Source organism: Pristis pectinata, chromosome 7, assembly GCF_009764475.1.
Source record: "Pristis pectinata isolate sPriPec2 chromosome 7, sPriPec2.1.pri, whole genome shotgun sequence".
Classification (NCBI taxonomy): domain Eukaryota; kingdom Metazoa; phylum Chordata; class Chondrichthyes; order Rhinopristiformes; family Pristidae; genus Pristis; species Pristis pectinata.
This window is the reverse complement of record NC_067411.1, coordinates 5,985,962-6,256,137: the sequence shown is the minus strand read 5'-3', so window position 1 is coordinate 6,256,137 and position 270,176 is coordinate 5,985,962. Positions and strand designations below refer to the sequence as shown.

Genomic DNA, 270,176 nt, shown 5'->3' with positions numbered 1-270,176 from the left:
CCAAATTTTTGGGTAGTGATTTGTGAATTCTGTAAGGGTGAATTTCTGTTACCTGAACAGCCATAATGTGGCGTTTGCCTGTACTGAGTATCTTCCCTCTGCACTCTCAGTCCTGATGCAGGGTCTCGACCTGAAACATTGACCATCCCTTCACTTCCACAGATGCTGCCTGACCCGTTCAGCTTCTCCAGCAGTTTATGTTTTGTTCTATACTTACATGACATGGCACAGCCAATCAACTTTAATGCACACACACACACACACACACACACACACACACACACACACACACACACACAGATAGAATGTACACACCGCCATATCGTAAACACAGACACACACTCTTGAACATTTACATGAAAATCAATAAAAAAACACTGCAGATGCTGGAAATCTGAAATAAAACAGAAAATGCAGGAAACACTCAGCAGGTCGGGCAGCATCTGTGGAGGGAGAAACAGAATCTCAGATTAAAGGCCCTTCATACAAAGGGCATGAAGTGTCTTTGGCTTGAAATGTTATTTCTGTTTCTCTCTCTTCACAGATGCTGCCTGACCCGCTGAGTGTTTCCTGCATTTTCTGTTTATTTTACATTAAACGTTTACATTGTTTACATGTACATGGTAACACGACTATTGGCACATGGACACTGAAAGTGAGAATTCAGGGGTAACTGCTCTTGTAATGGTGAAGGGTGAGGACAACAAGTCATCGACAGGAACCCTGTTGTCAAGAGATATGGAGGTTTGGACAAAGAAAAAGAGTAGCTTATGTAAAGTAGAGAGGATTGAAACGATATGAGGTCCCCCCCCCCACAGGAGTATAGAATGTGCAGGAGGGTACTTTAATATGTAATTGAGGGTAAAGTGGGGTCATGAAATAGCATGGGAGCATGGGGAGGTAAGTTAGCAGCACAGGGGCGCAGCTAGTAGAGCTGCTTCCTCACATCACCAGACACCCAAGTCCAACCCTGACGTCGGGTGCTGACTGTGTGGAGTTTGCACGTTCTCCCAGTTTCGGTGAGGGTTTCCCCCGGGTGCTCCGGTTTCCTGCCACGTTCCAAAGCTGTACAGCTTAATAGGTTAATTGGTCTCTGTAAGTCACCCCTGGTGTGTTGGTGAGTGGTAGAATCTGGGGGGAGTTGATGAGAATCTGAGGAAAATTAAAAAATGAGATTAATGTAGGATTAGTATAAATGGGTGCTGAATGGTCGGCATGGACTTGTTGGGCCGAAGGGCCTGTTTCCATGCTCTATGACACTATGTCTAAGATCAAGAATTTTATAAGTGTGCAGTTTTATAACTTGAGTTTCTGGTCAGTAGTGACCCCGGGATATTGATGTTAGGGGACTTGTTGATGGAAATGCCATTGAACATCACGGGTATGTGATTAGACGCTCCCTTATTGGGCAGGGTTATTGAATGTTGTGTAGGTACAACTGCATGCAGGCATTGGTTGCTTGATTTGCTAAGTGGAGACAACTTTGGTGGTATATTTCCAGTGCCTTGGGATGCCGGCTGTAGATAGTCTTGATCTCAGAGAATATTGGAGGGAGGGGACTGCTGCCCAAAGACCATGAGTTTTGTATCAGATCCAAGGTGTTGATCTTCAAATACCCTTTTCCCCCATTGACCAAAGCCTGTGCTGGTGCATTGAAGGCAATGGTGAATTCCATCCTCGATGCCTGCCTTCATCGAAACACGGATCTCAAGATATGGGAGGTGGTCTATGTCTTGCAGGGTCTCCTCCTGAACTTTCACTGTTGGAGGGCAGTGCGGTGCAGGCAGGGTAAGTTGGTAAAAATTGACAAATTGGTGAATTGGTTTATTATTGTAACATGTACCGAGGTACAGTGAAAATCTTGTCTTGCACACCGTTCATACAGATCAATTCATTACACAGTGCATTGAGGTAGTACAGGGTAAAACAATACAGAATGCAGAATAAAGTGTTACAGTTACAGAGAAAGTGCAGTGCAGGCAGACAACAAGTGCAAGGTCATAACGACTGTGAGGTCAAAAGTCCATCTTATCGTACCAGGGAACAGTTCAATAGTCTCATAACAGTGGGATATCCTTGAGCCTGGCAGTACGTGCTTTCAGGCTTTTGTATCTTCTGCCCGATGGGAGAGGACCATTGTTTTGTGGACATTGCCCATCCTCTTGTATGTTTCGGCGAACAATGTCTTGGACCTCAGCCTCCGAGGTGATGGACTAACAAAAGCGTCATCTACATACTGTAGGTCAACCGCTGAGGTTGGAGTGACCTTGCTTCTGGAGTGTACTCTCCTGAGGCTGAGAAGTTTCCCATTAGTTCTGATGATTAGCTTTCACTGAGCTTACCCTGACAGGGGTTGACTACGGGTAGTCAGCTTTGTGTGTGGGAGATATTGTCTTATGAACTTACAAACTCAGTTGAGTTTTTTGATGATGTACCAAGAAAGTTGGTGAGGGCAGGGCAGCAGACGTGGTTCATATGGACTTCAGTAAGACCTTTGCTATGGTCTCACATGGTACGTTGCTCTGGAAGGTTAAATATAATGGAATCCAGGGAGAGCTAGCTCATTGGACACACAATTAGCTTGATGGTAGGGTGTAGAGGGTGATGGTGGAAGGTTGTTTCTCAGACTGGAAGCCCGTGACTAGTGGTGTGCCTCAGGGGTTAGTGCTGGGCCCATTGTTGTTTGTCATCTATATCACTAAAATAGGTGGCATAGTGGACAATGAAGAAGGTTATCAAAAATTACAGGGGGATCTTGATCAGCTGAGTAAGTGGGCCAAAGAATGGCAAATGGAGTTTAATTCGGATAAGTGTTGTACTTTGGAAAGTCAAATCCAGGTAGGACTTTCACAGTGAACGGCAGGGCCCTGGTGAGAGTTGTAGAACAGAGGGACCTTGGAGTACAAGTACGTGGTTCACTGAAAGTGGAGCCACAGGTAAACAAGTTGGTGAAGAAGGCTTTTGACACGCTGGCCTTCATAAGTCAGGGCATTGAGTATAAAAGTTGGGAGGTCATGGTGCTGTTGTACAGGATGCTGGTGAGGCCGCACTTGGAGTATTGTGTTCAGTTCTGGTCACACTGCTGTAGGAAAGGTGTTATTAAACTGGAAAGAGTGCAGAAAAGATTTACAACGATGTTCCCAGGACTTGAAGGACTGAGTTATAGGGAAAAGTTAGACAGGCTAGGATTTTATTCCTTGGAGGACAGGAAACTTAGAGTTGATCTTATAGAGGTATATAAAAACATGAAGAGTACAGCTAAGGTGAATGTACTCTTTTTCCCAGGGTTGGGGAATCAAGAGGGCATAGGTTTAAGGTGAGAGGGGAGAGGGGAGAGATTTAATACAAATTTAATGGGCAAGTTTTTTACATAAATGATGGTATGTATGTGGAATGAGCTGCCAGAGGAAGTGGTTGAGACAGGTACATGGATTGGAAAGGTTTAGAAGGTTATGGGCCAAGCATTGGTGAATAGGACAAGCTTGGATGGGGCATCTTGGTCGGCATGGAGCAGTTGGGCCGGTTTCTGTGCTGTATGACTCTTTGAACCTTTGACTCCCACCTGGCATTAGTATGGACTACCTACAGTAGGCATCTCAAGACATTGGAAAGATGCCACCAACTGTGTCTCTACAAAATTCTCCAAAGTTACTGGAATAATAAATGAAACAGCGTGCTTTCCCAGGCATATTTTCCTTTATTAGTCTGGGCATTGAGTTCAAGTCAGGAAGTTATGTTGCAACTTCATAAAACTCTGGTTAGGCCACATCTGGATATATAGGAAGGATCTGGATCTATTACAGGAAGGATGTGGAGGCTTTGGAGAGGGTACAGAAGAAGTTTACCAAGATGCTGCCTGGATTAGAGGGCATGAGCTATAAGGAAAGGTTGGACAAACTTGGGTTGTCTTCTCTGGAACACCGGAGGCTGAGGGGAGACCTTCTGATGGAAGTTTATAAGATTATGAGAGGCATCGTTCGGGTAGACAGCTGGTATCTTTTTCCCAGGGTCGAAATGTCTAATACTAGAAGGCATGCATTTAAGGTGAGAGGGGTTAAGTTCAAAGGAGGTGTGCGGGGCAAGTTTTTCACACAGAGAGTGGTGGGTGCCTGGAATGTGCTGCCAGGGGTGGTGACTGAGGCAAATACAACAGAGGCATTTAAGAGACTCTTAGATGGGCACACGAATGTGCAGAGAATGGAGGGATATGGACATTGTGTAGGCAGAAGGGATTAGTTTAGTTAGGCATTTAATCACTATTAAATAGTTCGGCACAACATCATGAGCTGAAGGGCCTTTTCCTGTGCTGTACTGTTCTATGTTCTAAAACAGAAAATGCCAGAAACACTCAGCAGGTCAGGCAGCATCTGTTGGAAGAGAAACAGAGTTAATGATTCAGATCAATGACCCTCTGTTCTATTCTGAGGAAAGATCTTCAAACTGAAATGCTCATTGCTTCTTTTCCCACAGATGCTGCCTGACTTGCTGAGGTGTTTGCAACATTTTCACATTTTGAAGAATGCAGTGCAGTTAGTCCCTAGTGCCCTGGCCAATATTTATTTCCCAAATGATATGACCAAACTAAAATTCTCTGATCATTAACACAGCCTGCCCGTGGTATCTTGCTATGCTGACTCATTTCCTGTGTTACAACAGTGACTATACTTCAACAGTATCTTATTTACTTCTGGATCTCCTGTGGTTCTGGAAGAGTTGCAAACGAAAATCAAAAAAGAAAACTGCAGATGACAGAAATATGAAATAAAATCAGGAAGTACTGGAAATATTCAGCAGGTCAGGAAGCATCTGTGCAGAGAGACAACCCCTGTCCACATTCTGCAGCCTGTACTGTGCCACACTTAAGTTCCTTTGTGTTCTCACTCTCTAACTACCACCATTTCAGAGCTTCCATGAAGAAAGGACCGTGTTGTCTCTCCCACCCCCCCTCACCCCCATTAACTCGCCAACCGGATTACCCTTGTTTACATCTTATCCCCAGCGCAACACTGGCATCACCCTCAGAGATATTCTCTTTCTCCAGAGACCCAAGTAGCCTTTCCAGCTGAAACTGTGATTCACTTCCAATCTAGAGTACTGCATTTTGAGTTCACAGTGTGGTCTCCCCTACATTAGAGAAACCAAACACAGATTGGGTGTGGAAGCACCCTGCATTCAGTCTGCAGAAGTGACCCTGAGTTCCCTGTTGTCTGCCACTTTTAATTCCTCCACCCCACTCCCACTCTGTCCTGGTCCAACCATGTAGACACCACGGCCACGAAAGCTCACCAGCACCTCTACTTCCTCAGAAGGCTAAAGAAATTTGGCATGTCCCCTTTGACACTCACCAATTTTTATCGATGCACCATAGAAAGCATCCTGTCTGGATGCATCACAGCTTGGTATGGCAATTGCTCTGCCCAGGATCACAAGAAACTGCAGAGAGCTGTGGACACACCTCAGCACCTCATGGAAACCAGCATCCCCTCCATGGACTCTGCCTATACTTCTCACTGCCTTGGTAAAGCAGCCAGCATAATCAAAGACCCCAGCCACCCGGGTCACTCTCTCTTCTCCCTTCTCCCATCAGGCAGAAGATACAAAAGCCTGAAAGCACGTACCACCAGGCTCAAGGACAGCTTCTATCCCGCTGTTATAAGACTATTGAACAGTTCCCTAGTATGATAAAATGGACTCTTGACCTCACAATCTACCTCGTTATGACCTTGCACCTTATTGTCTGCCTGCACTGCACTTTCTCTATAACTGTAACACTTTATTCTGCATTCTGTTATTCTTTAACTTTGTACTACCTCAATGCACTGTGTAAATAATTGATCTGTATGAACGGTGCAAGACAAATTTTTCACTGTACCTCTGTACAAGCAACAATAATAATAAACCAACCAAACCCGAGTTTGTGACAGTGTAGAATTGGAAATGAAAATCATTGTCCATAGCCTCCTGCAGTGTCACGATGAGGCCCAGTACAAGTCTGAGGAACAACACTTCATCTTCCATCCGGACACACTGCAGCCTGCAGGAATCAATGAAGGTCTCTCCAACTATACATCCTTTCTCTCTGTGTCAGAACTGGCTATTTCTGCTGGTCGTTCATGGTAACATAGCTCAGTTTTCCTCTTTCTATTCATTTAGCCTGGCCTGATAGGCAAGGCCTAACGTCCTGCTATTAGCAACACATAATACAGAAAAAGAAGTGTAGTGGGCTTCTAAGTGCCACATTAACCCATTTGGTCTCTCCCTACCAGAAATATTCCTTTTGTTCTGCCCATCCCTCCTCAATCTCCTCTGCTACCTAAGTTAACTTCTTTCCTCCCTTTCCCAGTTCAGGTCTTTGACCTGGAAACATTAGCTCTGTTTCTCTCTCCACAGATGCTGCCTGACCTGCTGAGTGTTTCCCGCAGAATCTGTTTTTATTGTAGAACTGCAAGTCTTTCACTGAGGTTTCAGATGTCCCCATGGCACTAAATGTAGCATCGTCAGCTCCCAGCTCCAGGAAGAACATTGAACATAGAACAGTACAGCACAGAAACAGGACCTTCAGTGAACAAAATGTCTGCGCCAAACGCAATGCCAAATTAAACGAAATCTCTTCTGCCTGTAAATGATCCATATCCCTATGTTCCCTGCATATTCATGTGTCTGTCTAACAGCTTCTTAAATGCCACTACAATATCTGCTTCCACCCCCACCCCTGGCAGCACATTCCAGGCACCCACCACCTCTGTGTAAAAAACCTGCCCCGGACGTCTCCTTTAAACTTTCCCCCCTCACCTTAAAAGCATGTCCTCTGGTGTTTGACATTTCTACCCCGGGGAAAAGATTCTGACTGTCTACCCTATCTATGCCTCTCATAATTTTATTACAAGGTACAAGGTAAACGATATTCCATCTGAAGTGGGGGGGGGGGGGGGGGGGGGAAGTGTCCCTGTAAAGCCCTCAGCCTTTTATCGATGGTCTGCAGTATGTTGTCACAAGATCACAAGACAAAGGAGCAGAAGTAGGCCATTCGGCCCATCGAGTCTGCTCCATGAGCTAAACTAAACTCTTCCTATCTAGCCCCAATTCCTGGCCTTTTCCCCATATCCCTTGATACCCTGACTAATTAGATACCTATCAATCTCCTCCTTAAACACCCCCAATGATCGGGCCTCCACAGCTGTACGTGGCAAAGAATTCCATAAATTCACTACCCTCTGGCTAAAGAAATTTCTCCTCATTTCTGTTCTAAACAGGTACCCTCTAATTTTAAGACTGTGCCCCCTAGTCCTAGGCTCACCCACCAAGGGAAACAGCTTAACCACACCTACTCTGTCCAGTCCTTTCAACATTAGAAATGTTTCTATGAGGTCCCCTCTCATTCTTCTGTACTCCAGTGAGTACAGTCCAAGAGCCGACAATCGCTCATCGTACGTAAGCCCTTTCATTCCGGGAATCATCCTCGTAAATCTTTTCTGAACCCTCTCCAACATCAGCACATCCTTCCTAAGATGTTGTTACACTGGAGACCCAAGGGACTGCAGATGCTGGAATCTGGAGCAAAATACAAACTGCTGGAGGAGCTCAGCGGGTCAGGGGGCATCTGTGGAGGGAAATGGACAGTCGATGTTGGGTTGAGACGCTTTATCTGGGCTGACAGTGCAGAGGGGAGATAGCCAGCATAACGAGGTTAGGGGGAGGGGTGGAGCAAGAGCTGGCAAGCGATAGGTGGATCCAGGTGAGGAGGGAAAATGGAGAAGGGAAGGGTGGAGGTAGCGACAGAGGCCGGGAGGTGATGGGTGGAGGCAACAAAGGGCCGCAGATGGTGGAGTCTGATAGGAGAGGAAGGTGGGGCGTGGAAACAAGTAAGGGAGGGGGGGGAGGGCAGAGGGGAACGGGACCCAGTGGGAGGGGTGCGTGGGTGATGGGGAGATGGAGCGGGTGGGGAAGGGGGTGGGATGGGAGTTGGAAGAAATAGATAGATCAGGAGGAGAGAGAAGAGGGACAGAGGGGGAGCAGGTGACCTGAAATTGGAGAATTCAATGCTCATGCGGTTGGGTTGTAGACTGCCCAGGGGGAATATGAGGTGCAGTTCCTCCAGTTTGTGTTTGGCCTCACCCTGGCAGTGGAGGAGTCCCAGGGGAGGCAGGTCGGTGTGGGAATGGGGAAGGGATTAAAGTGGCTGGCAACTGGGAGCTCCGAATGTCCATGGCGGACGGAGCGTAGTCACCTTATGTTCTCCCACTGTCCCACCAACTCCCAGAGCTGCCTACACAGGGGGACGTGCTAGGATGGAGTTCAGCACCTACACTTTAAAGAGGTTATAAAATGTGGCCACATCAAGTAATGGGCATCCACAGACACAATCCCAAAATCTCTCTTCAAAGCCATAGTTGGAGTGGAGTATTTACCAACTCCCAGTATAACATGTTGGAAATGGTATTGGTATTGGTATTGGTTTATTATTGTCACTTGTACCGAGGTACAGTGAAAAACTTGTCTTGCATACCGATCGTACAGGTCAATTCATACACAGTGCAGTTACATTGAGTTAGTACAGAGTGCATTGATGTAGTACAGGTAAAAACAATAACAGTACAGAGTAAAGTGTCACAGCTACAGAGAAAGTGCAGTGCAATAAGGTGCAAGGTCACAATAAGGTAGATCATGAGGTCAGAGTCCATTTCATTGTATAAGGGAACCGTTCAATAGTCTTATCACAGTGGGGTAGAAGCCATCCTTAAGTCTGGTGGTACATGCCTTCAGGCACCTGTATCTTCTACCCGATGGAAGAGGCGAGAAGAGAGAATGACCCGGCTGCTAGAAGCTGTAAATGCTGTTCCTTCCATGGAAACCCAAGGGTGTTTCTTATAAAGCTCAGGTCTTCTCCCTTGATTGAACACCTTCTGGGTTCTCTTCAGCAGGTGATGTTTGAGTGGGAGCTCTCAGGGAGAATTACTGAGCTTCAGTAGCAGAAGCAATCTATCCCTCTACCTCCCCCTGCTGGTACAGACCTACAAGCCAGGTTCAATCCCTGGGCAACTCCAATCAAACAATTAAAGGCTTGTAACTCTGTACAACGTTACACAATCTCAGGAGGTCCCGAAGTCATCAAAATACTTTTGAAGGCTAGTCTCTACTGCAATGCAGGAAATGAAGCAGCTTGTTTCTACATAGCAAGATTCCACAAACAGCGATGTTTTAATAACCAGAGAACCTTGTCTACTCACGTTGACTGAGGTAAGTCTCGGCCAGAACACCAGGGGAACTCCACACCTCTTCTTCATGTCTGTGTCACCTTTGGAGAAGGGCTCCAGCTTCGTGCTTACCTGTGCCACACTGGTGATGTTATTAGTAGTCCAAAGGCCAGTGACCAGGGTTCAAATCCCACCATGGGTATATGTGAGACAACTCTGAGATTGAAAGGAAGAATTATCCAAGAGCAAGATATATTTCATTACTTATTGGATCTTTTTGAGTGCCTGCTCAGCTGAAGCTATAAAACTCTGGGAATATTTTTATGAAAACTAGTTAATTTACTTTATCATGCCAATGGAAACACTGATGCACAGAGCTCTCATCTTTGAATGCAATATATCTGATGGCCTGTCCTGGGCCCAGCACATAGATGCAATCACAAGGAAGGTGTGCCAGCATCTTTACTTTCTTGGGAGGTTAAGGAGGTTCGGCTTGTCACTGAACACTCTAACAAACTTCTTCAGATGTACTGTTGAAAGTGTCCTGACTGGTTGCATGGTGGGAATTGAACCTACATTTGGATTACTGGTGTTAACTGTTCACTTGTCTTCTTGCAGGTGAGCTGCTGTGTTTGTGTTAGTATGCCGAATTCAGAGCACTGAACATGATAGTGGCACTATATAAATGCTAACCTTGCAATCAGAAGTCTCCTCAGGTCAGAAGGTAAAACACAACTGGACCATGGCTAATCCAAACCTCCCATCTTCCATCTTCCCATCTTCCATACCTGAGATCACCATTGTCATTCAGCCCAGGTTGGTAACTGTGATTATTTGAACGTTGCTGATGAAGTGGTGATTCTTATTTCCATGTGACATAGGAGGCCATTCAGCCTCTACTATCCCTCAGAGCAATTCCTATTTCCTGTGACCTATTCTCTCACACATGAGCAATAACTATATGAGTTATAGGGAGAGGGTGAACAGGCTAGGACTTTATTCCTTAGCGTGTAGGAGACTGAGAGGTGATCTTATAGAGGTGTATAAAACCATGAGGGGTGTAGACATGGTGAATGCACTCAGTTGTTGGGGAATCAAGAACTAGGGGGCATAGGTTTAAGGTGAGAGGGGAAAGATTTAATAGGATCAAGGGGCAACTTTCTTACACAAAGGGTGCTGTGCATGTGGAACGAGCTGCCAGAGGAAGTGGTTGAGGCAGGTACAATAAGAACTTTTAAAAGACAGTTGGACAGGTACATGGGTAGGAAAGGTTTAGAAGGTTATGGGCCAAATGCCGGCAAGTGGGACTAGCTCAGATGGGAATCTTGGTCAGCATGGACCAGTTGGGCCGAATGGCCTGTTTCTGCGCTGTGTGACTCTCTGACTGTGGTAAAACACTCATTTATGCAATTTCCATATTTTCCTATTTTCACAGAAAGATGCCATTTGAGCCCAGCAGGTCCATGTCGGCACAGAGAATCCCATTCCCTACTAATTTACCCCTTAAACCTATCCTTTCCACATTTCCATCAAATCCTCCCAGAAAGAGGCCCTTCGGCCCACCGTCCGTGCTGATCATCAACCACCCATTTACACCATTCTAATTGTGTAATTATTAAATAAAAATAAACAAATAACTAATTGCATTAACCCCATTTTATTCTCCCCACATCCCCATTAACTCCCCCAGATTCTACCACTCATCTGCACACTAGAGGCAATGTACAGCAGGCAATTGACCCACCGACCCGCACGCCCTTGGGATGTAGGAGGAAACCGGAGCACCTGGGGGAAACCCGCATGGTCACAGGGAGAACGTGCAAACTCCACACAGACAGCGCCGGAGGTCAGGATTGAACTGGGGTCACTGGAGCTGTGAGGCAGTGTCTCTCCCAGTTGCAGTATCATCTTGCCCTCTAGGAGTTGTAAAGCCAATACATATGGCTCACATGAGCGAGGTAAGGTTCAAGTTCGTTCACTGTCATGGGCGTACACACCCAGGGTATAAATGCTGTGAAAATGAGCTTTTTGCAGCAGCAGCACAGAATGTTACAAAACATGATAAGATAAGATAAGATAAGATAAGATAAGATAAGATATCTTTATTAGTCACATGTACATCAAAACACACAGTGAAATGCACCTTTTGCGTAGAGTGTTCTGGGGGCAGCCCGCAAGTGTCGCCACGCTTCCGGCGCCAACATAACATGCCCACAACTTCCTAACCCGTACGTCTTTGGAATGTGGGAGGAAACCGGAGCACCCGGAGGAAACCCACGCAGACACGGGGAGAACTTACACAATAAGATAAATATAACAACACTAGTGAAAGTTGAGAGAGAGAAAAAGAATATAGCTCAAGGTAGTGTTAGAGTTTTTCAGGTGGGTTCAAGAACCTGACGGCAGTGGGGAAGAAGCTGTCAATAGGCACAGTAGTGTAGCGGTTAGTGTAACGCTTTACAGCGCCAATGACGCGGGTTCAATTCCGGTCGCTGCCTGTAAGGAGTTTGTACGTTCTCCCCGTGTCTGCATGGGTTTCCTCCGGGTGCTCCGGTTTCCTCCCAGATTCCAAAGACGTGCAGGCTAGGAAGTTGTGGACATGCTATGTTGGCGCCGGAAGCATGGCGACACTTGCGGGCTGCCCCCAGAACACTCTATGCAAAAGATGCATTTCACTGTGTGTTTCGATGTACGTGACTGATAAAGAGGTCTTATCTTATTGAACCTTGAGGTGTGGGTCTTCAGGCTCCTGTACCTCAATGACATGAATGGAATTTTACAGCAGTCCAGCAGTTTCACCATGAATTACTAGGCCTATAATTTAGCCACTATGCCATAGACCCTTGTAGACTGTGTCTTTAATGTTACAAAACATCCTAAGCTGGATCACAGGACACAACTGCTTTGATATGTGGAGAATATGTGACCCACAGAGGGCGATATTGGTACAGATGGCCTCCAGCTTAGTCAAAGAGGAGTGACTGGAAGGGAGGCAGACAGAGGGCTTAGGGAGGCTGAGATTTAATACACATGGAATTTCACTGAAGTTTACAGCACAGAGACTGAGCCTTCAGTCCACCTCGTCCACACTGGTGTTTATACTCCACAACATTCTCGTCCCATGACACTTCATCTTTCCATCAATGTATCTGTCACCCTCAATCACCCTCATGTTGTTATCTGGCTCCCCTTAAATACAACGTGCTTGTCACCTCGATCTCTCCACGTGGCTCTTCAATCTTGATTCTCAGCAGTCCCTGGATGAGCAGGGTTTTGCCTATCCTCTTATCACAGTCATTCTCCCTTGTCCCCTCCCCTGTCAGACAGAAGATAGAAAGCTTGAGAACACTTGAGTTTGCAGATGACATGAAGGTTGGTGGTGTTGTGGATAGTGTAGAAGGTTGCTGGGGGTTACAACAGGACATTGATAGGATGCAGAGCTGGGCTGAGAAGTGGCAGATGGAGTTCAACCCAGAAAAGTGTGAAGTGATACACTTTGGAAGATCGAATTTGAAGGCAGAATACAAGGTTAATGGCAGGACTCTTAGCAGTGTGGAGGAACGGGGGATCTTGGGGTCCACGTCCATAGATCCCTCAAGGTTGCCGCACAGGTCGATAGGGTTGTTAAGGAGGCGTGTTGTGTGTTGGCCTTCATTAGTCGGGGTACTGAGTTCAAGAGCCGCGAAGTAATGTTGCAGCTCTATTGAACTCTGGTTGGACCACGCTTGGAGTATTGTGTTCAATTCTGGTCACCTCATTATAGAAAGGATGTGGAAGCTTTAGAGAGGGTGCAGAGGAGATTTACCAGGATGCTGCCTGGATTGGAGAGAATGTCTTATGAGGATAGGTTGAGTGAGCTAGAGCTTTTCTCTTTGGAGAGAAGGAGGATGAGAAGTGACTTGATGGTGTACAAGATGATACACCTCTATCAAGTCACCTCTCATGGTAGTGTAGCGGTTAGCATAATGCTTTACAGCGCCAGTGACCCGGGTTCAATTCCAGCCTCTGTCTGTAAGGAGTTTGTACGTTCTCCCTGTGTCTGCGTGGGTTTCCTCCGAGTGCTCCGGTTTCCTCCCATATTCCAAAGACGTACGGGTTAGGAAGTTGTGGGCATGCTAAGTTGGCACCGGAAGCGTGGCAACACTTGCAGGCTGGCCCCAGAACACTCTATGCAAAAGATGCATTTCACTGTATGTTCCGATGTACATGTGACTAATAAAGATATCTTATCTCATCTTATCTCTCTCTTATCTTATAAGAGACATAGATCGAGTGGACTGTCAGAGACTTTTTCCCAGGGCGACAATGACTAACACGAGGGGACATAATTTTAAGGTGATTGGAGGGAGGTATATGGGAGATGTCATGGGTAAGTTTTTTGACACAGAGAGTGGTGGGTGCGTGGAACGCACTGCCGGCAGAGGTTGTGCCGAAAGTGGCTGCACAGGTTGATAGGGCAGTAAAGAAGGTGTGACATGCTTTTCTTTATTAGCTGAGGCACTGAGTTCGAGTCAGGAGGTTATGTTGCATCTTTATAAAACTTTGGTTAGGCCACATCTGGAGTATTGTGTTCAGTTCTGGTCACCCCATTATAGGAAGGATGTGGAGGCTTTGGAGAGGGTGAGGAAGAGGTTTACCAGGATGTTGCCTGGATTGGAGGGTATGTGCTATAGGGAGAGGTTGGGCAAACTTGGGTTGTTTTCTCAGGAGCGGCAGAGGTTGAGGGGAGACCTGATAGAAGTTTATAAAGTTATGAGAGGCAAAGATAGAGCAGACAGCCAGGGTCAAAATACCTAATACTAGAGGGCATACATTTAAGGTGAGAGGGGGTAAGTTCAAAGGAGATGTGTGGGGTATGCTTGAGAGTGGTGGGTGTCTGGAATATGCTGCTGGGGGTGGTGAAGGCAGATTCAACTGAAGTGTTCAAGAGGCTCTTGGATGGGCACATGAACGTGCAGAGAATGGAGGGATGTGGACAGTGTGCAGGCAGAAGGGATTAGTTTAGTTAGGCATTTAATTACTAGTTTAATGAGTACAGCACAACATTGTGGGCCAAAGGGCCTGTTCCTGTGCTGCACTATTCTATGTTCTATGTTCTTTTAACATGCTTGGAGATGCTCTCCTTTAGTCATAAGGTGTAGACTTTCGGTGGTGCAGTTATGCTGGAAATGTCACCAGTTAGATCACAGCTTGAGCGTCGGGTACAGTTCTGGTCACCATGTTACAGGAACGTACTGGAGAGAGTGTAACCATTGAATTCCCCTCGTAAATTCATTGTAAGTATCAGTTTTAGAACATAGAACATTGAACAGTACAGCACAATACAGGCCCTTCGGCCCACGATGTTGTGTCAACCTTTAAACCTCGCCTAAGACTATCTAACCCCTTCCTCCCACATATCCCTCTGTTTCAAATTCCTCCATATGCTTATCTAATAATCTCTTGAATTTGACCAATGTACCTGCCTCCACCACCACCCCAGGCAGCACATTCCATGTCCCAACCACTCTCTGAGTAAAGAAACCTTCCTCTGATATCTCCCTTGAACATCCCACCCATTACTTTAAAGCCATGCCCTCTTGTATTGAGCATTGGTGCCCTGGGAAAGAGGCGAACACTCCCCCAATCATGTTTATTCTATGTCTACACCTGGCCCCTCTACCGAAGGCAACAGTTTCTATTGACTTTATCAACACCCTTCAAGATTTTAAATACAGTGGCAAAAGTAAGAAGGCGAGTGGGTTAACCTGTGGAGAGTGGAGAGAAATGTAGGGAACATCTGTGATGAGGTACAGACCAGAGTTGTCAGGGAAACAATTCACTGGCCATTGGAACAAAATGATACAGACACAAATAGAAATCCAACAAAATGGAATAAAGGATAGCCACATCAATGAAAAAAAGACAAGTTGACCTGAATTTGTTAGTATTAAATCCCAAGGGTTGTAATGTGTCTAATTGGTAGAGGTGGTCTGTTCCTCAGGCTTACACTGGGCCTTGTTGGAACAATGTAGGAGGCAGAAGGCAGACAGATCAAAGTGGGCTGAGGCAGTGTCACTGGAAACTCTGGGTCTCCCTCGTGGGCCATTCTGTAAACCAGTCACCCATCTATGTTTGGTTTCTCTTCAGCAACAGTCCCCCGAGAGTGCTGCCCATCCACTCCCTCTCTAACCTCTCTATCTTCAACATCCTCTGTTGACCCAATGATGCCCAATAAAAACTCACAGAAGAGCACTCCCTCTTCCAATGGGGTATGTGGCAGCCTTGGGACAATATTGAATCAGGTAAGCTCCCTTTTTATTCACAGATATGGGTTTACATTTGCTTCATTTTGCTACGCCTATGTATTAGTTTGTACCAACTCCTGGATTCTAATGTAATTCTTATAGAACATAGAACAGTACAGCACAGGGAAGGGGTCTTCAGCCCACAATGTCTGTGCTGAACACGATGCCAAATTTAATTAAGTTTCTTCTGCCTGCACATGATCCATATCCCTCCATTCCCTGCATATTCATGTGTCTATCTAACAGCCTCTTAAACACCACTATTGTATCTGCTTCCAGCACCACCCCTGGCAGCCTGTTCCGGGCACCCACCACTCTCTGTGTAAAGAATTAGCCCTGCACATCTCCTTTAAACTTTCCCCATCTCACTTTAAATGCACGTCCTCTAGTATCCCTGGGAAAAATACTCTGATTGTCTACCCTATCTACGCCTCTCATAATTTTCTCAACCTCTGTCAGGTCTCCTCTCACCCTCCAACACTCCAGAGAAAACAACCCAAGTTTGTCCAACCTCATCCCCTCTAATCCAGGCAGCATCCTGGTGAACCTCTTCTGCACCCTCTCCAAAGCCTCCACATCCTCCCTGTAATGGGGCAACCAGAACTGCATATATGCTCCAAGTGCGGCCTAACCAAAGTTTTATACAGCTGCTACATGATTTCCTTGATGAATATAGTTATCTTGATGAATGTCGTCTGTGCCTTTGTCACAAGTATTCCCTCTTTTCTCTCCGTCCCCCGCTCTCTTTACAGACTACAGGAAAGGATACAACAAGTAAACAGGAAGTAATGAAACAACACGAATATAAATCAAAAGTTTATATTTATACAGCCCCTCTCACTTAACAACATGTCCCAAAGTCCTTCACAAGGTGATTATCTAGCACAGCTTGGCTTTGAATCACATAAGGAGATATTGGTATTGGCTTATTATTGTCACTTCTACCGAGGTACAGTGAAAAACTTGTCTTGCATACCGATCGTACGGGTCAATTCATTACACAGTGCAGTTACATTGAGTTAGCACAGAGTGCATTGATGTAGTACAGGTAAAAACAATAACAGTACAGAGTAAAGTGTCACAGCTACAGAGAAAGTGCAGTGCAATAAGGTGCAAGGTCACAACAAGGTAGATCGTGAGCTCAGAGTCCAGCTCATCGTATAACGGAACTGTTCAATAGTCTTATCACAGTGGGGTAGAAGCTGTCCAAGTTTGGTGGTACGGGCCCTCAGGCTCCTGTATCTTCTACCTGATGGAAGAGGAGAGAAGAGAGAATGTCCCAGGTGGGTGGGGTCTTTGATTATACTGGCTGCTTCACCAAGGCAGCGAGAGGTAAAGACAGAGTCCAAGGAGGGGAGGCTGGTTTCCGTGACGCGCTGGGCTGTGTCCACAACTCTCTGCAGTTTGGAGATGATGCAAAAAGGTTCTTATAACGACAGAAGTGAGCTAAAGAAATGCTTCAGGAAAGGAACTTGGAGCTGAGGCTTTGTCAGCTGAAGGTGCAGCTGCTGAGGGTGATGCCTTGAAATTCAGGGATATGCCAGAGACGAGAACTGGTGAAGCACAAATTTGTGGAAGTTGATGGAAATGGTGGGGCTGGGAGCGATACCATGGAGGGATCTAAAACGAAGGATTAGGATCTTAAAACCGAAATGTTGCTTTGAACGACTGGTTGGAGCAGGTGTTGATCAGCGAGATGAGGATTATCTGGTTAGAGGGACGGGCTGTGAGATAGGGCATGTGTATTAGAGTTTAGGGAGAAGCATAAGGGGTAAAGAAGGCATGTGGCGTGCTTGCCTTCATCAGTCGGGGCATTGAGTATAAGAGTCAGAAAATCACGTAGCAGCTTTATAAAGCTCTGGTTAGGCCAGATTTGGAGTATTACTTTCAGTTCTGGTCGCCCCATTACAGGAAGGCTTTGGAGAGGGTGCAGAAGTGGTTCACCAGTATGTTGCCTGGATTAGAGAGTATTAGCTATAAGGAGAGGTTGGATAGAGTTGGGTTGTTTTCTCTGGAGTGTCGGAGGCTTGAGGGGAGACCTGATAGAGGTTTATAAAATTATGAGAGGCACAGATAGGGTGGACAGTCAGAATATTTTTCCCAGGGTGGAAATGTCAAATACTAGAGGGCATAGGTTTAAGGTGAGAGGGGGAAGGTTTAAGGGAGATGTCTGGGGCAAGTTTTTTTTTACACAGAGCGTGGTGGATGCCTGGGATGGGCTGCCTGGGGTGAAATCAGACACAACAGTGACGTTTAAGAGGCATTTAGATAGGCAGGTGAACAGGCACGAAGTGGAGGGATATGGACCGTGTGCAGGCAGAAGGGATTGGTTTAATTTGGCATCATGGTTGGCACAGACATTGTGGGCTGAAGAGCCTGTTCCTGTGCTGTACTGTTCTGTGTTAGAAAGTAAAACCTCACAAAGACAGTGTGTGAAGAAATCTTGGCGAACCGTGTGGCTTCTTCTGTCAGTGAGTGGGTGTCATGGTATCAGGAAAATAAATGCAGGCAAAACATGAACTCTGCAATGTCATGAAAAGAATAAACGAATTTGTATTACTAAAACCCCTTTCACAACTTTAAGATGTCCCAAAGCACCTGACAGTCAGTGAAGTTTTGTAGACTGCAGTCACTCTTATAGGAAATATCACATCCAATGTGCACACAGTGAAATCCTGTAAAGATTAACGTGATAAGTGACCAGACGTTCTGTTTGGTAGTGATATTGACCAAGGGATAAATATTGCCTTGGTCACTGAGGATAAACCCCCTGTAAATCTTTGAAATGGCGACATGGCATTTATTTCCTTCTCCTACTCATGATGTGGTAATTGATGGCAGTTTGGAGTCAAAGAATCAGGGAGCAACACACAAAGTACTGGAGGAAATCAGCAGGTCAGGGAGCATCTGTGGAGGGAAACAGACCAGTCTAGGTGAAGGGTCTCGACCCGAAACGTCAACTGTCCACGGATGCTGCCTGACCTGCTGAGTTCCTCCAGCATCTTGTGTGTTGCTCCAGATTAGGGCATCTGCAGTCTCTTGTGTCTCTATAGAATCATGGAGCTGTACAGCTCAGAAACAGGCCCTTCGGCCCTTCATGTCTATGCTGCCCTTTATACCTATCTGCACTAATCCCATTTACCGGCACTTGTTCCGTGCCTTCTATACACTGGAGATTCAAGTGGTCATCTGGAGTCTTCTTAAATGTTGTGAGGTCTCTGCTTCTATCACCCACACAGGGAGTGTGTTCCAGGTTCCATCCACCCTCTGGGTGAAAAAGTTCTTCCTCAGATCCCCTCTAAATCGCTCAACCTATGTTTTCTTGTTTTAAATACCTGTGTGATAGGAGAGGGTTTCCCACTATCTATCCCATCTCTGCCCCTCATAATCTTGTACATTTCTATCAGGTTTCTCCTCAGTCTTCTCCAATTCAAGGAGAACAAACCCTCCAGTCTCTCCTCTTCGCTGAACTGCTCCATCCGAGACAACATCCTGGTGAATCTCCTCTGCACCCTCTCCAGTGCAGTCACATCCTTCCTGTAGTGTGGTGAGCAGAACTGCACACAGTACTCCAGCTGTGACATGACTAATGTTTTATATAGCTGTACCATAACCTCACTGCTCTTATATTCCATGTCCCGCCTAACGAAGGCTTGTATCCCATACGCCTTCTGCATCATCCTATCTGCCTGTTCTGCAACCTTCAGACATCCTTGGACTTGTACACAGAGGTACTTCTGTTCCTTGGCCTCATCTTTCAGTGTGCACATCCTACCCTTTCGGTCCTCCCAAAGTGAATCACCTTGCTGTGATCACATTAATTTCCACCTGTCACTGCTCTGCCAAACCTACCAACCAATCACTAGCATCCTGTTCGTGGCTGTCCTCCTCACGATCAACAACACCACCACTTTTTGCGCCATCTGCAATTTACTAATCCTGCCTCCTACATTCAAATCCAAATTGTTCATGTATTTGACAGCCGTAAGGGGCCCAGCACCAATCCCTGTGGTACACAGGCTTCCAGTCCCCAATATTCTAAATTACATTTGAGAGATGTTGGGAGCTGCTTTCTTGAACCACTGGAGTCGATGTTACTTAGAACATAGAACATAGAACAGTACAGCACAGAACAGGACCTTTGGCCCACAATGTTGTGTCGACATAGCTAATCCCTCCTACCTACAGAATGTCCATATCCCTCCATTTTCCTCTCATTCATGTGCCCATCCAAGCCCCTCTTAAAAGCCCCCAATGAATTTGCCTCCACCGCCCTATCAGGCAACGCATTCCAGGCATCCACCACTCTCTCAGTAAAAAACGTATCACTCACGTCTGTTCTGAACCTACCCCCCTCACCTTAATTGCATGTCCTCTGGTATTGGATCACTCAATAATGGGAAAAAGAATTGCTTGTCCACCCCATCTATGCCCCTCATAATTTTATCCACCTCCAACAGATCACCCCTCAGCCTCCGCCGCTCCAGAGAAAAGAGCCCAAGTTTGTCCAACCTCTCCTGATAGCACATGCCCTCTAATCCAGGCAGCATCCTGGTAAACCTCCTCTGCACCCTCTCTAAAGCCTCAACGTCCTTCCCATAGTGAGGTGACCAGAATTGCACGCAATATTGTGGAGGATGTTCCTGGAATAAAGATGTCAGAGAGCAAGTGGGGACATACAGCATGGAAACAGGCCCTTCGGCCCAACTGCTCCATGCCAACCAAGATCCCCATAGGGCAGCACGGTAGTGTAGCGGTTAGCGTAATGCTATTACAGCACCAGCGACCCAGGTTCAATTCTGGCCGCTGTCTGTAAGGAGTTTATACGTCCTTCCTGTGTCTGCATGGTTTTCCTCCAGGTGCTCCGGTTTCCTCCCACATTCCAAAAGACGTATGGATTAGGAAGTTGTGGGCATGCTATGTTGGCATTGGAAGCGTGGCGACACTTGCGGGCTGCCCCCAGCACATTCTTAGTAGCACAAAGACGCATTTCACTGTGTGCTTCGATGTACATGTGACTAATAAATAAATATCTTATCTAAGCTAGTCCCATTTGCCTGCATTTGGCCCATATCCCTCCAAACCTTTCCTAACAATGTATCTGTCCAAGTATCTTAAATGTTGTTGCCTCAACCACTTCCCCTGGCAGTTCGTTCCATAGATTCACCACCCTCTGCGTGAAGAAGTTGCCCCTCAGTGCCCTTTTTAAACCTTTCCCCTCTCACCTTAAACCTATGTCTCCTAGATTTTGATTCTCTTTCCCTGGGAAAAAGGACTGTGTGCATTCACCCTATCTATGCCCCTCATGATCGTATACACCTCTATAAGGTCACCCCTCAAGTCTCCTATGCTCCGAGGAATGAAGTCCTATCCTGCCCGACCTCTCCCTATAACTCAGGCCCTCGAGTCCTGGCAACATAAAACTCAGGCCCTTGAGTCATAGAGTGAATCAGCATAGAAAGAGGCCCTTTGGCCCAACTCTTCCATGCTGACCATGGGTGCCCACCATGTTAGTCCCATTTGCTGGCGTTTGGCACACATCCCTCTAAACCCCTCCTCCCCACGTGCTTATCCAAATGACTTTTACTGGTAACATTCTCATACATCTTATCCAAAACCAGCACCTCTGACAGCTCAGCACTCCCTCAGTATAGCCTTGATACTGTGCTTGAGCCTCTGAGTGGGACTTGACCTTCTGATTCAGAGGCGAGAGGTCTGCCCACTGAAGAAGAACAAACAAGAATAATTCAGTAATTTATCAGAACTGAAATGAGCAGGACCAAGCTCGTGTGATAATGTCACATCTCATGAAACTGCTGGCTTGGAAACTGTAGCTCATCATTTGTAGTTGTGGGTGACATCACTCACACTGCCTTCAGAGGTCCTCATGCTGGCTCTCTGTGTGAGAAGAGTGGGTTAAACTCTCTTTAATATTCACAACTCAACTAATAGACACCTCTACAGGTCAGTTTCAGATTGAATTGCCGGAGGATAGGATTTCTCATCTATGTCGTTTCTAATCACGTCACTGGGAATAAATCTCAGAGAGAAAATGATGTGTAATATTCCAACTTAATAAACTAACATAGAACAGAGAAAAAGGTAGTTTCCTCAAATTATTTTGCTTGTGCAATGATTTATAATGTTAATTATCTTTGGAACCATCACTAGACTAATTGTACACTGATGACTTGAAGCTGTTTTCAACATTTTTTGAATTTGCTGCTGGGTTAGACTTCACTGGTTGGTGAGCTACAGACTGCACAGCTGGATTTGAACACACAACCTTCTGACTTCAGAGCTCAGGGACGCTGGCTGAGGGCTCCACAGAAAACCTGGACTACTGAAATGAAATCAGGGAGTTTCCACGATGCAGAACAGGTTGGTCAACATATGACGGATAAAAAAATAATTTGACTGTTTTTTTAAAGCTTATTTGCAGCCATCTCTGGCAAAGCCAGTCACTTTAATCCTTGTTGGGTCCCTGAAGAGAAGGGTCTTCCTTACCCCCTTAACCCTCTCCATGACCACCCCTGCCTTTGATCGCTGCCTTCACAAACTGGAAAAACATTTTGAAGTAGAGGTGGGTACAACTACAATGTTTAAAAGTCATTCAGAGAGGTCCATGTTTGGGAAAGGTATAGAGGGATGTGGGCCAAACACAGGCAAATGGGACTCGTTCAGGTTGGCACCTTGGTCAGCATGGGTGAGATGGGTTGAATGTACTTAAAATGAAAAAGAAATTTGACACAGAAAATATAGAGAAATTGATGGGGAATGGAGAACATGGGGCATATCATTTTAAATATGTGAGGTATAGTTGTCCTCCTGCACCGTACTTTTTCTGTAACTGTAACACTTTATTCTGCATTCTGTTCTTTTTGGCATTGGTTTATTATTGTCACTTGTACCGAGGTACAGTGAAAAACTTGTCTTGCATACCGATCGTACAGGTCAATTCATTACACAGTGCATTGAGGTAGTACAGAGTAAAGGAGCGTGGCGACTCGTTGCAAGCTGCTCTCTGCAGATCTACCCATTACTTTTTACTCATTCTGTTCTTCTTTATATCTTTTTACTACCTCAATGTACCTATGTATGGAATGATCTGTCTGGATGGCACACAAACAGAAGCTTTTCGCTGTGTCTCGGTGCATGTGACAATAATAAGCCAATCACCAATGATGTGCAGATCAGATATAATACAGCTGAAAGATGCAACAGCATGGAGAACTGAATGAACTCTTTATTAGACAACTTGATGATAAAAATTTTCCACAGTCTGGGTCCCTTTCGTGAAGGAATGCTGGTTACTTCTGCAGCTTCTGGTATACAAGGCATTCCACAAATTTTCCTTTGATGTGGGAAATTTACAGCAATATGTCTCACCCTTGTGGATTTCAATAGGCAAGTGTACTGGTGATTGTCCACGTCTCTGGGGGGGGGGGGGTGCGGGAAATGACGGGGGTGGGGATGGGGAGGTCTGGGGCAGGGCGTGGGGGGAGGGTTGGAGACAAGAAGTGGGGGGGGGGGAGGGGAGGTACAATCTCAAAACGACACACAGCTTGGTGGAGACGAGCAGAATTTTTTTATACCCAGCGCCCTTTCTCCCAGGGTGGGGGAGTCTAAAACTAGAGGGCATTGGTTTAAGGTGAGAGGGGAAAGATTTAAAGGGGACCTGAGGGGCAAGCTTTTCACACAGAGGGTGGCGGGTAGCTGCCAGAGGAAGTGGTTGAGGTGGATACAATTACAATGTTTGGACATTTGGACAGGTTCATGGGTAGGAAAGGTTCAGAGGGATATGTGGCAAATGCAGGAAGACAGGATTAGCTTAGGTAGACAACTTGGTTGGCATGGATAAGTTGGGCTGCAGGGCCTGTTCCCATGCTGTGTAACTAGAACGAGCTGTTTGAGAGGGTGGTGGACGACAAAAACCTTTGGAAAGGAATTGGAAACTACTTTAAATGGGTAAAAAAAGTACTTGGGGTTCTGAAGGGAGGACCTTGGGAATGGGACAAATTAAACAGCTCCTTCGGAGAGAGATGCAACACCTTCTGTTCTGTATGACCGCACTCTGTGCTATGTGGCTGTTTAGATGCATGTCATGCACTGACCAATGAGTCTTTCTACTTTTCTATCTGTGAGTTTCATGCATATTCCCCTCAACACCCTCAGGGTTTGCTGACGGGTCAGATTCAGCCCAATTGTCCCTGCACCTTTTTAAAAATGAAATGAAATGGAGTTGGGTCTGACTTTTATGGAATGAGGGCAGGAAGAAGGACATTGGTTTGATAAGTCGGTGGGGTTCTCAGACCTGCAATGGTTGAGGGTCTGTTTTCAATAGGAGAGAGGCAGGGAGCAAAGACTCAGGTGGACAGGGCGTTTGAGGAGTGACTGCACCCATTACATCAGGAGGTGCCTTCAGGGGCATGAAACTCCCAGTGCAGGAGTGCACTCACGTCCTCGGTTCAAACCCCGGGGACGTACATGGGGCTGTGTGTGAGTTGGGCTGTGTCTGGTATGTAAAATAAAAAAAACCACAGATGCCGCAAATCTGAAATAAAAACAGCTTGAAACACTCAGCGGGTCAGGCAGCATCTGTGGAGAGAGAACATGGAACATAGAATGGTACAGCACAGGAACAGGCCCTTCGGCCCATCATGTCTCTGCCAATCTAACTAATCCCACCTTCCTGCACATGATCCATATCCCATCCCCTGCCTGTTCATGTCCCTGTCTAAATGTCTTAAACGTTGCTGTTGGATCTGCCTCCACCACCTCCCCTGGCAGCCCGTCCCAGGCACCCACCACTCTCTGTGTAAAAAAAACAAACTTGCCGCACACATCTCCTTTAAACTTTCCCCCTTTCACCTTAAACCTATGCCCTCTTGTATTTGACATTTCTATCCTGGGAAAATATAGCTAGTACTCTCTAATCCAGGCAGCATCCTGGTGAACCTCTTCTGCACCCTCTCCAAAGCCTCCACATCCTTCCTGTAATGGGGTGACCAGAACCACACACAATACTCCAAATGTGGCCTAACCAAAGTTTTATACACCTGCAACATGACTTCCTTTTTATATCATTGCCCTGACTGATGAAGGCAAGCATGCTGTATACCTTCTTTACCACCCTATCCACATGTGTTCCCACTTTCAGAGAGCTATGGTCTTGCACCTTAAGATCAGAGTGAATGTTTCAGTTCACAGAAACTTCATCCTGACAAAGGACCTCAGACCTGAAACATTAACTGTTTCTCCCTCCACAGACGCTGTCTGACCTGCTGAGTGTTTCCAGCATTTTCTGACCCATTCCTGACTGACCAGCGTGGGTGACAGGTGATTTTGTGAAGACATTTTCTCTGAGTGGCGATAAAGAAACCAAAACTCAACCTCACTCAGAACAGACTGTCATTCCTGCCACACTCACCACAACCTCGTGACATCGCAAAGGACTCCACAGCCACTCACGGTGGTACAGAGCCCAACAGCCAGACCATCAGAAACAGGAGTGCAAGTCAGGCTCTGCATCCAATAATGGTTGCTGGGCTTTACTTTGAATGGTCATAGATTCATAGAGTTATACAGCACGGAAACAGGCCATTCGACCCAACATGTCCATGCTGACCAAGTTGTCCACTTGGAAGTGCCAACAGAGGATGTCTAATTCAGGTGGGGAATTAGAAACCAGGGATATTTTCCAATTCAAGTCAAGTCGAGCTTATTGTCATGTGCACAAATACGGCGAGGTGCAGGTACAATGAAAAACTAGCAGCAGCATCACAGGCGCACAGACAACACACAGAATATAAATTATACAAGACAGTGAAGAGAGAGAGAAATACTGTGCAAAAACACGACCTTAGTGCAAAAAAAAATCAAAGAAACAATCAGAGACAAGTCCACGGCAGTGCAAGAGGTGGTGCGTAGTGTTCCGTTGCTGAGGTAGGGTTAGGGTTGTGCAAGTCGGTTCAAGAACCTGACGGTTGTGGGAAAGTAGCTGTTCCTGAACCTGGAGGATCTGATAAAGCCAGCCGGGTAGATTCTGATAATGGTCACTCCTACACTGCAGCCATTTCTCAGCCTCAGAGGCATGGAGTAGGTCTATTTGGCGCAAGGTATTGAAAACTCTGTTGAGGTCCCCACTGAGTTTTCATCTAGATCCCAGCATCTGTTTCCCTGTTACTCCAGTCTGAAAATGCCCAGTTTTCAGAACCGTACCGAGGACACCTGAACCTTACACCAAGGTCGGCCGATACCTACTTCTGAACCATCTACAAAGTACCTCAGGAGAATTAGAGATTTTCCCCAGTGCAAGAGGGAATCCCACACCAAAGATAAATAGAAACGGAGTCACTATTAACTCCCTCTGAGAGAAACGATTAAGAGAGTTCAGTGGGATCGGGGGATCTCATTGAAACCTACCGGATACTGAAAGGGCTGGACAGAGCAGACGCGGAGAGGATGTTTCCATCAGTGGGAGAGTCCAGGATTCGAGGGCACAGCCTCAGAATAAAGGGACGTCCCTTTAGAACTGAGATGAGGAGGAATTTCTTCAGCCAGAGAGTGGTGAATCTGTGGAATTCGTTGCCACAGACGGCTGTGGAGGCCAAGTCATTGGGTGTATTTAAGGCAGAGATTGATAGGTTTGTGATTTGTAAGGGGGTTAAGGGATACCGGGAGAGGGAAAGAGAACAGGGTTAAAAAAATCAGCCATGATTGAATGGCAGAGCAGACTCGATGGGCCAAATGGCCTAATTCTGCTCCTATATCTTATGGTCTAACCTTGATAGTGCAGAGCCAGTTGGACTCAGGACCATAGGAATAATTCAGAAATTATTGACTCTTAGGCATAAGACTCACAGCAGAGTCTACAGCATAGACTCACGGGCTGAATGGCCTCTTTCTGAGCCATAACAACTCCACGATTCTGCGTCTGAGGGGAGGGGAAGTCAGATAAGGAGGAAATGATGCCCGGGTGGGGAATGGAAGAACACATATCAACGCGGACCAGATGGGACGTGCAGTCTTTGATGCGTCGTTCAGTACGAGAAGTAAAACCAGCGCCTTATTAGATCAATGTACTGCATCGAGTATCACTTCCTGGACGGTGAGACGATAAAGTAAAAAGCGCCGGTTAAATCATGGGATCCCAAAAGGGTCTACTTCTGAAAAATTGTCCCAGCCGGCGGGTTTACCCTGCACATAATCCCTGTTAGTTCCACACACAGCCCGTGCACAACCCCAGTCCAACTCCCCCTTCATTTACATGTGGATCTGAACGGACCCTGGACACTTAGCGCCGCACAAGAAATATCTAAGCTTGTAAATTGACATTTATGGCACGGTTGAGGATTGAAAAAAGGCTTTGCTTAATAATATTACACGCGGGGCAGGACAGGAAGAGCCGGAACGTCACACAAAGCGTCCACGACTTCAAGAACTTCCTTCCAGTTCATGGCGTATCAACGCGGAAAGAGCTGGCGCCTTTAATTTCTTATAAAAGAAACATTGTTGGAGATTTTTTGTTCTTGGAAGCGTTAATCAGAGTAAGGCAGACACGTGCGTGTGAGCAGAGCAATGCTTTCTGTGAGCCAGAGAGGGTAAAAAAGTACGCGAAAAATCCGGAGGAGAGGGGAATCCCGGAGAGGAAATTCCCCGGGTTGATAGTGAAATGACACGGAGCCAACGGAATGGAAGACGGTCATTCAGTGTCCGGGGAGAAAGTTTAACCCTTCTTCATAATTACTGCCTGCCTCAAATCTTCAATCAGACTCCCAGAATCAGCATTTAGCCACAAGACTTTATGTATTAGTTTTTAAAAAAAAGTTAGCTACTTTTTAAAGAAATTTGATACTTTGTACAATGTATCAATGTTTAGATACGTTTTGTTTAGTATATTTTACAGACAACATTGTGGTTATTTTGGCAGTTTAGCTATGTCTTAATTGGAAGGATCTATTGCTCAACACCTAACAGACATTTTGTTTCACGGCTGATTTTTTTGTGTGTGTGAGGGAGGGAGGTTGGAGTTTGGTTTTTGGTTTGAGTCGTGTCTGTACAATGTCTGTGGATAATGACGGTGCGGGGAGGCTTTTGGAGAGTTTCACTCAGCTGCAGGAGCTAGTGGATAAGTTGCAGAAGGAGAATTGGTCGCTGAAGGGCAAGTTGAAGAGTTGCTCGACTATTGGTACCTTCTACCACGAAGCCCGGCAGGAGCTGTGCCGCTTGAACGAGCAGGTGACGCTGAAGGATGCCCGCCTGCAGGAGTTACAAAGTAGGCTGACCGCTTACCAGAGCAGCGCCGTGCTCCTGGGCCGGGAGCCGCAGCTGAGCATCGGTCCCTCGGCCTCCCTGCTGGACGGCCTCCTGCAGGAGATCAGCAAGGCCAAGAAGGAGCAGGCGGACTCTGCGAGGGATTGGCAGGACGAGAAGGAGCGGCTGAAGGAGGTGAGTCCCACGGGAGCGGAGCTTGGTGCACTGGTATAGCTGCTGCCTCACAGCCCCAGCGACCCGGGTTCAATCCTGACCCCGGCTTCTGTAAATGGTCCCCGGTGTGGGGCAGCTGACAGACGGGGAATAAAATGGGATTGGTGCAAATGGACCCAAGTCCATGCTGTGACCGGGAAGGAGGTAAACAAGGAAACGTTATTTCCAATCTACTGGTAGAAGGGGAATTTTGAATGTAAATTAGTCCTGGAGTTTTAGAAAACTATCTGCTTCACTAATATCTGCAGGGGAAGGAAGGAGATCTGTTACCCAATTTAACTGCATGGAGGGACAAGAGGCAGTGATGTCGGTACATAGTGAATTAATTTCATAAAAGAGCAAAGGGCACTTGGATGGTGAGGATAGAGACCGTTTAAATGCAGTGAGAGTTTGTAATGAATCTGTCTGTATCAGTTGGTGGGACCCATGGATGGTGACTTGACTGCAGGGGAGAAAATGGGGCTGAATGAATTGCCCTTCAGAGTTGGTGTAGACTCAATGGCCTCCTGTGCATTTTATGAAAAGGACTGATCTTTGCTGCGCTCCAATGCACCACTGATGGGGCGTGACACTGCCACAGATGCCACCAACCAAGGTCCCATCTGGATGTGATGGATCTGGAAGCACAGTTTTACAGGGCAGTGGAGACATCTCCCCAGTGCCCTGGGCAACGTTTGTCCCTCGCTTACTGCTCGCTGTGGAAACAAACTGTCTCCAAACTGACTGCCACACTGAAGAAGGGTCCTGACCAGAAACGTTGACCGCCTGCTTTTCTCCACGGATGCTGCCTGGCCTGCTGAGTTCCTCCAGCATTATTGTGTTTTTCATCTAGATTCCAGCATCTGCAGTCCTTTGTTGCTCTAGTATGACTGCCACACTTGCATTGCATCTTCAGATAAAAACCGATGGCTGTGAAGCCATCTGTGATGCTCTGAGAAGGAAGTCACTGTAGATTTCATTCAGTTAATTCAGGCTGACTGTCAGACAAGAAGATCCAATGGGGAATAATCCCATTCTCAAACCATATTGGGAGTAAGTTCCTATTAAAAGGGAAATGGATTGGTGGGTACTTAACTGGTTGTGGAGAATGTGATTTGGTAGACAGAGCTCACCGCAGATGGGCCAAATGGCCTGTGTCTGTAAAGCAGAGCAAGTAAAAACTACAGAATTTATTTTCTCTAAAAATCTTTTTGTGGAGCCAAGATTGTCTAAATGAGCTGCAGTGTTCAAACTTGTTGCATTTCTTGATGTTGTGCACGGGTTTCAGTGTTGTAATGATGCAGGGTTTCTTTGGGCATTTTGAAGTGGTAATCTTCATTATGCATCTGGATAGGACCCTGCAGTTACAAGGAATCTGGTGTGCAATATAAATTCAAAAATCCCAACGTGCTTACTGGAGATGGAGGTCTGGATACACACAGACGTAATGTTTCGTACACCAACACTCCTGATTCTAGAGTATCACTCATGACCCAATTAGCTGTGCTGTTGCCTTTGAGTCATGTGGTCGTGGGCTGACATCTTGCTCCAGAAACTCAAATGCAGAAGTCTGATCTGACACTACATTGAATGACTGAGGGAATGCTGCACTGATGTGGGCGCTGTCTTTTGGATGAGACTCCGAGCCTTGTTCTCTCTATCAGTGGCTGGGAACAATATTCTGCTAATGTGATGAAGAACCCTGGCCAATATTTGTGTGTGAACCAACATTACAGACACAGAGTGGGGACACAGGAGACGGCAGATACTGGAATCTGGAGCAACACGCAATCTGCTGGAGGAACTCAGCAGGCCAGGCAGCATCTGTGGGGGGAAAGGAACTGTTGCCATCAAATTGATTTTTGGGGTCTCTACCTGACACGTCAACAATTCCTTTGCCCCCCCCCCCCCCCACACACAGATACACAGATGATCCTCGACCCGCTGAGCCCCTCCAGCAGATTGGAGACACAAGACTGCAGCTGCTGGAATCTGGAACAACACACAAAGTGCTGGAAGAGCTCAGCAGATTGGGCAGCATCTGTGGGTCCATCTGTCCGCTGAAGGGTCTCGCCCTGAAATATTGACTGTCCACTTCCCTCAGACATGGCCTGACCTGTTGACTTCCTCCAGTGCTTGGTGTGTTCATCCAGTGGATTGTTTCTCGTTACAAATACAACATATCTGATCGTTATAGATAGACACATGACACATAGAGACACATGAATGATAGAAAAATAGGGGGCTTTGTGGGAGGGAAGGGTTAGATAGATCTTAGAGCAGGATAAAATGTCGGCACAACATTGTGGGCCAAAGGGCCTGTACTGTGCTGTAATGTTCTATGTTATCACTTGCTGTTTGTGGGAGCTTTCTGTGCACAAATTGGCTGCAGAGCCTCTTGTGTTACAGCAGTGACCACATTGTCAGCAAAGTACTCATTGATGGTGAACCACTGCAATGGAAAATCCTGGAAAACCCGACGGAAATTTTTTGTAATAATAAACGGTGAAGTACTTTTGAGGTGTAGACACGACTTTGATGCAGGAAACATCACAGTCACAGCAAGGTGATACAAACAGATGCTCTGCTCTGGTGAGTTACTTATTGGGAGCAGAGTGTAAGGTGTGACAATGGGGTGGGAGGGGGAGCACCTCTGCTACTGTCTGTGGAAAGAGTGCAGTTGGGTCTGTATGGGTAGCACAGGGAGTAGAGCAGCTGCCTCAGACCTCCAGGAACCCAGGTCTGATTCCCTTGCCAATGCTCCGGTTTCCTCCCACAGTTTCGGCACAGCTTTGTGGGCCGAAGGGCCTGAATTGTGCTGTAGTTTTTCTATGTTCTATCCCAAACACGTGCCGGTTGGTTGGTTAATTGGCTGCTGTAAATTGTTCTTGGTGTATAGGTGAGGGGGGGAGGTGATGGGAACGTGGGGAGAATAAAATGGGATTGGTCTGAGTGTTGTTTGGCTGGGCAGTTAGCTGTGTTAGTCTTGTTGCTGTGCACTAGAACTGTGTGCATTCTCAGCCTGGCCACACTTTAACCCCTCAGTTGAAACTCTCCATCTCCCATATCGCGGGCTTCCTGCTGACGGACTTGAACTCAGAGGCCAGAAAGAAGACACTAAGCCATCAGGTGACACAGTGACCAATGGGGCCCCATTACTTGTGATTCTCTTGGGTACAATGGGAGTAATCACGAAGCACATCGACTGCTTGGAACTGACCCACATCCATGTGCTGGATTTCTTCTCTGGAGGCCCTTCTGTTGGGGAATCCAGTCAATTATATTCCCAATAATTAAGCAGCAGAAGGAATCTCTCCATCCTAGAGCCCATGGATAGTTTGTGCCACACGCTAGACTGTGCTTGGAGTACACTTGAGACCTTGGAACCTCTGTGGAAATGCTACTAATGATTTCTGACTTCTATCCCCCATCAAATGGACGAGGTTTGACACACTGCCTCGTGGAGATTCAAACCTTTCCTTTGTACTCCTGACTGGTCAAGTTGTTGCCTTGATTTTGGTCAGGTGTAACTGCACCACCACGTCCGAAAATATAGGGGGGAGATCCCTATAATTTTGTCTCTTCAAACCAACTTGGAAAGAGGTGGATAAATCAGTGGGATACTGGTTTGCTCTTTGTAGTCAGGGAGGCAATTTCTTAAATCAAAGATGCATACAGCAAACCCAGCACTTTGTATTTGTGCTGGTGAGAACCTTAAGGATTTATCACTAGGATTGGTAAAATTTCCAGATCTGTTGGTTTTGTGGATATCAACAACATCTCAGATGTGCCCAGGAACAGCAGATGTTTGATTAGAGCAAGTTCTGTCTGCCTATGTTATCAAAACCCAGTTATCAAAGCAAAAGTTGAGACAAAGCCAGAAAACTAATGGCAGGTTAAATAGAATTTGTATACTGGCAGTCCCTGGGGAAGAAACTGGTTCTGATTTTACAGACGTCCATAAGTCAATTTTATCCATAAGTCGGAAAATACACAAAAATCACTCTGTGGTAACCGTACCTCCACAGTACTGTAATGAATGGCATCAAAACCACAAGTGATAAGAAAGAACAATTACTAAAAGTGGGGGGGGGGGAGAGAGAGAGGAAACGAGTTCTGCTGTTCATAGGAATGAACGCATGTCTGTACATTGGACTCTTGAATTTAATAATATTATGGGAGCTCGTTCCTATGTAGGGGGTGTCTGGGATGGCCTGTAGAAACACAAGCAGACCAGCAACCAGCGTTAAATGCTGTGTCCTTCTCTTTAAGTAGAACATTTCACCCTCTCCTGTTTATTCGCCTTCCCCTGAAAAGCATCTCGGCGATTCCCATCCCACCACTCCCTGCGTCTCCCCCTCAGATTCCCCTTAAATATTTCACCTTTCACCCTAAACCTATGCCCTCTAGTTCTAGTCACCCAACCTGAGGGAACAAAGCCTGCATCCATTCACCCTTTCTATACCCCTCATAATTTTGTATACTTCTGAGTAAAAAGGCGTCTTCTGAGTTCCCCAAGGGATTTTTCAGTGTCGATTCTCTGCTTAGACCTTTAATTGCTCCCCCTCCTCACTTTTTTTTATTCACCTACCCTGTCAAACCTGTGCTTGATTCTAAAGATTTTGGTTTTTGTAGAGAACAGAATCCCAGTCTGTTTGGAAAAAGGGATGACCTTTGGGAAGGTGGGTGAATAAAGACGTGGGGCTGGTCCACTTCCCCCCCACCCCCAGGAGTGGGGTGTCTGCTGTGTCAAAGGTTTGGCATTGGGCAGTGATATTAATAACTTTCAGGCCAGTGGAGCTACTGACTAATATGGTAAGGTGCATGTCTTCTGGTAAACATCCATTCATCATTGCTTGGTTCTCCACAAGATGTGCTAACCACACTGACCATAAAAGCCACAGGACCTCATGACAACGCATTTCCTTCTGTCAGTGCCCCCAGTGCTCTTGGGTTTTCTCACTGAGTTTGCATTCGTACAGTGCCTTCAGAACCTCAGGTATCCTGAAACGCTGTGAGGTTCTTTTGAAGTGTAGTGACTGTGGTAGAGTAGGAAATGCAGCTGTGAGTGAACTCCGCAACACAGCAACGAGCTCGTGGCCAGATGTTCTGTTTTGGTGATCCAGAACTCCTCCTCAACTCGCCCCAAACTACGGAGCAGATGTGAGAGGGGAAAGGTTTAAACGGGATCCGAGGGGCAACTTCTCCACACAGAGGGTGGTGTGTATATGGAATGAGCTGTCAGAGGAATTTGTTGAGGCAGGTACAATTACAACCTCTTAAAAGCCATTTCGATAAGTATATGGGTAGGAGAGGTTTAGAGGGACATGGGCCAAATGCAGGCAAGTGGGACTAGCTTGGTGGACAACATGGTTGGTATGGACTAGTTGGGCCCAAGGGCTGGTTTGGATGCTGTATAACTCTGACTCTAGTAACCCTGAGTTCTTTTAATTCCACCTAATGTGATCTTAGTTTAATGATGTATTGGTTTATTATTGTCATGTGTACTGAGATATGGTGTAAAACTTGCCGTCCAGACATTGGTGGGATGGTAGATAGTGGTTTCTCTTTGGAGTGGTAGTTGGGGAGGCAATTTCTGAAATCAAAGATGCATACAGCACTTTGTATTTATGCTGGTGAGAACCTTAAGGATTTATCAGTAGGATTGGTAAAATTCCCAGATGTTGGTTTTGTGGATATCAACAGTGTCTTAGATGTGCCCAGGATGTGTGCCAACCAGATAGACCATGCTGTACCCAAGTCAGCTCAATGGCTCCCTTGACAGTGCAGCATGCCCTCGGCACTGCAGAGAGTTATCGTTACGGGGTGGGAGGTATCTTCAGGCTGCAACACTGAGCTTTGGACAATGTACAGTCTGTTTCCTTCACTACAATGTGCAGTCAGACTGGCAACCTTCAACTTCATCACACGCACATGTGCCCGTGTTTCTCCATTAGTTCTCAAGGACCTGCGGATAGTCGCACTGATTAACCAACTGATGCACCTGCCCTCTTTGTGTTTGAGTGTTAAATCATCCTACCACCTTTTTACTTCCTGGGTGTCACGAGGATGTTGGTGATTGTCTCATCCACTTCAGAGGGCAGCCCATCTCCCTTCTACTCTCTCAGCCCAAAGGTGGGGTCTCCACCCAAAACGTTCACTGTCCATTTCCCTCCACAGATGCTGTCGAGTTCCTCCTGCAGCTCATTTGTTTTGTTTTTTGCCACAGACGGGGACATTGGGAATGTTTCATATCCGTGGGGAATTCTGGAAGGATTTCCTGGGAGTTCTGGGGATTTGACTGTGATTTCACAATAAAATAACCTGGGTTCTGGGAACTCTGGCCCTTTCTGACTGAAAGGCCGGTTAGATTGTGTGTTCCTACCTTGGGGGCAGGGCGTGCTTGGTCGGAACCTGAGGCCAGAATTCTCTCGGGGCCACCTCACTGGAGAAGTTCCCAAGTATAAATCTCTGGTCTGATGAACCTGTGAACTTCAACTGTGAGAAGAGAAAATACCCGTCATTCTCTCTTCTCTCCTCTTCCATCGGGTAGAAGATACAGGAGCCTGACGGCACGTACCACCAGACTTAAAGACAGCTTCTACCCCACTGTGATAAGACTATTGAACGGTTCCCTTATACGATGAGATAGACTCTGACCTCACGATCTACCTTGTTGTGACCTTGCACCTTATTGCACTGCACTTTCTCTGTAGCTGTGACACTTTACTCTGTACTGTTACTGTTTTTACCTGTACTACATCAATGGACTCTGTACTAACTCAATGTAACTGCACTGTGTAGTGAATTGATCTGTACAAATGGTATGCAAGACAAGTTTTTCATTGTACCTCAGTACAAGTGACAATAATAAACCAATACCAATTCTAATCATACACCCTGTCCAACGCTGGGAATTGGTTTATTATTGTCTGAGATACAGTGAAAAGTTTTTGTTTACGTGCCATCCAGACAGGTCATTCTACACACAAGTACATCAAGGTAGTACAAAAGGAAAAAAAAAATTGGGTGAGTTTATGAGCAGTGTTTTAGGCTTCTGGTTAATCTGATCTGCTCCTTCAAACAGTCAATGCATGGCTGTGGCTTCCCCCTCCCACAGGACTGACATTCCTCACCATGTGAATCAAATACATCTATTAATACCTCCCCAGACCACAGTCTCTGGGGTAAAGCCCTGGTGAGGTTATGGAGCTTTTTGAGGTATTACACAGAAAACACACCTGCACTGACTCTGAAGGCTCTTCGTCTGACCTCTGTCGGCTCATGTAACCTGAGCTTTTTTAAGCTTTGTACTCTGTAGAGCGTCTGAGGCTGAGGGGAGACCCCGATGGAGGTTTTTTAAAATTGAGAGGCATAGATAGGGTAGACATTCAGAATCTTTTCCCCAGAGTAGGAATGTCAAACACCAGAGGACTTGCATTTAAGGGGGGGAAGAGTTTAAAGGTGAGGTTAAAGGGCAAGTGTTTTATGCAGAGAGTGCCTGGAATGGATTACCAGGGGTAGCAGTGGAAGCAGGCAGTTTGGTGGAGTTTAAGAGGCTTTTAGATAGACACATGAATATGGAGGGATGTGGATGATACACGGGGGAGGACATTTAGTATAAATTGGCATCAAGATCGGCACAACATTGTGGGCCGAATGGCCTGTCCAGTGCTGTACTGTTCTGTCAGAGCTGCCTCTTAACCTAGTGTGGTGAGAATGTGGAACCGTGAGGAGTGGTTGAAGAAAATAACCTGAACTTAGTTAAGGCAAATATAGATAAACAGGTGACAGGCAGATGAGTTGTAAACACCTGCAGAGATCCATTGGACTTGGTGGCCCACTCTGGATTTTGGCTGAATTCAAGTTTGGGGGAAACGTGGCCGTGAGTTCTATTGCCCTCGTTCCTGGGGCAGTAAGCTGGGCTTCGAAGCACTTGCAGATGAGCAGGTCCACTGCAGTGCTGTGGGGATGCTACAATGTCTCCGGTGCTGTATCTGAGATCTGATGTTAAGGTGTGACGGAGGCTTTGGGCAGATGCAAAGAATCCCACTGTGCTATTTTGCTCTGGGCAATTTGCTGCATTTTATGGCTACAGAATATGCAACATAGAAGAGTACAGCACAGGAACAGGCCCTTCGGCCCACGATGGTGTGCTGAACTATTTAACCTAATGATGATTAGTTACACTAATCCCTTCTGCCTGAACATGCTCCATACCCCTTTCATTCTCTGCATATTCATGAGCCTCTTAAATGCCTTTATTGTATCTGCCTCCACCACCATCCCTGGCAGCACATTCCAGGCACCTACCACACCTGCCCTGCACACCTCCTTTGAACTTGCCTCACCTTAAGTGCATGCCCTCTAGTACTAGACATTTTGACCCTGGGATAAAGATACTGGCTGCCCACCCTATCTATGTATTTCTATGAACTTCGATCAGGTCTCCCCTCAGCCTCTGCTGCTCCAGAGGAAACAACCCAAGTTTGTCCAACTTCTCCTTGTAGCTTGTGCCCTCTAATCCAGGCAGCATCCTGGTGAACCTCTTCTGCACCCTCTCTGTATCCTCCACATCCTTCCTGTGATGGGGTGACCAGAAGTGAAGGCCATAACCGATAGATTGGTTTGAAGGGTTTGGATCATTCTGAGGATATGAATACAATTGCAGGCCTTTCCTTTATCAACTGGTGCCCAGTGGAAGACCTTGCGATCAGTCAACTCTACCCAGTCGCTCTGCCGACAGGTCCTCTGTAGGATATTGTCTGTAATGAACAGGTGAAATTACAGAATATTGAGGGTGGGCAGGTGGGATATTTCTCTTTCTCCATCTCCCACCCAAGGCCCTAAAGTTACATACACTGCTCCACTACACAGACACACCTCTACCCCTTCTTGGCACGTGAAGCTAGCTCTTCCTCTTCTCTGTGTAATATTGTTCTGGTCCACTAAGTCTACCTCCTGCTCCTTGCTTGAGTTTCCTCCAGTATTGACACCTCTGGCTCCTCCTGGAACAGGTGATGTGCTCAAGTGCACGAGATGACACGGTGGTGCCGCTAGTAGATCTGCTGCCTCGCGGCTCCGTGACCCTGGTTCGATCCCGACATCGGGTATCTGTCTGCGTGGAGTTTGCACGTTCTCCCTGTGACCGCGTGGGTTTCCTCCCACATCCCAAAGACGTGGGTTGGTAGTTTAATTGGCTGCTGTAAATTGCCCCTGGTGTGGTGTGGCGGGGTGGGGGTGTAAATGGGAATGCGAGGAGCATGGGGAAAATAAGGTAGATGCGATATCTTTATTAGTCACACGTATATCAAAACACACAGTGAAATGCATCTTTTGCGTAGAGTGTTCTGGGGGCAGCCCGCAAGTGTCGCCACACTTCTGGTGCCAACATAGCATGCCCACAGCTTCCTAACCCATACGTCTTTGGAATGTGGGAGGAAACCGGAGCACCCGGAGGAAACCCACGCAGACACGGGGAGAACGTACAATCGGCTGTCAGACAGCGACGGGAATTGAACCTGGGTCATTGGCACTGTAATAGCGTTACACTAACCGCTACACTACCGTGCCTGCCCTTTTTTACTGTGGGATTGGTAAATTGGTTTATTGTTGTCACATTTACTGAGGTACAGTGAAAAACTTGTCTTGCATACCGTTCATAACATCAGTGCATTGAGGTAGTACAAGGTAAAACAATAATACAATGCAGAGTAAAGTGTAACAGCTACAGAGAAAGTGCAGTGTAGGTAGACAAGGTGCAAGGTCATAACGAGGTAGATTGTGAGGTCAAGAGTCCATTTTATCGTACTAGGGAACCATTCAATAGTCTTATAACAGCAGGATAGAAGCTGTCCTTGAGCCTGGTGGTATGTGCTTTCAGGCTTTTGTACCTTCTGCCCGATGGGAGGGAGGAGAAGAGAGAATGTCTGGGGCGGGTGGGGTCTTTGATTATGCCGGCTGCTTCACCGAGGCAGTGAGAAGTGTGGACAAAGTCCATGGACTGTTAGCCAGCATGCAAACAATGGGCTGAACAGCCTCAAAAAAAAACAAAATGAAACCACCTGGACTTGGGACTTGGACCCCTGACTTTGACGGTGGGATGGCAGAGAATGATGTGCAATGGTATTAATTGGTTTGTGTTGTCCTGGTTCTGTCCCCCCCCCCCCCCCCCCCCCACGGAAGGAACTGCGGAACGTGCAGCTGCTGCTGAGAGAGAAGGAGCGGCAGGTGGAATTGATGCTGGGCAGCCCACAGTACAAGAAGGACGCGGAGATCGCCCGACTGCGCCAGTCCCTGAGGGAGAAGGACCGACTCCACGTCACCCGAGAGGTCTGGTGTCGCTCGCTGGCCGACGAGACCGAGCAGCTGCAGCTCCGCCTGGCGGGCACTGCCAACATGTGTCAACAGCTGGCACGGCAGCTGGAGGAGCAGAGGAAGAACCAGCACAGGATGGAGAAGGAACCAGGAGCCGTGGAGCAGCTCACTGAGGTAACTGACCCCCATCTTGCACTAGTCTAACTGACTCCCTAGTGGGTTCAGAGGGACAAGTCCCAATTTCCGGGCCATTTGTAAAGCTGATTGGCTAGTGTGGAGGGTACTGCTTCCTAACCATGCCAAGTCCCGAGCCCATCTCATTAACCTACCTTATTTATTGGGCTGGACGTTGTGTTATTTTACAGTTCCCAGTCGGCAATGCAAGGTGTCACGAGAAGGAACACGAAGTGGCTGTAGAAAAGAGAAAGCAAGCTGGTCTGTTGTTGGTTAATAAAAATGTTCAGATGTTTAACCCGCACGAAGTTTGTCTCTTGATGAAGAACAAACGTAACAGATGTCAAAAGTCAAAATGGAGTTCTTGAGGCACCTCCTGTAGATACCACCGATGGTGGAGGGGGATGTGCCCCTGATGTTTGCTTTTAAAGTTATCTTCCTTGTGTCCACATCCCTTCGTGACCTCACCTCCTCCATCCTGTCTTCGTAACCTCCTCCAGCACCTTAACGTTCCAGACCATCTGCGACACTCTGGTCTCTGGTTCATCGCTCCACAATTTGTAGTTGTGCCTTCAGGTATAAAGCCCTCAGGTTCTGAAAATTCCTCCTGAGATCTCTCCCTAGTCAAAGTGTACTCCTTTGATTGTGCTTCTGGTCGTCCTTTGTCAAAGCTCTCCAGCGAAGGGAGTTGAGCTGATTGGGAAGTTCTGCTACGGCTGCACCAGGTGTTGGTGAGGCCACATCTCAAGGGCGAGTTTATTGTCATGTGCACAAGTACATGTGTGCACAGGTGCAATGAAAATCCTGCTTGCAGGAGCATCACAGGCACATGGCATCACTTAAGCAGCATTCACAAGGAAAACATCAATTATACAAAACCTTTAAAAGAAAGAACACAATTAAAACAAAAAAAAAAGTCAATTTTAGTGCAAAGTGGTCATGGTGTTGCTATGCTGAGGTAGTGATTAGGGTTGTGCAGGTTGGTTCAAGAATCAAATGGTTGAAGGGAAGTAGCTGTTCTTGAACCTGGTGGTGTGGGACTTCAGGCTTCTGCACCTCCTGCCCAATGGTAGCTGTGAGAAGATAGCATGGCCCGGATGGTGGGGATCTTTTGATGATGGATGTTGCCTTCTTGAGGCATGGCCCCGATGGTGGGGAGGGATGTGCCCGTGATATATTGGGCTGAGTCCTCGACTCTCTGCAGCTTCTGTACACAGTTTTGGTCTCCTTATTTCAGAAAGAATATACCAGCATTGGAAGCAGTCCAAGAGATTCACCAGACTAGCTCCTGGGGTGAGGAGGTTGTCCTATCAAGAGTGGCTAAAGAAATTGGATTTGTGTTCTTTGGAGTTTAGAAAAATGAGGGGTGATCTTATTGAAATGTACAAGATCCTTGGGGAGTATCAAGGGGTAGATGTTGTGATGTTTCCATTAGAGGGAGAGTCTCAGTTACAAGATAAGGGGGTGGTCATTTAAAACTTGGGTGTGTCATGATTTCTTCTTGGGCTGCGAATCTCTGGAAATCTCAACCCCCGAGGGTTGTGGAGGCTGGATCGTTGGGGGTATCTGAATAAGATGATGACAGTAAAGGGCAGTGGGGAGTTGAGTTGAGGCGAGGCGTGGCGTGGGACCGATCAGCAGTGATCCTATTGAATGGCAGGGCAAATTTGAAGGGCCGTGTGGCCTACTGCTTCACTTGTGGATGTGGGTTGTACTCGGAGATCAACAACTGAGTGATCGTTGGAGGAAGACGTGAGCTGTCCACACTCCAATACTAAGTAAAGTTAATGGACCCCGCATCATGTTGCCCTCCGGGGTCGACTGTCTGACCACACACCTTGCAGTCTCCAGTCAGGGCTTTTCTCTTTGGAGAGGAGGAGGATGAGGGGTGACTTGATAGAGACTTTTTCCCAGGGCAACAATGGCTAACATGAGGGGGCATAATTTTAAGGTGATTAGAGGAAGGTATAAGGGGGATGTCAGGGGTAAGTTTTTTATGCAGAGAGTGGTGGGTGTGTGGAACGCACTCCCAGCAGAGGTTGTGGGGGCAGATACATTAGGGACATTTAAGAGACTCTTAGATAGACACATGAATGATAGAGAAATGGAGGGTTATGTGGGAGGAAAGGGTTCGATTGAACTTATAGCAGGATAAAATGTTGGCACAACATTGTGGGCCGAAGGGCCTGTACTGTGCTGTAGTGTTCTATGTTCATTGAAACACCACAGCCCAGACACAGTCTAGACTGGGTCAATGGTCCAACAGACCACACACCCTCCAGCTCAGAAATTAGTTCTGCAATCCCAAACACGTCTCCCCCCCCCCCCCCCCGGGAGATCCTGAATCCATGGAGTGGTGAAGTACCAGGCAGTCAAGGCTCCTGTTGATGATCTGTTTCCCAAGGGATGACCTTGAAACTTCCCGATGGTGGCTGAGAGAGAGAATGTTTCCAGCCAGCTGCTGTCAGAGACAACCTTGCAATGTTAATGTGGACTTTCCCATCATAACTCTTGATCTGATTTGATTAATGACGGGACTTTCCAGCAACAGGAAGGAACAAGGCTACAGAAAGTGAGTTGTAAATGTAACCGTGGCGCGCACACTAGGTTGTACTACTCTTCCTGGTGAAGTGGTTTTAATCATTTTACTAGATTTTATTTTAAAATATTTTTCTTTATCCAATTTGGTACTTGAATTTACTCTACTCTTAGTTGAGCCTGAAGTGATACAACACAAGGCATATAGGGTGTAAACTGTTCTTGCATCCTTGGGCTCACACCAGTACCTGAACCTCTGGGAATGAATTATCCAGTTGCCTACCCTGTTCTTTCTCCTTCAGTGTTTAAAGAAATATCCCCTAAAGGGTTTCTCCAGTTGTCTTTTTGTTGACTCTGCCCTCGGGCAGTGTTCCAGACATTCTGACAAAGAATCAATCTCCTTGTCTCTGCTCTATATTTTTGCCAGTTATCTTAATCCATCTTCTGCCACAGTTTTGGTCACGCTGCTGTAGAAAAGAGTGCATCAAACTGGAAAGGGTGCAGAGAAGATTTATGAGGATGTTGCCAGGACTCGAGGGACTGGGTTATAGGGAGAGGTTGGGCAGGCTAGGACTTTATTCCTTGGAGTGTAGGAGACTGAGGGGTGATCTTAGAGGTGTATAAATTCATTGTGGGGGGGGGGCATAGATAGGGTGAATGCACACAGTTTTTTTTCAGGGCACGTGAGTCTGAAACTAGAAGGCATAGGTTTAAGGTGAGAGGGGAAAGATTTAATAGGAGACATGAGAGACTGCCGATGCTGGAATCTGGAGCAACACGCAAGATGCTGGAGGAACTCAGCGGGTCAGGCAGCATCTGTGGAGGGAAATGGACAGTCGATGTGTCAGGTCGAGACCCTTCATCTGGACTGAAAGAGGAGGTGGTCGGGATAAAGAGGTGGAGGGAAGGGGTGGGGGCAAGAGCTGGCGGGGGATAGGTGGATCCAGGTGAGGGGGTACATGGGCAGATGGGGGAGCGGAGAGTGGGAGTGGTGCCAGAAGCTGAGAGGTGATAGACTGAAGTGACAAAGGGCTGAACGTGATGGAACTTGCTTATTCTTTGAGTCCCTCTATCTAGTCTACCCTTAGCCTCTGCTCTAAAGAGAACAACCCCAACCTGTCCAGCCTCTCCATAAATCTCAAGTCCATAGCTGGGATCACTCTGGTAAATTTGTGGCTGAAACATGAAATAAATGTTTTCTGGGGAAGTTTGGGTTGATGACACTGCCTGCTAGTTCAGCGAGCTCCAAATCCACGCCTCGGGTGAGTGTATCTGACTGATGTCCCTCTGCTGCTCAATGTATCCGCATAGATTCACCCTCCATCAGACAGCAGTCAGCAAAGAGCTAATGCTCGCTGGTGTTCAGGGAGGTCTGGGTACCCTTGTACAAGGCACAAAGTTGGCATGCTGGCACGTAATCAGGAAGGCTAATGGAGTGTTGGCCTTTATTGTGAGAGGGATGGAGTGTCGAGGTAGAGGAGGGTTTGCACAACTGTGCAGAGTCCTAATGGGACCACAGCAGGAGTACTGCAGACAGTTTTAGGAAGCATATTGATGGATGTCGAGAAGGTTCACAAGATTGATTCCTGGGATGAATCTAATCAGGACAGGTTGGGCCTAGAGTCTAGAAGAATGAGTTGTGATCTTGTTAAAACGTCAGATTCTGAGGAAGTTTCCCTCACGAGGGAATCTGGAGACTGGGGCCAGGGTCTCAGGATAAAGGGAGAGCCACGGAAGGAAATTCTTCTCTGATGTTGTGGATCTTTGGAATCTCTCTATCCTCGAGAGCAGTGGATGTGGGGTTGAGGGAGGATTTTGGACTGTAGGATGGGGGAGTCGTGGTTGGCAGCTGGGAGCTCCAGATGGCCACGGTGGACAGAGCGCAGTTGCCGAGTCTGTGTCTGGTCTCCGATGCAGAGGAGTCACTTCAGGAACACCACCGGATGCAATGAACGGGGTTGGAGGAGGTGCAAGGGAATGTCTGCCTCACCTGGAAGGGCCGTTCAGGTCCTGGGATGGTGGTGAGGGAGGAGGAGGTGTTAGGGACAGGTGTTGCACCTCCTGCAGGCACCTGGGGAGGGGGAGGGATGGGTGGGTGGGGAGTGGGAGGGATGGGTGGGGAGGGTTGAGCAGACCGGGAAGTGGGGCTGACACCAGCGATCGGATCTGTTATGGTCTCACTGAATGGTGCGTCTGGCTGAAAAGGTTGTGTGACCTCTGCTCTTCTAACACTCAGCAGATCAGGCAGCATCTGAGTGGAGAAAGTTAACACTTCGGGTTGGTCAACTGATGTAAAGTTCTGATGAGAACTCTTGACCTGAAATATTAATCCTGTTTCTCTCCCTGATGCTGCCTGACCTGAGTATTTCCTGTTCATAACTTCACAAGGGGTCTCCATAGTAACATCAGAACAGTAGATCAAAATTTAGGACCTAGGTCAAACTTGTGATCAAAGTTCTCTCATTGTCACAATAGCTACAACAAGGAGATTCCCCGGAGGCCATCATATCCAAAATTCAGGAGGAGAACCGTGTTCTCAAACAGAAAGTTATTTATGTAAGTAAGATCGATGTTTTTTTTTCTCAATTCCTTTCAAGTCCCTGTGTAGTATTGCAAACCTCTTCCTGTGGCTTCCTCTGTCTCACAATGCACTGGGCTCTTAATATTTTCACTGGTGGCAGTCCGGAAGAGAGATCCCAGTGATGGAGGCAATCTGGAAAGCGTTCCTGGGATGAGAGGGTTGCCCTCTCATGAGCAGCAAGAGAGACTGTGATCTGCATTCCTTGGAGTTCAGAAGAACGAAGGGGGGATCTTATTGAAACGTGTAAGATCCTTGGTGGGTATAACAGGGGAGATGTCGGGATATCCCACTGATGGGAGAGTCTTGAATAATGGGATGATTACAGGGGTTGGGGGGGAGGGGAAGGAAGGTCATTCAAAACCGAGGTGAGTAGGGACGTCTTCTGGGAGGGGGTGGCGTATCCCTGGAATTCTCTACCCAATAGGGTTGTGGTGGCTAATTCATGGTAGACATTTGTAGAAGGTTCAGGTTATGTGGAACTGGTACAGAAGAGGAGATGAGGCCTGGGATATCAGCCATGATCATACTGAATGGTAGGGTAGGTTTGAGGGGCAGAGGGGCCTACTCCTGTTCCTATTTTCTTGTGTTCTCTTACCCATCTCTTATTTTCTCCACCACTTGCAATTCAGCAATTAACGATAATGAACCAATTTACCGTGGACACCCTGGTGATACTGGTATTGGTTCAATACTGTCACATGTACGTAGAACAGTACAGCACAGAACAGCCCCTTCGGCCCACGATGTTGTGCCGACTTAGCTATTCCCTCCTACCTACAGAATGCCCAAATTCATGTGCCCATCCAAGCCCCTCTTAAAAGCCCCTAATGAATTTGCCTTCACCACCCATCAGGCAACGCACTCCAGGCATCCACCACTCTCTGTAAAAAAAAGAGTACCCCTCACATCTGTTCTGAACCTACCCCCTCTCGCCTTCAATGCATGCCCTCTGGTATTGGATCGCTCAATAATGGCAAAAAGATATTGTTTGGCCACCCTACCTATGTCCCTCATAATTTTATACACTTCCAACAGATCACCCCTCAGCCTCCGCCGCTCCAGAGAAAAGAGCCCAAGTTTGTCCAGCCTCTCCTGATAGCACATGCCCTCTAATCCAGGTAGCATCCTAGTAAACCTCCTCTGCACCCTCTCTAAAGCCTCGACATCCTTCCTATAGTGAGGTGACCAGAACTGCACGCAATATTCTAAATGTGCCCTAACCAGAGTTCTATAGAGATGCATCTTGACTCCTATACTCAATACCTTGATTAATGAATGCAAGCATTCCATAAGCCGCCTTAACCATCCTGTCTACCTGTGTCGCCACTTTCAGTGAGTCGTGGACTTGCACCCCAAGGTCTCTCTGCTTTTCAACACTGTTAAAGGTTTTGCCTTTGAGAGTGTACTGCCTCTTGACGTAAGTCCCACCAAGGTGAAACACCTCACATTTATCCGGGTTAAACTCCATCTGCCATTTTTCTGCCCACATCTGCAATAGATCTATATCACACTGTATCCGTCGCCAGTCTTCTACAGTATTCACAACTCCATCAATCTTGGTATCGTCTGCAGACTTACTAACCCACCCAAGATGTACTGAGATACAGTGAAAAGCTTTTGCATGCCATTCAGACAGATCAGTCCATACATAGTACATTGAGGTAGTACAGAAGGGTAAAAAGATGTGCAGGATGTAGCATTACAATGACAGAGAAAGTGCAGACTAATAAACTGCAAGGGCCATGACAGGGTAGATTGGGAGATCAAGAGTTCACCTTTTAGTGTATGAGAGGTCTGTTCAAGAATCTGATAGCAGGGTAGAAGCCGTCCTTGAGCCCGGTGGTCCGTGCTCTCAAGCTTTTGTATCTTCTGCCCCAATGGAAGGGGGGAAGAACAGAGAACATCCGGGGTGGGAGGGGTCTTTGATTCTATTGGCTGCTTTCCTGTCTCCGCCCACATCCCAAAGATGTGCGGATCAGTAGATTGATTGGCTGCTGTAAAATGCCCCTAATGTGGAGGCAAGTGGTGGTATCTGGGGGGATTGAATGACAGTCTCTGGTACTACAGGGCTGTGCCACTGTACTGCCCATAAGACGGGTATTATTACAAAGTTTAAAAGGCATTTGGACATGTCCGTGAATGGGAAAAGTTTAGAGGGGTATGGGCCAAATGGGACTTGATCAGCATGGATGAGTTGGGCTGAAAGGCCTGTTTCGTGCTGTGTGACTCACCCGTGCCACAGACTGGACATCCCAAGACCCAAGTAGTGTGACCTCTTTGGTTTCTTCTCTCTCCAATCACTTGCAGGTGGAAGATCTCAACACCAAGTGGCAGAAGTATGACATCGGCCGAGAAGACTACGTTAAGAGGCTTCACCTTGAGCTGAAGGACCTGAGGTCCCGGTTGGGGCAGCCGGCCGGATTCAGGAGCCCTCAGGCCAACGCGGACATCCTCCAACAGGAGATTGCCCGGCTGAACCGGTTGCTGGAGGAGAAGATGAAGGAGTGCGAGTGCCTGGCGGGATACAGGGACAGCTTGGAGAAGGAGAGGGCGATCAGCCACCAGCTCCGCGAGCAGCTGAAGGATGTGCAGTCGGCCGGTGGGGCCACCAGGGAGCGGATGCAGATGTTAGAGGAACAGGTAGGGGCAGGGGTGACAGATGGTCACCTTTCACGTCTCGGGGCTCCCTCCAGCACCATGCTGTTCCGTGCCACCAATCTGGTGTAGATGGTTCAAGTTTATCGTCACAGGCACACGTACCCAGGGTATAAACACCAGGTTGCAGCACAGTATGTTACATACGTGTTCACATAAACTTAAATTAACATGAATTATGTACAAATTACACAGCAAAATAAACAAAGACCTGAGGGCAAGTTGAGCGAGAGAAAGGGATAGATATCAGTGCAGAGAAATGCGACGATGATTTGTGCAGGAAAGATGTTTTTTTTTTGCATTCAATTCCAGGAATCTGCTTCTGTTCCCCTTTTAAAACTGTGCACACGTCAACTGTCCTCCTGCTTCCGATTATCAACTTGCTAACCAGATTCCAGCACTGGCAATTTGTGTTCCCGTTCATCACCTTGCAGCAGCTGTCTCCACCTTCGATCTCCCCTCCCTCCCTCCATCGGCATCTTTGTTTTGCCTCCCTCCATCTATCATTCACCTGCCTGTCTCTCACGTTAGGCACTTGCACAGGTACATCGATGGGAAAGGATGTGAGCAAATGGGACTGGCTTAGATGGGCAACTTGGTCGGCATGGACGAGTTGGGCCGAAGGGCCTGTTTCCGTGCTGTATGACAATCTTCCCCTCCCTGGCTTGATCTGCCCGACATCCTTCACCCCTCCTCAGTCCACCAATCACCTCCAGCCCTGTCCCACCACTCCCCCTCTCCTCTTTGTACTGGTCATCAACGGTTCCCTTGTACGATGAGATGGACTCTTGACTTCGCAATCTACCTTGTTTGACCTTGCACCTTATTGTCTACCTGCACTGCACTTCCCTGAAACGGTGACACTTTATTCTGTATTCTGTTATTGTTTTTACCCTGCACTACCTCAATGCACTGTGTAATGAATTGACCTGTATGATCGGTATGCAAGACAAGTTTTTCACTGTACCTTGGTACAGTGACAATAATAAACCAATACTGTATGTATATATACATACAGAAAAAAACTTGGCCTGCACATCTCCCTTAAGCTTTCCCTCTCTCAACTTAAGTGCATATCCTTCTATTTTCTACCTTGGGAAAAAGGTACCAGCTGTCTACTCTATCTATGCCTCTCATAATCTTATAAACCTCTATCAGGTCTCCCTCAGCCTCTGCCGCTCCAGAGAAAACAACCCAAGTTTGTCCAACCTCTCCTTATAGCTCATACCCTCTAATCCAGGCAGCATCCTGGTGAACCTCTCTGAAGCCTCCCCACCCTGCCAGTATACATTGCCCCGCACTTCTCGGATACTTCCGCTCCTGTGTCCCTGCCCACTCCAACTAAATGGTTCTCCAGGTTTACCTCCCACCTCAATGTTTCTCCATCTGTAGGTCCTCATTGTCCCCACTCTCCTCGTGTTCAGAGGGAAGGGGGTGGTGACATGGGGACCTACAGAGCAGGCGGCTGAGGAAGGATTCGGTTGTGCTCCCATCGAGAGTTGAGGCTTCCAGCTCTTCATGTCGCTAGACACAGGGTTGCCTTTGGAAGACAAAAATGAGTTTACAATCAATTGAGGAAAAGCTTGGGAAATTCCTCTTTCGCTCGATAAGGCACCAGGAGCTATGATTCATCCCAGTGACTGAAAATGACCTCTTCTGCTGACGAGTTCCCCATTCTTTTAAGTGAAGGACTGAAGTGAATCACCACACGGTGCCGGCTGCTTTGTTCGAAGAATGAGCCCTGTGACGTGAACCATTTTTTCTTGTTTTGACCTTTTCCCATATCCTCTCCCGAAACATGTTCTCTCCCATTCCCCACCCCCTCCCAATCCAACCTAGTTCCTTCTATTTCTGCCAAATAAAAACAACTTGGACTTATTTAGTAAAGAAGGAACAGGAAGAGATCAGTTAGTCTCTCAAGCCTGTTCCATCATTCATTGAGGTCATGGTTAGTGAGCTAACTGTACAAGCCCTAGAGTCTCACAGAACAGACCATTCGGCCCACCACTTTCATGCTTACCACTAAGTATCTATCTATATTAATGCAATTTACCGGTCTGTAGTCTTCTATTTCTTACCTGATCAGTATTGGTTTATTATTGTCACTTGTACCGAGGTACAGTGGAAAAACTTGTCTTGCAATCCTATCGTACAGGTCAATTCATTACACAGTGCATGGAGGTAGTACAGGGTAAAAACAATAACAGAGTAAAGTGTCACAGCTACAGCTTCAGTAGTCTGAAGCTGAAACTGAAGCTACAGCTTCAATAAGTTGTGGATACAGCCCAGCTTCAATAGTCTTATCACAGTGGGATAGAAACGGTCCTTGAGCCTGGTGATAATGTGCCCTCAGGCTCCTGAATCTTCTGCCTGATGGGAGAGGGGAGAAGAGAGAATGATTTGGGTGGGTGGGGTCTTTGATTGTGCTGGCTGCTTCACCAAGACAGTGAGAGGTATAGACCATTGAGTCCATTGAGGGGAGGCTGGTTTCCATGATGCGCTGGGCTGTGTCCACAACTTTTTGCAGTCCTGGCAGAGCAGTTGCTGTACCAAGCCGTGATGCATCCAGATAGGATGCTTTCTAAGGTGCATTGATAAAAGTTGCTGGGTGTCAAAGGGGACATATTGAATTCCTTTGGACTCCTGAGGAAGTAGAGGTGCTGGTGAGCTTTCTTGGCCATGGCGTTTTACGTGGTTGGACCAGGACAGGCTATTGGTGATGTTCACTGCTAGGAACGTGAAGCTCTCAAGCCTTCTGTAGCTATGCTTGTCTAGGTACTTCAGTGTTGTGACAGTACCAGCCCCATCACCTTGTAGATGGAGCTTTTGTTACACCTGAATCCAGTACGACTCTCTACCCACTGCCCTCAACAGGAAGGATTTGGAGAGGGTGCAGAAGAGGTTTACCAGGATGCTGCCTGGATTAGTGTATGAGCTATAAGGAGAGGTTGGACAAACTAGGGTTGTTTTCTCTGGAGCGTTGGAGGCTGAGTGGAGACCTGATAGACGTTTATAAAATTATGAAAGGCATAGATAGGGTAGGAAGCTGGAGTCTTTTCCCTGGAAATGTCAATCACTAGAGGGTTTAAGGTGAGAGAGGAAAAGTTTAAAGGAGATTTGGGAGGCAAGTTTTTTTTTACACGGTGGGTGCTTGGGATGTGCTGCTGGTGGAGGCACATACGACAGCAACGTTTAAAAGGCATTTAGACAGCTAAGCAAACAAGGAATGGAGGAATACAGACCAAGTGCAGGCTGATGGGGTAGTTTGGATTGGCATCGTGGTCAGCACAGATATGGTGGGCTGAAGGGCCTGTTCCTGTGCTGTACTGTTCTATCTTCAACCTCTGGAGATCAACGTTTTGCCACCAAACTGTCTACCTGTCTCTACCACCACCTCAGGCGGTGCGTTCCAGATCCCAATCGCCCTCTGGGCCAAGAAGTCCTTCCTTGGATCCCATCTAAACCTCTTTTCCCTTGCCCTTAACCTGTGGTCCCTAACTTCATGCAGCTCTGCTGTGGGGGGAAAACTGTCCTGCTCTCTAAGTCCTTCTTAATTTTGTACATATTTGTCATTCCACCTCCGCGCCCCCCCCCCCCCCCCCCCCCACCGCTCCCAAGGAAACGAACCCAGTCTCTCCTCAAAGCTGAAATATTCCTCTGTATTCCTTGGTATGTTTATGGTCATTAAAACTCCATAAATCTCTAGGTTAAAGGTAACAACTGAGTTGTTATCAATTGCTGTTTGTGGAAGAGAATTCTGTGCCTTCCCAGGTGGTCTGTGTGTAGGAGTGTCCATTCTGAAATGCCTGATTGGTGGAAACGTATCACTCAGACCTGAAGCCACCTTCATTCAATCCCAGAGAGAGATACAGCACAGAAACAGGCCATACGGCCCACCGACTCCCTGTTGACAAATAAGCACCCCTTTACATTAATCCTATCATAATCCCATTTTGTTCTCCTTACATTCTCATCAACTCCCCCCAGATTCTACCTCTCACTGAGTGCAGCGTTTACCTACACTCTGGGGACAGTTCACAGGGGCCAATTAACCTACCAAAGAACATGTCATTGGGATGTGGAAGGAAACCAGAGCACCTGGGGGGGGGGGGGGGGTGGCGGGGAGAACCCATTTGCTCATAGGGAGAACATGCAAACTCCACACAGACAGCATTGACGGTCAGGATCGAACCTGTGTCACTGTGCTTCCATGTCAATACCGTATTCCCAATCTCTCTCTTCCACCTGGAAATCTTAAATACAGTCAGGGACAGCCTCAGTAGCCCCTGTGTTAGAGAACGCCACAGGTTCATCCCTGAGCAAAGAAGTTTCTCCACATCTCAGTCCCAAATATCTTGCCCCATAACCTGATACTCTGACCACCCCACCCCCCCAAGCAGGGATGGCATCTGGATAGCCCTTCCAGAAACTTGTACTCAGACTTACAGATTTTCCAGCCAAGGGGAAACAAAATGCAGAAGCAATGATGAAAATCTGAAGTAAAAGAACAAAAAGTGCTGGAAATTCTCTGCAGGTCAGGCAGCATCTGTGGAAAGAGGAACGGAGTTAACGTTGCAAGTCGATGACAGAAGTGGTAATAGTCAGAGAGAAACTGGTTTTAAAATGGGGAGGTGAGAAAAGGGAATGTCCACAACAGGGAAGGAGGCAAAGCAAGTTGAAATGACAATGCAGGGGGATGGAAGAGGTGAAAATTCAGAATAATTATCTGAAATTACCAAATAAAATGTGAAGGGAATACTGGAATCGCTCTTCACTTCAAGTGGTTGAACTCTGTGCATCAGGTGCTTGCTCAGAGGATGAGGGGTTCTGTGGAGGAACAGCACAGGGAGGCTGGTACAATGTACTGGTGACAGCGCAGCTGACACAATGGTACACACAGGTTACATCAGTAATGTCGGCGGTACCACTGTACCTATAAGAAACTTTAAGTTGCCTTCAGCCTTGAGAGCAGGAGACCAAAGATTGACATCTCTCCATCCCATTCCCACTCTGACCTCAAAGTAGGTACAAATTTCTTATTTACTACCCTGTCAGTTCTGTTTAGTGTATTGTAAGTTCCAGGGAATACTGCAGTAGAACAGAACAGTGCAGCACTGGACAGGCCATTCGGCCCACAATGTTTTGCCGACCTTGAGGCCAATTTATACTAAATGTCCTCCTGTGTATCATCCACATCCCTCCACTCCCTTCATATTCATGTGTCTGTCTAAAAGCCTCTTAAACTCCACCAAACCGCCTGCTTCCACTACTACCCCTGGTGACCCATTCCAGGCCCCTACCACTATCTTTCCAAAATAAACAAAAATTTGCCCCTTGCGTCACCTCTAACTTTAAAAGCACGTCCTCTGGTGTTCGACATTTCTACCCTGGGGAAAAGTTTCTGACTGTCTACCCTATCTATGCCTCTCATAATTTTTAAAAAAACTCTTTCCCCCATCCTCCAATGCTCTGGGGAGACTGATCCAAGTTTGTCCAACCTTTCCTTGTAGCTCATACCCTCTAATCCAGGCAGCATCCTGTAATGGGGACAACCAAAACTGCACACAGTAGTTAGTTCAGCAACAAGGAGAAATTTATTAGAATCAAACTACTGTTCTGTAAGAGCTACACTGGACTCCCTCCAATGCAGTGTCCATCACTAGTGTCAGTACTCTGGGCACGATCTAACCAAGTTATTGTCTAACTTCTCCCTGGTACTCTGCTTAATGGAATACTGATCTTCATATCCAATTTTGTTACCGTCTGCAGCTGTCCATAACAATGTAATGATATTCGTGCATGGGCCCCAAGTCTCCAGTGCTTCTGGAGATTGGTACTTGAGGTATACAGTTCCTATCATTTTGTTGTGGGTCCAAAATCTCATACTTTTCCATGTTAGCCAATCTCGTTGTAAAGTTATGGTTTTATCAGAGTTGTCATTGGATACGCAGCCATCTATTCCCACTATCTGGGTCAACGGGTATGTTGCAACCTCAGCACTGAGCCTAGTTGGATCACACCAGTCATATCCCATCACTTGGATCGTGTCTCCCCTGCCGCCCAGTCAGTTTCCTAATCGGGTCAATGGTAGCACATCACAGGCAGTGAATTGTAACGGGAAACGTGGCAAGTAATTCATACACATCAAGATCCCAGAAGCATTAGTCATTGTTTCAGTGATTGAATGAATATTGGTCATTCAGACTACTGGGGTGACTTCTCCTGCTCTTCTAGGATGTGTCATTGGATTTTTTTTTTTACATCTACCTCACAGCTGAGAGGGAGTGCCGTCTCTGTGTCTGGCCCTGTGTCTGCATTCAAGCCCTGGTGAGGTCACTGGATTTGAGCTTGAACTAAATTAACATCCAACTCTTCAAGACCTGCTTCCTCCTCAGAGTCTGGATCTTGCCCTGACCAATCTTCATTCCTCAGTCAATATCACACGGTGGCACAGCTGGTAGAGGTACTGCCTCACAGTGCCAGAGTCCCGGGTTCAATCCTGACCTCGGGTGCTGTCTGTGTGGAGTTTGCACGTTCTCCCTGTGGGTGTAGTTTCCTCCCACATCCCAAAGACGTGCAGATTAATTGTCCCCTAGCGTGTAGGTGAGTGGTAGAACTGGGGGGAGTTGACGGGAATGTGGGGAGAATAAGGTGGGGTTAGTGTAACAGGGTGGGTGATGGCCAAAGGGCCTGTTTCTGTGCTGTATGACTCTCTGACCACTACAATAGGTCAAATGACCTAGTAATTAACACACTGCTGTTGTGAAAGCTTGCCCTGTTGTGTATCACAACTGTGACTGCACTTCAAAGGTACATTAGCCATAAGGTGCTTTGGGGTGTACAGTGGTTGTGAAGTGCACGTCTCTTTTCTCCCCCCCCCCCCACCATGGGGTATAACATTGGACACGATGCTAGAGACAACAGCTATTGACTGAACCTTGTACCAGAGTCACAGAGCATGGAAACAGGCCCTTCAGCCCAACCGGTCCATGCTGACCAAGATTCCCATCTAAGCCAGTCTCATTTGGCCCATATCCCTCTAAACCTTTCCCAGCCATGTACCTGTTCAACTGTCTTTTAAATGTTATTGTACCTGCCTCAACCACTTCCTCTGGCAGCTCATTTCAGGTACGTACCACCCTCCGCATGAAGAAGTTGCCCCTCAGGCTCCTTTTTAAATCTTTCCCCTCTCACCTTAAACCTATGCCCTCTAGTCTTTGACTCCCTTTCCCTGGGAAAGAGACTGAGTGCATTCACCCTATCTATGCCCCTCATGGTTTTACACACCTCTATAAGAACACCCCTCAGTCTCCTACACTTCAAGGAATAAAGCCCTAGCCTGCCCAACCTCTTCCCATAAACTCAGGCCCTCGAGTCCTGGCAGCCTTCTCATGAACCTTCTTTGTACTCTTTCCAGCTTAATGACGTCTTTCCTACAACAGAAGAACCTAAAGTATACAGAATACTTCGGGTGTGACCTCACCAACATCTTGTATAATTGCAACATGACGTCCCAACTCCCAAACTCAGTGCCCTGACTGATAAAGGCCAGCGTGCTAAACGCCACCTCACCACCCTGTCTACCTGTGATGCTACTTTCAGGGAACCATGTACTTGTACTCCTAGGTCCCTCTGTCCTACAACACTCCCCAGGGCCCCACCGTTCACTGTAAAAGTCTGATCCTGGTTTGACTTCCCAAAAAGTAACCCTTCAATGTTCCCGACAGTTTAATCTTGAATTCCGTGTACTTTCCCTGCAGTGGAACTCTGGGCTAAATATTGATTAGGACCTGATAAATTCCCTGCTCTGCTTTGAATTACTGCCATGGGAATCTTTTGCATCTTCCCAAGAGGACAGATAGTGTTGGTTTAACCACCAACAAGGTTGTGCCCTAGGCATGATACCGAAAAGAAATCTGAAGGCAGGAATCTCACCAAGGGATTTGGATATCTTTTTTTAACTTGCAATGGGATTAGAACAAACTCTTTTAGCCTTGCACATTTTATTTGTGGAGATGGACTCATGAGGTCTGATTCCCCTGTGCCCCAGGCTCAGCTCTACTCCGAGTTCAGAGCTTCACTTGAATCTTGGTACTCCCAATGTTCTCCCCTGGTTGGTGGGACGGGGTGAAGGAAGAAAAATGCTCAACCACATTCCCCCTCCTAAATTCCCAGTAATTTTGTAGAATGGTATAAAGCTAGCAAACACACGGACCCACATTAGAGAGGTTCTTTCCCTTGTATTTTAGGAGTCCTTGTGACTTAGGAGGCACAGTGGCACAACGAGTAGACCCACTGCCTCACCGCTTCAGAGACCCGGGTTCAATCCTGACCTCGGGGCGCTGTCTGTGTAGAGTTTGCATGTTCTCCCTGTGACCGCGTGGGTTTCCCTGGATGCTCTGGTTTCCTCCCAAAGAGGTGCGGGTCGGCAGGTTAATTAGCAGCTGTAAATTGCCCCCAGTGTGTGGGTGAGTGGTGGAATCCGGGGGGAGTTCATGGGAACGTGGGGAGATTAAAATGGAATTAGTGTAAGTGGGTGCTTGATGGTCAGCATGGACTCAATGGGCTGAAGGGCCTGTTTCTGTACTGTATCTCTGACTCAGAGACCATTTGGCCCATTGAATCTATGCCAGGCAGAAAGCAATCACAATCTCTCACTAATTTTCCCTGAACCTATTCTCCCCACATTCCCACCAACTCCCCCCAGATTCTACCCCTCGCCCACACACGAGGGGCAATTTACAGCAGCCAATTCGAATGTGCAACCTCCACACGGACAGCAGCGGAGGTCAGGACCAAGCCCGGGTCTCTGACGCTGGGAGGCTGTGGCTCTACATGCTACCCCCACTGGGCTTAGAACGTAAACTAATCCCTTCTGCCTGCAAGTGGTCCATATCCCTCCATTCCCTGTACATCCATGTATAAGATCGCTTTATTAGTCACATGTACATTGAAACACACAGTGAAATGCATCTTTTACATAGTGTTCTGGGGGCAGCCCGCAAGTGTCACCACGCTTCCGGCGCCAACACAGCATGCCCTCAACCTCCTAACCCGTACGTCTTTGGAATGTGGGAGGAAACCGGAGCACCCGGAGGAAACCCACGCAGACACGGAGGAAACCCACGCAGACACGGGAGAGCGTACAAACTCCTTACAGACAGCGGCCGGAATTGAACCCAGATCGCTGGCACTGTGAAGCGTTATGCTAACCGCTACACTACCGTGCCTGCCCCCTGAGAACCTCTTGCACTCCTATGGTATCTGCCTCCACCACCACCCCTGGCAGAGCATTCCAGGCACCCACCACTGTTTTTAAAGAAAAACTTGCCCCACACATCTCATAGAACATAGGACATTACAGCACAGTAATAATGTCGCAGTAATTACAGCTCTTCGGCCCACGATGTTGTGCCAACATTTTATCCTGCTCTATGATCTATCTAACCCTTCCCTCCCACATAGACACATGAATGATAGAGAAATGGAGGGCTATCTAAGAGTTTCTTAAATGTCCCCAATGTATCTCCCTTGAACTTGCCCCCTCTCGCTTGAAATGCATGCCCTCTACTATTAAACATTTTGACCCTAGGGGAACAAGATACTAGTTGTCTATACCTATTCCTCTAACAATTTTATAAATGGGCTGTGATGAGTGAGCCCAGAGATGGTGGACCCTTCACCAAGTGGGCCCACACTGTCCCTGACGCTGAGACCGACCCTGGTCTACGGAGCCTTTCTGTACCAGGTCCAGGTCTTGTTGGCACCCAACCTCTGTAATTAAAGCTGTGTCCCTTGCCTTAGGTCCTGGTCTACAAGGATGACTTCAAGTCGGAACGGAAAGACCGAGAGAGGGCCCAGAGCAGGATTCAGGAGCTGGAGGAAGAATTGGCTCGACTCCGGCTCCAGCTGCCACGGAAACAGGTAACCTGGAAATGGATTGTCTGCAACCGGCAACAATCTGTCCTGTGATTGGGTGTCAGCTCTTGCTTGGTTTAAGATAAGGTATCTTTATTAGTCGCATGTACATCAAAACACACAGTGAAATGCATCTTTTGCGTAGAGTGTTCTGGGGGCAGCCCGCAAGTGTCGCCACGCTTCCGGCGCCAACATAGCATGCCCACAACTTCCTAACCTGTACGTCTTTGGAATGTGGGAGGAAACCGGAGCACCCGGAGGAAACCCACGCAGACACGAGGAGAACGTACAAACTCCTTACAGACAGCGGCAGGAATTGAACCTGGGTCGCTGTCACTGTAATAGTGTTACGCTAACCTTGTGGGTTCAAGCCCGCACCAGGAGGCAGAGCACAAAACTTTGGGCTGACACTCCAGTGGAGTGCTGCACTGTCAGAGGTGCCGCCTTTTGTCAAGCTGAGAACTTCTCGGGTGGACTTGAATGAAGTGGACCAGAGAACGTCGTCCCAGGCACCTGGTCAATATTTATCCCTTGCCAATGTTACCTGGTGGTTATCTATTTCTATTCGTGGGATCTTGCTGTGTGCAAACTTAGCTGCTGCTTCTCGTTGGTGACCTCCATTCAAAAGACCCAAGTTCCAAGGTTCTGAAAGGCCCTTCGATAAAGCAAGTTCTGCGATTTTAAGTGTTGCTGATGTTAACACTTCAACTGTATTAACAACAAATCCTCCTTCAGCCCTGCATTTGGAGTCACAGAGTTGTACAACATGGAAACAGGCCCTTTGGCCCAAACTCATCCAGGCCAACCAAGATGCCCATCTAAGCTGGGCCCAAATCCCTCTAAACCTTTCTTATCTGTGTACCTGTCTAAATGTCTTTTAAATGTTGTTAATGTACCTGCTTCAACCACTTCCTCTGGCAGCTGGTTCCATATACTGACCACTCTGTGGAAAAAGTTGTCCCTCAGGTCCCTATTAAATCTCTCACCTTAAACCTGTGCCCTCCAATCCTTGTCTCCCCAAGCCTGGGAAAAAGACTATGCATTGACCCCATCGATGCCCCTCATGATTTCATACAACCTCTGTAAAGTCACCCCTCAAGTCTCCTACGCTCCAAGGAATAAAGTGCTAGCCTGCCCAACCTCTCCTTACAAGTCTTTTTGAGTCCTGGCAACATCCTCGTAAATCTTTTCTGCGCTCTTTCTAAGCTCAACAGCATCTTTCCGTTAGCAGGGTGATCAAAACTGAACACAATATTCCAAGTACGGCCTCACCAACTTCTTGTACAACTGCAATGTGTAGCGGTTAGCGTAACGCTTTACAGCGCCAGCGACCTGGGTTCAATTCCGGCCGCTGTCTGTAAGGAGTTTGTACGTTCTCCCCGTGTCTGTGTGGGTTTCCTCCAGGTGCTCTGGTTTCTTCCCACATTCCAAAGACATACGGGTTAGGAAGTTGTGGGCATGCTACGTTGGCACTGGAAGCGTGGCGACACTTGTGGGCTGCCCCCAGAACACTCTACGCAAAAGATGCATTTCACTGTGTGTTACGATGTACATGTGACCAATAAAGAAATCTTAAATTTCTATACTCAATGCCCTGACTGCTGAAGGCCAGTGTACTAAACACCTTCCCCACCCTGCCTAGCTACAACGCCACTTTCAGGGAACTATGCACTTGATTTGTTGCTTGCAGCTGTACATCACTATTTTTGAGCATTGTCATTGTTGTGCCACAGATGTGACGGGGATATTGTCTAAGCTTCCATTCATCGGATGGCTCACATTTACTCCTTCATCCTGCAGGAGGTCCATGACTCCAGTGCCCGTCGCCACGGCAACAGCGCCTACCGCCTGGAGTTGGACGTGACGGATCCGGTGTTTGGTAACGGTATGGATCGGCCCCTGCCACACCGTGGGGGTAACACTGCCTCAGCGGAGGTCGCTAGCTCTGAGCTCAGACATCAAGGACTCCTCCAGTGCCCAAAGTGCATGAGGCTGTTTAACGATGAGGTCAGCGATGAGTGCCTCAGGCACATTTCGGAGTGCTGCCAATGACCATGGTTGACCCACCCCACCCTCACCTCTCCCATGAGCCCTGGGGGGGGGGGGGGCAGCATTCCGCAATGGGACTTTTGCACCAGGAGACTCCATTTAAAAGCAAGGCTGTACCCAGGTACCAGAGAGGATGTCCTGTCCAAGGCTCCTACTGATGAGAAGCCTGATGTTGAAACAGTATTAATCCATCAATGAATATCACTAAGGAACATCATTAGGTCAAGGACCAGTTTACTGTCTGTGGGAGCTTGCTGTGCAGGATTGGTCACAGCATCCCCTGCGTTACAGCACTTCTCACAAGTGTTGTGTTGGGTGTCCTGTATTTTTGGAACTGTCTGAGGTGGCAAAAGACATGCCATCCGCATGCAAGAAGTGACTAATAACATTGTCAGACCTTTGTCCAAGCCCGCACTGGTTCAGGCTGTGGTTAGAACAGAGAAGCAAAGGCAAGCTGCAGTACTGGTCTTCCCATTCATGCCTGGGTTATAGGATACCGAACAATACATAGGAACAGCACAAAGTTGTGCTGAACTAGTTAAATTAGTAAATAAATGCCTCATGAATCTAGTCCCTTCTGCCCACACAAGGTCCATAATCCCTCCATTCTCTGCTCATTCATGTGCCCAAGAGCCTCTTAAATGCCTCTACTGTAAAACCACCACCACCCCTGGCAGTGCATTCCAGGCACCCACTGCTCTGTAAAAACAAACTTGCCCCACACATCTCTTTGAACTTGCCCCCCTCACCTTAAATGCATGCCGTCTGGTATTAGACAATTCAACACTGGGTAAAAGAAGCAGGTTACGTACCATATCCACTCCTCTCATGACCTTATAAACTTCGATCAGGTCTCCCCTCAGCCGCTGCCACTCTAGAGACAACAGCTTAAGTTTGTCCAACCTCTCCTCATAGCACGTGCCCTCTAATCTGGGCAGCATCCTGGCAAACCTCTCCTGCACCCTCTCCAAAGCCCCCACATCCTTCCTATAATGGGGTGACCAGAACTGAATGCAATTCTCCAGATGTTGCCTAACCAGAGTTTTATAAAGCTGCAACATAACCTCCTGACTCTTGAACTCAATGCCTCGACTCAAAGGCAAGCATGCCTTGTGCCTTCTTTACTACCCTATCGACCTGTGCAGCCACTTTCAGGGAGCTATGGACTTGGACTGGAAGATCCCTCTGTACGTCAGCATTGTTAAGGGTCCTGCCATTAAACTGTGTGCTGTCTCTTTACATCTGATGATAGCCTCAAGCCCAGAGTTTGGAAACCATAGGTGTTGGGACAGGATTGATACTGGTTTGGGCTAGTTATGGTCCCACAGCCTGTAATTCAATCCCAGGCTAACCCCAGCACTTGAATGGTCCCCCACCCCTCTCCCAGTCATAAATACTTATGGCACAGGAGGCTATTGCGCCCATCTAGTCTGTGCCAGCTCACGGTTGACCAATTCAGTCAATTTTCATTCCCCCTATTCTTATGTGAGCAGTTTTTCTCCCAGATTTCAGAGCCCCAAAGTCATGAAAAAAACATCAGCTGGTACTTAATCTTGAAGATTGCCCATGAAGAATTACATGTGCAAGTCCTACCCAACTGACCACCCCCACCCCCACCCCCACCCCCAGCACCAGTAGGCAAACTTACTATAGGTATCGCCACCACAACTGTCCAAAGTTTTGGAAGGTTCAATAGTAAGTTTGAAAAGAATACCTGAATAAGCATGTGAAAAGGAAATTCATTTATTTGCAGGGGAATATTTTCAGGGGCCGCTTGTTCACACAAAGGGTGGTGCATATTTGGAATGAGCTGCCAGGAATAGTGGTTGAGGTGGGCACATTAGCAATGTTTAAAAGCCATCTAGCTAAGTATATGGATAGGAGCGGTTTAGAGGGCTATGGGCCAAACATGGGTAGATGGGACTAACTCACTAGGCAACACAGTTGGCATGGATGAGTTGGGCTGAGGGGCCTGTTTCCATGCTGTATGACTCTATGGTTATTAGGAGGGAGCTCTTCTAATCTGATATCTGTCTTGGAGCCAGCAAGAAGATGGGGAAAAAAAAAAACAAGATGCTGGAGGAACTCAGCAGGCCAGGCAGCATCTGTGGAGAAGAACAGATGGTCAATGTTTCAGGTCAGAACCCTTCTTCAGGACAATATCAAGTAGATGTTGTGCCCAGTGGACTCCTCCTGTGCTCCACAGTACTTGTGGTATCCACAGAGTAGCAAGGTGTCCCCTCCTGAAGTCCATCCCATCACGCTGGCTTGGCATCGTAAAGACTTCAAGACTTCAGAGCAATGGAGAGGGAAATTCTTAAGAATCTTAGGGATTGCAAACTTGCTTTACCTTCAAAGATTCAGAAGTTTGATGTTCCAGCAGTCTGCACACAAATCAGTTTGTACTGCACATACTGCTCATAGGCATCTGTGTAACCATATTGAAGTTTACTGTCCCCTCCCTTATATATTTCAATGGATCTTTCTTATTGTTACAGTTTTTGCTTTTCTGATGTAGGTTATTTTATTTTAAACTGTTAAATATGAGAGTATACAGAGTAACTTATTTTTATATTAAAATTGTTTCTGACAAGCTGTGTTGTTGAAGTGTTGTAGAATGTACTGTTTCATGCTGTCAATTTACTCTACTGCCTCAGGAGAAAAATACAAATAGAGGAAGAAACCAAACCATCTCCCCTTCCACCATAGTCACAGGAAGCAACAGCTGAGAATACAGAAATATAAACTGGAAATGGTCAGGCAGCAACAGCAGAGGAACAGGGGAATGATGTTTCATCAGAAGGTTTCATCAAATGGTTTTATCTTGATTACAAAGACAAGTTTAAGAACAGAGGAAGGAAGCGGGAGTCATCCAGAAATAATATTTAGACAAAGCCCTGGCATCACACAGAAGGCTAAGGACCAAGTGCTGCTAACTGGGATGAGAATAGATGGGTCAACATGGACCAAGTGGGCAGAAGGGCCTATTTCTGTGCTGTGTAAAACTGAAATGCCAAGAGATGCAGAGGCGAGAGAGTTTAAATGACAAAAAGGACAATGGTACAAGTTCATTCTATTTTTACCTTCAGTCCAATTTCCTCAGTACTGGTTAAATTAACCGAAATATTTTTTTTTATAAATTTGTGCCAAATGTTTGTTGTTCTGACAGCTGGAAACATTCACCATCACATTTTCCAGGGCAGTGGGAGTGCAGCTTGTGCACTCATTTTCCAGCTTAAACAAGTGCTGATGGATAAGTATCAGTGGAGAAAGAAAACCAACATCTCCCCTTCGATCATAGTCACGAGAAGCAACGGCAATGCAAGTCATTGACCAGAGAATATAGTCTCTTGTCAATGAAGACTGAGGCTGCAATACAGGAAGCAAGCAATAGTTAAAACCAACAGCCAGAACAAAGTTCTGCAGTCCTACCACACTTGGTCATCAGTGGTGGAGGACGATTAAACAGGCAATTGGAGGAGGTGGCTCTGTTCCCGTCCTCCACAATAGTGAGTGAATGAGTGATCAAGGAAGGAGCTAAAACATTCACAAACAAGTGCCAAGTAGTTGATTCATCTTGGTTCCCACCATCAGAAACCAGGCTCCGGCCAATTTGAGCCACTTCACCTGATACTCTCCACTTGCCTGAATGCGTGCAGCTTCAACAATACTCAAGGAGCTCGACACCAGATGGGACATAGCAGCCCGCTTGATAGGTGCCCCATCCACAACCATTCACTCACTCCAGAGGTGAAGTGAGAGTAACTGCCCTCGACATCAAGGCAGCATCTGATTGTGTGGCATGAAGGTGCCCTGACTAAACTGGGCACCTTCTGGAAAACCCTCCCCTGGTTGGAATTGTACCCAACACAAAGGAAGATGGGTGTGGTGGCTGGAGGTCAATCATCTCAGCCACAGACAGCTCTACAGGAGTTCCCCAGGGCAGTGTCCTCGGCCCAACCATCTTCAGCTGCTTCATCAATAATCTCCCTTCAATCATAAGTTCAATCTATGTTCTACAAGGTCAGAAGTAGGGATGTTTGCTGCTGATGGCACAATGCTCAGCACCATTCACTGTTCCTCAGACAATGAAACAGTCTACAGCCAAAGGCAGCAAGACCTGGACAATATCCTAGGCTGACAGATGGCAAGTAACATTCACAGCACACAAGAGCCAGGCAATGATGATATTCAGCAAAAGAACATGCAGCTATCACTCCCTGCCATTCAATGGCATCACCATCACTGAATCCTCCACCATCAATATCCTGGGAGTTACCATTGACCAGAACCTGAACGGGAGTAACCACGTACACAGTGTGACTACAAGAGCAGGTCAGAGGCTGGGAATCCTGTGGTGAGTAACTCACCTCCTAACTCCCCAAAGCCTGTCCACCATCTACAAGGCTCAAGCATGAGGGAACACCCTCCACTAGCTCGACACCATACAGGACACAGCAGCTCGCTTGACAGGCACCCCATCCACACGCACTCACTCCACCACCGATGCACAGTAGCAGCAGTTTGTACCATCTACAGGATGCACTGCAGCAACTCACCAACACTCCTCAGACAGCACCTTCCAAATCCACCACCCCTACCCAGCTGGATGGACAAGGGCAGCAAAAACACAGCCTTCACCATCACTGAGTCAAAATCTTGGAACTCCCTCCCTAACAGCATTGTGGGTACACCCACACCTCAGGAACTGCAGCGGTTCAAGAGGGCAGCTCCCCACAACCTTCTCAAGGGCAACTAGAGATGGACAATTAATGCTGGATCAGCCTGCGAAGACCACATCCTGGAATGAATAAAAAATATTGTGAAGGAACAGCTGACAGCAGCAGATACAGCAAAGATCATGGAACCAAATAGCATTCATGCCAAAGATTTGCATTCCAGAACAACCTGTACCTCAAGTTGAGTTGTTCCAATACAGTTACAACACTGGCATCAACCCTGACATTAACCACCATTCCCATCCTGTTCACAAAAAGTAAGATAAATCTAATCCCACTAATATTGCCTAATTATTCTACTCTCAATAACCAAAGTGATGGGAGCTGTCACTGACACATACTGACCAGTGCCCAGTTTGGCTTTTGTTCGGACCACGTGGCTCCAGATTTCATCACTGACTTGATCCAAACGTTTACCAAAGAGCTGAGTCCCCGTGGTGACCTGACAGTGACTGTAGATTCATAGAGTTATGCAGCACAGAAACAGGCCTTTCGGCCCAACGCATCCATGCCAACCTGAGCTAGTCCCATTTGCCTATATTTAGCCCATATCCCTCTAAACCTTTTCGATCCATGTACCTGACCAAATGTCTTTTAAATGCTGTAACTGTACCCACCTCTTCCACTTCGTTCCATACACCCACCACCCTGTGAGAAAAACCTGCCCCTCAGGTCCCTCTTAAATCTTTCCCCTCTCACCTTAAACCTATGCCCTCTAGTTTTAGACTTCCCTACACTGGGGGAAAACAACCTGTGACCATCCACCTGATCTATGCCTCCTTATGATTTTATAAACTTTTATAAACCTTCAGCCTCCTACATGCCGGAGAAAAAAGTCCCAGCCTATCCAGTCTCTCCTTATAACTCAAGCTCTCCGGTCCTGGTAACATCCTCGTGGATCTTCTCTGCAGCTTTTCCAGCTTAATGACATCCTTCCTATAGTGTGATGACCAGAGCTGTACGCAATACTCCAGGTGTGGTCTCACCAACGACTTACACAGTTGTAACATGACAGAATGAAAGAATTTGCAGGCCAATGGGTCGAGGCTGATAGAGTGGGATCGGCTGGATTGGTTTCACAACCATCTATCGTGGACTTGAATAGTCAAAAGGCATCCTTCTGTCTCCGAACTACTTAATGCACAAACATGATGTTGCACAAGTCTACCAATCTTTTACCTGCTTCCAATAAATTCAAAATTATGAAGGCCACAAGGTGGACGGTCACAGTTTTATCCCGGGGTAGGGGAGTCTAAAACTAGAGGGCAGAGGTTTAAGGTGAGAGGGGAAAGATTTAAAAGGGATCTGGTGGGGGGGGGGCAACTTTCTCCCACACAGAAGGTGGGGTATGTGTATGGAACGAGCTGCCAGGGGAAGTGGTAGAAGTGGGTACAATTACATTTAAAAGATATTTGGACAGGTACACGGATAGGAAAGGTTTAGAGGGATATGGACCAGATGCTGGCAAATGGGACATGTTCAGGTAGAAAACTTGGCAATGGACAGTTTGGGCCAAAAGCCTGTTTCTGTGCTGTGTAACTCTATGACTCTATAAATGTATGCTCCACAAATGAACCGCAGTGCTTTAGGCTAGTGCAACACTGCCTGCCTCTGTCACCCTTCACCCTGACACTTGACTTCTGCTCCAAGAACATCTTTATTTTAAGCTGTTCAAACATCAGCTTCCACACTCTTGCCTCCAACCTCAACTGACCTTACAAGACTGCCCTCTTCCCTCATGAGACTCTCATCACTTCACCATTGGCTTTCAGCTGGCAATTCTAAGCTCTGGAAACCCCTTAAAATTCTTGGCCAAAAACTTTGACACAGAGCTACTTTTTAATCATGAAATATCTCAGACATCAATGGCTCGTTTTCGAATTTTGTTAAAATTAGTTAATATTCCTGTGAAACACTTTCAAGCCACTATAAGTTATAGATGCAAGTTGTAGCATAGCCCCAAATGTGTTACTACTTTTGGAGTTGTATAGATTTTGACTCAAGATCACTTTGTCCCAAGCTCTTTCTTCACTAACTTTTCTGGTGCGGGAACTGAGCAAAACTGAATCTGTTGCGATTTGTGCCTGTGCACAGTAAGGACCCAAGTGAGATGAACTTCTGTGTTCCAGTGATAGAGTCACTGCACTGGAGCCAAACGGAACGTGACACTGCAATCTTTCTGAGTGGGATTTGAAACTTTCTCCACTGTTCAACCTGTCTGAAGTTTCCTGACTTTGGTCTTTGATCAACATGAGTCAATCAAGTAGCACTGAGCACAGCAGGAAGGCATTGAGAAAGTGAAGTAATCAGGGATAAAAGTCCTGGAAAAGTTCCTTCCGCCTCACCCAGTAGATCATTGAATGAATGACAAAAAAATGAGGCCAGAAAAAAAGTTTGAAATTGTGAAATCCATTCCACAGTAGAACAACAAGGGAACCTTGTGCAACAACAAGAGCTGGGACATCCAGTTTTGTAACACACTGCCTTTGTATGGTAACACATGTGGATAAGTGTAGTATTTGTCCCCTTGAGTCAGGAGGTGGTGGAGTTGAGCCCCAATCCAGATGAACGTGTACCTAGGCTGACCTGACAAAGCCTGGGGGCAACATTGGATAGGCAGACGTACCGTCTTCCCAGTAAAGACATTCAACTGAAGCTTGGTCTGCACTTTCAAGTTTACATCAGGGATTACACAGGCCAAATCCCGGCCAATACTTATGACCTCTGTCATTAGTTCGGTCCTATTGCAGGTTCATGACACATCGACACTGGCTGGGAATCCTTTCAGGGCATTCTACAATTGTGAAAGTCATTACAGAAGTAGAATCTTATTTTACAAAGTCTCTTAGAGATTTTAGATATCTCATGCACAGTTGTTAGACAGGTTGAAACACTCCAGTCCAGCACCCTGGGACCCGACTACAGAAATTGCCCCAACAACCCCTACATAAACAGATACCAAACTTCTAGTCTTGCCAGTTCCCTCCTGCACATCCCTCAAGTGGCTTCTCACTGTGAACAGGTAGTTGCAGAAATAAATTCACAAATAGACCTGATAGAGGTTCATAAAATTACGAGAGGTATAGAGAGGGTAGACAGAGTCTTTCCCCCACCCCCTCCAGGGTGGAAATGTCAAATACTAGAGGGCAGAGCTTTAAGGTGAGAGGGGAAAGGTTTAAAGGAGATGTGCAGGGCAAATTTTTTTTGAATAGAGTGGTAGGTGTCTGGAACGCACTGCCCGAGGTGATGGTGATAGCAGATACACTGGGGTCATTTAAGAAGTTGTTAAATAGACACATGAACATGCAGGGAATGGAGGGATGTGGCTCATGATGCAACTAGTTTAAACTGGCACCACGGTCAGCACAGACATTGTGGGCCGAAGGGCCTGTTCCTGTGCTGTTCTATGTTCTAATTCCAAAACAGCAAATTTTTATTATCATCTCAAATTTTGCAAAAATAAAATGCTAAGACAAATGCTAGTGGCTGCTCTAAACACTAACATCACCAGACTCTAAACAAACTGGACACAGGAGTTATCGGATCACAGAGTTCTGTACCAGACAGTTTCAACCAGAAGGAGCAGATACATTTGGAACAGCTCGATTCCACGGATTTCAGGATTCCATGGACTTTCTCCAACTCCCTGGGAACAGATCAATTTCAGATCAAAACTGTATGACAGTGAGGTCATAGTGTCAACGAGGTATATAGATAGTTTGATCCTATCAGCCTGCTCCTAATCTATCTCCCCTGCTTTGACTTCTAGTTGAGAGTAGGACTGTTGGCCAGAACATTGCAGGGAATTTCTCTGGGTTTCTATCTGTAGCAACCAACCAGTGGGTAGATGGGGCCTGCCCATTCACAATCCAAATTTTCATTTTCCCTCCCCCTCGCTGATGCTACACTCTCCCCCCTCCACCCTCACACACCTACATCGAAGGACACTGACAGAGGAAAGCTAACTCGCGCAACCCAGTCCGCACTTTACTTTGCATTCAAATAAGTTGCGCACCATGATGAACAAGTCACGGCATTATTCTTAAAGGCCAGGGATTTCCCCACTTACCACACTCTTGTCAAGCTTTGATTAAAACCAGGCCCCATGTAACTACCCACCACCACTCCTCCCCACCATCCTTCACACAAACATCCCCTATCCCTCTAGAATGGCAGCCTTTCTACATTAAAGGTCTGGTGGAAAAAGATGGTCATGCTGTGTGTTAGGAGAAAGAGTTGAGAAGGTGGTATTATGTTCCTTGGAGAAGATTGGAGTGGAGAGATCTTAAATCGTAACCAAAATTATGAAAAAGGAAAACCAGCAAGTCACAGAAACAGAAACATACAGCACAGAAACAGGCCCTTCGGCCCAACTTGTCCATGCTGACCAAGTTGCCTGAGATAATCTCATTTGCTTGCATTTGGATCACACTCCTCTAAACTGTTCCTATCCACGAACCTGTCCAAATGTCTTTTAAATGTTGTAATTGTACCTGCCTCAGCCACTTCCTCTGGCAGCTTATTCCATGCACTCACCACCCTCTGTGGAAAAGGTTGCCCCTCAGGTCCCTTTTAAGTCTTTCCCCTCTCGTTTTAAACCTACACCTTCTAGATTTGGACTCCCTTACCTTGGTGAAAAGACCAGTTATTCACCTTATCTATGCCTTCCAAAGTTCAAAGCCAAGTCTATTGTCATATGCACAAAAGTCCATGTGTGCACAGGTGCAATGAACTTACCTGTAGCAGCATCAGGGGCACACAGCATCATATAAGCAGTAGTCACAAGGAAAGCATAAATTAAATATAAATTATACAAATTTTTTTTTACAAGAACACAATTAGAACAAAAAAAAAGTCCATTTTAGTGCAAAGTCATCTTATTATTGCTAAATGGTAGTGATTAGGGTTGTGCCAGTGGGTTCAAGAACCGAATGGTTGAAGAGAAGTAGCTGTTCCTGAACCTGGTGGTGTGGGACTTCAGGCTTCTGCACCTCCCGCCCGATGGCAGCTGCGAGAAGATGGCATGGCCCAGATGGTAGGGATCTTTGATGATGGATGTTGCCTTCTTGAGGCAGCGCCTCCTGCAGATACTACTGATGATGGGGAGGGATGTACCCCTGATGTATCGAGCAGAGTCCACTACTCTCTGCAGCTTCTTACATTTCTATAACTTTTTGAAGGAAATTGGATAAATACTTGAGAAATATTATGCTTAGGAGTCAGGAGAGTGGGAGTAACTGGGAGATATCTTTCTATGATTTGAAAGGAACATCTACCAAAAGAACATGGTCAGGTAATTGCATTTCCAAAACTCTTCAGCACTGTTAGTCTGACCTCGCGTCTGGACCTGCAACTAATTGTTAGAAGTTGACTGTTATCGTCACTCAGCACCTCCATCCTTATATCGTGCAACTGCCAGGGAGTTGGAAGACAATGCTGTTGCACCATGGTTTTCCTTCCTCCACCAAGTACTTTACTCTGTTTTACTTGATTCAAAAGCCATAGCGATTTATGGAGAAGCTGTAGATCTGAACTATGGACAAACACTGGAAATGCTCAGTGTCTGTGGAAGGAGAAAAGTGGGTTGATGACTTTGACAGGACAGGCAAGTTAGAGAAGACAAGTGAGGTAGGGAAAATAGGAGGGAAGAGAGGAGAGATTCACTGAGTGGATAGGTGCAGCTTCAACAACCCTCCAGAAGCTAGACAGCATCTCGGACAGAGGAGCCCACCTACCACTCCAAATGTTCACTTCCTCTGCCACTGGTGAACCACGGTACAGGAGGTGCGATCACTACGATTTCCCATCGAGGTCACTCCAAACTCACTACTTCTATCACTGAGGGTAGTTGGCTCATGGGTATCTCCACCTGCAGGTTCACCCCTCAAATCACCCATCACCGGATCTGGAAATATATCGCCAGCCTTTTAATCATCGTTAGGTCCAAGTCCTGGAACTCCCTGTGGAGTCACCTTTACCAGTAACTGTTCAAGTGGGTGACTCACCACCATGTACTAAAGGGTAACAAAGCTCATATTTGTAAAAGAAAAATGATAAATGAAGGTGAAAAAAGGAAATGAAACAAATCAGATTTATCATCACTGACACATGAAATGTGTTGTTTTGTGTCAGCAGTGCAGCGCAAAGACATAAGATTATCATAAGTTACAAAATAAATAAATAGTGCAAAAAGGAATAATGAGGTAGTGTTCATGGACCGTTCAGAAATCTGACAGTGGAGGGGAAGAAGCTGTTCCTAAATCATTGATTGTGGGTCTAAAGGCTCTTGTATCTCCTCCCTGATGGTAGTAATAAGAGGACACATCCTGGGTGGTGAGGGTCCTTAGTGATGGGTGCCACCTTCTTGGAGGCACCACCTCTTGAAGCTGCCCTAGATGGTGGGGAGGGTTGTGCCTGTGATGGAGCTGGCTGAGTCTACCACCCTCTGCAGCCCCCATACCAGGCTGTGATGCAACCAGTCAGAATGCTTAAAACAAAAGGAATGGTCAAACCACTTTGAACAGCCACCATCTGAAAAAAGATCGCTGACCTATCACTTGGTGCAACATTACTGTGTGTCACACAGCCAGGCTCGGTCCTTGGGGAGGATAAAATTATATATCATAGTCCCCAGTGCAGGTCTTATACACATCCAAAGGAGATTGACAGACAACTTGCTGCCGAAACTAATCAGTGAAACTTACTATTAATCATCAAGTGATTACAAGTTTCGGGTCACTCAAAAGTTTGGATAAAACCGGGGTTTTTTTTTTCATTTAAATTCGGGAACTTCAAGCTTTGGTCAGTCACATTCGAGTGGGTGGATCCCTCACTTGAGTCAACAGCGGTACTCCAGACATCTGGCTCCAAACCTTGGCTGATGCTCCAGTGACATACTGAGTGAGTGCAGCACTGAGGTGTTTCTTTAATTTCAAAAATATACTTTATTCATAAAAAGTTCAAAATAATATAATGAAAAATATTCAAGACAATGTTTTCATTTGTCACGTTCATGCAATTACTTACAATTAGCACGAGCTCAAGTATCATTTACACACAACCTTTGAGCAAACTGCTCATGGGACTTTAACATCAATTCCAGTCATTTGGTGTGCCTTTTGTCCCTAGAGCCTTTGAAGTGACTGCACCTGGTTTCAGCATCTTTCAGGGTATGGAGTATGGAAGTTGGGAGGTTGAGGTGCAGTTGCACAGGATGCTGGTGAGGCCGCATTTAGAGTACTGTTTTCAGTGTATAACACTTTAGTCAGACCACAGCTGGAGTATTGTGTGCAGTTCTGGTCGCCCCATTACAGGAAGGATGTGGACACTGTGAAAAGGGTGCAGAAGAGGTTCACCAAGATGCTACCTAGATTAGAGGGTATGAGCTACAAGGTTGGACAAACTTGGGTTGTTCTCCTTAGAGCTTTGGAGGCCGAGGGGAGACCTGATAGAGGTTTTTAAAATTATGAGAGGCATAGATAGGGTAGACAGTCAGAATCTTTTCCCCAGGGTAGAAATGTCAAACGACAGAGGACATGCTTTTAAGATTAGAGAGGGGAAGTTTAAAGGTGATGCAAGGGGCAAGTTTTTAAAAACACAGAGAGTGGTAGGTGCCTGGAATGGTTTACCAGGGGTAGTAGTGGAAGCAGGCAGTTTGGTGGGGTTCAAGAGGGTTTTAGATAGACGCATAAATATGAAGGGAATGGAGGGATGTGGATGATACACAGGAGGAGGACATTTAGCATCAAGTTTGGCACAACATCGTGGGCTGAATGGCCTGTCCAGTGTTGTACTGTTCTATGCTCTAAGTTGCCCTGCTATAGGAAAGATGTTATTAAACCAGAGAGTGCAGAAAAGATTTACAAGGATATTTCCAGGACTTGAGGGACTGAGTTATAGCGAGCGGTCAGACAGGCCAGGATTTCATTCCTTGGCATGTAGGAGAACCAGAGGTGATCTTATAGAGGTGTATATAACTATGAGAGGCACAGATAGGGTGATTGGACTGTCTTTTTCCCAGGTAGGGGATTCTATAACTAGGTGGCATGGGTTTAAGGTGAGAAGGGAAAGATATAAAAGGGACTTGAGGGGCAGGTTTTTCCACACACAGAGAGTGGTGGGGATATAGAACGAGCTGCCAGAAGAGGCTGTAGAGGTGGATATAATTACAATGTTTAAAAGACACTTGGACAGGTACAGAGGGAGGAAAGATTTAGAGGGATATGGGTCAAACGCTGGCAAATGGGACCAGCTCAGATAGACATCTTGATTGGTGTGGACAAATTGGGCCAAGTACAGACAAATGTTTTACTCAACATAGCTATGCAATGGCAAGTTTCACACTTTGAGAATGTGTGCACAGGAAAACAAAACGAGTTCTTAATTTACATTTCCAAATCTCCAAACATGCCAAAAGATTCCAAGAATAATTTTCCATGAATTTGCATAAAATTTATTAATGTTTTGAACAACCTTTTTCTGTGGTGTATGACTCTATGAAATAGACCTAATGGGAGCAAATGGGATTAGCATCGATAGGCATGGCCATGGTGGGTGAAGGGCCCACTTCTACTGCTGTATGACTCCACAACCGCATCCCCAGTGCATTTAGGTCATTGGACCCAACGGTGAAGGGAGCCAGGGGGTTGGATGGACCAGCTGCTGAAGAACGCAGCCCCTCTCTTACCGTGATTCATTCTGCTCACTGGGTATTCAGTTCCAACAATGTGCAGATGTTCGTCAATCTGCGGACCAACACTGACTCATCCGTGCATAGGGAGGCTTTGTTCTGAACTCTCCACTTCAGACCATATAGTCTGTGTGGAGCTGGGGATTTCTATTTCCACGTCCACCTGCAATATTCTGTCAAAAGCCTTCTCGTGGTCCAAGCTAACTAAGCCAGTGCCAACGCCCATCCTGTACAAAGTTAAACGCATCCTGAGCAATGCAAGGCTGGCAGGGATCTGCTCCAGGTGAATCACCATCCCTGAACATTATAGACTATGTTCCCACACTGTCCCTTATGTGAGACATTAAACCAAGATGGACATACAATATCCCACAGCAACTATTATGAGGAAGGCTGTGGAGAGCTCATCTGTGCCCTGACAATATATACCCCTCCATCACCAATTAAAAAACAGGTTACTGATCATCTCATCCTGAGAGCTTGCCTGTTGTACATCCAACACTTTAAGGTACTTCTGGCTATAAAGCCCATTGGGACATGCAAGATTGGATCAGAATGTATCTAAATGTGGTGCCTAGATCTTGTTGGTCTACCCATTTCTTTTCTTGGTCTGCAATGTACAACTCTCCCTTTCAACGTTCTGGTTATGGCTCAACTAAGTGAATTCCTCACCCACACTGGGTCTGGAATTACAGATTGGCCAGACCAGGCAAGGATGACAGATCTTCCCCTGAAGGGCAGCAGTAATCCATATGGGTTTTCCCATACAAACCGGTGGATAGAATCATAGACTAGTTACAGCACAGGCAGCTTTTTGGCCCTATGTATCTGTGCTGACTCTACCAGAGCTGTTTTGTGGTCTTCATTCTCCACCTGGAAAATAAGGAGATTGAATGGGACAATATCTGCAATGAGCTCCTTTAATCGAGTGGACAGTCAGAGACTTTTCCCAGGGCGACAATGGCTAACACCAGGGGACATCATTTTAAGGTGATTGGAGGAAGGTATAAGGGGGATGTCAGGGGTAAGTTTTTTTACACAGAGTGGTGGGTCCGTGGAACGCACTGCCGGCAGAGGTTGCGGGGACAGATACATTAGGGACATTTAAGAGACTCTTAGGTAGACACATGAATGATAGAAAAGTAGGGGGCCATGTGGGAGGGAAGGGTTAGATAGATCTTAGAGCAGGATAAAATGTCGTCACGATATTGTGGGCCGAAAGGCCTGTACTATGCTGTAGTGTTCTATGTTCTATGACAGAGCAGGTTCCAAGGCCTACACCAGTTCTAGTGACGAAACAGTCATGCAGCACGAAACAGGTCCTCCAGCCCAATCTGTCCACGCTGATCAAGATTCCCATCTAAGCCAGTCCCATATCCCTCTAAACTTTTTCTATCCATGTATCTGCCCAAGTACCTTTTAAATGTTGTTAATGTACCTGCCTCAACCACTTCCTCTGGCGGCCCATTCCACACACTGACCATTCTCTGGGTGAAAAAGTTGCCCCGCAGGTTCCTACTAAATCTCTCCCCTCACCCCTTAAATCTATGCCTTTTAGTTCTCGACTCCCCAACCGTGGGAAGAAGACTGTGCATTGACACTATCTATGCCCCTCATGGTTTTATACACCTCTGTAAGATCACCTCTCATTCTCCTATGCTCCAAAGAAAACAGTCCCAACCCACTCCACCTCTCTCCATAACTCAGTCCCCGAGTACCGGCAACATCCTCGTAAATCTCCTCTGCACTCTTTCCAGCTTAATGGCATCTTTCCTATAGCAGGGTGACTGAAACTGAGCACCCTTACATTTTAATTTAGCCACGAATTAAAGACTTTGCACTTTCAGTAGTGTGAAAGATAGCTGGGAATGCAAGGGTTAATGACTGGCAGTGTAAGAGTTAATAGTATGCTTTTTTTTTAGTATGGTTCTGACTGTGAAAGGATTCTCAAGGTAAAGAATGATCTCACTATGGTGTGATTTAATTATGTCTAGTTTTAATGGCAGGTGCAAGTGGGAAGTAGTTTTTTTTAGATATATCTTATGTTAGAAACTTTATGTAAACAATTGCCTGTGAAAATGTAATTTCTCACCTAGCTTTCCCACAAAAGTGAGTATAAAAATACGCTGTAGCTGAGCCTTCTTTGAGTGGGTTTCAGTATAGAGTTAGAGTTACATGGTTTACTCTCTCTCTGTATTTCCCCACTCCCGCTAGCGAAAGCTAATAAAGCATTTATCATAAGTTCTTTGGTTCTGCTGTTGTCTGATTCTTTACAGAAGCGCAGGTCGACTTTGACAGTAGTTGCAGTGACCTGCAAGATTACAACTAATTTAGATGTACCCTCCACACAGCAACATGCGACTTAAACCAATGTCAACTCTGGTACTTTTGCCACTCGGGTTAAATCTGGTTACGTTGCCCTTCTGGAAGTTCCTGCTCTTTATAAAATGAAACTTCATGATTTTGGAATGATATCCTCTGCTGTAACCTTCTTTGCTGAATGAAAAACAACCCCAGCTTCATTCATCCAAGCTCACCAATACCATTCTTGTAATTCTCTCCCTCACTAGAGGATCTGCTCAGTACAAATTAAATCCCAGTCCAACCCGAGTACTCAGCTCTTTCCCAGATCTGACCTAACTCAACCTTGGATATAGCAAACTGTTAGAAGAGTTGATAGGTGACCCCCTCTTTGGAGGTGGGGTGGAGAGGGGTTAGTGTGGAATTGGTTTATTGTTGTCATGTGTACCAAGGTACAGTAAAAAACTTTGTTTTGCATGCCATCCATACAGAGCATTTCATCACATCAGTGCATTGAAGCAGGACAAGGGAAAAGCAATAGCAGAATATAGCATTACAGTTACAGAGAAAGTGCAATGCAGATAGACAATAAGGTGCAAGGGCCATGATGAGGTAGATTGATACAATTTTAAGATTAGAGTTGGCCTTTCAAGGATCAAACCAAGGACTTCTTCACACAAACGCAAGTGGAAATGTGGAATGGACTACCCAAAAGTATTGAAGTTAGGGGTGAATTTCTTACAAATTTCTATAGATGCATGGCAGAGACCATTCTGACTGGTTGCATCACATCCTGGTATGGAGGCTCCAATGTACAGGATTGCAAGATGCTGCAGAGGGTTGTAGACTCAGCCATCTCCATCATGGGCACAACACTCTCCACCATTGAGGACATCTTGAAGAGGCAGCGCCTTGAGAAGGCAGCATCCATCACTGAGGATCCTCACAATCCGGGATATGCCCTCTTCTCATTACTACCGTCAGGGAGGTGGTACAGGTGCCTGAAGACCCAAACTCAACAATTCAGGAACAGCTTCTTCCCCTCTGCCATCAGATTTCTGAACGGTCCATGAACACTACCTTGTTATTCCTTTTTTTTGGCATGATTTGTAATTTATAGCAATTTTTCTGTCTTTGTACTGCTGCCACAAAACAACAGATTTCACATCAGACAATTCAGTGATAATAAACCTGATTCTGAATTGAAAATGTCACCAGTTCCTTACTAACCCATCTCCACCCGATGACCTAAAACAGGATTACTTATCAACTCTAACATTACATCAACTTTTCTCACACCAGACCGTAACAGCCAATCTACATTTAACCCTTCTATTGCTTGAACCTACAGAATGGAATCAATAATTGCAAACACTGTTCCCACTGTAGACTATATAGATTTGCCCTTACATTTTAACTGCGATGACCTATACTTCTTGTCAAAAAATATAATACTGCATTAACTTCTTTAAGGTGCGTGGTTGCTACTGGTTAAATTAATGTCAGAGCTGCCAGCAACATCCAGGGTCCTCTGCATGAATAAAAAGGGAAGATTTTTCATCTCAATTAAAATATTTACAGTCTTTTCCCTCTTGCCTCAAACTATTCCCTAGAGAAATGTATTCCTTGTAATTGTATTTATCAGTTGGATTTTCTCTCTCCAATCTCTCACATTTGCTATTTTCAGTAGACTGTTTCCTATGAGAAATACTTGGTTAATCTGACTCACTTCCTGCTCCTTCTGTTTTCTGGAAAAATATTTTGATGTCCTCACTTTTTCCCTACTTCACTTACAGCCCATACATATAGACGGGCGTTTGGGAGACCGGCAGGATGGACTTGCAGGCTGCTGTGGGGCTGCAGGAATCTTCTGCCATGTGGGAACTTGGTTTGTGGCTGAATTTCCAGCTTGCAAACCGTTCGGGTTATGGACAGTTAACAGGAATGGAAGCCTGTGGTAACCGAGGCAGGACCGGTAACTGCACCTCGGTTTTACAGACATCTACACATTCAGTACAACCAATGGAAAAGTTAGTTTTAAACAGGAGAACTGGAATGAATTCCATGTTATTGCTCAGGATTAAACACTCCATTGGGATTAAACACTCAAACTGCAAGGTGGTGGTTTGACAAAGTCTGATGTTAACACTGTAATTGAATTCTCCTGGTGAATTCATAGGGAAAACTGTCTTCTACATAGGAAAGGGATTCTCATTTAGCACCTGAAGTGTACTCCACTATTCAATTAGATAGTGGCTGATCTGTACCTTAACGTCATTCACATGCATTAGCCCCACAGTCCGAACTACTTTTACTGTTGGATCGAATAAGAACGAAGTGCTGGAAAGGTTCAACAGGTCAGGTGGCGTCAGCAGAGTGGAAAACAGTTAATGTTTCAGGAGCAACTGTAGACTTTATATAGATTTGCCCTTACATTTTAACTGCGATGACCTATACTTCTTGTCAAAAAATATAGTACTGCATTGACTTCTTTAAAGTGTGTGGTCGCTACTGGTTGAACTAATGTCAGAGTTGCCAGCAACATCCAGGGTCCTCTGCATGAATAAAAAAGGAAGATTTTTCATCTCAATTAAAATATTTACAGTCTTTTCCCTCGCCTCAAACTGTCTGACCTGCTGAGTATTTTCAGAGTCACAACTCTGCCGTGTAATGAGGTGGTAAGGGGGTATGACTGCACGCCTGCATAGTGTAAGGAATGATTTCATCACTTGCTGGAATTCCCTTCACCGTGGCTGTTCATTCTGTCCTGATTAATTCTCTTTCATATATTACTGCACACATATGGGCAATGCCAACTGATCCACGTCATTTTTTTCTTTCTATATCTCACCTCTCCCCATCCACATACAGTATTCCACTCTCCCTCATGATCATCAGACATCTTAAATGCATGTTGTTCACCTCAGTCAGGATGCAGTATTCTACAAGACAAATATTCTACAAACCTTCAAAAGCAGCATGGCCACGGAAGGTGCAGACAAAGCACTGGGTTTATTTCAAGAGGAATAGAATTGCAAATGCAAAGAGGTCATGTGGTTGGATCACACTTGCAGTACATACTCAACACTTATCTGCTCATTAATGTGTATTTTTCCCCCTCATCTATGGAATGTGGATGCTACTGTTTTTAAAGCTCATCTCCAATTGGTTATGAGCAGGCATAGTTTTAAGAGGGGGCATAATCTTAAGGTGATTGGAGGAAGATACAAGGGGGATGTCAGAAGTAAGTTTTTTTTACACAGAAGGTGGTGGGTGCGTGGAACGCACTGCTGACAGAGGTTGTGGGGGCAGGTACATTAGGGACATTTAAGAGACTCTTAGATAGACACATGAATGATAGAGAAATGGAGGGCTATGTGGGAGGGAAGGGTTAGATAGATATTAGAGCAGGATAAAATGTCGGCACAACATTGTGGGCTGAAAGGCCTGTACTGTGCTGTAGTGTTCTACGTTCTAAATCTTGTGTCCCTTCATTTGAGTTTTACCTTGGTCCTCAGAGAGAGTTAGATAGACGGTTACTGTCCCTGTTAAGACATCTTAGGTGCCACCTATAACTTCCCTCTTCGCTCAGCGGAAACTGGCTAATTGCCTTGTCGGGCATTGGCAGGTAGACACCTGCACATTACATACCCAGTCTTGGTATGCAGGGCTGTTTCATAGTCACCTCTCATTTTTTCCAAATTAACAAGTTAAAGAATGAAGAATATGCAACGTTCACCACAGATACAAGGTTGGTCTTAAAGATCTGTTACATTAGTTGGTTTCAGCTGAGGCATTATAATTATCTTCAGCAACTCAATCATGCAACAGGGGAGCTATTTGGTCCATCACGTCTAATGGTTTCATCAGAACTTGAACACTCAGATCACCTCTCCTAGATTGACTGTAGGTTAAAGTCTACATCAATGGGGACAAAGTGGAGATGGTTGAGAGCTTCAAGTTCCTACGTGTAAATATCATCAATAATTTGTCCTGGTCCAGCCACGCCATAACCAAGAAAGTACACCAGCGCCTCTACTTTCTCAGGAGGTTGAGGAAATTTGGCATGTCCCCAACGACTCTGCAGAGTATTCCCCAGCATTTCCTGGCTGCGACATTCCAGCCGGTGACTTCAACTGCATCATGGATGCGGCTGGACGATCCGGCAGTGCTAACAGCAGACTGGATGGCACCTCCAGGCTCCTGATGGAAACTGTAAAGGATGCCAAGTTGCACGATGCCTTCAGCACCCCTGCAGGCAGAGCACAGCCACAACACACCTGGTCAAGTTCGGACAGCTCAGCCTGGTCCCGGATCGACTTCCTGTTCATGTCGGAGCCAATCACGGTCAGATCCACCGACTTTACGCCGGTGTTCTTCTCTGACCACCGTCTCCTTCGGGCCTCCTGTCACCTAGAGGAGGACCAGAAGGCAGGCAGGGGGACATGGAAGTTGAACGTCAAGCTGCTGACCCCAGAGAGCATTAAGGAACTAAAGAGGGATTATGCAGGTTGGAGAACCACGAAACCCCTCTGACTCCCCTGTGCACTGGTGGGAAGCGACAAAGGAGAACATCAAGAGGTTCTTCACCCAGAGGGGTCCAGAAAGCAAGACAGAGTCAGAGGGAACTGTGTCAACTCCAGACAGACCTGCAGCAACTCCTCCTTCTGCAGTCGAGGGGGGTGGATGTGAGGGAGGAACTCCAAGAGGCAAACAGCCGGCAAGCCCAGCTCCACACCTCCAAATCCTCCAAGATTATCTTCCAATCCAGGGTTCGCTCCGTGGAGCAGGACGAGACATGTTCACGTTTCTTCTTTCAAAAGGTGCACATGGGGAGCTGTGTGATTCACAGCCTTAAGGAAGAGAACGGCTCAGTAGCACCCTCGCAGACGGACATATTAAGGATCTGCAGGTCCTCCTATGCCAGTCTGTATGACAGAAAGGCCACAGACAGCACCACCTCCCAGAACTTCCCGTCTTAGAATGACAGCAAGCAGGAGAGTCTGGACCAACCACCGACCCTGGAGGAGCTGACTGGCTCCATCCGTTCCTTTGATTCGAATAAAACTCCCGGAAGCGAGTTGTACTCACTCTGTGGGACTGGATGGGCCCGGACCTGCTGGAAGTGTACAATGCTATGCTTTTGTCTGGCAGCACGTCAGAATCCATGAGGGCATCATTACCCTCACCTGCAAGCAGGGGGAAGAGGGCAGTCATCAGAAATTGGAGACCCATCTCACTGTTGAATGTGGATTATAAGATCCCGTCCAAGGCCATTGCCAACAGGGTCAATTCTGCTCTGGGACAGGTGATCCACCCAGACCAAACCTGTGCTGTACCTGGCAGGAAGATCTTTGACAGCCTTGTGCTGCTCAGGGATACCATCGCCTACGTGCAGGACAGAGGGGTGAACACCTACCTGGTCAGCTTGAACCAGGAGAAGGCCTTCCACAGGATATCACACACGTACATGTTGGATGTGCTCTCCAAACTGGACTTTGGGGAGGGAATCAGGAATTGGATCCAACTGCTCTACAGAGACATCAGTAGCGCAGTCCAAATCAATAGGTGGGAAACAGACAGTTTCCCATCAAGTTTGGAGTCAGGCAAGGCTGCCCTCTCTCCCGTCTTGTTTGTGTGTTGTATAGAACCCTTTGCCGAATCCATCAGGAAGGACGAGAGCATCAGAGGGGTGACGTTGCCAGGCAGTGAGGTCACCCAGGTGAAAACCTCCCTGTACATGGATGACGTTGCCATCTTCTGCTCGGATCCAAGGTCAGTTCGCAGATTGATCAGCATCTGAGACCAGTTTGAGTTGGCATCAGGGGCCAGAGTTAACCGTGCGAAGAACGAGGCCATGCTCTTCAGCAACTGGCCCGACCGATCCAACGTCCCCTTCACCGTCAGGCCTGACTACCTGAAGGTGCTGGGGATCTGGTTCAGAGAGGCCGGGGTGTGCAACAAAAATTGGCGGGAGTGGATTGGGAAGGTGAAACAGAAACTTGGAGGTGCTGGGGATCTGGTTCAGAGAGGCCGGGGTGTGCAACAAAAATTGGCGGGAGTGGATTGGGAAGGTGAAACAGAAACTTGGACTGTGGGAACGGTGCTCCCTATCGATAACTGAGAAGAACTTGGTCATCAGGTGTGAGGTGCTCTCAGGGCTGCTGTACTTGGCGCAGGTGTGGCCTGTTCCTCACTCCTCCGGCTTGGAAATCACACGTGCCGTCTTCCGGTTCATCTGGGGATCCAAGATGGAGCGGGTCTGATGGGTCACCATGCACAAGTCCTCAGACAATGGGGGTAAAGGTGTCCCCAATGTCACCCTCATCCTGATGACCACCTTTGTCTGTGGTGCATCAGACTGTGCGTGGAACCCAAGTACGTGGGCACCAAGTGTCACTACGTACCGAAGTTCTACCTGTCCCGGCTGTTGCGAAGGATGGGCCTGGCCCCGTGGCCACACAACGTCCCAGTCAGCTGGATGCTGCCGCGCTACCTGTCCTTTGTGGAGAAGTTCTTCCAGACCAACACCTTTGACCACAAGTCCATCAGGCAGTGGTCAGCATGGAACATCCTGCAGGCTCTGCAGAAGGACTCAATGGATACTGTGGGATGGTTCCCTGAGCAGACCATTTGGCAGAATGCCTCATCGCCAGAACTCACCAAGACCTCGCTTGGCTGGTGGTGAGAGGGGCCCTCCCAGTCAGATCCTTCCTGCATGGTCAGAACCTCACTCCCAGCGCACGCTGCCCCCGGGAGGACTGCACTGGGGACGAGACAGTCGCCCACCTCTTTGCGGGCTGTGGGTTTGCGAGGAGGGTGTGACGAAAGATGCAAGGGTCCTTGTCACGGTTCATCTCCAGCAGCTGCGTAACAGAGGATTCTCTGATCTACGGGCTGTTTCCGGGGACACACACAGAGACAGACATCAACTGCTCGGTGATCAACTCGGTGAAAGACGCCCTTTGGTCTGCCTGAAACTTGTTGGTCTTCCAGCACTGCGAGATGTCCGTAGGGAAATGCTGCTGACTGGCACATTCCAGGCTGCAGGAGTACATGCTGAGGGACGCACTGAAGCTGGGTGCAGCCAATGCAAGGGCTCGGTGGGGAAGGACTACAGTTTAGGGTTCTTCTGCCACTGGAGAGGGAGGGGTGGGGACAGGTGAGAAAGTTCCTAAATATTGTAAATACGGGACTGGGTAGCCCCCAGAGAGCCACACGTGTGGCATTGGTGCTGTTTTTTTTATATAAAAAGGTAACACTAATGAATGATCTGTACAAGAATGTAAAGGCTTGCACTGTTTTATAATTGTATACAGTTTGTCTTTTATTATGAATAAAGTTTATTTTGGAATAAAAAAAATTTGTGGCTTCAGCTGCCCTGGTTTAGGGATGGAAATTTTCTCATGTTCAAAGCTCTCGGCTGGCTCACTGTCCCCCACCTCCTAAATCCACCTTCAGCCTTGCAATGCTTAAAGATTTCCACATTTCTCAAATTCTGGCCTCTTGACTGCCCTGATCATCCCTGCTCTTGACTGACACCCTTGCTATCATTTTATTGATATTTCCTTCTGTATGGTGGTTCTTAAAATGTACTTGTTGTCCAAACTTTTGGTCACATATTTTCACCCTCCTTTCGTGAGTCACTACCGAATTTGATGATAGTGCACTGTCTTGCGAAAATTGCATTACATTAACAGGGGAAGGACACTAATGGAAAGAACAACCTCATCCAGCTGAAGGGATGAAGGTCAGGATGTCATCACGGAAAAGGGCAGTGGACCAGAACCATTTGTGGCACTCATTTATCAGAACTGAAGGGCATAACACCACAAGAATTCCTTAGGGTAACACTGTTTTTCATTACAGCACAAGCTAAATCTCTTTATAGCCAATAATGCTGAAGCAAGATCACTGTTAGCTATGCGATAGTGGCCAAATGATTTGTTGGTTGTGGGACAAATATTGGTCAGGTTACCATCTTCCCCACTGCGATCAGACTCCTGAACCAATCACCTCTCTCACATCCCCTTCCTGGTGACGTTAACACATTTTTGGACTCTTAATTCTACCCCTCTGTTATTCCATTATTGATACTGAGGCATTTCTTTTTGCACTACTTCAGATTTGCACTACAAACTTTGCACCATTCTACTGTTTTGTGCTCATTGTTGTATTTACTATTCCATTTATACTGTTTACTCTGTGAGCTTCATGCCAGCAAGGAATTTCATGGCACCTTGGTATACATGAAAATAAACTAATCTGAATCAGAGACCTTTTACATGGAAGGTAGTACGTGGAGCCTCCAGAGCTCGTGAAACACAGCATACACAAAAGAGCAATCCCTCAGCACTCAAGCTCCTGGTGGGATTTTAGACTAGAACCTGTTAGACTTAGAGACCAGGGTGCTTTCCACTCCCGACACCAGCCATAGTTGACCTAATTACAGATAACTATCAATTGATGGAAGTTGATATATACTGTAAATAAGCTTCAAAGCATCAAGCATTGTTACTGATCTGAATACCCCCAAAAATGGAAATATTTAGTGTTGTGTTGTATTGTATTGACCAGGATAGAAGAGGATTCTTTCCAACAAGGAGTTTCTATTCCATGGACTGACATCTAGTTAGTTCCTTGAAAGAGCCATCCAAATAGACTCAGTCCTCCATAGCTTTGCACTGTTTGTCTTCAAGTACAAATCTGAAAGTTATTATTGAGCCTACAGATAATGCATTCCAGATTGTTACAACTTGCTGTGCAGTTAAAAACTCATCTCTCTGGTTCTTCTGCAATTTTAAAATTTATGTACTATTCCCAAACTCTCCTGATCTTAACAGAACTAAAATTTTCATTTATGTTTGAAGAACCTCTCAATATTAAAACTGTGACAGGAGGCAGTTCTGGATGACAGCACCCAATATCCCCCTTTGTGGTACTGAATATGGTGATTATATCATTTTGCTCTCCCATCCCTCTCTCCTTCCCCCACCACCAGCTTTAAGACGACCTTTGCTGATCTTAAAGGTCACTGCAGACAACTACAGGAAATGAGAAAGACAATCCCCTGTAACAGGACGAGAGCAGACCCAGAGCCAGCAGTACAACTTATAGTTTCCCCACCAACACAATGCTCTTTGAATTCAAGGCAGCCAACTTTTCTCTTTTGTCATTGCTGAAATAACCCACACTGGTATTTTTAGGGAACATGTGACGCAACTTCAAGGAAATTTAGGAACATGCACACACGTTCTTACCACTGGTGTACTGTTACTGGGTTGTAACTGTTGTATTGTCAACAATATTCAGCAGATTGACGAGCAAAGCTGTCAACCAGCAGCTGCCCTGAATCTCGCTGTGGTTCAACTTCCGTCCCTCATCCTGAGGTCAAAATTAGCCAAGTATTTTATCATGTATGCAGGGGATAGTATCCACCACAGTCTTTTTTCCCCCCAGGGTTGGGGAATCAAGAACTAGGCATAGGCTTAAGGTGAGAGGGGAAAGATTTAATAGGAACCTGAGGGACAACTTTTTATTCAAAAACAGAGGGTGGTGCATATATGGAATGAGCTGCCAGAGGAAGTGGTGAGGGGGAGTCGAGAACTAAAAGGCGTAGATTTAAGGTGAGAGGGGAGAGATTTAATAGGAACCTGAGGGGCAACTTTTTCACCCAGTGGTCAGCGTATGGAATGTGCTGCCAGAGGAAGTGGTGGGGGGAGGGGGTACATTAACAACGTTTAAAATGCATTTGGACAGGTATATAGATAGGAAAAGTTTAGAGGGATATGGGCCAAATGCAGGCAGATGGGACTAGCTTGGATGGGCATCTTGGTCGGCATGGACTGATTGGGCCAAAGGGCCTGTTCCTGTGCTGTACGACTGTTACATAATGTACAGTAAGCTGCACTGAATGTTGACTTGCCTTTCATTGCCTTTCTCTTTACTGTCTAATCATTAACATATTAAAATCCAGCTGCTGAAAACTCTTCAGAATTTCACACACCTCCATTAAATCTCCTCCTGAACTTGTCTGCTATTGTGGAAAATAATGTCAGCCTTCCTAAATACTAAAACCCTTCTATCACTTCTCCTGGCCTGTTCTGGGATCAGGACTCTTTACAAGTGATGAGCAGATGAGAGAGAATCAGCACAGTATCACCATGGGTCAGGGTGTTCCAGTGCCCTGGGCAGGTTACCAGACCCTCTATCTGCTCTATCTAGTTGATCTTCCTGTCTCCTGGTTTGCTACAGGCACATTCTGTACTATTCTTTTGGGACTTCTTAAAAGTACTGGTGGCAAAACCATTCTTACAAAATGAAACTGCATTTGGAGAACCTCTAAGCATTACATCACAAATAAGGAAATACACTGAAACCCCAGACAAAACCAGAGTTCTCTTGGTCCTCACCCTTCACCCCACCAGGCTGCACATCCAACACATCATCCTCCTCCATTTCCAACTGCTCCAATGATCCCACCACCAGCCATATCTTCCCCTTCTCTCCTGCCCCTTCCCAGGGAACTGCCTGGTTATCATCCCTCCTCACCCATCCCTCTCCTGGCACTCCCCCCATAACCAAAGGAGGTGTAACACCTGCCCCTACACCTCCTCCCTCACCACCATCCAGGGACATAAACAGCCCTTCCAGGTGAGGCAGAGGTTCACCTGCATCTCTTCCAACCTGGTCTACTCCATTCTGCACTCACAATGAGACCTGCTCTGCATTGGTGAAACCAAGCATAGACTAGGGGAACACCTGCAGCAGTCCACAACAGCCATCTTGAGCTTTGGGTTATACATCATTTTAATTCTCCTTCACACTCCCACACCGATCCGTCTGTCCTCTGCCTTCTTTGCCATAGTGAGGGCAAATGTAAATTGGAAGAACAACATCTCACATTCCACTTGGGTATCTTACAACCCAATGGTATGGGCACTGAACTTTCCAGTTTCAGGTGACCCATGCCCCCCCCCCCCCCACTCTCCTCACGCACAAACTCACCTCTACATCCAGTTTTCTCCTCCCCCTCTCCCATCCCTTCCCCATTAGGCTCCACCTATCAGCCTCTTTCCCACCGTCCTTTCCCTGTACTGTTACATACAGGCTACCTTTCCTCTTCCTTCTCGGCACTGATGCAGGTTCTCAACCCGTGACATTGACCAACACCTTGTCTCCCCACAGGTACTGATTGACCTGCTGAGTCCCTCCAGTGTTCTGGTTTTTTTTTCTGTCATTGAGGGGAAGGTAGGCAGAGGGGTGTTGGGGATGAGTGGGGGAGTGGATAGTTGGATTTCCAGAGCTTAGTACGTCAAAAAGACAATCACCATTGGTGGGCTAATGGAAAAAAGAATGTGATCAAGATTAGATGCAGGTATTTCAGTGGGTTGTAGGCCGAAGGATAGTTACAGAGATGGGAAGTGTTCAAGGCTGCAGAGGGACATGACACAATGCAGGATGGATGGTCACTGTAGATCAGCAGGAATGGGAGGGTGGCATGGGAAAAATTGGTTTGCTATTATAAATCATCACTCGCCTTCTGTTGTAAATGAGGATCATTCTACACTAACGTCTGTTAATGACATCAATGATTTACAGAAATTAACGGAGAAGATTCTAAGGGACAGGATTTACGTACATTTGGAAGGGCAGGGACTGATCAGGGATGGTCAGCATGGCTTTGAGGGGGAAATCCTTTCTCACTAATTTGATTGAGATTTTTGAGGTGATAACCAAGTAGATTAACGAAAGTAGGACAGTAGATGTTGATTATGTGCACTTTGACTAGACCCCACATGGTAATCTGGTCCAAAAGGTTGAAGCACATGGGATCTGAGGTGAGCTGGCTAATTGGACCCAAAATTGTCTTGGTGATACAAAGAAGAGGGTAGTGGTGGAAGGATGCTTTTCTGATTGGAAATCTGTGACAAGTGGTGTACCACAAGGACTGGTGCTGTCTATGATATATACTAACAACTAGGATATATGTGGGAGGTATGATCCCTAAACCTATGCATGACATGAAAATTGGGTGTTGTGGATTGCAAGGAAGGTTGTCTAAGGCTACAGCAGGATATAAATCAAATAGAAAGTTGAGCGGAGCATCAGCAGATGGAATTTAATCCCAACAAGTGCAAGGTGATGCAGTTTGGGAAGTCAAACAGGGATAGGACATACAGAAAATGATAGGGGACTAAGAAATGTTGATGAACAAAGGGACCTCGTGGTTCAAATTCCCCGGAAGTGGCAACACAGGTTGCTAGGGTGGTGAAGGAATACAACATGCTTGATTTCATAGGTAGGGGCATAGAAGAATTGGATGTTATGTAACAACTTTCCAACACTGGAAAGACTGCACTTCGAGTATTGTATGCATTTCCGTCACCACACTATAGGAAGGGTGTCATTGGAGAGTCACCAGGATATTGCCTGCACTGGAGGATTTTAGTTATGGGAGAGACTGGATGGGATGGGCTTGCTTTCTCTGGAGCAGAGGTGGCTGAGTGGTTATCTGATAAGAGGTATACAAGATCATGGGAGGCATAGATAGGGTTGATAATCAAAATCTTTTTCCCATGATAGGGGTATGGAAAACAAGAGGACATAATTTTCAGGTGAAAGGAAGGAGTTTTAAAAGGAATCTGTTTTTTTTTTAAAGAACACAGTGGTTGATATCTGGAACCCACTGCCTGACATGGTGGAATCAGACACCATCATTACATTTAAGAGGCATTTAGATAAACACTTTCATTGGCAAGGCATAGAAGATGCAGTCCTAATGTGGGCAAATGTAGATGGGCAAAAAGGTCAGCATGGATGTGGTGGGCCGAAGGGCCTGTTTCAGTGCTGTATGACTCGATGACTCTGCGACACCATGCCAGCATGAGAATTTGAACTCAGATGAAAACACTTAAACAGAAAGCTGGGATCAATGGAATTGAAGGGTGTCAGAATGTCAACTAATCCACCAAACCCTGCAGCAGGGAGAGGTCTGAGGAACTGCTGTCGTCACTAACTCCAGCACCACCACTAATTTATTCGTAAAAACTCTGAAATTTCCCCGTAAGCCACTTCTCCACCTTCTCAAGAGAACTGGATTTTTCAGGAGGTGACTAAGTGTGCCAATGAGGGTAGTGCAGTTGATTAGTCAACACGGACTTCAAGAAAGCCATTGACAAGGTCTCACGTGGGAAACCCTTCCAAAGGCAAGACCCCATGAGATCCAGGGCAAGTTGGATCGAAAATTGGTTTGGTGATACAAGGCAGAAGGTGATAGTGGAGGGTTATTTTGGCAATTGGAAGCCCGTGACCAGTGGTGTATCATTACCCTTGCTCTTTGTTGTGTACGGTAACTATTAGGATGTGAATGTGGGAGATGTGATTAATATGTTCATAGATAAGACAAAGATTGGTGTTGAGAGTGAGAGCGAGAACTTCAGGAAGGAAACAAAATGCAGTTCAGCCATGACATAACTGAGTGGTGGAAACGGATTGAGGAACTGAATGATAAACTCTTATTCCTAAGCTGGGCCACGGTTTGGACATCTCTTCTGCTGCTGTTCAGTGGGTCTCCTGGGCAGAATTCTGATTATTACAGAGCTAACATCACAAACATACATGAACAAAATTCTGCTCTTCATAGAGTGAGAGTCATACAGCACAGAAACAGGCCCTCAATCCACCACGTCCATGCTGACCTTTTTGCCCATCTACCCTAATCCCATTTGCCCACATTAGGTCCATATCCTTCTGTGCCTTGCCTATTTAAGTGTTGGAATGCCTTTTAAACATAGTAATTGTATGATTGCACCACCATCTCTAGCAGTGCCTTTCCAATCGCTATGTAAAAAAAACTTTTCCCTCAGATCCCCTTTAAAACTCCTTCCTTTCACCTTAAACCTATCCCCTCTTATTTTGCATATGCCTTGCATGGGAAAAAGACCATCTACCTTATATCCATGCCTCTCAATCTATTTCTATCAGGTTATGGCCCAGCCTCCTTCACTCCAGGGAAAACAAGCCCAGTCTATCCAATCTCTCCCCACAAATCCTCCAACCCAGACAACATCCTGGTGAATCTCTTCTGCACTCTCTCCAGCACAATCACATCTTCCCGAGATGATGATCTGATTCTCATTTTAACCAATTCTGGAAAATTAAACACATCATAAAAATTTATAACCTGTTCAATTTTTCCAAATCTTGAAAAGAGATCAAATAGCAACCTTAAAGAGGACTAGAGGACCATAGATACAAGATAATTATTGGTCAATATAAAGGAACACTGGGTAGATCTTTCATGTTTTGGTCCCGTCGCTGTCTGTAAGGAGTTTGTACGCTCTCCCGTGTCTGCGTGGGTTTTCTCCGGGTGTTCCGGTTTCCTCCCACATTCCAAAGACGTACGGGTAGGTTAATTTGGGTTTTTAAAACAAAATGGGTGGCATGGATTCGTTGGGCCAGAAGGGCCTGTTACCACGCTGTAAATAAAAAAAAAATCAAAAAAAAAATCAAAGTTACAGGCCAATTCTTGCACCGAGTTCCAGTCCCATTTAAGCTCCCCTTATTGCACCTGACCTCACACTCCTGACCAACAGCAATTAAACTAAAACTGAGAGAAGCAGAAAAGGCGAGTAGGTGAAGGAGTCACAAGTACTCAGTGAAAGATCGATGGCCTGGAACATTACTTCTGTCCACCTGCTCTCTCCCTCCCCACAGATGCTGCCTGACCGGTTCAGTAATTAAATTCAGATTTTCAGAATTTGCAATACTTTGTTTTTGCAAGTGTGAGCCAACTCTGTAATTATCATCTTGTACAATCAGATATTCCTGAAGTGAAACCTACGATATATCATTTGAACCAAACTCGGACTGAAGTTATGAGACATTCTCAGTTCCTTTCATTATCCATTAGGCTGTTATTTAATTTTACCTCATTTAGAAAACTATCTACCTCCTCTTCAAGTGGTAGCAACTCCTTGCTGCTGCGTGGCTCTCCTAGGGTATTGCAAATCTTCTAGTATCTCATTCGAAGAGCATCTCAACATTAAACATTTCATTTGGTTACAATTAACCAAGCAAGATAATCCATTAGGGGAATAAAGAATGAATAGAAGAGTGTAGAATCCAAATAGAACCCAATTCTTCCTTTACATGGATGGTCAGTAATCCACTACATATCCATCATACAGCATAACAGGTGGGCCAGCTATTGTCAAGCTGCTGAGAATTAAAAATTGTTTCCAGATATTTCATCTGCTTCGATATAAATGGAAACTTTAAACAATGGAAGAGGTCAGATTTCACTTATAAACATTACATGGACATGAGATTTAACCGCTGTGTGGCAAGAATTCCATCCACCCCCCACCCCATACAATATTTGGACCTCCAAACAACGATCTCCTGACTGGATAGTGACTACATTAAATGGCACAGCTGCCAAAGATACCAACCTATTCTTTACACTGCGTGTGTGTTAATGTGGGTTTAAGTGAATGTATGTTTCATTGCCCACGCAATGAAAATCCATTGACCTGAAACATTTCTCTTCCACCAGCTTCTGCTGGTTATTTCCAGAATTTCATCTTGCTCTCTCCCTTCAGCCTCCTCCAGTCCCTACCATCCTCTGAGATCTCTGCACTTTCCCAAATTGTGATTTCTGCTGTAACAAATTGCACCATCACAAGCAACTTTGCATTCCCCTCCTGAAGCCCTCTGCTCTGTTAACTCACTCAATAAAACCCTCTTCTTCAACTAAGCTTTCGGTCACTTAACCCAATAGCTTCTTAGTTTGGCCAAATTTAGTCTGCTAACGCTCTCATGGATTATTTCTTATTATCCCATCCATAAATTTTTGGATAATTTAAAAGAGCAAAACAAATGTTCATCTTTGACACACCGGGGTTTGCCCAAGTGAAGAGCAAAGCACTCAATACTAATGTCCAATAGTGTGCTTTGGCATCAACTTCAGGAAAACACCAAATCTCAAAAATGAACTTGGAAAGATGATGCAATCGTTTGATTGTCAAGGATAAAATCCAAATGAGACTCATTTTCTGCATATATTCCACAGCCCCAACATTTGTCTTGAAAGTAGAGAAAAATACAAACCATGTCCTACCTGTTGGTAGATGTTGTTCTGGTCAATTTGGTTACAAACACACATTGGGTGACTTTGCTTGTTCCCCAGCAGCCCGTTTTGGCACCTCAGCCAATTTGCAGTTTCCCGATCAAGGACACCACAGCAGGCAACAAATCACGACTCACTCCTCCTGCACCGGATACCTTTAAATCAACGGCCAACTTATCCAAATCTACCGACCAGTTCTATGGGCATGGAGACGTGGCTGAATTGATGAAACCTGGCTCTCTGGCCATTCCATAACAGGATGCACAGTCAACAACATAATGAAACATTCCATAGCACCGTACAGAGATGGAGATGCTGGCAAATGGGTAAAAGGAGCCAGAAACAGACGGGTACAGTAGTGACTGAAGTCAAGGGCGAGGGTTTTTCTGGTAGACAGGTACATGGAACACGAGTAGTGAGGTATACAGGTCTTGAGGTAGAAGGGCAGTCACGTGAACTAATGGCGCAACGGTGGGAGAGGATAGAAGAGGTAAGATGCAAAGGCCATTGAGCAGAAAATGCAGGATTGAAGGCAGAACAGAGAGAGTGGGACTCAGCCACATCAATGGACAAAGGAGTAGAGAATCACAGATTTCAGGTAATACCATTAAGGCACAATGGCTTGTGTAGGTGGGATCAAGAGGGACATAGCCATAGTGTGGGAATACAGGGATCAATGTGAAGAATGAAGTCACCCACTTTGATCTGAAGTGGACAACTTTTCCTTAACAGGTGGAGTCTAGGAGCTTTGGAGAAGCAAAGTGAATTGAGTGTCCTAGTACATAGACCACTGAAAGCTGGTGCACCTGCACAAAACGTGATCAAAGCTAAAAGAACCTTAGAGGGTGGAAAACAAAGCTGAGATGATGCTTCAGCTCCAAGGACCCTGGTCAGTCCCCAGAGCCAAGGATGGAATTGTGGGAACAGCACCTCCATTTACTGAGCCCAGACTGATAGAACTGCCCAAATGGCTTCTCCAACCTGATCTGTCATTCAATTAGTCTCAGCTCCATCTTCCTGCCCATTTCCCCATCACCATCTATCCCCTTGTATTCCAAAATAATTACATCTCAGTCTCGACAGGTTTAATGACTCAGCTTCCAAAATACTTTAGGGTAGCGAATTTCTAAGATTCGCAACTGTATAAGAAATTCCTCCTGATCTTGGTTTTAAATGGTTTGCTCCTTTTTCAGAAACTTATGCTCTCTTGTTCTAGGTCCCATCCTGAGTGGAAACATCTCCCCATAATCAACGAAACCCAGAGCTAACAACTCTGTGGATGTTAACTTTCTATACAGGAACTTGGGAGGCCCACAAGGAGCAGATAACAGCATCAATGCCTGGAGGCCACCAGCTATTTTCCACAGCGTTAGGGAATGATGCCTGCATATAGATTGCTGATGTTCTGGAGTTGTGAATCTCTAATGATATTTGTGGAGGGTTGGATACCTTTCCTGGGATAATACTATCTGATCCAGCCTCACCCTAAACCAGTTCGCAAGGAATGAATCTTAGAGCTAGAGTTTTACCAGATGTTGGCACTGAGCAGATGTGGAGGTCTTACACATGCCAGGCCTTTAGAATCAGCCAGGCAGTATGACAACAGTCACAGGTGAGAAATAATGCTTGATGTCAGAGAAGAACAACTCACATTTATGTAACACCTTTAACATATTCAGAATGTCTTAAAGCATTTAAACAGCCAACCTTTGAAATGTTACCACTATTGCAATGTAGGAAATCCAGCACCTAATTTGCACAAAGACACAAACAGTGGGGTAACGTTCAAAGAAACTGATGTCGGTTGAACTAGTGGGCAAATTCATCTGGCTCCATAGCAACCACAATAGCAGGGCTAAGGAAAGGGACCTCCACCTGCCTCAGCTTGTCGTATGATTGCATTTGTTACATTAATAGCCAGGAGATCCATTCTATTTAAATGGAAAGATCCTAAACCCCCCTACTACATTCCAATGGTTTTCCCAAACTATAACATGTTTAAACTTAGAAAAACTTAGGAGTGGTACTGTTGAACCTTCAGTTAAATTTGAAGAAACTGGAAGCCTGTTTATTGTAAGCTGACCTTTTCCAAATCCTTTTCAATAACTTCTATTCAAATATAGAGGAGCGGAGTTAATGACATAACAATGCTTTTAACCGATGAAATGAGACAGCCCAGCTTTTGTTTAGTTTTTGGTTATTATTAATACTTGGTTTGTTATTTTTTTTCCCGTTTGGGCTTTTTTCCCCATATAATCAAATTTCTTTTTAAATCTTTTTCATGTTTAATTATCAAGAGATTGGGAGGTTCAGATAACACATTTTACTCTGTCTGTATACGTTAACTGTTATTATTGCAATCTCGATCTCTTTGTATCATGTGTATAATTACTACTGTTATGTTTATTAATTGGAAATTAATAAAAAGATTGGAAAAGAAAAAGGAAAGGGACCTCGATGAACACCCAAGCTACAGTAACAGAGTGGTTATGCTCACCCGGAAGCCTTGTTATTGATAAGGACAGATCCACCTGAGTAGATACCAGGGAATTAATATAGTTAACAAAAACTCAATTGAAAATCTGGCATCTGTAATAAAATCCATGGAACTGTCATAAAAATCCATCTGCTTCACTGATGCCTTGTAATGGAAGAAACCTGCCACCTTTACCACATCTGCCTATATGCACTGAAGGACATCATTAAGTTGTAAAGAGGATTCACAAGAATGCTGCCAGGACTCAAGGGCCTGTGTTATAGGGAGAGGTCGGGCAGGCTACATTCATTACAGCATAGGAGACTGAGGAGTGTCCTTATAGAGGTGTATAAAATCACGAGGGGCATAGATAGGGTGAATGTACTCAGTCTTTTTCACAGGGAAAGGGAGTCAAAAACTACAGGGTATAGGTTTAAGGAGAGAGGGAAAAGATTTAAAAGGGGCCCCAAGGGGTAACTCCGTTACACAGAGGGTGGTGGTATATGGAATGAGCTGCTAGAGGAAGCAGTAGAAGCAGATACAATTACAACGTTTATAAGACACTTGGACAGGTACATGGATAGGAAAGGTTTAGAGGGATATGGGCATTTTGGTAGGCATGGACGAATTGGGTCAAAAGGCCTGTTTCCATGCTGTATGGACAAGGCTGATTACCCTCTGAAATGGCTGAGTGAGCCACTTGTGTCAAGGTTGCAGCACACTACCACCTTCTCATGAATGGGCAATAGAAGCAGTTCATGCCTTCGACACCTACACTCTGAATGAATAATAAAGGTTAAAAATATTATAGGAAGTGCTGGGACAGTCAGCAGTGGAACCCAACTTGGCCAACAGAACAAAGGTGGAAATGGCTGACTGCACAAAACGGTCAAAAAGTCAAGTTGACTTTAACCACACAACGGGCGGGGGGGGAGGGGAATCAGATTAGAAAAGATTTTAAAAAGATAAGCATGGCATGATACACTTTGGCAGAAAGGATAAGAGAGAGTACAGACTATGTGGTACTGTTGTCTCGGGTGTGTGGGAAGAGAGACGCGTGTAAATCTTTGAGAGTAGCAGGGGATTTTGAAAGAGTGAATATATAGCACATGGGATCCTGGGATTCATAAATAGAAACAAAGTACAAAAGATGGTTAGTTATGTTCCATCTTTATCAGGCTGCAACTATAGAAGTGAGCAATTCTGGTCACCAAACTTAAGTAAAGATGTGGAAGTTCTAGAGAGGGTGGATCAAACATTTATAGGTTTCAGGAATGAGTGTTTTTGGCTATAACGTTAGACAGGAAAAGCTGGGGTAATTTTTATTTGAGGAAGTAGTAACAGAAACTAATATGATTAGACAGATCCAGCATGGATTAATGACAAGGAATTGACAAAAACTGTTAGAAAATTGTCAAAACTGTTGGGAGTTTTATTTGAGGTTGCAATAAGCCGACTAAATATGGAGGAGCCAATGGATGTGGCAGTTTTGGGCTTCCAGTGGTCTTCAGAAGGTGCCACCCAAGAAGCTATTAAACATGAAAGTACATGGGATTGGGAGTAATATACTGGCATGGATTGGAGATTACATAAGAAGGGAATCCATAGGTAATTTCGAGGTTGGCAAGTTACAACTTGAAAGATGCCACCGGGGCTCGAGCACTTCACAATCTATTTCAATGATGTGTCACGTTGCCAAGTCTGCTGACGCTTCGGAGCTGGTGCTATCGGGTTGTGACTCGCAGAAAGTAAATTAAACAAGGCTGTTTGAAACACGAGGCAGCATGGTTGTCAAAATAGACCACAAAACACAAAGGAAATGGCTTGGTTCAGCAGTATGAAATGGTGTACAAGCTTATTTGGAATAAAATATAAGGGAACAGGATAAGGCACGGTAAGTTTTAGACTGAGCATCAGAACGGTGCCCGCCGATACTAAAACTTAAGTAGAGGAGCACATTCAGCCTGGGTCAACTCTATGTAGATTCTTTCCTTGTACTGCTCCTTTTTATACTTCTGCCAAATAATTATCTACTTCCCTATTTAAAAACTGTCATTGGTTCTGCTTTTTCCACAGTTCCCAAACTTCCCCTTTCCTGCCCATTGAGATTCAGCAACTGTTTGAATAACTCTAAAGGCCCAAGTTCCCCATCCATTGAAATTAATGATAGTCTCCCAGACACTCCATGGCCTGAATGTCCTTCCCGAGGACAATCAAAGCTCCACTCTATTCTGGATTTATCAACCAAATGACGTTTGTGTTCAGCATTACTTTGTTTTATCATCCACGTCTCCATTTATAAAAACGCAGAATTAATATGTACCTTCATTTTGAATCAGTGGCTTGCCTTGCTGCTCAACATTGTGGGTTTAAGTCCCAATCCAGAGACTTGAGCACAAAATCTAGGCAACTCACACTGCTGAGGGACTGTTGTACTGTCCACGACTAATTCCTTTGAGATGTTGAAATGAGGCAGAGTTAGGTGTAAAGGATCCACAATCCTGCTTTGAATCAGATCAGAGGAAGCAGAGGAGTTCTCATGTTTGGACCAATTTTTATACCCCCAACCAACATCAATTTTAGAACACAATTATGTCAACATTGCTGTTTGTGGAAACTTGCAGAAATTAGTGCATTTCCCACATTTCAGCTGCCAAACACTTCATTGAATTGAAGGTACTTTGGACATTCTGAAGCTGTACAAATAGGTTTACCTTTTATCAACTTAGTGCTCCACTTTTTAAGGTTTATGTAACTCAATGCTCAAATCTTTCTGCTTCTCCAAAGCTCTCTAAATTTTACCAGTTATCATCCATGCCCTCTCATCAATCTTCCTCCTGCGTGTTAAGAAATACAAGACCATAAAGGACATATGGACGCTTGTGAAAAAGGCAAGCCAGACATTCGCATTTCTGCCATACTACTGTATTCCATCTTTCGAAAAGAAAGACATGATTTTTTTTAATATTACTTAACAATATGTTAAAAAAGTAGCCAGTTCCGGCTTCAGTGTTAATACAATTATACACTCTATAACAGGTCGATAGTGTGAGCATTGTTCTTTTGAATTCATTCTGCAAGTATTCTTACACAAGCTGGCTACAAGTCAGAAATCAAACACAATAATAGCGTAACCTTGTACACTTCAAACAGTGAGTTTGTGGAGGAGTACTGGAGGCGACTGGGTTTTCACTGCCCAGTTCAGTACGAGCGTTTCCTTCGTTCAAACCTTCTCGGTGGGGGAATGCTGGAGCAAGGAAGAGTAAAAACTGATGCCGTCCATTCCCTTGTCAGTAGTCGGACTGTATGTACAGTGCTGAATGCAAGATGTGAATAGAATGTTACAGCGGGTTGATGCGAAGGAGAGAACAGATTGACCTTCACCCGAGCAGAACCTGGGTAGAACACTGGGGCCGTGAAAAGCGGAAGTGCCAGAGACAGAAGGCTGTTTGAGCTCCAACCCAAGCAGGTTGTGGCTACTGTTGAGCAAGTTCCACTCACAGACTACAAACACACAAGCAAACAAAAAAAAAAAATCAGGTAAGGAGAAAGTGGATCAACAGCTGGCCAACTCTCTCTCCATACACTGCAACAAAGTCAGAAGGACCAAGGTGCTCTGCACCCTATCCCAGTGCAGAATCTCACACAGCAGTGGGGGGGAACTGGTAATGGTGGGGGCAGGGGGAAAAGGCAAGGCAGTTCCAGGATCGACGACCCGGTTAGCTCTCAGCGCAGCGGAGTACTGTGTATCCAAGTGAGAATATTCAGAGTCGTATGTTGGTTCCTTCGGGGAACTTGTCATCTGATCAGTGAGCAGCATAAGTGGTTTTCTTCAGGCTGAAGTTGGACCAGTTGATGGAGAGCCTCTGTCTGGTTTGTCGGGCTGAATCCAAGCAGAACCTGGCAGGGAAAGGGAGAATGCAGCAAAGGTTAGACAAAACGCAGCTGTCCACCATGCACAGAGAGTTAATTAAAAACAAGACACGAGGACTGCTTACAGTGAGTCAATCATTTGAAAGCACACCCATGTTCAGCCTCAACAGCTTTGGGCTACACACTTAGCTAATATGCTTGTGTCAATCCAGAGAACATGGGTTGGTGAATCACACTATAAACACAATCTTTTAAGAGGGTGGTACTGAAAAGCAATCTATACCAGGAAAGCCACCACACCAACTGCCCTTCTCCCTCCCATGACCCATTCTTATTGCCAGTCTCATCCACCCTTGGGGACTCTAAATGATGGAGAAGGGTTGTGGCCAGTGGAAGCAGCGGTAATTCTCATTCACACACATTTCCTGGTGATAGTCATTTGCCCACTCTAACTAAGGCCTGATATAATATGGTAGCAATCTTATAGCATTCTACTGTAAAAGAATGTTGCACATGACAAATTAATTTGTCATGTGTAACATTCTTATAGAATAGAATTAAATTGGTACGTCACCAAAGGCTCTTGCAAATTTCTACAGATGTACAGTGGAGAGCATTCCGACTGGTTGCATCACCGCCTGGTACGGAGGCTCCAATGCGCAGGATCGCAAGAGGCTGCAGAGGGTTGTAGACTCAGCCAGCTCCATCACGGGCACAACTCTCCATACCACTGAGGACATCTTCCAGAGGTGGTGCCTCAAGAAGGTGGCATCTATCATCAAGGACGCTCACCACCCAGGACATGCCCTCTTCTCCTTACTACCATCCCCTACAGGAGCCTGAAGACCCACACTCAATGATTCAGCTTCTTCCCCTCCGTCATTAGATTTCTGAACGGACCATAGAACAATACAGGCCCTTCGGCCCACCAAGTTGTGCTGAGCTTCAAACCACACCTAAGACTATCTAACCCCCTTCCTCCCACATATCCCTCTATCTTAAATTCCTCCATATGCTTATAAGGTAATCTCTTGAACTTGACCAACATATCAGCCTCCACCACCACCCCAGGCAGCGCATTCCATGCACCAACCACTCTCTGGGTGAAAAACCTCCCTCTGACATCTCCCTTGAACTTCCCACCCATTACTTTAAAGCCATGTCCTCTTGTTTTGAGCATTGGTGCCCTGGGAAAGAGGCACTGGCTGTCCACTCTATCTATTCCTTTTAATATCTTGTACACCTCTATCATGTCTCCTCTCATCCTCCTCCTCTCCAATGAGTAAAGCCCTAGCTCCTTCAGTCTCTCCTCATAATCCATACTCTCTAATCCAGGCAGCATCCTGGTAAATCTCCTCTGCACCCTCCCCAACGCCTCCACATCCTTCCTATAATGAGGCAACCAGAACTGGACACAGTACTCTAAGTGTGGCCTAACCAGAGTTTTGTAAAGCTGCATCATTACCTCGCAGCTCTTTAACTTGATCCCACAACATATGAAAGCTAACATCCCTTAAGCTTTCTTAACTACCCTATCTACCTGTGAGGCAACTTTCAGTGATCTGTGGATATGAACCCCCAGATCCCTCTGCTCCTCTACACTGCCCGGAATCCTGCCATTTACCTTGTACTCCACCTTGGAGTTTGTCCTTCCAAAGTGTACCACCTCACACTTCTCCGGATTGAACTCCATCTGCCACTTGTCAGCCCAGCTCTGCATCCTATCAATATCCCTCTGTAAGCTTCGACAGCCCTCCACACTATCCACAACACCATTGATCTTCGTGTCATCTGCAAATTTGCTAACCCACCCTTCCACCCCCTCATCTAAGTCATTAATAACTATCACAAAAAGTAGAGGTCCCAGAACCGATCCCTGTGGGACATCACTAGTCACAGCCCTCCAATCTGAATGCACTCCCTCCACCACAACCCTCTGCTTTCTACAGGCAAGCCAATTCTGAATGCACACGGCCAAGCCTCCCTGGATCCCTTGGCCTCTGACCTTCTGAAGAAGTCAACCATGCAGAACCTTATCAAACGCCTTACTAAAATCCACGTAGAACTTCATGAACTCATTATTTTTTTGTTTGCACTGTTTATTTTGTAATTTATAGTAATTTTATGTCTTTGCACTGCTGCCACAAAACAACAAATTTCACACCATTTAAGACAGTAACAATAAACCTGATTCCGATTAATGGAAGAGGACTACATGCAACTCAACTATGCTTCGTACAAATTGTGATATTACAGAGGTGCTGTTTACTTTTATTTGTATTCTGTCTTGAACACATGATTGAGGTGCAAATAATCAAGGGCAGCTGTTCCTGCCTGAACTGAAGTCTCAATGCAATTCCAATGGTTAATGAATTCTGGCCAATGAAGCAAACATTGGTTTTAAAGAACTGCACTTCAAAGACATCTGAAGAGTGGCCGACTTTCCAATCAACGCTGCCACTGAAATGGATTAATACCAGTGCTGAATTAACAACATTGCAAAAAGTTGTCCCAAACAGATACGGCAGATTGAGTTATCAGATGAAATACGTGTTCAGTACTTAAAATAAGTTTTGAAATCAGCTAGCACACAACTTGAAACAACATTTGCCACATTATTCTAAGAAATAAGATATTCAGCATTATCACTGGTGAGGGGACTGCAAATTTTAAGTTGTGAGAGAGCAGAAGTGAGATAGCATTGTCTTAAGGTCTGGCAGATTTCCTTGAGTCACATAGCCAGAATACAAAAAGTAGCCACAATATTTTTTTATGATAAAATAAAAGATGAAATATACTTCCAGACTATGGTCACACATGCATTTCAACTTTCATGCAATGTTTTTTGCAGGGGGAGTTGAGGTAGAGTTGAGTTGAGGTGCTGGAATCTGGAGGAACTCAGATTGAGGAACTCACTGGAGGAACTCAGTTGAGGTAGAGTTGAGTTGAGGTGCTGGAATCTGGAGGAACTCAGTGAGACCCTGCATTAGGACTGAGAGTGGAGAGGGGAGGTAGGCAGCGTAAATAGGTGAGAAGGAAGGGTGAGGCAGGGGCTGGCAGGTGATAGGAGAGGTGCGATGGGCAGGGGGAGGGCTGGAGTTGGGAGACAACAGTTAGTGGGTGATAGGTAGAGACAGATAAGGAGAAAAAAAGGGGCAGATGGAGCCAGGTGGGAGGAGGGGAATTGGAGGGAGAGAGAGACTGGAAGGTGATGTGGAGACAAGAGCCTGCAGCCTCTGGAACCTGATATGGAAGGTGCTAAGTGGAACCAGAACAGGGAGGGATGATGGGCATTTGGAACCAGGTGGGGGAGAGGGCTGGGGGTAAGGATTGTAGGAGAGATAGAGGAAAACGGAGTGCAGGTTAGCTGAATTTAGAAAACTCAAATACTCAGACCATTGTGTTCAGACTACCCAGGTGGAACAGGAAGTGTTGTTCCAGTTTGTTTGGCCTCACCCTGGCGGTGAAGAAGGCCAAAGACAGACAGCTTAGTGTGGGAAGGGGAGTTGAAACAGCATAGAACCGGGAGCTCAAGATGGCCATTGCAGACAGACGGCGCGTTCCACAAAACGGGTTGCCTCGGCTGTGCTTGGTCTCGCTGATGTAGAGGGGACCACATGGAGAGCACTGAATGCAGGTGACGACGTGCATGTGAATCTGGAAGGGCTGTTTGGGTCCCTGGATTGTGGTGAGGGAGGTGGTGCAAGGACAGGTGTTGCACCTGCTACAGGTGCAGGGGAAAGTGCCAGGGAATGGGGAAGGGTAGGTGGGGAGGTTGGATGAGCAAACCAGGCAGTCACAGAGGGAGTGGCCCCTGCAGAAAGCAGAAAGGGGTGGGGAGGGCAAGTTGTGACTGGTGTCCTGTTGCAGCTGATGAGAGTTGAGGTGCAAGTTTCAGAGAGGTGTTGCCATCAAGGCTCCCCGACTTAAAATCCCCCACCTCCATTACCATCTCTTGTGCATGCACAGTTAGCCCTCAGATACAATGCTGGTGGAAAGAACCACAGAATCGTTACAGCACTGAAGGACTCCATTGAGCCCACAAAGCTCACATTAACTCTGAAAGAGCATTTCAACCAGAGTGCAGCTTCAAAATGTTTAACTAGTGTATGTTAGGCATTTATTAAACTTAGGGCATTATTCTAAGTCACTAGTTTTTTCCCCCCACTTTGCCCAGTAACTTTTCCCTCTCTCAAATATCCATCCAATTCCCTTCTGAAAGTACCAAATGACTTTACATCCAGCACCCAGTCAGTGTACTTCTGATTGCTATTACTTGCTGCATGAAAAGATTCTCATGTCACTTCCAGTTCCTTTACGAATCAAATTGATGTCCCCTTTCTCAACCCTCCCACTGGCAATCAGTTCCTCTGCCTTTACTCTATCTGGTCTCTCCATGAATTAAGATATCTTTATTAGTCACCTGTATATCGAAACACACAGTGAAATGCATCTTTTGCGGAGAGTGTTCTGGGTTTGAATTACCTCTCAAACTTCTCTGCCCTGATGAGAACAATCCCCAATTTCTCCAGTCTGATAAGAACTATCCCCAGTTTCTCCAGAATAAGGTCTCTCCTCCCTGGGATTATTGCTGCAAGTTATATCTGTATGTTTTCCATGTTAAACCTTTAAGCCTGCAGTTGCTGGGTTTACCCTTACATTATTTGTGTCATACAGCACAGAAACAGGCCCTTTGGCCCAACTGGTCCATGCCAACCAAGGTGCCCCATCCAAGCTAGTCCCATTTGCCAGCATTTGGCCCATAACCTTGTAAGCCTTTTCAATCTGTGTATTTGTCCAACTGTCTTTTAAAAGTTATTGTACCTGCCTCAACCACTTCCTCTGGCAGCTGATTCCACATACAAACTACCCTTTGTGTAAAAAAGTTAACCTTCGGGTTCCTTTTAAATCTTTCCCCTCTCGCCTAATGAGGAAAAGGTAAAATGTTTACATCGCCATGGGCAGTACCTCTGTAATTTCAATCCTTGCTTCTCTCAGTAGATTTGGAAGGATCCTACCCAGCCTTGTTCATCTACCCAACTTAAATATTGCCAAAGTTACAACAATTCGCCCAGAGATACAACAATTCGGAATCTTATGCAGGGATCTTATGCAGGATGTTAGGGATAAATATGTCCCGGTGAGGCAGAGAAGGAATGGCAGGGTGAAGGAACCGTGGGTGACGAGAGAGGTGGAACGACTTGTTAGGGAGACTTGTACGTGAGGTATAAGCAGCAAGGTTCAGACAGGGCCTGTGAGGAATATAGGGTAGCGAGGAAGGAACTTAAGAAAGGGCTGAGGAGAGCTAGAAGGGGACATGAAAAGGCTTTGGCTAGTAGGGTTAAGGAAAATCCCAAGGCCTTTTTCAAGTACGTGAAGGGTAGGAGGATGGCGAGGGTAAAGGTAGGTCCGATTAAGGACAAAGGTGGGAGAATTTGCCTGGAGGCGGCAGAAGTGGGAGAAGTTCTCAATGAGTACTTCTCTTCGGTATTCACCAGGGAGAGGGGTCTTGATGATGCGGAAGGGAGTGCTGGTAGGGGTAATGTTCTCGAGGTTGTAGATATCAAGAGAGAGGATGTATTGAAGTTGTTAAATAATATTAAGACAGATAAATCTCCGGGGCCTGACGGGATTTTCCCCAGGCTGCTTCGAGAGGCTAGGGAGGAGATTGTTGAACCGCTGGTAAGGATCTTTGAGTCCTCGTTGTCCACAGGGGTGGTGCCGGAGGATTGGAGGGTTGTGAATGTTGTCCCCTTGTTCAAAAAAGGTAATAGGGATAGGCCAGGGAATTATAGACCGGTGAGTCTCACGTCTGTCTTGGGTAAGCTGTTAGAAAGGATTCTAAGGGATAGGATTTATGAACACCTTGAGAATCATGGACTGATTAGGGACAGCCAGCATGGCTTTGTGAAGGGAAGATCTTGCCTCACAAGCCTGATAGAGTTCTTTGAGGAGGTGACCAGGAAGACTGATGAGGGCAGTGCGGTGGATGTGGTTTACATGGATTTTAGTAAGGCATTTGATAAGGTTCCTCATGGTAGGCTTCTTCAGAAGGTCAGAGGCCAAGGGATCCAAGGAAGCTTGGCTGTGTGGATTAGGAATTGGCTTGCATGTAGAAAGCAGAGGGTTGTGGTGGAAGGAGTGCTCTCGGATTGGAAGGCAGTGACTAGTGGTGTCCCGCAGGGATCGGTTCTGGGACCTCTACTTTTTGTGATATTTATATATGACTTAGATGAGGGGGTGGAGGGCTGGGTTAGTAAGTTTGCAGACGACACTAAGATAGGCGGTGTTGTGGATAGTGTGGAGGGCTGTCGGAGCTTACAGAAGGATATTGATAGGATGCAGAGCTGGGCTGACAAGTGGCAGATGGAGTTCAATCCGGAGAAGTGTGAGGTGGTACACTTTGGAAGGACAAACTCCAGGGCAGAGTACTGGGTGAATGGCAAGGTACTTGGCAGTGTGGAGGAGTAGAGGGATCTGGGGGTTCATATTCACAGTTCATTGAAAGTTGCCTCACAGGTGGAAAGAGCAGTTAAGGCGGCCAATGGGATGTTGGCTTTCATAAGTCGCGGGATTGAGTTTAAGAGCCGCGAGGTGATGATGCAGCTTTACAAAACTCTAGTTAGGCCACACTTAGAGTACTGTGTTCAGTTCTGGTTGCCTCATTATAGGAAGGATGTGGAGGCGTTGGAGAGGGTGCAGAGGAGATTTACCAGGATGCTGCCTGGATTGGAGAGTATTGAATATGAGGAGAGGCTTATTCACTGGAAAGGAGGAGGATGAGAGGAGACATGATAGAGGTATATAAAATACTGAGAAGAATAGATAGAGTAGACAGTCAGTGCCTCCTTCCCAGGGCACCAATGCTCAAGACGAGAGGTCACGACTTTAAGGTTATGGGTGGGAGGCTCAGGGGAGATGTCAGGGGGAGGTTTTCCACCCAGAGAGTGGTTGGTGCATGGAAATGCACTGCCTGGGGTGGTGGTGGTGGAGGCAAATACATTGAACAGGTTCAAGAGCTTGTTGGATAGGCATATGGAGGAGTGTGGGATGGGGGGATATGCGGGAGGAAGGGGTTAGGTAGTGTGAGGGTGGTTTGATGGACAGCACAACATGGTGGGCCGAAGGGCCTGTTTTGTACTGTATGGTTCTATAACAAAACATTCAGTACCCCACGAGCAGCACAGTGACCGTGCTTCCTGTGCCTGCATGGGATTCCTCTGCTGCAAAAAAAGCTAATTTTCATGGGATTTATACCATAGGTACGTATGCCCAGGACAATAAACCTGAGCTTGGGGTGTCACCCCAAAGACGTGCTGATTGGAGGTTAATGGGCCACTGTGACTCACTCCATGTTGGCGAGTTATAGATTCCGGGTAAGGTTGATGGGAGTGTGAGGAGAATAAAATGGGATTAGTGTAAATGGGTGCCTGATGTTTGGTGCAGATTTGGTGTTTCTGTCTTCTGGGACTCCATGATGTCTCTCTGACATGCTCGCTTACTATCAAGTATTTTGTGCTGGAGAAAGTACGCACGAGTCTGAATTAAGGGAGAAAATGACAATGTGTTCAATCCCATGCCAGCAACACTCATTCTACAACAAAAAAAAAGGACCCATCCCCTTGAATCACTTACAGGAATAAGGTTCCTCTTTATTAAAAGGTTAAAAGTTACAGCACACCCAGCCACAAACACAGCAATGTCAGCAGTGGTGGATTTCAAACCACCAGGCTTTGCATTACCTCTTGAAGTATTCTACTTCTCTCTCGGTTTCATCCATTTCCACACTGTCCAAATCGATGTCTTTAGGTAGGAACACATCATCTATTGGATTAAAGAAAAACGATGAACAAATTTGAGACCCACTTCAGCACACATTTTATAATACCGAATGATAATAACCTGAGACATGATGTGTGGTAACACAGTGAAGAGCAGATGACTTTGGAACTTTGATTTCCAAAGTTCCCATCACTGCAGGGATTTCATCGTCTCAATTCTTCTATAATAAAACCCACAAGACCATTCCAAAACTACAACAGTTAGTTTCACCTCAGTTATTTCTCAAACAATTCCCATGCTGCTCAAAAAGTCATTACACATTACTGGCATACAGATATTACATCCACACAACAGGTAGGACAAGATTTTTTTCTCCAGCTGAGCCTACTGTGGAGCAGTTATTGTAGTTTAAGAGTCATTCCTGTCTTGGTATGGTTCAGCATACCAATTCGGCAAATGCATTGAAATCAGTAATGAATCACCAAGTCTAAGTCTTAATGTGATCTTTTATTAACATTCAGTCATTTACATTTTATTCCTATTTCAAACACTTTTTCCGATTGATGCAGTGGGGGTGAGGAATTTGGTTTTCGAAAAGCCATTGCATCAACTGAAGTGTTCCAGATTGAGTTTAGTAATTGTGTTAGTGAGAGAATCAAAGATGAGGTGCAGATAAACCATCATTTTAATTAAAGCGGTGGAGTTTGAGGAGTGGTTTTGGCTCGTAGGTTCTTGCAAAACTTGTTAGCACAGGGATGGCATGAACCACTTGTGTCATATCACCAATGTCTTCAGATTGTAGCCTGTTAACCAACTTGGCCTCCAATGTTAAAAGGAAGCGCTACAGCAACTGCCATTAACTAGTCTCAGAGCTCCCTCTTGTGGTGAAACTTATTGCAGTTTGACAAACATGGTCCAAAAGTTGACAACGGGCATCTTGAGACTGTGGCTTCCAGTCACCGGTTAATGCAAGGATGAAGATACAGATAGAGGGATGAGGGAAAGGAGCAAGAAATGAGCATGAAAACCTAATACGTCCCCAAGAGTAGTTTCCAAATGAATCCAGATCCAACTGCAGTGGTTGTCACAGTATCAACTCTTTAGAGAAGAGGAAGAGAGTGGTTAAATCTTCCATTTTCACACTTCAGTTTCAGTGGCAGGCAAGAGAGAAATGAAGCCAAAACGGGAGCAGAATGGTAGTGGTTAAATTACTGGACCAGCAGTTACAGTCCTGGACCATTGATCCACAGACACTATGACAACTGGAGAATTTATATTTAAATTTTAAAAACACTTTCGGTGTGAAACTACTGGATTCTTAATGCTGTTAGCCCGATCTAGTCTAGATCCACCAACATCACTGAGTCTCAAATGTCTTCTTGGTAAATGGCCAACTTTAATGGATGATAAAACAATGGCAACTTGGTGACAACCGGAACCCATGAATAAATAGAAAATGGTAATTACTCCAGTCAGTGGCTACTAACAAGTTACAATGCTAGATGTCATCAGGGAAAGCAATCTAGTTAGAGGAACACAAACCCTGATTTAAAAAGGTTGCATCCCAGGGATACAATGGATTAAACTACAGGCTTTGATTTTCAGATTACAAGTTCAAAATCATCCCTCACTTAAGAAAGAAAGTTTGCTTCTGTGAAATGCAAAATGCACCCCAACGTAGCCCCAAAGCCAGAGTGCGTGGGTTTAAGGTGAGAGGGGAAAGATTTTAAGGGGACCCGAGGGCAGTGGGTATATGGAACGAGCTGCCAGAGGAAGTGGTAGAAGTGGGTACAATTACAATGTTTAAAAGACATTTGGACAGGTACAGGGGTAGCAAAGGTTTAGAGGGATACGGGCCAAAGACAGGCAAATGGGACTAGCTCAGGGAGGCACCTTGGTCAGCATGGACCAGTTGGGCTGAAGGGCCCGTTTCCATGCTGTATAAGCTCCATAACTCCACAACAAACCAGCAATCCTTTTGCATAGAAGATGAAAAAGCAGAGGAGGATTGCTCTTCTGACTGAGCACCCTATAGAATACCAGGGGGATTCTTAAAGTCTGTAAATGGGAATGCCACATTGCTGGTAGTGCACTAACTTTGCCTGCCCAAGTTGTCCTGAGAAGATGCCATTCAGGTAAACTTGAACTGTTGCAGTGTTTTTGGCACTGCAATGTTTACATTTTTGAAGTATTTTTCAATTGTATGACATTTGAGTTAATTGCATGGTGTGAAGGAAACTAAGATTTTAAGTTACATTGGGTTTCATATTCTCAACCCTTAATTCCAACACTGAAAAACTGATACGCCATCTGAATGCAAAATGCTGGAACTGGAAAATATATAAATTACCGAGTAGAGAATGAAAGGAAGCAAAAGCAAAACACTGAGGATGCTGAAAATCTGAAATAAAATGGAACACTCAAAACACTCAGCAAGTCCACTGACATTTGTGAAAAGAGAAACAGTTAACAACAGAAGTACAGCTGCTGTCTAACTTGCTGCGTTTTCAAGAATTATTTCTTAATCAGTAATCTATTTTGCACGCAATTTCCCACTCAAGAAACTGGGTTGGAGGACAGGGGTTGCTGTGTTTCCCTGTCAAATGGTTGGGGGAAGAAGAGTTTAGTCATGTTATTTCAGGATCATGAATGGGGAGCAGCCTCAATGCAGCTGCTGGCCCTTTCCAGCACATGACAGTACATTCATAATTTGGTATCAGACCATTCAACTGCAAAGACTAGTGAGAGCAGATATAAGAGGTCAAAGACACGTTTCAACCAGTATACAGCAACACTCTGATAACCCACTGTCTGATCATTCAGAAATCCCAATATTTTGGCATCGAGCCCAGAAGGCCCCCTCTCCCACACTCCCTCAAAACTCAAACGGCCCTTTCTCCATTCCTAACTTTAAATTTACCGAGTTCACTGAAAAATTAATTAATTATAATCTCTAAAAATGTAATCTCTTTAAAAAAAGTGAATCCCAAGAATGTTGGAGTATCAATGGATTAACATCCAACAGTCTGGAAAATCTGCCAGTTTGGCAGCAAAGTCCCATGTGTTCTGGATTAGCAGAGTTTTGCTGTGTACAACTGTTTATTTCAGCTGGGGTAAATCGACGTGCAAGAATCACTTGCGTTACTGATTCACGTTCCTGGCAAGACCAATTCGGTGGAAAAATGGTAAACCTTACCGATGGAGTTGTTCAGCTTATCGCTTTTCTTCTTTTTGTTTTTCTTGGCCTTTCCTTTGGGCTGGGGCGATTCTGCAGTACTTTTGTTAACTTGTTGCTGATCAGTGGAAGGTGCAGGTTCACTCACTGCTGGTAGACGGTCTTCCTTCACGTGGTTGAGCTTCCTCCCGTTGCCATTGACTCCCTTCTTCTGCTCCGTCAACATTTGGCACTCGGACAGCTTTGGTTTGGGTGCTCCCACCTCAGGCTGACACTTAGCCGAGGTTTTCTGGTGCACGTCGCAGGGTCTGAAGCCCTCGGCTGGCTTTGACGGCCGCTCGGTACTCGATTTGATTGCCTGCGGTTTTAACTTCTGCTTGCTATTTACTTCATTTTGTACCACTGTGGGGTCTGGGCCGACGTTGGCCTCCGGCTGCTTGGTCTTTCCCTCCCGTTGAGGTGGGGCTTGGGGCACTCGAGGGTCTTTTCCATTCACTGGCGTCAGCTGTGCCGCACTAGGTTCCGGCCCCGCCCTTTGCTCTTCCTTGCTGCCCGCCTGCTCGGGTGGAGTGTTGTCGGGTTTCGTAACAGTGTCTGGCTGCTGGGATTTACCGCCACTGTTCATCAGATCCGCAGCGGCCTCCTTTAGCCGCGCGTTCTGCAGAAAACACTCGCCTTTTTGGGACTCCTTAGTCCTTTCTTTTTTCTTTTTCTTGGCCGAGCGGATTTGCCGCAGCTCCTGAAGGCGCTGCAGCTCCTGCTTCAGTCGCTCTTCCTCTTCCCGCTGCCGCTGCTCCTCCAGCAGTTGCAACTGTTCTCTCTCACGGGCCTCTGCCTCAAGGCGAGCCTTCTCTTCCTGCTGGAGGAAAACAGCAGTGAGTTTATTGAGCCAAAGCTTGGGTGGCTATAAGGCAGCGCATTACTCACCTTGGGGGGTGTTGGGCTTTGGATCCTCCGATTCATTAACATCTCTTTATTAGTCACACGTACATCGAAACACAGTGAAATTTTTTTTGCGTCATGTTCTGGGGGCAGCCCGCAAGTGTCGCCACACTTTCGGCACCAACATAGCACACCCACAACTTCCTAACTGTACATCTTTGGAACGTGGGAGGAAACCGGAGCACCCGGAGGAAACCCACGCAGACACACAGGGAGAACGTACAAACTCCTTACAGGCAGCGACCAGAATTGAACCCGGGTCGCTGGTACTGTGAAGCATTAACGCTAACCGCTACACTACTGTACCTGCTCCCCCAGCCAACACTAATCATGGTCCACAACTCTGGGTGGGAAAATGTGGCCATGTCTTTGCTCCCTCCTGTGACCGATTTTTTCATGCCTCATACCAGGTCTACAAATGGCTTGTTGAGGCAGGTTTGCACAGAAACTAGTTTAGACGTTAGTCTTTAGGCTTCCATGTGATAATTGCACACAAAATCTTTCAGCATATGGCAAGTGTGCAAAATCCAAGGGGTTGTTGTATCCCACAAAGGCTCAATTTGGTGAGTCTTTAAACTCTTTTCATCAAGAAAAAAAATAAACTTGGATTTGTACTTTGACCAAATATATCGTCTTAGCTAAGTGGTACTGCAATGCCCAGAGTCTAGGTGTGGGGGTGGTTGAAAAATTGCAGTCAGCTATAATGACAAATCACTTGTTGGACTTGTATCCAAGTGAGCTTTTTTTTGAACAAGATCTGATTTCAAAGAACAAATCTTTGCAATACACAATGAAGCCAATACCCCCACAACCCCCCTTAAACACGGACTTTCAGAAGTGAAATTCATTTGGAGTTCTCCATGTCACTGGTAGAGAAACCGCTTCTCAATATCCAGGGACAAAAATCCAGAGTAGTTTTGGGCCCATTTCATGGGTAGCTACAAGTTTAACTGTGCCAGGTAAGGACAGAAATTTGAGCCGATGAAAGGCCATCAACCCGAAACATCAACTCTTATTTCTCTTCACAAGTATTGCCGACTATTTTCAGCCTTTTCTGTTTTTGTGGCAAATGTCTTTCCCTTGAGGCCACTAGTGAATCAGATGGTTTTTTAAAATTGCAGCCTCATGAACAACTTTGCTGCTACAAATTTTTCATTCTGGATTTATTTAGTTAGTTGAATTCAAATTCCCCATCTGTTGTGGTGGGGATTGAGATCATATCTCCAGATCAACTGTCCATGCCTCTTGATAAGAATTTAATAAAATCTACATTGCTACCATACCTTTAAACATATTTCCAGGAGTATCTTTGATTAATAGAAAATCTCAGTCAACCTCAGTTATAAAATTGCCAATTTCAGAAGGAAATGCTAAATTTTCAAGAGCTGGTTCTCATTATAGACATGGCCCCTCAACCTTGGGTTCCCAACCAACAGGCAGTTTCTTCCCAGCTCTCCTCAGTAACTTAAACTTTGATCTTAGTTTAATTTGGCATCATGTTCGGCACACACATCGTGGGCCAAAGGGCCTGTTCCTGTGCTGTGGTCTTCCATATTCTACAATTAAATCCTCAACTTCTCAAACCCTAGGGAACACAACTCTGGTTTGCATCATTTTTCCTTGTAAAACACAGACCACATATCATTCTAGAGGGATCTCTTCCTGGAGCAGATAGTGAAATTAATGCATCAGGAAGAACTATGGAACACCCCCCCTCAAATTCATGGTTGCGTTACATTTGTCCATGACAGCCTTGAAACTCACCAATGGATCTGCAGCAGAGCCAAATTTCAATGAAGACCAGCATCAAAAAAAGGACAGATCACATGTTTCGTAATCTTTCTTGCTGCAATGTTGCACTACACATCTAACAAACTTCCATGGGAATGGAGACAACCTTTAGAACAGGAAACTAAACCTACGGCGACTATATTCCGAACCAAGGTCACCCCAACATCAGTACCCCAAGCTGCACCACGCCGATGGCACTTGCATTGAGCAAGCTCAGAGGCCAAACTTCAAGCCATCATTAACTTGTTTACTGAAGCAGACAAGAGAATGGTCCTTGTACTCAACATTCACAAGACAAAGATCCTATCCCAATCTGTCCCTGTTGCACCACACTACCCTCTGACAATAGAAGTTCATAGTGAGACCCTGGAAAATGCAGACTACTTCCCACACCTTGGGAGTCACCTCTGAGCCAAGGTATCAGTGATTAAATTCACCATTGCTTTCAATGAGCCAGCATGGCCTTTGGCCGATTAAGGAAAAGGGTACCTTAATCATCAGATGATTAAGACCTCAGATCTAGTACTGGGCAGCAGTGATCCCTGCCCTCCTCTGTGCTCCAGTGACCTGCAGCTGGCACCTCAAGGCACTGGAAAATACCACAAACGCTGCCTCTGCAAAATCTTCCAAATTCATGCACACCAACATCAGTGTCTTCTTCCAGGCTAACAGGCCCAGGTGATATTAGTGGGTTGCATTGGACAGGCCATGTCGTTTGCAGATTGGACACCAGACTCCCAAAAAAGAATTTATTCCAAGCTCTGTTCCGGGAGGAGACTGTTAGAGTGGCAGAGGAATGGCGTGGTCAAAGTCAAAGAGAAATGCAACATCCCCACTGACCTCAATAATCTCTGGTCCAGAATCAAAGTGGAAGAGAAGCCTTCAGGACAGTATTGAGATCTCGTCCATGCATCAGGAGCACACAGATGCCTAGTGTGTGCTCCAGCTCAAACAACCTCCCTCTGCCTCATCAAGCATCTTGTGTCCTGTCTGTGGTTCCTACACTGGCCTCAACCACCTCAGAACCCGCTGCTGGGGAATGGGAACAAGTCATTCTTGATCCAGAGGGACTGCTTAAGGAGAGTTATGTGGTACAGCCTCACTTGGCTTGCACCTCATTTTTAGGTATATCTGACGCTGCTCCTGTCATGCCCTTCTGCAACCTCATTAAACAGTAAGAGTGGGAATGCATCACAAATCAGGGAATAGTAAACATGTGTTGTAGGAAAGCAGGAACTTCGACACTGGGGGATCTGCAGGATATAATAATGATAAATATCAACTGCATGGGATTTGGGCTATCGCTTTGATCACCCTGCCATAAAAAGGATGCAGATACATTATAAGCAGTTCAAAGCAGACATGGCAAGATGCTTCAAAGCCAAGGGAACAATGTAATGAAGAATCGAAGTAAATAAACATGGCAAATGGAATAAGACACAAGGAGAGAAATAATATGGGGATAAAAATGTTGATGACAATGAGTTAAACAAGTTACTTTACTTGGACACAGCACTAAATGATACAAGGAAAAAGAACCACAAGCTTTAAACAAGGATGGAGATGAGGGAAGACTTATTTCTCCCACAAGATAATGAATTCTCTGAGGTGGGAATTCACTCCAAGGCAGTATCTTGGTAAGAAAATCTGGAGAGATACCAATTGAAAAGCAAAAGTTAAGGATTTAAAAAAAATATTTAACACTCCATTTTCTAGGTGAAATTTTAGCAAATAATTTACTGTACCTTGACAAATAGTTTGGAGGCAAGTCTTCAAAATCTGGATGGAGTTGAACAGTCATTTCCTGTTCTAGGGTCCATGTATTGGCATCAGAGTGATAAAGATGTAGCTCACATGACAATCAACAGATGGACAGCGTAACTGTTCATTGTTAAGAGTGTGGACACCGGAAGCACTGGTCTGAATCAAAAGCCTGAAGACCAAATATTAGAGTGGAAACTGACTGCTGGGTGTGTTCTCCAACCATGACATAGAGAAACCCCTTACCTTTCGTTGCTTGTGCCGTGCTCGTTTAGCTGCCCTCGAGCTGCTGACTGGTTTTGATTCTGTGCTATTTATAAACTGTAATAGATCTTCTACTTTTCTATGGTCTACTATCTGCTCTTTCTCAAGGATCGGATCTGCTTTCTTTGGCTGCTCCTCTTTCCGCTTGGTGAGCCGTAAACGGAGCTTCTCCCGCATTTCTGCATAGTTTCTACTCGTTGGCGCAGCAGGTGGCTGAAAGACATGGGCAACAGTGTTTAATTGTACGTCTGCTATTTCTCGAGCTAGTCAACAAATTAGCAAAGCCAGAGTGGACACAAGCTTAAATCACGACGGAGTTACAAATCATATACCATAACATTAAATCTAACTATGATATTGCATTGGTATGTTTATTTTGCACTTAGATTCAGAACAAACAAGCCTACAAAACTGTAATGACAGCCTTAGACCACATTATGCAAATTGCTCCAGCCACCTGTTCATTTACATGCACTGGGGCTGAATTTAGGAAAAATTCAAAGTGTAACAGATGTTCAAAGACAACTAGAAAACCTGCATTGGAAGTGGGGTGTTATTGGAACATAGAACAGTACAGCACAGTACGGGCCCTTTGGCCCACGACGTTGTGCCGACCTATATAAACCTACTTCATAATCAATCTAACTCTTCCCTCCTATACAGCCCATAACCCTCCACTTTTCTTACTTCTGTGTGTCTAAGAGTCTTTTAAATGTTCCAGTTGTATCAGCCTCCACTGTTACCCCCAGCAGTGCGTTCCAGGCACCCAGCACTCTCTGTGTAAAAACCTACCTCTGACATCTCCCCTCACCGTAAACAGATGTCCTCTGGTTTTGGCCATTGCCGCCCTGGAAAAAAGCTGCTGGCTGTCCACTCTTATCTATGCCTCTGAATCTTATACACCTCTTATCAAGTCGCCACTCATCCTCCATCACTCCAAAGAGAAAAGCACAAGCTCGCTCAACCTTTCCTCATAAGAGACATTCTCGAATCCAGGCAGCATCCTGGTAGATCTCCTCTGCACCCTTTCTAAAGCTTCCACATTCTTCCTATAATGAGGCGACCAGTACTGAACACAATACTCTTGTGCAGTCTAACCAGTGTTTTATAGAGTTACAACACTACCACTCGGCTCTTGAACTCAATCCCCCAACTAATGAAGGCCAGCACATCATATGCCTTCTTAACCACCTCATCAACTTGTGCGGCAACCTTGAGGGATCTATGGACCTGAACCCAAGGGTCTCTCTGTTCTTCCACACGGCTAAGAACCCTGCTATTAACCTTGTACTCGCCTTCAAGCTTGTTCCTCCAAAGTGTATCACTTCTCCGGACTGAACTCTATTTGCCACTTCTCCACCCAACTCTCCATCCTGTCTATATCCCGTTGCAACATACGACAACCTTCTGCATTATCCACAATCCCTCCAACCTTCGTGTCATCTGCAAACTTACTAACCCATCCCTCTGCTTCCTCATCCAAGTCATTTATAAAAGTCACAAAGAGCAGGGGCCCCAGAACAGATCCCTGTGGAACACCATTGGTCACTGACCTCCAGGCAGAATACTCTCCATCTACTACCACCCTCTGCCTTCTGTAGGCAAGGCAATTCTGAATCCACACAGTTATTATCCTCTATATCATAAAAGATTTTACTCGCAAGTCTCTGATGAGTTGAAGTCAGACAGCGTGATGTTAAGAGTACTTTATCTGGCTCTGGTGCTGCCCCCTTTAACCAGAGTTCAGAGTTCCTGCTCTCAAATGTGCACAGTACTTCACTATGGATTACACAACAAGTGTATTGACTTGACAACACTAACCAATGTATAGACCGGATAACACTATACGTGTAAAGAAAGCCATGTGCTATTTTGTATTTCTTGCATATATTTTTTAATGAATAAAATGTTATATTTGAGATAAAGTACTCAGCACTTCGTGGGTATATGGTTTAAAGATTAAACATGAGTGGCATTGATGCATTGCAAGTAGAATGTATTGATTTGATGGTAAACTGAATGTAAAAACAAACACTATTTCCTACTTTTATTGTTTACGAATAAAGTATATTTGTAATTTAAAAATTCCTCTAGTGTAAGCACATGCCTTGGTACAAGTAAAATGGTTCAGTCTCTTTTAGATATCAAAGCATAACATAGAAATTCCAGGATCTTTTACAGTGGAACTTGAAATCCATTAATAGCTGAACCGCAACATGTTCAAGCAATTTTGCTTGATTGCAGTGGAGAAATCATTCTGTGATGGTGCGCTGAATCACTGGCAAGTTATGAAAGCATGGTAATCCCAAAGTTGCTGTCAGATTCATGGAATAACTAAATTACCTCTGCTACATTTGGGCCAATGTGTCTATTCGACAAACTGAATTATCCGCTATCATCCTCATCTCTCAAGAGACTGTCATATTTCCTTCATATTGAATCTATGCACAAGCAACATTTTAATAACCCCTCAAATGCTACTTTACAGTTAGCCGGTTTGATATAATTAACGATCCGAAACATGTGCTTCAAAAAAATATAATCAGAAAAATAATTTCAACACAGAGTAAGAATATTCCTTTCCTATCTGCAAAATCCCACGTGCTGTAAGATCTTTGAAGCACATGGACAGTGCTTTGATTTAACATGATCCAAGGTGTTGAAGACTTTTGTCAGTGCTGCCTACGTTCTGCGCTTGTACTCAAAATCTCAGGCCTAACTCAGATGTTGTTGTTTCATTCTGTCAGACTGAAAATGCATAATATTAATAATTTAAACTACCATCGGCCATTTCTTTGCCCAATTAAATCTACTGGATCAATTTGTAACCTTACTTGTTTTTGTGCAGTGACGTGGAGGGCAGGGAGGTGAATGAGGGCAGAAGAAATACAGTTGATGCTTTACGCAGGTTTCTGCAGATATTATATTTCTCCAGCATGGGCACTGGCTACTTGGCCAAAAAGGTCTACCTCACTGTTTGTGTTCCACTCAAGGCTCTTGTTTAAAGTTTTTAAAAAATCTTTCACTAAAATTTTAAAAACAGGGAAGATGGTATGAATGTAGTACTTGCAAAGAGTTGTTTTAAAAATCACTGGATTCCTGAAAGATGTGTACTATCCCACATAAAAGCCAGTGCTCTACAGAGTACTTTAAAATGACGCTGGAGCAGATGTAGAAACAGTATTTTCAATTGTGAAGTCCAGGGACCACAACAATTAACCAATAAACCTAATAGTGGGAACTGTTACAATGTATGACTTGCTACCACAGAGGGTCCGAGTTTTAATTCTTATTACAATTCTTGTAAATCGTAGAGGGATCAGGCTACCAGCACCAGGGACATGCTCTCTTGTTACTACCATCGGGGAGGAGATACAGGAGCCTGAAGACCCACACTCAATGATTCAGGAACAGCTTCTTCCCCTCCGCCCTCAGATGTCTAAATGGTCCATGAACCCATGAACACTACCTTAGTTTTCCTTTTTTTGCACTGTTTATTTTTGTAATTTAGAATAATTTCATAATGATTTTGTCTTTGCACTGATTTGCTGCCACAAAACAACAAATTTCACATCACATAAGTCAGTGATAATAAATCAGATTCGGAGCTGCAGTCTGATTTTGTTCACTGCCATTGCTTGTCAGTGCCAGGCACAAGTAACTAACCAGCCGAGCAGCCTAGATATCAGGCCCATTGTTTCAATAAGGTAGCTTTCTACCCATATTACTTGGGCATGATCAGTCACCTACTGCAAAGATTGATGGAATACATTAAGACTTGCAGAATAATTCCACCATATTACAGACCTGGAATCGAAGGAGGACATTGATCCCACAGAAACTCGAAGCACAATTGAACCTACTGCTTATTCTCCACTTAAACTTTCCCCCAGCGGTCTTCATCTGACTCCTTCAGCAGATCCTTCCATCCCTCTCCCCTTGAGCCAGCTTTCTTCAAATGCACTTGTGCTCATCTTAGCTATTTCTACTTTCACTGAGAGTTATGATAGCATGCTGAGTAGCTGGCTGACAACATTAGTACATTGGAGAACAAAGACGCCAAACCTTAATGGAGAGCACCATGGAAGGTTGATCGACTTGCACATTACGATGGAGGACATGACTTCAGTGACCCCTCCATTCTCTGCCAGGGCCTAAAGGATCCTGTGATGCAAGGTACTAAGAGCTGCAGCTTACGTAATGTTCTTTTGAGGTCTACACCCTAACCCATGGGTAAAATAATTTTCCTCTGGATTTCATTGGTTTATTGGTGTGAAACTTCATATTTTATGGCCCAGAGTACTGGATGCCTCCGACAAGTGAAAAAATACTCTTCCATTTGCGAGCTAGTCATTGGTGCTTCAGCATGGCTGCTTACCAGAGTAAGTAAACTAGAGCCTGGATCTTTCATGCTTTACACGACACAGTAGGGGACCCATGGAAAAAAAGTGAGCCCTGGCAGTGTCATTAGTCGACTGAAGGGATAAAGCATGCTTACATGTCAACAGAATATTTATATGAACAGCAAAAGCAGTAGCTCTGGTCAAAGAGCCAATCCTGACCAAGGACCACTCACCCCGCCATGCCCAAAGAATTCACAGTAGCAGCAGTCACAGTATTTTCCTTCCTTCTGATTGGTTGATGTTGAGGTACTAGAGCTATGTTCTGAGCAGCTGTCTTCATCTTGACTTTCTTCGCCATCAAACTGCTGATGATCGTACACATTGCCACTCGCACACGGATGCCCTTCGCAGTCAGGGTCACTACAGAAGCATGAGAACAACAGTTACATGAACCTGATGACGCACAATAATGGGGGGAGAAAAACACAACAGTATTGGTTCAACATACTAAAAGCACCGGAGGAACTCAGCAGGTCAGGCAGCATCTATGGAGGCAAATGGACAGTTGACACTTCAGGTCAAGACCCTTCATCCGAACAGTACTGATTCTAGCCCTACAAGCTCTCAAAGTCACTTAACAAGAACTAACATGTTTCCATGTGGTATATTTCCAAGTTGCAGTCAATAATTATTATAAATTGCGATTTGTCTTCAACCCTTGCTCTCCTGAACCATTTCCAATTGTTGACTTAATCCTTTCCACTGCTGTTGCTTTTCCTGCCTTGCAAAGCAGTTGGAGATCTGTCTCCAAGTTTGGTTGGTGTAGTTAGTTTGCATTTGTACAGCAAATTATTACTTCTTCAAATGTCTCAGTGGTTATTCCACAAGGAATTATTCTGGTAAAAATCAGACAACTGATTTAGGCACAACGCAATCTAATGATGGATGGGAGTTGGGTGAAGGAGGAACATCCTTCAAAAGCAGTCAGGGGATTGTTTAACATTCGCCTCAATCAAAACAACGGCCAGCAGTGACCTCACATTAACATCCCAAAGGACAGGACTCCCTCAGTACTTCAACGTAGCAGCAACTGATGCACTCGGTTGATGCACCAATTTTTTTTAAATGTGGGCTCAGTGATTGCCCGTTTTTCATGTAAAGAACACAAGTGAAATACAATCAGATAAAAATTAACTGTCATACCATTATGAGTGAGCTGCAGGCATTACTGTACATACACTTCAAAATTTATGAATATGGGATTCATTTTATTCCACTCAGTTTATGTCACATTCATGAAACATTTTCCTGAAACCTTAGATACAATTCACATACTAACCTGCAGACGCTGGCTGATGCACTCACTGAACTTTCTGCAGTAGCTGCAGGGGGTGCAGTTGAGGTTGGACAGAGCCCAGAATGGGGGTCGATAAAACCTGGGGCAGTTGAAGCTGTCTTTGGAAAAGGTGAAGTCACAAGGTTAGGCATGTGAGGTGCAGAGGCAGGGGACAGCGGCGTGGGTGTGAGAGATGGAAGAGATGTTAAACCTGTGGGGCTGTTCCTAGGTGCGACTGGTGTGGGATGTCTGTGATCTTCTTTACCTAAATTGTGGAACACCTCACCTGTACCAAAAGCAAAGAACAGAAGAAAATCAACAATTTGGAACACGGTGACTAGAAATGCTGAACATTGACATTTTACAGCTTTGGATCAATGGAATTCTTCACGCACAGAAACTTAAGACACAAAATGACGGAACAAATTTGGGAAACCAAAACTCAGTAATTTTATTTTCCCTAGTACAATAAAGTGGACTCTTGACCTCTCAGTCTACCTTGTCATGACCTTGCACCTTATTGTCTGCCTGCACTTACACTGTAACACTTCTTAATTCTGTTATTGCTTTTCCTTTGTACTACCTCAATGTACTGACGTGATGAAGTCTTCTATATGGATAGCATGGAAAACAAAAGCTTTTCACTATCTCGGTACGTGACAATAATAAACCAGTACCTATACCAATTCTAAAAGACCCCAACGATCCGTATGAGGCCACTGAGTTACTGCCCATCAGTGATGAGAATCCCAGCTGGGCATGAACAAGAACTCAGCAGTACATGTGGCAATAATAAACCAATTTACCTATTTAAAAATTAAGCCTTTTGATTGTCTGAATTGAACACAAAGGAACATGGTGTAAGAACACTCAAGCAAAACGTGTATAACAGATATCAGAGTTGAACTCAGGTTAATGTTCAGAGAAAGTGGGTTGCTTTTACCTAGTGACGTAGGTCTTTTTGATGAAACCTTAAACTGATTGGAACTAGATTGCACAGTAGTGGCTGTAGATGAGACAGAGGATGTGGCTGAGGACGTTGCCATGATGACTTTGTTGGTTTCCATGGAGGCAGGGGGATTGTAAAGACATTTTTTCCTTGCTGCAGGTTTTTTCTCCTTGGTATCCGTGACAACGGTGTCTGTGCTGGTTGTGGGGGGAAGTGCTTCTGGCCTAATCTCTGGGAGTGGTGACCGCAACATGTCACCTGTGGAGCAAAGGCAGGTATAGATGGTAAACATTGCGAATTCTTCCCATATTATGCTGGACCTTTCACTGTATTTGAAATGCTAAAATTACTTTCCAGTTAGTACCAAGTTTATCTTTTACTAGTGAACCTAGAGTCATTTAGGAAGCCTGAAATGGATCCAAGGGGCTACTTGGGAGTGATATTTAGTGTACAAAATGTGCTACACGAATTCATTACATCTGTCTACCAAATAAACACAGGTACCATGATCTTGTACAGTAAGCTGAGTGAGTGGTGAACATACACACACACCAATGGTTTCATGATGATTCTATGCACACTTCTGTGGCAGTGCACAATGCCAACCATCTGATTGCTAGAATGAGCAGTCATGAGCTGCACCCATTTACTTTGCTCCTTTATAACATGCCTATTCTTTTGCTTCCTCACAACTGGGTGGGAAATAGACTACTCTCTGTACTGAGGCAAACACACCAAATAACGCAAAATATAATCACTTTTTGATTTGGGGAAATGCTTGTTTTGCAGTTGAGATGGGGAAGACAATGGATTTAAAAATGAGTTGGAGGCCACTTTGAGATGAAACTTGGCCTGCTATCTTGGAAAAAGGAAGACCAAATGGAAAGAACAATCCTTTTCATCTTGCACTTTTTAACCACTGCATACTGAAATACTTTCCCTTTTTGACAGTCAGTCAATACCAAGCCCTCCCAGCCCAAGGAAGGCAGAGAGGCAGATGCTGGGAAAATCTCCTACTCTATCCGACAGTAGCTTCAACCCCAAGACTCCCACAGCTGTTGATATTCCAAATCCCAAACTCCCTCTTTCAGTACGGTTATGACTTTGAGCTGTAGGTATGGACAGAGGTGACGATGGATGGATCTGGGTGGGTTGGGGTGAGGGGGGAGAAGCCAGGCTGAAGAACAAAAAGAGGGAAGAGGGGGAGATCTTATTCTGTCAGTCCAGAGACCCGACCCACTGCCGCTCAAAGTCCAGTTCCCTGATTATACCATTTATCATAAAAAGGTTACTGCAAAATAAATATCTGTTGTCAAGAAATCAGAAATATTAAGAAACAAAAATGTGTATTATATAGTTACACCAAAAGGTAACATTCAATCAAGCAGGTATGTGTTGAATAGTCTCTATATTAATACAGAAGAATATCTCCTTACCAGACAACGTTTCTGGGAGGAAAGCAGCAGGATTCCATGGTTTTTCCCCATTTATTAGTTCTGATCCCCAAAGACTTGCCAATTTATGGGAGGTGAGGAGTGGGTTGTTCCAGTCAGTACTGCCAAAACAGCTCTGGTAGATGTGGTCCTGGAGGGATGCACTGAAAACCTGATGTTTGCTCGTGTGATTGGGAAGTGGGGCTGATTGAAGAGTCTGCAAAGCAAAGTTACATGGTTAGAATTACTACTGCTTGTGACAGTGTGACATCTCCTAATTTACACATTCAAGCTGTAAGTGGACCAGGTGTGGTAATTTACATAACTTTCTATTTACTTGTATGGACTGACAAATTAATAAAGGTCAATGCCTCCATCCCATGAATCTCAAAATTGCTGCAGTTTATTCTTGACTTCATCGTTTTTTTTAACTGAGATCTGTAAATGATTTTGCATTGTTCAAGTACGTGCTGTAGTATGATGTGTATAAATTATGTTAATTTAGTTTACATTAACTTATGTTTGTCCTCGTCTTATAATGTACTGTGCTGCTGCTGCTGCAAAAAAGCTTAATTTTCATGGCATTTATACCGAGTATATCTGCCCATGATAACAAACTTGAAGTTGTCTAAACAGAATAATGCTGACGTTAAAAGAGAAAAGAAAAAGAAAAATCTTTCTTTTTGTGGCTCCACGCTTCGCACCTATGAAATGAAGTGCTTTGGAATGCAATGTTTTGTAGACAAGTTGTCAGTCTACACTCAAGTTAAATATTTTGTCACAGGCATACATAGCCAGGGTGTAATTGCCGTGAAGATTAGCTTCCTGCAGCAGCAGCACAGTACATTAACAAACATGACAAACATAAGTTAACAAAATTAAATTAACATAAATTATACACAACAAAATAAATACATTAGTGGAAGTTGACAGAGAAGACACAGATGACTGGTCACCCAAAGAACTGACTGGTGCCTTCAGGAAGGGGAAGAAGGGCAAACATGCACCTGTCTACACTGGGGGATCAGCAGTGGAGAAAGTCAGCAGCTTTAAATTCCTGGGCGTTAATATAACAGATGACATCTCCTGGGCCCAGTACATAGATGCAATCACAAGGAAGGTGCACCAGTGTCTTTACTTTCTTAGGTGGTTGAGGAGGTTTGGCTCATCACTGAACATTTAAATAAACTTCTACAGATGTACTTCTGAAAGTATCCTGACTTGTTGCATCACGGTCTGGGACGGCAATTCGAATGTGCAGGAATGCAAGCAGCAGCAGAGAGTAGTGGACTCAGCCCAATACATCATGGACACATCCCTCCCCACTATCGGAAGTACCTACAGGAGGCACTGCATCACGGTGGAAGATCCCCACCATCCGAGCCATGCCATCTTCTCGCAGCTACCATCGAGCAGGAGGTACAGAAGCCTGAAGTCCCACACCACCAGGTTCAGGAACAGCTACTTCCCTTCAACCATTCGGTTCTTGAACCAACCTGCACAACCCTAATCACTACCTCAGTAGAGTGACACTGTGACCACTTTAATCACTTTGCACCAAAATGGATTGTTTTTTTGTTCCAATTGTGTTCCTTCTCGTAAAAATTGTGTATAATTTATGTTTAATTTTTTTTCTTGTGAATGCTGCTTATATGATGCTATGTGCCTGTGATGCTGCTGCAAGTAAGTTCTTCATTGCACCTGCGCACATGTTTTTGTGCTTATGACAATAAACTCGACTTTGACTTGATTGACAGGAAAACTTTGAGGAAAGTTAGTTGTCGGAAGTCAAAGGGTGATGCAAAGCTCTGCAATTTCAGTGAAGAAATATGACAGGGCCTGAGAGCTTGCGAATGTTTGCCTCTCTGACTATGCAGCATTTGTGAAGGACTAAGCCAAAATCTAAATTTTTTTTTGGAAAGAGTTACTTCTTCACTCTCAAGAAGCACAGACATTGTTGGGAGGGCTGTTCCAGATTTCCAGCATCTGCAGTCTCTCGTGTCTCAGTGTAAAAATGGATGCTTGATTGTATGTGCAGATTTGGTGGACTGAAGGGCCTGTTTTCATGCTCTCTCTCTCTCCATCAATCTAACCTTGGGCTAACAAAAATCAAAATAACACATATTAAAAAATTATTAATTGAGCCTGCACCTTGTCTGAGGGATGGAGTGCCACACTTTTCTGTCACATTATATGTGAAGAAATGGTTTCTAACTCCTTTCATTAAGAGCTTGGTTCTGATATATAGTATATGCTCTCATATTCTAGAATTCTGCATTCTCGATTGTTTTAAATAGCATCAACTTTAACCTTCTAAATTCAAAGGAATACAAGGCCAGTTTATGTAATCTTCCTTCACAATCGAATCCTGGGGAATTTAAATACAAGTAGTTAAATAAAAATCTGACATTTTAAAAACAATAGCCTCAAAGTAACCAAGTAAATACCAGATTGCCACAAAAGCCCACCTGGCTCATTAACGTCCTTCAGTGAAGGAAATCTTTCTTCCTTAAAAGGTCTGGCACTTATGCTTTTACAGACCACCAGTTCAGAGGCAATTAGAGATGGACAATAAATGCCGTTGTCAGTGGCATTCACATCCCATTGAGAAATGAATGTGAATCAAAGTCTTCCTCCCTCATCTCATAAACAAAACACCTAAGTGGAAGATAAATGGAAACTTCTTTGGAAAGAGAATGGCAAGATCCAAGAACAGCTGTAAAAGCAGATACACAGTGATCAGTCCGAGGAATAAGCAGATCAGTGCAGCCAATGTTTAGTTCCATCTACAGGGAATTTCAGCTACTTGCTGAATCATTGTTAGCAGTGGGAAAAAACACTTGCTGGGCATCAAGCTGAAAATGTTGACAAACCTAAATCTGACACGCTGTTCCATGCAGCAAGATTGAATACATTTAAAATCATGAAGAAAGCCATTTACTTATAAGCAAAATAATAAAAAAAAATTCTCGCTTTTCCGTAGCCTTACCTTGTTGTGCGTGAACGGAGGAGTTGTTGCATATAGGGTAGGATGGAGGAGAGGCCTAGGCAGGTGAGGGATGGTGTGCAGTGGTAAATGCCCATGGATGTGAGGATAAAGGTGAAGAGCAGGATGCGAAGGCTTCTCTGTGGGTAAAAACTGATGGCCGCTGGGTAGGCGCCCAGGCGCAAGAGCAGACGTATTCAGTCCAGAGGCTTCTTGCTTGCAGACATGGCATTCACAAACGTTCTGAACCTGGTCAGCCTACGGAAAAGTGTAAGTATTGTTAGTGGCCTCACCTGATGGCAGGAGTATTTTTAAGATGTGCCCTGGATTGATTGACTGTACAATGGAGAGAATTATGCCTAAGGGGGTTGGAAGAGGGAAGACTGTCCCAGCAGGACTGCAAAAATAGTAGCAGCCAGAGATACAAGTTTGAATCCCACCAAGACAACTAGGGAATTTGGAGACAAGAGACTGCAGATGCTGGAATTCTGGCGCAACAAACAATCTTCTGGAGGAACTCAGCCAGTCGAGCAGCATCTGAGGTGGGAAAGGAATAATCGACGTTTTGGATCAAAAGCCTGCTCTGCTGAGTTCCTCCAGCAGATTGTTGCGGAACGCAAGACACTTTGTGAACACCCATATGGTTCAACAACATCTTTCAGGGAAGGAAGTGTGCCATCCTTTTCAACTAGTCTTTATGCAACTCCAGACCCAATTAGGTCAACTCTTCATTACTTTCTCAGTTCAGGGTGGTAAATGCTGGCACTACCAGTTAGGTCTACATACCATGAATTGAATATAAACCTTGGTGCAACAGCAGACCCAATAACTTGTTTTTGACATGCAGTGGAGATTTACTTATACAAGGCAGCATATTGTATCCAACTGACAACAGTAGATGACTTAAAGTGATTAAAAGATCCATTACGTCTGTATCTGCAACATCTGACATATTGGCAGAATTTTTCATTTTCTTAAGACTGATGCAACAAGTTTTTGACTATTGTGCAAATATGTACATTAACTATAGGATCAGACTGGGCGGTTGTGGTCATTAACAATGACACCACAGTTTAGAGTGTGCTACAAAGTTGGAATAGTATCCATGCATTACTGGAAGTGAACCAACAGCATTTTCAGGTACAAAACCAATGTCTTCGATGACTTCAGCTGTTTAGTGTGTCGATTAAATATAAAAAGGATAAAAATCTCATTGAAGTAGAAGAAAATTACTGTGTGCTGCTTAAAAACTGATAAAGCACAATTTTAATCCAATGCTCCCAATCTCATAGCCTTCATTCCATATTTTTTGAAAAAGGAGTGCATAACAATGTTTCTTACTATGGATCCAACACAAAGCAAATGGTTTGTGTTATTTATTCTGAGAAAAGGATCCTACTGCAACACCAAATGTTTGCACTTGTGAACCAACTTTAACATTTGGAAACAAATCATGAAGACAGTCGTACAGCACAGGAATGGGCCCTTCCCATGCCGACCTTTTTGGCCATCTACACTAATCACATTGGTCTACATTCGAACCATATCCTTCTATGCCTTGCCTATTTAAGTGCCTGTCTGAATGTCTCTTAAAGGCAATGATAGTATTCGATTCCACCTCTTCTGGCAGCACATCCCAGATATCGAACAGTGTGTAAAAAAAACTTAATCCTTGGATTGCCTTTAAAAATCCTTCCTCTCACCTTAAACCTATGCCCTCGTTTTTCATATCCCTACTATGGGAAAAAGATTTTGACTAACTATGTCTCTTATAATATTATATACCTCTATCAGGTCACTCTTCAGCCTTCTTTGTTTCAGGGAAAACAAGCCCAGTCCATCCAATCTCTCCCCATAACAGAAGTCTTCTAATCCTGGTGAATCTCCTCTGTACTCACCAGCACAATCACATCCTTCCTATGGTGTGGCGACCAGAAATGCACACAGTACTCAAGGTGTGGCCTAACCAATGTTTGGTTAAGTTGCAACTGAACACCCTGACTCTCATATTCCCAGTTAGAGTCAGAGCACTTTGTTCAAGTGGGAAAGAAACTGAGGTAAAAAGATAAACTGATTTTACTCAATGTTAGAGCAGGTATGATGGGTCAAATGAACTACTCGTTCTGTTGGTCATTCTTACATTTGTGCAGACAAAATTTTACAACTCAATTCAGTCCAGCGGTCACAGAGTCATACATCAAGGAAACAGGCCCATAGGCCCAACAGGTCCATGTTGACCAAGATGTCCCATTCAAGCTAGTCCCATTTGCCAGTGTTTGGCCCATAATCTTCGAAGCTTTTCCAATCCATGCACCTGTCCAGCTGTCTTTTAAAAGTTGTTTATGTGCCTACCTCAACCTTTGTGTAAAAAAAAAGTTGCCCCTCAAGTTCCTATGAAATCTCTCCCCTCTCACCTTAAACCTATGCTCTCCAGTTCTTGATTCCCCAACCCTGGGGAAAAGACTAAGCGTATTCACCCTGTCTATGCCGCTCATGATTTTATAAACCTCTATAAGATCACTCAGGCTACTATGTTCTAAGGAATAGCCACAATGGTTACGTTCCACGTGAAACTCCCCTAGCCCTATTCTGTCTCAATCCATCATCCATTCTTCCTCCCTCAAATTTAACTAACTTCCCCCTAACTAAATTTATGTTATTTATCTCAACTAAATCCAGTGGGCACAAGTTGCATTATGAGTAAAGATATTCCCTGACATCCTTTTTGCTTGATTTGCTATGTTATAATTGTATTTACTTTTTGGGGCAAAGGTTTTGAAATTAAGAGGGGTGCAATGTTTGTAATATATACAAGTGATCTGGATGAAAACATAGGTGGTCTGATTTGTCATTTTGCAGACAACACCAAAATTGGTGGAGTTGTAGACAGTAAGAAAGGTTGGCAAAGGATACAACTGGATATACATCAGATGCAGACTTGGGCGCAGAATGGCAGGTGGAATTTAATTGTGAAGTGATGCATTTTGGGAGGTCAAATGCAAGTAAAAAGTATGCAGCAGGATCCTTAAGTGCATTAAGGTACTGAGGGATCTTAGGGTTCAAGTTCATAGCTCCCTGAAAGTGGCAACACAAGTGTATGGGGTGGTAGAGGCGGCATACAGTACTCGCCTTCATCAGTTGGAGCACCGGGAATAAAAGTCAGGTAGTCGTGTTGCAGTTGTATGAAATTTTGGTTAGACCATATTTGGAATATTCTGAGAGTTCTGGTCACCAAACCATAGGAAAGGTGTGAAGGCTTGGGAGCGTGCAGAAGGGATCCACAATTAGAGCATGTTAGTAATAAGGAGAGGATGGACAAACTTGGATTTTTCTCTCTGGAGCACTAGAGGCCAAGGGATGACTGGACAGGAGAATAAAAAATTATGAGAGGCATAGACTGGGAAAATAGTCAGTCAACAACTGTTCATGTTTTACCAACATGAATTGGAGGTTTTCTCAACCTCTTCCTCATTTTGCACTTGATTCTGGTTCAGGAGTTTAAAACTGGTGACAAGGTAGTCAAACATGGTAACAAGGTAAAAATGGTGGTTATCTATTGCATGTAGAAGTTAAATATAAATTCTATCACTGAGACAAAATGTATATGGGAAGCCTGGTGTCGTAAGGGACGTTCCTTGAAATTCATTTTGGGTTGCAAGAAGTGTGAATGAAGATCACGAATTATTAAGGATTACAAAGAAACCAGAGTTCCAGCCAGTCTTGAAGCTTTTGGAGAAAAGCAAAAATCTTGTTGATTGTGGGTCTGGGGGAGGGTATACAAACAAGCTTAGGTGAGGTGAAGGAGGAATTTGAAAACAGGAAAGAGAATTTCATACTCAATACACTGCTCCATCAGAAGCCAACACAGACTTATGGATACATGAATGAGGGTGAACTGATGCAAATTATGGTATGGCAGCTTTGGATGAGCACTCCTTAATAAAGGTTGCTAGGAATGAGACCAACTAATTATTTAGAAAAGTTGAGGCCACAAAGACATAAATGCAAGTTTCAGCAAACTTCCATCTGACAGTCTATAATCTGGCTGCTTGTAGATGATATTGTGAAAATTCCAATAGGACAGGTTCATTGACTTGAATCTCACCTCCAACATCATCTGAGGAGCTTGTAGATTTGCTGACTCAAGATCAATGCTATTTGTTCATTTGCTCCTGCTACAAAGGCCACATGCAGTTCAAACTGGCATCATGGTCAGCACAGATATTGTAGGCTGAAGGGCCCGTTCCTATGCTGTCCTACATTCTATGTTCCCTCCTTGCTCTTGCCCTCTAACCAGACATTCCCCAATGTACTTCATTTCCCTAGACCTGAAATCTCACCTTTAAAGATTCTATCCCATCTCCCATCTTGCCCAGAAGAACAAGCGCCTGTTAACTGAACCAGAATTTGCTGACCAACTTCCTTTCCTGAGCTTGACGGTAGCTGATATTACAAATGATTCTCTGGATGAACAACTGCAATGCATGGCATCATTTTCAGTTTTATTTCAAATTTATAGCATCTGCAGTTTTTGTGTTTTTGGATTTCTGCACAATTCAAATCAAGAAAATGCAGCCTCCACATGCACTGAAAGAGTCAGTTAAGAAAGTTCTGTTAACTGACCAACAAAACTCTTGCTTGAGAAGCCAATGCAAGATGAAATCTGGTGCATGATTAGTAAACAGCATCTTTATAATAGTCTATTGCAGGCCGCTGAAGTTATTAACAGCATCTCAAAAGCAAGAAAAAAAAAATCAAAAACTGCAGATGCTGGAAATCTGAACAAAAACTGAAAAGGCAAGGAACATTCAGCACAGACTGCGTCTCCAGAGGGAGAAACAGACTTCATTTTATAGGCTAACCACGGTTTGTCGCCACTGAATAGAACAAAACATTAACCTGAAACGTTAACTGTTCCCCTCTGCTGAAGTAATTGTGTTGAATGGTGAAGCAAGTCAAGGCCTATTCCTGCTCTATTTTCTAAGTTGGAGACACAACTACTTTGAAAGTTTCTTGGTCAGACATCTGTGGATGGAGACAGAGAGTTAATGTTTTGACCTGAAATGTTAACTGTTTCTCTTTCCACAGATGCTCTCTGCCCTGATGAGTGCTTCTGTTTTGTCACAAGGGCAAGCGTCAGTTTCCTTGATTGTTTTTATCTTATTGCCAATGCCCTTTGCCCCAGATTTGTTCAGTCCTTTCAACCAAACTGTAATAAGGGTTACAGAACAAAGAGAGACCACTGAGCTCATAGTAGTTAGCATAATGCTTTACAGCGCCAGTGACCCGAGTTCAAATCTGGCCTCTGTCTGTAAGGAGTTTGTATGTTCTCCGTGTCTGCATGAGTTTCCTCCGGGTGCTCTGGTTTCCTCCACATTCCAAAGAGGTACAGGTTAGGAAGTTACGGGCATGCTATGTTGGCGCCGGAAGCGTGGCGACACTTGCGGGCTGCCCCCCAAAATCACTATGCAAAAGATGTATTTCACTGTGTGTTTCGATGTACACGTGACTAATAAAGATCTTATCTTATCCTCACTCCCTAACTATGCTAGGTCAAAAATACTTAATTTTCCAATGATCTCATTCAACGCGTTGCTAACCATTTTAAGTCTCAAGAATTTCCAGTCAATCCACTCACCTCAATTCTTTAGGCACATATTTAAATGAATAAGCCAATGCCAATATACCAATCACTAAAGGAAATAGTCTTCTCTGGTTTACTCTATCAGAATGGTTCACGACTACATAAACCTTTGCTGCCTTAAAAACTGGTTTCTGATCCCTTGAAACGATTGGATGAAAGTATCAAATTATGGCTTAAACAGAGGCCAAATGATTTCCGTATTGCATTCCTAAGAGCTTCTAGTTTCACTTCTCAAGTACCTGCTGACTGGGATATGACGGTGGTGGGCTGTCCCTCACTTCTTCCTTTCTAGCTGCCCTCTTTCCAGGCATTTCCTCCGTGTGAGACACAGGGGGTTCACTGCTGCTCTCTCCATCATCGCCATCCTCATCATCAACTTCCGAGGAGCTGCTGCTGGTGCTGCTTACCTGGGGAGACTAGAATGCAAAACGGGGGCGGGGGCGGGGGGGGGGGGGGGGGGGGGGGGGGGGGGTGAAAACTACTGTTGAACAATGAACAAATGAATCTGCATTTGCACATCACCTACATACCTCAGGTCATCTCAAAGTACTTCACCATAACTGAGGTACTTTTGAAGAGCAATTGTTGTTCTAATGAAGGAAACGTGGTAGCCAATTTTCCAACAGCAACCTCCCACAAAATGCAGAGATTGATGGAGGAAAGCTTGGTGGCACATTCCTGACTCTGGGGACACAAAACAAAAGACTGAGGTTGTGCCAACAGCTGAATATGCCAGTACCTAACTTGCGGGAGTTTGGAAAGAAAAACACACCTGTTTGAAGTAAAATCCCCACCTGCCCCAAAGGATGGTTAAAGGAAGTAATCCCCACTCTGGTAATCTTTTTGAATTCAGACTGCATTGCTAAGACTAAGGTCTTGCCTCCTCAAAGAAAATGCTGGCATTATGAGAAATATCAACCTTCTTACAAAGTGATGGACTGCTGCACTGCGCTGCATGTTTTGAAGAACAGGCAGCTACCCTGTGAAATTGATGTTTAACTAACACTGAGGTCATACTCAGCCAGGTGGGCATTAAGGAATCCTCTGCCATTCCTGGCATTGTCCATTATGCTACCACATCGGAGTGTACTCTTTTCCACCTCCTCTTCACTTACCCTCTGCTCTGAATGTGGACTGACCATAGCCATTTTTTGGCTGTGAAATGAAGCCACAAGTTGCTGTATGTCCTTACTCAGGGTAGTGCTCAATTGTTCCTCTAACACCAGTGTATCAAAGACAACATGGACAGATTTTCCCCCTGAGTTAGGGGAAGAAATTACTGTGACTGTTCACTGGCACTTAAGCTGGTGAAGAGCTCCTACTGGGGTATCTTGTGATTTCATCTTGATTTTTAAGCCAATGGGTTGATTTCATTGTCGTCTTTGTCATTCCAATACCAACTAGTGCATCACATGGAGCACTACCTACTGCCAATCCACAAGAACATCCAATAATGGAGATACCCTGCAGTTACATATCCAGTGGATTCTGTCACTACATATTCAGCACAGAGGCTAAATGAAAATACACAAAGGCCACTGTTCAACTGGATAAACCCTCACAAGCAAGTACTGGAATTAAGCAGCATCACAACAAACACCCATTTCTTTCCTTGCCCTCAAATCCAGGGAAGAGAAGGGATTGATAAAGATGAGGCAAGACCATCTCGGTTGACAAAGGGACAGTATTATTTGGCACAATCACTGCTCCTGATTTTCAAACTGAGATAAACGTAAGCAAACAAACAACAACATTTTTATTGATCGCTTGGTTCAAATGAAAATGGGAGAGAGCAGGAAAATAGATCAAATTAATAAAAATAATGTTGACTATTTCTGAGTAAAGGGCCTGCCTTAATGCAGAACAAGTTGTTCTTCGTATACAAATAAGCAGAAGAGTGCATAAAAATTAATTACCTGTGGAAGAAAAATAAATGCTAAGGAAAGAAGTTGATGTTAAATAAAGAGCTGCATAAGAATCAAAGCCAAGTAGCCAGACTTCAACAATGGAGGCAGAAACACTGAGGTAATTCAAAAATTCCTGCGAGGGCAGTTCATGCAGCACAGAGATGGACCTTTCCTCAACAGTTACGTTCACATACCTCATCCTTCAATGCCATGTTTTCACCCCCACCATTGAGTTCTCCGTGGATACCATTCATGTTGGCTACAACTTCTGCATCATCATAGCTGTTCAGTGGGTATATGTCTGCAAATTTCGCTGATAAGGGTGTCACATCTTCATCATCACTGCCACTGAGAAAGAAAACAAAACAGCCATGTGATATGGTTATGCGATAAGCTTAGAAAATGTCTGGTATTACTGGAAGAGAAAATGAAATAGTCTCCATGTCCTGTTCAATATCGAACCTTCAACCAAATCACTAATACAGATCAAATCATTCATCTCAATGTTATCTTTGGGACATTTCAAATTGGCTGCTGTATTTATTATTACAACAGTGACATCACTTCAAGAGGATTTTGTAAGCTAGGAAGCGTTTTGCGACATCTCATGGCTATGAAAGGCACTACACAAAGTTGTCTGAACAGGAACAGAAGGAATGGTATATGTCAGCAGCTCATTCATTTTCAGTCCCTCCTCTCTCTACTTATATCTTGTTCCAGATCAGCTGTCATTAACAAGACATCAGCACCTACACTAATCTGTGTTATCTGCCTTCTCTTGGTCTTCGTCCTATTATAGATATCCCCTTTGTTCCCTCCAACCTTCCCACTTCTAAGTTTAAACACGTCTCTTTTCAAAATTTTCCACATTCTCAAGAAAGATCATCAACCTGAAACATGAACACCATTTCCCCCTCTACAGATGCTGCCTGACCTGCTGAATATTTTTTTTAAGCATTTTCTGTTTTTATTTCAAGTAGCTTACACTTAGCAACATGACCTCAGTAAGGTATTGGATTTCTAACCGACTTTAAGTTTGGATTTTCTTGCATGCTTCAAACCTACAAACTTCTGACCAGAGACAAATATTTGTTAAGTGAGTGAAGCTAACATGATCAAATACATGTAGTTGCCCATTTGATTTAGACATTCGTGTCTGGACTAGATGACTTCTATGCGTAAAACAATTAATAGAATTGCTATGTCCCCTTCTCTTGATACTGAAACTACCACAAATCATAGCAAGGACCAGAGCACTTACAAGGTGGGGGCTGAGTTGCTATCAGCAAGGATGAGCCGTGGATGTTGTTGAATGGTGATGGGTGAACTTGAACCAGATCCCGAGCTTGCAGACGACATGCTGGGTGGGCATATTTCTGTGAGGTAATCTGGAGCCGCTTCTACTTGCAATGGTAATGTGTTAATAGAAAGATCATCAGGAATAGGTGAATCCATGATGCCACATGTGAGAATGTGTGAGAGGCTGCAGTCATCACAGGTACACCTGCAAAAAAGGTTAGAAGAAATCTTAAGCACTCCTTTGAGCAACAAACAATACATAGGGAATAGAGCTGTAGAAAGATAAACTGCACTGCCTTTTGACTTCTGCCATCTGGCCTTGCATTTGGCTCCATTTAGTGGAATTAAAGCCTCCTCTCTGCTGGACAGAAGGGAGCTATGCCAATTATATTCTTTTTAAAAAAAATCACTCTCACAGGGGGAGGCATGAGATGTTTGAACTGGTCAAGTCAGACCAAAAGCAGCGAAAGAAAACAAATTTTAAGACCTCCCACAAGTCCTCAGCTTGCTAAGATACTGATCTGTGTAAATAAAAAAAATCCCAAGTTCAGATCTAAACAATCTATTTGAAAGCTGACAGGACTGGTGAACAACTCATTTCACATAATAAGGCTGTTTATTCTTCACTGGAACCAGTGTAATATTGGCTGGCATGGAAAAATAGTGTTCCACCAAGGGTTTCCTCTCCTCAGTGTTATATTACAATCACCAGAGTCTCTGCTCTGCTGAACTCACTGACTTTAAATCAGTCAGGGCAGTGCAACTGATCTCAGATTAAAGTGGGGCAACCTGGCTGCACTTCCCGAACTCCAAGTGCAGTTCAGCAAAATGGTGAAGATGGAGGCAACCTTGACATCACCTGACGGCTTGATCAGTCAAGGATATCGTGCCTGCTATGAGCAAAGAGTATGCCAGCACTCACCACATAGTCTCATGTGTGAAGAAAGTTACTGATCATCAATTGTGGCAGTGTACCCTGCAGAAAGGCAAAGCCTCTCAGACCTCGATCTACCTTGTTGTGACCTTGCACCTTATTGCACTGCACTCTCTCTGTAGCTGTGACACTTTACTCTGTACTGTTATTGTTTTTACCTGTACTACATCAATGCACTCTGTACTAACTCAATGTAACTGCACTGTGTAATGAATTGACCTGTACGATCGGTATGCAAGACAAGTTTTTCACTGTACCTCGGTACAAGTGACAATAATAAACCAATACCAAGAAGGGGGAAGCACTGGGAAAAATGTAAAACACGAGTGAACTGAGAAACAGGCCTGCAGATGCTCAAGTGAATAAGCAGAAGAGAACTTGAAATATCTTCCCTCTGGATACAAAAGAGAACTGCTGCCAGCAGAAAGAAAAAACTAACAATGGGCTGGAGGATGGGAGAAAACAAGTCTGGGACAAAAATCAGCCAAATAAAATGACTGCATCCAATATGCAGTTTTAATTCTTTGGTGAAGCTTCCCCATCTCCACGGTGAGATGAATAGCAGATATATAGTTACATGAGATCAACAAAAGGAAAAATTCAGCCTCGTTTAATATATTGAAATCCTTGACCCTAAACCCACTTGAAATGAATGCTCTTGGGACACTTACCTGCGCCTGTAGTTACAGTTGGGACAATCAGGCATGCTCAGTCGTGATGACAACATATGCCTCATTGTATCTGTGAAATTATTTTCTCCAGTTAGTGCTTTCTTGCTGTTTGTAAGCTGGGGGTTGGGGGGAAGAAGGGGGAAACATAGTGAATTTAAATTTATAGAATCCAGAACAGAAAAGTCAGGGATAAGGGCTACTACACTGGTACCATGTCTGCTGCTCAAAATGGGTTCTCAGAAACGAGATTGCTAATAGTGGTCATTATAGCATCACCTATCAACGTGCCAGATTCAACTACCGTGCAAGAAAAATTACCTCTTGATCCCCTTCCTCTCCTCATAAACCTATGTCCTCTTGTTTTTGATACCCCCACCATGGCAAAAAGATTCTGACTATCAATGCCTTTCATAATCTTCTGTCAAGTCACCGCTCAGCCTCCTTCATTCCAGGAGAAACAAGCCCAATTTATCCAACCCCTCCCCATAATTCAAGTCCTCCAATCCAGGCAACATCCAGGTGAATCTTCTTTGCACTCTCTCCAGCACAATCAGATCCTTCCCATAGTGTGGCAGCCAGAACTGTACACACTAGTCCCAAGTGCAGCCTAACAAATGTTTTGTAAAGTTGCAACACATCATATTTTGAATTATGCAACTATTTTCTCCATTATTATTTTCCATTGGTTACTTTTTCTTTAAGCAAAGCATGTTCTAAATCCACATTTCTTTAATTTGCACTTTGAATTGATGCCTAGATTTAACATATCTATTTATACAGTTCCAACAATGTCAGCGATAAGGTCCACATTTAAATACTTTGGCAGGGTGGAGTCACTAATCTTTGGCAGGCTACTTCTAGAATCAGTATTGTTTCTAATATCAGTTCTAATGCATGTCTGTACATTGGAGACTTACACTCTGCTAAATGACCAACGCACTAAAAACTGAAGCATGGTTCCAGTAAGTACATACTTGACTTGCACTATTCCGAGGGAAGAGCTGCAGACTTCCTCATGATGCCCTTTCTGGTGTAATCTGCTCAGTGTCTGTCAGCATGGAGATGGCATGTGGAGAGAATAAAATGGGAGTAGCCCAAATGACTGGTAGTTGGTGCAAATTTGGTGTGCTGAAGGTCCCTTTTCCTAACGATATGACCATGACTCTACTTGGGAACAGTACCAAGGCATTGCCGATTTTGGGATTAGGACAGCAGTGGTCTCAGATATGCTGCTCCCATCCTACCCTGACCAAACCCTCGCCCCCTTTCCCCAATGCTGCTTTTGAACAGCCTGGCAGTGCTCATTATGTAGGCTCACAGATAGATAAATGACACCTGAATGAAATAATGTGAGGAAGATGACGAACAGTGATATAAGTAGGCAAACTATTCGTAATACAAGGTAGGATTTCATAAATAACAGATTAAATGAACGATCAGCTCATCTTCCAATCAATAGTGCTGGCTGAAAGATTAACTTTGGCTAGAAGCAAAATTTCATGCTGTGCTACAGAAAGTGCCATTAAGAACTGTTGTTACAGTACGTGGATGAACGAAACTTTAAAAGGGCAATTTATCAGAAAGTTAAGTTAAGAGGCAGACAGAATTAAAGGAAAGAGGCAATTTTAACTGTTATTGGTTAAACTGTCAGAATTGGGCACCTTATTCTTGGAAGGATATTAAGGATGTGGATGGAACATAGAAGAAAATCACTAAGATGCATCGGGAATCTTCTGACTTCAAAGAGAAATTGGGAAAGCTGGGAGTATTTTCAGTAGAACATAGGTGGTGGAAAATGATGGCTATAAAAACAGTACTCAGTGATGGGTTTCGATGTACAGATCATGGCTGGTACACAGATTGAAGGTGCAGTTGCTCCACCCACAACATGCTCAAATGCATTTTCTGCAGTAAAGCTTCTTAATTTTACATCCACTTTAACAGGGCCCCTGCATATCATATTTTAACCAAAATATCCCCTTCAGTAGCACACTGAAGCAGACTGAGTTATTAACCCTGAAATCTCAAGGAGAAATGTGAAACCATAATTTCAAACCAATAGGGCAACTGCACAAATAACTGAGCCAAGAAGAGTGTCAATTTACATCTCAATTTGCTTCGATATGACCAGCCACATTCCTCCTCCAGGTCAGAGATCTCATCTTCAGGGTACAATACTTAACTTCTTAATCTAATGTCAAGGTATTTATTGAACTACCAGTTGAGCCTAACAAGTGATATACAATGACATGGGCACTGGAGAAGGTCTGATCCACCAATAAATGGGAATGCGACCAAACTGCACATGAAGCCTATTTTCTGCCTGGTTCTGTATTCCTCAACACTCTTACTAAACAAAAGTTAGCAATCTCAAACTCAATAGCTTTATGGAGAGAGGAAGTGTAGTCAGTGCGAGCAAGCGAGGTCCAGATATCCCACTCTCTTTTGTGAGGTGTTCTCTGAATTCACCCCCAAATGGACTTGTTCTTAATGTACCCCCTTTCCCATTTCTGGCTTATTCAGGATATTAATGTTACATTATTTATACATTCAAAAGCCAGGACAGATATTTTACCTGCTCCTCTAATAACCGGCGCTGTTTGAAGAACTCCCAGTCGTCCTTTAGCATGCGCTGTTTGGTTTTCATCGCCATCTAACAAAAAAACATCCATACGTCATAGGCTGTAAATAACTCTTATCAATATGATATTTTTCAAAATGATGCAATGTATTTTGATTTAGGAACTTTGAATATGAGCCTTGGTTCAGTACCAGCAAAGAAATTGAGGTTGGAAACACATTCCAGGCTGACATTTCAGTCCATAATTTTCCTTTAATGCTGCCCTTTTCAGGAGGTTTTAAACTAATGTATAGATGCTCCATTTGATGAAGTATGGAGGGACCACCTCTTTAATAACTTCCTCTACTTCAAGCAGATTACCTGGTCACTTATCTCAAAACACTTGCTGTGCACAATTTAAGCACCATGTTTTCCTAGATTTTAATGGTGACTACACTTCAAAAGTTCTTAATTGGATATGATGCACTCTGGGTGGCCAGATGAAAAGGTACAATATAAATGCCCTTTTTTTTTATTTCTCTGCTTTGAAAGAGTCCCAGAAATGTCATCAAGCTGTATTTACAAAAAGGAGGGAAAAAGAAAAAATATTTTTAGCTTAAGAGCACTAAAGTGCTCAGAGATAAAATCAGAAAATGTAGGAAATACTTTTCAGACCAAGCACTATCTATACAGAGAGAAGCAATTAAGGTTTCAGGTCAATGAAACACATTTTGGTGATAGGTCATCAACTGCTCCTTTCTCTTCCTGAGATGAAACATATTAATAAAAGTTACTACCAACTTGATGGATCATCAGGCCAAATGCATCCAACTCTGTTCTATTTTCACTGCAGTGGTCAATTTTTTTAAAAAGTATACAGATTTCACAAGAAATATGAAGTATAGATTCTTGGTTTCAATTACATTTGAATAACAAAATGACAGCATTGATCTCCTTCTGGGTTGTTTTATCGGCATTATTTTTAATCATTGAATTGTTTAATAAAAGAGACCTGTATTCTTTGAAAATATCAGAAGCCTTTGAGTTAGCATATATGAAAGAGTTGGAAACAAAAGGCTGCAGATGCTGGAATCTGCCCTCGTTTTTTGCTCTGAGACAGCTGACTGCTGAGACTGCCTGGTTTTACCTGTGTCATTGTCTCAATCCATCTGCTGCAAAACACCTCTCTTTACTTGCTTGCCTGACCTGCTAAGTGTGTCTAACATTTCCTCTATTTCAGATCTACAGTTTTTACACTTCAAGATGTTTTAAGTTGGACACCTTTTTAACCATGCAGACGCCAAGTTTATCTAGTATTTTCTTATTTTAGATATGCAACATTACAGATTGGAACAATGATTCTGTGCCACATGTTACGGACTCAGTGAAAGTCCCTTTAAGATAGAGAGTGTGTGTGTATGTGTGTGTGGGGCGTGCTTACGTCAATAGAAGATAAAGGACGTAATGACGTTGTTGAAGAAGTTAGAAGAAGAAGAGAGAGAGAGAGAGAGAAGGGAGAGAGACACCAGCCTGCTTGTTTTCTCTTTTCCTTTTTGATTACCTCCCAATTTAATCTCCGGTTTACCTGGATTGTCTTTGTAACTCTTTTGAAAGGTTTTAGGTTGTCCCCATTTGGATTTATGGGTTAAAGCATAATCATCTGCCAACCTAGCAGTTTCTTGTAAAGTTTCCACTGCCTTTTCATTTAAATATGTTGTTAATTCAGCTGGAACACATCTTTTAAAGTCTTCCACCAGTATCAATTCTGTCAATTTATCATAATCCCCATCTACATTTTTAGCCAGGCACCATCGTTCAAAACATATTCTCTTTCCATTGGCAAATTCCATATAAGTCTGATCTGCAGATTTCCTCAAGTCTCTGAATTTTTGTCTATAAGCCTCAGGGACCAATTCATAGGCCTTCAAAATAGCTTGTTTTACCTTGGTATAATCAGCTGCATCCTCAGCAGACAAAGCAGAATAAGCTTTTTGAGCTTTACCTTTAATCACACTCTGTACCATAAGAGCCCATCCTTTCCTTGGCCAGTTTGAACTCACAGCAACCTTTTCAAAATGTTGGAAATACTGATCAACCTGATCTTCTTCAAACGGAGGGACTAATCGAACCTCCCTGCTGGCTGAAAAACCATCATCAGAATCAGATTCCGAACTCCTACGCTTCATTTGTAACTCATGCTGCCTCTGTTTTGGTCTAGGGGTATGATTCTCGCTTGGGGTGCGAGAGGTCCCGGGTTCAAATCCCGGACGAGCCCCCAATTTTGTCACAAACCAGCAACAAAAGAAACACACTGAGCATGATTCAGTGTTAAAACTATTTTATTAATCACTACTTATGATAATACGTAAAATAAAAGTTTAAAAAAATGTTAGTATGTTAGAATTCAAGAATGTTAAACCTCGAACGTTAACCCCAAAACTAAACTCTTCGTGTGTGTGTGTGACAAAGTCCAAAACTCCCAGTTCCGGAATGGTTCTTAAAGTTCAGTTCCGCAAGCCATAAGGTGAAACATGAGCAAGGGCTTCTTCAACAACCACCGTTGTCTGAAGATAAGATGTAGATGTAGAAAAACATAGAGAGAGTACATACGAAATCCAAATGTTCCACGATGGAACCCAAACGACACTCCAGTGTTTACTCGGTAGTGACTTCCTCACCCCGAAAAGCATCCGAACCGTGGTCATCCACACACAAATACCTGTTTCCTTCTACAGGTCAGCAACAAAGTGAACTCCACCGGATTACTTCCAACTTCCATACATGGATTTCAGTGGCAAACACAGTTATTGTTTCTCATCCATCGATCAAGAAAACAAGCAGGCTGGTGTCTCTCTCCCTTCTCTCTCTCTTCTTCTTCTAACTTCTTCAACAACGTCATTACGTCCTTTATCTTCTATTGACGTAAGCACGCCCCACACACACATACACACACACTCTCTATCTTAAAGGGACTTTCACTGAGTCCGTAACACACAGAATTAGTTGGTTTCATTAAGATGGCAAGTGCTCCAGGAGAAAACAATACAGTACCAATAATCGAAAGGTCTGGTATTCTCCCCAAATATAAATGTGCGCAGTTAGAATGTAAAATAAAATAAGCATGTTCTATACCAAGAGGTTAACAATAGATCTGTCTCAGAGATTAATTTCAAAAGGCAACACTGCACTTTGTACCAATGACCATCGCCCTTGTCAGATAGGAGAACTACCACCGAGTGCTCCAGCTCTCTCTTCCCTCATGTTTTCTCCACGAACTGTTTCTCTTCCATTTCCTGACACAATCTCTGTGGGAAAACAGTGGATTCCTTTTTTTAAGCCTAAATGCATTTCTGATTTAGTGGAAGGTAAATGATCATATCACTGACGTGGGCAGTGCCGTGGGACAGCAGGTAGTGCTGTTGCCTCTCAGGCTCCAGTGACCTGGATTTAATCCCGACCCCTGGAGCTGTTGGTGTGGACTTTGCACGTTCTCCCTGAGCCCATGGGAGTTTCCCCCAGGTGCGTCAGTTTCCTCCCAAGATGTGCTGGTTGTCAGGTTAATTGTAAATCACCTCCGATGTAGGTGGATGGCAGGAGAATCAGGGTGCCAATGGGCATGAGAGAGAGAATGGGTGATAGTGAACTAAGCAGGGGAAAATAAGATTTATCTGAGAGCTGGCACAGATTCGATGGCCAAATGGCCTCATTCTGTCATAAAAGTATGAGAAATATCTCATGCGCTGGCAAAGCATATTAGCAGAAGATAAATCCAACTAGTAACTCAGGCAGTTGAACTAGGAATAAGAAAACTTTTGATATCACATAGAACATGGTTAGTGAATGACTGACTGCAGCAGAAGCATTCTTCCAGGACAATTTCAGATTTGAAACTTGAAAGACATGTTCCACAGTTATGGATGATATAGGGAATTGCTGCAGCTGGTGGTATGCAAACAATGAAGCTAGTGAACACGCAATCTGTAATCGGCAACGCCATAAGTAATTAGCAATGTGGCTTCAAGCTTCCTGGATGCTATTGACACAAGCAACTTGTATTGATATCGTGCCTTCAATGTAAAATATGTGTTGCAGCAACAATAACAAAATTCACACTGACCCACGTGTTGCAGATATACAAAAGATGAACCTCAATGAACAAGGGAGGTTCACTCTCAAAAAGCCGGAGGAACTCAGCAGGTCAGGTGTTTCACAGCTTGTGCGCTGCTCCAGATTCCAGCATCTGCAGTCTCTTGTCTCTCCAAAGGAGGCTGCAGGGTTTAAATCACAAGCTCCAGCTGAAGGTGAGATGACCATGTTTCTGCCTGCTGGTTGCAGTGTGACTTGTTGGACTCAGTACGAGTCAGTACAAAAATGCAGCCAGTGGTACAGTTGCAGCACATGGAAGATGCCCAATTTGCATCCACCATGAAGACAGCAATACCTTCAGTTTCAAGGGAATTGCCCAGTTCGAAAGAATTTGAAACTGGTGCTTAGAAAAAAAAAGCAGGAAATCACAGTCTGCAAATTTAACTATCAAGGAAGGTCAGAGACAAATCGATATAAGCATACTTTTAACACGTTGTGATATAAACCCCACAACCCCCTTTGTTCAATGAGGTCCATCTTTTGTGCACTTTCAATGTGCTTGCTGCTCTGTTCCAGCTCGTTATCCGGGTTGCTGCTGTATAATACTTGAGTTAAGCCACATTTGGAGTACTGACTGGTTGCCACACTATGAGGAGGATGTGGAGGCTATGTAGAAGGCGCAGAAGAGGTTTACCAGGATGTTGCCTGGAGTTGAGTGGATTAGCTAGGAGGAGAGGTTGAACTTTGATTGTTTTCACTGGAGCTTCAGGAGGTTGAGAGGCTATGTGATAGAAGTATACAAAATTATCAGAGGCATAGATAAGGTAGATAGTCACAATCTTTATCCCAGGGTGGAAATGTCAAATATTCGAGGGTATAGCTTTAAGGTGAGAGGGGAAAGGTTTAAAGGAGATGTGCGAGGTATGTTTTTATTTTACACAGAGTGGAAGGTGCCTGGAATGTGCTGTCAGTGAAGGTGAAGCAGATACAATAGCAACATTTAAGAGGCATTTAGACAGGCACATGAACAGGTGGGTAATAGAAGAATTTCATGATCGGCGCAGACATGATGGGCCGATGAACCTGTTCCTGTGCTCTACTGTTCTATTACAAATGGTGCTGGGTGGAAGCACACAACTGAGCTCTGGTGTCACGATCCCTTCTCAAAACTTGCCTTCCAATAAATAACCCTATCCGCTTGGATGACCCCCTTGTTTTAGCACCATCACACTTCACACTAATACAATTTAAAGTTCGAGTTTCAGAGGGATACTGGGCTAATTCATTACCCAAGCCACTAGCTGTTTAGCTCCACACGGATCAGGTATGTAACTGATGCTGTTACTTCATATCTCGGCTAATTAAGCCAATTGGGAAGTGACACCATCTTATTTTGGTGGTTATGAAAATTGAAGCAGCAAAGGGATTTCAGACAAGTCTCACCTGTTCATCCACATAATCATCTATTCGCTTTTGGCATTCTAGCCACTCCGCTGCAACTCTTCTCATCTCCTGGTCCATTTGGAGGTATCGTTGTAGTAATGTACTATACATGTCCTCACTGTATGTGTCGTGAGATGCCGTACCCAGCCTTAAAGAAGATCAATCAACACAGAACACGTAAGTACACGACAAATTGGTCAGAAAGAACAAATAGCCCACTGCTCCAACAAGCTTTTCCATCTAGTGGTAATGCCAACTCCTGGTGGGGACTAAAAAGAAGCATTTTCTATCTAGTGAAAAGAAAATAACAACATGATAGAGAGTAAAATGGCAAGTTGCTGCTAGAATTGAGAATGCTAAGGGCAACATAACAGAAAATTAACGTTGCAGGCAAGTGCAAGGCAAAAAGGAGAGCACGGAAAGGGGGAAAAAGAATTGGGTAGCTCTTTCAAAGAGCTGAAGTGAGCAACATGAGCACTCATTCTCATATGTCTGAAGGGTTATGATGAAGCACAGACCATATCAAGGCATGGTGATTCTGTTCTCAAATATACTGAAAGGTGAAGTATTTGACTGCTGGTTGAATTATTTATTGAATTGTACCTTGCTTCCTACAAATTCCAAAAATGGTGGGAAGGTCATTTTTTTTTGTTGGGGAGAGGGGGCTCTGGAAATTAAATAAGTGCTTAAAGAGTTGACCTTGAGTGCAAATCCAACCCAACATTAAGACACAAACAGAATTCTCTCAAACCATGCTTAGTTAAATTCTACATGTCAGTAACTAGGGCGAAGTCCATCCTAGCATTCACTTACCAAACAGCCCGGCACATTTGTCATATCACATGGGGAGAGGAATAAAATAATGGTGCACTTTATTTGCTTTGAGGCAATGCAAATTTCTCCTTAGACCAAGTAGGTCAAAATTCCCATAATTTCCATAACTCATGGAATCTTAGGAGCAGGTCTTTATAATCAATATACTCTCACTTAAACAGATGTAGTCACTGACATACCAAATTGCTGAATTTATCTCCATCTGTTAATCACCTTTTACCCCTCACAATTTTACCAATCAACCATCCCTCCTTTTTCTGAAGGCTATGACTCCTTGCTTGGGTACAGTTTCAGGGCATCATTTGCGGGGCATCTCATCCAGTCTATTCTCATTCAACTCAAACTTTAAATTGCCTTTCCAAAGTGTACCACTGATGAAGAGCAGAATGAACCTGGGAGAGTTATCACCCCAGCTAATTCACTGTGTTGAATCAGCTGGGGTGTCTAAAACTATCACTAATTTTCCTTTGGCACCGTTGGGCCAACTTATTGCTTTACTTTTGTACCAGAAGGGAATACATTATTGTAGTTCATTCACACGTTCCTGAAATTTTTGCCATTGCCAACCTATCATCAATCCAAGTTAATATTTCAGGTCCAAGACCCGTAATCACACTGTTTCTCTCTCCACAGATGCTGCCTGACCTGCTGAACATTTCCAGCATTTTCTCTTTATTTCTGACTTCTAGCATCTGAGTTTTATTTTATTTTCAGCCCCATAAACAACATTGCCCAATCTATCTTAGCTCACACCACCATAGCTTCCTATTTTTACATTCGGAATCAACTTTGTCACTTTCCATCTTAATGAGTCATGAATATTATGGTCTCTTCCCGCCCCCCAAGGGGAGTCTTACAAGGTTGCTAATTAATCCTTTCTCAGTATGTAATACCCAAACAAGCACAGTAAGTAGGAAGCCACCAAGCCAGTCAGGTACTGACCACAACTAGTAACAAAGAAAGATGAGTAACAATTCTGCTGCAAGAAAAGGGATGGCTTGGATTCAAAGCTCAATAGCAATGGGGGAAAACAAGAAGTGCCAACATGAGCTAACACAAACTCAAAAAAAAGCACAGACTAATAGAAGCATTTTGAACTGGCTGGCATTTGGAATGTTGTGTTCAGTTTTGGTCACCCTGCCATAGGAAGGACACCATTAAGCTGGAAAGAGTGCACAGGAGATTTAGACAGACGTTGCAAGGACTTGAGGGACTGAGTTATGGAGAGAGGTTGAGCAGGTTGGGACATTTTTCCACTGGAGAACTAGAGGTGATCTTATAGAGGTGTATAAAATCATGAGGGGCATACAGAGTCAATGTGCACAGTCTTTTTCCCAGGGTTGGGGATCAAGAACTAGAGGGCACAGGTTTAAGGTGAGAGGGACAGATTTAATAGGAACCTTAGGGGCAATTTTTTCCACCCAGATGTGGTCAGTATATGGAATGAGCTGCCAAAGGAAGTGGTTGAAGCAGGTACATTAACAACATTAAAAAGGTACTTGGACAGGTACATGGGCCAAACAGGACCAGCTTAGGACCAGCATTTTGGTCAGCATGAACCAGTTGGGCCGAAGGCCATTTTTTGTGCTGTATGATTATGATAATGCCACAGAAAATGGTGGGGGAAAATAAAAATTCACATAACCAAATGATGCATCCATGCCACAAGTTTAGAATAACATTCTTCACAGCCTGAGACGGGAATAACAGGCAGAATGCAACAAACTGATTTCAAAATAAATACAGAATTTTGAACCAATTTAAAGTTTGACATTTGTTAAACTTTGAATTTTCTTCCAGGAACAGGAAATGCCTTGATTAAGCTGTCATTTTTTAAAACAGAAAAACCTTTCCTCTTCAGAAACACGTCTAATTATTTATTAAAAACAAGAAACTCTGGAAACCTCGCAGGTCAGGCACCATCTGTGGAAAAAGAAACAGTTAATCTTACAGACCTGAAACGTTAACCATTTCTCTTTCCACAAATGTTGCCCGAGCAGCTAAGCATTTCCAGTACTGTTTTTGCTTCAGATTTGAAGTTTTGGCTGTTTGTTATCATCAATTATTTCTTAGACTCACTTAGATTATTCCAAAGAGCTGCATTTTGAAATAATTGAGCAGTAGCGACTCAATTCAGTGTGAGTGGAGATCAAATGTACAACACTCTCCACAAAAGTTGCCACAGTAATTAATCAGTACACCACACGTGTAGTGCGCAGTCACAAATGCAATTAGTGTGGGAGCAGTTAAAATTTGCACCAGAACAGGAAACAATACCTTCAAAGCTATAGACAATAGAAAAAAGTAAGAAGGGTTTTTAATTCATTAAAAATTGTGCCTGACACAGACGTGCCCAATGAAAGGATTTAATCATTCACCAAACATGAAAACAAACGATGAGGAGGGAAAAATAACGTACAAAATAATCACATTCAAAACTGACCTAGACACAGGGAAGCTTACCGAAGTTGTGCTACTAGTGACGGTAGGCTACTTTGCAGAAGTGAATCGGAGAACACCAAGTTTTCAAATAGGTGCTTATTATGAAGTTCCCATGTCACCTGGAATTTCTTCAAATGTTCACTTTCCTGTCAAAGAAAGCAAAGACAACATCCATAATCAGGAAATTGTATTCAAAGTTCAGGGGATTCGATCGTGCAAGAGAACTAAACATTGGCCTCTGGGAAGAAGGTTCAAGTTCAGTTCTATTGACAAGAGGAATATCAAAAAGCCAGAAGGGCTCAAAGTAGATTAACTTCTGCCAGTCACAGGACTGCAATTCAAAACTGGTCCTTGATCACTGGAGTACAGGTGGGTGAGTGGAATGTGGTTAATCATGACATTCCCACCATCAGCAGCACGTCTGCTGGCTCAATGGGTCAGGTGACCTTTTCCAGTTGGTCAATGATTGCAAATATACTTATGGCAATGCCTCGGTTTTGCAACTTACCAGCGTGATGAGGAAGGTGCTGATTGTGCGAGCAGCTTGACAGAGTGCACTGTATTCCTCCAACAGGAGTGAGATGAACTGATGAGCCTGTGGTGGGCCCTGCACCACAGTTGTTACTTTGGATCCCAGTGATAGATGTCGAAGCAAGCGTACCTTCATTTCTAAAACATATTCCCTAGCCTGTTGCTCCAAACGTTGGTACAGCTGGTAAGGATCACGTTCACATAACCTAAGGCCAAGGAAACAAATATAGATATTACAGGTCAGCTTTTTTCTAAACGTAAAAATTACATTTGTACCTTCGTATAAAAATCATTAAGCCTACTCCAGAAAAACCCCACTTCCAAAGACGTACAGGTTAGTAAGTTATCATGGGTATAATTGTGCAGCGCAGGCTCATTGGGCTGGAAGGGCCTATTACCATACTGTATAGAGTTTAAAAATAAAGTTAAAAACAAAAAGAACATTGGAAATGAAGTATGCCACCTACTTACTCTGATGTTAGCGCTTGAAGTGGCTACACCCCCATTACACAGTTGTGTTCAGAGGGGAGGCAGCTCTATTTGCACGTATAGCAGTATTTTGCATCATGTAATTGTCTATATTGGCTGAAAGACAGCTATAGGCAGAGCTTAATGTGAGAGAAAGTGATACCAGAACAGGAAAGACTAATATTTAGATTAAAGCAATACCATTGTGAAATTCTGTGCACAAAGGATAAAAGTTTTTGCCACCTGCATTTGCAGCCTCCCTTGATGGAATCAAGTTTAGACCAGTTATCCATCAAGACCATGAAATACTTAGATGTGTATCACGTTAAAGTGTGGGGGAACTCATTTGAAATGCAACCCTCTGATTTGTCTTTCCTTCGGAAAATAGGCTGTAGAGTTCAATTCTACAACTCAACCATGTGTGGAACCAGCTGAGCTAACAAACAGGCAGGCCACTGTTGTCCTGCAGTACAATGTTTTTGCTTCTATTATACTTCACTTCAGAGAGATTTTTGGGCCCAACCATTCTCTAATTATAACCAACGAATAAGTTTCCCCATTCTCACCTCACCACCCACCCTGCAGCCCAATCTACCTCTAAGAAGGGAAACTAAGGAAAATAACTTTACACAGTAGTTGCTTATACTATGCTGAAGCTAATTATGATCCAGAACCAAACCTTTTGATCAACACCAACTCTTTTCGAATTTGATGTGTCTCCATTTCAGCAGGTCTACTCTCTCGCCTGCTGCCTCAGCTATCTGCATTCTCAAGCAACTCAAGTTCAATGTGGGAAAATGTGAAGCGATACATTTTGGTAGACAAGGAGGATGACAACACAAGCTAAATAGAACAATGTTAAAAGGGGAGGGCACAAGATTCAGGAATGACATCTGTACAAAATTTTGAAACTGGTAGACAATGTGAACAAATGAGGTTTACTAGAAGAAAATTAAAACAAAGTGCAGGAAAGACTCAGGTCAGGCAGCATCTGTGGAAAGAGAAATAGTTGATGTTTCAGATCTATGGCCCACTGTCAGAATTATGCCAAAGAAGGGTTACAAATACAAAATGTTGACTGTTGTGCTGGAAGCACTTCAGAACATTGATTTTTTTTATGGAGGGAGGGAGTTCGATGATCAGTTGCTTAGTTACTAATTGGATGCTGCCTTTGGTTAATCATTCACAACAAACTTTTGTTCAGATACATACGCCCTTCAAGTCCCATTGGGTCTACCACCACCAAACCAGGGAAAACTTGGGACTCAAAGAAAGAGTGGGACAAATTGAACAGTTTATTCAAAGAGCTAGAGCCAGAAGGACAAATGATGAATGGTCTCATGTCCTCGATATAGTCCAAACCTATAAGCAAATTAAAATTACAAACTCTGCGTGTGAACTGCATTTTAAAGGGCACCTGACTCATTTACTCAACCCATGAAGACGTACAATAGATTAATTTGTACAATATAACTAATTCCAGATGCAGCCAGAGGACACTGTTTGACAAATTCCCTGCAATTTGTTTAAATCACAAAAAACTTCCTAAAATAAACATTTGATGAATTAAATTGGGGAAAAAAAATTCTTACCTGTCTACCAATTCTTTCATTCCCTCCTTATCTGGAACCAGTGACTGATCTTGATCATCAGCCAGCGGCGTCCCAGCTTGGCGATAAATACATCGAACCATATAACGTACCTCTGACCAATAATGCTGAAGCTGCTGAGATTCTCGTTCGTTCTCGACTGATATTTCTCTGCAAAAGAGGAAGTGCATCTTGATGGTGAAATGGAACAAAGAGGATCCATCTACGTCTGAGAGATCCTTAATTTCAGCAATTCTGACTCCCATTCTCAGGTACTGAAGCACCTTCCCTAGGGGAAAATCATCGGTTATGAGGTTGCACAAGATAATTCTTTATCCCTTTGATCATGGAAAAGAACAGGTAGCTGAGGTGTGACCATGACTTAAGGATTTAACAAGGCAGAAGAAGATGATTCTGTGATGGGAGAGCACAGAATAAGGAGCAAATATAAGAAACAGCAGGAGTAGGCTATGCAACTCCATGTGTCTACTCCACCATGGAACAAGATCATGGCTTACCCCACCTTGGCCTCAACATATTTGGACATAATCAATAAGGAGCAATGTCAGGACACTTCTTTAAACAAGTAGCACAAGTTAGGAATTCTTGCTTTCAAGATCTCTCTTAATGGAAGGGGATGGTTTGGTCAACACTTAAGTCCAAAATTGAGCAGCATACATTTCAGATTAACACTCAACACCTCCAGGTCAAAGAAAGCAAGTGAACCCCGCTCCCCCCCCCACCCCCGGCTGCTCTCACTCCCACCACCCCTCCTCTCCATGGTGAGCAGACTCTTGCATACGTGCACTCTTCTACCCCTTCCAGGTCAATATCCACTCTCACCCAGCACCACCCTCCACCCCCTTCCTCCAGATTAGATGCTGCCAATTAACACTGCATCCTTCAGATCAGGAGCTCCAGTTTAACACTCACTATCCCAGCAAAGCATATTGACATTAACACACATCACTTCAGCTCAGCAACTCCGGATTAATAAATCCTTCAGCAACATTAACACATCAGCTACCTCACTACTTTGGCTCAACACATACTAGATTAACATTTGAAGACACTCAGATTACAGACATAGAACACCAGTTTTTTTTAAACAATTCTATTCCAAAACCAATGATCCAGAGAAAGTACCTCAGTGGCTGATACCCTTGATACTGATTTAAGACCCACCCCATGTCCATCAGGAGCACACTGTGTAGCAGTCGATTCTACCAGCAGGAGATATTACAGCACCTCTCCAATGTAACACAGCAGTAGTTTCTGAATACCTCCCTCTGTGGGCAACAAAAACACCTATGGTACTGAAGTATCATTGCTTCCAAAGTCCCGAAAGCAATAGGCAATTCTCATGCATTTGTTTTCCTTCACTGTCACTGTGTTAATATTCTGGAGCTCTCTGCAAAACATCATTGCTGTGGCTCTGTGTAGGCAGTAATGCAGAAGGCACATATCACCCCAAGCCGTCTGTCCAAGTAGCACTATTTCCATTTGCTAACAAGTAACTTGAGTTTAATAAATTAACCCATCATTAATGTAACAGGGAGAAAAGTCAGATTTTCTTGGAAATTGTGTTTCTCAACAATATTTGTCTGGTAGATTCAGTTGGCTTTTCCACATTCTCTGAACATCAAGAAATGCAATAATTCAGACTATTGAGAATGATAAAAGATTGATTCTCGAAATATTCTTTAAACCACTTTTAAGGGCAACAGAGGAATTGTAGGGATTTACTCTAGAACTGATTCGGACAACTTATCACCAAATCCACCATCATGTGACCTGTAAAAACTGGATTGGAAAATGCATCTTATTTCTTTCATGATTTCAGGTCAAAGAAAACTACAATGATAAATCTCAAAAAAATAGATCAGTGGTTTAAAAAGCAGTGACATTTGCTACATAAAAAGGCGCATCTGAAACAGTTACTTCATCTACCAGTTTTCTCTGATCCCACTGCACTTCATTGTAAGTGTGTTGTTACTCGAATGAACAGGATTACTGATGCACTAACATCAGTATTAATCTGGTGAACTTCAATTACCTTCAACACATTACAAGGGTACCTTCTCCAAATGACCTGAGGTAGCTGCCTCTCAGTGCCTTGCTGAAGCAATTATTTTTCACGTTTGAGCTTTTTATTTGACAGTAAGAATGGCAATGAATATCTTTCTTTGGATAATCTTGACAATCACTTACCTGCGTTCATTGCATGCCTCACAGTTGCAAGCTATTTCTGAAGTTGCAGGGGCATTGACATCTGTACCAGGTACAGACTGAGCTCCAACAGCCAGTCTTCCACCTATCGAGTCCTGGGGTGCTCCATTATTAGCCATTGGCATATGCAATAAGAAGTCTTGATTCTATAGTCACACAAGAAAAAACAAACAAAATGGACTCAGTCCTTCAATAAGTAAAAAACATTTAACAACGCTTCCCAACAATTAAAGCTTTCAACAAGATCCCTCATGGTAGGCTCATACAGAAGATTAAGGCACTTCGGATCCATGGAGACTTCAAAAGTGGCTTGGCATAGAAGAGGAGTGGTGGAGGGGTGTTATTCTGACTGGAGACTGGAACCAACGCAGTTCCACAAAGATCATTGCTGGGCCCTCTGTTGTTTGCAATATAATGTACAAATGACTTGGAGGAGAACGTAGGTGGGCTGATTAGTAAGTTTGCAGATGACACAAAAATTGGCAGAGTCGTGGATGGTGAGGAAGGTTGTCAAAGGATTCAGCAGGACATAAACAGGGACAGAGAAATGGCAGCTGGAGTTTAATCTGGACAAGTGCAATCTGTTGCACTTTAGGAGTTCAAATGCAAAAGGAAATTGTACAGTAAATGGCAGAACCCTTAAAAGCATTTACATACAGATGGTTCTTGAGGCATAAGCACATAGCTCCCTGAAAGTGGCAAAACACGTAGATAGGCTGGTAAAGACAGCATATGGCAGGGTGTTGAGTACAAAAGTTGGGAAGTCATGTTACAGATGTATAAAACTTTGGTTAGGCCATATTTGGCTTATCGTATCCAATTCTGGTTGCCACTTTACAGGAAGGACGTGGAAGCTTTGGAGAAGGTGCAGAAGAGGCTGACCAGGACGTTCCCTGGATTGAAGTATATTAGCTATAAGGAGAGGTTAGACAAACTTGGATTGTTTTCTCTGGAGCATTGGAGCCTGAGGGGCGAAGTGTGAAATACATTAAAGGTGATAAACGGGAAGTTTGAAAGAGATTTACAAGGCAAGTCCCCCACCCACCAACAGAGTGGTAGGTGCCTGAATCACACTGCCAGCGGAGATGGTAGAAGCAGATACAACAGCAACATTTAAGAGGGATTTAGACATGAACAGGCAAGGAATGGAGGGGTATAGACCATGTGTAGACAGATGTACTGTTCTATGAGTTGTGGGTTTAACCCAGATTGAGGATTTGATTTGTGCTCATTACCAGCAGGGTAAATAAGGAACCAGTGGACTGAATACATTTGGATTTTCCAAAGGAATTCAATGAACTGCCATTGATTCATGAATTAAGTTCTTGGATGAGTTTGTACTAAATCAGGCCAGATTGAGATTTGGCTAAAAGATGGAAAATGGTTGGAATATTTCTTTTGGGTTTGTAGGGTCAACCACTTGACTGGCACAAGGATCACATTTGGATCTCAACTTAAATCACATCACTTAGGTGACAAAACAAAATGTAATTCATCTAAGTGTGTTGACAATGCAAAGCTAGGTTATAAACTAAGGGTTGGGGCAGACTCAAAAAGAATACAAAAATGATACAGAAATGTTGAGTGAGGGACTAAAGAGGCAAATAACATGGGGAACTGAACCACAGGCAGGAAGAACAGAGCAATATGTTGAGACCATGCCTGAGGTACTATATACACTTTGGTTTCCTTTTTTTTAAAAGGAAAGATTGATGACTTATAAAGGGTTTAAAAACAAAAGCAGTGATTCCTGGAAGGAGGGCTTGTGTACAAGCAGTGGTCGAGTAGAAATAGCTTGGGAGGTGAAAAGATTTGGGAGTTGATGATATAGAAGATGAAACTCTGAGTGATAGGTTCTCCTTTCTGGTAAATCCAGAACTGGAAGTCACACTCCAGGATTAGGGGCTGACGAATTAAAACTCTGAAAAATTACTTCCTATGGAGTGCTGAGGGTCTTCAGAATGTTCTAACCCCAAGGGCTATGAACAATATATGCAAGGCATGAGATCTTTTTATTTTTAGACACTCAGGGCGGTAGGGACAACAGGGATCGCGCAGGAAAATAAAGTTGAACAGCCTTCATTTTTAGCGAATTGCAAAGCAGACTCAAAAAGGCCCATATACTCCATTCTTTCTCCTATTTCCCATTTTCTTAATGCACAAAAACAAGTTTATTTTAAAAATAGTTGTCACATTTACCTGAGCTTGAAGCAGTCCAACAATGGAGTCAAGATGTAACCAAGTCAAGAAAGAAAACCAAGGCTCAGAGTTTGGGGAAAAGAGATACTCACAGGGAGATAGGCACACAGTTTGGAGCACAGTTTTGATGGAAATTTAAGACAAGTTAATACAAAAAGCACACAAGCATGAAAGAGACATTGCTGGCCCAGTCATGTGTTAAGCCAGAATCAAAATTCCAAAATTGAAAAAAATGCGAGTTTCATTATTACACCAAATGTCAGATCACACCAACTCAAGCTGCAAGAGAATTCATAGGTACACCACCACAATGAGTTATTTGACCAGCAGCTAGAATTCTGAACAAATGATCCAGTGGACAATAAATGCTGGGATTGCCAGCCCAAGAATTGAAACATTTAAAACAAAAAAAAAATCAGAGATGATTGAAGGTCCAGGCTAAAAAAAACTAACTTCTAACTTGGTATGTTGGAAAATGTTTCTCTAAACGATGATCCAATGGTCATAGAGCTGTACAGCACAGAAATAGGCACTTCAGCCGAACCCATCCAAGCAACCATCTACAATAATCCCATATGCCCACATTAGGCCTATATTTCTCTACTCCTTTCCTATCCAAGTTCCTGTCCAAATATCTTTAGGCATTGTAATTATATCTGCTTCTACCTCCAGCAGCTCGCTCCAGATAACCACCACCCACTGTGTGAAAAAAACTTTTCTCTCAGATCCCCTTTCAATCTTTCCCCTCTCACCTTAAACCTGTACCCTCTAGTTCTAGACTCCTTGGCCTGGGAAGAACTGTAACTAACTATCCTACCTATAACTCTCATAATTTTATAAACCTCCATCAGGGAACCCCTCGGCCTCCTTTGCTCCAGTGAGAATAAACTCAACCTATCCAATCTTTCCTTGTAACTAAAGCCCTCCATTCCAGGCAACACCCTGGTGAATCTCTTCTGCGTACTTTCCAATGCTATCACGTCCTTCTTGTAGTGTGATGACCAAAACTGTACACAGTACTCCAAATGTAGCCTGAACAATATTTTGTACAGCTACAACGTGACATCCCAATTCTCATTCAATGCCTTAGCCCTCGAAGGCAAGCGCACCAAATGCCTTCTGTATTACCCTATCCACCTGTGCTGCTATTTTCAGGGAGCTATGAACTTGCAACTCAAGCCCCTCTGTATGTCAACACTCCTTAGGTTCCTGCCATTTATTGTACATGTCCTGTTAGTATTTGACATCCCTAAACCTCACAAGTCTGGATTAAATTCCATCTGCTACCTCTGTAATTCTATATCTTTTCACATCCTTCTTCGCTATCTACTACTCCACCAATATGTGCAGCATCAGGAAACTTACTAATATCATTCTCATTACGTACACAAACAATGCTCCCAGTACAGATCCCTACTGTACAACAATGGTATGTACATTCTACGCCCCTCAAATGAATGTTCAGAGCTGGGGAAAAGAGGTAAAATGCAAGGAAAAGTGGAGAAATGGGTAGAGTTAGTGACAACACTGGGATCAGATCTCTCATGAGAACCACAGACATCACTCTCAGGGTTTTACTGAGTAAATCCTTTTTAGATCATACAATTACAAGGATAGACAAGAATCTGAACTGAACAGACAACCTGTTTTTACTAACAAAGCACATCAACAGTAGACAGATGGCACTGACTCTCGATGGAGCATCCTTCTCTCATATGAAAGCGAGACTGCACGAGCAATATACTGTTATTATGAAAGAATACAAACCAGACCATAAATTATGGAAGCAACTTCTGTATAAATTCCTCCAGCTAACAGAACAGCAGAGATTGTAAAGTAATTTAAATTTGAGAGAAAAACTTGCACCATTCATATTCTCAGGAAGTTCCAAAGCACTCCAGTAACAAACAAGCATCAATGAAATGCAGCAGCATTGGGAAATTTAAGATGGCAGTTAGTAATGAATTGGTATAAAGAGGATAGGTGGTCTGATGGAGGGGACAAGTTGGAACAGGAATTCTGGAGGCAGTAGAAAGCTGGTTGAAGTTTCCTGACTAGGGAATTGAGCATGGAGATGGAAGAATTCAGCTTCGTGTCAGGCTTGGAACATCTAAGGTAGCGACACAAGACGACAAACCTGAAGTCTTTGACCTGAAAGATGAACAGATGTTGCCATACCTGCTGAATGTTTCCAGCATTTTCTGCTTCAACTACTGAAATTAAGTGACTGCTTTAATAGAGGACACACAGCAGCCAACTTGTGCATAACATCTCATAAACAGCAACGTGAAAAATGATCACATCGCTTATTTTATTAATGTTGCATTATGGATAAATGTTGGTGAGTATACCAGAGAACTCCCCGCATCAAACTAATGGGTTCAATGAAATTGCAGTGAGAAATAACCATCTTGCTTGTACTATTTTGCACCTAGGTTTTGCACGTTTTAAAATCAACACTAAGACATTGAGAAGATGATAGTGAAATATGAGAAATGCAGCCATAAAGAGAAAGCTTTTGTAAAAGCAGAGCAGTTAAAAAAAAAATGAATTCTACACAATCTGGTCCTGATGCAGGGGCTCAACCTGAAATGCTGGCAATTTCTTTCCACCCACAGATGCTGATAAGTTCCTCCACAGCAGTTTTTTGTTTGGTCATTTATGAAACCTGTAAGGTTTATCTGCATTCAAATAATATCCTGCCTTCCTAACCTTCCAAACTAAGGGGATAACTTCACATTTCCCCACTTTAATCTCCTTAAAGCAAAACTTAGCCCCACCCCCACCAACCAAAGCTTTGGCTACTATCAGTACAATGCTCTGTACAAGTATATTAAAGTAGCAATAGTTAGCATTTCTGTTGTATTGTTACATGAAAATTAACTTAGTTGTGGTCAGCTATTAGAATGGTCCTTCCTAAAATTGGAACAGTAGAAGGAACTTCACCTTGCAATCTGACCTTATGACTTGCGACATGGAGTGGTTGAAGCTGACAGTGGATTCCCAAAATAAACCATTCCCTCAGCTTGGTGAACATAATATTTTCATAAACAAATGCTTATTTCAGTAGGGCACATAAATGCAACAAAACCACAGAGAGAAAAAATGAAAAACAAACCAGCAATGCTATTGAGTGGAGATTTCCTGGATGTAGGTTCAGCAACAATGAAGGAATGATGCTTAATTTCCAAGTCAAGATGGCACATGGCTTGGAGGGAAACCTACAGATGTTCCCATGTGCCTGTTTGTCCTTGTCCTTCTTGGTGGTAGAGCTTGGGAGGTGCTGTCAGAGTAGCCTAGGTGAGCAAGTGCGGTGTATTTTATAGATAGTACGAACTGCAGCCACTGTGCATCAGTGTGGAAGGAAGAAATGTTTGGGCTGATCGATGAGGTACCAGTCACATGGGTTGCTCAGTCCCAGACGATTCAAGTTTGTGAATATTGTTGGTGCTGAAACGAGGAGTGGGGGAAGGGTTGGAGTGTGGGTGGCACGAGGAAGCTGAAGCATGACTGGAACTAGGACGTGGGCAGATGTGCCCGAAGGGGGAGACAATTATGGAGGAGTGTCTCTCCCCTCCTCATGGTAAGAATCAAATCAATGAAACGTGTAACAAGATGTAAAAAAAGACAGAAGATATGGGTCCAGCAAGTTGTTTTGTCCACAGTAGACACATCAAGAAAGTTCATCAGAAATCAACAGTGCATTACACAAGAACGGTAATGCCCTATTGTAGCAATCATCGACAAACAGGCAACAGGATGCAAATTCACTGAGAAATTTGAAGACATTCAGAGGTGGAATCTCCAGCTAACCAGAAAAATAGCACCAAAGGCATCAACAGTAATCAATCCCAGAGCAGTCAATACCACAAATTCAGAAGCCTCTCAGCCATGCACTGGAAGTGGAAGACACTTGATTTTTGTAGTCTTTCATGTATAGTGTAGTAAGAATTCATAAGGGTTAGAGTAATACAGCATGGAAACAGACCCTTCAGCCCAACTTGTCCTTGTAGACCAAGATATCCATCTAAGCTAGTCCCATTTGTCCAAGTTTGGCCCATATCCCTCTAAATTTTTTCTATCCATACACTTATCCAAATGTCTTTAAAACAATATTGACCCTGACTCAACCACTTTCTCTGGAAACTCATTTGATATACACACCATCCTCTGAGTGAAGATGTTGCCCCTCAGATCCCTTTTAAATCTTTCACCTCTCACCTTAAACCCATGCCCTGCAGTTTTTAGTTCCCTTTACCTGGGGGAAAAAAAAAGACACTGCGTGTTCATCCCATCTATACCCCTCATGATTTTATATGCCTCCAAAGGGTCACCCCTCTATCTACTATGTTCCAAGGAATAAAGTCTCAACCTGACCAACCTCTCCCTACAACTTAGACTCTTGTGTCCTGGCAGCATCCTCAAATCTTCTCTGCACTCTTTCCAGTTCAATGATGTCTTTCCTATAACAGCATGACCAAAAACGTAGAGTGCATTAAGTGCAGTCCTACCGTCTTGTACAACTGCAATATTCAATTCCTTGAAGTGACATTTACTTTTACCTTTTGGGTGGACCAGAAAAAATTCTATCAATGGTTACTACTTTAATCTAATTTTCATCGGGCCCCAAAATGGTGCCTTGCATTTGACAATGTTCTCCAAGTAGCTTACTAAGTGATACAGCAATCAAATGTCTTAAGGCATTGCTAGAAGATACCATTTTTTGTTTAAGGCTCTGAAAATACCTCAGCTACCACAAATATAACCCACTATTATGGGAAAAGTTACTCTGTTATTGCATCAGACTGATTTCACCAAGCTTTAATTATTTGGAACATATTTTTGAAGAACCGGACAGATCTATTTATTCAGCATAGATGAAATGTTTGTTTTATTGAGTCTTTTCACGGATGAAAAACCATGATATCTTAAGATAAAGCAGAAATGCAATGCTGTGATACCAAGATTTTTCAATTAATATTAGTACTCTTCCTTTCACACTATCTACAGAATGTATCATGTATGGGGATGAAAAACAGATACATCTTCTCATATTTGCTTTGCTTTGGAGGTTCAGCAACCTAACCAAGCCAGTGCATTTTTATCAGCTTACCATTTACTGCACATGTTCTACCCTTATTTGACTTCCTAAAATGCATCAACTTGCATTTGTATCTGCCAATGCTCCAACCAACTTTCCATTTGATCTATATACTTCTGTGGCCTGAGACAACCTTCCTCATGAATTACACCACCAATTTTCATGACAAATTCTGCAAACTTACTAATCATACCTTGTTAATATATCATAAATATCAAAATGTCCCAACACCAATCCCTGCAGTACACCAATAGTTAGAGACTTCCAATCAGAAAAACATCCTTCCGCACTACCCGCTGCTTCCTATTACCAACAATTTTCGATCCAATTAGCCATCTCGGGAATCTTTCAGCTTAATGATAAAGCCTTTCTTCCCATTTTAAAAAGTTCTTCTAAATCCAGTCCTTGATTAAGTCTATCTTTACCTTTGTGTCTGTGCCAGGTGAAAAACTACTCAGCCTAATCCCACCTTCCAGCACTAGATCAATACTCCCAGATCAGAGCTCTTCCAATCCACATGCACACACCTATAAACTGTGATGAAGGTTTCTATCTCTACAATTCTTTCAAGCAGCAAATTCCAGACCCCCATTGGGCCAGGCAACATCCGTGGAGAAAAGCAGGCGGTCAATGTTTCGGGTCAGGACCCTTCTTCAGGACTGAAGATGGGCTTCCCCTTTTCCTATCTTCAGTCCTGAAGAAGGGTCCTGACCCGAAACATGGAAAGCAGAGCAGTGATAGGTGGACAAAAGAGGCAAGGCAGGGTGGGCACAAGGCGGCAACAGTTAGATGCAGTTAAGAGATAGTGATAGGCAGATAGTGCAGGGAAGGAGGGGAGAGCAGATCCACTGAGGGATGGGCGTTGAAGTGACTGGCAACGGGGAGATGCAGATCACGGTTACGGACAGAGCAGAGGAGTTATACGAAACGGTCACCTAGTTTGCGTTTGGTCTCACCAATGTAGAGCAGGCTACACGTGGAGCACCGAATGCAGTAGATGATATTAAGGGAGGTGCAGGTGAATCCCAGGAACTTTCCACTGCCCCTGCCACAGGTGCAACACCTGCCCCTACATCACCTCCATCCAGGCACCCAGTCCTTTCAGGTGAGAGAGATTCATCTGCACTTTCAGAAAAATTGGCATCGTTTTAGTCAAAGCAGAGCCGTTGTCCACAAAGTTACACCCCCCCCTGCATTCTCTCAAATACTGATTTTCCAGTGCCAAGAGTAGTCTTGACATTTCACCTTTGAGAGAATATAATGAAACCACACTTCAGACATCACTCCTCACAACTCAATTTGATATGCTTTCCCTGTCAACAGTTAATTCACAGCTAAGTGGGTGACAAAAACCAAGCTGTCACGGGGCCAATTTAATAGAATTGTAAAACTTTTTAAATATAATTTTTCCTCCCATTCCCTTTCTTGCTTTGTCTGACCTTCTTGAAGGCAACTGGGCTGCAGTTCCACAAGCACTCACTGGGACTATCTTCAACTGTGACGAGGCAACAAGTCCTCGTTCACAATGAACCGAAAGCAGGGACATTGTGCCCAATTCACAACCACTCTCTTCCGAGGCCTCAACATACAACCACTAGGAAAGCAGAAATCATAACCAGACCCTGATCATTATTCTCTTTTTGCACCATTTATTTTTGTAACTTAGTAATTTTTATGTCTGTCTTGCACTTTACTGCTGCCACGTGACAACAAATTTCACAACATGTCAGTGATAGTAAACCTGATTCTGATATTTGATATAATAGATGGCAGAAATACAATTTGAAAGATCAAGCATGAATTATCAGTAACAATGGCAAAGTTATATTTCTTAAACAGTTTTAGTTAGTGCTTAATTGAAGAACCTATAGTATCAAGGGACAAAAATTCACTTCAGATGCTTTCCATTTCATATCAGAAGTCAAACCTCAGTTTTCCTTCAACTCACCTAAACCTTGATTACTTTACAACAGGTCCCATTTCCTTAAGATATATGTGCAATTACTTGTACGGCATATTGAATTTCTACCTTTTTTTAAAACTACCCAGAACACATTCTGGCCATAAACTAAAGATGAAATGCCAATATTTTAATAACGTACAAGCGTTGTATCGAGAAAACAAATTAACGTTACAAACAGCCCTAACACAAGGCATGCAGCACCAACAGGACCCAGCAGCCCAACACTTTAATAGATCTTGTTTTGCTAACTCACAACAACACTTCAAACACCATCTATGGCAATGAGATAAGAGCTTAACTTTCACTAGCTCCGAGGTCCAACAAGCTCTAATATCAACAATTTACATTTCCATTTGAATTAATCTGCCAATCTTACTAATTTAAAGACACCACTGAAACAGTGGGAGTTTATTGTTGGAACCTGAAATTTTAGAAGCACAAGAAATTTTGTTCTGTACTTGGTCTGAAAGAGTTTGATGTATTCTATGATTGAGCTTAAACTTCAGTAATTTAACATATTTCAGGGAGCAGTGCAAATTAGTTCTGAACCTTGTTCTGGTCACTAAGTTTATTAAAAGATGTGGCACAATATTCTTTGTACGGGACACAATAGGAAATATGAACCAACTGCAGATGCATTGGTCAAAATTCCAAATTTGTCTATATTTCAGAATTAGGGATTAGAAATTTAAAATGTCATATCTTAATTCAAATGTGGGAAGAATCACCAGGAAACCACAAGACTGTCAATTTAAAATCAGTCCTGATATTTCACTCAAATCTTTAAGGACAGGAGGACAACACTTGATCAAGTGGACCAAAGAGAATCAGTATGAATGTGTATGCCACACTTGCTATGTCTGACATTTCCAGTTGTATTTTATTGATGATGGTCTCTAGTTCAAAGGAAGACAATTTAGAATATTTTCTTAGCATTAGTAGACTGAGAAATGTGTAGCAGGAGGGGAATTTGGATGCCACATACACAGACTACAGGAAAGTGCAAGGGTACAAAGAGTAAGCCTGTTATGACAATGGTCTAGCTCAAGGCAATGCTGGCTTTCAAAAGGGGTTAAATGACACTTCATTGTGCAGAAACTTGGGTCAGAACGAAACTAGAAAACCTCCACCTCCAGGAGAACATACTGGTCTTGGAAAGGGTCAACTTCACCAGAATGACTTGGAAAATAAGACAGATTGATGGCAAGTATGACACACACAGAATAGTTCTTCTAAAACAGAAGAATGATCAAATAACAGGCCAAGTTACAAAGAAAACAAAACGGGAAACTCGTCATCCTTACCACTAGAGTCTGCTCCAGAGAAACTTGCCGATCATCCTTTTCAACTGTACGCCTGCAGTCTGGACACACCCAAAGCGGAAGGTGCAATATGCTGTTTGTTTTTGGAGATGTAGAAAGTGCCATTTTGTTTGGGTTTGTAATCCCACTCTCAGAGAGCGAAGAGTCTTTGCGTTCACTTCGACACAGAAGACATCGTTCTCCAGTTGAGTACGGTGCCCTCTGACCCAGACCAAAAGTGAAGGGGGTCTATGAATAGAACAAAATAGCAAATAAATTCATCAGGAAACAAAGTGAAAGTTATATGCATCACCTGGCTCACAGTGCCTCAATGACTATTAATATTTGGGCTTTCAGAATTTCAGTCATTTAAGGGAAACTAATTATGGGTTTCTGCTTCAGATTTAAATCTCAAATTTAGAGTGTGGGATGCTTAAGCCATCTGGTCTTAAACTGATGATAGAACATAGAACAGTAACAGGCCCTTTGACCCACCACGTTCACGCTGATCAAACTAGTACAAATTGCAGCCTGCTTATATCCCTGAGGAGAGTTTTAAGATTGGGAATTAATTATTTATCCTCCTACTACCTAACAAGATTCAGGAATTATTGTGTCAAGGCAATTTCAAAGGAATTGCCATTTCAACATTCAATGAATGTTCTTCTGCTATAAAGGTTGATTCTAACTCTGCTCCCTTTGTTGATGTGGATGAAAGTCAAAGAAAGACTGAAAAAATTGCTCAATGAAACAAAAAAAAATCTACATGTGAAAATGCAAGTGAGCTCCAAATCCTCCAGCACTTAATTTTGAACTAATTTTGATGAGCTAATCACCCTGGACCAAAGAATTATTGTACCACAGGTTTAGTTCTCAGAAGCTCCTTTTCAGCCTCATTATTTTCCTTAAGCTCCTATCCAATTCCCTTTGGAAAATGCTGACCAACTCAGTTGCCACCATTCAAAGAAATGAATTCTGGGTTACAATCACTCGCTACATGATAGAAGATTTTTCACAGCCCCGTGTCTTCTGCATTTTTAAACATGTTGGCAGATGATCAAGCAGTAAACTACAAGTTTGATTAAAAATCAAAAAGTCTAGGAAGCAGGTACAGCAAGTAGGAAAGCTATCAGAAAAGCACTTATTATCAGATGAAGCAAATTAAAACAAGGTTATACTTGTTGTATAAAGCATTGGTGAGACCACATCTGGAGTACACTGCACAGTACTGGTCTCATTTAAGGAAGTATGTTAATGTACTAGAAGCAGTTCAGTGGTTTCTTAGACTGATAACTCGAATGGGCAGTTATGTTATAGGAGGAAAAGTTGGACAGCCTAGGCTTACATTTAGTGCAGTTTAGAAAGGCGAGGGAGACTTGACTGAAACACAAGATCAAAAAGGTGGATGTGCAGAGTCCTTCAATAGTTCTATAGCAGAGGTAGATAGATGTTTTGTACATAAAGGGGTGAAAGGTTACTGTAGGCAAACAGGAATGTGGAGTTCAGATGATGATCAGTTCAGTCTTGACTTAAGTGGTGAAGCAGCCTTGAGGGAGTGGCCTTATAATTCATGTGTTTGATAAATTCTAATTAATTCAATATTGGAACAAGCAAAAGCACGAACTTTTTACTGTACTTATTTTCTAAAACAGGATTTCTAATTGCACCAAAATAATCAAAAGTCTGAAGTAAGTTTTCTGTTGATAAACACAGACCCGAATACAAGATTACTTATTTCATTAATTCACTGGGGGCAAATTCATTGGGGGCTTTTAAGAGGGGCTTGGATGGGCACATGAATGAGAGGAAAATGGAGGGATATGGGCATTCTGGAGGTAGGAGGGATTAACTATGTCAGCACAACATTGATGGGCCGAAGGGCATGTTCTGTGCTGACTGTTCCGTGTTCTATTAAGAACTCCCCATTCTGTGAACAACCACAGACAGAATTACATGTCATTAACAGGGAAATTCCAAAGGAGAACACAACACATACTGTCTAATATAAATTACAAATACACATCTCAATATACTTGTATTAAGAAAAAGAGGATAACTAACGAGAGGGTGGGCCCACTCAAGAAGAAAGGAGGGAATTTGTGCTGAGTCAGAGCAAGTGGCTGAGGTACTATATGAATACTTTTGTTTCGGTATTTACTGAGAAGGATTTGGAGGATAGTGAAAACAGAGTGGGGCATGCTAATGTGCTGGGACATTTTGAGATTGAGGTGGTGGTGATGCTGGGTCTTCTGAAAGCATTAAAGGTGGATAAATCCCCAGGGCCTGACTGCATACATTCCAGAATACTGAAAGTAGCGAGGACATTGCTGGGTCTTTGACAAAGATCTTTATCCTCACAAACAACAGGCGAGGTCCCAGAGGATGGAGAGAAGCAAGTGTTGTGTCTTTGTTCAAGAAAGGAAATAGGGATAATCCAGGTAATTATAGGCTAGTGAGGCTCACATCAGTGGTAGGGAAGCTATTGGAGAGGATACTGAGGGAAAGGATTTCTGTGCATTTGGAAAGACATGGCCTACTTGGGGACAGTCAGCACGGCTTTGTGCGGGGCAGGTCATGCCTCCCAAACCTGATCAAGTTTTATTGAGGAGGCGACAAAGCAGCTTGATGAGGGCAAGGCAGTGGATGTTATCTACATGGATTTTATTAAGGCATTTGATAAGGGCCCTCATGGTAGGTTGATTCAGTAGATAAAGATGCATGGGATCCAGGGTGAATTGCAAGTTTGGATTCAGAACTAGCTTGCCCAGAGAAGACAGAGTAGGGGTGGAAAGCTGTTATTCTGGCTGGAAGTCTGTGACCAGCGATGTTCTGCAAGAATCAGTTCTGGGACCTCTTGTTTGTGATAAATGTGAATAGTTTAGATGAAAGTGTAAGTGGGTGGATTAGCAAGTTTGCAGATGACACCAAGATTGGAGGAGTTGTGGACAGTGTAAAGAACGATCAAACAATACTGCAGGATACATATCGGTTACAGAGGTGGGCAGAGATGTGGCAGATGGAGTTTAATCCAGGCAAGGGTGAGGTGTTGCACTTTGGGAGGTCAAATGAAAAAGAGAAAGTATAAAGTTAATGGTAGACCCCTTAATAGCATTGAGGTACAGAGGGATCTTGGGGTCTAGGTCCATAGTTCACTGAAAGCAGCTATGCAAGTGGATAAGGTGCTAAAGGTGGCATATGGCATGCTTGCCTTCATTGGTGGGGTGTTGAGTATAAGATACAAGTCAGTCATACTGCAGCTGTATAAAACTTTCATCAGACCGCACTTGGAATACTGCGTGTATTTCTGGTTGCCCCATTACAGGAAGGATGTGGAGACTGTGGAGAGGGTGCAGAAAAGGTTCACCAGGATGCTGCCTGGATTAGAGGGCATCAGCTACAAGGTTGGACAAATTTGGGTTGTTTTCTCTAGCGCATCGGAGGCTGAGGGGAGACGTGATAGAGGTTTTTAAAATTGTAGATAAGGTAGACAATCAATCTTTTCCCCAGGGTAGAAATGTCAAACACCAGAGGACATGCTTTTAAGGTTTTGGAGGGGGGGGGGGGGGAGAAAGAGTTTAAAGGCAACATAAGGGGCATGTTTTATTTTATGCAGGAAGTGGTAGGTGCCTGGAATAGGTTACTGGGGTAGTAGTGGAAGCACGTAGTTTGGTGGAGTTTGAGGCTTTTAGATAGACACATGAATATAAAGAGAATGGAGGGATGTGGATGATACACAGGGGGAGGACATTTAGTATAAACTGGCATCAAGATCAGCATGGCATCAAGATCAGCACAACATCATGAGCCGAATGGCCTCCCCAACACTGTACTGTTCTATGTTTAACAGTAACAATAAGCCATGTATCCCTATTTTGTTCACATATTCTGTCATTTGAAGGACATTACATGAGATTTTAAGAAATCAGAAAGCTCCGAGACATACCAAGAAATAAAGCAAACTTTGGATATGGTGGATAATGTTCAAGAGTAAAGCAAATTAGTGCTTCCATTTGTATATGCTAATGATGTTTTAAATCAAACCAGACACGATAAATTTAAGGAAACATTGGAAAAAAATATTGTCCTGGTAGAGCACAGCTGGAATTAAGTTTGGAAACTGCTTCATCAAATGAACATAGAAGCACAGTACAGGCCCTTCGGCCCACAATGTTGTACCAACATTTTATACTGCTCTAAGATCTATCTGACCCTTCCCTCCCACATAGCCCCCCATTTCTCTATCACTCATGTGTCTAAGGGTCTCTTAAATGTCCCTAATGTATCTGCCTCCACCACCTCTGCCGGCAGTGTGTTCCACACATCCACTCTGTTTAAAACAAAACAACTTGGCTCTGACATCCCCCCATACCTTCTTCCAATCACCTTAAAATTATTCCCCCTCACGTGTGCCATTGTCGCCCTGGGAAAAAGTCTCTAACTGTCCACTCGATCTATACCTCTTATCATCTTGAAGCTTGAAGCTTGGTAAAATCAGGGAATTCCCTCTCAGGAGTTCTCCGGCAGGCAAAATAGAGAGAAACTATTCACTTATCAGGCTAAGAAATATCTTCAATGTTCATGTAATCTGACTGCCTCAAATCTTTACGGATTTTCAGATCACATTAAGATGTTCAAACGACTGACAGCTCAGGAGGTGGACATACTGTGGAAGAGACCAAGGCCTGTTCCACAAGACTTGTTCACATTTCTAAGAGGATTAGGGATCTCCATGAATTGTAAATTTAGGGGGTCTAATCTCAAGGTCAATGAGGTAGATAGAAGAAAGTTATCTACACAGATTTGATCAGCCAAGTCAGCATCAATGTCATCAGTGCACATCATTTTCAATTATAGTTAGACAGCAGTGAAATTGCAAGTTTAAAACCCCACCAGAGGAAGATATGTTTGGCAGTTTTGAGGCCAGCAGTGAAAATAATACATTTTCAATATTGCCCTTCAGATAAAGGGAGCCTGCCACCACTATTTGGTCTAGTTTGCAACAAAACTGTTCCCACCCCAAGGCAAGGCACTGGCTGATCAATCCAGTTATCTTTTGCCAGCAGTCCAACCCTGCAGTGCAATCATATTCCACTTCTCAAATGAGCAAAAGCTATGCAAGAATTGTTGCCCAACATATTCTTGGTCAGCTCTATCATTGCAGAAAGAAAAATGCACATCTTAACTGTGCATTACCAAAGAATTGCACAGTTATATATTTATCCAATTATGAAACTAACTTCAAGATTTAGCATCATAAATGTAGAATAAGAAATGCAAGTTGCTGTTGATACATTGCCTTTTTCCAAGAGCAATGCAATTGAAACATAGAAAAACCTGTAATGAATACAGAAAATTCAACACCAGGACTAGTTGTAACAAAACATTAACAAATGGTCTGGGTAATGGCAGAACCAAGGACGAGAAATCAGATAACAAATACATGCAAAACCCCAATTATGACAGCTCCATATGGTGAATGAGAACCTGAGCTTAGATGGTCTCATTGGTTACTAAAAAAAAATTTGTAGGGAAACTGAATGACTGAGAAATAAAGAACTTCAGTGTTGTTATGGTGACACAATAGTCAAACTCATAACAAAAATAATGTCAGTATTGAAGGATGTAGTGCATAGTTTTAGAGGTTTTCCACGTAAATGCAGCCAAGGAAAGTTCATTTGCAATTATCCAGTGCGTATTTTTAATGTCAATGTGATGTGACTTTGCACTTTGGCATTGTGAGTTAAAACCTCAAATTAATGACCCTGTTTCTAAGCACCCAGCAGTGATAATTTCAATAAAACTCAAGAGTGGGCTCATGAAATTTTCATAACACATCCATCTGATCTGGAAAGGCACATCCTGCAACATAACGCAGATTCCCATTCCAACATGCAACTGTGTTCAGGAAAAAAAATTTAAGGTGTTACACAGCAGCAATGTGAGAGTTTCCTTGGCACTGATAATGATCAAAGGTGATAATTTGAGAGCAGTAGCATACTGCATGTCATTGAAGTGCCCATAAACTATTCTTCACATCTGGCTTATTTCTGCAGTCTGGTAATAGTACTGCAACATTTTAGAATGGGAGGGAAAAAAAAAGAAAAAAAAATCAGGCAACACATCCAATTTAAACTAAACAAAGGGACCTCATCACCAACAATAGATTAGATTAGTTAGTACAAACATTAAATTTTATTTCTTGCACAATTTAAAATAAACTTCAATGGCACTAAAAGGTAGCCGCAATCTTTGCAGGGCTCTGCAGAAACATAACCGACTGGAATTCAATTATCCAGGACAGAAATAGGTACTGAACCCTATGTTATATGTTCGTCTACAGAGTGGTATCTGGTAAACACAAGCCAAATTGATCAAATGCTGTTCCCAAAAATATATTCAAGGAAAGTGCCAGTCCGTTGCCTCAGACGAGAGATTTACTTTCCATATCCCTTGACCACTGAGCAAGCTACCTGAGTGATTAACACCAAGGAAAAATCTGTCACAAATTTAATTCCGTTCACTTGAACACCATTCAACAAACTTTCTAATCAACCTCTTTCATTTGTATACCACAACACTTGGCACATGTTCACATTTGGGGTTTCAGGACTAGAACAAAATAGAAAGGAAATTAAGAGCGTGAACTGATACCACAGTTGAAAACGGAGGATTCAGAAGATAACGTGATAAAGTTTGGGAAATCAATTCGACGGTTCAGGGGCAAAATGACTGAGGCACTCTCTCATCCATAATGGGAAGAAGTGGAGCAAAAAGTGAAGAATAGCTGTGAAATGAAATTATTTACATAATTCCTTTTGGAGCTTCCCAAATTACTTTCCATAGAAAAAAGAAAATAGTAGGCCATGCATTCTTTGGAGTCTGCTCTGCCATTCAATATGAACACTGCTGATCATCTAGATTCAGTACCCCGTTTCAGTTTTCTCCCATACCCTTTGATACCTCTGGCCTTAACATCATACATCTCCATGCTGAATATATTCATTTAGTTTCAACTGTTTTGTGGTAAAGAATTCTACAGATTCACCATTCATTGGGAGAAGAAATCTCTGCTCATCTCAGTCTTGAATGGCTTACCTTTATCTTTAAATGGTGACCACTGGTCCTGAACTCCAGTCAAAAAAAAGCACTCCTGAAATGCTAAAATCGACTTGCACGCAGCAAGGTCTATCAATTTTAGAATGACAAAACTTTGTATGAACCACTTTGGTTTACAAAAATATGAATCAAGTCATTAGGTAATATTTCTGGGGAAGCAGCAACAAGGCAAGGGCATGTATAATAAATGGCAGGATACTCTATGGTGTGGAATAACAAAGGAAATCTATTATATATAATGATCTTTGATGGTTAGAAGACATATTGCATGTTCAGTTTTATTAGCCAAAGCACAGAAAATAAGAATGGGGACAGTATATTAGAAAAACATCCAAGATGCATTCAACCACAGTTTTGAACACTGAACACAGTTCTGGTGACTAATTTATAGGAAAGTTCTGACTGCACCAGCAAAGATGCAGAGGACGTTTACAAGGACTATTTACCAACTCAAAATTGAGTCCCAGACCAGCCACCAGTTATGGCAGGGCTTACATGCCATAAGAGGCTACAAGACGAAGTCGGGCTGCATAGCTAACGACAGCGCATCCCTTTCTGATGAACTTAATGCATTCTATGCGCGTTTTGAACAAAAAGGGAAGTGGATTGTCACCATCCACCCTGACAGCCACCAACGCAACTGAACCTGTGATCACAGTGGAGGACGCAAGATCAGTTTCAGGAGAGTGAACACGAGGAAAGCACCTGGCCCAGATGGTGTCCCGGGCCGCATGCTCAGATCTTGTGTTGATCAGCTGGCAGAAGTATTTGCGGACATGTTCAACCTCTCCCTGCTTCAATCTCAGGTTCCCTCCTATTTTAAGACCACTATCATCCTGGTACCAAAGAAAAGCAAGGTAACATGCCTCAATGACTGCCGACCAGTGACTCTGACATCCACCATCATGAAGTGCTTTGAGAGGTCGGTCATGGCACACATCAACTCCAGCCTACCAGACAACCTGGACCCATTGCAATTTGCCTATCGGCGAAACAGGTCTACAGCAGATGCCATCTCCCTGGCCCTACACTCAGCTCTGGAGCATCTGGACAGAAAAGACTCATACATTAGACTATTGTTTATTGACTACAGCTCTGCCTTCAATACAATAATTCCAAGCAAGCGTCACCAAATTCCGAGACCTAGGACTCAACACCTCCCTCTGTAACTGGATCCTTGACTTTCTGATAAACAGACCGCAATCAGTGAGGATAGGCAGCGATACCTCCGGCACGATTATTCTCAACACCGGTGCCCCACAAGGCTGCGTCCTCAGCCCTCTACTCTACTCGCTATACACTCACGACTGTATGGCCAGATTCTGCTCTAACTCCATCTACAAGTTTGCAGATGATACCACCGTTGGCCATATTTCAAACAGCAATGAGTCAGAGTACAGGAAGGAGATAGAGAGCTTCGTGGAATGATGTCATGACAACACCCTTTCCCTCAATGTCAACAAAAGAGCTGGTCATTGACTTCAGGAAAGAGGGCGGTGTACATCCACCTGTCTACATCAATGGTGCTGAGGTCGAAAGTGTTGAGAGCTTCAAGTTCCTGGGAGTGAACATCACCAACAGCCTGTCCTGGTCAAATCACGTAGATGCCACGGCCAAGAAAGCTCACCAGCACCTCTACTTCCTCAGGAGGCTAAAGAAATTTGGTTTGTCCCCTTTGACTCTCACCAACTTTTACCGACGCACCATAGAAAGCATCCTATCTGGATATACCACGGCTTAGTACAGCAACTGCTCTGCCCAGGACCGCAAGAAGCTGCAGAGAGTTGTGTACACAGCCCAGCGCATCACAGACACCAGCCTCCCCTCCTTGGACTCTACCTCTCGTTGTCTTGGTGTAGCAGCCAGCATAATCAAAGACCCCACCCACCCGGGACATCCTCTCTTTTCTCCTCTTCCATCGGACGGAAGATACAGGAGCCTGAGGACACGTACCACCAGACTTAAGGACAGCTTCTACCCCACTGTGATAAGACTATTGAACAGTTCCCTTATACAATGAGATGGACTCTGACCTCACGATCTACCTTGTTGTGACCTTGCACCTTATTGCACTGCACTCTCTCTGTAGCTGTGGCACTTTACTCTGTACTGTTATTGTTTTTACCTGTACTACCTCAATGCACTCTGTACTAACTCAATGTAACTGCACTGTGTAATGAATTGACCTGTACGATCAGTTTGTAAGACAAGCTTTTCACTGTACCTTGGTATAAGTGACAATAATAAACCAATAACCAATAATAATAGGATGTTACCAGAACTGGAAAATTGCAGCAGTACAGAAAGAATGGGCAATCTAAATTTGCTTGTTTTGAAACAGAAGAGGCCAAGGAGAGAGTTAATTAAGGTAGGTAAAATTGATGGGGCTAAACCCAGGAGATATGGAGTCAAGGTAATTGGTAGTTGAGAGAGGCAATGAGGAAAAGTGTTCTCCATAACATGGAGATCTCAAACTCAGCTGTTTGAAAGAACAGTGGAGGCAGAAACCTTTGCCACATTAAAAACTTCACCTGAATGCACACTTGAAGAACAGTGAACTACAGGGCTCAGCACCTACTGCCAGAAGTTGGGAACACGTTGGATACTCTTCCAACCAGCACAGAAATGATGGGCTAAACAGCAGCTTCCTGTGTCGTAAATATCCTCTGACACCATGGTGAACTGTGCTGTTCTTCAAAAGATCTATTGTATTTACCCGAGCCCACTGACAGGCCATTCATTAACATCTCATCTGTAGTATTTCTGAAGCTGTTGCAGAAGAGGGATGAACAACAAATGGCACCACATTAAATCTGAATATCTGGTCCGGGATTTGGACCCCTCACCACTTTAAACGTGAAGATTCAAGGTACAATGAGTACCTTTTGGAAAGGGCAGACCAGCACAGCTAAATTTTCAATGTTCTAATAGAAAATCTGCTATAGACAAGGATCACTCATCAAAAACTCTCTCCTTCACCACTGTGCATTGGGTTTAATCAAGGAAAGACAGATAATTCTTCTCTGCAAGTAAAAAGGGTGATAATATTAGATCAGTGAGCTTTGCAGGAACACAATAAAAATTCTGTTTAATATTGTTTTGGCTCTCACAATGTGAAGAAAGTAGATACGGCCAGATCTCCTGTCCAGCTTGAATTTAGCAGCAGAGCAAGTATTTTTTCCTGTCCTTCCTATTAGTTATTCCAAGCAATTTTTGCAACTTTATTCCCACTTCAGATTAGAGAAACCAGCCAAGGAGCAATGCTTTTCCACATGATGCTCGCCTGCAACTCGGAATGGAGTGAGATTGAAATCAATTTCTAACATTCTGCAATAAAACAAATACATTTGAAATAATCAAAAATGAAATGATGAACCTTTATTAAACACTGCTCTGGCCACAGTTGGGTGCCACACTTCAGGGAAGATGTAGAGGGTTTAGAAACAGGCCCTACGGCCCAACTCATCCATGCCAAACAAGCTGTCAAACTAAGCTGGTCCCATTTGCCTGTGTTTGGCCCATATCCCTCTAAACCTTTCCTATCCATTTAACTGTCCAAGTGCCACTTAAATGTTGTTATTGTACCCACCTCTACAACTTCCTCTGGCAGCTCATGCCACATACCCACCACCCTCTGAAGTGAAAAGGTTGCCCTTCAGGTCCCATTTATTAAATCCTTGCCCTCTCACTTGAAACCTATGCCCTTCAGTTCTGGACTACCCTACCCAAGGAAAACTGTGACCATCCACCTTATCTAAGCCCTCTGTAAGGTCACCCCTAAGCCTCTTGCAATCCAGGGGAAAAAAGTCCTATCCTATCCAGCCTATAATCCAAGCCTCCCAGTCATAGTAATATCCTCAAATCTTTTTTGCACCCTCTCCAATTTAATGACATGCTTCCTATAGTACGGAAACCAGAACAGCACAGAGAACTTCAAATGTGGCCTTACCAATGTATTGTACACCTGTAATATCATGCTCCAACTCCCGTACATTCATAGCTTTTTACTGTTTTTTCAGGATGTGGGCGTCACTGGCAAGGTCAGCATTTATTGCCCATCACTTACTGGACAATAACTTACTGGACAATGTAAGAATCAACCATATTGCTGTAGATCATGGAGGCCAAACCAAGGAAGGACAATTATCTCTCCTGAAGGGGATTAACAAACCATACGAGTTTTTAGAACAACATTACAGCAGTTTCAGGGTTATCATGACAAACTTAATTCCAGATCATAACTAAATTGAAATTTAGTGGGATCTGAATTCAAGTCTCCAGGCCTCAGTTACCAGTCCAGTAATTTAAGCACATCTTCATGCAACTTATAACTTTCTTCCAATCATATACCAATTTTGGTGTTCCCTGAAAACTTCTTCATTGTGGCTCTCACATTTAAGTCCAAATCATTTATATACATCATGAGAATCACAAAGCCTAGTAGAGAACCCTGCAGAACCTGATTGCACATAGCCCTCCAGTCACTAAAATTCCCATAAACCATTATCCTCTGCCTTCTGTCACCAGACCAGCTTTTAAATTCAGCTTGCCACTTCCTTGGATCTTACAGATTTTTACCTTGTTTTGATCAATCCAGCACCATCTTGGACAATGTCTGTGTGGAAGTTTCTCAGCAAATAGAGATTTTAAGTTTTGACTTGTTATAACTAATACGTTACAGTAAAAACAATGCACTCAGAGCCATGGGGTTTTAAATAAGTTATGAAAATCAAGGAGAGGGAGGAGAGATCGTATGCATGATGGATACAGTTACAGCAGGACCGGAACGAGTGATATAAAATACTTGGTAGGTCTGTCAGCAGCTGTGGAAAGGGAATCAAGTCACTAGCATCAGAATAAGTGAAAGAACATCAAGTCAAAAACAGATGCAGCCTAGCTTGCTATTTCCTGCATCTTCTGTATTTATTACAGGTCTTCTAGTTTCTGTTATGGTTTTGGAACTAGCAACAGACTGAGGCACTACAGTGTAGTGGCTATGAAATCCTGAATATGAATATTTTAAAAATCTGGAATTCTCATTGAAATCCATATCCACCAATCTACAAAAGAGATCGAAAAATGTATAGCTTATCTTACCTGAGGGACCCCTGTGAACTCTGACCCCACAGACCCATCTGACAGCTGTGTGCCATTTATGGAAACCTGCAAAACAAAATACAGACACATTAATAAATTAAAGCTAACAAAATCTAACCAAGCTGGTCACTGAAGGATGAGATGAGAGTACACATTTCAGGGCTATTTTTGCCTGTAATAAATTTCTGAGCAATCCCACCACTTCACATAGCACCAGTTCTACCCCTGCTCTGCTTCAAACAGTTGATCAATGTTCCCGATGGCCTCTGCCTTAATCGTTCCCAGCGTCAGGCACGCTAGTGTAGGGCAGGCACGTGAGTGTAGTGGTTAACGTTCAATTCTGGCCACTGTCTGTAAGGAGTTTGTATGTTCTCTTGTGGCAACAGTTTCCTCCCACATCCCAGAGACATGGTGACTGTTTAGTTGTCAGGTTGCTTTAAATTATCCCTAGTGTGGTTACATTGCAGGAGAATCACAAGGGTCTTAAAGGGCACATATGACAAAATAGCTTAACAGGAAAATGAGTGCTTGACGGTTAGCATGGACTCAGGGGACCAAAGGGCCTGTTTTTGTGTGGTATGACTGTAAAATAATTGGAATGATGGGATTGCTCCAAGAATGGTCTCCTTCTATGTCTAAGGAAATGAGAAATGAAGAATAAGTACCATAGCTACAAGAGCAGGTCAGAGGCTGGATATCCTCAAGTGACTCACCTTCTGACACCCCAAAGCCTTTCCATCATCAACAATGCACAAGTCAGCAGTGTGATAGAAAATTCTCCGCTTGCCTGGACGAGTACAGTTTCAACATCTCTCAAACCTGACACCATCTAGAACAAAGCTTGACTGGCACCCCACCAACCACCCCAATGACTCATGCCTCCACCACCAACACAGTGGCTACATACAAAATGCATTGCAGTAAAATTTGCCTTGGCAACCCCAACAACACTTCCCAGAACCTCTAACACCAAGAAGGATAAGGGTAGCAGGTGCATGGGAGCACCACTCTGAGTAGACTCCCCTCCAAATCACACATCAGGATTATTTGGAAATATGTCATCAGCCCTTGACCATTGCTGGGAATGAATCCTGGAGCTCTACCTGACAACACAATGACAGTACCTTCACCTCAAAGTGAAGGTGGCAGCACACAACCACCTTGTCAAGGGAGATAAATGCTGGCCTTAGCAGCAACACAAAAGTTCTCAGAAGATAAGTAAATTGAGTAAAAGAAACAGGAAAAATACAATTAAAGCACAGAACCAAAGTATGATGTTACTTCTATGTTTCTACAAATTTGTTTGTGGCAACACTAGCATTTGACAAACTTAATTGAAGTTTTCCTTTCAAGAACGCACACACATATTTCAACTACACACACTAATCATACATTATTAACCTATAAGGACATGTCTGAAATGCAAAGAAAAAACAATTGTAAAGGATTTGCCTGCAGGAGCAAGATAGATAATGTCACAAAAATTTCCCACAGAAACTGTTTACTACACACACAGTAATCAGGATGTTCCTGGTTTTATTGAAGATTAATAAATAATAACCAAGCTTTTCGTGGGGAGGAAGTGCATCAACTTGGAAACAGGTAATCCAATTTCTTTTGTTCTCCTTGTGTAGTCAGCCTTTATACGCAGCACCATCTGCACATCCTCCTCCAAAGTGACCATCTCAGTTAGGGATTATTACTCAGTGAAAGTGAATCATCATTGAAGAGGGTTAGGGGAGGGAGCAGGGGAGTCAGCAGAGGAAATTGGCTTGGAAATAAACCTGACTTGGAACCCTCTCATAGATTCTTCATCTTCTCTTGGTTAAGACCATGAAATGACCAATTTAACAAAGAGCAATGGAAATACACAACACTGGCTGCTGTGGTCAACAGTGATGGCTCACTATCATCTTGTCAAGGGTACCACCTCAAAAGAATCTTAATAAAAGCATGGCATTTTTCTGGTGTTACCCATCATATTCATATTTGCTTTGTTCAAATATGCTGATGGTAGCATACCCAGTATTCATATTAGGCCATCATAGACAGACACAAAGTGTTGTTATCATTTAAGTAGCTAAAATTAATTTGCAATTTTCTCTCCCAAAACTTATGAAAAATAATTCAGTTTCCCCACAATAATCCCCAACTGTTGATGGCCAACTGCCCACCCATTCCATCGTTAATGCAATCAACTAATTCCAGGTATTGTATTTCTTTGGTCATCCATTTCCTTACATTGGCTCTTGCTGCTTCACACAAATATTGGCAAAAAAAAAATCATTTTAAACTTCAACAGAAACACAAGAGACTGCAATTGCTGGAATCTGGAGCAAAAAACAAATTGCTGGATGATCTTAGCAGGTCAGGCAGCATCTAAGGAGGGAAATCGATAGTCGACGCTTCAGGTTGAGACTCTGCAGTTCTGTTGAGTTCCTCAGGCAATTTGTTTTTTTGCTCATTTTAAATATTCTTTTATTTCAATGCAGCCAGCCAAACAATCCATCCTGCTTCCTTGAAACTTTAGCATTTGTCATTACTTTTAATCCTTGGTTCCAAGCATTAAAATATTTACAAGGACTAATCAACCCATTCCTTTGGGCAAAGAGCACCTTTTGGCCTCAACTCCCATCAGCATCAATGTGTAATTCAATAGGCCAGTGGAATCCTAATTAGTTTCGACTGTTATTAAAAGTATTGCTTCACACCAACCTATCACAGTAAAGTTAACACAGTTGTGTACAGAGGTGCCATCAAGTAAAAAATTGGGACAAAAGGCCCCAGAGTCGATTTTCCAAACATCTTGGAATGATGTCTCTCCCAACAATGGGTATGGGTTGACAGGAAGGAATAACAATATTCTGTCCGGGAACGTTGCTATATTAAATGTTGTATGCCTTGCCAAAATCCTCAGTGGGGGGAGAGCACATTACTGGCAATCCTTGTGTATCACCCTCACTTTGCCAAAAACAAAACAAAGTAGGCTTGTTGTGTTCTGAATACCTTCCAGCATTACACTGTCACAATAGTACGTACCCTATAGCACACAAGCTTCCCATTGGGCCTTGCTCTGGACAACTCGAACTCCATTCACAAGTTTTGGGTCTGGTTGATTGATTTACTTGTAGTTTAGAACTGCTGCTCCTTGTTTCCCTCATAGAAAGCCAAGATGACTGAGTTTACAATCAATCACCAAAGGATAGTGTTTTATTTAAATGAAACCAGTTAATCCACTAGTCGTATCCTCTTTAGCCACAAGTGAGGTCCCAGAGGACTTGAGAATAGCCAATGTTGTTCCTTTAAGAAGAGCAACAGGGGCAAATGACGAAATCATAGGCTGGCAAGCTTTACATCAGTGGTAGGGAGTTTATTGAAGATTCTTAGGGGCAGGATTTAGTCACATTTGGAAAAGCATGGACTTGTTAGAGATAGTCAGTAGGGCTTTGCACGGGAGGGATTATGTCTTACAAACTTGAATGAATATTTTTTTGATATGACAACGAAAATGTTGAGGATGTTGCCTACGTGGACTTTAGTAAAGCATTCAACAAGGTCCCACACAGTTGGCTGATCCAGAAGATTAAAGGCACATGGTATTCAGTGACTTGGTGAACCAGATTCAAAATTGGGAAGACAGGGTAGTAGTGGAGGGGTGTTACTCTGACTGGAGGTCTATGACCAATGATGTTCTGCAAGGATCAGTGCAGGGCCTTCTGTTTGTGATATCAATGAGTTGGATGAAAAGTGTAGATGGGCAGTTTGCAGACAACACAAATTGGCAGAGTTGCGGATGGTTGTCAAAGGACAGAGCTTGATCTAATTCAGTTGGAAATTGGATGGAGAAATGACAGCTGGAGTGCAATCTGGACAAATGTGAGGTGTCGCACTTTGGAAATGGCATTGACGTAGAGGGATTTTTGGGTGCAAGTTCATAGCTCCCTCAAAGTGCCAACACAACTGGATAGTGGTTTAGGCAGCATACAGCAGTCTTGCCTTCATTAGTCAGGGTATCGAGAGTAAAAATTGGGAAGTCATGTTACAGCTGTATAAAACTTTGGTTAGGCCACATTTGGAGTATTGTGTGCAGTTCTGGTTGCTGCATTACATGAAGGATATGGAGGCTTTGGAGAGGGTGCAGAAGTTGTTCACCAGGATGTCACATGGATTAGAGAGTATTTGCTACAAGGAGAAGTTGGACAAACTTGGGTTTCACTGAAGTATGGAGGCTAAGGGCAATCTTGTAGAAGATTGAGAGGCATTGATAGGGTAGATATCTTTTTCCTTGCTGAAAATTTCTAATATTAGACGACATAAGTTTGTGAAAGGGGGAAAAATTTAAAGATGATTTAGGAGGCAACTTTTTTTTTAAAAAAAAAGAGTTGGAGGTGCCTGGAAAGAACTGCCAAGGGGAGATATTGGAAGCAGATAAGATAGCAATGTTTAAGAGGAATTTACTTAGGCACCAGAACAGGCAGGGAATGGGGGGGACATAGACCATGTGCAAGCAGAAGGGATCAATTTCATTTGGCTTCATGGTTGGCACAGACATCATGGGTCAAAGAGCCTGTTCCTGTGCTGTTCTTTGTTCAGTTGGTGAAATGATATCACAGGATACATGAGAAACAAAGGACTGCAGATGCTGGAATCTCGATGAAAAATACTATGATGCTGGAGGAACTCAGCAGGCCAGGCAGCATCCATGGAAAAAAGCAGGCAATCAACGTTTCGGGTCAGGACCCTTCTTTAATGTTGACTGCCTGCTCACAGGATACATAATGGGAACAAAACAATATGACAGAATACAGTAAGCCAGGAAACTGGGAGATGAATTGCAATATGAATAAGGATGAAGCAGCTCACTTTAGTCATAAGGTTAAACAAGGAACACGTTGTTTGGTTCATTAGGCTAAATGCTTTAGAGGAAGAAAGAGATCCAGGACTTCAGATACACCGGTCACACGAATAGTCATACGCTTCACAAAGCCATAAGTAAAACAAGCAAAGTGCTAAGATCCAGTTCTGAAGACACAAAACTCGAAAGCAGAACATGTTAAGCTTGCATAGTGTTGGTTGGACCAGAAAATGCACAGTTCTAGTTTACATATTACAAAAATAGAGGCATTGGACGTGGTGCTTAAAAGATGCCAAAGGATAAAACCACAGGAGAAACAGCACAAGAGGTGGCTATTTGGTTTATCAAATCAGTGCTAGTTAGTTGTTGGAACCTGGCCAGTTCCATTCCACCACTTTTCCCATTCTGCAAATTATTTTCCCTCAACTGGCTATTCAATTCCATTTTGAAAGCACTAATCATGTCTGTTTCCACAAACTTTGCAGGCTGCAAATACACAAAGCATGATTATGGTCTGGAAACAGTTTTGCTTCAGGACCCCTTTGTGTATTTTGGCTAGCATTTTAAATCTGTATTTCCTGCTCCATGATCCATCTACTAATGGAAACAGCTTCTCGCTTTTCACTCTACTCTATACACTAGTAATCAAACCTTCAGCAATGCCATCAGAAATCCTCAACCTTCTTTGCTCCAAAGAGAACCACTTCACCTTTTCTAGTCTATACTTAAAACACATCATTCATAGAACCATTCAAATACCTTCTGCACCTTCTCTAGAACTTCACTTCTAAAAATTGGACAACTTAATCTTGATTAGTTAGAGCCAACAGTTTATAGTTAGGTTCACTAGAACTCACTACAACACTTAGACTATATTTTACCCACTTAGCTCTTTTAGGATAATTATTTGGGCAGAAGCTTTAGGTTGTCCTTTAACCTGTCCAACCTGCCCCTATATGGAACATAAACACTTTGCTTTGCCATTTAAAAGAGGGTCAGAACAAAATTCAACTGGGGAACATTTATGATGGGAACTGCTGTTAAAGTAAAAACAGAATGTCTGTAAAGCACTTTGAAACAAATGAAGGTTCAGAATTTATTTACTATGAGGAGCCAAACAAAGCAGGAAGTGTTTTGCCTTGAAACTGGTTTACATTTAGATGATATATTTAAATAAGGTGTCACAAATAGATAAGTTACGACAGGAAAAATACCAAGGAAGTCTGAGGTTTCGTTTAGATCAAAGGATTCAAAATAGACAAAACCAAAACCAGAGAACTCAAAGTTGCATTGTAGCAGTGTGTACTTCAGTCCATCAGCGTCAGGGATGTTCAATTTTTAAAATGCTACAAGAAATAGAGACAGGAATCTGTTATTCAAACAATACATTGAACTAGACATCTTTCTCCAGCCAAATTATTTGGGCCCTCCCCTACAGGTATGGAGATATACAAGAGGGCACTCTTTATGCAAGAGACTGGAATCAGAACCCATTGATGTCTAAACCAAAGTCTGGATATTCCCAACCAGTAATAATTAGAAACATTTTAATCAAATTTTGCCTGGATGTGTGTCCAGGATCTTAAGCGGCATGTCTAATAATTGTGATGAACTAATAGAGAAGGAATTACCAATCAAGACTTGGTTTTAAATTTCCCAATCAGCAAAATAAAAAAAAATGGAAATACTCAGCATGTCTGGCAGTATCTGTGAAGGAGAGAGCTCATTTTTTTGGTCAATGGCCTTTCATCAGAAGTAGAAGTTACAAATCAAACATATAAAGATGCAGAGAGGGGGGAGGGATAAAGAGAATGTAAGAATGCCTTTGATAGGGTGAAGACCAAAAATAACAGCAACAGCTGTGGTGCTGGCTGGGAAGAGTTAAAGACTTAACTGCAGCTCATCTGGCTGGAGATGCAAATACAAGGTGAATGAGAAAGAGGTAAAAAGTCTGGAACTTTGAGACAAAACACTGAAAAATCTCTAGAAAGTTGAAATTACAGAGAATGCTGGAAATACTCAGTGGGTCTGACAGCATATGTGTGAAATTGAAAATGGAGCTGACATTACATGCCCTTTTATCAGAAGTGGCCAGTCCTAATACAAACCACAAAGGCTGGTCATCTGAAATTGAATAATACCATACAGAGTACTCAGGGCTGTAATATGCCTTGTTAGAAAATGAAGTGAAATTATTTTCCTTGAGTTCAGGTTGTGCTTTGTTGGAACAGTGCAAGGGGCCAAAGACTAAAGTGGAATTTGGGTAGAAAATTGCATTCACTGGCAACTTCAATTTCAGGATTACCCTTACAAACAGAATGTCTCCATTTTGCTCATTTCTACCTCAACATCATTTTCCCGTCCTCTCCCCACATCACTTGATTCCTTGAATATCCAGAATTGTGAATAGAACAAAAGAGGCAGATAGAGAAGGCAGCAGATGTATATTTTTCAGATTCACCATGCTGACAACATGTCTCAAGAGTACTTAATAACAAATTACTTTCCACATGCACTGGATGTTAAGTGGATAAATGTGCCAGCACCATCACAGATTCAGCAAAAAAAGTGAATCAAGCAATTTATCTGATTTTGGTAGTATGGTTTGAAGGAGGGCTGCTGGCCAGGACATGAAAGAACTCGCTCTTTTCATTGATACGTGGTACCTTACAGCATTCACCTGAACAAGCATAAGATGCTTAAGAAATATTTTGATACGGATTAGCTTGACTGCCAAGGTGATAAAGAAACAAATTTGGATGTTTAAAAGATGAATCAAAAATGCTGAAAATTTGTTATCTGAAGATATTAAGGGAAGTGAATCCAACTATAATTGTGATTTTTAAAGAAAGGTCCACAATTCTGGGTTAAATGTTAGGAAAAGGAAAACTGAACAAATAATATTGAACACTGGTACCTCAATTTAAAAGAAATAATTCTTGCCAGGAAACCTTATTTTACAAACTAACAAAGAAATGCAGCTTGTAAAGTCAAATTCACTGCAACACTTTAGAACAATGTTTGCCCAAGTATGAAAAGTACTGTGAAAAGTATCAAAAGCAGGTTTGATTAAGTACATAGTTTCTCCCACAATATCTTTAATGCCCTTTTAGTTCCAATTATACATAGAACTTGCACAGTAACACCTTAATGGAGTTGTATAAGGACCTTGTCAGCCAATGAAAGATTACAGAATGAACACAAGTGTATGCTAATACTCAGAACAGAAGCTTGAGGGCACTATTTCACACTCTGGGAACTACTATAAGAGGCACATCAAGTGTATGCAGACAGGCTGAAAACTGAACTCACTGGTGGTTTTGTAATGACCTCAAAACTATTTTTAACATCCTCACTTCCACTATGCCATCACTGAGCAATAATATGCTCTATGATCCTCAGGTATCATATACTATTGCAGGGGTATTTGAGCTACAACACTTGGGACAAGTTGCAGCCTCTGATCCCCATCAGTTTGAAGCCTTACAACTCAGTCCCAAGTAGGCTTTGTTCTTATTCAATATTTAGTAGTTGTAATTTTGTAGGCCACAAAAATTTGGAGATTATCTCCCAACACTGGTGCTTCGGCAGTAAATGAAGGAGAATCATTAATTATTGACAATTTGAGATGTAAGCAAACAATAACTTGAATTGAAATCCTTTGTGTGCCCTGGTGCTCAGGGTAAAGAGGTGTGTTCTTTTTCAAGCAGGCTTTCAAAGTCAGTGTGTAAAGTTGAAAGGTTGTCAGATTTTGGAGGGAGTGGATACAGCCACCAATAGTGCAAATAAGGAAAGAGGTAAACAAATTGGATGGCTCAGGGACACACAGACAGAGGATTAATGGAAGATGGGCTTGGGAGAAATATGTAACTGACTAGATGTTTTGACCACCAAATGTTTAACTTTAGTAACTGTGATCCAAATAAGTTTCTTTGCTCTCTCAAGTCTAGGGAGCACATACTTATTCATAATCTTGAAAACAACTGGTTTAACCATGAATCACAAACATAATGTTCAACCCAAAGGTAAAATGTAGTTACTTTTCTCCAATTCAAGCATGGCATTAAAGCACTCCACCTCTCGCCTTCATTTTAAGATTCAATGTTTACAAAGTTCAGACTGATCACACTTCTCCCACAGCAAGTAAAAAGATACGAGGGGAAGAAACAAGAGGATAATGACAAAGTCAAGAGAAATAAAACAAAATTAAGGAATTTTGTTCACTATTTCATAAAAGGGATAGCAAATGAGTTCCATAATTTTGTTATGCTATCTTTCTGCTTCAACATATGAATATGTAAATATTTGGATGAGACCACATCCTCCAAACTTAGTCAACTGGTCACTGTCCTATCAAAAGCAAGCAGCTAATTGTGTTGCAGTCCAAGGAAGGATTGTTTGTCCGTGTTACATCTGAAACCAAGTACCAAACATATAGCCATTTAAAAAGGCCAGAAGTACCAGATTCCAAAACAGATGCATTTATTAAAATTGATAAGGCATTTTGATAGTGCTTTGCCACTTAAGGTATTGGAAGAAGCAGCAAAGTTATGCTCCTGACAACAGGAAAGCAGATGTTATTTTCATATGCGTGGCATTCACAGCAAAGTATTGGCTGAGCTTTTTGACATTGTGGATTATTGTTGTAATGTTTGGACACTTATCAGGAGGCACAGTTCAACATACCCTACAACATAACAGACATTCCACTCACCAAACTGAAAGCTCTATCCAACCATTTGACATTTTGATTGCATTTTGTAAATGTGCCATCATGACCCACTTGCATATCATCCAACAGAGTGGCACAAGTGGTGCAAAGTTATTCACCATTAAACTGCACCCCTCAGTGCAGTTTAAGTGCCAAAGTTTCACCCAGGACCTCAGGCAGATATCCGCCCAGGTGAAAGCTGATAATGTTGATCAATAACTTGGTGACAATTCAGAAAGGACACTTGCAATATTAACTGAAAGGTACTTGTAACATCAAATAGAAGTGTACTCGACATATTACTTGGTTAAACATTACAATTTGATCCAAGAAAAATCAGCTTCAAAATATTCTGAAAAACTTGTGCTTTTAATAACAATACAATAAAGACCTGTAACTGCTATCTTCTTTCCTCCCTCCTCTCCCCACCCTTCTACTGTCCACCCCCACCCAATATACTGCTCTTTTAATGGGTGTAATTTCCTGCAGCCTGGGGGGGAAAAAAAAGAGCACCCATTCTGCAAATTCGCCAAAGTGCCAAGTTTACGAGACTGGAAGGCTAGAGCTTTAGTCAGACTGATCCTGAGCTGTGTTCCATTTCCCAAGCTGTTGATCAGTAATGTTAACAGGGCAGCAAGCAGGAAAAGGCAGTTTGATGCAAATTCATTGTGTAATAACTGCCACATTATGTGAATTCTTTGCATAACGGGGATTCTTTGCACCAATACTACTGCTTTACATATTTGTTTCTCCATTGGCCAATATTTCAGACACAACAAACTTCTAGTCCTTACAAACAGGTTAAACGCTGACAGCTGTGATGGCCACTTTCATTAAGTCTGCTTACTCAACAACTACATTTTATAGTCCAAACTTGAACCTGTTGAGAACCAAGTTCAGGTCACTCCAATGCAAATCTGAGCCACGTGGTACACACAGAAGTCTGCTACACGCAATTCTTAGGCTCTGAAGTATGGTGGGCAACTCCAATGCAATTTTGGTGAGACCACTGTTACTATGAGCTGAAAAACTAATTTTGCTGACCATACTGACCTACTTGGAAAAATCAACCAGACAATTCATACCCAACTGATTGCAGATTTTGTAGTAATAGCAGTGGATTTGGTAGATGATACACACTGCAGCCAAGGTACACTGATAGCGAGCAGAGTGAGAACTTAATGTAAACGGGTCAACAAATCAAGCAACAGGCTGTTGAGATTAGTATTTCAGTGCTGGAGATGCACTCATTCAGGCAAATGGAAAGTCCTGACTTTTAAAGGTTTTGGAAAGTATTACTTGCTGTTGGATACCTAGCCTCTGACCTACTCTTGCAATCGTGGTCAGCAACGATCCCCAAGATGTTGATGGTAGAGGGACTCAGGATAGAGAGTTTGACCATCTTCAGCAACAATCTTTGTGGCACCTGTTATTCACAACTTATCGGGCCACACCCAAATTTATCAGGATCTTGCTGCATGCAGCATGATTGCCTCATTTGTTGAGAAATTGTAAACATTATTAGCAAAAAATACCACTTCTGACCTTTCAATGAAAGGCAAATCAGCTGAAGACGGCTGGATGGACCTTGGAGATGGACCTGAAGAGTGAGTGCTACCCTGGGGCTGCAATAATTGACACGGCACATCAGTTTTTACCAAGTCTCCTTGGTGCCACACTCAGTTGAGAGATACATTGATTTCCAGGGCTGTCACTCATCTCGCCAATTTTGTCCCTAATTAGACTAAGGCTGAGAGTGGATCAGGAGCAAGTGATCTTCCCAAAACCCAAACAAGGAATCAGTGAGGTTATTGACAAATAAAAAAAAACAAATCACTTGTCAGCACTAACACCTTCCATCACTTGGTTGATGATAGATAGGAATCTAGGTGGCAATCAGCCAGAATGGATTTATCCTGCTTTTCCTGAAGTGAGCATAACTGGTTAAACTTCAACACCGTTGGATAGTTGCAACCACACTGGAACAGCTTTGTTGGAGGTGGGGCTAGTTTTGGAGTGCAGGTCTTCTGGTACTACTGCCTAGATGTTGTCTGGTCCCATACCTCCTGCTAAATCCAACGTTCCCAGTTTTTTTTTTAAATCACGGGGAGTGAATCAAACAGACTAAAAATTGGTATCTATTATAGGGACCTCAGAGAGAAGCTGTGATGATTCACCCAGAAGTGTTGAGTGGATGATCATGGTTGCCACTTACCAGCCCATGCCCTACTCTACTGTTGACCAACCAAATCATTCTTTCCAAATATGAACCACGTGGAACGACAAAATTATTCATTCTTAATCTGGGTTTATTTTCAAACTCATTATGAAAGTCTATGTACCACAATTAAACTATTACATTCCTAGTGGCTTGTCAGGAAGGATATACTGGCATTAGGGTGGGTACAGCACATGTTTGTCAGAAAATACCAGGGCTGATGGCCTGTTTGCTCTCAAAAGTTTCTTCAGTTAACTGGACATAATCTGTGACTGCTGGATACGCAGTCTGATTGTGCTGCACAAATTAAATATGCCACCAACTTTGGGCAGGATAATGCAAGAAGCACCCAGGAGATGTAGCAGCACAGCTGTTATGTTACTGACCTAACAGCCAGAGTCCTGGATTGTTGATTCAGAGATGCACACTCCAATTACAAATGGCAACCGGGAAAAAATTCAATTCACAATATAAATTTGGAATTAACATCTGTCCCAGTGATGTTAACAATGAAACTGCAGGATCCTCACTAAAGAAAACATCTGGTTCACTGATGACCCTCAGGGAAGGACTTTTACCCAGCTTGGTCAACATGTGATCCTAAACCCACCATTGTGGTTAACCCTAAAATATCATCTCAACTGAGGGACACTTAGGGACAGCTATAAGATGTGATATTGCCAGTTGTGTCCACATCCAATTTAACACAATCATGACACCTATTATCATAGAAACATCTTCTCAACAGATTTGCAGACAAAATAAAATGACACATGGCCCAGAGGAGAAGCTAAAAAAATTTGGTCAATCAGGGGCCTTTTAAGAAGAGTCTATTAACAGCGACATGGCAGGCTGTAGGGTTTCAGTATTGGCTCAAAGCAGTTGCCAAATGCATTCAGTGTTCCCAAAAAGAAGTCAAATAACTAGACTTAGTCTGACAACAGAGGCCTGGCAAAACAAAAATGATTTGTATGTGCAAATTTATGTTTCTTCAGGAACTGGATAAGCTGAGCACTGATCATTCCCGATATGCAGAAGGCGTTAGAATCATACAGTATGGAAATGGCCTTTGGCCCAAATCGTCCATGCCAACCATGGTGCCCACCCTGTTAGTCCATTATCCCTCTAAACCCCTCCTATCCACGTACTTATCTCACTGCCTTTTAAATGTTATTGTACCTACCTCAGCTGCTTTTCTCTGGCAGTTCATTCCGTATACTCACCACCCTCTGTGTGGAGTTGTTGTCTCACTGGTGCCTGTTAAACTTATCTCCTCTCACCTTAAACCTATACCCTCTAGTTTTTAGTTTCCCTTACCTGGGAAAAAGACTCTACATTCACCCAATCTCTATCTGTCATGATTTTATACACCACTAAAGTCACCCCTCAATCTCTTATGTTCCAAGGAATAAAGATCTAGTCTGTCCAACCTCTCCCTATAACTCAGGCCCAGGTTTCCTGACAGCAGCTTCGTAAATGTTCTCTACACACTTTCCACTTACACAAAGTGCAGCAATAGGAGGGAAAACTGCTTGTTTTTTTTACAGTTAGACTAAAACATGTTGTAAAGCAAGACAAGGGAATCAGTAAGAACACAGGTAGTTCAGCACCACGCTCTAATAGGAGCTCCAAGTTCAGCAATTCTCAAGGATTGCTTGGGCTTGGAAGACAGATCTACCAAGTAATTTTTACAAAGGGCAGCTGTACAAGCAACCCCCACATTACAGATGCTCAGGTAACAGAAATTTCCTTTCACAGAATTCACAAATCACTAGCCAAAATTGAGGTACAAAATAAAATTCATTCACAGAAAAAGTAAATAATTTAATAACTTTTCTTGACATGAGCAGTGACAACTTCACGTTACAGAAAATCACGATACAGTCCACTTTCTAGGAGTGCAACCCTCCCCTCCCATAATGCAGGGGTCACCTGTAGTTACTACCTGTATACATCTGGAGGAAGAACACTGGTGCCCAAGTTAACATTCTTTCGACTAGGTACAGACCAAGGTCTTTTCCTTTCATTTATTGTCTTGACAAACCCTCACCCAGATATGCTTTTCTCCATCCCAAATTTAAAGTCACTTTCCTGAATAGTCCCTGCAGAATTTAATGCATCTTGATTAGCGGAACTCAAAGTTCTGGTGAAACAGGGTTGTTTTCTCTGGAGCTGTAGAGGCCAGAAGGGAGAATTTATAAAATTATGAGAGGCATAGATAGACAACCAGTGGCTTTTACCTCAGGGTTGAAATGTTCAATGTTAGATGGCATGCATTTATGATGAGGGGGCAAATTCAAAGGAGATGTGGGGGACAATTTTAGTTACACAGTGAGTGGTATGTGTCCAGAATGTGCTGTCAGGAATGGTGTTTAAGAGGCTCTTAGATAGGCACATGAATATGCAGAGAATGGAGGGATATGGCCACATGCAGACAGAAGAAATTAGGCGTCATTAGCTTAATTAGTTCGGCACAATATCATGGGCTCAAAGGCCTGTTCCTGTGCTGCGCTGTTCTACATTCTAAATAGCCCCCACAATCATCCAGAGCATTCCGGAGATTCAGCAGCCTCTGCGAGAAGTTCCAATGAAGCTGTTTTAAATGACCACTCTCCCCCCAATCTTGCAACTGTATCCCCTTCAAGACTCCCTCAGTAATGAAAACATCTCTTCTCCCTGCCACTTTCATAAACTAAAAGTTCAAGACAAACAGTTTTAACAATTTCAGTTTACAGCCTTCACATCTGAAATTTAAAAAATATTTTTAAAACTATTTTATAAAGAACTTCTTACAGTCTTCATATTTCACAGTAGTGGCTGGAAAATTAAAACTGAACAAGTGCTAACACATTGTGAATTTCACTTCATAGTTTGATTCACCAATCTCAACATGTTAACCCTTTCCACAGATGCTCTTCTCTTTATACTGCAGATTTCCACCATCTACAGTTGTTTGTTTTTCAAACAGCATCATTGTTATCTCTTAGTACCAGGCTGAGGTATGGCAATCTACAGCAAACCTTGGCCTTGCACCAAGATGCTTAAATACTATGTCAATACACCTGTGAGATCTGCAGGTTTTGTACCATAGTTGCTGAACATTTAATCCAATGAAATGCCCAAATTATCCAAAGATTATCCAAAGACAGTTCAACATAACAGCTGCATAATTTATACAGTTAATAGCCAAGTTTTAAAAATTGATTTATAATGTACTGATTTTCAATTGTATCCCTTCTTGATCACGAACAATCCTTCACAGAGGGAGATCCACCATCCTTACTTAGGCCAGCTGAAACACAACTTCAGATGCAATGTGATTGACACTCAACTCCCCCTTGAGATGGCCTAAAAGGCACTCAGATGTCACCAGCTTTTCAGGAGCAATGAAGGGTAGGCAATAAATGCAGGCCTTAGAAATAAAGCCCACATCCCATTAGTGAATAAACTAGAAAAATGTCACCGCAAATTACTTCTACATTTAGTGACAGACCTGTAAGAAATAGTATTCACTCTGGTTTCAAAATACTGAAAGTGCAGACATTGCCAACAAGGGTAGAAAAACCCTAAGCATGCTCTTCAATGTCTTAAAATTCAAGTGGAACGGTGTCAAGACTTTATATACCAACAAAAGCTGTGTAAATACTTCGCCTAATTTTCAAAGGCATTAAGCAGAACTATTTGTGCAGCTCCACAGAAGTGTTCAGAGTAAAAACTTCCAGTACCTTAATCAAATAAGTAACACAAAGTTCCGAATTCAGCTCAAAGTACTCCAAAGTAAAACCACAGGTCAAGTTTGCCAATTTAAGCAACTACAGAACCAGTTAACAATTAAAAACCCCAAGAACTGACATGCTGAATACCTGAAACAATTTCTGCAACATTTCAGAAGAAACAGAGTACTGTCAAATCATATGAAAATGTAGTTTCTGTTGAAGAGTTATCCTAATTCTGCCATGACAGGTGCCATCTGAGCTCAGTACTTCCGGCACTTTTTTTTACATTAACAATCACCTGCTTACTAATCACCGGATTACAGAGTACTCTGGTCATCTTCAGATCCCAGCTTCTCACATGAAGAAAAAAGAAAAATGAAGTGTAGTTCTGGAAAATCCATGTGGATCCCTGGATAGCAAGAAGGGAAGAGTTGAAAGGACATGTGTAACACCTGCAGTTCCATGGGAAATGTCACATGACGGGGAGCGGTAGGCAAGATTGGAAGAGTGGACTGGGGAGTTGAAGGGAGCAAATCCCTTCACTTTCAGCACTTCCAAGGGAACGTGTCTGGTGGTGATATCTTGTTGGATAAAGGGTATTTTTGTGTCTGGTCCAGTTGAGTTTCTGGTCAATTATAGCAAATGAATGTCGAAAGATAACTAGTTAAGCTCTCTTATTGGAGATGGTCATTGATTGGCACTCTTTTGTGATGTAAATGTTTCTTGCCACTTATCAGTCCATGCCTGATTATTGTCTACATCTTGCTGCATGCAGCCAAGAGCTGCTTCATTAGCTGAGGAACTGCAAATAGAATTGAATATTAAGTAATCAGAGAACACTTCTGACACTATAATAGAAGGTTCTTGATGAAGCAGCTGAAAGTAGTTGGGACCAGGACAGTGCCCTGTGGAAATGCTCCAATAATGCCTTGCAGCTAAGATGATTGGCCCATAACAACCACAGCCAGCATCCTCGGAAGTATGACTCCAATCACTGGAATGTTTTCCCTTTAATGACCATTGACTTTAGTTTTATCAGGGAACCTTGATGCCATACTTGATCTAATGCTGCCTTGATGTTGGAGGGGTGGGGGGAGTGGAGGAGCAAGAACTGGCAGGTGATAGGTGGATCCAGGTGAGAGGAGGATGTCAGGCAGGTGAGGGGGAGAGTGGGAATGATGCAAGAAGCTGGGAGGTGATAGGTGGAAGTGACAAAAGGGCTGAAGAAGATGGGATCTGTTAGGAGAGGCCAATGGACCATCGAGTAAAGGGAAGGAAGCAAGGAGGGGAACTGAATTTGGTGCTTTGTGGTTCTGGCAAAACCCAAACTGGGCATTGGTGATAGGTGCTGCGTGTTTGCACTGTCCACAGCATCTTGCATCATTTTGCTGTGATTGAGAGTAGACTGATTGGAAGGTAATCTTTGTGAAAAGGATACATCTGTGCAATTTTCTACATTGCTGCTTGTGCAGTAATTGTACTGGAAAGGTTGAAGAAAACATTTGATTTAAAAACATAGATACATCAACATTAGCTTCCGTGGTCAGAAAATGTGGCAATTTTTTTAAAACTTTACTTCAGAAGAGAAGTACTTGTCATATTATATAAAACCACAATGGCAGGTTTGTAACAGCAAATCTCAAATTTTAGGTCCAGCTCTGAAAATGCAACAATATTAATGATGCAATATTTTTTGTGCATAACATCTGAAATTACTGGTTGTGCTCATCACTAATCATTGGGAGACAATGAATTGCCCTGGAAAACAGTTTGTAATTTGCACATTTCATTGAATTGTAAAGTTGTGACAATTCCAAAAATATAGCTCAATTTTTTTTTGCCTACCATACACGTTAAAAAAAAGGAAAACACTTAACATTGTACAGCTGAAAAGTACTGACTTTAATTAATAACTGTGATCTTGACACTGTTGGTCAATATAATGGACATTATTCAATTATTCATACTTCCAACCATCTATTCTCTCACACATCCCGCTGCTTCTAGGAATTATATTTTGACCAAAATGGCACAGATACTACAACTGTTGTTTCAGAAGTGGTTTAATTAGTCTCTCTCCAACATCACCACCATTTTTCTGCACATCCAGCAAGGGGAATAAAAAATAGGAATATTGAAATGTCAAGTTGAGCATCAGCCTGGCTAAAAAAAATACAAACTTAATGGTTTAAATGACAAGACTATGGCAATTTAAATGCACCACCTGCATACAAAATGAATGTTAATTGTCATGACAGGTTTCTCTGAGATAGCATCTATTGATCTTCTCAGCCCAACCAAATTAGAGAATTACACACGAAACTGTGACAAAGCACTCCCACATATAAAAGATTCTAATCATTTCATCTTTAAAATTCATTAAAACCTTATAGCAACAAATAATGGGCCAGGACATCATTGATCAGAATGGTCATGGGTGACCTGAAGCATAATCGCGCTCAAAGCCAAAGAACAGCACTGAGTAAATGCGGCACACCAGCAGGGAAAGGAGCGAGGAGCAGAGGTTGGGAACAGCTGGAGAAAAACAAAAGCAGTGGGAGTTGGAACACAACGGGGGAAGGAGGCTGGGATTGAGAGCACAATGACAGGAAACCAGTATTGACAACGAGGGCTGGAGGAGAGGAGATCTTAAAGATGAAACCTTGAGTGACAGTAGGATTGATTTGCTTAATGGGGCCGGAAAGGCCGATGATCTCTGTAGTTGGCCCAATCAGAAAATAGTGCAACTTTTCTGGTCATCTGCTCAGTCAGAAAATTGGAACGTTTCTTTAAAAGCGTCAAAATACAGCAGATTAACAGTAGGATTTGTCAATCAGAACCAAAAACTTAACAGGGGACACAAAGACAAATGCAGAGCCAATAGCATTAACAAAGCAGCACAAAGGTTCAGCTACAGACTTTGCTCTTGGATCTGCTAGATGAGGTTAAGTTAGCAATCTATACCTGAAAAATCATTTCATCTGAGCTTCATGGTAACTGCTGCAGACACCATTCCAATCATGCATAATAACTTTAAACAAGCCAGTATATTTTTGTAATGTCATGGATCAAAGCAATTTTTGTACTGGGTTGGTTGGCAGCAAACAGATTGAGTAAAAAAAAACTGGTAATAATTTATCATTGGCATTAGAAAATTGCATTTTGAACCTCAGCTTGTTCGCTGATATTTTTCAGGGAAGGGAACGTACCATCCTTACACTGGTCCAGCAGTGGTTCCAGCTTCAAAGTAAATTGTTGACTTACATGTTTTCAAGATTAGTACGGGCTTAACTTCCACAGAATGACTGCAAAGATCTTGTCCAGTGACAGAGGAAATGCAGTTAGAAATAAAAATTCTCATAATGCTATTGTGATGATAGCAGTTTCAAAACTTGCATGCATAAATATTGCTGTTTGTCTGCTTGTACTGCCTGTATTAAAGGGAGAATGATAAAATTTGTGTATCATTTTTACTTCATATAGTTCAACAATCCAAGGAGTGCTGAAATTCATGTGTCAGATACAAAAAGTATAACATGCTTACATACCATTTTGTCAATTGCAGACAAATTAAATAATCAAGCATATTGAGCACTCTGTTTCCAATTGAACAAATGTTCCAAAAAGTCAGTCCTTGAACTATAATTCCTTCCAGTTGGACATCAATACATATTTGTTGATTATGTCCATCAGGTTTGTTATATAAATACACTTGTCATTTGTTAATTGTGCTGAAGGGTAAAGTGCAAAATGATTCAACAAGCTAACACTCATTGGCACTGGATCACTGATGACACACCTGCATTTGGATGACAGACAACACATGCATTTCATTTGTCATCTTCTGAACTGAACATAGATAGAATTTTCAAGTCACAATCCAGTAACAAATAGACAAATGTGATTTCTAAAACATTACAAAGTATCGATGAATTATCAGCCCAGAATAATTGAATAACTACAACATTAAACAAATGCTGCCTTCCATTTTTAACTCCAACATAATCAATCCAAACATAGGTAAAGCAACTTCTACACATGCTACTTGTCATAAGACCTGATGCCAGAGTAGGCTAACTTGCACATTTTGAAGACTGATCAATCGAAAGGGTTCTATTTCTCAATACTTACCTTACACTGATTGTAAAAAAAATGAAAAATGTTAATTTACCTCATTGCATGAAACTATTTCACAACCATCTCATAATGAGCATTACAAACATGCATAACCCAAGGTTGAGAGGCAACTTCCACCTCCAATGGCTCAACTGATTCAGACACTGAGCTGGTCTGTTTAAACAGTTATTCACAAATCAACTTCCATGCGGCATAATAAAAGTTTCATTAAAAAGAGTCACTAATCAGAGATGGCATTAGGTGACTGAAATTTCTTGCAAAATTGGCTTTGAAACAAAGTGCCATGGCAGAGATAGGAAATTCCAAAGCACAGACCAGAGGTGGCTGAAGGCTAGCAATACCCCAGTTCTGATTTTCCATTTTGTGCTGAGTTAGCTCATCACAGGCCAAAATGAGGTGGATCTGCTTTATTTGGCCTTGGCATTTGAATGAGATGTGGGGGAACAAAAAAAAAGCAGCTTGGCTCCCTGTTCAGAGTGAGGAGAACAGATGGCAGATGAGAAAAGGACAGGGCTCAGCTTTGATATTGCCCAAGTGATTCAATATCCTGCTGACTGAATGCATATCCTCGCAAGTCACTTGGGGGAGAAGGGGGGGAGGTGGGGGGATAGTGTTTAAAGAGATGTTGGGTGAGAAAAACCGCATTCAATGGAGATAGTGCATACTGATCAATTTCACCTACTTAAATTAACAAGGAGTCAATACTTTCAAGAGAGGAGAAATTAGCAAAAAAAAGAGAAAGAACAAAAGTGAGAGACATAGCCATCTGTTCAGTTCCTCAGCACACCAAGGTGTTAGGAATACATCTGGGAACATAAAGCAAGAGCAGTGAACAAAAAAAAGCAAAAACAGTCAATAAAATCTGCAAAAGCAAAGCTATTTAAATTTCTTGCCATTTGTAAACCAGAGTTTCAGTATGAATAAAAACAGATTTAGAACAAAACCAATAATTAAACAAGATTAAAGGAATACTGCAGTACCCTGCAGGGTTTGGTAACAGAACTATTGCTTTTCGTATTGCACATTATTGACTTGGGTGTGGAGGAGCACAATTACAAAATCAGCAGATGGTACAAAATTCAGAGGGATGGTGAACTCAGGATGGTTAAAGAATGCAAGGAAAAATGGATAGGCCAGTAGAAAGGGGCGGAGGGGGAAATTAGTGGCAAATGAAAGTGTTCTATTTTGCTCAGAAGGTTTTAAAAAAAGCAACAGAGTATAGTTTGGAAAGGGGTACACGAACAAAGCTCTATGTGAGGAGTTTGATCAGTGTGGCAGGGCAGATTGAAAAAATAATTAAATAGCATTCGGCATGCTGGACATTATTTATGGAGGTCAAAGTCGAGGTTATTGTCTTGATGAAACATGCTATGATGCTGGAGGAACTCAGCAGGCTAGGCAGCATTCGTGGAGGAAAGCAGGCAGTCACCACTTCGGGTCAGGACCCTTCCTCGGGATTGGAGATAGAAAAAGAGGAAGCCCAATATATAGGAGGGAAAAGCAGAGCAGTGATAGGTGGACAAAAGAGGGGAGGCAGGGTGGGCACAAGGTGGTGATAGATAGATGTAGGTAAGAGATAGTGATAGGCAGGTTCGAGGAAGGTAGGGCTGGTGTTGCACCTTTGGCGGGGCACTGAAAAGTTTCCAGGGTTTTGGGGGGGGGGGGGGGGGGGAGTAAATGAGGGAAAGAGCAGTCCCTGCGTAAGGCAGAAAGGGGTGAGGAGGAGGAAGATATGCTTGGTAATAGGATCCCATTGGAGATGGCAGGAGTGGCAGAGAATGAGAACTTTCCACTGCCCCCACCATAGGTGCAAAACCTGCCCCTACATCACCTCCATCCAGGGACCCCAACATGTCCTTTCAGGAGAGACAGAGATTCACCTGCATCCCCTTTAAGATCATCTACTGCATTTGGTGCTCCAAGTGTGGCCTCCTCTACATTGGTGAGACCAAACACAGACTAGGTGACTGTTTCACAGAACACCTGCACTCTGTCCATAACTGCAATCTGCATCTCCCCATTGCCAGTCACTTCAACTCCCCCTCCCACAGGATTACATGTGTCAGTCCTCTGCTTCTTCCAATGCCAGGAGAATTCCAAGCCCAAACTGGAGGAACAGCACCTCATTTTCAGTCTTGCAGCCTAACAGCATGAACACTGATTTCTCCCACTTTAAGTAATCTCCACACATCCCTCACCCCACCATGCTGCTTTCCTAGCCTCTTTTTTCCTACCTTTTTTCCTTTCGCTTCTTACCTTTGACCCATCCCCCGTTGGATCTGCTCTCTCCACACTCCCCCTCTTACCCGCATCTATCACCACCCTGTGCCCACCCCACCTATCACTGCTCTGCTTTTCCCTCCTATATATTGGGCTTCCCCTTTTCCCATCTTCAGTCCTGAAAAAGGGTCCTGACCCGAAACATTGACTGCCTACTTTTCTCCACGGACGCTGCCTGGCCTGCTGAGTTCCTCCAGCATCATAGTGTTTTTCATCTAGATTCCAGCATCTGCAGTCCTCTATTTCTTGAGTTTGTCATATGCACAAGTACATGTATGCACAGGTGTAATGAAAAATTTAGTTGCAAAGCATAGCGAGTGGTTAGGGAATGCATTGCTGGTGGTAGTGATGCAGATTCAATTGTAGTGTTCAAGAGAGAACAGGCACATAGAGGTATGGGGTAATCATGTGCCTTTGGAAAATATTGCTTTGGCCATCAAATGTGAGGGAGTGGTGGGGGGGAGTTGGGGAAGAATATGTACTCGTCCACAAAGTGTGCTAAGGTACAGCATGAGTGTCCTTATTTAAGGATGTTAATGCATTGGAATATCAGGAGTCACGCTCTTAAACAAGACAACTTTCCCTCCCCCCCCCCCCCCCCCCACCCCGAAGGTCATGAGTCTTTAGAAATCTTTAGATTGCGGCTGAAGTAGCGACTTTGAATATACTTGGAACAGAGCATTACAGCACAGTACAGGCCCTTCAACCCACGGTGTTGTGCCGACATTTTAATCTTGCTCTATTATCTATCTAACCCTTCCCTCCCACATAGCCCTCCATTTCTCTATCATTCATGTGTCTATCTAAGAGTCTCTTAAATGTCCCTAATGTATCTGCCTCTACCACCTTTGCCAGTAGTCCGTTCCATGCACCCACCACTGTGCAAAGAAAAATTTACCCCTGACATCCTCCTCATATCCTCCTCCAATCTTAAAATTATGTCCCCTTGTGTTAGCCATCGTCTCCCTGGGAAAAAGTCTCTGACCATCCACTCAACCTATGCTTATCTTGTACACCTCTATCAAGTCACTGCTGATCCTCCTTCACTCCAAAGAGAAAAGACCTAGCTCACTCAACCTATCCTTGTAAGACACAAAAGTAGATTCTTGATAAGAAAGGGAGTGCAAGATTAACATAAGTAGACAGGAAAGCTGAGTTGAGGTTACAAGCAGATTCATCCATGATCTTAATTAGCAGAGAAGACTTGAAGAAGTGTTCCTAATTCTTATAATTAAAGACTTTTATTCCTCAAATTATGTGCATAGAGTGGAGAAGCTGCAATTGTTCTTGGAAGAGGTAGAAGGGAGATCTGATAGAGGTATCTAAACTCTGTGCAGACAGCAAAGAGAAACTTTCCCATTGGCAGAGTGGTCTAGTATTGGGCGATGTAGAATGAAAGTGGTCAGCAAAAGAACCTTAACTTTTTTTTAAAAAAAGCATAACGAGTGGTTAGGGAATGCACTGCTGTTGGTAGTGATGAAGATTCAGTTGTAGTGTTCAAGAGAACTGAATAAGTATCTCAAAGGAAAGAACTTGCAGGGCTATGGAGATAGCACCTTTAAAAAGCCAGAGTGGATTTGTCTGGCCAAAAGGCCTCCTTCCATTCTATAACTATTCAGAGATTCAGCTGCTAATTTTGGTCACATTTTTTTTCCCCCAAAAATCTGCTCAGTTTGTGCAATGTCTGACCTTAATTCAAATTTCTGTGCTTATGTGTATTTTTGGACATCATTCCCCCTCTGGAAGTTCAGTCATATGCCACTGTTACAACACAATGAATCAGAGCATCACTGTTGATCACAAGTTAGAGCATGTGAAATTAAGAGTAATTGAGAGTGTGGATTGATATACAAGGGGGTCCTTTTGAGGTTGGGGGAGGGGTGGCTTTGACTAGAGGGATACCTTGGGAATCTGCGCTTGCAATTGTTCACGACCTTTATCCACAATTTGGGTGAGTGGACCAAATGTAATATTTTTAAGTTTGCTAATGGCAGAACCAAGTGGGAATGTGGGTAGTACTGAGAATACAAAGAGACTTCCAGAGGACATAGACAAGCTAAGTGAGTGGCAAATAATGTGGCAGATTTAGTATAACGTGGATAAATGTGAAGTTATCCACTTTGGGTAAAAAAAACAGAAATGCTCATTATTTTCTTAGTGAAAGATTGCAAAATGTTAACGGTCAAAGGGACCAAGGAGACCTTATAAACATGTCACTGAAAGCTAACCTGGAGCCAGCAGTCAGTTAGGAAAGAAGATGGTACATTAGCCTTTATTGTTGGAGAATTTGAGCACCAGAGCAAAGGTATTTTACTACAAGTATATGGTCAGGCAGCACCTAGAGTACTGCAAACAAATTTGGACTCTTCAGCTACTAAAAAAAAAGGGACATATTTTCCTATAGACAGATTGCAACATAATTTCACCAGACTGGTTCCTGGGATGGCAGGTCTGTCAGATGCAGAGAAATAGAATTGATAAGAAGTGACCTTATTGTTACGTATAAATGTCTTTGAGGGTTTCACAAGGCAGAATATTCAAACTCCTCACCCAGGTGAAACAAGGGACTTACAGACTCAAAATAGGCATAGGACTGAGATGAAAAATGTCTTCACTCAAGAGTGATGAACCTTTTAGAATTCCCTGCCCTGGCAAGTAATGTGGAGGCAGGATTATTGATTTCCTTCAAAACAGGACAATAGATTGTTGCATATTAGAGCTATCATGGGATATGGGGACAGGGTAGGAAAATGTGTTCGAGACAGAAGATCAGCCGTGATCTTGTTAAATAAAACAGGCTCGAGGGGACAAATGGCCTGTTCTTATCACCTGGCTTTACATTTGCTCTTCTGTATATATCTTTCAAATCATTAGGAGGATGAAACCCCATAGATTAAAAACTGGACACAAGTAATGGTATTACAGCTCAATGCAATGAATGCACCCCTCACATGGGTGAACAGGTGAGCAGCATAAAGTGATGCCTTAACTCAGATACCTCCTGCTGCAAGGCATTTTCAAAAATGATATTGATTATGCTGGCTGAGACTGACTGACAACATACTTATTGCTTGATAGTAATGTGCATTGGGACATTTACTATATTGAAGGTGCTATATAAAATGCAAGCAGGTGTGCAAACCAAACAAATCTTACCTCAAGACGACTCTTATTTGAATAGACTGCATTATAAAACTCAATTTGCTATTTGTGAATGAGTAAATGGGATTACGTTAGGAGTACCATTCCATTTACTGTTAGATTTGATTTTGTGCTACTGAGAGTTTCTTTGATTGCAAATTCCTCTAAAAATAATATGGTTTGCTGACTATAAAGCAGAAGCAGTGTAATGCTGAGCAACACCATTAGAAGTCCACAATGCAATCCCTGGAACATGGAGAACAATTGCTTTGTTTTAAAAAAGAGCTGAGGTGGTATTAGGGATCCAGCAACACACAAGGCTAATGGAGATGAAAGCGTTTGGGGGGGGGTGGAGCAAAAAAAAAGGTTCAGAAACATGCATTTCTGCTCCCATGATTAGATTCATTCCTGCTGGACTTTTGGATGGGATGAACGTTGGTTGTTATGCAAACACAACTCTTCCAAATGCCCTGATGAAAATAGTCAATAAAATGCAAGAAATAAATTGGTAAATTGGTTTATTATTGTTACACATGAAAAACTTTTGTTTTGCATGCCATCCATATAGATCATTTCATCGCATCAGTGCATCAAGGTAGTACAATGGGAGGTACAATGGTAGTGTAGTGGTTAGTGTAACGCTATTACAGTGCCAGCAACCAGGGTTCAATTCTGGCCGCTGTCTGTAAGGAGTTTGTACTTTCTCTCCGTGTCTGTGTGGGTTTCCTCCGGGTGCTCTGGTTTCCTCCCACATTCCAAAGATGTACAGGTTAGGAAGTTGTGGGCATATGTTGGCGCCAGAAGCGTGGCGACACTCGCGGGCTACCCCCAGAACACACTAAAGATGTATTTCACTGTGTTTCAATGTACATGTGACTAATAAAGCAATCTTATATAAAATTTGGATTTATCGTCAGGTCCTGGATATATACATCTTCACACACATTAAAGGGGGACATGTTATTTCTGTTAAATAACAATTACTCAGAAATATAATTGCTTCTCAGTAATCCACAATGCATTCTGAAGTCTATGATGACAATCTTTTCTTTCAAAGGCTAGTGTACAGTGTAGGTTTGCAATTTCAATTTTCACACTAACAGTTACCTTTGCCAAGTATGTATGAAGTTTTAAGGAAAGAGAAATCAAAGCAACGTCAAGCAAATTAATTTTGAAATTGTAAATATTTTCAACGAAGTCTGATTCATACTGACAAATTAATTCATCCATTCACCATTACAAGGTCAACCAAGGTCAACCAAAAGATAATTAGCACTGTTGAAATAGTTTCAGACTACATTCTGCATTATTAAACTTTCATCAAATCAGCTGCATCAAATCAACTGCAGCAAACCAAATTCAGACACCAGGCTTGGAAAAGTTGGGTTGATCCAAATGCATTAATTAAAATGGTATGAAAAATCCAAAAAATAATCAAAATGCACAGTTAGCCTTTGGAGGACCAGACTACATGGGGTAGACACACTGCTATAAAACCTCAGTCGGGCCTCACCTTAGGAAGGAGACATTATGAAGGCCGTGCAGCTTACAATGTCCAGAATTATGCCCAAACTCTAAAAGATAAACTATAAATTGGATTAACAGTTGTATTCGCTGAAATCTAGAAGATTGGGGGTAATGGGAAGTAGGTAGACAAAAACTATTGGCAAATGGTTTGACAAATTACAATAAACCTTTTTGGAACTGAAGTTCAATAATCCCTTCTGGATACAAGATATGGTGCAAGTTTGGATACAAGATTACAGGCAGAGAACGGTGTATAGAATCTGGTCAGAAATCAGCTGTAATATTAAATAGCAGCTCTGGCTTGACAGTCTGATTGTTTACAAATGTATGGATAAAGAATAGCCCAAAGATGAAGCCATACAATCTCAAAGAAATGGCATTATTTTGAGGGTTTGGGATGTCTCAGAATTTCAAAGCATTATGTATCCTACTACTGTAATCAAAGGAACATGGTAGTCAGCCAGTGCACAAGGTAAAAATGACCTGATTTGTTTTAGCATTGATTGCTGCAGGATAAATATTAGACTGATAACCAAGCAAAATCTCTCCAACTCTGAGATGCCATAGACTATTATTTGCTACAGAAGGGGATAAGAAGCCTCTGTTTAATGTTTCGTCACTTCTAGCAATAAGTATTCCAACAGTATGATGCAGTCTGAGTGAATGCTAAAGTATCAGTAGATTTTATTCTTACACCTCTTACGTTCTCAGTTATATTCAAGAAAATTAAATGCAACAAACCATTTGTATTCCACTTGTTCAGAATGGAGTCAGATGAGAAAAAGCCATTACATATTTCTAATATACATCAGACAGTGATCAAAATAACTGCTATTTTGGAAAAGCTCAAGTAGGCAAAGTTTTCCAAGAGTCATTCCACTCAGCTAACCTTATCGGAAGTTCCAGCCAGTCTATTCACGAGACAAAATGTGCCAGCTTTCACCACTGGGAAGAGCCAAGATTCCCTTTTTTTAAATCCAGCACCAAGACAGACATTAACATTGGCTCCAGTTTAAAAGAGCAATCTGCTCAGGCTGGAGTGCAAGATGCATCACAGAAACAGGTTGTAGAAAAATCACCATCTGAGAAAGGACGCAACATTTCACCAAGAAATGTAGTACCCCATGTATGTTACAAATATATCCACACAAACATGTTAACTCATTCCTCAACATTTAAGCAATGTAATAAAATTGTCATGTTCACTCGGTTTTAAAATGGAGACCATAAGGCCAAAGATATTTATGAATAGTGAAGTAAAACATTTTACTGATCAATAATAATCTTGATTCAGCTTACTTATAATATTCTAGCACTTTAAAGATGTATTTGCTTCTTAAATTTAGGAAAAAGTTAAGCACTCGATGTCAAGGAAACAAGACTTGGAAGAAACCTTCAGCAAGTGTTCATAATAAGCATAGCCCTTACAAATCACTACCTAAAAATTTGAGATGCAGAATAAAATTCACTCAAGAATTTGTTAAAAAAGTAAATGAATCGACACAAACTTTTTTTTTTAACCCTCATTTCTTGATGCATGTGCACATGCCCTGGCTCATCATCATGGGAAATGATAGGGACATTTTCTAGGAACACCATTCCCTCTCCCCGCACGCCCAATAGCATAGTGGTCACCTTATCTGTTGTCAATCAAAATTTCAACAATGGCCAGTCATTAACAACTGATTCTATGATGGGTCATGTCACAAGATCACAAGACAATGTCATCTAATAATCCTGCAGATTCCAACCACCAATCATTTGTCTTGCAATTGCCAGTTCAGATCTGTCAGCACAAACTCAATCTCAGTCAATATCAGTAAAGAGAGCAGGTAAACTTAAAGAACATTCAGGAAGAGATCTTGTCATACTCAATTATTCAAAACAGACTTGTGGTTGATTTGATTTTGCCCTCAAATCCACTGTCCTGTCAGTTTCCCATAACTCTCAATTCCCCTATAGTTCAAAAAAATCTGTGCCTCTCATCCTTGAAAATGTTCAATGACTTAGCCCCCACTGGACTCTGTGGTTAAGAATCCCAAACATTAATAATCCTCAGTAATTGTCCATCATCTGCTTTCTATGGGTGACCCCTTATTTTGAAACTATGAACCCCAGTCATAGATTTCTCTAGGAAAGAAAACATCTACCCTGACCAAATTCGTCAGAATCTTGTTTTCTTGATCACTTCATTTTTTCCACTGCAGTGAAGATAGATCCAACTTGCTCAATTGGTCCTCAAAAACCACACCTTCACCCCAGAAATCAACTTAGTGATCCTTCTGAAAAACATCTCCAATGCAAGTAAACATGAGACCAAAACTGCAGTAGTCCAAACGTTGTCATAGCAAGATTTCTTGACTTTTGATATCCACCTCCCTTCCAATAGGCAACAGTCCATTTGCCTTCCTAATTACTTACTTTAACTGTGCATTTTGCGCTTCATATCCAAGGACATCCGGATTGCTCTGTACCACAGAATGTTGCCATCTCTTGCCTTTCCCAATGAGTACACAACCCAAACCTGAATTTGTCACTCTTCAGAGACAGTTTGATTTGCAATGTATTTCTCGCATTGCCTGCTTCTGTTTCACTTTGTGTCTGCACTATTTTTTTTCCTGGGTCAAAAACTTCAAAACTCAATCTCACACTAACACTCAAGCCAATTTACGGCAGCAAGTAGGTACTGCATTATCTACACTGAAAGCATGGCTTTTTCTCATATTTAAAGATCAGGAGGAAGCCATTCAAATACATTTCAGCGAGTCTGTAACTTAACTCCATTTACGCAAATTGGTTAATGGATTGGTTTATTATTGTCACAGGTACAGTGAAAAATATTGTTTTGCATGCCATCCATACAGATCATGTCATCACATCAGTGCATTGAGGTAGTACAACGGAAAACAACAACAGAATGCAGAATAAAGTGCTACAGTTACAGAGAAAGTGCAGCGAAGGCAGACAACAGTGTGCAAGACCATAACGAGGTAAATTGAGAGGTCAAGAGTCCATCTTATACAAGAGAACTGCTCAGTACTTTTATAACAGCGGGAGCTATTCTTGAGCCTCATGCTTTCAGGCTTTTGTATCTTCTGCCTGATTGGAGGGGGGAGAAGAGAGAGTGTCCAGGGTGGGTGGGTGGGGGTCATTGATTACGTTGACTGCTTTTCCAAAGCAACAAGTAGTACAGACAGAATCCATAGAGGTGAGGCTGGTTTCCACGATGTGCTGAGCTGTGTCCACAACTCTGCAGTTTCTTACTGTATCGGGCAGAGCAGTTGCCACACCAAGCTGATGCATCCAGATAGGATGCTTTTTATGGTGCTGCTATTAAAATTGGTGAGGGCCAATGGGAACATGCCAAATTTCTTTAGCCTCCTGAGGAAGAAGAGGCGCTGATACGCTTTCTTGGCCGTGGCACCTACATGATCGGGCCAGGAAAGGCTGTTGGTGGTGTTCACTTCTTGGAACTTGAAGTTCTCAACTCTCTCGACTTCAGCACCATTGGCGTAAACGGGAGCGTGTGCGCCCCCCCACCCCTCCCTTCTGAAGTCATTGACCAACTCTTGTTTTGCTGACACTGAGATTGTTGTCATGACACCATGTCACTGAGTTCTTTACCTCCTTCCTGTACTGACTCATTGTCGTTTGACATTCAGCCCACTACAGTGTTATCGTCTGCAAACTTGTAGATGGAGTTAAAGCAGAATCTGGCCACACAGTGCTCAGTCTGGCCTTGAAGTGATTCCAGTCCCACCAATGTGGTTGACTCTTAAGTGCCCTCTAAAATAAGATAAAACTGTCAAGACTGTATTCATGAAGGATGACACTATTGACCAAAGAAGCTTCTTGAATCAAATCAACATTTTGAGTTCAATTGATGGTAGTCTAATCTAGCACTTCACCTTCTGCTCATTAACACCATGTCAAAATATTGTACAAGGCAACCATTTTGGTGGTTCAAACTTTGTAACATACAAGTATAACGTTACACACGTCACAAATAAAAAATGAAGCAGGCAATCATCAGAATATTGATAATGAAATATTTAAATTAACATCTGCAATTCAGTGGCATTTGTACATGTCAGACAGTATTTTATCATAAATTCAACTTTCAGGGAGCTAGAATATCTTATTGCAAGGTAGGCCAAAGATCCTGGTTCTGTGCTGTATGACTCCATGGCTACTACTTGTACATTTTTGACTTAAAAACCACAATGCACAAATCACAATTAAATACAGTAAAATAACATTACAAAAGCACAAAATGCAATTACAGAAGATGACTTAAAAGTCAGGAACACCATACTTTGCAACTCCATCTGTGATGCACCATCCCTCCTCCTACTTCTCTCCCTTCCTACAACTTTTGGCATGGTCAATAAATGCCATCCTTCTTCAAAGCAAGCTCATACCCTCATCTCTTCCCTGACAGAGAAATAAATGCTGCTCTGGAGAGTCATTAGGATCAAAACTGACAGCAACACAGCAAAATGAGCTCTACTGGGTGCCTGTCATTTCTAGTCTGAACCTGAATTCTGAATTCAACAACAACTTGCATGTTTTTAGTGACAAATTAATAAAATGTTCCAACCAATCACTGGAGATTAATCCAACAAAATATGACACCAAGCCACAAGAAGAGCTATCACAACAGGTATCGGAAGAGTTTAAATGGCCAGCAGGAAAGGGCAGGAAAACGGTGGAGGAGAGAAGTAGCATTAAGAAATCAATGATGAAAAAAGATCTGGTAGAAGCAGACAATGGAAATTATGCATATAGCTGAGATTATGCAAGGATGAAGTAAAGACAAGATGATTTGAAAGGGAAATTTTAACTTTCAAATGGATCAGGAAAACAGACCAGCTCATGACAGGAAGGTAATGAACTTCTTCAATGTTTAGGGAAGCTTTTTGCAACACATCTGACAACCAAAGGGGGAAGTCTATGCTCAGTTTAGTAATGAGCCAGATTTAGTCAATAGCTGATGGTTCATGAATGTTCTCCTAATGACAGTAATTATATGATCAGGTCCTTGGTTGTGATCAGAAAGGAGAAACATGAAACAGTTATTAACATTCTCAATTTAGGTAGACCTGACTTCCAAGCAATGAGAACGTCCATTATAAATTGCACAAATTGGTTAATGGCTCACAACATAAATCCGTGGGAGGGGTACAGAGAATAGAGAGTGATTATATTAGTTTATACCCTTCGGGGGCAAAAACATTACTTGCCAAAAAAGCCAAGGTGACTGAATATTATCAGAAGTACGAGGTTTAAAAACTACCATAGATTCTGGCAATGAAGAATAAAATTTGACAAGAGGTACAGAAAGGTGCATGAAAAGAAACTTTGAACACATTTACAGTTATTTTTGGGGAGAAAGTGCAGATTGGTTCAATCTAGGTCTTGAGATAACTGATAATAAAACAAATGAGAAAAGGAACATGGCATGTTCGCAGTGATATTACTTTGCACAAACACTTATGGTAAAGGAAGAAAAGCACCCTGGAATTAGGAACATGGACTCCACTCAATAAAAACCAGATCAACTCCTGGGACAAAGTCTGAACAATTCTTACAATAATGAGGGGCTTGGTACAGGTTGCTGAGAGGAAGATCCCCCTGGATTTTTTTTTGGGGGGGGGGGGGTGGCATGGGACAGGGGCAGTGGGAGAGTTAAAAAAATTAGCGACCATCTTCTCAGGATAATGGGTCACCCATTTAAAACCATGAAGATAAATTTTTTGATAGAAGGTTGTGATTTTTGGGAATTCTGTCTTCAGCCATGTGGACATTGAGTCATTAAATATACTTAAATCTAACAAATTTTTGGACTACAGATGAGTTAAAGGTTTATAGTACTAGGGCAGGAAAATGGAATGATCAGATCAGGCACAACCTTACAGAATATCAAAGGAAGCCTGAAAGATCATAAGAGCTAGTCCTGCTCCAATTTAGGTAACAGGGTCACTCAGCCCATTATGTCCACACCAAATGGGCAGCCATCTGTATAAATCTCATCTTCCAGCACTTGGCCCTTGGCTTCAAAGCCTTGGCAATTCAAGTGTTCATCGAGACACTGAAATGCTGTTAGCACTTTTGCTTCCACCATTCTCTCCAGCTGTGCATTCCAGGTACTCAACACTGAGTGAAAAAGGTCCCCCTCAGATCCACTCAATCTCTTACCCCTTACCCTAAATCTGTGACCTCTGGTGTTATTCGCCTCTGAGAAGGGGGAAGATACCTGCAATCTGCCCTATTTATATCCCTTATAATTTTACATACCTCAATTATGTCCCCTCTTAACCTCATCTGCTCCAAGGAAAATAGAGCCATCCTCTCCAGTCTCTCCTTATAAATGAAGTGCTCCACCCCAGGCAACATCCTGGTGAATCTCTTCACCTCTCCAGTGCTGTCACATCCTTCATATAGTGTGGTGACCAGAACTGTGTGCAGTACTCCAGCTGAGGTCTGACCAAGGATTTGTAAATTTGTAGCTTAGCTCCTTGCTTTTGTATTCCATGTCATAATTAATGAAGGCCAAGCATACCATATGCCTTCCTAATCACATGCACCTGCACTGCCACCTTCAAGGATCTTTGGACTTGGTATTGGTTTATTATTGTCATTTGCATCGAGGTACAGTGAAAAAATTGTCTTGCAAACCAATCGTACAGTTCAATTCATTACACAGTGCAGTTACACTGAGTTAGTACAGAGTGCACTGAGGTAGTACAGGTAAAAACAATAATAGTACAGAGTAAAGTGTCACAGCTACAGAGAAAGTGCAGTGCAATAAGGTGCAAGGTCACAACAAGGTAGGTCGTGAGGTCATAGTCCATCTCATCGTATAAGGGAACCGTTCAATAGTCTTATCACAGTGGGGTAGAAGCTGTCCTTGTCTGGTGGTCCATGCCCTCAGTCTCCTGTATCTTCTACCTGATGGAAGAGGAGAAAAGAGGGAATGACCCAGGTGGTTGGGGTCTTTGATTATGCTGGCTGCTTCGCCAAGACAGTGAGGTAAAGACAGAGTCCAAGGAGGGGAGGCTGGTTTCCGTGACGCATTGGGCTGTGTCCACAACTCTCTGCAGTTTCTTGCGGTCCTGGGCAGAGCAGTTGCCGTACCAAGCTGTGATGCGTCCAGATAGGATGCTTGCTATGGTGCATCGATAAAAGTTGGTGAGTGTCAAAGGGGACATACCGAATTTCTTTAGCCTCCTGAGGAAGTAGAGGCACTGGTGAGCTTTCTTGGCCGTGGTGTCTGTGTGATTTGACCAGGACAGGCTATTGGTGATGTTCACTCCTTGGAACTTGAAGCTCTCAACCCTCTCGACCTCAGCACCTTTGATGCAGACAGGTACATGTACACCGCCCCCTTTCCTGAAGTCAATGACCAGCTCTTTTGTTTTGTTGACATTGAGGGCAAGGTTGTTGTCATGACACCATGTCACTAAGCTCTCTATCTCCTTTCTGTACTCCAACTCATCACTGTTTGAGATACGGCCTACAACGGTGGTATCATCTGCAAACTTGTAGATGGAGTTAGAGCAGAATCTGACCATACAGTCTTGCATGCCAAAGACCCTCTGATCCTCAGTATCTCCCAGATTCTTACCATTCATGGTGTATGTTCTTGCCTCACTAGTATTCCAAAACTGCATCACCTCACATTTGTTCAGATTAAACTCCAACTGCCATTTTGCAGCCCATTTAACCAATACATCAATATTACCCTGTAACCCAACACTACCCTCCACAGTATCAGCTCCACCAATCTTGTCCTGAAACTTCCTGATCGTACCTCCTACATCCACATCACCCATATATATTACAAACAGCAAGGTCCCCACCAATCCCTGTGGAACACCACTAATCACAGGCATCCAATCACAAAAACAACCATCTACCATGATCCTCTCTCCTGTTGCCAAGGCAATTTTGTATCCAATTTGCCAACTTGCCCTGGTTCCATGTGCGGCCTTATCGAAAGCCTTACTGAAGTCCATATACATCTACTGCACTGCCCTTGTCAAGACACAGCCTCAAAAAATTCAATCAAATGGGTCAGACAAGAGCTGCTCTTGACAAAGCCATGCTGACTACCTCTGATTAGTCCCAACCTTTTTAAGTAATTCTAACCCTCAATTTTTTTTTCCAATAATTTCCCCACTACTGATGTTAGGCTCACAGGTCTCACCCCCTTAAATCTTTCCCCTCTATGGACAAGTCTATGCCCTGGGTAAAAGACTGACCTTGTTAATGCCCCTCATGATCTTTCACACCCAAGGTCACCAGTCAGCCTCTTACACTCCAGCGAAAAAAGCCACAGCCTATCCCGTCTCGTTATAACTCAGAACTTCCAGTCCCAGTAACATCCTTGGGAATCTTTTTGGCACTCTTTCCAGCTTCATGATATCCTTCCTATACTTAGGTGATCAGTACTGCATACAATACTCCAAGTAGCTCCAATGAAGAATGAGGAACCAAAGTGTTTCAAATCAGGACCAGATGATCTCCAACTCAATTTTAAAAGAAGCCAATAGGTAAACTGGTTTATTATTGTCACATGTACTGAGGTCAATGAAAAATTTTGCTTTGCATGCCATCCATACAGATCATTTCATCACATGAGCACATTGAGGTAGTACAAGGAAAAATAATAACAGAATGCAGAATGAAGTGTTGCAGTTACAGAGAAAGTGCAGTGCAGGCAGACAACAAGGTGCAAGGCCATAACGAGGTAGACTGTGAGGTAAAGAGTCCATCTTATTGTACGAGGGGACCGTTTTCCAAAGTTTTCTCAACTCAGGAACAGCTGCTATACAGTGGAAAATTATGCCGGACAATTTAATATTGAAAAAAGGTCAGTACGAAAACAGAGATTTTAGGTGAATGTAGCTTGACTTCTGTTGTTGGAAAAACTGCCAGTTTTTCAGAATAAAATTTCATGAATACTTTCAGACAAAAATTTGGAACTCTTCTACAAACTAAGATTGGTGTTAGATCTATGGTTACTTTTAAATATGACAGATTTTATTAGCAATATGCAAAAGTAACATGGGATACATAGCCAGGATGTTGAATGGTGGCCTCAAGTTAAATGGCTTGCTTCTCTCCTATTCAGAAATAGATCTTAAAGAGCATCTTAATGGAAGTGAAGTAATGTTGCAGCTACATGGGACCCTGGTCAGACCCCACTTGGAGTACTGTGCTCAGTTCTGGTCGCCTCACTACAGGAAGGATGTGGAAGCCATAGAAAAGGTGCAGAGGAGATTTACAAGGACGCTGCCAGGACTGGGGAGCATGCCTTAAGAAAACAGGTTGAGTGAACTCAGCCTTTCTTCCTTGGAGCAGAGGATGAGGGGTGACCTGATAGAGGTGTATAAAATGAGAGGCATTCATCATGTGGATGGTCAGAGGCTTTTTCCCAGGGCTGAAATGGTTGCCACAAGAGGACACAGGTTTAAGGTGCTGGGCAGTAGGTACAGAGGAGATGTCAGGGGTAAGTTTTTTTTAAACTCAGTGGTGAGTGCGTGGAATGCGCTGCTGGCAACGGTGGTGGAGGGGGATACGATAGGGTCTTTTTTTTAAAGAAGAGACTTTTGGATAGGTACAGAGCTGAGAAAAATAGAGGGTTATGGGTAAACCTAGTAATTTCTAAGGTAGGGACACGTTAGGCACAGCCTTGTGGGCCGAAGGTCCAAAATTGTGCTGTAGGTTTTCTATGTTTCTAGATGCTGAGACACTAAGGGAGTAAACACCACAGCTTAGAGCAACCAACAATAATCGATCAGCTAAACTTCAAGCATCGCTTCCTTGGCAACACCTTCCAAAACGATGACCTTTTACAGCCTACAAGGCTAAGGGTAGCAGGTCCATAGAAATACCACTTCCAAGTCACACATTAGCCTGGATTTGGAAATAAACAGATGCTCTTTCAATGTCACAATTAAAATGCTAGAATTGCCCGTCAGCATTCTGCAAGTGTTTTCACAAGCAATGTAGCAATTCAGGAAGGCAGCTCACCAATACACTATAAGGGGCAATAAGGGGTCTTCCCAGAGATGCTCACATCTGACTGCAACAAAAACCCAACAGCAGTCTTCAATCGAAACAAAGCTTCAACACACATACATCTCCATTTCTCATTCTTTTAATCACATTTTCTTTTAAGAATTATTACAAGCCTATATACAGGATCTTGCTGCTCAAAGATTTGCAATTGAGAAAATTTAAAACACTCTGTAAAACCACCACCAAAACAAGCATACTCTGACAAAGGGTTTTTGATCTAAAACATCAGTTTCTCTTTCCATAGATGCTACCTTGACCTTAGCATTTCCAAGGGTTTTAGTTTTAAATTTCCAGCATCTACAGTTTTTCTGATTTCCGTAAGCATTTTCTGCTTCCCTCGACCGAAGTGATTTTATTTCTTACATTTTATACTGTTTGCTTTAACATTTTATTTGGCCATTTTCTGCACACAAAGTGAGAGCAAACTGCTGAATACATGGAGAGCTTCCTCACAACAAATCTTTCAAACCAGCTCTCACATCTTTTGTTATGGACTAAATTTTAGAAGTGGGAATGTATTGGTAAGGAGGTTGAATCACTGCTCAATGATGGGAACCTATAGAAGCATCTGAACTTAAATGCTGGGATATCATTTTCAATTTGAAAAATAGTCAGGTAACTACTTTATTTGGCTGTTATGTCTGCAGTCAAATTTTCACACTACAAGTGCAGGTCAAGAAGTTGGGTAGCCTGTGGCAAATGACAGAGGAAATGGGCGATACACAAATGAGTACTTCGCATTGGGATTCACCAAGGAGGACAGGATAGTGAGATCAGGGAGGAGTATGCTGCTATCAAGAAACAGTGTTTAAGTCCTCAGAGCCTGATGGAATCTATCCCAGTCATGAGGAAGGCAAGAGAGGAGATGGCTGGGGCCCTGACAGAGATCTTTGCATGCTAGTTAGCCACAAGTGAGGTCCCAGAGCACTGGAGAAGAGCCAATGTTGTTCCTGTGATTACGGATAGTAGGAATAAACCAGCATATGATAGGCCAGTGAGCCTTACATCAGTGGGAACAAAATTATTGAAGATTCTTTGGGATGGTATTTATTCACATTTGGAAAGGCATGACTTATTAGGGATAGTCATTATGGAATACTGCAGTAGAAGTTATGTCTTATGAACCTGACTTTTTTTTTGAGGTGAAAAAGATGATTGATGAGAGTACGGCAGTGGATGTTGTCTACATGGACTTCAATAAGGCATTCGACAAGGTCCCTCATGGTAGGCTGATCCAGAAGACAAAGGCACATGGGATCCATGGAGACTTGGGAGATTGGATTAAAAATTAGCTTGGCCATTAAATTCAGAGGGTAGTGGTGGAGGAGTTTAGACTGACTGGAGGTCTGTGACCAGTGGCGCTCTACAGGTATTAGTGCCAGAACCTCTGTGACTTATATAAATGATTTGGACAAAAATGTAGATGGACTGATAAGCAAGTTTGCAGATGACACCAAAATTGGCAGAGTTGTGGACACCGAGGAAGGTTGTCAAAGGGTACAGCTGGATGTAGATCAGTGGAAAAATGGGCAGAGAAATGGCAGATGGAGTTTGATGCGTACTAATGTGAAGTTTTACATTTTGGGAGGTCAAATGAAAGAGAAAAAGCACACAGTGAATGACAGGACCCTTAAGAGCATTGAGGTGTAGGCCCGTAGCTTCCTGAAAGTAGCAACACAAGTGAATAGAATGGTAAAGGTGCCATGTGGCACATTTGCCATCATCGGTCAGGGTGCTGAGTATTAAAGTAGGGAAATCATATTGCAGCTGTATAAAACTTTGGTTAGGCCACATTTGGAGTATGTAGTTCTGGTTGCCACATTACAGTAAGGATGTGGAGGCTTTGGAGAGGGTAAAGAGAACACAGGAGATTGCCTGGATTAGAGATTATTAGCTACAAGGAGAGACTGGACAAACTTGGATTGTTTTCACTGGAGAATTGGAGGCTGAGGGTCAACCTGATAGAAATTAATAAAAATTACGAGAAGCACAGATAGGGTAAAATAGTTGGAGTCTTTCTCCCCAGGGTAGAAATGTCAAATACCTGAGGACGTAGCCTTAAGGTGAGAGGGGGAAAGTTTAATAAAAGATTTACACGGTAAATTTTTTTACACAGAGACTGGTAGGTGCCTGGAACACACTGCCAGGGCAAGAGGCGGAAACCGATATGATAGCAATGCTGAAGAGGCATTTAGACAGGCACATGAACAGGCAGGGAATGGAGGTATATAAACTATGGGCCGGCAGATGGGATGTTTCATTTGGCATCATGGTTGACACAGACATTGTGGTTGAAAGGCCTGTTCCTATGCTGTACTGTTCTACGTTCTTTGTTTGCATGAAGGGAGGGACGGGGAGAAAAATGTCCACAAGAGGTCTCCCTGTACAGTGAGCACTTGCCTTGAATAACCCCAACTGAATGCATCAGTTCCTGAAACAAAGAAATTGAAACCAAGTATTTCATTAAATAAAGCAGGGAGGAAGATGAGGAAAATGATAGCAAGGTTTTATCTAGGCAAAAACTACAAGACCCTTCTAGTTCCAGTATTTCAGATGAACACCTGTTGATGGATTCAAAGCATTCAACATAATTGCTGATGAGTAGTGCACAGGAAAACCTAGCCCAACTTCCTTCACTATCATGCTGACTGATATACAAGGCCCTTTTACGCAAGGGGAAAAAATCTTACGATAATGACGAAGGAAGTGTTCAGCATTAATATTCTGCAAAACAGCAATTAATCATAAACTGACCCTTAAGAACTGAATTATGAGTGGTAACTTAGCAAGGTGTACATATTTCCATGGGCAGGTATATGGTTGATACAGAGGTGAGAATTCATGACCATATTTGATGCGCTCTTTGCAGTATTCTCTGGAATAACGTGAAATCACTTGAATTTCAACTATTTACAAACAAGTTCATCTGCAAAATACTCTAATATCTTTAGTTTAAGAAGCTATGTTTTAAAATGATGAAGAGGCCAAAATTACTGCTTAGCAAACTTTCTCAAAAAAACAGTCACACATTGAATCTGTAAATTACTAATTCAATTTTCTTTGGAATTCCTTTAAATAACTGACACCGTTTTGCACAAAATATCACTATTAATTACTTATATTACTTTTAGAGCAGCTCCTAGGTAACATCTTTCCTATTTATTTTGTCCCGCCATGGCCAATTTCACTGAAAGAAAATCATTAATTGCAAGACATCGAACTTAAACCACAAGCTTCAGGGGCTAATCAAGTATCTCATCAAAATGCAACATTCAGTACATTAATCCGCCCTCTGGAAATTAAAGATTTTGTTGGTTATATCTTGGATCTTATAAATCCATATGCGAGTTTGGATTTATCACTTCCCTTGCTAACTGCACTGTACCAGATTGCTTCTCCCATGCAGAGCATTGATTAACAAAGACCACAGATCCCATAAACAGCCTAACATATTGCTACAAATGGATTGTTTAGCTTATCCACACAATATCAAGCACATGAGCAACGTGCCACCTCCTCTATCTACTCCTGCTACATAATTGGGTAAATGTAAGAAAATTGGTCTTTGTCAAAATGCTCCCCGTTTCTTCTCACAACATAGAAAATTCTTGTCCCCATTTTACCTCATGTTTTCAACCTGGGATTATTCAATTGGGTATCTCCAATGATCGAGTCCAAAAAAAACTTGTTCCTCCCATATCTGCCCTTGTTGAACAAAAAAACTTCAGAGAGTCAATTTCACCTCAGTTTAGAAACAAAGGGAAACAGGAGCAGAATCAGATATTTTGCCTGTTCTGCCATTCAACAATGATACTATCTCCTAACTCTCCACATTTCCCTTCATGGCTAGAAATTTACATCCACCTCAAATGTATTCAGTGACATTTTAAGGCTGGAAGCACCCATGCAGCCTATCAAGTACATGCCGACTCCCAGTAGAGTAATTCCATCAGTCACATTCCCCTAACAACCCTGCATCTCATTCTGTTCCATCTCTCCTTTGACTCTTCTTGTCACTTATCCACACCATGCGGCAAGTAACTTATCAGCATGTCTTTGGGCTCCAAAGTCTTTTGTAGAGAATTTCACAGGTTCACCACCCTTTGAGGGAAGAAATAGCTTGTCGTTTCAGTCCTCAATCCATATTTAAAGACCAGGCCTTGGTTCCAGACAATCCCCGTCAGGAGAAAATCCTCCTTGCACCCAGTCTCTCTGCTCCACCCAAAGCTCTTAACATCTCAATAAGATTTCTTCTCATTCTGAACTCCATAACAGGCCTAATCTATTCAATTTTTCTTCATATAATAGTCCTGCCATCCCACAAGTTATTCTAGAGAACCTTTACTTCATTTCCCACTACGTTGAATATATTCCTTCTTGGGTAAAGAGATCAAACTGTGCACCTAATATTACAGAGGACAGCCTCAAAGCACTATAATTGTAGTAAGACATCCGAAAAAGAAAATGCAGATACTGGAAATAAGACATCCTGCAATGAAGACCAACATACCATTTGCCTTCTTCAGCCACTTGCTTCACCTGCATGTTTGCTTTCAGTGACTGTTAACTGTTTCTCCTTTCACAAGTGCTACCTTACCTGCTGAGATTTTCTAGCGTTTTGTGTTCACTGACTTGGGAGCAAAAATACCCAGGTCCCTTTGCACAGCAGTATTGACCAATCTACTGCCACTTATATAACTCTGTTTTGCTACCAAATTAGATAACTTCACATTTATTCATGTTCTACTGCACTAGCCATGCATTTGCCCACTCACTCAACTTGTCTAATTCACCTTTTATAGGAAGTATTCATTAAATAGAGAAAATACAATTAAGTTTGTTTTTATATACACAAACACTAACACCATCTGTTCCCCAGCATTTCAGCCTCTTGCACGTGCACAGAAAACAATTTTTGAGGGGTAAGGAAAGAATGGGGAGGGAGAAAGGTGAATAAAGCAAGCTGGTTGAGTATACTTATTTCTCCAGACTGCTCTATAGCTTCTTGGCAAACTGCGACTTCAAACTAGTTACTGATCCAAGGCCATTAATTCCATTACTTCTTCTGGAGGAGCTCCACTCTGGTCCAACCAGTGATATTTAAGGCCAAAAGAACAAATAAGATGACAAGCAGAAAAAGCATCCATTCATTATGGTGCCTCTTAAATAGATCAGCGAATTTATCCAAGTTATTTCTTGATGAGTTAGCCTCTTTCAATCCTACCAACAACTAAATGCTCAAATTAGCCTAGATATGTCCAAGCTTGGTGAGATCCTTGAGCTTGGCTGCCAAAATTTATGCAAGTACACTAGTCACAATCCCACAAGAGAACAGCACCCTCTTAACAAGATATTGGAAGACAAAAGATTCATGGAACCACAGGCAACAAGGAAAGGATGAATGAGTAAATTCACAGATAATAATACGAGTGGGAATAGGTGAAAATAATGTTAACTTGAAATTCCACCGGGGTTCTAACATTCTCCCAATAACACATTGGGGAAGGAATGTGTACTTTGTACAAAACAACTTCTGACATTTTCTCTTTCAAATGGTGCGAAGGCAATTCAATAAATATTTTAAGAGGAAAATGGGCAATACTATGTAGAATTAGGATTAATTGAATAGCTTTGAAATAGCTAGCTTAAGCACAATAGGACAAATAGCATTTTTAGACACTATACAATTCCATAAAATATTTTACGCCATGACAAGAGGCTGTGTTCTACTTTTATCATGCAAGGTTCTAATTAAACGTGCTTTTAAATGAAAAACACCAATGTGCTCTCTGCATCAACCAAAGGGTCCTTCAGTGTAAAAAGAAATCAGACCTGGCTTGATGCAAAAATATTACTATATAATGAGCAAACTCCAACAGATTTCCTTTCAAGTATTCAGTCACACACTCAGCACTGCCAGAAATTCAAGAGTACTTCTCCATAAACAGACCTAAGAAACAGGACAAGGACTGGCCTTGAAAGTTACTTTGATATATTATATAATACAATTTATTTGCACTATCATAGGGCACAAGCTGGTGCCTATCCTTCCCCACCCAACATTACAGGCACAGATACACACCAAGTTGCCCCAAACCAGTATTTATAAAAGCAGTGAAATAAAGCTGCTTGCTGATCCATGTTACCTTATTTGCCTCCCTAGTCATTACTTGAGATGGTTTTAGTATGCTTCTTTTTTCAGATCTCAGGATGCTGACCTCTGCACGTTGCACATACCCATTTATATTAGTTGGGTCCTAGTCTACATAGACCTGCTGGTCTCAGATATTAAATACAAAGAGTCAATTTGCATTTGCATTAAAGGACTGCAGACACACAGGGCTGGCTACATGCTGCTAGCTTGCTACATGCTGCTGGCTTGCTACAACAGGAGGCGATTAGTCAGAGGACCGATTCACAGACCCACGTTTTCATTCACGGCGACTCTATACTAGTCAGATCATTTATAATTAAGTGCAGCTGACGGTGGGGGATGGGGAACTAGCAAAGAGGCTATTATCCTCATACAAAAAAAAATTTTGAAAGCTTAAAGCCCAAAATGAATGCAAGGCACAGGATGAACACTTAAAACACACATCAGGGTATGGTCACCATGTTCATTTATCTCTAATCTTCATCCTCTGGTCTTCTGATAGATTGCAAGCCCTGCGAGCTTTCCACAAGCATTAGTAAAGGCTAGTTCAAATCCTATATCAATAAACAATCAGCCCTACTTTCTCTAATTCAGCTAACAGACAATTTATTCCTTCTTCCCCATTATCAGACTTCAATATCATTATATTGTACACAGTAAATAAAAGGTTGCATGATCTTTCAAGGCATATTTAGTTTCATTCTATGCTTTCTTTTAAACTTATTTGGAAAAGGTGTCAGAAACTTTAAATCTAGCAAAATTAAAGAATACAGCAAATAAAGGTTCAGATTTTGGTCATCACTTTGAGGAGAGTAGTTTTGATGAAACCCACTCACTTTCATTCAAATTACAACTGCATTATGGAGTTGTTCAATTGGCAAACCTGCTCTCTCAAAGCTTTCTAGCACAATGGAATAACAAATAAAATAAAATGCACGCAGAAAGACCAAACACCTCCAGAAAGATGGTTAAAAACCTCTAGGAATTACAGTCCAAGCTTAGACTGCATCAAATTCCTCACTCTACACTTAAAAAGCAGATGCTACTCGATGTAGTAAGGCTGCATTGTAAACGTCCTGTAAAATTTAAATCTGTGCATTGTAAGGATTTTCCTGAATTGAATGCAAACAGTCAAAAGAGAGCAGGGGAGGGAAGAAATATTTTTCCAAGCATCATTCAGAACTATGGAATACCACTCCTTTAATATTTAATGGACTGCAAGCTGTAGAGGAAAAATGGGGTAAATATTGAGGGCTTATTGCAATTACTGCTTGAACAACTGAGCCTGGCTTATTGAACTGACAGCACTGAGCACCTGGCAGCCTCAATCGGCCACACAACAGAATGGTTAGTTTCGATGACGCAGCTTCAATACTGGGCTTTTCAAATCTGCATATATAGTTTCCACAATCTGCCTGCTGTCACAGAGTCTAACACAGAAATTAGCCAGTGAGCTTTTTACTGCAAAAACATATCAAGCAAATGCAAAACTGAAAAAAAGAACATTTGAAAAGCAAGCCGGTGACAAAGCAGATGTACCACAACCATTCATGTTAAAAATGAGCACACTTCTCATGATTATTCACATGGCCTGTGTTGCACTATCACTGGCTTGAATCCTAAATGGTGGTGACCTGCCTACTTTAACTGCCGTGTTGTACAAAATCCTAAGCAAGCCCAAGGATTGCAGGATCCCACGCCATTAGATTTATGTCGATACAGGACTGTCATACAATATGTTTTAAGCAACAAATCCAAGGGCTCTCAAATTATATTATCCGTTCTTATAGTATGTAGCAACCAAAAAACATGCTAACAATCATGTAAATAAAAGTGTTTGTACTTTTGATGGACTCCAGAACGTTTTGTAATTTTAAGACCTGCATACACAGTTGAAAATCCAAAATATAGATAGCTCATATTCACCAGTTCAGACAGCATTTGTGGAGACAGAAATTGAGTTCTACATATATTTCTAATGAAAGATCAGCAAGGCAAAATTAACTGTTTCTCTCTACAAATACAGCCTACCCCAGTGTGTCAATTTGCAAGGGATTCTCACATATTTCTATATTTGCAAGAATCCCTTTGAATGCTCAATATTTCTTTAGCAGGTAGAATAAAACAAGCGTTTAAGTCATTGAGAGGCTTGACAGCCATTATATTCAGACGCACAAAATCATCTGTTTCACACAACAAAGCTAAGTAGGAATCTAATTGCAACAGTACTGGCAAAGGCACGCCAGCGGCTCTACTTCATTAGGAGTTTGCGGAGATTGGTATGTCACCAAAGACTCTTGCAAATTTCTACAGATGTAGGGTGGAGAGCATTGTCTGGTTGCATCACCGCCTGGTATGGAGGCTCCAATGTGCAGGATCAAAAGAGGCTGCAGAGGGTTGTAGACTCAGCCAGCATCATCACGGACACAACCCTCCCCTCCATTGAAGACATCTTCAATAGGCGGTGCATCAAGGCAGTGGCATCCTTCGTTCAGGACCCTCACCACCTGGGATATGCCCTCTTCATGTTGCTACCATTGGGGAGGTGGTACAGGAGCCTGAAGACCCACTCAGGAACAGCTTCTTCCTGTCTGCAATCAGATTTCTGAATGGTCCATGAACACTACCTCGTTATTCCTCTTTTGCACTCTTTATTTTTGTAACATAGTAATTTATCTCTTGCACTGTACTGCTGCTGCAAAAAAATAAATTTCATGACATGTCAGTGATAATAAACCTGATTCTGAAAGTCTGTGGCAATAACATCTCAATGCAAGTCCATGCTATTGGTATGCAGGCCAAACTGCTTGCGTGAGGTGCTGGACTCGAGTCTGCATGAACTGTGAAGTCAGAAGTAAAGCATTGCACGATATCAACTTTAGTTTGAAGCTGTAGCTTTCATTTACAAAACACAACATTTGTCTTCAGGGTCAAGTAATACATTTACATCATTATGGTCTGGCACTTCACTATAGTTGGTTAACTCAATGTCCCTCCAAAAGGACTGAATAAGCTGATGTCTCATTCAAAAAGTTCTTTTTGAACATTCAACACATTTAACAGGACCACTAGAATCAAATTCAACGAAAACTAAATTTCAAAAGAAAATTGAAACAAGGATCACTGTGTAGCGAAACAGAAATCATTAAAGGATTTAGATGTTACGACCATTGCAATTATGGTTCATGAATCAGAACTAAATCCCTTTACACTGGTACCACTTAGCTCTACCCAGAGTGCTGATTCATTAAAGCACTTAGTCCTCCAGTCTGAACGCTCGCAGGTTATTACCCATGTACTTCTTTAAAAAAAAGACATCTGCCCAAACAGTGTCAGAAATCTAGCATTCTTGCAGAAATGCATTGGTGACTTGATCACTGCGGATCAGTCTGGTGTGAATCAGCGAGCCAAGGTACATGGGCACCTTTTGATGGATGATGTTGGGCAAGCAGTATGGCCACACAGCACTAAATTGTGGGACTCAGGCTGCACCCTGGCCATTGCTGGGGACCAGCTGTTACTGCCCCACGTGTTGACTGATTGCCTGGATCCTAGTCTCTCTCATTACTGCCTGTTGGACGTGACGGAGGCCACTATCTCCTCTTGACTGCACAGCTCTCCTTACCCCCAAAGTTTTCTCTATCGTCCCCTTGAGCTTACTTTAACCCTTTTATCACTGTGGGCACACCAGAATTCTGAGCCCCTAACCAGCTTCCCAGCAGAGCAATGGAGTGGGCCAGGGCTCACATCAGGTACCCACCACAGCAGCACTGTCAGTAAGGATGCAGAGGAGATTCACCAAAATGTTGCTTGGGATGGAACAATTCAGTAATGAAGAAAGAGTGGAGAAGGAGAGGGGTGTAGATAAGGGAGACAACAAGAAACTTTTCCCCATATCAGAGGTAGATTAGACTGAAAGGTAAGATATCTTTATTAGTCACATGTATTTCACTGTGTTTCAACGTACATCTTTTGCGTAGAGTGTTCTGGGGGCAGCACGCAAGTGTTGCCACGCTTCTGGCGCCAACATAGTATGCCCACAACTTCCTAACCCGTACATCTTAGGAATGTGGGAGGAAACCGGAGCACCCGGAGAAAACCCACGCAGACACGGGGAGAATGCACAAACTCCCTAGAGACAGCAACTGGAATTGAACCTGGGTCACTGGCACTAATAGCGTTATGCTAACTGCTACACCACCGTGCCTGCAAAGGACATGGGTTTAGGGCAAGGAGGAAGAGCCTTAAAGGGGATATGAGAAGGACCTTCCTCACCCAGGGTGGCAAGTACCTGAGTAGTTGAAGCATGGTTGTCGAAAGCAATTCAAATGCTCATCTTAAATGCTTAGGCATAGAATGCTGTGGACCAACTGCTGGTGAGGCAGGATTAATACAGAAGGGTGCCCACTGGTTGGCATGGATGTTGGGCCAAATGGCTCATTTCTATGCTATATGACCATGACTGCTAAATTAGAATTATCCCAGAGACAGGAAATATAATTCTGCATTTGTATAATTATCTTTTTCCTCTATTAATGCAAGCAATAAAAGACTAAATTTTATCATAAGTTAACAGCTCTGCAAAAATGCAGACACTGGAGAAGATCAATGCTGAGAAATACTGAGTCCAATAGTCACGCTACAATTAAAGCTGACAAACACATTCAAAGTTTTGCTCTAGCAGGGTAACTCAGAAATAGGTCAGTCAGGAAGCCCTCCTGTATGCAGGCAAGCAAAATGTATCAAGTGAACACCAATTCCTTTTGGCAATATTGCTTTACATATCAGCAACAAACAAGAGGACCAATAAGAAAAATACTGTCACGTGCCATTTGAAATCTATTTCTGAAGATTAATGAATACCAACTCATCGACAGGTTTCAGGTCTGTAATAATGAAAGTAGCATTTATATTCTTTCCATAATTACCAATCTTCCAATATTTTACTGTAGGCTCTTTGGGTTAAAACTCTTTAAAATACAAAGATTTGAAAAGCCCAACAGCAAATATCCCATCTGTTCAGGCAGTGCAACTATGTGCATCAGTCAATATTAATTCTAACTCGTAAATAGCTTACCTTGCTAAAGTTAACATCTCCATATTACTACTGCACTTCAAAGGAGCTGTCTGCAGCATCATTGTTTGCAAGCATCCAGTTAAAGCAAAATACTCCACCTTTTAACCTGCAAACCACATTAGGTATTCACATGGCTTTTAGTTTTGTCAACAAGTTTCTGGGTCTATTTTATCTCTCAGCATTATAGAATTGCACCAAGTACAGCAGATTACTGAACTGCACTTAAGTACAGCACAGAAAGAGCCCAACTGATCTATGTGGAGTTAAAACTCCAGAAGCAGTCTTCTCCTGTCTCTCCATCTAACAATGCATCTTTTTCTTCTTAATAATAAATAGTTAGAACTGAACGAATGTGCTCACCTTCAAGTTAACAGTATTCAAAATAGCCCAATTCCTAGAACAATTCTACCCCGACAACCTGCCTCTCGAAAAAAAACACCAATTTTAAATCCTTATAAATTTTTTTTAAAAGGCATATATTCCTAGAATACAGTTTACCTTCAACAAATCTCAAAGTCAAGATAATTTACATTAATCTTATTTAATTGAGGGAACCTTCTGAGGCAAACTGGCTAAACCAGAGAAAGCACAAGGTTGTGAATGTTGTGCAGGTCATCCTGAATTTACAAAAGCCTGACTTATGGACACTTGTAGATTCAAACAAGCTCCCATAATATTATTAAATTCAAAAGTCTGATGCATGTACATAATGTTTATTCCTACAAATGGCAGAACTAGTTTCCTCTTGTCTGCATTTTCTGACATGTCTGTAAAATCAGAAACCATTCGTTACCCAGAGGTGGCCTGCACTGACAGTTCACTAGTAAGATGACACTTAGTATCAACTCTATAGGTATTGCTGCTTGGACTGTGTACAAACAGCCTGGAGCCAAAGAAAAAGATAAAACTACAATCTGCATATGATGTAAATCAGCTATGACATAACCTGTAAATCCTAACAAAAGTTCCAGCTATTCCCTGATATTGGAAGTGCAAAAATCCACTTTTATAGCTGGGACAGAAAGACTGCTGCCATAGGGAAGGTCCTACCTTAATACCACAATATTGTATCATGTCCACAATGAGCTGGACCATCCAACTTGCTCCTCTTCATACCTGCCAGGTTTCTGGTCCAGCTAATCAAAGGCCTGAGCCTGACCTGATCCTGCAGTAGACCCTTGTCAACTACCCTAGTCATATCCCCAATCATATTGTAGATATTGGACAAATGAACTGTGGTTCACCAAGGTATGCATTAAAAGAAAGACAGATGAAGAACTTCAGACATGATTTGAATGACTCAATTACAAAGTCACAGTTTTGAAATCACTGAGTTACAACACATTACTTTCCCACAGCAGTTATGTACAGTACAATTACAAAAGTGTGGCAAAACAACAAAGCCTACTAAAATGTCAGTGCTTTAGGATCAGGCAAGAAATCGGTCAAGGAAACAATGGAGGAAAATCGTTTTTCAAGCTACAATACGATGTCAGACCATATTCTTAAATGTGTATATGTTCACTTAACATCAGATTTTCATCAGTATGTTTTGTATGAAGATTTGATACAGCATCAAAAGCAAAACACCAATTGCTGGAACCACGTTTAAATTCAGCACTGAAAATCATGACACTTCTAAAGTAGTACATTTTGAACTTCAAGCTTCTCAAATGCAAATGTGCTGGAGAAACTGCATAATAGGGTAAAGCTGGTACATTCAAAGAAAGATTCCCCAACACAGGTGCACTTTCACTAAACTTTGTCAGGAATACTTTGCGAGGCCATTTGAAGTCTGCAAAAAAATGACAGAACAAGATGATTCTACATGCATTGTGTGTGACAAGTCAACAGATGACAAAGATAATGATGTACTGCATACTACTGCAATACCCCAAATATGTGAAAGAATCTGAAGCTTTTCTGAATCATATGCTATCAATATTTAACAGATAAATTTTGAAGCAGAATTTGACATGTTCAGGATAGTAAAGAAACGAGACTGCAGATGCTATGGTCTGGAGCAAAAAACAAACTGCTGGAAGAACTCAGCAGGTTAAGCAGCATCCATAGAGGTAAAAGGATCGTCAGCACTTCGGACAGTCCTGGGGCAAGGTCTCAATCCAAAATGTCAGCTATCCCTTTGCCTCCACAGATGCCACTCGACCCACTGAGTTCCTCCAACAGTTTGTTTTTATGTTCAGGGTAGTGACAGACAACAGCCACACAATGCACAAGCATGCAATTAAGTGCTCAAGGGGAGACGGGCTCCCGAGGTCACGGATGACTTGGCTTACAGAAATCTGACTTTACACAAATTCTCCCATAGGTTTTTCTAGAACACAGAATAGTACGGCACAGGAACAGGCCCTTCAGCCACATCAATCTAACTAATTCCATCTGCCTTCACAAGTTCCATATGCCTCTACTTTCTGCCAATCTAAATGTCTCTTAGACATTAGTATCGTAACTTGGACAAGTGTGAGGTGTTTAACTTTGAGGGGTCAAATACAAGAGGTAAGAATACAGTAAATGGTAGGACCCTTAGGAACATTGACATTAGCTCTTTGAATGTGCCAAAGGAAGTAAATAGGGTGGTAAAGGTAGTGTATGGCAAACTTACCTTTATTGGTCAGGGCATTGAGTATAAAAGGGAAGTCATTTTGCAGCTCTAAGAAATTATGGTTACATATTGCATGCAGTTCTGGTCACTGCATTACAGGAAGGATGTGGAGGCTTTGGAGAGGGTACAGAAGAGGTTCACCAGGATGTTATTGTAATTGCAACACTTTATTCAGCATTCTGTTATTGATTTTTCATCTTGTACTACCTCAATGCATTGATGTGATGAAATGTTCTATGTGGATGGCACACAGAAACAAAGTTTTTCACTGTGATGATGATGAAGTATTATGTCATTAGAAGGTAATAACTATAAGGAGAGTATGGACAAACATGGATTGTTTTCTCTGGAGTGTTAGAGACTGAGGGCAACCTGATAGAAGTATATATAGTCCAGATACAGACTGGAGCATTTTGGAAAATGGCTGCTAAACTTCAAAAATATTACTATGACAATGGAGTGATGGAAGATCAGGTGGACAGGAACCAATGTTGGCGCACATATTTGATTTGAAAACGATACCCAGGAATGCAAAACAATTCCAGTTATTTGCAAGTGAACAAGAAAATGGTCAAAAGGCAAAACAAGTTCTTTGGCACACTTCCAAAATATTCCTGGATCACATACCACATAGTCACGTGGTCTCTTTCTGAGGTAGTCCCTCAGGAGCAAGAATGACTTACTTCCACTTTGGTTTTGACAGTTCTGAGGTGACTGATAAGGCCAATGCAGAACTGGAGACTCTTCCATGATTATAAGTAGTGCCTAACAAGGCAGGCAGGTGGGTTTGTTTGTGAGGTGGTGCACCTCTTCTGCCAATTATGCAAGGCTTTTGTTATTCATGATGCACACACTTGAGGTTCTCAATATCATCCAAAATGCCTCTCCTCCAGTTTCTGTGGTTATGGGCAGGGGTACACAGCAGTCAGCGGTGATTTACCATTTTTTCCAAGGAGGTTGAGCACATCCTTGCATCTTTACCTCTGCCCTTCTGGTAATCTCTTCACATGACAGAGCTTGGAAATGAATGCCTGTTATCAGGCATGTGAACAACAGAACCAACTGAATGTAACCAGGGCCTCAATGCTGGGAAATTAGCCTGGGAGAAACACCATCATTGGTTCATTAGGAGGATCTTGCATAGGCTGTGCTGGAAATAAACTACGAGTGCCTCGAGGTCCCTGCTGTCTGTAGTCCAGGTCTCAGAAGTACAAGGACTGCTGCCAAATTGATGTGTTTTCTGTTAGGTCTAAGGTCCTGATCTTCGACACAAGATTGTGCTGGTGCATTGCGGCGATGTATGCTTCTGCTGAAGCCTAGCTCCAGAGACATTTTCCAGGGTTTTGTCGTGAACATTTATTGTTAGAGAGTGGTTAGTCGAGGTCCTTTGACTCGTGGATAAGGCCCATCCTGTAGTTTGCTTCAGCAAACATGTCAACAAATGCTTGGGACTCAGCTTCCAAGTGTACAACACAAGCATACTGCTGCTTGGCTGAGATTTGGGTGTGGCTGAAGCCAGGAACATAATGTGTGCAGCTGGAGCTGGGGGAGCAGAGCCAGACATGCTGCAGGTGTGCAACCAATCGAGAGTCCAGAAACCACCTCAGCTCTGCAGCCAGATCGGGGGGGCTGGGTTGTGGCCAGCACCAGGAGCTGGAGATTCACATGTACATACAGAGACAAAGAAACAACAGCCCCTGCAAAGTTAAATCTGAACAGTTGCATAAACGAGCACAGGACAACATCCTGATGCCAACTGCAGTGAAGGCTGACTCTACTGAAGCATTCAATAAAAATAACAATTCATAAATAGAATATAATCAAACATCCAAGAATACACTGTTGCCCTGTAACTGCAAACATTAATGCTGAAACACAGCAATGATTCCAAATTCTAAAATCCATCCTCCTCACAGCACTCATGATTCATAATGTGGCAGGAACAGGTTTAAAAGCCAGGCTGTCTGGACACAATATTATGGGTTTTTTTTATTTACAGTTTTGGGAAAATGGAAGCTGCTTCCTGAACTCTGCACACACAGGTTTCCATTCTTGCCACTAGAATGCAATATACTGAAAACACAATTCTGTTCTTGGCAATATAAGCACGACTGAAGCAAAGAAACTGAAGAGTGGCATGATATTTACCAGAAATACATTGTGCACTACATTAACAGATCAGATCACAAAATCAATTTGTTTTCTAAAATGCTGCAAGAAGAACCAGTGCACTAACTGACTTAATGTTAAAAGCAGAGATAGTCATTTCTATTACAGTCAAACAGAACAAACTTTGAAAAAAAAATTTTATTCACATTGTGGGACACCAGCTGCCATGACTAACTGAACATCAGAGTATTGAAAAAAGGAAGTGTCCTCTTTATAGGCTTTAAAGTTACAGATGTCAGTAACACCTGCGTACAAGCCCCATACAACCAGTCCAAATCAGAGAGGCAATGAGAACAATGCAACATCTGCAACCTGTGCTCACAGAACCCAATCTGTATGACATCTTACATGCCAAAGTGCACCTCCTTCATACTCTGGTTAGATATCAGTGGCACCATGCACTAACTTTGTATCAGTGTGAAATTATAATGAATGCGTTGGCCAGACTTCAATAGTGCATTACATTACTCCAAGCTCTGAATTCAAATGTTTGGATACAACTTCTTGAAGCCAACCCAATTCTACAAGAACTACAACACAGGTGAAATTGCCAACTACAGCAGGAAGACTAGGCTACTGTGCCATTCAATAAGATCATGGCTGATCTGACTGTAACCTCAACTCTACATAACCATCTACCATAGTAACCTTTCACACACCAGCTTATCAGAGCCTATCTACCACTGCCTTAAAAATATTCAAAGACTCTGCGTAACCAACCTTTGAGGAAGAGAGTCCCAAACACCCTCAACCCTCTTTGCATGTGGGCTTCATAGACCTTGAACATGAATGAACGCAAAAGTTTATGTTAATCAGCATAAACCTAAAATTATAGAAAGCAAAGCTACACAAAAGACGTTGCGATAAACATAATAGGAATTACAGCTAATAATGTAAATAAAGTATACATACAAGAGGCGCAACACACAAAACATGCAAAATCTAAGTACATTTGAGCCTCTTGGAAGTAATGAGCTTCAGCAATAGTTAGATTTTATAGTAATGTACAGCCTCAACTTTACATTTCCTTCATGTCTCATTCAAATGGTTTACACAATGAAATTAAACTAAATGCAAATGTAACAAAGTACGAAAAGTCAGAAATTTGGTTAGAATGAGCATTAGGTGCAATTAGTATGAAGGAAGTGACTTGTGCATCATAGCTCTGTAGTTTGTGAAAGCTTCAGCAAGCATTTAAAATTTTGTATAATGCTCAGGTCAGGTTACTGCACATTTACTTTAAGGAAATGATAGCAGATCAAAAGAAACGATTCTAGTAAACTTTAGGAAAACTAAATTTTTCAGAAAAAAGATCATCTGTGAATAAATTAAGCACCATTTAATGGTGATGTCAGGGCAGAACATAGAACAGAAGTGGAGAGCAAAGGAACAGGCCTTTTGGCCAATCTAAACCAATGCCTTCTGTCCGCAGAAGGTCCGTATTCTTCTGTCCACAGCCTGTTCATTTATCCATCTAAATGCTTCTTAAGAGTTGCTTTTGTATCTGCTTCTACCATTTCCCCACCAGCACACTCCAGGCACCTATCACCCTCTTAAAAACTCCTTTAACCTTTTTGCCTCTCATTTTAAACCTATGCCCTCTAGTATTTGACATTAACATCCTGGGAAAAAGACTGACCATCAACCCTACCTATGCCTCTCAATTTTATATTCTTATCAGGTCACCTCTCAGCCTCCTGTGCTCCAGTGAAAACAATCCAAGTTCATCCAACCTCTCCTTAGAGCTAACACTCTCTAATCCAGGGAACATCCTGGGTGAACCTCTTCTGCACCTTTTCCAAAGCCTCCAGATCCTCCTTGTAATGCAGTAACAGAACTGCACACAGGAATTGGAATATTATTGTCACGTACTGAGATATAGTGAAAAAATTAGTTTGCAAGCCATCTATACAGATCATTTCAAAACACAAGTACATTAAGGTAGTACAGGGGAAAAGGCAATAAGAATGCAGAATAAAGTGTTACAGTTGCAGAGAAAGTGCAGTGCAGATAGACAATAGGGTGCAAGGGCCATGACAAGTTAGATTGTGAAGTCAGAGTTCATCTTTAATGTACAAGAGGTTTGTTCAAGAACCCGATAACAGCAGGATAGAAGCTGTCAGAGCCTGGTGTCGCATGTTTTCCAAGCTTTTGCATCTTCTGCCCAACGGAAGGGGAGTGAGAAGAGAGAATGAGCAGGGTCGAAGGGATCTTTGATCATGCTATCTGCTCTGTCTATACTTCTCACTGCCTCAAAAGAGTCCACGGAGGGTTGGCCGGTTTTCTCTAAAGTTTTATACAGCTGCAACGTGACTTGCCAACTTTTATACTCAATGCCCTGACTGATGAAGGCCACCATGCCATGTGCCTTCATTATCATCCCATCTGTGTTGCCACATTCAGGAACTATGGATGCATCCTGAGATCCCTCTGTACATCAATGATCTTAAGGGTCCTGCCATTTACTGTACACTTTCCTCCCTGCATTGATCTCCAAAAGTGCAGCATCTCACACTTGTCCAGATTAAACTCCAGGCAGGTGGAATGTTGAGCTGTAACATGTGGGAATTCATGATCATCTGCATCCCCAAAACCCCATCTGCAATAAGTATGGGCATCCTCCAAAATGTCCACACAAAAGTTCTCCAGGTGAAGTCCAAGCTGTCAATGTTATAACATAGTGGGTAAGAGTTACCAATAGGTTTCACTTATCATTCATTAAAATACAGAAGTTATCAGCAATAGCAACACTATTACCCATTAATAATTACTCTGAACGGAGGAAACAGTTTAAAACAAAATCATCCATACATCTTGAGTTACATACTGGCCACACCTGGTAAGGCAGGCAGGATTTCCTTCCCTGAAGGACATTGGTGAACCGGGCACATTTTTTACAATGATCTGGTGGTTTCATTATTACTGGCTTGAGAGATTATTTTTCCTAATTTAATAAATCTAGAATTTAAATTGCCATGATGAGATTCAAACTACTATTTCAGTCATTCAACCAATATCCTCTTATACCCCCTTTTTAGGAGAGTCACACCCTGCATTTGGACAGAGCCCACAAACAGGAAGAGGTGAATGCAGGCCAATCAGAGAGAGGAAACTGGGATACGAGATGCAGAAGCCTCAGTCTCATACTTGGTCCTGCAATTACAAGATACCAGTGGCCGAAATGGATTGGACAAAGATCATCGGTTGAAATCTGACTTGGCACTGTGGTACAGTATTGGGGGGGAGGGGGGGGGGTTAGTGGTAGGGTGCCTTTCACGTTTTAATCAAAATTTGGAAAGTTCCACACACTATCTCTGCAGCCATTCTTCTCCAAATGGGATGAAAGCTATTAGGCCCTGGGGACTTAACCTTTGTCTGAATTAACAATTTCAATACTTTCATTTCACTAACAACTGTTTCTTTTAACTCCTTATTAAACCCAGACCTACTACTCTCCCATTATTTGATAAGATATCTTTATGGCACATGTGCATTGAAACAGTGAAATGCATCTTTGCATGAAGTGTTCTTGGGGGCAGCCCGCAAGTGTCGCCAACATAGCATGCCCACAACTTCCTAATCCGTATGTCTTTGGAATGTGGAGGAAACCCATGTAGTCATGGGGAGAACGTACAAACTCCTTACAGACAGTGGCTGGAATTGAACCCAGGTCGCTGGCACTGTAATAGCGTTACGCTAACCGCTACGCTACCGTGCCTGCCCCAAGGTTTGCATAAAGTTTTCAGTTAAAGTCAGACATTAAATATTTAATTTCTCTACCATTTCCTTGGATCCCAATTTTAATTTCATTCTTGGCTTTGTGAAGAATAATGAGTTCTGGAGTTAGGCCGGGACATGAAACAGACGAAAAAAGACCCTCCGTGATTTTATGAATAGTGGAGCAGACACAAAGTGCCAAATGGTGTCAATGTCTTGTGTGAACTGAGGCTCAGGAACAGCCAATATCTTAGTGCAAGAATTTTGTAAATTAATCCAAGTAATTAACTTGGAATGACATTCACCATCATTCAAGTGGAGAAAACTTACCCATGAGGTAATCCAGCTACTGTTTCTTACAGGAATTAAGAGACATTCAGCTGGTACAAGAAAAAAGAGCACACCCCATTAAAAACTAACCAAGCTCACAAAACTATCAAGAAAACCAATAAGGCTTAAAAAAACTCCCTGAGAATGAACCAAACTGAAAGGAGTGTTTAGATGCAAGTATAAGGGAGAGGAAAAAGTACAAAACTGATATTAAGTATTTAGTTGGGAATGTCAGAAAACCCAAGTTCACGCAACTCTGCCTCGTGTCAAACAAGTCATGGTATTTTATATAGAATGTGGTACACAGATGGGGAATTTAGGAGATCACAATGATGGAGATTCGGCTCAATTAAGTTTAAAAAATGTGGGTTCTGCCCCAGCAAACATGGCCAAAGAAAGCCTCCAGGACAGACACACAAGAACCATGATTCACAGCTTCATTCTGGCAAACATGCGATTCAGTGAAATTTCAACTCATCTTCAACTTGTAACTGGCTAGCCGGTTGAATAATGAACAGGACATGGAAAAGAACAGCATGCTGAAAGAGCAAGTGGCATCAACGTGCCACAATGAAAATCAGGGTGCACAAGCAGCTATGGCTCAGTTGACATATTCTTAACAACTGTCAGAAGATTGTGGTTTTGATAACCAAAGACTTATGAGTATCAGAGACAATTGAAGGGCTGCTAGCATGTAAATAAGATACAAAACCAACCTCTCAGGCGGTTTTACATTGTTGCATGGGAGCATTGCTTTGAAGAACAAGGGAGCTTCCCCCCCCCCCCCCAACACAAAGACCAGCTAATATCTGGTCATTATCACATTGCTGTTTCAGAGTTTTCTGTGGGGAGATTGAGAGATTTCCTTCATGAGAACACCTTGAAAGGACGTCACTGGCTTAAGTACATTTGGAAGTACTACAGTTGTGGAAAATGTTTTGCCAAATGTGGTACAAACAGCAGAGCAACAAAAGGACTAAGCACTGGAGAATCATCACGCACTGCTGTTGGATCAGGTGAGAAAGGAACCAAAAAATATCAGTGGCATAGTTGAACTACTGAGGAGACACTGAAGGAGGACCAATTAACCTGAAGTATTAAAGTCAAGAAAAATCTCTGTCACAAAGGATTTGATGAACAAGTGCACAGGTAAAAGAGTATCTTTATTTCCTCTGGTGAGGATCTCTGTTAAGGCCAGCATTTCATCCTCATCCCTACCTAGTCTTGGAGTAACCAGCTTGGCTACTAAGGGGCTTGAAAAGTCAACCACTCTTCCACAAGCTATCATGGCTCCTGAATCCAATTCCTCCAGCTGACACACAGAAGAGCTGCACAGGTCACCACCGAGGGATACAGGCAATTCCCACAATATTGGGGGGGGGGGGGGGGGGGGGCGCGAAGGAAGGGGGTGGGAATTGCTTCGCTTGAAACTAAGCCACATCATGGGTTAGCGTTACAGAAAATTGTGATATCTACCCATCGATCAATAAACACAAGTAAAAGGAATTTTTTTTTTGTCAATTTAGTTACATTTTTGTCATACAAATTCTTTAAGTGAATTTTATTTTGCATCTCGAATTTTTGGCTGGTCATTTGTGAATTCTGCAAGGGCATATTTGGTATTAGTATTGGTTTATTATAGTCACTTGTACCAAGGTACAGTGAAAAACTTGTCTTGCATACCGATCGTACAGATCAATTCATTACATAGTGCAGTTACTTGGGTTAGTCCATTGATGTAGTACAGGTAAAAACAATAACAGTACAGAGTAACAGTACAGAATTTCATTAACCCGAATGGCCATAACACCAAGGTCGTCTGTATTCTGGTACAATCAGACATCTCATGTGTAGATCATTTGCATCTAAATACCATTGGGTGCTTCTCGGTGAAGAGGTGAATAATACTGGTTTAACTTTTAAATACTGCAAAGTTTGCTAGGACGTGTTAGTGGGACTAATTATACAAAGCACATTTATAAACAAAACAAAAATTTGTGGCCATCTCCCACCATAAACATGGGACCTAAACTCTGTTTCACATTTGGGGCAGGATGCACTTGACAGAGCAAGGCAGAGGAGTAGTTTGGGAGGTGCTGAATTCCTTCCACCATTCATGTCGGGCTTTGCATGCTCCCAAAACAGTTCACATCCTCAACGATAATCCAAAGGTCGTGGTTCAAGGGTTCCCATTTGATGGGACCGTTACACATTTTGAGGTGTCTTTAAGAACATCCTTGAATCTTTTCTGCTGTCTATCTGCTAATCCCTTTTTCAGGATAAAGTGAATTTTGCGAGTCTGGTGTTGAGCATGTGAAGGATATGACCTGCCAATCAGAGCTAATGGAGTGTAATTTCAGCCTCCAGTTATCAGCTAGGGGATGCTGATGGAGATTTGCTGATTCTACCAGCAAATTTGGGAAAGTTGGACGATGCCATAGCTGGTCTTCCAGCATTGAAGTGCCTGTTGTAGGTACCCTACCACAGCTCAAGCAGGAAGAAGTTGCTGTACTGGCACCTGAAGGCATAAGTCCAACAGAAAACCTGAGGAATAAATACCAAGATAAATATCTTATTGGTCACATGTACATCAAAACACAGTGAAATGCATCTTTTTTCATTATTGACAGTGTGTTGGGGGCAGCCCGCAGGTGTCGCCACTCTTCCGGCACCAACATAGCATGCCCATAGCTCCTAACCCATACGTCTTTGGAAGGTGGGAGGAAACAGAAGCATCCGGAGGAAACACATGCAGACACGAGGAGAACATACAAACTCCTTACAGACAGTGGCCGGAATTGAACCTGGGTCGCTGACGCTGTAATAGCATTACACTAACCACAACACTACCGTGCAGAGGTCCAACAACTCACATAGCGGTTAGCGTAATGCTATTACAGCGCCAGCGACCCGGGTTCAATTCCCGCTACTGCCTATAAGGAGTTTGTACGTTCTCCCCGTGTCTGCGTGGGTTTCCTCCAGGTGCTCCGGTTTCCTCCCACATTCCAAAGACGTACAGGTTAGGAGCTGTGGGCATGCTATGTTAGCGCCAGAAGAGTGGCGACACTTGCGGGCTGCCCCCAGTACATTCTTAGCAACGCAAAAAGACATATTTCACTGTGTTTCAACGTACATGTGACTAATATCTTATTTCATACATATATATATACACACACACACACACATACATATCTCTTAACTAGGATATATGCAAATTCTTCAGTATTCACCCAATGAGGGCTGAGAACAAAGTACCCATCAGGAACAGAGATGGAGGGAGAATTTCAAGGAACTTAAACCATAACCAAGTTGGTTATGGTTTAAGTTCCCCAACTTGATCCCACAGCAAACCATCCAGTCTGGCCTTACCACCACTCCAGACCTACAAGTGGTAAAAACTATATAGCAACAAGACCTTTCCTTGGAAACAGACATATCCCTGCTCAAGTTCTAAAACTTGGCAGAGGGGGACTTCTGTTACATATGCACAACCCCCTCTCCTACATCTGGGAAAAGGTAAACTTACTAGGGACCTCAGATACTTTAACAATGGCCAAATTGCCTGTGTGGTGCAATCAGTTAATATTGGGGCAGGGGCAGAAAGATAACTGATGACCAAAATTACCACAGGTTATTATGGGTAGACAGAAATGTGAAAGACCAAGTTGATTACTCAGAGTCATACAGCACTGAAACAGGCCCTGCGGCCCAAATGGTCCATGCCAACCGAGATGCCCCATCTGAGCTAGTCTTATTTGCCTCTACTGCTCCTAGTTTGCATGTACGTACTAAGGAGGGAAATCTGCAGACCGTAGAAGGGTCTGTCACAGGAAAAGTCATCAGTAGGGACCACTTACTCCCAGTAGCTATAGAGCTAACCAGGTGGCAGTGTGGATTCCACAGAGAGGCACAAGAGATGTGACCTTCACCACACATCCACTCCAAGAAAATTACAGGGAATAGCAGCAACCACAACACAGGGTACTTCCGACCTCAAATAGCCTTTGACTTGGTCAATTTTTTTTTTAAAAGGGCCATGGAGTATCCTGCTCAAATTTGGCTGCCTGCAAAAATTCATCACCATCCTACATCTGCTCCATGACAGCAAGTAACCCACTACTTTAACCAACAAGTCCACAACAGACTCAATAACAATGCAGACTGAAATAAAAGCAAAGTGCTAGTCTGGCTTCATCTATGGAGAGAGGAAAACAGTAAATGTTTCAGGTCAAAGACCCTTCCTCAGAATTGCAAAAGAGCAAAAAAAAGTTTTAAGTTGCAGAAAGAGTGGAGGGAGCAATGGAGAGGACAAGGGAATACTTCCAATAGGGCGAAGTCAGGGCTGCCATGAGATAAATTCTAAACAAATGTCCTCTGGTTGATAAGTTAGTAAACAAGAACAAAGCTATGAAGTGAGGGGCAGGAATTGAGTGAGAACACAAAGGAACGTAAATGTTGCACAGAAGTTTCAGATTTCCAGCTTCTGCAGTTTTTTGCATTTATTTACAGTGCAGACTCATGTCAAGCAATCCTGTCACTTCTCCAACACACAAGCTTTTTTGCTGCACTCCATCACCAACGTGCTTCCTACTAGAGCAGAACTACATGACAAAGGGAAACTGTTCAACCCAAGTTGGCTCCACACCAGAACATAGGCCACTCCTGCTTCAGTCATTGAACTGTAGTATGCAGCCAATATGTGCATGTTCAGCAGCCAAGTTTCAAGTCATCATTGACTCAACGTTTGAGCATGCAGAAAAATGGGCCATCTACTTAACATCTGCAAATTAAAAGATCCTCTACCAACCTGCCCCCAAACAAGTGTCCATATCAAGACCTCAAAAACAAAAGCACTTCCAGTATCTTTGATCCTCTTCTCAGAGGCAGAAGTACTGATGATTAAATTTGCCATCACCTTCAATGAATCAGCAGTGGCTTCAGTCACCTAAGTATCTGAAGATTAAGAGCTCAAACCTGGCACAAAGCCCATGGCCTACTGTACAAGTGATCCATGCCCTCCTGTGCCCGCAGGCAACAAGACATGTCCAACATTCAGGTAGGGAATTATGTGGCAAGTTGTATTCATGGCACACCAGTGCCAGGAAATGACTGTATACAACAAAAATCAAACCACCTACCATTCAATGCATTAATATCCCCAAATCCCTTGCATCCAGGAATTGAGGGGGAGGGAGATACCACTTGCAGCTCATTTCTCTGCTCCACCAAGCCCTTCTACCATCAAAACACAAGTCTGGTTAGCATCCGAATACTCACCACTTGTCTAGATAATACAAGGATCTTAATACCATCCAAGACAAGATAGCCCACTTGAATGATGCCTGGCTTTTACTGTAAACATTCAATCCCTTCACTGTCAATGCAATTAATCTACAGTGTGTTCCATTTTCAAAATGCGTCCATGACTGCGTGACTAAGCATAGTTCCAATACCATTTATAAATTCGCCGACAACACCACTGTTGTTGACCGAATCAAGGGTGGTGATGAGTCAGCAGTGAGACAGAACACCTGGTTGAGTGGTGCTGCAATAAAACCCTAACTCTAATGCAACAAAACCAAGGGGCTAATTGTTGACCTTAGAAAGGGGAAGGCGGCACACCAGCGCCTCTACTTTCTTAGAAGTTTAAGGGGATTTGGCATGTCACCAATTGACAACGCCAAGGAACTCAAGAAGCTGCAGAGAGTAGTGGACAAAGCCCGGTCCATCACAGTTATTTTCCCACAACCATCAGGTTCTTGAACCAACCTGCACAACTCAAACCCAACCTCAGCAGTGGAACACCACAGAGCATCTCTTGCACTACCATGGACTTGTCTCCAATTATGCCAAAACAAGACCTTAGTGCACAAAAAGGTCAGTCTTTTTTTCCTCTCCCTCTTCACTGCCTTGTATTTATATATAATGTATAATTTATATTACGTGTGTTATCTGTACCTATGTGCCTGTGATGCTGCTGCAAGTTTTTCCATTATACCTGTACATCACCGTATTTGTTCACATGACAATAAACTCAACATGACTCGACTTGAAATGTACTGCAATTATTTATCTTGGATACCCAGAAAGCACCTTCTAAATCTGCACCCTCTACCATCAAGAGCAATGCAGTATGCACAAGGATATCTGCTTGTTTTACAAGACACAAACATACTGATTTGAAAATATAATCACCACTCCTTCATTGTTTCTAATGAATGCAACTCCCTCTACCAGAGGACCACTGCAATTTTACGGTCAATTAATACTAGCCTTGCCAATAACAACCACAAATCAAAAAGAAGTAACAAAAATTGAAATCCAAGGAAATCACGAGCCAATCCACATTTCACACTCATCCTAGGACTTCATGTAGTGGTTCCATGCACATTAGGATCCAGATGAAACTGACAGCGCTCATTTCACATTAAGGTAATCAAATAGGGACCTAGGAGACACAAGAGTCTGCAAATGCTCAAAGCTGGAGCAACAGACAAAAAGCTGGAGGAACTCAGCAGGCATCAATGGAGGGAAATGAAGTCAACAATTTGGGTCGAGACCCTTCATCTGCACTGAAAGACAGAGGGAAGATAACTAGTATCAGAGGGGGAAAAATGAGAGAATCCTACAAATCTCAAAACCACAACCTTTGCTTTAGCCTCATTTCAGGCAATGGCCAGTACTTCCTATCTTTCGGTGTGATGAGGAAGGAGGATCTCAAACATGAACTTGCCACTTGAGAAGAAGGTTTTTGTTTTATACTTCGATCCTAATGAATACAGTTTGATTTTTATTTCCATGCTGAGATAGTGTAGGTATTTTTGTAAACATTTTGCATTGCTGTAGGAAGTCACGAAATGATGTGCAGAGTTGTTTCATCAGCATCTCTTCCACCCCATTTTCTACCAATTTAATACAAAAACCAACTGCTCGAGGAACTCAGTGGATCAAGAAGCATCTGTGGAGGCAAAGGGATAGTTGACGTTTCAGGTCGAGACTCTGCATCAAGAGTGAGAGTGTAGCCATTATAAAGAGGCAAGAGGGAAGGATGAGGCACAGGCTGACACAGGAACCAGGTAAAGGAGGAGATGGGCAGATGGAGCCAGGTAGGAGAGAGGGAAGGGTGGAGTCAGAAGACTGTGGCTGGTGGGAGAGAGAGACAGATAAAGACAATTTAGTTTTAAAATTAAGGTAATATTTGTCCAACTTATCTCAGTACCAGAGCCCCACATGGGAAAAGTCCACAGTAAATCAAGCAAACTATGCCAGGATGTCCAATCCCCTAAGTATGTGTTTTTTTTTCTTTCTGCGACAGACATTTTAGCCCATGTTTCGATGCAGTTCCATCACTTCCATTCGATGTGTAAAAGCAATCCTAATTTGTAGCTGAATGAACTTATATTCAAAACATAATACTGAAAAAGGAAAATCAGCCTATTGCTCTCAGGATGGGAAATTTTCTTCTGGTGTTCTGCTTTAACTCCACTTCTCCACCCTTTTTCGTATTGTCATTTTCCAAATATTTATTCAGTTCAATTTATCAGCAGCCACATTTTATATTCTAATAACCTTGTGTTAAAGGAATTGTTCCAAATTCCTGCTTTGTTCTCCATGAAAACAAATTTGATATCATACACCCACATTACAAATTCATCCAAATACACAACAACAAGAGCTAAATCTTCACTGTTCACTTTTTACATTTTCACTTTTGACGAGTTAAGTTTGGCCCAGTTGTTTCTTGTTTCAAACATAAATCTGTTGATATTCCTTTGCAGAAATGAGGGATATGTTGGAGTTTTCGCCTTAAAGGTGAGAGGTACATTCTCTCAGGTGGACCTCAGATTTATTTTATGGGGGAGGAGATAAGAAAATTTTTTCTAGTATCCTAGACAATATTATAATATGAACTGGTCATCATCACCTTGCATAACAAATTGGTTAATGTGGTTTCCAACAAGTGACTACAATTCAAAAGTACTTCACTAGCTATAAAGCACTTTGAAATGTTCTGAAAGGGACATGAAGGGTACCTCCCATCCTTTTAATCAAATAGGAATTACTTGGTAAACAACACTGTATTCTTAAGGTTGAAAGAATTTTCATTTATGATACATTTCAAAAAAATGCCCAGCTATACAACTGCAATCAACTTGTAGCTTTTCATTAGGATTTCTGCATAGCATAACAACACCCTTTAAATTTATCTTAGTGGAGATTTCCCTGGGCAATCTTGGGTAAAATAAATATTGGCTTATGGTAGGTATGTGTAAAGAAATACAACCATTTTCTCTTTTCCACCGCTCATGACAATTTAAATGGAGAATGGAGGAAGTGTTTTTTTCCCTTCAAAAAGGAAAAGAACTGGACACCAGATATCCCAATATTCAGCACTTGGTGATACAGTATTCATAGGCACATGGCCAGAAAGTCTTGCATCTCATTGAATTGTGGAGAAGATGCAAGTGCATTTTTTTTCTCAAATCATGTGACAAGCTCAAATAACAAGAGTCAAAATATTGATGGTAGCAACCAACAGCTGGCATGCAGAATTAAAAGATTTTCACAAAATATATAGGAATATGAACTCTAATTGAATCAATGCAATGTTCTTCTGATCTTGTATTAGTAGCATTGAAATGAATAAGCTCTGAGGTCACATTATTTTTAATTTTGATAGCTTTACTTTCAGTTTTTTGAGCAAGCACTCTACCATGGAAGTGAGCTATCCAAGTTTGCAATCTGAGTGCAGAATTACTCTTTTCCTTGGTCTATAGAATAGAAGAACACACAGAATCCAAGTTCAACTGAGTATAGGCACTGTCAGTATCTTTCTTAAGCATGGACACACAAATTAGTTCTTACTTCATCACTGCACCACCTCCTGGCAGAAATCAGATGTACCACAACAGACTGCAAATCAATTACAGTTGTTTATCATGGAGCAAAAAAAAGTCAGAAAGATAAAAGACTTTAATACAACAAAAAAAGCACAAAGACACTAATAAGGTGATTGGCAAAACCAAAGTTGATACGAATCACACTTTTTTTTAAAATCAGTGAATAATTATGCCCAAAAGGCTGGTAGAATGAGATTCAACTGTTTGTTGCTTGAGATTCAATAATTGTTTTCCCAAAATGAATTGCTTAAATATCTGATGTGAAAACAGTTGCAGGCCTATGGAGAAAGGCAAGAACTATACAGCTCTTTCATAGGCATAAAGAATGCAGTGGCCTCCTTCAGGGCTTTATGATTCGATGAAATTCCATGCCAATGGACTATCAAGACTCCCCATTTATTGCAAATCTAGAGGCAAATATTAGAAAGTGAGGAAAAATTAGTCTACAGATTATTTTTGAATCTTACTTAAAAAAGATTTGTTCCAGAAGAGTTGTAGGTAAGGATATGAGTGTATTAAGTTAGACATAATTTAGACAGATTTTGGGAGGTATAGATATTGTTTTACGATGAGAAATTTATGTCATTCGTTAATCCAAATGTCAATTATACAAACTAACTACATGCAGTCTTTCCTCAAAGGAACACCCTCAAGATCATTCCGATGAATCACCCAAGTCCAATAACATCAACATTACCTTCTCCACGTTACCTTATTGCAATTGTAATAATACTCACTTAACCATTCCCCCCCTCCCCCATTCATCCAGTACATTCTGTTGTTCCCTGGTACATTTATGCCTCAATATTAAGATTCACAATTACAATTCCATGAATAGTCTTACTCTCTTTCTCAAGTTTCCACGGTCTGCCAAATTTGGAGTTACGTGTTCTCCCCATTATCAAAGCTCCACCATCGATGCCTTCAGCCGCCCAAGGTCTTCACTTTGAAATTCATTTCTAGTATGCTCACTTCCTCACTCAAGACACTCTTCAAAATCTCTTTGGTCAAGCTTTTGATCAATTGTCTGCTCTAATATCACCCTCAGGGTTCATGTTAAATTGTGAGATGCTCCTGAGAAGCACTTGATGTTTTCCTACATTAACACACAATGTAACTGCAACATGATGTGTTCTCATACTTTCAAATGCCCAGAACAATATCAAGCTGAAGAGGGTGTCTTGATTACATTAGATGTAGAATCATAAAGCACAGGAAGCAGCCCATGTCACTGCTGGCCATCCAGAACCTATCTATGCTCATCCCATTTTCTCACATACAGCCTGCAGCTTTCTACGTTCAACTTATCAACAACTTCAATGTTGGGACTGCCTCCACTACCCACTCAGGCAGTACATTGCCCCTGGATGAAACAATTTCTGTGCTGCTATGCACTATGTTGCCTTGTATAGACATCTCAGGGAAATGTTTCTCACTATCAACCCTATCTATGCCCCTCATTATTTTGTACACCTCAGTCAGGTTCCCCTCTCAAGCCTTCTCCGCTCCAAATAAAACAAACCAGCTTATCCAGTCTCAACTCATACCTGAAGCACTCCATCCAGGCATGATCTGGTGAAACTCCTCTGCATGCTCTCTAGTGCAATCACATTTTTTTTTAAGCATGGCAACCAGAACTGCACACAATATTCCAGCTGTTTTATCTTTGTAACCATAATGACTGCTTTTACATTCCATATCCCAGCTAAAGGCAAGTATCCTGTATGCCTTGTTAACCACCTTACCTAACTGCACTGCCTCCTTCAAGGATCCTTGGACATTTACACTAAGGCCCCTGTTCTCCATTACCTCCAAGTCCTACCATTGAGCATATCCCAGCCTTGTCAGTCTTCCCAAAGTTAATCAGCTCAAATTTTGCAGCATTAAATTCCATCTGCCATTTCCCTGCCCAACTTATCAATATCGATCTGCAGCTGAAGTTATTCTCCCCACTAACAACAGCAATATTTTGTCAAATGCAAACTTACTAATTGTCCGTCCTTCATTCAGAGGACTCAATTCAAGACAAACTGCATTCAGACAAGAGGAAAACAAATTGACTCAATTTAAACAGACTTAGTTAAATTGCAAAGCAAGTATTACAAGGCAAAGCCATGTACTTAGTGTAAACAAATGAAAACTTCCAATAAATGGCAAAAACATTATGCCAGAAAATGCAAATTTGGAGGGGGAGGGAGGGAGTATCGACCTACCTTGCTCAGTTTCCTCTCATTACACTGGCGAACAGACTATTGGTAACAGTACATCTGTCAGTTCAAAATAATTATTGTTCTATGCTATTCTATTAATTGAACTATTTTGCATTTACTAAGACACAAGTATTCACAATGTTCAATTGAATAACTTGCTGGGTTTTTTTTGCCTGTTTCCTGTTATGAGAGAGTGGAGTTCCCCTAATTAATATGCATGCAACTGGAACATTAAAGAGGGTTCTGTTCATCTTTGTAGTCTGTACTGATCAGCTGGGATAAATGTCAATTTCCTGGGGCTGTAATGATTGACATCCTATAAACCCAATTATTAATTCTTGTGTGATGTATAATTCCAGCCAGTTAAGGATGGAATTATACAGCATGGGAGGCAGTCATTCAAGTTATCATGTCTGTGCTGACTTGGAGTAAAGCAATCCCACTGTTTCTCCAAAGTATTTTCATTCAAAGACCTTTCCAATTCCCTATTGAAAGCTCAGATTGATTCCTTTTATTCCATTTACTTCTCAATAGTAGCCTACTAAATGCTGCCTTGAGGTCAAGGACAGTCACTCTCACCTCAGGAATTCAGCTCTTTGGTCCATGTTTGGATTAAGGATGTGATGAGGTCTGGAGCAAGGTAACCCGAGCGAAGTCCAGCCTGAGCTAAAGTGAGCCTGATACCAGTGCTGAAAACAACTTCTGTCACCAATTCAACAGTAATTAGTTGATGTGCTGATTTTTTGAGGGAAAGACTTACTTGAGTAATCTTCCACATTGTACAGTAACCACAGTGGAACAGCTTAGCTAGAGGCATGGCTAATTCTTGAGCACGAGACTTCAATACTACAACTGGGATGTTGTTTGATTCCATTGTGCCTGTGGTCCAGTGCACTTCCAGTGAATGAAAACTGGGTGCTGTGATGGTGGAGATCTCAAGAGGAAGCAGAAACTGATCCGTTCAGCACTTCTGGCTGAAGATGGCTGCAAATGTTTAGGCCTATTCTTAGGCACAGGTGTTGGGCTCCAATAACATTGGGGATATTCTTGGATCTGTTTCCTCCCAGTTTCATTGATCACCACCATTCACAAATGAAAGGACTGCAAAGCTTAATCTGTTAATGCAGACAGCTTTTGCTGTTTAGCAACACGTTGTCTTATGTTGCAGCTTCACTAGTCTGGCACCTCTTTTTTTTTAAAAAAGGTATGCTGCAAAACATCTGAAATGTTTGCATTTTGCCTCACTGGAACCTGTTCACATATTAAATTTGAACAAAATCATATTTGCCTAAGGAATAAAGTGTCTAGTTGAAAAAGGGGGTAAAATAACTGAGTCAATAAATGAATGAGATGGCCTGAAAAATTGCACAATGTAGTCCATGAAAATCCATATTCAATGGTTACTAATGGTAATTATATTATATAGCAGTATTAACAAAGGCATCATGTCCTGACTCATCTGTGGAAACAGAAGGATATGGTTCAAGAAAATTCAAAAGCAGCACATGCAGAAAATCACATCAAGCAGCATCTGTGGAAAGAAACAATTAACATTTCTTCTTCCACAGATGCTGCCTGATCTGAGTGTTTCCAGCATTTTCTGTTTTTCTTTCAGATTGTGGTTCAAGTTGCATTTCAGAGACTCAAGCACAACACTATTCCAACACTCCAGCGAAGTACAAGGAACAGTCCAAAGTGGGAAATACCACAATGGGACAGGATCAGATAGATCTGTCCCCTCAGCTAGGTACGAAACATCCAAAGACACCATTTCCAAGAGAAACAGGTAAGTTGTCCTCAAATGACATGGCCAATATTTATCGATCAATCAACATCCTTCCCTGCTACCCCCCCCCCCCCACCCCACCAAAAATTAACCAGTTATTATTACTTTGCACCTTGTAAGAGTTAAAAGACATGAGGCTCTTAGTCTGGGACAATTACATAAGCTCAGGACAAAACAAAGTGAAACTATTTCTTCTGATGGATGAATCTGGAATATGGAGAAATGACCTTAAAATTAATGGTAGGCTGTTGAGGGGGTGTCAAGAAGCAATCCTCAAATCAAGGGTTACTGAAAACTAACTCTTCTCAAAAAGGCCTTGTACCTTGGGCAACCAGTGTTAATTGAAAATTCTCGTTTTCAGTTTTGAAATTTATTAGGCACAGGTTGTAAGAGTTACAAAACCAAGTTAGTAAGTAGAGCTATGATACAGATCAGCCTTGATCTAACCGAATGGCAAACAGGTTTGATGGTTTGAATAGCCTATTCTTGTCGATCTAGACAGTGGCCATTCAGCTTATAATGCTCTTCTTTTTTTAAAGAAAACAACTAATCCACTTCACTCCCTGCTCATTTCCTCATTATCCTTCCAACAATTTCCTTTCAAATATATATTCAGTATTGATCATTTTGGCAAGGGGCAGGAGTCAAGCACCAGGCAAATGCAGCATATTTGCATGCCTCAAGGTCATTAGTAAACCAGTTGGGCATCAAGGTCTCCCCATTCCTGTAAAGGATAGTATTCTGTCTTATTCTGCATGAACACCAATCCAGTGATGGCTGTCACAACTAGCTTTTAAGCAGAGCTTAAGTTAAGGAAATTGGAAAAGACCACGTTGGCTATAATGTACAAGCCCTTATATACAAAAAACATTTTACTCACTACAAAGCTACAATAAGTTTATGCATTTTCACTATCCTCACATCTGGACTGAAAAGCACATGATAAATACAATTCAAGCCAAAGAGAATTTGATGCTAAATCTGCAATGGCAAAGGTCCATTCAAGCAGAAACTGTTGCTGCAAGGATGCAACTGGTCTTGCTGGCCAATAAATGTATTCATACAGACAGGAAATTGCTCAGTGGTGCCTCAGCAAACTACTAATAAAGCTCTGCATTTTAAGACATCATTGCGGCATACTACAAGCTCCGTGGTCTTGATTTTGTGTCAAATTATTTCATGAGATATTCCTAAATATTTTCTCCCTCTCCTTCCAGTTCAAAAAAAACACAAGAAATTAAATATCTCAGCCTCGTAGTAGAGTCAAATTTCTGTACTACAAATCCAGACTATACATGGAGAATGATTTGACCCAGTTGACTATGAGGTGAATTATCATTGGTGGTGACGATGGGATCAATTAAAGTGATGAATTAGCAGAATCACGGAGTTTGCAATTATGTAGTGGCCTTAATAAGGAAAAAGAACTGAAATACACATCAATTACTACAACGTTAAAATGTTTTGGTGCATGTGTAATTTTTGCTAGAGCACATTGGCGCTAATGTGCTGTCTGGAGAAAAGAACTAGAAAATAGTTTCCCCATCCTTGTACAATTGACTGACTGTAGCACTAGCTAGTAATCACTGAGTAAATGACATTGTCACTCTTTTTTGCAAAACTGTGATACCTGGACAGCAAAGATGTTGCATGCAGCAAGTGCAGAAATTAAAAGGATACGAAGAGTGCTGTGTGCCAAATCAATTTCCTGATCAAAAACGTCTGAGGCTCTCAGCCTGATCACTTATTCAGCCTTCAATAGCTCATAACACCCTCAAATAGAGCTACTGAGCACCTACTAAAATAGAGATTTACAACTATTTAAAATTTCATGGTAAAGCTTGTTCATTGGCATCTAACTACATTTACTGATTACAGTGATGTCAATCACACAAGGCAGATTTTTCCACAATTGTCAAAACAGAAATCAATTGCATGGAAAGAAAATTTAATTGGTAAACAAAAGTGTGCAAAATACTGAGTAAATGGACACACATGGAAAACCAGGTAGTTCTGAACAACTGCCATCTTATTTACCCAGCAACTTGCAATAATTTTACATTATAGGAATGAGTATTCAGTCTTCCAAAATTTTAATCCATCCTTTAGAGAAGACCATTTTAAAATTCACACTGCTGTGTTCATTAACACATTGCAACATTGATTATTGTGGCATAAACCTGCGCTCCAAGTGTGCTCCTAATGTCAGCAGGCATCTCCTGGGAGGCACAGAGTAGATGTACTACTGAGAAGCACATTACAGTAAAAGATAAACCAGCAACCTGCTTATCACCAATATGCTTATCACCAATATGCTTATGCCAAAATAAGGTTGTGTTTGATAGTTGCATGGGCTGGAAAATGTTATATGGAAAAGTGGCAAACTGGGAAAAAAAAGGGGACACAGTCAATCTCAATATTTAGATTGGACAGTTGAATTTTCTCTCCAAAAGGTAGTCACAAACTCTCCCCCCAACACGCCCCCCCAAAAGGTAATTAAGAAATCAGCTTCAGACACCCTTATCTTCTCCACATCTGAAGAATTTTTTATCCTTTGCGTCAGAGGGTAATGCTTAGTATAAAGCCGATACAAACTTGTTTTTCCATTGTAGCCTTGCAAAGTCCATGACAGCATCCATCCAACAACTTCTTTTCACAAGCTGCCACAAGAGTCCAAGGTAGTGATACTGAAAGCATCTTCCACACTCCAATCTAACAGAATCCCTTTTTGCCAATTGTTCCTAATAATTTTAATAACCTTTTTCTTCCTCCACTTTGTTCATTGCTCTACAATCATGTTTCTCTGAATTTCCATTCCTGGCTTCAAACAAATTGTAAACGCCTAGAATTATGAACCCAGAAATCAAAACTCACTGACCCACAAGAGTACAGCACAGAAAAAAGGCCCTTCTGCCTAACTAGACCATGTCAACCAAAGTGTCTACCTAAGCTACACAAGCCATTTGCCTGTTTGGTCTATATCCTCCTAAACCTTTTCTATCCATGCACCTGCCCAAATGTCTTTTGAATGTTATATTGTACCTGCCCCAACCACTTCCTTTGGTGGTTCATTCCATACATACACCACTCTGTAGAAAAACCTGCCCCTCAGATCCCCTTTAAATTATTCTTTAATTTAATTTTAGACTCCTTACCCTGGAAAAAAGACCATCACTGTTTACCTTATTTATGCCCCTCATGATTTTATAAACCTCCAAGGTCACCCCTCAGCCTCCTTTGCTCCAAGGGGGAAAAAAGTCCCAGCCTATCCACTCCCTCCTTATAGCACAAGCCCTCCAATCCTGGCACATCTTTGAGAATCTTTTCTGCACCCTCTCTTGCTTAATTACATCCTTCGTGTAGCGTGATGACCAGAACTGCACACTACTCCATGCAGTCTCACCAACATCTTGTGCAGCTGTAACATGACATCCAACTCCTGTACTCATTGCCCCGACTGATGAAGGCAAGCACTCCATACACCTTCACCGACTTGTGTTGCTACTTTCAGAGAACTATGTACTTGTATACCTACGTCTCTCTGTTCAACGATACACTCCCCATAGCTCTGCATTCACGGTGTAGGACCTGCCCTGGCTTAACTTCCCAAACTGCATCACTTCATACTTGTCCGATTAAAATTCTATCAGTCATTCCTTTACCCACAACCCTTAACTACCATCCACTAACTCCTACTGCCAAGCCAATTTTGTAACCAGTTGGCTAGCTCACCCTGGACCCCACGTGACTTAACCATCCACACAAGTCTACCATGTGGGACATTGTTCAGGCTTGCTAAACATCTACTGGCCTGCCCTCACCAATCCTCTTGGTCACCTCTTCAAAATACTTAATTCAATTCATGAAACATGATTTCCTATGCACGAAGCCATGCTGACTATCCCTAATCAGTCCCTGCCTTTCCAAATGCAGATAGATCCTGTCTCTCAGAATCCCTTCCAGTAACTTTCCCACCACTGATGTTAGACTCACCCGCCTGAAGTTCCCTGGCTTGTCCTTCCAGCCCTTAAAGTCTCAAAATTATTCACCCTCCAGTCTTCTGGTACCTCACCCAGGCCAAGGAAGTTTCCAACAATGTCTTACGACAAACCTGGTCAGGCCCCAGGGATTCATCCACACCCAAGAACTCTAAGCTCCTATCCTCCAGTTTTCCACTTCATTCCAAAATCTTTAAGATTTAAATCAGTCTTGCCCTTGTGTAGCCACTAGGCCAGAATGCATTTAATCTTTGATGTTTCAATCTACATACATTCTGAAACAGCAACAACCAAACCACCACTATTTACCAAGAGGTTCAAGGGCAGCAGGCTTTTGGGAACACCACCTGCTGGCTCCCCTCCAAGCCACACACTATCCAGACTTGGAAATGAATTGCTATTCCTTCATGGCTGTTGCGTCCAAATCCTGTGACTCAAACCAATTTTATCACTGCAGTGGTTCGAGGTGGTGGCAGAGTACATCTCAGGACAATTAGATATGAATAATAAATGCTCATTTCCCCACTAACACCCACAACCTAACAGATGAATAAATTACCTTTAGCCTTCTTTTTGTTCTTTAAATTTAAATGTTGAAGGACAGTACAGCAGAAATATTAGTCAACTATGACAGTTAAACCTGGGAATTTTTCTTAAACATAGCCACAGAAGGTTTGACCCATTCTATGAAATTTACTGTAGCACTTTACAAAATGGAATACAATTGACCCAAAACATGATCATCATACAGATCACATTCACAGGAATAATACCCAAGTGGACCCAGTGTAAGCAAGAGCACTGGAGAAGTGGTTCATTTCTTACAATGCTCAGAGCAGGTATGTTCAACCTATGGCTCAAAAGGCATTTAGCACCCACCTTCGTGCAACTGAACCCTTGGAGGAAAGGCAAGTCAATCCTGCTTGCTCTTTAAGTATTTCTTGATCTGCATAGTTGAAGATCTGGATTTTTGGAAAGAATTGTTTTTAAATCAGTTACTTCATTCAAAGGACAAATCCTAATTAGAACTCGAAACCAAAGAAACTGAGCAACAGAGATACAAAAAGCATTGAAGTGAAAAGAGGGAAATAAAATTACACACGGACTCTCAGGCTAATATACATTTACACATTTCACGAATACAAAACCTTGGATATTTACTGTGGCACACTCAAGTACGACTTCTTTCTTGCTCTGTCTGAAGTGCTGAAGCAATGATCCAAACAATAAAATTCTATTCTTTTTAGTAACACATTGTTAATGAAAGAATTTAGAGTCATTATAATCATGATGTCCAAATAATTTCCATCACATCTTTCGTTTGCCCATTAACTTTGCTTACTGTGCATATTTACTCAAAGTGCCGGCAGAACAGGATGTAGCATCATCATGTTGCATTGGTATTGAAAGCCAAACATGACAACTTGCTCTCCTTGACACATTTATCCAAGTCTCGTGAAACTGAATTTGCTCCTGCCACCACTTTAAGCAGGCCATTCAAGACCTTGCTAAATGAACAACTTTTCCTTCTGTTACCTCCGATTCTTTTGCCACTTAACATAAATGCTTATCTTCTGTCCTACTACTGGAAACAAGTTACTCCTTAGCTCCTGTCAAAGCCCTTCATGATTGATTAGATTACCTTATTGTCATATGTACCAGGGTTCAATTAACTCCTTGTCTGCATGAAGCTCATAGAATAAACAGTATATGTAGTAATAACATATACAATATATACAACAATGAGTACAAAACAGCAGAATGGTGCAAAGACTGTAGTGCATTGATTGAGTACTTCAGCTCAACTTCATCTCTTTTCAACTTTAGGAAAAACAATTCCAGCTTCTCCACATAACTTAAGACCAACACTCCTGCTACCATCCTCTGCACCACATAAGGTTTAACATTCTTTGCAAAGTGTGCCCAGAATTCAATGCAATACTTCGGCCATGGCCTACCCAGATTTAGTACAATTTTACTTTTGTACTCTATGCCTCTATTTATAAAACAATGAATACCATATGTCTATTTAACAGCCTTTTTGATTCATCCTGTCACCTCCTAAGACTTGTGCACATATCCTCAGTTATGCTCCTGCACCCCTTTCAATTGTACCATTTAGTTTATATTGCTCACCTCATTCTTGATACCAAAATTAATCACTTCACACTCCTCTGTTAAATTACATCTGCCATGTGCTAATCCAATTTATAAATCTGTTTATATCATGTTGAAACTTGTTACTATCTTCGCTGTTTACTACATTTGAGAGTTTGGTGTTATCTGCAAAATTTAAAGTTATGACTTAATAGACCAATTCATTGGTATACAAAGATCAGTGACCCAAAAGCTCAGGGAACTTCCAGGGTATCTCAGGACTTAGAATGACTTACTTCCACTACAATTGTGGATTCTCAGATAGCTGATGAGGTCAATGTGGGAAGTGCAGACTCCACAAATGGGGCAGACATCATCTGATGGGAAGTGCAGGCAAACAGTTTGTGAGGTGGTGCTGTCCTTCCACTGTTCGCGCAGGGCTTTCATAGGCTCATGACACATGAACTCAAGGTTCTCCATGTTCTTCCTGCCACACGCCACCCCCGCCGGCAGCCATGAGCAAGGAACTCCCAGTAATTAGCAGCAATGTCATACTTTGTCCCCCACCCAAGGAGAGCGAGAACGAGAACATCCTCGAATCTTTTCCTCTATCCACGTGGCAGAGCCTTCCCATAACAAAGTGGCAATGTTTGCATGGCCAATGCTAGATTCAAGGCATACTACGGTACACCACATATTTCCTGATCTGAAGAAATAATCATTCCCAAACTTTGTCTCTTAGCCAGTGTCACATTTACACAGCAATTGCTAGAAAATCTCAAGTCCTTCAGATGTGCTACTGTAGTACTTTATCAAAGGATTTTTGCATCCATATGCACAACATTAATTGCTTGCCTCTGTCAATTCTCTCCATTAACTAAGAACTCTCTGCTCAAATATCTTTAAATCCCTGCATTCTTATAGCAAGTATATTTCATTATACCATGCTGGGATGAAACATAGTCCTGATAAATATGGTTGAAACAGCTAACATATTAAGAGCACAGATTAGTTTGCTCCAATAAGACTCATTATGCAGTGATCCATTCAAAAGACAGAACAAAAATCAACCATAATGCAAAATGTTTGGAGTGCCTTGGGATCTGCTTATTCATGAGGGCAAATGTTGGTAAACACCTCAAATGAAATTCAGTACAGTCAACACTGTAAAACTTCCACAGAACTGCAGTTAGGTGTCAACCTAGATTATGCACTCCCATCAATAGATTAGGATTTGAACCCATAATCTTCAGAGGCAACACTGAGTTGCAGATGGCAAAATCTTAAAGAAAATCAGATACCATTCACTTCATTTACAACTCTTATGACCAAATCATATTCAATCAATCTACGCTGGATTCATATATACTTATTTCCTTATAGCATAAGATGTGGTCATTTGGGTCTATACCTACTCACAGAGAAATCCCATCCACTCAACACTTTTTCCCCTGTAATCGATTCTCCCTAAATTTCTATCAACTCCCCCAAGATTCTGCCACTCACCGATACACTCAGGGCAATTTACAGTGGACAATTAGGCTACCAATGCACACACTTCTTTGGGACGTGGAAAGAAAGGGAGGCACCATGGGATGCCAGGTCACAGAAATAACATGCAAACTCCACACAAACAGCACCAGAGGTCAGGATTGAACCAGGGTCACTGTAGCTGAGGCAGTAGCTCTACTAGCTGCATTACTAAGCCATATGAGTTTAATGTGATAGGATGGTATGCTAAACCCATACCTCATACAGTTAAGCCGTGGAGTGGCTTTACCTCCCCGATAACACAAGCAGCGCGGACCTCATTGGCTAGTATCAAGTCTCACTAAGGTACTGTAGGAAGCCACAAACTAAACTCTGGAGACAATAGGAAGTGAAGAAAGCTTGGTCAAAAGGTTTAAGAATTTTAAGGCATAGGAAGGTGAAGAGGTTCACCAAGGGAGTTCCACCAGGAATTAGGACCCAGGTGACAGAAGATATTGCTCATAAGAGTTGAATGATGAAAATCAGGAGCATGAGAGATGACAGAAGTGAAGTAGCCAAAAAGTTGTAGGGCTGAAGGGAATTGAATAAAGGGCGAGAATTGTAACTAGGATGAACTAGGAGTCAAATGAAGATTAACAAACATAGCGGCAATGGATAAAATCAATTTGGCTTGGATGCAGGAAAACAGATTAGAACATCAGAACAGTACAGCACAGGAACAGGCTCTTCAGCCCATGATGTCCGTGCCGACCATGATGCCAAATTAAACTGCACATCTGCCTGCACATGGTTCATATCCCTCATTCCCTGCCTGTTCACGTGTTTGTCCATATGCCTTTTAAATTTTGCTATCGTATCCGCTTCCACCACCTCCCCTGGACTTTTAGATGTGCTTATATTTGTCAGTGATGCAAAATGCAAGGCAAGTCAGGCAACAATGGAAAAACCAAGCTTTAAGGCAAAAAAAAGTGTTCATGATTCAGCAAAGGCACCGAGACTCTTCACAAAGGACAGATATTAAACCATGCACAGACTCAGGTGATGGAGAATCGCAAAAAGACAATTCAGGGGACACCCTGAGGAAAAACAACTTTTGATAAAAGTAGTTGGAAAAATGAAAGAGAAAGTACATTTTCAATTTAAAGTATTTATGCAAGGTGTGCAATAATTTCTCCATCTGGACTTGCTTCTATATTGTTAAAAAAAATTTATTTCTGTGCATCTGTAAAAGTTGAGGATATGAGACCAAGATGCCAAAGCACACTCGATATTATACTGTTGCAAAAATTGAATTTGATGGGTTACATGGCAGCTTTACCAAATTAGTCTAACCTACAGTGAAGGAGCGATACAACCAGTCTAGGATGCATACCAAGGTTCCACATTTCTGATTGCTTTCTACTGATGGATCAGCACCTTAACTATTTAGCATGAAGTATTTTAAATCTAAGAAGTCCAGATTGAGTTCAGCTCAGATTTGCTTATGATATTTTTTGCAGAGCATGGGAATGTTCTACAAACTGAACACTTACACAGTTGTCTGATGCAATGATTTTGTTTTCACCATTAGCTTCCATAAATTTGAAAGATGCTCAAAATTACCACAAATCTTACTTACATCTCAAGATACCTGCCAGTATAATACATCAGAAGCTCTGTTGTAAATCTCCAATTGGAAGCAAGGTACAATTACCCTTTCTATTTAGTTTAGATCAATTCTAGGTAACACACTATTCTAGGCAAGAGTATTAATGTCAAGGGAGTTTATATCACATCTGAGGAACACCATAGACTTCAAAGAAAAAAATACTGCCACTGCATAAATGGCAGCTAGAATTAAAGAGCTGCATACAAAAACAGAACCTTCAGTGCAGGTCACTTGATCCATGGTAGCATCTCAATACTGCCTAAACATAATTTCTTTTCTAATCCCATTTCTCTTCACTCTTCCTATTGTATTTTCCACTCTTCTAATTTTCACCTCAATATAACTGAATCAGCTTCATTAACCATATGAGACTCTATATCTTAATATACTTTCATGTGAATAAGTTTCCCTGGTTTGAAGAGCAAGAACTGGGGGCCATCCATCTAAGATGGATATGAAACAGACTTGCATTTGTGGCTTTTTTGTCTATGACCTTAAAGCATCCTGAAGCATTTTATAACCAACGAAATAATTTTTGACGTGTTGTGGTCATTGATGTAATGAAGGGAAATATTTCATTCAAAGGGCTGTGAATCTGAATTCTAGCACAGACAGCTACCACAGAGGAATGTTTAGTTGTTAACTATATTCAATTGAGGTTTCTGGTCACCAAGAGTTCAGGATAATGCAGGAAATTGATATTGAATTAGAAGATCGCCCATGGTCTTATTGAATGGAGGAAACTTTAGGGGCCATATGGCCCATTCTGTGCTAATCTTGATTTTTTTTTGACCTCATTACTGAACCGAGTGTGTAAAAATCTTTCACTCTGTGGTCTCAAATCCTCCAATTTGCTTCCCTTCTTGCAGTCCCCTTAATATCCTCAGTTTTAGTGAATACATCCCAATATTTTGTCATATTCTACTGGTGAATTACATTGCACCTCTTCCCATGGCACATGTCCTGAAGCAACCCAGACTGCACGGCACTCTGTGATACAAGAACCATTGAGGTAAAAAACTGAAGTGCAGAAAGGAACAATACGCACAACTGAAGTAGCAACCCGGCAAATCAAACTCAAACACAAAAACATTGTTGGATTGCCTTTCCCCAGCACACTAACTGGACTAGGATGATACAATCCTTTCATCAGAAAGTAACAAATGCCACTAATAATACAATTCAAGATAGTCAAGGTGTTTTTACCACGATGGTGCACAAAATACACTGTAATAATGAAATACCCTTTCCAAAGAGATCTTTGAGTACAGAAAGCCACGTGATCTCTCAAGTCTGCTCTTCCATTCAAGTAAGATCATTACGTACACATAGAAATGAACTTCAGAATTAACTGAAAATTGTCTGTATACACCCAAAAGTGTAAATCTAGTTCACAAAACTATCCATGCTAATCCTTGAAAGTCAGCTTTAGACATTTGAATGGAACCATAATTTTGGGAGAAAACCAATCCCCAAATCATGAATTAGGATAACTCAAAAAATCATTCCAATGCACCCTAACAACATGAAGCAGCTACAACAAATAATCAACCACAAATACACATCATACACAACAGAATTTCTGGTAATACATACCACTGTGGTAATTAACTGATCAAAACAACCAATTCTCAACCCATAAGTAAACTTGTAAAAATGGGAGCTTTCCCTGCATGATTTCTTTGTCATCGAATGTCCCAATTTAAGCACTGCATTTTTGTATGCACCTACAAGAGTCACTTGTCTTGCAGAGAATCTCAATTTCTAAAATCAGAGATTCTTTGTTGCTTTACATCAAATAGTTTCAATTTCACTGTATAATCACAATACTTGCAACTGTTAAAACTGACTCTTCTAGTAATCTCAATACACATGTACAAAACGTGATGCATTATATGTTATGCTTATTGATATTAGATTGCTCACCTTTGAATGATCAAAATAGAAAAGCAGTCTAAGCCAAACTAACCAAGAAAGTATTTCCAAGGATTGAGTTGTTAATAGGGATCCAAATTGTGAAATAAATTTAAATTTTTACACACACTATTCCACTTTTTGAAATGCAATGAGAACACTTAAAGTAGAACATTCTATATCAGGGCATGGTATTGTCATTTCTAAAACAATGTACACAAACTACTGGGAGGTGGCAGGAATACACTTCACTTTCCCTTGTATCCAAAACCATCGAAAATCCAAGGATAACCTCTTCCAAGTTAGAAACACAGGAAAGCTGCAATAGCCCATTTAAACCCACTGTTTACCTTGACCAAGACCACCTGCTTCTACCATATCACCTGATTTAGCTCAACACATCTACTGATAAAATCTTATTCATAAATGTTATGCTTGACCACAGAGCATTTCAAAGCTCTCTTAGCCAGCACTGCATCCTCCATAAACCTAAAAATCATCCAAAATACTGATGCATCCTAACTTGCACTTTCCCAATGACCCAACCTCCCTCTACCCAATGACCTCAATTTTCAAATTTCCTTCCTAGTATTCAAACCCCTTACCTTCCTCCACAACTCAAAGAACACTCTTCCAATTCTAGCCCTTCACTGCCAGCTGTACCTTCAGCTGTCTTGATCCTCAACTAAATCTCCACCTCTCTCCCCTCAAGAAAGTCTCTTCAAAATTCTTTAACCAAGCTTTTTAATCTCTCCTCACAATAATAATTCTTTTGCCTGAATGTCAGTTTTTAATCTATTGTACTCCTAAGGGCTATTTTGGACAATAGAAAAGCATTTTTTCTTCCTATCAATCATCTCTGAAATATCTTTTCTGCAAATATAGTTTCAAAAATAGAGATAAATCACTTTTAAACAACCCCAGAACAGTTTTACTTTATTTTAACATCACAGCAATGCTTATACAGCCATTGGACGTGGATCACTTGTTTCATACTAGAGGATATCTTTCTTCCAGATCAAAATCACATATATATAAAAAAAATCGATGGGTGTATGAAATCAAAGCTCCAGTCAGAAAAGGTTACCTTCTGTCAAGGTGTGTTAAAGTCTGAATGAAATTTACTAAATTTTACTACCAAACAGTACACATCTCAAACATTTGACAGACATGTTCATAATCATTCTGTTATTAAAGGTGTTGTACTGATTGAGAGCAAGTGAGCATGGTGCAATGCTTTCTTCTCAAAAAGCAAATGTTACTTTGAAAAACCTAGTTTTTTAAAACTATTTTCCTTCAAAGCAATTACTCCAAAATAACATTGAAATAGGCACAATAAATATTATTAAACAAAGTATATGAAGTGATTACAGTATATTGCAGTTATGCAAGACAAAAGACATTATTGTCAATGTTAATTCCCTGCACGATACAATACACATTACCAATAAGAAAGCCACTGCACACTCAAATAAACCCAAATCATAGCTGAGAAAATATCACGCAAGACAAATCAAAATAAACCCCATTCATGACTTATCATTCGTGTCTGAAAACTTCAAGAGGATCTATAAATTAAACCATGACATTAAGAGAGGATCAGACAGCGTTTTGAGAGGGGTGGGGGGGAGGGGAAAAATCATATACATTGACATTTGATGCAAACTACTTTTGTGTGTGTGTTAAGGGAGGTGAAGTCTTCAAGTTGGATAAGGGTGTACATCCAATCGGGCAGGCGTGTATTAAATAGGCGAAACTTGCCTCCCGGGGGAGCGGGGGTGGATGATTTTAAAAGTCTTTTTGGTGTGGAGTTGAAAGGCCTAAAACCCCAGGCTGGGTGTACAACGCCCTTTATATGTCCCCCTCCTCCCTCCCCCACCCCTCACCCGTCTCTGTCCCTGTGCCACCCCCCGCTGCATCGACGCCGGGGGTGGTTTTACGAGGGGGGTGGGGGGGGGGGGGGGGTTATTTTTAAACCGATGCACCGGACGCCGCGGCGAAGGGGCCCCGCTTACCTCCCCGTGCAAGGTGCCGTTGGTGCCGCCGCCGCTCCCACTGCTGCTCGAAGGCGCCAGGGCTTTCTGCTGACGGCTCACCGCCTTGCCGCCGCCGCCCCGCTTGTTTTTCCTCCGCTTGGCTCGCTTGGCGTCGGCCGGACTCATGGCCGGTGGGCGGCGGAGGAGGAGCCGAGGCGGCTTGGAGATGGAGCGGGGAGAGAGGGGTGGGGTTGTGTGTGTGTGTGTGTGTGTGTGGGGGGGGGGGGGTCGGTGCGGCGCTGCCCCGGGGGGGGAGGCGGAGGAGGGAGGGGGGGGGGTGGGGACCGTCTCCTCTGTCCCCCTTCTCTCTCTGTGTGCGAGGACTCGGCCGGCGCCCGGCAGAGGGAGGTCCGGGAGCGGGGGGTGGTGGTGGTGGGGGGGGTGGGTATGCGGGCAGGAGGAGGGACGCGCTGAGACCCCCGCGGCCCGGCTCCGGTCCCGGTCCCGGTCCGGCTCGGCTCCGGCTCCGGCTCCGCTTCTCTCCCTCTGACAGGATCCGAACCCCACTCCAATATGGCGGAGAGTGCAGGGCCGTATCCCGGCGAGCACCGCGCCGGCTCCCCACCGTCGCCGCACACCGGCCCAGCCGCCGCCCACTGCGCCTGCGCTGCGCTCCGCCCGCCCGCCCGGCATGCCGGTCCTTGTAGTTCTCCCGCCCTCCTCCCTCCTTGTTTCCCCCAACCCACCAGCAGCACCTCAGGGTCAGGCTGATTATCACTGACGTGAACTTGGTCGTTGTGCGGCAGCAGTACAGTGCAAAGATATAAAATTACAAATAAATAAATAGTGTGGGGAAAAAAAAAGCCTCTTTAAGGCTCCAGATGAAGGGTCTCAACCCAAAACATCAACTATCCATTTCCCTCCACAGATGCTGCCTGAACAATGCCATAAAGCTATTGTATATTGTATATAACAGCAGCTGCCTGAACCTCAGAATCAGATTTATTATTGCTGACTTATATGATGTGAAATTTTCTTGTATTGGTATTGGTTTATTGTTGTCACTTGTACCGAGGTGCAGTGAAAAACTTGTCTTGCAAACCGATCGTACAGGTCAATTCATTACACAGTGCGGTTACATTGAGTCAGTACAGAGTGCATTGATGTAGTACAGGGAAAAACAGTAACAGTACAGAGTAAAGTGTTGCAGCTACAGAGAAAGTGCAGTGCAATAAGGTGCAAGGTCACAACAAGGTAGATCGTGAGGTCATCGCCCATCTCGTTGTATAAGGGAACCATTCAGTATTCTTATCACCATGGGGTCCTTAAATCTGGTGGTACGTGTCCTCAGCACCTGTATCTTCTACCGGATGGAAAAGGAGAGAAGAGAGAATGTCCCGGGTGGGTGGGGTCTTTGATTATGCTGGCTGCTTCACCAAGACAGCCAGCATAATCAAAGTCCCCCCAGCACCTCAGAATCAGGTTTAGTCATAAAGTCTTAGAGTAATACAGCATGGAAACAGGCCCTTCGGTCCAACTCATCCATGCTGACCATGGTGCCCACCAAGCTAGTCCCATTTGCCTGCATTTGGCCCATATCCCTCTGAGCTCCTCCTACCAATGTACTTATTTTGACATGCCTGGTTCTATCAACCTACTACCCATGCATTTCACCCATTCCCCCATCTGGTTCCGTCTGCCTTTCAGCTCTCCCCTAATGGTTCCCATTATCCTTACTTCTCAGATTCCAGAACTAGTAGCCTTTATATTCCTGCTTATCACCCTCCTAGTTTTTATTATCACTGACATGAAATTGGTTCTTTTGTGGCAGCAGTTCAGTGCAAAGACATAAAATTACTGGAAATTACAGAAATAAATTGTGCAAAAAAATCCTCTTTAGGCTCCAGATGAAGAGTCCAGATGAAGGGTCTCAACCTGAAACATCAACTGTCCATTTCCCTCCACAGATGCTGGCTGACCTCAGAATCAGCATCAGATTTATCAGGCAGGAGATACAAAAGCCTGAAAGCACCAGGCTCAAGGACAGCTTCTATCCCACTGTTATAAGACTATTGAATGGTCCCCAGTACAATAAAATGGACTCTTGACCTCACAGTCTCCCTCATTATGACCTCGCACCTATTGTAGGTCTGCACTGCACTTTCTCTGTAACTGTAAACACTTTATTCTGCATTCTGTTATTGTTTTCCCTTGTACTGCCTCAATGCACTGTTGTAATGAAATGATCTGTATGGATGGCATGCAAAACAAAGTTTTTCACTGCACCTCAGTACATGTGACAATAATAAACCAATTTAACAATTTGATCCAGACCTACTGAGTTCATCCAGCAGTTTGGTTTTTGCTCCAGATTCCAGCATCTGCAGTCTCTTGCATCACCTCTTTAGGCTTTGCTGCACCCTCCCCGATCTCAGACTCCACCTTGCCTTCTCTCCAGGGGTTTCCTTCTCTGCCCTGCTGAGTGTCCTGTTTTTATTTCAGATTTCCAGCAGCTGAAATTCCTTTTTAATGAAAAGAAAACTAAATTGGGGAGGAGGAAGAAAAGACCTGAGCGAGCTCCAGGACGTTTCTTCTCTGCCCCCATCCCTATCTTCTCCCCCACAATAGTTTTCTGAGGTCTTTTCAAGAAACTGCAGAATCTGAAATAAAAGCAGAAAATGCAGGAAATACTCAGCAGGTCAGGCAGCTTCTGTGGTGAGAGAACCAGACCTGACTTTTCAGCTCCAAGACTTTTCAACAGGGCAGGGAACAGTTAGAAAGCAAGAATGTGTTAAGTTGGAAAGCGGAAGGATAGATGGAGAGAGACCGAGATAGAGCAGCGGTCAGGAGAAACAGAATGACACAGACAGTGGGATTCCAGTGGTGGTGAAGACATGTTAATCACAGATCTTCTGTCTGAACACCAGTTCCCCCCCCCCCCCCAACACCCAACCCACCCCCAACCATGCCTCTTATCTTCTTCCCTTTCCTAGCCTATCTCTTCTTCCTAACCCCTCTTTTTTCCTCCTTACCTTTGACCCATCCCCCAGTGGATCTGCTCTCCCCTCCTCCCCCTCACCTGCCCATCACTATCTCTTACCTTCATCTACCTATCACCACCCTGTGCCCACCCCGTCTCCTCTCTTTTGTCCACCTATCACTGCTCTGCTTTTCCCACTTGTATATTGGGCTTCCCCTTTTCCTATCTTCAGTCCTGAAGAAGGGTCCTGACCCAAAACGTTGACCGCCTGCTTTTCTCCACGGATGCTACCCGGCCTGCTGAGTTCCTCCAGCATGTTTTTCATTTGGATTCCAGCACCTGCAGTCCTTTGTTTCTCTTCTGTCTGAAGGATGTGTAAGTAGAGGATGGTGAATGAGAACAGATACGGGCAAAGGAAACAGTGCTGGAAATGTGATATGCAGAGCACTGCAGTCCTGTATGGAACATTGTTAAACTGTAACGTTAACTCTGCGTTTTTATTTCCATGAATGCTGCCCAACCAGCTGAGAACTTACACCATTTCCTATTTTTATTTAGAGTCATAGAGCAATACAGCACAGATACAGGCCCTTCGGCCCAACCAGTCCATGCTGACCACGGTGCCCACCCAGCTAGTCCCAATTTCCTGCATTTGGCCAATATCCCTCCAAGTCCCTCCCCTCCATGTACCTATTCAAGTGCTTCTTAAATGATACTATTGTGCCCGCCTCACCCACTTCCTCTGGCAGCTCATTCCATATACTCACCTCCTTCTGTGAAAAAGTTGCCCCTCAGGTCCCTTTTAAATCTTTCCCCTCTCATCCTAAACCTATGCCCCCTAGTTTTGGACTCCCCCTACCCTGGGGAAAAGACTGTTACCGTCCACCTTATCTGTGCCTCTCATAATTTTAAAGACATAGGTCACCCCTCATTCTCCTACATTCCAAGGAATAAAGACCTAGCCTGGCCAACCTCTCTCTATAAATCAGGCCCTCTAGTCCTGGCAACTTTTCTGCTGTCTTTCCAGTTTATCCACACCTTTCCTATAACAGGGCAACCAAAACTGTCCACATTACTCCAAGTGCTGCCTCACCAATGACTTATTCAACTGCAACATAATGTCCCAACACCCATAGGTGAGGGTAATGTTCTAGAGTATGTAGTTATTAAGAGAAAGGATGTGTTGGAGTTGTTAGAAAATATTAGGACAGATAAGTCCCTGGGGCCTGATGGAATATTCCCCAGGCTGCTTCGTGAGGTGAGAGAGGAGATTGCTGAACCGTTGGCTAGGATCCTTGAGTCCTCATTGTCCACAGGGATAATACCGGAGGATTGGAGGGTGGCAAATGTTGTCCCCTTACTCAAAAAAGGTAGTAGGGATAGTCCAGGGAATTACAGGCCGGCGAGCCGTACGTCTGTGGTGGGTAAGCTGCTGGAAAGGGTTCTAAGAGGTAGGATCTATGAGCATTTGGAGAATCATGGACTGATTAGGGACAGCCAGCATGGCTTTGTGAAGGGAAGATCTTGCCTCACAAGCCTGATAGGGTTCTTTGAGGAGGTGACCAGGAAGATTGATGAGGGTAGTGTAGTAGAGGTGGTCTACATGGATTTTAGTAAGGCATTTGACAAGGTTCCACATGGTAGGCTTCTTCAGAAGGTCAGAGGCCAAGGGATCCGGGGAAGCTTGGCCGTGTGGATTCAAAATTGGCTTGCCTGTAGAAAGCAAGAGGGTTGTGGTGGAGGGAGTGCATTCGGATTGGAGAGCTGTGACTAGTGGTGTCCCGCAGGGATCAGTTCTGGGACCTCTATTTTTTGTGATATTTATTAACGACTTAGATGAGGGATGGAAGGGTGGGTTAGCAAGTTTGCAGATGACACAAAGATGGGTGGTGTTGTGGATAGTGTGGAGGGCTGTAGAAGCTTGCAGAGGGATATTGATAGGATGCAGAGCTGGGCTGACAAGTGGCAGATGGAGTTCAATCCAGAGAAGTGTGAGGCGGTACACTTTGGAAGGACAAACTCCAAGGTGGAGTACAAGGTAAATGGCAGGATTCTGGGCAGTGTAGAGGAGCAGAGGGATCTGGGGGTTCATATCCACAGACCACTGAAAGTTGCCTCGCAGGTGAATAGGGTAGTTAAGAAAGCTTATGGGATGTTAGCTTTCATAAATTGGGGGATCGAGTTTAAGAGCTGCGAAGTGATGATGCAGCTTTACAAAACTCTGGTTAGTCCATACTTAGAGTACTGTGTCCACTTCTGGTTGCCTCATTATAGGAAGGATGTGGAGGCGTTGGAAAGGGTGCAGAGGAGATTTACCAGGATGCGGCCTGGATTAGAGAGTATGGATTATGAGGAGAGACTAAAGGAGCTAAGGCTTTACTCATTGGAGAGAAGGAGGATGAGGGGAGACATGAAGGAGGTGTACAAGATATTGAGAGGAATAGCACCAATGCTCAAAACAAGACCAATGCTCAAAACAAGAGGCTTTAAGGTAATGGGTGGGAAGTTCAAGGGAGATGTCAGAGGGAGGTTTTTCACCCAGAGAGTGGTTGGTGCATGGAATGCGCTGCCTGGGGTGGTGGTGGAGGCTGATATATTGGACAAGTTCAAGAGATTACCTTATAAGCATATGGAGGAATTTAAGTTAGAGGGATATGTGGGAGGAAGGGGTTAGATAGTCTTAGGTGTGGTTTGAAGGGTAGCACAACATGGTGGGTCGAATGGCCTGTATTGTGCCGTATTGTTCTATGGTTCTGTGGTTGTATACTCAATGCCCCAACTGTGAAGCCCAGGGTACTAAACGCCTCTTCCACCACCCTGTCTACCTGTGACTCCACTTTCAATGAAACTTAGTTGCTTTCCTCTCCAATCCTCCAATTCAACTCCACTCAGAATTTTGTTTTGTTTGTTTTTTCCTTCCCTATACCTTCTGATTCGTTAACTCCACTTTTTGTCACCGAGACGGTCTTCTTTCTCCTCTGAGGACTTAGTATTACATCTTCCATTGCCTCCTAATTTTACCCTCTTACTTCTGAGGCCCTCACCGCCAATCTCAGTCCGGTGAAGGGTTTCAAACTGAAACGTTGACTATCCCTTTGCCTCCACAGATGCTGCCCGACCCGCTGAGTTCCTCCAGCAGCTTTTTTTTTTGCTCCAGATTCTAGCATCTGCCATCTCTCGTGTCACCACTTTGTCCTTTCCAAGCTCTAAGCCTTTTAGTCATGGTTAAGGCTACAGTTTCTCTCTTCCCCCAAAGTGGTCTTGTATCCCCCAAGTGCCTCTGTCCATTCTAACACCCACCCCTTTCACAATGGTTCAGAGGAATGGTGATCATAGGTTCTTAACAGAAACAACACAATTATTTTTCCAAATAATATTTCTTTATTAGTCACATGTACATTGAAACACACAGTGAAACGCATCTTTTGCGTAGAGTGTTCTGGGGGCAGCCCGCAAGTGTCGCCACGCTTCCGGCGCCAACATAGCACGCCCACAACTTCCTAACCCGTACGTCTTTGGAATGTGGGAGGAAAACGGAGCACCCGGAGGAAACCCACGCAGACACGGGGAGAAAATTGTTGTAATCTAGAATAAACAGCCTGACAGGATGGGGAAACAGAGTCAATAGCAACCTTCAGCATGAAGTTGGATAATTGTTTGAAAGGGAATGTTACAGCTGAACATTGGAAAGACATAAAGGAAAATGGAAGAGTATAGAATTAGTAAATGGGTGTTTGATGATCAATGAAGACTCAGTGGGTCAAAGGGCTTGTTTCCATGCTGTATGTCTCCAGGACAGTGTGTAGGGTTACCTCGGTCAAGAACACGCTGCCTAAAATAGCCTCCTCTGTAGAATCTATTTTTTCTCCATCCTCCCTTCTGTTCTGGTCTATTGTCTACGACCCCATTTTTCCTTCTTTCTCCTATTTTATTCTTCCCCATTTTGCCTCTTCTTCAATGCCTTATTGATATATATATTGCCTTCAATGTAACAAAATATTCCAAGGTGCCTCACTGGAGTATCATCAGTTAAAAGTTAACCTAGAGGCACATTAAGAGAGATCAGGGTGGATAACCGAGTTGTCTGTGAGGTGGGTTTTAAGGAGCATTAGAAAGGATATAAGAGGAAGAGAGGTTTATCCAGATAATACCAGGGTCTTCTCTGCTACCAGGGGTGAGGAGAATTAAAACCACGATGAGCCCAGGATCGGAGATATCTTGGAGCTTTGTGAGCTGAATAGAGAGAATCGAGACCATGGAGACCTTTTAAGAACAAATATGAGAATTTACCTTCAGGGAGGCACTGAGTCTTGCCTGGAGTTTCTCTCCAGCCACCATCTTAACCAAATAGACCCTTACTTATGTACAAGACTCATGAAACAGTGAGAATTGTGTGATGCATGGACTAGGAAGAAAGCAAAAGAAATAGACCTGGCCACAACCTCACACTTCCCCAAATGTTATTGCTCATCAGTAAGGGGGAGTCAACAGCCTGGTTGATTTTATGCCTCCCAAACCCTGACCATCAGAGCCATTTGCAGAATGATCCTTGCTCCTTTACATGTGACATGCATGTTGTGTCAAATCTATGGCCTTTCTACCACGTTCTCCTTCTCCGTCAGAGAGAGGTACAGCATGGAAACAGCCCCACTGCCCACCAAGTAGGTAGAGTAGGTAGTCAGAGTCATTTTCCCAGGGTGGAAATGTCAAATACAAGAGGTGAGAAGGGGAAGTTTAAAGGAGATGTGCAGGGGCAAGTTTTTAACACTGAGGGTGGCGGATGCCTGGAACACGCTGCCAGGGAAGTTAGTGGAAGCAGATACGACAGCAACACTTAAGAGGGATTTAGACAGGGATATGAACAGGCAGGAAATGGAGGGATATGGACCATGTGCAGGCAGATGGGACTAGCTTAGATTGGCACAGACATCGTGGGGCAAAGGGCCTGTTCCTGCGCTGTACTGTTCTGTGTTCTATGAGTCTGCATTGACCATCAATTCTCCATGTGGTTCTGTGCTGCCAATTTCACATGACTCCAGTATTTTTATTTCTTTGGCTGATACAATGGGAGACGTGAACTACATTCCCACAATGCTACACAGCCAGCAATCTATGAAACACTTGTGTCCATGTTTGAGCTCAGAGAGCACAATGGGAATTGTAGTTCTTTTGTGTTTGGGGCACTGTTCAATCTGTTTTGCAGTTGTGCACACAGTGTTTCATGTAGAAATCTTTTGTATTCTTTATTGAAATTTATATTTATATCTATCATCAAATAAGCCTGCACTGGTGAAAATGAGATGCTGTTTTCTGATTAAAAATATATTTTTTCAGTTTTTGGCAGAACAAGGTGAATATATTGCACATCAGCAAAGAAAGGTTGAAATGCATCAACCTTCAGGAAGAACAAAAAGGTAAAGGTGGGGTGAGACTCAACTCAACAGAAATCCAACTCTCCAGTGTGGCTATAGAAGAGAAATGTTCTTCAACTTAATGTTCAGGGAAAATCTAAAACTAAAAGTGGCTTTAACGTAATATGCAGTCAGTACCTGAAAAGTTGAACCTATATATAACTCTCACATCAAAAGGCATCTTTTATTTTTATTAACCTGTTCCCTTTCCTCCAATCTCCAAAGATATTTTTTTACCTGATTTATGAGGGAAGATTTAGGACTATTGTGAAGCTTGACCTGAAGCCAGATTGAAATTTCACTCAGGAGACTTCCAGGTGAGGAAGCATGCAATGTCCAGGATTAAAGCTGTTCTTATCTCCTTAGAGATCCTCACATGTACTTCAGTAATGACAGAACCTGGCCTCAAGTTGCTGACTGATTTGCCTATTAATAGGAGTGTAATTGTCATTTATTCTTCAAATTCAATTTTGGTGCCCTTCTGTTAGGCAAAATTTGTGCTGTACACTTGTTCATCTTCCAGCTTTCTGTTTACAGATTCCAACATGCTATTGGCTTTTCTATAGCTTTATCTACCCTTACATACTTTGAAGGGTCTAGGATTTCAGGGATTATGTGCTTGAGTATTTAAACAGTAAAACAATTTCACCATGCTGTTAGCTGCATGTGGGGTATGCTCCACATGTTGTGGCGTTGTAATCCTTCTTAACTGATTGGCATCAGCATTAAACTTGGTTTTCCCCAAGGCATATAATTTGATTGCCTTTGGTTTGTTCTCCAGTTGGGTTTGGCTACAGTTCTAAGACTTCCCATTTCCTTTTTTCTGTCTTGGCCATTGGAGATAGAGGTTGTCAGAGGAAACCCTTCGTGACGTTGCTTGTTAATGGTAACCACTGTTTGTTTGAAAGCAGTTTCACTTTGCATGCCTGCTGTTTGAAATACTGCTTTTGGTACCAGCTCTTCTTTCCATTCTCTGCAGGAGGCCATTTGGCCCCTTCACCTTTGTCTGCCAGCCCATTGTTTGCCTAATCTCCATCATCCTGCCTTTGATCCCAATGACTGATTGAAATTTGAGCCTAGGAACTGAATCCATTAGGATACTTAAATGTGAAGGCAAATTAGATTCTATTCCCACCCGCTGTGAACATTTTGAGGTGTATTTTCCAACATCTCTGGAGCTTTTATTATGGAATGACGTCCTGTCTCTTTAAGGAACAAACATCTGTATTGTCATAGAATCAGACAGCATGGAAAGAACTCCTTTGGCCCATTGTGTCCATGCTGGCGATCCAGTACCCCTCCATACTAATCCCATTTGTATGCACTCAGACCATAGCCTGCACATTATTTGCAAGTGGTCATCTAATTACTCATTGTGTTGTGAGAGTACCTGCCTGCACCACCTCCTCAGTCAGTGCGTTCCACATCCCAAGCCCCCTCCAGTGAAATAAAATTCTACCTCAAACCCCTTCTAAATCTCCTGCCCTTTACCTTAAGCTTGATGCCTCTACTAAGGGGAAAAGCTTCTCATGATCCACCTTATCTACTCCCCTAATGATTTTGTCCACCTGAATCTGGTTCCCCACCCACTCCTCTCTCCCAAGGAAAACTAACCCAGTCTGTCCACTCTCTTCCTGACTCAGGCGCTCCATCCCTGGTGAGTCCCCCCTGCACCCTCTCCAGTATATTCACACCCTTCCAGGTCCTGTGATGATCAGAACAATCAACATTGACTTCCATGTCATCTGTGAACTTACTAATCACACCTTCCACATTGACAACCAGACTGTTAATGTATATAGCAAGGTTCCCAGCACCAATCCTTGTGGTACACCAGTGGTCAGGATCTTCTCATTGCAAAATCAACCCTCCATCATCACTCCCTGTTTCCCATCACCAAGCCACTTCCAGGTCTAATTTGGCATCTTGTCTTGGAACCATGGACTCCTACCTTTTGGAACAGTCCCCCACACGGGACCTTGCTAAAATCCACGCAGACTACATCAGCTTCACCAACACACTTCGTCAGACAGGATCTCCCCTTAAACAAAACCATGCTGATTATCCTTGAAGGATCACTGCCTCTCCAAGTGCAGATTAATCCCGTCCCGCAGATCTTCTCTTCTCAATAATCTCCCTACCTCTCTATACAAAAAATAAATGGCTGGAAGAACTCGGTGGGTTGAGCAGCATCTGTGGAGGCAAATAGATTGTTAATGATTCAGGTTGAGATCCTGCATCAGGACTGAGAGTGTAGAGGGGAGATGGTCAGTATAATGAGGCGAGAGAGAGGGGTGAGGCAGAGGCTGGTAGAGGTGGAACCAGATGAAGGGGGGGATGATGGGTAGATGGAGCCAGATGGGGGAGGGTGATGAGGTGAGGTAACAAGGTGGGAGGAGGGATGGAATAGGTGCACAGGGGGAGAGGGACCCTGGGTGGACCGGTGAGAGTGGGAAAGGAAGATGGGGAGTGGGTTACCTGAAATGGGAAAACTCAATGCTCCTGTCATTGGGCTGTAGGTTACCCAAGTGCAATATGAGGTGCTGTGAACACAGAACAGGACAGGAACAGGCCCTTCGGCCCACAACATCTGTGCCAACCACGATGCCAAATTAAATTAAATCTCTTCTACCTGTACATGATCGATATCCCTCCATTCCCTGTATATTCATGTGTCTGTCTAATAGCCTCTTAAGCACCATTATCGTATCTGCTTCACCACCACCCCTGGCAGCAAGTTCCAGGCGCTCACCACTCTTTGTGTAAAAACTTGCCCCACACATCTTTAAACTTACCCTCCTCACCTTAAATGCATTTCCTCTAGTATTTGACATTTCTAGCCTGGGAAAAACATTCTGTCCACCCTATCTATGCTTCTCATAGTTTTATAAACTTCCATCAGTTCTCCCCTCAGTCTCTGACATCCAGAGAAAACAACCCAAATTTGTCCAACCTCTTCTTATAGCTCATACCCAGTAATCCAGGCAGAATCCTGGCGAACTTCTTCTGCACACTTTCCAAAGCCTCCACTCTCTGACTGAAGGCCTGTGACTAGTGGTGTGCCACAGGGATCAGTGTTGGGTCCATTGTTGTTTATCTTCTGTGTTTATGATTTAGATGCTAATGTGATAAACTGGATCAGCAAATTTGCAGATGACACCAAGATTGGGGGTGTAGTGGACAGCGAGGAAGGCTGTCAAAGTTTGCAGCATGATCTTGACCAGCTAGGAAAATTGGCTGAAAAATGGCAGATGGAATTTAATGCAGGCAAGTGTGAGGTGATGCACTTTGGGAGGACAAACCAGGGTAAGACTAACACAGTGGATGGTAGGGCACTGAGGTGTACGGTAGAACAAAGGGACCTGGGAATACAGATCCATAGTTCCTTGAAAGTGGCATCACAGGTAGATAGGGTTGTAAAGAGAGCTTTTGGCACTTTGGCCTTCATAAATCAGGGCATTGAGGTACAGGAGTTGGGATGTTATGTTGAAGTTGTGTAAGATGTTGGTGAGGTCAAATTTAGAGTCCTGTGTGCAGTTCTGGTCACCTACCTACAGGAAAGATATCAATATGTATCTTGCTGGAACTTGAGGACCTGAGTTACAGGGAGAGGTTGAATAGATTAGGACTTTTATTTCCTGGAACGCAGGAGAATGAGGGGAGATCTTATTGAGGCAAACAAAATTATGAGGGGTACAGATAGGGTGAATGCATGCAGGCTTTTTCCCCTCAGGTTGGGTGAGACTAGAACTAGAGGTCATAGGTTTAGGGTGAAAGGTGAAATATTTAAGGGGAATCTGAGGGGAAACTTCTTCACTCAGAGGGTGGTGCGAGTGTGGAACGAGCTGCCAACGGAAGTGGTAGATGAAGGTTCAATTGTAACATCTAAGAGAAGTTTGGATGGGTACATGGATGGGAGGGGTTTGGAGGGATATGGTCTGGGTGCAGGTAGATGGGACTAGGCAGAAGATCAGGCGGCATGGACTAGATGGGCCGAAGGGCCTGTTTCTGTGCTGCAGGACTCTATGACTCTATGACTCTATCCTTCCTGTAATGGGACAACCACACAATACTCCCAGTGCAGCTTAATCAAAATTTTATATAGCTGCAAAACCCACCAGACTCAAGGACAGCTTCTATCCCGCTGTTATAAGACTATTGAACCATTCCCTAATATGATAAGATGGACTCTTGACCTCACAATCTACCTCATTATAGCCTTGCATCTTATTGTCTGCCTGCACTGCACTTTCTCTGTAACTGTAACACTTTATTCTGCATTCTGTTATTGTTTTCCTTTGTACTACCTCAATGCACCGTTGTAATAAAATGTTCTATATGGATGGCATGCTAAACAAATTTTTTCACTGTACCTCGGTACATGTGACAATAATAAACCAATTTACCCATTTAAATTTACTTACCCTTCTACTCATTGCCCCAACTAATGAAGGCAGGCATGTCATACGTCTTCTTTATTGCCCTATCTACTTGCATGGCCATTTTCAGGGAGCTATGGGCTTGGACCCCAAGATCCCTCCATACATCAACGCTATTAAGGGTCCTGCCATTAACTGTATACGTTCCCCTTGCACTTACCCATTGGAGTGCAGGAAAAATGAGGGGTGATCATATGGAGGTGTATAAAATCATGAGGGTCTTATATAGGGTGAATGTGCATGGCCTTTTTCCCAGGGTTGGGGAAATCAAGAACTCAAGGGCATCTGTTTAAAGTGAGAGAAGAAAGATTTAATAGGAACCTGAGAGGTGACTTTTTCACCCGGGGGGGGGGTCAGTATGTGAAACGAGCTGCCAGAGGAAGTGGTTGAGGCAGGTACATTACAACATTTAAAAGGTACTTAGACAGGTACATGGAAGGTTTAGAGGGATGGATACGGGCCAAACATAGGCAAGTGGGACTAGCTTAGATGGGAGTCTTGGTCGGCATGGATGAGTTGGGCCGAAGGGCCTGTTTCCATGCTGTATGACTCTGACCACAGACTTGCTGTTCTTCTAGTTTGCATTCCCCCCTCAGTGTGGCAGTGGAGGAGACTGAGGACAGATAGGTCGGTGTGGGACTGGGGAGGGGAGATGAGCCATTGCACTGCCCCAGGCCATCTCCATCTGAAAGTCAAGCAATGATTGGTTCACCGCAGAGAGAGATAAAGCTGGGTAGCGAATGGGCTGTTGATATTATTGAAGAAATGTCACACCCCAAATGACTCCCATCAACCTCTGATCCATGACCACTCAAGGTGGAGAAAGGGCATTCAGGACGGTAATGGGAACACCATGCGGTGCATTAGGAGCTCACACAAGCCCTGTGTAGGTGTCCTCTCCCAGGGCAATGTCCCCCTTCTCGTTACTCTCAGTCCATTACAGAGGGCAGGATACTTAATTCACCCTCCTGAACTAGGCTCCTGAGACAGTTGGGAGGAGGTTAACGGACGGATAAGAGAAATGATGTACTCAAAGCCTCCATGGGAAAATGCAACTTCCCTCCTGACCCCTGGGAATCTTTGCCAATGATGAAGAAGGAGCATCCAGCATGGGATTGGGAACACCGAGGGCGTGCATTGGGGGCACACAACAGCCTGGGATAGGTGATGGAAGAAGCGTACCACCTCACAGCCATCAACTCATCCCCTCCCCCACTCCCATCGGTCATCACCGGCCCCATCTGTGAAGAGTCTGGTAATTGGTAATTGGTTTATTATTGTCACATGTACCGAGACACAGTGAAAAGCTTTTGTCTGCGTGCCATCCAGACAGATCGTTCCATACATAAGTACATCGAGGTAGTAAAAAGAAAACACATTGCAGAATTTAGCATTACACGTACAGAGAAAGTGCAGTGCAGGAAGGCAAATAAAGTGCAAGGGTCACAACGAGGTAGATTGGGAGATCAAGAGTTCATCTTTATTGTACAAGAGGTCTGTTCACGAGTCTTATATCAGCAGGATCGGGGCAGTTCTCTCATTAGCCTTTGATCCCACAAAACCAGTGGAACAGAGTATTCCTCAATCCTGAGGGGCGGCCTCAGAAGAAGAGGCTATGCTCTCGATCTGTGACTTCATTGGAACCCTATCCCAATGTGAGCATTTACTGCGAATTCTTCATTGTCCCTGGTTCATAGCTCTGGAAGTCAACAACACCAGAAGTATCTTCATGACACAAACTGCAGAAGGTCAAGAAAAAAATTTACACCAAAACCCTTCCAAGGGCAGTTGGAGATGGCAGCAAATGTTGGCCTGGAAACAAAACCAATTCAGTAGGTGATGGGACTGATAGGACTGCCCATTCGTTCTACTCTGAAGAGCAGCATGGTCTTTCCATTCATAGACATTCAGTGTCTTGGCAAGTCATTTTATAGAAACATAGAACAGTACAGCACAGGAACAGGCCCTTCGGCCCGCGATGTCTGTGTGTGGTTAGCGAAACGCTATTACAGCGCCAG

At 43.1% G+C, this 270,176-nt stretch overlaps 2 protein-coding genes across 4 annotated transcripts; one reads left to right on the top strand and one right to left on the bottom strand.

Annotated features, from left to right (window-relative positions):
• Positions 1-26,520: 26,520 nt before the first annotated feature.
• tnip2 (TNFAIP3 interacting protein 2) lies at positions 26,521-60,774 on the top strand. The gene is made up of 6 exons (XM_052020499.1): positions 26,521-27,931; positions 38,135-38,440; positions 43,454-43,534; positions 45,867-46,199; positions 56,019-56,138; positions 57,933-60,774. Exons 1-6 carry the CDS (start codon positions 27,545-27,547, stop codon positions 58,182-58,184), a joined length of 1,479 nt encoding a protein of 492 aa, XP_051876459.1. The 5' UTR covers positions 26,521-27,544; the 3' UTR covers positions 58,185-60,774.
• Positions 60,775-95,430: 34,656 nt separating this feature from the next.
• On the bottom strand, positions 95,431-255,932 carry fam193a (family with sequence similarity 193 member A). 3 transcript variants are annotated; one of them, XM_052020594.1, is made up of 22 exons: positions 255,368-255,932; positions 172,568-172,633; positions 160,358-160,603; positions 149,773-149,936; positions 147,565-147,732; positions 145,482-145,710; positions 144,995-145,119; positions 141,698-141,845; positions 136,184-136,261; positions 133,609-133,724; positions 131,966-132,208; positions 130,899-131,052; positions 129,037-129,213; positions 123,157-123,411; positions 120,171-120,384; positions 118,729-118,992; positions 117,789-118,071; positions 116,683-116,869; positions 112,089-112,319; positions 107,370-108,204; positions 104,134-104,215; positions 95,431-96,418 (listed from the first exon to the last, which is right to left on the bottom strand). In XM_052020594.1, the coding sequence occupies exons 1-22, from the start codon at positions 255,512-255,514 to the stop codon at positions 96,325-96,327; spliced, it is 4,506 nt and encodes a 1,501-aa protein (XP_051876554.1). In that variant the 5' UTR covers positions 255,515-255,932; the 3' UTR covers positions 95,431-96,324. The 3 variants fall into 3 exon arrangements, with proteins under 3 accessions (XP_051876554.1, XP_051876553.1, XP_051876555.1); XM_052020593.1 differs by having other exon boundaries at positions 107,370-108,207; positions 255,368-255,850; XM_052020595.1 differs by lacking the exons at positions 160,358-160,603; positions 172,568-172,633; positions 255,368-255,932 and having other exon boundaries at positions 95,445-96,418; positions 107,370-108,207; positions 147,675-147,732; positions 149,773-149,911.
• Between the last annotated feature and the right edge of the window lie 14,244 nt (positions 255,933-270,176).

What these genes read in the sequence shown, in the direction of transcription:
- tnip2 (XM_052020499.1), top strand. Translation starts at nt 27,545, where the DNA reads ATGTCTGTGGATAATGACGGTGCGGGGAGGCTTTTGGAGAGTTTCACT. An exon ending in TCAAACAGAAAGTTATTTAT is followed by an intron (nt 43,535 to 45,866) that starts GTAAGTAAGATC and finishes AATCACTTGCAG; the next exon opens with GTGGAAGATCTCAACACCAA. An exon ending in TCCAGCTGCCACGGAAACAG is followed by an intron (nt 56,139 to 57,932) that starts GTAACCTGGAAA and finishes TTCATCCTGCAG; the next exon opens with GAGGTCCATGACTCCAGTGC.
- fam193a (XM_052020593.1), bottom strand. Translation starts at nt 255,514, where the DNA reads ATGAGTCCGGCCGACGCCAAGCGAGCCAAGCGGAGGAAAAACAAGCGG. An exon ending in AGCAACTCAGCCCCCACCTT is followed by an intron (nt 131,053 to 131,965) that starts GTAAGTGCTCTG and finishes TTTCTTTCTCAG; the next exon opens with TGGCAGTGATGATGAAGATG. An exon ending in GCATCAGCCAGCGTCTGCAG is followed by an intron (nt 116,870 to 117,788) that starts GTTAGTATGTGA and finishes ATGCTTCTGTAG; the next exon opens with TGACCCTGACTGCGAAGGGC.